We start from the raw sequence: 288,358 nt of genomic DNA, 5'->3' as shown, positions 1-288,358 counted from the left end.
TATCTTAGCCAGACACCTTTCAGATATGCTTATACTCACAGAAACCTCCAAGCTAGTGAGCTAAGTTAAACCTAAATGAACATGTCCATATGGTCAAATCCACTTCCTATCAAGGTTGGCGGGTAAGTGTAAATGGCTTAATTTGGATCTGGTGTCCTTTTTTTCCTTATAAACACAACAACGATATTTTAATTGCCAGCCATCCTACTCAGAATGAATTCTGTCTGTCTTCAGTAGCAACTGAACTGAATTTGAATCTCAGAAAGATTACAATTGATAATGTGGCTTGTTACTTTAATACAAAACATCATAGATTAAGAATTAACATAGATGTTGATATTTCAGTGTGTCAGAATTTAACTATCACAAATGCTGTGCTTGGGTTTTAAGTTGCAGGAGTCAGAGACTAGAGTTACATGAGTTTCACATGTTTTACTCCTTTTCATTTTTTTCAAGTTGTATGCAACCCTAAAGTCACTGTATGTGCAGATCAGGGAAGGGGGAAAGGGAAGGTGTGACAGCAGGGCTCCTCCCCTGCAAAAATTATTATATTTTAGCATTTAGCAATGAGGTTTACAGTGATTATTTTGGAGGAGAGAGAGAGAGAGAGAGTGTGTGTGTGTGTGTGTGTGTGTGTGTGTGTGTGTGTGTGTGTGTGTGTGTGTGTGTGTGTTTGTGTGCGTGTGCATGTGCATTTGCGTACGTGTGTGTGTGTGTGTGTGTGTGTGTGTGTGTGTGTGTGTGTGTGTGTGTGTGTGTGTGTGTGTGTGTGTGTGTTTGTGTATGTGTGCAGTTGTTTACTTGTATATGTCTAGTTGGGATGTTTTAAGTTTTGACTTGGTGAGATGCAATAATTCATATTAAAATTTTAATCTCATTTTCTTCATTTCAGTCCTTCTTGCCCTTCCTGGCACTGTAAACCCACAAGGTCCTTTAAATAAGTATCCCTTAAAGTTTTCTACATAAAGGTCTTTAAAATAACTACTGCATAGAAAATAAATCCATTTTTCCTTTGTTTTCTGTTATATGCTTTGCAAATACCCACTGTACTCTGTATGTCTTCTTGCCATCTCATTTCCATAATGATAACCAAAAAGTTACCGAGAATTCAACTTCTGACTTCACTCATTCTTAGCGCCTTAAGTATAGTTGAAAAGTGATGTAAATATAAATATACCCCAGGATTCATGAAGCGCAGCGCAAGGCCGGTGGTAGGCTTCTCCAATAGTGCGGTGTGAAGATGGCACAGTAGTGCCAAATGCATATTAATGAAGGCGCGCTGCCACCACAGCCATGTGCACAGGAAAGGAGCGCGAGTGCATAGGGTGTGTCGAAATGCCGCACGGAGGCGTGGAAATGCCAGCTGTCGACATGCAACCTAAAATGCTTGCATATAACACGTTGCAAGGTAGTAATCACATCTGTCACTGTCCGTGGATACTGAAACGTATGCAAAGCATGCAAGAAAGTTCCTGTGAACACAAAATGAAGAAGCAAACACAAATGCACGGTAAGGAATAACGGGTCCCTATCCCGTGAACAAATGACATGGAAAACCATGTGCCCGTAGTCCAACGCAGTGTAGATAGCTATATCAAGTGGAAGTGAAATGCATCATATGTTAGTGAGCCGCCAGTAGGTATGTCCAGCCCAATGGTTAGGGTCACCAGCTGACCCATAATGTGAGGGAGGGTACACAGCTGGACAGATGTGTCCATAACAAAATACATGATAAATGTACATATCTAGCGACCGTATGTCCGAATCATATCCCACAAGGCATGTAATAGTCACATACAAAAGATATGTCCATATTTCACATACCAAATGTGACAGGAAATAGAATAAGCATGTAAACGAAACAGAAGGAGCATATAAACAGCTACAACAATAAGGAAACATGTAGGCTGAAAGGGGCAGTATTATCCGTACCATCGACTGTAGGTACTTGCTGTCCATTACAGTCGGATATGTGTACGGAATATATCCCATCCTGGACATAGGAAAAGGTGGCATCCTACCAATGATTAGAACAGTCTGCCAAAATCTGCAAATCAGTGGTACAAGCCGAACTTGTCAGGATGTTTCACAGTTGAATGGGTAGTACCCGGGTATACCAACCATGTAATGAAAGTTAAGTATGGGCGTGTACCTATGTGCATGAGGTATAGCATGTGGAAAGCCAACATGGCAGGGTAGTCCACACAACCATACAGGTACCTGACATATGTAGGGTATTCAATGTGTTACTCTGGCCGTGTCATGGGCCAACAACCAAAGCAGTGATATATGGAGTGTGAGGAATATGTGTGTTTGTGGGGGGATGGATAATGGTACAATCCTCCAAGGTGATACTGTGTCATATGCAGAATAGGTGAACCGGAGGTGTATGAGGTAGCAGTGGGTGAAGCTGAAAGAAACACAAAAACATGTATAAACAGCTGCAATACAACCAGACGGGCCATACTGTAGAACACAATCCCACAAACATATGAATATTGAAATGTGTGATACAAATGTATAGACATGTCACTGGCACATACCCACAGATTGGTCCTGATGGAACTGGCCATAACAAATGCAACACACCTGGATGCATAATGGACTACCCAGCATCCCCTCCACATCACACAACCTGTTCCCTTACCTGAACGTCCACCAAATCCAGCCATACTTGGTCTACTGGTTTGGTGCAGCCACATCTACACATAGTGACCACTACACATATGTAGTAGGTAGTGTCACCCTAGGCAGTTGCAGGATTGCACACAATGTATCCCTTGCATGTAAAACCCCCAGCACATTTACATAACGCCAGAAGAATGGTCGGTATCTGTCTTGTTTTGGTCTTGTTCAATTTTTGGGATATCCCTCATGGGATAAGTAACCTGTGTAAACATTAGAATGGAAGACACGAAGTCCAGTCCTGTAGATATCTGGACACAAGTTGGAATGTGTATTAGTGGTGCACGACACTGTCCAGCTCTAAATGGTCATGCATAACCTACTACCCAGGATCAAACACCTGCCCGTGACACACGTGTCCCGACACAAATAAGCGAGAGAATATATTGCACACATTCGCATAGTGGCACATGGTATAAGGGTAATGAAGGCACTGACGTAAACAGGATACCCCTGATCCACTGTGTATGGGACAATTAATGTGTGTGTAGGTGTGACCTGACCAACAATGGTACAGTGCCAAATGTCTTGTGACCATAGGAAATAACTATGCACCATACTGCATATAACAGTTGCCTAAAGCAGTCACGTCAGGATAGAATAAACGTAATTCAAACAAGAAACAGGCAAACAACAAAAGTGCCAAAGGTATAAGGCTCACAGTTAGGAAACAAATGAATGTTCTAAACCTGCACTGACCCTGGTTATGTGTTGGCCCAAACAATCTGGTGTCCGCAGTAGGGTTATCATCTGTCCCGCTTTGTGAGGGACAGTCCATCGTTGGACAGTTGTGTCCTGACAAAAGACATTTCAAATGGCAAATGTCCTGGGATTGTAGGACATAATTATGTCCCATATGTTATGTAATAGTAGCAGAAAATAAGTATTGCAGTATCTACAATACCTAAATGTTACAAGAAACAGAATAAGCAACTAAACCGCTACAACAATAGGCTTTTATGTAGGCAAATAAGTAAAGTTCTATCTGTTGTACTGACCGTGGGTATGTGTCGGCTTGTAAAATCTGATGTGTGTTCTGAAAATGTCCCATCTTGGCCATTTGAAAAGGTGCCAACCCTAGTCACCCAAATACAGCACAACCTGTACATATGACAATGTCAACAATACCAATAGTCAGAGCATTCACACAATAACTGGCCAGACCCTTAAAAACTCACAAAGCCAGTGACCTTTGGGGGAAAGGTGTTGAATGAGAATGACTAGTTACAACAATGAAGAGTAATAGACGCATTTAACTGCAGAAAATTAGTAGTATTACGAATCTGTCAACACGTTCCAAGTTAATAGTACTAATATGGTAGAAGTGTCCGTGATTGTCCCTGAGTTGTCATAGCCTTGTCCCTGTCACTGTAAACACGAGTCCCCGAGTATCAGAGAGGTCCGTACACAGAAGTACACCAACCAACTGTCCCATCTGTTGACAGGACTATTGCATACCTGTAGTGAATTCATAACAGATGTCCAGAATAATATTCATTGTATGTATAAATTAATGAAATAGTCAAATGGGAAGGGAAACCACCCCCCCAACCTGCATTATGTAGTGGAACCACTCCCCGCCCTAAATTATGTAGCACCGACCCAATAATGTGGTCAGAGATGTCCAAACACCTGCGTCTGTAAACACAAGTAGAATGTTAAACTCTGGACTAACTCTGTCCATGTGCTACATCTGATCTTTGAACAGCACCAGGGCCGAGCCTAAACCCAGACCAGCACTTGAACACCCTGACAAGCAAACATGCGTATGTGCAAGGACTATAAGCGTAGGAGTTATGAATATCCTTGAAGTGAGTAGACTTGCAGCATGGGTCCAGAGCAGTAGGAAACAGGGAATGTCCTATTTGTAGTACTGCGGTTTTCCCAGCAGGAAAATGGATGCCTGCTGTGTAAGGAAAGCAGTGAGGCGTATGTCAAAGTAGCTATGAACCATGGGTATACATATAAATGAGCCAGAACACCAATAGTGTAGTGGTTACAGCATCCGCCCAACGTAAAGACATTCCCGGTTGAAGTACGACTATAGCACATATTAATTGTGTAATGAATGCCTCTGTGCTGTAAAGCCAACATTTATACATGTAAAGGTGACTGCGTTCGCATGGCTCTGTTAACCGGATTCCATCAAAGTGGTACTGTCATAAGGAATAAGGCACATGTAATCCTAAAGACATGCCTGTAAACATATGTAACTCAGAATAAGTAGATGCAAGTGGGCCTGCGCGGGTGTACACAGCTATTAGCATAGCAAATGTATGTTATCTTCTACAGCTGTCACTTACATATATATAGTTAGATAGATGTGTGTATAGATAAATATCCACAGACATAGCAGAAATATGCAATTATATATCTACATATTTATCAATATATACACGTATATATAAATATACATATATATATATATATATATATATATATATATATATATACACACACACACACACACACATATATATATATATATATATATATATATATATATATATATACACACACACACACACACACACACACACACACACACACACACACACACGCATATATATATATATATATATATATATATATATATATATACACACACACACACACACACACACACACACACACACATATATATATATATATATATATATATATATATATATATATATATATAGATAGCTAGATAGACATGTTAGAAATGCTGAAAGACGAAAGCAAACCTAAGGGTTGTGAAGGGAATCCAGAGCAACTTAGGAATTATGAAGTGCTCGCAGCATATGTCACATAAAGCTGCACAAGTGTGAGTAGAGCACCGCTCTCCACACCAGAGGCAGAGCTATACCAGTGGCCATAACATCATTGAAGTGCTACGTCAACATTGTAAACAGATGTAATGTAGGACATGTTGCGGCCACCTACACTTGTAACCCGCAAATCGTTCGTAATCCATAACACCAGGAAAGGCACGTATGTGCAAATATGAATGGATGGTGAGCCTGTGAATACATGAGGTGGTACAAAATGTGTGTAGGGCCCCAACGCTCATGAGAGGGCAATGTGTAAAGGTGTGTCATGGCTGCGATATCAGGTGTATAATGGCTGTTATGCAGGGAAACTCAACACAGGTGTGCAGGAGAAACTATGGATATGCGAGTATGGACACAGGAGTGATAGGGTATGTTGTGCCGGGTGCAATGGAGCGACCTGTGGAGGTCAGCTAGTACGTAGGTGCGATTCCCAGATAGAGCGTTGTTTGAGTGGAGACATGCGTGAATGGGCGTATCATTGTCGGACGTTGTGCATCAGGTCTGGCAGCCCGGCATGTAAAACCTATACGCCACCCATGAGCGGAATGGAGGTCTGCTGTGATAACCCCAAACCGGGAAAAGCAGAAAGACACAACTACATGAAGACAACAATTTGTCGACATACAGTCACAGTAACACAAACACACATCCTATCAACAGTAATAATATGAATGTGTACAGAAATAAACACAGTAGCAGGAAAAATAGGCTGCACATACGAGGAATATGTCGAATGACACTATCACAACCCCGTTAGCAGTGGCACCCCAGACATGAAAAACATGCGCCATCTGTCCGCTGCATAACGTGCAATATACTGAGCACAAGTTCACCGGAGTGAAGTGTCGGTGTCAGAATGACTAAGGCAATAGTATGCTGTTGAAGCAGGGATAAAACCAATACACATGTGTAAGTGTCCATGTCCGGGAAATGTATAGGTTAACGGACACACAGATGTATATATAGATAAAAACATATATCTACACATAGCTATATTAATTTACATACACAAATATATCCATACGGATATATATATATATATATATATATATATATATATATATATATATATATATATATACACACACAAACAACAGGTAGTGATATATACACATACACACAAAACAAACTATATGTCAGTGTAGATATACACATTCACATAAATAGATTATTTCACAGCAATCAGGGGTAACATATTTACAGCCCGGGCATTTGTGACTGGGAGGTCCAATAAAGAAACGTTGTACCCCCCACATCACCCAGCTAGGCCGGACAGACATACAGACAGGCAGTACAGATCAATACACTGCCGCTGTCCAAAACACCGGTAGGAAAGGACCAGTGGGAGAGTTCTGCAAGGTCTACACTTTAAACATGGATAACGGTGTCCCTTGTGGGACCCCAAAAATTCAGGGAATGAAAGAATCTGCTGACACTAATACGAGCAGGATGTAGGTGTACATGGAACAGTAGGTTGTGCAAGTGTGATAATACATGGGTTGACAAAACATACGACATGTGTACCGAGATGGGGAGAGTGGGCAATGTGTAGGGGTGTGCTCATACCCCAGCTGCGCTCGCATTAAGTATTTGTCATGACTGCTGTAGTGGGGTGCCAAGTAGGTGGACCATGGGTATGCATTAATGGGCTTAAGTGTGCAGGTGCTGGTTGGCAGAGATGTAGTAGGCCCGCCCAGTGGAAGTCATTAATATTCCTATGCGGGCATAGCATACGCCTACACCTCCCAAACCTGAAGAGCACATCTACCGGATAGTTTGTAAACCATCAGGGAATACATAGAGACCTACACAGTGCTGTGTACCCGATTAGCATGGACGTCCATAGTTATGTATCAGAATGTAACAAAGTCCAACTAAACACTGCCAGAACTACTGATATAAGGTCAACAGGTGGCGGAATACAGGTAATGACAGATGACAGCATGTATGAGTAGTAAGCGGCATGTACCTCGACAAATGTGAATGAATACATATGTTCTGTGACTGAGAATGCATCTGGTTAATAGAACCAATCATCTAAATGTGTCCTGCAGGGTGTTATGCATTGTTCCTGATATGGTGTTCAGTCACACCCATTGGTATGTGAGTTCTGCTACTGACGGAAAGTGCATAAGTTGCTGACCACCTCAGGTAGATGATAGCATGATAGAAGAGATTAAACACCCGTACGCCTGCGAGAGACACACCCGTCTGGGCAGTTGTGTCTTGCAAATTGACAGTTATGGCACATGGCCTGTGAGTTCGGGAATGGAGGCTATATAGTGTGTGTAGTGGTATCAGACATCAATTTGTTGTATCAGTAACAGCTACATGTAATAGGAAATAGTATTATCAATTATAATGCTTCCTGAATAACCTTAACGTATGCAAACCGTGGAGGTAGTCCATGTACTACTGGCTGTGGGTCAGACCTCTCAACCAATCGGGGACAAATTTCAACAGAATCATGGACAAGTCAAGAAAACACAAGGACAATCAGGGACACATTTAAAATATTAGAGCTATTAACTGGAAACATTGACAGAATCAGAGCATATGAATTAATACTCATTTTCTGAAGTAAAAGAAGTTTGTAACTCTTAATTATTGTCATTATTCATGAAGTGTAATTCACCACCTTTCCTCCAAATGTCACTAGTTTTAGGAGGGATTAAGAGGGACAGAGGTAAAATTTGAGTCAAAATCAGGGCGGCCCTGAAAATCAGGGACAGTTGAGAGGTATGCTGTGGGTCTATAGGGCCACCACCAGTCTGAACGGCCAAAGTGGAACCTGCTCTGTAGAACTGTCAGATGTACCAGGGCAGAACATACTTACAGCCATGCATAGTACAGAAATATACATATCGGAACAAATCAAAGTGTAGTCTAGCAGCAGTATAGTTGCTTATGCTACTACATATGACATATCGACGTGTCAGGTATACAAGACTTGTAACAAGCAACCAGTACAGACACCTACAACATGAGAAGGTCCCCTAATCAGGACAGTTGCAATGGCTAGAGTATTGTCCATACCACTCAACTGTCCCTGAATGTCAGGTACGTCCCTGGGTTTGACTGAAAGTCTGACTGTGTCCTTCTTAATCCCTCCTAAAAGTAGTGGCTGTTGAAGGAAAGGTGGTGAATTACACTTACTGACTAATGACAATAAGTAAGGGTTATAAACAACTGTTACGTCACAATATGTGTATTAAGTCATATGCTCTGATTCTGTCAATGTGTCAAGTTAATAGCACTACTTTTGTAAAAGTGTCCCTGTTTTTCATGACCTGTCCCTGATTCTGCAGAAATGTGTCCCCGATTGGTGGAGAGTTCTGGTATTGTCACATGTGATGTGTGATGAGGGACTGTCTCATGCAAAGTGGGAAAGGTGTCACTCCTACAGTCTCCCGTCGTGCAATCTGAAAGGTTGTCAACGTGCAGTAGGTATGCGGTAGCTTGACTCGGCAGACAGCTGCATTAACAAACTCAAGTCACATGTCAGCATTGCAGAGTATCGGTTCCCATGTATCAGGCAGATGGGAGCAGATCGTATGAGGAACATGCATATAATATGATTATGTCACTGGACAGGCCGCCGAGTCCGTACAGTCGAACGGCTGCCATCGCAAAATGGTTACACATACCCAATACTGTAGTCATGTAGTCCAATGTAATATGCATCACAAGGGATCACACATACCCAGCGTGAGTGACAAATGTAAGCGGAAATGTCGGAGAACGTGCGGCTGTAAGCGTGTTTGTCTACCAGTATGCCAGTAGTGTCCTGTCAAAGAAATGTGGAGTCTAAACATGTATAAGGTGCTGTGACCACAGGTCAGCAGTGCTTAACACTGTGCAAACCCATGCACAACAGCTCCCACCTGCTGGACTGTGCCTTACCCGGTTTGTATCCAAAGGAGTCGGCCTGTCCGCAAACAAAGAACCGCCCTATACACGTGATGGTAGAAGTACCCTGCGCACATAGCTCATGTGAATTAACAATAGACCATGGCATATGTACAGACAATAGACCGCAAACACCATACAGCGCAGACATCCAACAGTATAGCAATGTACTGGCAGATATGTCCGGACCACTGGTGTGTGCATGCCTGGCTGTCCTGTGTTTCAGTGTGTGAGCATGCCCAGTATGACTGTTACACATGTTATAGACTGACAATATCGTCATGTGTGTGAGCATGCAAAGTATGGTCAACTGTATTGCATGTGTCACATGTCCAGATAGTACTGTGTTGCTGACCCCTCCATTCTACACAGACAGGTGACATGCTGTGTCTGCAGGGTAGCTAATGGTCATGTGGCATTGACAGTTGCTACATGTCTGTATAGCATGAGGGACATGCAACCACAACCACAGTCCTACACAGCACCGTGGGTGGTGCACATGATTCTCACATGTGTAGGTGTGATGGGGGGCACAGCCAACAGTTGTACACATCTGCCGCTACTGTACTGGTCTGCTGGGTACTCCATGTCAGTGTGTGGACCTACCTAAATTGCTGGTTGGACGGATACCAGGGTACATCAGTTCCCAGCATTAATTACCAGCACAGTGGTGTTGGACATCCTATTACACAACCTACATCAAACAGCCTGGCCTGCTGTTGTCTGTGTGTGTCATAGGGGGTTGGGGTCAGTCATTGGGCATATCCATAGGCCATCGTATATAATTTGTCTGTATTGGTCCACATCTGTCCAGCTGCATGGAATATGTGTGGGCTGTACGGACACACATAATGGTCAGCCCATAATCTGCAGTGGGTTAGGACACCCTGTGTACTACAGGCTACTGTTGTGACCCCTGTAAGTGCTAGAGAGTTCACGGTGCCACTATGGATGTGTACTGTATGCTGCCCTAACATTTGGCCACCACAGTCACTTGTATGCTCACATACATACCACAGCAACATTCTAATACAACTGCCACTTGTTAGGTCAATAGACATACCCTGGTTGTGTTACGGACTTGAGGATGGTGCTGGAGTGCTGCCTATGTTGGATGCACACAGTGCACCTCCCATATATGGCCTAGCACAGGTACTGTCATGTTTGGCATCCATTGTACTGTGTGTGGGTCAGAGAGGGGAAATCCGTGGGTACCTACTGTGTCAGTGCATATGCCTTGTGTTGCCTCTTTGCCAAGGGCAGGTCATACTGTGCACAGGCTTTCGCCGACTGTGCCCTACTCAGGTAGTTCCTTCACCAAGTCACACTGTGCCTGTACAGGCCTTGGCAGTGGTGTTGGGCTGTGTGGCCCTGTCCCATGCTGTTCCTGCTGCAACTGTTACTGCAGGATAACATTGTGTAGCATAGCAAATACCATAATAACCTGTATGCATGTAGCTTGTGAATACTGCAGAGCCCCAGCAGATGTGTCCGGATACCAGAACTGTGAACCCAGCATGGCAAACACATGCACTTGTATATGTCTTGCCTGTGCATCCGCCTCAATATGGTGTGAGTGTTCAGGTGTGTGTGCATTGCTGATGGGTGTTATAAGCCACTACACCAGTGTTTACCTAGCATCCCCCACTAGGAGACTGTAGGGGATGTCCATATAGGCATTGGTGTGCTACAGCTGTGTCAGACGCCATATATCGGACACATCATAGCTGCCAGGGCAGACAGCACACACATTAAATCTCATGCCCTGGCCATCACATATGGCCCAGCTGTTGGAGGGTATGCACCTGCACTGACTGTAGGCCCTACCCTGCTCCCCGGGTGGTGCTACATGTGCAGGCTATAGCACCCAATACCCCAGGATACTCATCCATGTGGTTGAACAGATGCATATTGCTGGTCCACTAATCACGTGTGTGGAGGACCTGTACTTGCTCACTAGCATGTGTTGACATGGCATCTGTGAACTGGTGCAATACCCTGGATGCAGATGCCTGTGAGATACCCATGATATCCCCAGTTGTGCTGTGTGAGGTACCTGTGGCTAGTACACCTAGGCCAACACATTCCATGGTATCCACTGTGATGCGTTTCCCTTGGCCTGTTTGATGTGTTAGGCACAGGTCAACAAGCTGCTGTAGGAGGTCTCTGTCCACCCCATAGTGCTCCAACATCCCCAGCCCATGTAGACCCTGGTAAGTCACCCTCGGTCTATAAAGTCTTATGTCACCCCAGTAAGGGTTGTTCGGCAGCATACACATCCTCACTGCCCCAGCCTCCGGCACATGTTGGTATATGTTGCCTGCTGCAGCCCGTGTCATTTGGTTGGACTGTGTCGTGAAATGTCCCTGCAGGTATACACCGGTGGTGTAGAGTGTGGACGAAACCTGTGTGTATGCTGCTTGCTCGCATTAATGTACTGTTCATGTGCGGGCTGGCCATGTCATCAGCTGATTGTGCTGATCAATACCTGTTTGTGCAGCCTGTACACCCTGACTACCCCACCACTGCTGTCATCCCTCCCAACATCACCAGGCAGGTGTAGACCCCTAGCTTAGGTGTGCTAAGGCAGGAGCACTCCCGAGGCACAGTTCTGCAATGTACGTACAGTATGCCTGACCCCCCTCCCATGCTGTCAACTATATTCAAGACCTGCACCTGGCTGACTACACACATACACTCCAGGGACCAGCAGCACACCTTGGTGATAAATGTGATACACCATAGTCAACCTCATCTGCATAGTATAGTCTTCTAATGAATAGTTATATGACCCATACCGAACTTCCAACCATACCTCCCAACTGTCCCGAATTACTTGGGTTTAACCGGGTTATGGGGTCCAAATGAAGGGGTGCCACGATTCCTGAGTGGCACCCCTTCATTCCCGATTTTTTTCCAAGTTGTTTACATTTTTCGCACTGTTTCTGCTGACGTCCACACCGTCAGTGCTACCAGCCTATCGGAACTGAGCTCAGATCCAGAATTGAGCTCATTTCTGCCTGGCGCTCAAATGCTGTGAGCAGGAATGGTTATGGATCCGGTAATAGTTACAGCAATGGCTGGCAAACGCGTATGCTGTGAGCAGGAGCTGTGGGACGGATATCCTGGCTGGCTGCAGAACTGGTAAGTTGTATGTAACAGTGACGTGTGTGTGTGTGTGTGTGTGTGTGTGTGTGTGTGTGTGTGTGTGTGTGTGTGTGTGTGTGTGTGTGTGTGTGTGTGTGTGTGTGTGTGAGTGTTTGTGTATCTGCGTGTGTGTGTGTGTGTGTGTATATATATATATATATATATATATATATATACACACACACACACACACACACACACACACACACACACACACACACATATATAATTGATAGAGATATTAGATATAGGTATAAAAGGAAGCACATATTCTCCACTCTTACTGGGCAGGAACAATCGAATAGATTCATTAAAAGGTAGAAATGTAAGAAAACATAACTTGGAATGACCTTTTACCGCCAAAGCAAGATTCAGATACAGCTTTGTTTGTGGGAAAGTTCATTCATCGTTTGTATTGCACAACATTTTCTACTGGCAAACAATCTGATAATTAAGCAAGATATCAGTCTGCAAGAAATCCTATGGTTGATTTACAATAAAAAGATCAGTTGTTGATCTTAATAAAAATATATTAGTTCTGATTCTGAAAGCCCGTCACCTTTCATGAATTAAACCTAATTACAGTTTTTCAATTCTACATTAATTTAATATTTCAAAAATTAAGTAGATAACTGTGATATTCTAGGGAGGTTCCGAGACACAGACTTGCTGAAGCTGGCTAGCAAACTAGGTGTCCCTTTTCTATCAAGAACCCAAGTCATAAAGATGAAAGACTGAGATTTTCTTGTAGTACTTCAGCAAAGTATCATAAATATAAAACAATTGCTACTAGCAAGTATGAAAAATGCAGGTGTTTCTTGCCCGCTTAATCTAATTAAAAGGGACAGTTAAAAAGACCTATTCATTTAGAAGAAGCTCTTTTTATATATTAATGCCTCTTAACCACATGTTTATACTCTTCCATCACACTGATCCTTTCAGGCAAAGAAAAACTAACAAGAAACATTTACACATGTTATCAGTTTTTCCCCTCCCACATGCACCCTTTATAATCTACAATCCTACAACTTTTAGACATACACACAACCTACAAATCATAACAGAAAAGGTACATATTTAGGCATGCTAATAAAACCAAATTATTCAAGTCTAATCTACGTGAAATCATTCATTTCATTATAAATGCTATCAGGGGTGTACCACAGTGGATATTGCAAGAGTTGTTAATACTTCCACTGTTTTATAGTCACTTTAATATTCCTAAAATCAAATTACTTTAAGCAAATGCATTTAATCTGTTGAAAGGTTAGATAACTTCAGGTAAACCTACAAATAATTATTGCTCTATAACTTGTACGAATGCAAGGTTTGGGGTGTGTTCCATAAACTATGCAAATGGGCTGCATGAAATAACTTCTACACACACACGTTCCGTTCCACTTATATGTATATAAATATTATGTTGAAGATTGTTTTACCTTGGAGTAAGGGCAATTCTCAAAAAAACTACTGCTCATATTGTGTGTTTGCCTGTTACAATTGCTGAGATATTTAAATCTATGAGTTTTTCACGAGCATTTTAACTTTGCTGAAATCTGTTAAATAGGCGTATATCATTATTGTTTGTGGTGTGGATAATGTAGGATTTACCCATATTTGGTGCAACTAATCACAACTAGCCATGGGTAAATCTGTAGTGCCTATACACAGATATGATTTACTGTGATTATACAATGGCATTATTTAAAAAAAAAAAGCTTGATACATTTGTAAAATAATGGTAGTGTATTAGAGAACTTAACTTTTGTTCGATTGCTACTTCTCACTGACTGTAACAATGGGTGATGCCTTGGTGATACACTTAGTGTTCATGCATACACTTATGTATGTGAAGTCACTTCCACAGTACTTCTGTTTTAGTATAGATGCTGCCAGCTTGTTTTTCTTGGACTGAGTAGATTACAGCTAGAATGTTTACTCATCAAGCTGTGTACTCAAGGATGCTCACACCTTACTAACACAGTGCAGGTGTGCTGAATATATGTTTTAATATGCTATATAGATTTCCAGAATATTTTTAGTGCAGAGAGGGTGTATTTTATTTTTTTGTTTTTTTAGGCTGCTAATTTAGATTTTCTTGTTAGTAGTGCAGAGAAAATTAGCTGTATTTTTAATCTACAATGATTTACAGTGGCAGCAGTTTGCTGTTGTTTTGAGCTTTTGGAGCAGGCCTCATTCTCTGGGTAATGCTTGATTTACATTGACATGTACTAATGAACAACCAATCACATTCATGCTTTTTAATTACTAATCATCTTTCATGGTATAATTAGCAATATAAAATTGAGTTTATGCCTCACAATCTAATTTATGTTATCATTTGAAAACATGAATTTCTGCTGAACCACTTTGCTGTTTACACATTTTAAAATAATTTATTGCTCTTGTGTTACTTATTTCTGTCTGAAGCATGCTTTATGATTTGATATTGTCAGAAATGGCTCCTGGTAAACCATTAAAAGTATGCATTAGTCAAGGTCTGTATCTTTTAACATCTGTAAGATGTGATTGAGTTAATGTTTGTCTTATTGTGATTTTTTTTAAAGTTTCAATTGACAATCCTGGATAATAACTAATATTTCTACAGATTTTTTTAAGGAAAATGCACAGTCTGATATGTTTTATTTGGTACCAGAACCAAGCCTGACAGGATATGTATTTCATTATAATGTAGAGAATTTTTAAGAGCTAAATGCAATTGAATATTAATGTCAAATATCTAGCCTGTATGCAGCTATAGTTTGATTTCTAACTGTATGCAGATTGCAGTTCTCTTAATGTCCATGTGAGTATCCACATGTTGGTCCAGTTTCCCACCACCTCTAAAGCAGTCAAGTATATGTCTTAGAGAATTCCTTTTTTCTGGAACAGGTTTCCCATCTGTGTGAAGCAGAGCTTTTCCCTAACCCTATTCAAGAGAAACCTGGACTAGTGCATGGAAGTTAGAAATGCACCCCAGATCTAGCACCTGTATCTCTAATGGAGAGAGGCAGCCTGCCACTATGTTTCTTGTTTTGTGTGGAAGCGGGGCCAATGATTTGAAAACAGTGCAAAGGTAACCTGTATCCACCACTGGGCAGATGCATTTTCCTTGGATGTGGTGTGTCTTTCAATGCTGTTTCAATGAATGTGAGTTTCAAGGGCCGAGAAGTTTTAATGCCAAGTCTATTTTCATTGTGAGCCAGTATTGCTTTGTTTAGCAGCTTTGTTTAGCAGATGTCTATTAGTGTCTGTGCATTGTGCTATAAAATGTAAAAATAAAGTCTAAATAATCATTGTAGAAGTAAAGCAGTATGCACACATTAGTGTTTATGGTAAATGGGGTGAAATAAGACAGGTAATGGGACATTGGAATGGCTGCAGGGGGACTCTGGTGCCATATTTTGGTTGTCTGTTCTTCAGTTTGTGTTTGAAAGTTAGTATCCCCCAATTCCATTGGAGTGGGCGGGATTACATAATTATGTATGCAAATTTGATGTTAATCAGTGTACAGATTTGTACCTATTTTTCATGGGCCTTGTCCAGATTTTTGATGTTTCCAGGTTGAGAGGTATGCCTCCAACATATTAACCACTGCTCAGTGTCACTCAGATCCACACACAACTGGCAACAGGTGCCTTACCATCACCATATTCGATGTCCCATGGTCGTCCCAGCAACAAAATAACCGGTGTCTACACGCCAACAACCCGTGGCCCTGCACATCACAGACGATGTGCATTAACACCACGCCATGGCAGATATACATAGATCCCAGGTTATCACGTACAGATAATCCGGCACAAATAGCCAATAGTGCTGATGTCCCCAGACATATGTTCACATCTATGTCCACCTCTACATCTACATATATCACATATATTATTTGTATACATATATACATGGACATATATATATATATATATATATATATATATATATATATATATATATGTATATCTATATACATACACACATATACATGTACACACATATGTAGATATGGCATCACAACAGCAAACCACATGACAGCACTGCATTAGACAGGAATGGAAAGGAAACTACATGTGCCACCTGCATCATGTAGTGTTGTTAATATCAAGGCACGTGTATTATGTTGCATCACATGGGTCAGACCGTAGCAAGGGTAAGAGTAGAGCTGCTGACAGTTACTCACCAGACCTATTGGCGAATGTATGTGTTGACAACCCAGTGTCTTGGCAGAATATGCAGGCTGTGGACACTATATAGGTCAGCAACAAAACAAACTGAACACATCCTGCAGCTAGCCACCCACAGATACCAACACGTATGGTATAACTGCCAAACACACACCTGCTATGCCCTGGAATTGAGCATCTACCTGTCTAGTCTACCACACTGCAGCATTATGCAGTAACAGAACGCGCTACCGAGTTCCGGCATCACCGCACTCCCACAGGCATACTTCTAGGTGGATGACATCATCCGCAAAGGCAAAGTCGCCGATAGGGAATGTATGTGGTGTGAGCCATCTAAAAGCATTACTCTGTCCCCAGGCAGCTGGAAACACACACACACACAGACACACACACACACACACACACACACACACACACACACACACACACACACACACACACACACACACAGGCACACACTTGGCAGGGCTGGGAGTCGAACATACACCTAACTACATCCACAAACAGAATGAAAGGCACACCATGACAATCGAAGTAAACCTTGTAGTTAATCAATCCTTATAAAAAGATATATTATAAAATTATATAGATTCTATTAACTTTAAAGTTAATAGAATCTATATAATTTTTTAATATATCTTTTTATATAATTATACGTTTTCCTATATTTGTATTAATTCATGTTCATTCAGGGTAGATTTTAATGTATTATTGATTTTATATGTTAACTTTTTATGTTAATTGATGTTGTGACCAATTGAGTGTTCTCATTGGTTAGTAAGATATTTATCCAGGAGTATTTAATGGATGAAGTCTTTTTTAATTTATTGAAGTCTGAGGAAGCACCCAGTGAGGCGTGAAAGCACTTACTGAAATAAAGGATTGATTAACTACAAGGTTTACTTCGATTGTAGTGGTGTGCCTTTCATTCTGTTTGTGGATATATTTTTGTGACTTTGTTTGGATGCACTTTACCTCAGCAGTGTATATTTCTTCTTTGGATACACCTAACTACCTTATCACACTACAGCATTACGCAGTTACAGAACGTGCTACCAAGATTACTGAACACAGCACTCCCAGAGGCATACTTCTAGGTGGATGACATCATCCGCAAAGGCAAAGACGCCGATAGAGAATGTATGTGGTGTGAGCCATCTAAAAGCATTACTCTGTCCCCAGGCAGCTGGAAACACAAACACACAGGCACACACTTGGCAGGGCTGGGAGTCAAACATACACCTAACTACCTTATCACACTGCAGCATTACGCAGTTACAGAACGCGCTACCGAGATTACTGAACACAGTACTCCCAGAAGCATACTTCTAGGTGGATGACATCATCCGCAAAGGCAAGGACACCGATAGGGAATGTATAGAGAGTGAGCAGTCTAAAAGCATATTACTGTCCCAAGGTAGATGTAGACAAACACATGGCAGTGGTGTGATCGGGGCAACTGCCTATCTACGGAGCACTACAACAACACTACATAGATACGGGACGTGCCACAGACAGTACACCTTTCAAGACAGTTTACCAGTGTGTTCAATGTAGGCATCCATCATGACGTGGAAAATGGACATCTGTTGCCTGGATGACCACCATCGCTATACAGGATGTCAATGGCCATGCCCATACACAGAGGTACATCACCAACACAAGGTGTCACTGGGCATGCTAACATACTTAGTATCACACGTCTGTTTGGAATGTACTGTGTGTCCATCTACACAACGGCGTACTGGGCATGCTCACACATTTAGCAGTTGCAAAGGGCCATCTTGCATGCACACGGATTCTAAACATGGAAGGGCGCAGTTTGGAATGTACTGTGTGTCCATCTACACAATGGCGTACTGGGCATGCTCACACACGTAGCAGTTGCAAAGGGCTGTCATGCATGCACACAGATTCTAAACACGGAAGGGTGCAGTGTGGAATGTACTGTGTGTCCATGTACACTGTACTGTGTGTCCATGTACACAACGGCGTACTAGGCATGCTCACACACTTAGCAGTTGCAAAGGGCCATCTTGCATGCACATGGATTCTAAACACAGAAGGGCACAGTATGGTGTTACTGTCCCCACGTGCATGAAGGCCACTCACATGTACTGACCAGTACACACTCAGGAGCCTTCCCAGATGTCTCAGGTGCAGATCACAGAGGTACACACTGCAGTCTACTATGTAGCCCTCAGACATCACCATGTCGTTGGACCAGCAATACACAGCCATACATTACCACAACACCGTGTGACTCATGACCAGTGGACTGTACATAGGTCTACAGCAACTGTGCAGACTACACATGTACCGACAGGGTTCTATCATGTGATATGCATTGCAATGATACCACTGTACATAACCAGGTCGGCTCTACACATAACAGGGGCCCTGGGTCTTACAAAGCTGTGACAGATGACTGTCGCTGTACACCAAAGAACACACATGTTTGGATATGACATACATGTAATCGCAGTGGATATGTGCATGGACCACACACACAACACATATGTACATAGCATAGCTTTTGCTGTCCTCCGTGCAGACAAGTGGCTACAGCAATCATATGCACGCAAATGGAAGGTGGGTCCATGGCTGTTGAATGCTAACAGTACATGAGGTAGCAATGTTGACCGAGGACACATTCCCTCTGTCTGTACTAGTTACCCATGACACCCATCATATCATACAACAGTCCATGTATTATGTATGTCATCACACATGTCCACCAATTGCAATGCATACAAACATGGCTACATGACAGGCATGTAGGACCAACACACATGTACAATTTGTAGTGTGTATGCAGCTACCACGCATGTGCAGTAGCTGATGTATGTAACTCATCTGTGCCTAACTACAACATGCAGTTGCAGTGCAGCCCCGTCATTGACATCTGTATATGGTGAAATACTGACAGTATGGTAGGATGTACATCAGGTATGCATGGATGTGTGTACATAAAGTGGTGATCCACCTGTGCAGATGGATGTTTGCCGGGGACGGCTCACAGGTGTGTCACACGCCATCCTGCCATTACATGTGCAAACAGTACGCTATGTTACTGTTACTTGACAGTGAAGACATAAAACCTACACAGCGGTCAGATGTTACTGACTGTAAGTCACTTGACACCTGTAATACTTACATCCTCCCGTGTGCATATAACAGCACAATTGCCGGAGGTAGCGTTGGTACACATAATGCGGCCAATACTGCTGCATGTCTGTCAGACGTATCATCATATAGCAGGTGTATCATTCACAGTACTGCCATGTGTGTTTGCTTGTGTGACCATATATGCCACATATGGTGGGGAATACATCCCAATTGTTACACACCCCTGTACACTGTTGTAGAGATCTGTACATACTGCAGTGTGGAAAGCATGATGTAGGCAGGGGTGGTGTGTGTATCACACACATATCAGCTATCCATATGTGAATGACATTTGTGGTCTCCACAGTGTGTGTGTGTGTGTGTGTGTGTGTGTGTGTGTGTGTGTGTGTGTGTGTGTGTGTATGTATGGCTGTCTGGTGCATGGAGTGAGGGTGTATGCTACCATACAGAACACACAGTATCCCTAGCCCTCATGGTGATGCAGTCTACTACCCTGTTGATGCCATTGGTCTCAGCCGTACTGGCTACCTGTACATGTTCTTCCTCTGTGTCGCATCATGTGGGTGCACAGTACTGTGAGGGTGATTACCACATAGGCAGGGGTCCTCACCTCAACACTATGGAGTGTGCGTTACAGTGTTGTTGACCCCATGAGTGTGGGCATGTTCCTGTAATGTGACAGGGTATTACTGCTACACAGTGAGGCCTCATGCTATCAAGTTAAGGTTGTCATCGGCCAGACCGCTGTGTACAACCCCTGCACCATGTCAACATACCTGTGATGTGACCTGGTATGGATGTCAGGTCTCTAGCCACTGTAGCCTATTAAACAGCCCACATGCTTCTGGATCAGTATATGTGTGGACATCTGTGGTATGTTAGCCTTTCCAACAGTCAGGTTGAGGCTATGTATAGCATGCTGATATTGTCATATGTGTCTGTGAGTACTCCACAGTTACACATGGGAGACTGCAAACACTGCTACCTGTAGGCACATGCAAGTAGACCATAAGGAGGGAACCAGGGCATCATTACCAACATGATGTTACTGTTGTTACCGCGACACATACTGTGAACATATAACAATGCATGCTAAACCTGTACTACATGGTATGTCTGGTGTGTGTCAACAGTGCACAACTAATGTAATATACACTTCTCTCACTATTCTTACACAACTAATGTAATATACACTTCTCTTACTATTCTGTTCACCCTGTGCATCAGATCATTTGAGCATGTCCCTGCACTGATGGTGTGGATGACAGGGATGCAGCACAGGCTTCATCATATGCACAGGGTAATAATGTTTGCCAGGGGCATAGGCTGGACCAATGGATGACATCATGTGTGTGGGTAAGGGCCGGTGATCTGATTGGACATGTCTGTTCAGTATGCATGTGGGTGTTGTGGTGCCCTACAGATGTGTTTGCTGTGTGCGTGTATGTGTGCATACAGTTCTGCCTTTTGTGAGGCCTACACAGGGGTATTATTGACAGCTCCAGATTGTACAGACCAGGATGTACAGTTCACTGTGTCCGCCACGAACACGTGACCTGTGCCTGCCAGGGGTTGCACGGGCACTACCAGGCGGAGGTACAGATTGGCTATTGTCCGACGGCACATGTCCACTGGAACCGTGTCCCCACTGGGAATGTCCAGGGCCATGTCCACATGGCCTGCTGTGTCCTGGTGTGGACAGCGCAGCACCAGTTGCACTGAAACTGCTACCAGCACTATGGGAGAGGTCATGTGAGGTGGCACTCTCATGTTGATCTGCACTAGGTGGTGTAGCTGGCCTACGTCCACGTGGCCTATGTCATGCCACGGTCAAGGATTCTGACCATGTCACCCAATCGCCTGTCCAGAACATTAGCAATCTGCTGTTGAGCATTTGCCAATGCCTGGATGTTGTCATTTAGAGTATGGATAGCAGCCTTCTGCAGCCTCTGCCCTTCTCTGTTCTACCGTTCAGCACATGCCTGTGCCACCATTACAGTCTGGAACATGCGTCTGGTGATACCAGCTGCTGCACTCTGTCCTGCAGGTGCATGTCTGCCAGAGGTCCTCCTATGAGCAGCACCGGTCACATGCCTGTGTGGCACATCTGCAGTCATTACACTGACAGCATGGTGTGGAGACACACCTTCTGTAGCAACCACACGTTCTTGTTCCACGCTAACAGACGCTGACTGTCCTTCCTCTATGGCCACTGGTGATGTGGTATGTGTTGGCGGCAGAACTGTGTGCGGGGAAGAGGGAGACATAGCTGGGATGGCAACCACTGGTACAGATTCAGCCCCTGACAACCCTGCCTGTACCTCATGCATATGTTCATCACTGCTAGTATCTGTGGGGACACTAACATCAGATGGACCGCAGGAAGTTAACGCACCTACATCACCTGAAAATGCAAAGAAAGACTCTAAATTACAATAGACACACACACAGACACACACACAGACATACAATGCATGTGATTTGACAGACGGCATGCAGCATGCATGTGATGCAGCAGATGGCATGCAGCTCAGACATTAATAGTGTTAGTTAGCATGCCTCCCTGGGGTGCACACTACAGCAGCAGGTGTCATATCTGTAACCATGCAGTTCACACAATCATGGTAGTAAGCATGCATCCCCGTGATACACCATGTGGACCAGAACAGGTTAACAGTGCACATGGCTGACGTGACCTTGACATGTAATCTGCTGACATGTGCATTAACATGCATACATGTCTGACACAATAGTGTCCTGACACATGTACAGCATCGTAATGGGCATCACATTGCAGTGTTGTCTGCATGCCCTACAGATAGAATGCATGTTTAGCAAATGTGCATGAGCATGGAAGGGTAGTGTGAGCCATCTACATTGCTATACAGTGTGAAGTACAGACACTGTGCCATTGCATGGCATCATGAGGCATCTATATTGCTATACAGTGCATAATATGCACACATTGCATAGCTGTAACTGCATGCATACCCATGACATAACTGTGGATTGTGACCCACGATGCTGAGGTGTATACACACCAAACCATGCTATGTCATGTGACAGGTCACTGGAAGACCTACAGATGACACCCCTGTACAACTACTGCAAAGTCTTATCTGCCTGGCAGCCATGTCCACACATGGCAGACTTGTCAATTCACCATGTCCCACATGACATTGATGTACCACACACATGAGGTGCACAGCTAACGGTGATGTCCTACAGCAGCAAGGGAAATGTACAGTATCTGTGGCCTGATGTGGTGTCAATGTCTGTGGAAGCTATACACGTGACTACTGTCATGCTATGGTAGACTTAAGTAACACCTCCACTAGCTGTGCACAGGCTTTTAGGATGTCCAGTGTACCACATCAACTGTATAATCAGTCAACTACGGCTATAATTGGATCATGTGTGGACAATGTGCAACAGGGTGTATACACATCACATCTACTGTATGGCTACATGTCTCTGGCCATCCCCCATGGCCATGTGTGAACATGTGTTGGCCAAATGTTCATGATGGCCATCTATCTCACATGTCTGTGTTGTCCCATGTGACATACATCCATAGATGTCAGATATGTCACCATCCACAGGGCTATGCAGACAACGGGTTGTATGTTTGGTATGTGGAGTATGTGTTATGGGATAGTGTGACAATATTGCAGCCAGAACACTACATGTCTAGGACATTTCAGATGGCACATCACAATGTGTGCACCCATTGCAGGGGCATATAACACAATGGTGACTCCTGTGGGCTGCCCATATCCTAGTTCACTGTGTGGTACTGTTTGTGTACCACACGTGTTGTTCCAATGTATAGTACATATGCCTACATTGTACAACACCTCCACCATTGTATGCATAGCTGTCCACACATGTATCAGTGATAGATACTGTGGTTTCATGTCAGTGTATCATTTCGTTTGTATATATTGCACATGGGTAGCCAGTGTGAATGATGGGTGATGAGACCTGTATATCATGACTGGACCGAACATCAAGTGTACAAGTGTTAACTGGCCACATGGTGAATAGATCTATGCTTTAACATGCCTGATACTGATGACAGTCTCACCTGCAATGGACTGATGTCTGTGCGGCACGCCAGAGGTACCTGTATAGGGGTGACACAGCAGTTTGAACATTATCCATGACTGTATGACAGCCACAGGGTGCACTGTGCATGTTAACACATCCACCTGTACAATAGCATATAGTATGCACATGTGTGCATACACAGGGTAGCATACTGTAGTATGCAGTATGTGTGTCAACATACCTTGCATATGATGTTACATTACATAATGTACAGTGACACATGCTACTAAATGGGATATAATAGTCATATGTGCAGTACTGACTTACCAGGCAACTCCAGGCTCATTGGTTGGGAGGCACCCACCTCCATGATGGCAGCTAGTGTTTGTGGATGCTGTTCTGAGGGTGTCCCCAGACTGGCCAGTAGCTCCTCGGTGTGTGTGAGTGGGGGCTGGGTTGGTGGCCCACCACCTGTTCCACCTTATTCCCTGGCGATTGCAGTGGCATGCTGTTTTGCATGTCATATCAAGTCTGTGCAGTGTCTGTGCACCTGCTGGTAGGTGCAGTTATGGCCACCCACATCATTCACCCTCCTGCGAAGATCCTGCCACAGGTCATCACACTGCTGGGCATGCTGTGGCACATGGCTGAACAACACCTCATAGTTCTCATGGAGGTATGGGGTGAGGACATCATCCTCCTGGCAGCTGTATGCTGGCAGGCGTGAATGAGGCATTATCTGTAAGACATAATGATGGTGACAGGTCACAGTATCAGAGATGTACAGAGATACTGCTGCACATACATTTCTAGTAAATCTAGTACATCTGCACAGTTATCTTTGCAAATCATCATGACACTGACACGGCTGACATGTTTGTGTCACACACATGTAACACCCGTTATGCACTGGATATCATCACCATATATGTGTGTCACCTCATTACATTGTTCATACTCCATGTGAATGCTGTCTTGATGTGGGCATGTCTGTTTGCCTGCACTGGTGTTGTTACCTATCAGCACATGCCTAGATGTGTCCACGGTAATGCTGTTGACCTTGATGCTGTGTATATGTCACATATCAACACATACACTGCCTTAATGGACTTGAGCAGTGACAATGCACACATACGCATGGAAACCTTTACATGCATGTGTTTTGCCATATACATCGACACAGCACTGTACAGCTGTTCAACATCCTGCCACGGATTGCCTGTGTTGCACATGTGATAGACATGGGACAATGGCTAGTCGGACGTCATTCGCATGGATGGTTATCAACTATAGCATGTACGGTCAAGGTTTCCTAGCTGTATCTGACAGCCATTTTGCCACTGCGAGGTGCATCAGTGCCACATTACTGATCCAGACTGTTGATAATACATCTACCATGCGGTCATCACACCATGTATGACAGAGATGACATGTGCAGCTTTGATGGACAGGGTTGCATGGTATGGCGGGAGTATGTCACATGTATGGCACAGGGATCTGTCCAGCATGTGGCGATCCTAATAGTAGGATGGTGGCTGTCCATGACGTATGTCTTTCAGATCAGGATATGTACATGTAGCATGTCCAACATCATAGTGTAGCAGATGTCTTTATGCAAGGTAGCCAGCATGCTGCATAGTGGAGGTGAGGATTGTGAAGGCTAGTATCACCCATCCATGCATGGCCAATACCCCTTAAAGGTGATATGTGATCCAATATTGGTCACCCAAGTGCTGAGTATGCGTGTCCAATGATCTCCATGCTCATGGATGGCACCCTGTCATGACATGGGTGCCTCATATGACTACCTAAGAGGCCTGGAGACATCACCAACTCAGGGAGGTGAACTGCACAGCACCATCCCTTACACAGTGTCCATAATGTTGACCGCAGCCTAGATGGTAGTTAATGGGTACAGGGATATTCACCTAGCAGTGACAATGCTGATATCATCTGTCAGAATGTGCACATATGTCACACACCTAACCCACAAAGCCCATTCTATATGTTGTTCACAACACTGAGACAGTTATTGCTCATAGGTCATGGCCATTCACATCCTTACATACACAGATGCCTCGCATTTGTCTGTGTGGTATGGGCTACAATGAGGGGGGGAGTACAACACATTAACCCTGTTTTACTGTAGCTGGCACTGGTGTGATATGCACAAGTCACTCTGGCACCTTTTGTAGTGTTGATTCTGTCAACAGGCCAGTGGTAGAACACTCCTGTGACATACGAAGGTACATGTAGTCAAACATCCATACTGTCATCTACATCTGTACTGCTAACATCTACATTGATAATGGTTCATGGACTTGCAGACCATACTCAGCAGGGTAATAGTGCGGTGCCACCAATTATGACTGTCGTCACCACTTGTGGGCTGATATTATCCAACACCCTATCTGTATTGTATTTTCATGCTCAGCACTTGTTCAGAACTTGTGAGCACTTCATGAGCTATTGATTAATATAGCACCCATTTCACACCATTTCTCATAAATACACTGTCTGTTTTTACATTTCCAGCTTGCTTACAGTACAACAGCTGCTGTACACACCTAACTCACATATCTTGTGAGACATGGTTGTATATACAGGCATGTCCAACTGTCACGTACCAGTGCTATTGCTTGTCTATATGATGAATATGGCATACATGTGGCAATAGAGCAACTGTCTCATGTACACAGTCAATGCTGACCTCCCAACATATGACACTACAGCCTGTGGGAAATGCACATATGCAGCCATGCTGGGGGTAATGCTGTCAACAACCCTGACTGAACCTGACAATCATGTGGGGATGTGTAACATTTGCAACACACCCCACTCATCACATAGTCTCACAAGATCTCCACCACCACAGGCCACGCATACGAGTACAACATTTGCAGTACCTCTCTGTACTCTGTGTAGGCACCAAAGGCAGCCCCATCACCAAACACAACAACAATAACTTATAGCCCACAAACTCATGTGTGCCCATCACATACAGCCAATAGGGTGTTATAACATACACAACACACCAGTCATAGGTGACTCTGTAGGCAGTCACACTGATGTCCCACTCAGCAGGCTACACAAGGCGATAGTCGCTTACATCTTGCTGTCGGGTAACTGGTTCTGCAACATAACCTATGCACCCATGCCACACCTCACCAGGTACAATTTGACTGTCATTCTCCATGTTAGTGTGACTGCCCTGAGATGCAACTTCACAGACTACGTGTGCAGGGACATGCAATAGCTCACCAGTCTTGTAGCCCTGAAGGTATGGGCCAAGCCCTGGGGAGCATTATGCATTCATCCAGACCTGATACCACTGTACAATGACTGACTGTGTCACTTCAACAGTTGCCTATGCTTCTGCTGTCATTCCACAGGCATCTGGTATCTGTCTGCTTTGACTGACATGGTCAACAAAACACGATGCTTTGGCACAGATGACCTGCACCTGTCAGCCCTGGGTGTACAGATAACATGTAAGGCTCTTGCTACTTCTATACTGCCCGTCTTGCACAGTTTCCAATAACATTCACCACCAGAACGGGAACAGGCAAGCAAAACATGGGGTCATGTGACGCAATGCTTGACATCTTCATCTCTGACGCGCACAGGCAAGGCACTCCTTATAATGGGCCACTTCAATATCTCTGCAGTGACTGGGACCTGCCTCTAGGCTCTGCAGAGCACACCTGCAATGACAGGTTATACACAGACCACACCTTTCAGTCATGTAACCTGGACTGGCACACCCACGGCTGAGGTGTTCCCATATTCCACTATGTTGTACACACATCCTGGCTAGTTACTTAGCACAATGCATCAGAGGTGCTCCACATGCAACTAACTGTGGCCAGAACTGCTATACACATTGTAACATGCTACGGATTCAACAACATACCCCACGGTTACCAGACCTCATTTCTTGGTGTACTGGACAGTAGGTTTCAGACAGGTACTACTGATGTGAGACTGACACTACCCCACACTTAACTGGGATAGCCACTCATGTACCGACACATTAAGCCAACACTGTCCAGGATTCATAACCTCCACTTGGCTGGATCAACCCATACACACCACCTCCAAGACCAACAATATCCTAGACATGGACACTACCAACATGTGACTGGTGTTCCACACCTGGGGTTATCCCCTCATTGGTGGATTCCAAACATATGCTAATCATCCTTGTTATCTACATCCTGGCACCACACCCTTCATGGCATACACAGTACAAGAGTACTACAATGCCTACTACAGATGTCTTATGACAGCAGTAGTTAACGTCATGGCACCCATGCAAATGGACAATGCACATAGAAATGCTGAAACATACCCCAGTGCGCTTCATTAGCACATACATGACTGCATGGATCATGGTATTCCACACAGAGCCATGATGGTACCCAGCAGATAACGGATGCCACTCTGGGGGTCCAGTTCCATGGACATAATTTACAACAACAGGTGGAGGCTGTTGCAAAGTGGAGTACAATCCCATGGGTGGGGTAGCTCACTGGTCAGCCTCAGTAGGGCTACGAGATCCCTCATCACATACTCCAAACCTAGCTACATAAACATTACTGTGACACATTCCAGGGTGTACCACAAGGCATTATGGAGGTATGTCAGTAGTCAATGGCAATACCCACATCTGGTCTGACATACAACAGTTACTCAGGAACATTACAGAACCAAGTGATGTTGGCAACATGCTGGCGGATGGGTTCAATGCTAACATTACACCTTCTCACTCCCTACAGGGCCACAATCCATGCAGGAACATTGCGGTGTCCCTGCGGTCACAACTACACAGTGCTAACCTGCACTCTATAAGGCCTGGAACACTGACTCCATGTGACCGTCCAACATCCCAGGCTGTGATTTACACAAACCTCTGAACGACATGTCTCCCCACTTGGCCACCATATTCAGTAATAGCCTTGTATCAGACATTGTGACCCCTGAATGGCACACAGCAGCAGTTATCACACTCCACACAGGTTGCGCCACAATGCACGAGAGGGTCTATTGCTCTATACGCCTGACTGGACTGTTCTGCAAGGCTATGGGGCACATCATCATGGAAGTCATTCACAGAGTCATTGGTGGGCTCCGGTCCTTTGATGCCACCCAGGTTGGACTTGTTAGGGCCAGAGTCTGGCTCCTACACCTGGTGGACTCCTTTGATACAGTTACCAGGGTAGTTGATGATGGTAAGGGGGTCCACACAGCTTACATTGTCCTCTCATTGGCTTTTAGCACCGTTCTCCATTCTGATATTGACAACATACACATCCACCTGCACATCGACCGCTATGTCTCAGGATGTTATGCAAAGTGGCTCACGGACAGGACACACACAATAAGGGTATCATACCATAGTACCTACTGTATTTTAGTTACACTTGGCGTACCACAGTCCTCAGTCATAGGGCCCCTCATGTTCGGTATATGCTTCCCTGAGGTACAGGCTAGCACAGAGGAACCTTCCCTGACTAGCTTTCCAGACAACTGCATACAAAGCACCATGATTGATCCACCAGCTGATACTGACTTCCTCCATAAGGGTGTCACTGTGATGGATACCTGATATCAATATCATGGCCTCAAGCTGCATGACACAAGGTGCATGAACATCCCCTTTGCATTACACTATTCACCCATTGACTATCACATAGGTAGTAGTCCCCTACATACATGTCACATTGTACATGATCGTAGTGCACACGTATGTCGCACCCACTCCTTTGATAACCATTTTGCCACTGTGGCATGGATATCCTTCTACGTGGCCACACTTATCTGTACTGGGTTTGTAGCTGGAACATAGGCACCCATTGTACCTCTGAACTCCAGACATATACACACATTCAAGGGTACAACACCCTGTTTAGGGTGTACCTTACAGAACAGCTATGGCTTTACATACCACAACATTAACACACCATGATGTTTATTGAGCTCCGACGGTTGACGTATGCGGCAGAACTATGGACACCACGTCTGTACACATTTGCATACTACATACTCAGGGGTGACCTCTGCTGAACAGACAGGGCCCATGTCCACAACAATATTCATGGATATACTCCACATAAGCGACATAAGCAAAAGCCACTGTGAGCAACATGCTCATGGATATGTGCACACACGCAACAATGAGTGGGATGTGCTTGAGGGTTACATTCCCAAACCAGACACTCACCATGCTTTGGAACATGATTCCTATGTACATCACGCAGGGACACTCAGTAGCACTGTTCATGTGATACCTCACTTGGTGGATGGGAGACACATGTACGCCAGGGATCACTGCAGTGGCTGTACTGTGCAGAGGTGCAGGTAACACATGGCTCTGCTGTTCACAGACAGGACACTACCCTAGAGAGGTGCCGCTGGTGTAAACACTGTAGTTGGGCTTACACATAGACTTGCCAGACTGCATAGTACCCCATTATGAACCTGTGAAGCTATTACATGTCCTTTGTGCATGGTTAATTGAATAGCTCTTCCATTTAGATTAGCTATCATGCTGTTACAGTGTCCCATGACTACAAGCCATATGTATCCTGTTATTGTATATTGTACATGACAATAGACGATACCTTTGGTATGCATGATATGCCTGTTATGCTGTGTAGAATATCTGACATATCTACCTACAATACTGTACATTACACATATTTTATATATTATCCCATAATGCAAAGCATACTTGCACAGCGGGACCACCTTAGGTATGTCATTGTCATTATATGCCCATACACATGCCTACTGTGACAGTATATCAACATATACTATCCCCTGCTATGGCACATACTTGTTGGACTTACCCTACCACTGATGGCGGGTGGTATGGAATTGTTCTGTTTAAAGCCCTCATGTAGCATCCCTTGTGGTGTCTGTGATGTTTACCTTGTGGCCCACTGCAGGACACACAATTTCTACAAGCGTTACTATGCTCAGCAAGACATCACTACATAATACCTTTTCTCACTTTATGCATTGCGGACACTTTTAATTAATACAAAACAGGCTATACATACACTAACATAATTAATACAAAACAGGCTATACATACACTTACATACTGAGTGTTCTACATACCTTGTTATCATTCCGGACTTTCGTAACTATCTCTCTTACACTGTTTAAACAGTTCTATGGTATGAGCATACGGTTTGAATGTCTGGCAAGTCACCCTTATATACGTCGATACCTGTAACATGTGGTTTCCTGCTGCCAATTGGTGTTCCTGAGTGAATTATTACTTGCACATCAGCTGTGCAGCTACTCAATTCACCAATTACGTGGCAACAGTGTGGTATAATTGAATTCTCCACTTGGGCGTTGCCCATTTGCCCTACCTTCGGGGAGACGGCCTGTATTGTGTTTTGTTGTGTGTAATTGCAACTGCTATGTGTAGAGACATGGATAGTTTGGATTCATGTCCCCCGTGGATTGTGTGTGACGGCTAGAGTATGTGGTTCTACATGTGAGTGTACCTGTCATCCCAACCATCTGATAAGGGACTATTGCAAACAAAACCTGTAACATCACCGTTTGTTCCATTATACAACGGCTACGATTTCACATGGCGCCTTTAAAATGTGTCTCTCACAAGGTATGTTAACGTTTCTGCAGATGTAATTGACTGACTGGATGTTTGTGTTGTAATTACAGTCTGTATTGCTATAGTTTCATGTGTGGGGGATGTAGGTGGGTGTACATAGCATATACAGGTATGTGGGGCTTGCATTTCTACATATTCCATATATATGTGTGTGGGCTCTTTCCCTAATTAAAGACCTATCAGTTAGTAGACTTTTGTTATGGGCATATACATTGGGCCGCTATTAATTGGCTTCTCTATAGTATGCAGGTGAGGTTGATACTTCCATACCTCGAGAATTACAGCGATATGTAAAGGGATGTTACTAAATGACAGCTGTCCCATGTATTTCTGTCCCAGATATTTGCACTCATTGCAGTTGTGTTGGTAACTGAACCTCTTTGACATATATGGATTGCCACCTTTTCAAATGGCCATTGTGGGACACTTGCAGGACACACATCGGTGTTTACAGGCCGACACATACCCACGGTCAGTACACAGGCTAGCACATACTTTTATCCTCCATACATACTTATTGTTGTAGGACTTTGGCTACTTATCATATTGCATGTAACATTTACGTTTCTTACATACAGGCATAACTATTTAATGCAACTATTACATAATATATGGGACATAATAATGTCCTACAATCTCGGACATTGCCCTTTTTAATGTTTTATGTCAGGACACAACTGCCCAGGGAGGGGCTGTCCCTCCTAATGTGGGACAGGTGCTACCCGTATGCCTACGGCTAGCTATAACCACACCTACTGTAATGATCTACCTCCGAGTTGGCACTAACAGACACACGATGCAGACACACACACACACACACACACACACACACACACACACACACACACACACACGCACACATTACAGTCACACGGACACACACAAGGCACCCTCAACACACACATACACAGACTATGGCAATCGCAAACACAGTTGAACACAGTACCTACATGGACCGCAACACCAGCAGCGGTATCTAAATGTCCCTTCGTATCGTGATAATATTACGCGCAGTTCTAGTGTTCCGGTACTGTGTTCTTTCGGTCTTTCAGCCTTGTGGTTACACGTGTCGGTATGTGACACATTCCATAGTTGGCGGTATCCTGTATATTTGTACCTCCATGGTTGTGTACATGTCGTTGACCTATCTATATATTTGCAGATATCGGTGAATCCGTATATATTAACATATATCTCTCTATCACCCTTTCTATCTGTATTATATATATATATGTATATATATATTTATATATATATATATATATATATATATGTATATATATCTCTGACAGAGAGAGTGACAGGCAGAATGCACCTTTCATTGTGTACTTGGAGTATACTGTTTCCTGGACTCCGCACGTTTGTGTTTGAACATGTCACATTACACACCTGCTGTAGGTACATCTTAGCTACCATAGTGTTAGGTGATTGTATACATGATTGCGTGTTCTACTCCTGGCAGTGGTCGTTTTACCCTTCAGACCAGGCACTATTAGTACAGGTTTGAATAATGCTGGTTTCACCTGTTCTGGACATCATTGACGGTGATCTGCGCGATATTCAGAGAAGCTTAGCCCGGTTTTGCGTATATCCATATAGTCATATTTAAACAACGCTTACCAGCACTGGGCAATGCATATTCCCGCTAATGTGTGCTAAACATGATCTGGTGACCTGCATCAGACATGCATTATCTGTGCCTTCGGGATTACGTTACATCCCTTGCAGGACATGGGACCGGGAACATGCATGATGGTCACTGCATTTATCACTTGGGCATCTGGGATTTGTACACGTGTTATGGCATTTTGTATGTGGAGTATACTATGGCTGATACTCCATACTGCAATCACATGGGTAACTCAGTTAGTTTACATATGGATGAGTCCAATTAATGGTATGTCCATGTGATGTTTACTGGATGTGCTCCAGCATTGGGTATGTATATCACAGTGAGCCACACACGATAATGTGCTACACCTTCAAACGACCGTAGGTGGAGCATGCTGGGGTGACGGATACCTGTCATGGGTACACCCCATGCCTTGACACGACATCCATGATTACATTATGTGGAGCCCCTCATTAACGCAACAAGGAATCCGTGCAGAGTGTGTGGAGAACAGTGCTTACACACATGTGATCCCACGATTGCCTCTGCTCCACTGAGTGACAGTTGGTTATGCAATGTTGTGGTGACAGCAGACACTGTTTGCCTCATTTGGTGTATGGCCTCTGACAATCGGGCATGTACCTACCGATGTACCTAGGAACCTATACACACAGCACCAACATATGCTGATAGGTGCATGTACTGTTCAGGTGTTGACATTCCTTGTTCCAATAGCTGTTGTGTGTACAATGCTTGAGGGCTGCCTATGTAGGATTCACACAGTAGGCCACCTATACATTACAATTTACAGGTGGTCATGTGTGTGTGCCATCTATTTTACTGTGTGTGCAGGTGGAGAGGTGTGTCAGTCCGTAGGGGCCTACACTGTCAGAGTATGTGCTATACGTTCCCTCTTTGCCAAGGCATAGGCATATTGGGCATGCCTCTGTCTGCCTACTGGGGCTGGCACAGGGTGTTCGTGTTCTGAATCCTTCTGTGCCTGCGATGGCCTTGGCAATTGCGGTGGGCTATGAGGGCCTTCACCATTTTGTCCCTGCTGCAGCTGTTTCTGCAGGATCATATTATGTAGCATGGCACATACTATGAAGATGTGAGCACACGTGCCTGGAGAGTACTGCAAGGCTACACCAGATGTGTCCAAGCAACGGAACCGTGATTTCAGCATCCCAAACACATGCTCTATGATGATTCTGGTTTGTGCGTGTGCCTCATTATGGCGTCCTTGCATGGGTGTGTGTGCATTTCTGATGGGAGTCATCATCCACGGCTCCAGTGCATAGCCAGCATCCCCCACAAGGTGGCCATGTGGGATGTCCCTCCTGACAAATACCTGATACAGCTGTGAGACATGCCAGATATGGGAGTCATGGTAGCTTCCAGGGCTGCCAGCACACACATCCATGATAATGCCCTGGGCATTGCACACAACCTGGCAGTTGATGGAGTGGAATCCCTTGCGGTTTATGTAGTGCCTACCATGCTCACTGGGTGGTGACTTGATATGTATGTGCGTGCAGTCTATCACACCCAGTACCTCCAGGTAGTGTGCCACATGGTGGAAGTGAGGCATATTGCTGGCCAACTCCTCCTGAGTTCGGGGGAAGTATATATGCTCATTGGCATGTGGTAACATGGCATCCAGGAACTGGTGTAGTACCCTGGATGCTGATGACTGTGAGATCCCCATTATATCTCCAGTTGGCCTTTGAAGGGTACCTGTGGCTAGTATTCACAAGCTTACACATACCTTCGTGTCCACTGGGATGAGTTCCCCTCTGTTGTTTCTGGTTCTCAGGCGTGGCTGGCACAGCTCAAATATTTGCTGTAAGATGTCCCTGTCCACCCTGTAACGCACTACTATCTCCAGATCATGTAGCCCCTGGTAGGTTACCCTTGCAATGAACACTCTTCTCCTCCTCCGTGGCCTGTGGTGGTTGTCAGCATCATCCTCCACAACACTGTCAGTCTCTAACACATGGTGATGAATCACAGCTATGACAGCTCCCAACATGTACATTTTAATAGTTCTCCGTGTGTTTACACCTATGGTGCAGTGTTTGGGAATACACAGGTGTGTGTAGTGTACTTTCACACTTTATACTATTGTGCTGTGAACACCGATGATGTCATAGGGTGTGTATGTATGATCGTAGCTACAGGGTATCTTATGTGTTTTACTACAGGAACTACTACTGTGGTGCATTTGGTGTTGAATTACATTTGGCTGCCATGGATACTCTTGCCCTTCCCTTTACATTTCTTCACGTTTCACCTACCATTTTCTGGCATGCATCCTGCAGCCTGCTTTCATTTGTTCTTCCCTAGACCTGGCTTATCTTGTGTAATGTGTTCTGTTGCCAGTCTACTGTAGGTTTGCTTTGCTCTGCTATGACAGTTCTCCTTTCTTTGCAATCCGACACCTCCCCTATCCTGTTTTGCAGGTTTCTGCGAGCAGACTTGTCAGCTGCCGTTGATTGCCCACTGTGAGTTAATAGGTGTTAATTGCTCAGTTGTACTCCAATTACCCTACTGCAGCATTTCCTTCTTTTCTTCCCCTGACCTTCCTGTTTGTGCTATGGTTCACGGTGCGTGCATCCACTTACCGGGTTTCAGGTACGTTTTTATCCCCGTACACATGCTCTTTTGGGCACCATATGTGCTCTCAGCTAAACGAGGCTATACCTACCTCCCCACCCCTGTCCTGCAGCTTTGCTTAGCAATGGCCAGGCCAGATTTGCATTGCTCCAATGTGATTACAGCTATGGTGGCACACCCCTCTGTTGATGTCATGTATACCTCTGAGACACTCCTCTGTGTTATAGCGCTACGCCGTATGGTACATCCTTAATCCGGCGGGACGTTTGCGATTCAGTATTACCTGCCTCATTTGCATGGCATTGACTACTAATTCATAGTTACCATGTTGAACACTGTCACAGACCCTTAGCAACCCTTGCAGCTTGGTTGTGGTGTACCATGCATACCATTGAGTATTATGGTGAAATCCTGATTTGTATTACATTGCAATTTTATGACATTTGTATATATTTTCTTTGTGTTCCACTTTGCACACACATGCCCTGAAGTTGTACTTTGCGTTACTGTGGACATGACATTAAATGCTGTTTTTTAGGTGTTGTGCATCTTTTCTTGTGCCATTGGCTGTGTATTTAGCCATTGGCATATGTTAACTTTGTAATACATGAGTCTGGTCCACTTCCATAGCTCCGATGTTCTGTTTGGGAAAATGTAAACAGTGTTTTTTGGTTTACATTTCCGTGCACTTACGCTACGCCTGCATCACTTCATGAATCACTATGCACCTTCATTTGCACATGGGGTGATTAGCATACCTAAGCCGAGGGCTGCGCAGTTCTGGCATACGCCGGTAGTACACGTGGAATTGGATTGTACCTGAATCGCTCGAAGGCCATATTTGGCATTATACCGCCTATGCTATGCCTGCGCCTGGCGCAAGCTTCATGAATCCCGGGGATAGATCTTATTTCTTATCTTTAGAAAATTCAAAATGCACTGTATTTTCCTTCTCTTGTCTACTGTTTTCTTCATTTATTAATAAAAAACTAAATTACTTGCTGTTGTTATGCAACATCTTTGATTTCCTGTATATTTTTCCTTATTGTTGATTTCATTATTTCCTGGCTATATTTCATATTACCTTTCCATAAGTTCCTAATATTATTTTCTATATATTATCATGTAAACATTTCGTTTCACAATCATATACATTTGAAAAATTAACTTTTTTGATTATTTTCTTCATTCACTCCACTTGTTTAAAATTCAGTCATTTACATATGTTGCTAAATTTAAATTGTAGTTGCCATCTTTGTCTTCCACATACATGTTAAAACAAGGCAGCTCATAAAAGTTAGCTATTTGAAATATACCTCTTTACCACAAATATCTTAGATACTTTTTATTCTGTGATGCACTCTATCCAGTTTGTACCAAGCAGTAGTGTAGGATATGCAGCTAATGTAATAGCCTAATCTGGTTGACTTGTTTAGATCTTAACTCTAACTGAAGATTAACAAAGATAACTGAATATTCTTCCTATTATAATCCTCTGTTTTTCTCACTCAGTGCTGATGTGCCTGATATAAAACTTAGCTTTGTCTAAATTCTGGAACTGTGGCACTTTCTAGCCTTTTGTCTGCATCATGTATCTGAGTATCCCTTAGTCTGTCATTTGTTCTACACAAAGGTCGGTGAGGCTTTTCTTTTCTTTTTTTTTTCAAAAACATTTTTTATTTTGTTTTCATTATAAACATATGCAAATCAAATGTACACATAACAAATACAATAAAACAATAACAAGACTATTTACAATATTTACATTCATCCATGATAAACAATCATTTTATTCATGAGAAGTTATCAGTATTTGTTCAAAAGGTTTTCCAGTTTTTGCCATGCTATTTTTTTATGAGTAATGTTATAAGTTCTATAACAAATGGTTTGCAGTTCTTTTTTACTAACAACTTTTGCTAAATTAATAAAATCTTTAAACATCAAATCTTGTTTACTTTTCAAGTTCAAAGTAATAACTTTTCTGGTAATAGCAAGAATTGACCAGAGTAACTGAATGTGAGATTTAGGTATTACATTACGTATAGGAACATTGAATAGGATTAGTGAGTTAGAAATATGATAATTATCAGACCATAAAGCATTTACAAAATATCTGAAGTCTTTCCAGTATTGAGCAACATCTCTGTATTCAATGAACATGTAAGCCAAGTTGGCCTCTAGTAATTCATTGCATTTCCAACATTTACTTTCACTGTTATTGAGTATAAGATTTATTTTATGTGTAGTATAGAAACTCCTATTCATAAATTTCCATGTATACAAATCTCCAATATAATGAAGAGGTATCAGACATAGAATTCAATAACATTTTTTTTGGATTCATCAGATATTTGTTCTCCATTAATCTTTACATAGTAATTCCAAAAGTCTGAGTCAAACTTTAGAGTGTCTTCTCTTAGTATCTTATAGATAGGTGAAATACTTAATTTTTGATTATCTATATTTTCAAGACACCTAATAAAAAGCTGAATCAAGCTAGGTATAGATTCAGTCTCTAGGTTGATTAATACTCTCATTTTGTTTTCTATAAACTGCCATAATGAGTGTATAAACAATCAACTTTCTTGACTATTATCCAAACTACATAAAAGAGAGTTTAGTGGTTTAATACTCTTATTTTCAATAAACTGATGCCAGAATATTAAGTTATTTTCCTTTAATTTTTGCATCACATTGATATTGAACAAATCTAGGCAATCAGGGGTGTATGTTATAGGGAATATAAGAAATATAAATTGTCTAATGTTGTAATTACAATCAATTATATTTTTAAAGTTATTAAATATTTAATTAATGCCATGAGAAAAATGATCAAACTTCTTAAACAAAATTCATGTAAAAGCCAATGAACTCTGTTTATTCCATATTGTTCCTTAAATTGCTTTTGTATAGTTCTGACATCAGTTATATGAATCCCATGTATTTTTTCCAGCCAGATATATAAGTAGGTATGATCCAATGTAATATTACATTAATTATAACTGATTTGCAATAATGATCTAATCTAGGGGAATGCTATCACATTACTGCTCCAAGCTCTAATGTGCCATTATATGCAATCCTAGGTTTTAAGGGGAACCATAAAAATTTAAGTAGCATGGCCTCTAATTTTTTTAAATACGTTTTTGGGAGGGGATAGTATCAATGATTGTATGTACAAAAAATTAGGTAAAATTATCATTTTAATTAAAGGTAGCCTATCCTCTATTATAAAGAACATTTTATTCCATCGCTTGATTAGTTCACTAATGGTGGTTATTACATTATTGTAGTTTAGTTTAACAAACTCTTTCCATGTACTATTTATACTGACACCCAAATATTCTAATCATTCTCCCAATTAAACAGGCTATTTTCTCTTAGGTTTTTGTTGATCTTGTTGTTAATTAGCAATGTTTTGGATTTATTATGATTAAATTTAAGCCCTGAAATTCTTTCAGACTTGCTTAAGGTATTTATAACATCATGCAAAGAACCATCAATATTACCCAACGTTAACAACATATCATCAGCAAATAATTGTATCTTAGGACAACAGTCCTTATTAATTTGAAAGCCTTTTATATTTTGTTTGTTTCTGATATATGTAGCAAAAGGTTCCATTGAAAGAGCAAACAATAATGGTGACAAAGGACAACCTTGTCTAGTTCCCTTGAAGATTTCTAGTGGTGAGGATAAACATGATCTGATTTTCACATAAGCTTGTGCCCCACTGTAAATTTTCATTAATAAGTTGACAAAATCTGAGGAGAATTCAAAACCAATCAAAATTATTTGTAGGTAAGCCTAACTAGTAGAATCAAAAGCCTTTTCTATGTCTAGGCTGATAATAGCTGTTTGTAGTATTTGCATGTTATGTCTATTAATGATAGTAATTTAATAATGTTATCTTGTACTTTTCTATGAAGAATGAACCCTGTCTGATAATTTTGTATTAGATTAGGTAATATTTTCTTTATCCTATTAGCTAATATTGTCATGAAAATTTTATAATCAGTGTTTAGTAATGAAATTGGCCTATATGGATTTAGGGTCCTTACCTTGTTTTAATATGGTGGGGATAATTGAGTATTTCCACAATGGGGGTGTTATACATGTTTGCTTAACCATAGTAAAGGTACTCATCATTTTCTTTATTATATATTCAAGAAAAATCTTATACAGTTCAAGAATTATTCCATCCAGTCCTGGAGCTTTGTTATCTATTAAATGTTTTATTTGCTCTTTCACTTCTTTTAGTGTTATTTGTTTATTTAATGTGTTATTTTGGTACACTGACACATTGGTAGTTATATTTTCTTGAATAAAAGTATTTATTACATTATCTGTCTCCAAAAGTGGTGTGTTATTATTTATATCTTTATAGTAGTTTTTGAACACTTCTAATATGCTCAATAAGTTAGATGTAGTCTTAACTGAACCATCACTTTTATATTTAATTTCATTAATAAGATTTTGATTGTTTATTTTTTGGATCTTACCGCTACTTTATGTAGATATTTGGGATTTAAAGCATAAGATTGTAATTTCAATTTTTCCAGGTTTATGACTACCTTATGATTCAGAACTTCTAAGTATTTTTGATTTAACTTAGTAATTTTGTTATGTGCTAATTTATTTGGTTTTGCATCCATTTTTATCTTGTCTATGTTTTTTTTTGTAAATCTAAAAGTTCTTTGTCTCACTCTCTCCTTTTTTTAAGGTACCAAGATTTTATTCTACCATATATATAAAATTTAAAGGTGTCCCATAGTGGATCTAGAACTGTTGAATGAAAGTTCAACAGTCCGAATCCACTATCACTGAACACACTTTAACGAAAGCACTTTCACCGAAACAGCACGTTTGCTAAAGTGTGTTAAAAATAAAACATTAAATCTAATTTTACGCAAGGGGGCAAGCTTCCCTGCACCCCCCCATATGGGGGGTTTGTGCCCCCCACACTCCCCTACTTTAATAGTCTCTCTCTGAGATTGCACTACAGTAGGGAAAAGGGAATTTTCCCTTATCCACACCGTAGTGCGACCGGCACAACAGGCATACTTACGCGAAAATGCTGCTTCAGTGAAAAGCATTTTCATGTAAGTATGCCCACCCATTTGTGATTCTGTAAAAAGTGCATTCGTGCAAGAGTTCTAGACCCCCCCCCATAGTATGGTGTCAGTCACTTCACCAGGGTCTATAGTAGAACATCGAAGTTTCAAAACTTCGAATGTTCTAATATCGACCCCTATTCAGCGAATGCTGAAAACATCGAACATACAGAACAGCAAATGTTTTCCTAGGGAAAAAATTTGCTGTTCCAAAACACATACACACAATATAAGCACACCAAACAAACAGCAATTCACACATATACACCTAAAATCTTACACCTAACCCTACACTAAACTATGCACAAACCACTAACTATCCACTTACCTTAACCCAAACCCTAACCCTAAGGTCCGTCACTATCGCACACTCACCTCACCCGTGCCCTAGCCCTAACTCACCTACCTCACCCTAACCCTCACGTCCACACAATCGCACACATACCTAATCCGCGCCCTAACCCTAACTCACCTAACCCGCCCTAAACCTCATGTCCACACAATCGCACACATATCTAACCTTCGCCCAAACCCTAACTCACCTAACCCACCCTAACCCTCACGTCCACACAATTGCACACATACCTAACCCGCACCCTAACCCTAACTAACCTAACCTGCATTCAATTGCGCACTTACCTGAACCCGATCTGTAACTTTCCGCCACAGCGCTGAAAATACTGAAATAACAGAAATAGACAACTGAATGCTTTCCCTAGGAAAAAAATCATTTTTCTGTTGCTTCGATATTTTCAGCTTTCACTGAATAGGGGTCGATATTAGAATATTCGAAGTTTTGAAACTTTGATGTTCTAATATAGACCCCTTCACCATTATCATTTGTTTCCATAAACATGTCCATTTCTTTCATTATCCATTCCCTAAAGTCATTTAACTTAGTTATGTAAGCAGGAATTCTCTGTAGACATCTTAAATCATCTGTATGTGTAGTTAATGTAAAGTTTATAGCATTATGGTCTGAAAGTGGACAAGTCATCATAGATATTTCACTTATTTTAGAGTATATATTATTTGATACAAAGACCTTATCGGTGTTTGTGTACCAAACCATTATGAATAGTGAGTATAGAATAAGGAATAATGTTTTCTTAGACCATGTATATCTTTAAGGTTCATCTGGTTTGTAAAGTCATTTAACTTCTTGCTTGAGATGTTAGTTTTATTTTACCATTTTTGGAAGTATCATTGCCTGATAATAGGCAGTTAAAATCACCTGCTGCTATAATTTCCCCTTTTGCATTTAAAGTAATCAGGTCCAGATATTTGTCAACATATTTAGTACTCAGTCCTGGTATCCAGTATGTATTAATCAAAGTATAATACTTCCTATTGATTTCCAAAATAACCATGCTTAGCATCCTATCTTTATCAACAATTCTTGGCATATTATAAGTATTTTTCCATAAAATAAGAGTGCCCATTCTCTTAGTCTTAAAACATGAATCAGCTAGAATGGTATAGCTATTGAATGAGTACTTTTGTAGATCTTTGTTTAATAGATGGGTTTCCTGTAAAAAGATGATCTGGGCTTTATGCATTTTGCTATATTTAAGCAAACCAGCTCCTTTGACATTATTGTTCAAACCATTAATATTTAATTATAAACATTTATAAGCCATTGACTATAATGTGTATGTTATTACTAACAGAAAGACCTTTCTTCCCTGTTGACTTGAAATCTACTGAAAACTTACTTATCATGGATTCACAACGTTTAACAAGCACTGCTTTCAAAAACCCAAAAGCATTTACAAACACATACATGAAACATAAAGTTTCTGGTTGAGTTAAAAATGTAACTAAACCATCCATCCACCACCTCTCCAATACCAAATGACACAAATTATCCATCTCTGCTTAAAATATAGTATAAAACAAAAAAGAAAAGGATTATGAAAGCAACTAAAGAAATCTGAATCCATGAAATAATCATTAGAATGAGAGTGTGCAATATATCTGAAGCTATATAAATGTCACATATGATAATAGCTCCTCTAATACGTAGATATGCCAGAAATACACATCAGATCAAAGTATGTATAAACATTAGAAGCTGAAGGTTAAAAATATTTCATTATTTCCAAGACTTTTCAAGAAACATCAGACAATTTAACCATTTTGTCAGTCATCTATCTAACATTTTTCATGTAAGGATCTGTTGAATATATATATAACACTTATTACAACATAACTATTATATTTTGCAATTATACACATATTACTCATATGTATTAACAATGTCAAAGTTGACGTTTTTCATCAGGAAGGGGGAAGAGAGAGATGGAGAGAGAGAAAAAAGAAGGGCCCTCACAACCCTCTGTTTAGTTACTAAAGATTTAGTTATATAACATAAGTCTGATGTTAATATGCATAATGAATTTTCTAATGCAGCTCCTAATTCACTTGATGTCATTTAGTTACTAATAGTTTCACTGAATCTGCAGAATGTATGCATCTATAAGAGAACATAGACATTTTCAAAGGAGTTAAACTCTTTTATCATGTCCATGGTGCTGGATATATGCCTTTCTTTGTCTTTGTACATTTATGGTGTTTTTAAGTTTAGCTAGCCAGTGTGAAGAACTTATATACTATTAACTGGAATGAAAATGCTTGCTGAGATTTTTAATCATTTGTATGGAAACAGTTGCAGTGGTTTTATTTTTTCTGATATTTATTTCAGTAACTGCTAATCAAATGAATGATATGAATTCTAAAATAAAAAATGCATAAAGTGAAAATGCTGAATTAAAACAACAACAAAAAAATATGTCATGGTAAGTAGAAAGAAGGAAAAAATACTAAAGGAGAAGGAAGAGCTAAACAAAGGATACTGCTATCTCATTTTAAAATTCAAATTTATCTAGAATGACAACAAATGTTTGCAGATAACATATGACTTTAAACTCTTTCTGTTTCAGATTCTACATTATGTAAGAAATGTCCGTTTTAAAAATCAAGCAGATGATGAATTTTTCTTTGATGCAAATGGTGACCCTCCTGCTGTTTATGATATATTGTCTTTGTTTGTTGCTGATGATGAGACATTTGAAAATCAGAAAATTGGATTTTTTGATTCTTCAAAACCTCTAGGAAGTCATGTAACTATAAATATCACTGCCATTACATGGAACAGCGACAGTTCAAAGGTTTCACAAGCTTTCTTTCATTTAGACATTATCAGCAAATGTATGTTGTATTGCAGTAAAGATGTTATTTATGTACATGGCATGTGTTACAGTTGAAATGAATATAAACTTTTAGTTAACATTTATAGCTGCATTATATATTTATTTGTTTAAGCTGAGAATGTTCCGCCAAGACTCGGTGTTCATATTTTATTGACTTCTGGCAGAAGCATCTGTACCAGCTATGACCAGGGGTATAACAGGCAAAAATTATAGATTTGAAAATGAATAAACAGTAAAACAGATAGACAGCAAACAAGTCAAGGCCAGAAAATTTATTGTTTCTGTACTATAAAAACTAACTACTTGGTGCACAGCTCCTCAGTTTGAGGATACAACAGCTGCAGCTCTCTAGTGAGGATGTAGCTCAACTTGCAAAGGCAGTACCTTTGCAATTACAAGAGAAGAAGGCTGTGGGTTGAAGTCCCAAAGGAGTTGTATGTAGGCATATCACTGTAGTCCACTGGATAGCAAATTGGCTATCTAACAGATCCTAGGTTGTAAAAGTTACAGTCTGAAAATAAAATTGTAATGAGTGGAGTGCCACAGGGATCAGAGCGACTCCCCCTCCTGTTTGACACTCATTTGGCAAATATCCAAGCCAATATTCCACTAGTGTGACCATAATCTGAAACAGTAGCAATAGTGATAATGAGTGCAAACTAAGTACTCTTATCCACTCATCCATTGATAGCAAGGAGATTCTACAAGGACTGCAATGTGCACAGCACCTGGTTTTCTAAAATGCTGTCCAGTTAAATACAAAATAATGCAGCATAACAGTGTTGGGCAAAAAAGCTGCACCATCTCATATGTTATAAGCATACAAGGTGGTGCAGCTTATATGTTATAAACAATGCTCTTTGTAGACAGAGATGATCACAACAGACCTGAGTATCTATGTGGATAATTCACTCTTATTCAATCATTATGTTTCCATTGTACTCAAGAAATCCTTCAGTCTGGCCAAGGTGATTACTAAGGGAATATTCTCAAGAGCAAAAGAAGTTAACCTAAAACTGCAGTCTTTCTTTGTCATATCTATCATCAGATACAGTATCCCCTTTGAGAAGTACAAATCCAAGCATATTACTCAACTGAAAACACCCCACAGATTTCTGATTAAGAAAATTAAAGGTCTTAAATCCTGCAACTCTTCTGAAAGATTAGCATGTCTTGCCTTACACCAAGTAACCTTTTGTCTGCTCCAAGGTGACCTGTGCCTAGCTTTTTGAGCCATGAAAGACCCACTGTTTAACAGATTTTTCCCTAAAACCAGTGCCTATACCAACACTTGCACTAGGGACCTAAATCTACTTCAAAACATAAACAAGAATCACAGGAGGGATAAATTCCTAACATCTTCTTAGCCTATGGAATAAGTTGCAACTACAGCTCAAACAAAATACCACTTTGTCTACACTTAAGGCTATTGTTGATGACTGGATGGGTAGATACAATTTTTCAACAGACTTATGTACAGCCCTACTCAATTTGTGAAGTATTAAGTGCTTGACAAGAGTGGCAAAAATTTTTATCTATTTAATAGTGTATATGGCTCAGTGAATATATCAGCTAATAGGTAATGCTGAAAAGAGTATTAAAAACATTGATCTAAAAAGATCAAACAAATAGAAGATTACAAACAAAAATAAAAATGAAAAACACCATTTTTCAAGGGGAGAAAGCCCCCCCCCCCGCCTCTGCACTCACCACAACCCCTGCTAATTATATATACCATCTCTCTGAGATTGCACTACTGCATGGAAAGTACAAATTCTCAGACCCTGGTGCACTTTGATCTCACGCAAAGATCTGTCAGCATGGAAAAAAAAATCTGAAAATAGGGTTTGCTCTTTTGAGCATTCACTTATATATATTACATCATTCTAGGTGTCTTACAGTCCTTGTGATCCCTTGTCTAGTAGAGTTCCTATTTTCCTAAGCTCCTAAGTGTTATAGACTTGGCCATTCAATTTGTTGACCTCCTATCATCCCATCCATGGTCTGCCTAGATAAGGAATCTGGTAGATTGTGGGCTGTACAGATCAAGAAGTCAACAAATTTAAAACTGTACAGAATATCTGCAGCATATAGAAAAATGTTGGTGATATTATGAGGTGAAAAAAGTCTTTCAGCTTTTCCCGGTTAGGCGTCGCCACAGCGGATCACTGGTGCTTATGACTGGCAGTGGATTTTACTGTGTCAAGTTGCCAGTCTGGCGCCCAACCTTCAAAGAAGGCAAACACACTCACACACCTACCTGCATATCTTTTAAAGTTTAGTTGATCACAGGGAGGACATACAGACTCCACACAGAAGGCACTCCAGCCGAGAACTGAACTAGAGAGCCTCTTGCTGTAATGCTACAAAGCTAACCACTGCACCACCTTGGCCAACAAGGTGATAGCATGAGGCAATGTTTTTAAATAGTGTTACTGGCAGACAACCAGATATTTTGGATGATTAGGCCTGGCTACTCCTGAATTTATTAATATGCTCGCCCATTCCTTCATGCATTTTTTCCCCAGGTAAATCATTGTGGATTACAGTCAAGCAGAAATGTAAAGCATTCAAATTCCACAGTGAAATATGTTCATAAGAGCAAACAGAATAGGTATAATGTGAAAAAGTTATAGGCCTCTCAGCTTTTCTGCTGTACAAGGAAGCTAATGGAAAAATGGTTTTATAGATGCTGTTAAAATAATTATGAAATAAAAATACATAAAACACCATTAGCATGCCTTCTATAGGAAAATCAAACAGCACGTGTACCTAGAATTTTTAATATTATTGGAGGTATAGATATAAGCCTGCAAACAGATATGCTTAATATACATTTCTCAAGTGAATTTGATATAACTGAATATTGATTTTTAGCAAAGAAACTTAAAAATCTTAGGTTATCTACCCTTTTGAGAAACTGGATAGACAGTTGTTTGAGTGACAGATAATTTTGTATAGGGACTGAATGATTAGAAGGAGAAATGGAATGCAGTAAGTATGGCTCATGGATCCATGTGAATATTTCTTTAACATATGTACATAAAGCAACATCATTTTAATCTCTTTATAAAGATGGCAGAAAAAACAGAAAACTGTGTAAGCAGTTGAGAACTATTATGTTTTACATTAAACATTGGTTCGTATATTAAAATAAAAATTTAAGCATTAATAGTAAAACTAAATGTTTGCTGTTTGTAGCAAATAAATATGACGTGACCTATCACGTGGTTACGGGGGGTGAGCAGGAACTGGACACGTGTTGTTGTCCTTTGATGATGATGCCTCAGTTTTCTAATGTTAGACATGGGGAGGATGCCTTGATTGTCTAATGTAGTCATTGGGAGACAGCATCTCTCCTATTATTTAAATGCTTTCTGCCTGTGATCTGCATTTCTACACACTTTTTTAATTCTAGTGTAGTACTTTTGTTTCAGAGGCATGTTTGTGAGAGCGTGTGCATGTGTGTGTGTGTGTGTGTGTGTGTGTGTGTGTGTGTGTGTGTGTGTGTGTGTGTGTGTGTGTGTGTGTGTGTGCTCGTGCGCACATGCACGTGTATGTTTATTTGTGGTGCTTCTTCAAGACTTCTAGGTACTTTCAGTGTTTTTGGATTGTCAGTCCAGTTCCCTTACAATGTGATAGCTTGGCACACTTCCATGATATTTTCTGTCTGTTGTTTCTATTTCCCTGGACTCATTTTAACCTCACGATCTTTGTTTGACTTCCTGTGCTTTGCCCACAGTCACTTCATTTCATTTACATGGTGGTCATACTTTTTTACAGTGTGAGAAACTATATAAGTGACTGAAAGCTGTGGAAACAAAATGAAAGGATTTAAGAATTATTCCAAGAGAGACATATCTATTATAGAAGCGTCTTGGTATAAAAATGACAATTGTTTTTCAAAATAATCCTTAGCCTAATACTTGAGTACTGGTTTATATGTGGTAAAAAATCATGAATAGTAAATGCATGAACATACACACAGAAAAGGACAGGTGTTCAGACTACCCTGATATCATGTGCAGGCACAGAGTTAATGCCTAGGTATCATACATAAAAATGCTGACCCGTCTGTAGGGGGGATATGGCTAACAGCTGAGCTTGCCCCCCTTATTCTGACTTTGCAGGATTACTGTGATTTGTGTGAAGGGACCTAGAGTACTTTAATGTGTGGTGACTGTTTCCATGGAAAAAGCTTAGATACAATATATGGCTGTCATTTTTAGCAATAAATGCTGGGGGAGCTGTCTGCAGTAAGTAGATGATGCTCTTGTTGTTTTCTTAGCTTAAACAGTCACTATCTAGCTTTGCAGGACTAGTATGCATTTGTAAGATTGTTGCGGATTGTGTAAGGAATTTGAAATGCTTTAAGGTATGGCTACTTTTCTCATGGAACAAAGTTGAAATAGTTTACATGCATGTCATTTTTACCTATAATGTTTGGGTTGGAAGCTGTATATAGGATGTAACTGACCTTCTTGTTTTCTCAGTTTAAACATTCACTGTTTGGGTTTTCAGGACTAGTGTGCATTTGCCAGATTAATTATGTTTGCATGAAGCAATTTAGAATATTTTAATGTGTGGCAACTGCTTGTGAGGAACAAAGGTTAAATGTATTTCATGGTCAGCTTCTTTTTAACAATCAGATATTTGAATTGTACATTGAAGTGGTTATAACTGCTTGGTAGGGGGTAGGAAGTGTCTTGGTAAAAGTAATGAACTCTTATGATTTGCATAGTTTAAATCATCTTTAAAAATGAGGCATAAAATGTATCACAGAACATCAGACATTCAGAGCTTCTGAAGACCCCCACACTCCATGGCTGTAGAAGTGGATTTTGACATAGGCTTAGTGGTAGCCAGTATCCACCTCAGCTAACACTGTTCCTTCTCAGAGGTATCCACAGAAAGTTGTTGTGGCTGATACAGCTTGTATTGGGCTGTGGACAGTGTGGTAATTATTTTAACTTTCTTTTCTTCAAAAACTGCAGAAGTGTGCACAGTGGTCACAACAGCTTGTATAGAAGCAATGTAATTTTTTGAGTAAATAGATGGAAATAGTACTTTGATAATACTTTTTTCACTTTTCTTACAATTAAACATCATTCAGTGGCTGTTTGCAGGAGTATAAGGAGGCATGCTGTTTATATATGTCTGACAGCAACAGGTTGAATATATTCTGTTTTTTTATCAGTTTCATGGCAGTCTGACATCAGAGACGTACACAGATAGTGGCTTTCCTTTAGGGGCAGGGGTAAGGATGTATCCTGTGTATATGTAGCAGCTTATATGACTGTGGCCATTTGTGTTTTCACTTTTATCCCAATTTAGAATGAGAGGGGGCATACTCTCCACCTCTTAGAGCAAAAAATCCTGAACAAAGCCATAAATAATTGGTGGACAAAGGCCCAAAAATAGGGACAAATTTTAAATAGTGTTCTTACAAACCTAGAATTTGAAAGAATGATGGGTTTTATATCAGCATGCATTATTTTCTGACTTAATTCTCAATGCTTTGCCATTGATTTGCAGGAAAACCACAATTTTATGAGGAACAGTCTAAAAATATGCTGCAAAAATCTGGACATTCTTCAAAAAAATCTGTACAGTTGAGAGTTATGAATGGGGGATACACAGAAGATGACTATCTTTTGTAGGGAGGCAGCTGCTGCTCCAAGATATGATTTAGGCATCTTAACAAACAATTTATTTCCTGGTTTATTGTGAATTTTTTTTGTCAGTTTTGAGTATTAAGCCTTAGATACAATGTGTGTCTTCCTTCAAATAAAACTTAAGACTGAATTTCTTTCTGTAAGATTTTTGTTCAGGACATTGCTGGATCAAAGGGTTGGAAAAAAGCTCTAAAATGCACATCAGAGCATCTAGAACATGCATAGATTCTGGTGGCCCTCAGGCCCTCAGCTTAATGCAGTAATTTCCTGTACAGTTATTACAGTGTGATGTTTCTCAGTTAGTGTCTGGTAACATGACGCAGAAGAAAAAAAGTTGAAGAATATTGCTGAAGTTCCTTCCTTAATCCTAATATTTGTTCAGGTCATCATTGGAATAAAATGTTGGAAAAAAAATCTCTAAAATGCACCTCCAGCAGTTAGAATCTACATTGATTCTGGGCCTTAATGACCGCAAGACCCCCAGCTTAATTAATTTATTTCCTCCATAGTCGTTACAGAGCAGTCATTAGCAGTTAGTGTTTGTGCTGAAAGGATGCAAGGAAAAAAAAGCAAAATTCAGGAGTAACATTGAATTTCCTTCCTTAAGCTACAAGTGGATTGGACATGGTAAAATTGGCCATAGGCGTGAGTGCGTGCATGTGTGTGCCTTCCGTAGAAGGTTGGGCACCGGGCTTGCAACTCGTCACCGTAAAACTCCCCTGCCAATCATGAGCAGACAAGGTGATCTACTGTGGCGACCCCTAACCAGGAAAAGCCAAAAGAAAGAGAGAATCATGACTAATTTTCCGGCCATCATTGGATGAAAAGAGTATTTAAACAACTCCGGAATTAACCTTAGAGCATCTAAACTCCCCTATGGTTCCGGTAACATAACAGAATCCAAATTTAATGGAATTATTTCCTCGAGTGTTATTACAGTGCAGTCTTGCCTAGTCAGGAAATGTTGATTACATGAATGAATGCATTAAAAAAAAAAAAAACCTGAAAGAGTGAGAGAAACTCCAAGAAAAAAATAACCTCTGTGGTGTGGGTAGGCCAGGATGGAGGTGATGGGGGCAATGGGGGGGCTGCGTGATGTGTATGTGGGAAGGTGCTGTAGAGCAGAGGGTCATACATGTAAGTGAAATGTATCAGACCAATGTGTGGTATAATTCATAACCAAATGGAAGAAGGAATACAAAGATAGTGGCAATGTCTGAGTAGAGGTGTGGTCTTATGCTATCACAGAAGAAGGTAAGAGGATATATTTTCTCTACAAAACTAAGTGACACAGGATATGATTGTCAACAATGACTGAAGAATGTTTGATTTTCAACACTTATTTAACATTTGATATTTAATCTTTGACATTCAGTTTACAGGCTTGAGGCCAGATGGCTACTGATCACCAAATGAGCACATCTTTTGCAGATAAATGTGTTTGTATATAATGCTTTATCTAAAATGTGAAATTATAATGTACTAAATGTATACTATGGACATAGAGGGATAGGGATTAACAAGGATGCATAGCTCTGATAGTATTGCGTGAAGTGTATGTGCATACTTTTCCGTGTTTCATTTTAGTGTGTTGGGTAACAATAGTTGATAATATTAGTTTGCAGTAGTAATCCATGACATGTTAGAAAGTACTAGGGAAAACAAACAGTACAGTTGATGTTATCTTAATGCAGTAAGTGAAGGTCCATGCGCTTTAAAAAAGCTTATAAAGAGGGTGCTGGTGTACAGTACGTAGTAAGAGGGCAGGGATAAGGGAAGAGCTAAAAGGGCACCTGACTGGATTAGGTGAGTGTGTGTGTGTTATTATTATTATTGGCATTGTATTGACTAGTATATTGTTATGTTTCAAAGATTTGTTGGTGAGGAGGACTGTCTATTGCAAATTCTAACAAGCAAAAATATCAACAACTTACGGACACTAATTTTGAGAGGCTGACTGAAGTGATGAATACATGATTTAGGATTATGACTGTGTAAACATGTGAAAGTATTTTTTCCAATGATATATAATGCATCACTGCATTTATGTTATTTTAGGTTGTGTGACTTATACAGTTATATTAGAGCCCTTAGCTTTGTTTTGTATAAGAAACCATTAGTGATCTACCCCATTTAACAAATGTAAATAAAATAAAATAAAATAAAAATAAGAGAAGATAAGCATCAATAGATGAGAAATGTCTGGATAAGAAAGCTAGAGGATATGTGTAGAAGGTCATTAACCTGGGGAAGGGGATCTTGAGCTGCCCTAGACTCAAGGCCTTATTGACAGAATGACCTATCATCACTGGGGTGAGGGAGGCCATGACAGAATGACCTATCATCACCAGGGTAGGGAGGCCATAAAATATCTAGATCTATTAGGGCAATCAGTTGGTCTGAAGGGGCTGCTGGATTTATACTGACATGAAATATGAAAGGAATAAATGATGCCATTAATAGATAAAAAGTTATAGCTAAATAGGTTAGAGGAAAAGGTGCTTTAATTTGTATGCCATATAACATGTTGGTTACAGAGAATATGTGTGTACCTTTAAATGTGTAACTAGAAATATTGTCTGAGGTATGGACAGGGCAATATTCTCACAGCAGTTCGCTATATTATAAGGTCTTAATTGCCAATTAACGTTGTATATAAGGAGGCTGGCAGTGAAAACAGCAAAACAGGAAGTTCGTTCCTCACTGGGAGGACCATTTGAAGGAAGACCCTGGAGGACTCATATTGCAGCTTATATGTAATTAGTACTGAGGCATTGGAAACATGAGTTGAAGTGACTGATATGATCAAGCATGTGGGGACCAGCTTAATTTCCAAGACATTTATGATATTTAAAACCTAGACCATGGTAAGTTTGGGAGAGTAGTATTCAATACAAAAAATAAAATAAAATATTGATAAAAAAATATATCATTATGTTGGGAATGATTAATATTTGGAAGCAAAGGTGTGGAAAAAAGAAGTGGTTAACCTTCAGCAGAAAATGAAACCAGACATGAGCAGGCTGGATATGTGGTTAAAATATGACAAATCAGGATTGGAGGTGATGCTGGGGAGTGGATATTAGAATACAGTATTATAGGACCATGCCATAGCAGTCAGAATGGAAGTGAGAATGTCAAAAAGATGAGGAATGGAAGCAGAATCCAGGTAAGTGGAGGAAGGGGGACCTGGTAAGGTAGATACAGTGGAGGTACAAGAGGTAGCAAAGAGAAACAAAATCAAAGACAGAAGAATTGGAATTAGGAAATGAGGTGGAATGAAAACAGCCTCGAGGGGAAAAGATAACGATCTTCACAGTTAGGATAAGCTGAGATAAGAGAGAATGGAAAAAGCATTTGAAAATACAGCTAAAAAAGGTTCAATGGGGTCTAGAAAAGAAAATTAAGGGCAGGTAAAAACCTAGATTAGTTCAAAGAGTAAAATACGAAATAGTCGTCATAAAAAAGGTGCAGATAAGAACAGAAATAAAAATAAAAGGGCTGGCCAGTTCAGTGGAGTAGATAGTAAGCAGAAGCAAACCAGAGTATGAATACTAAAAAGGCAGAAAAATCAGACATGGATTCTCAGAATAAATACTAAGGAAAGGAAGTGGTACGTACTAATCACAAAGGAGTTTTATGGAAATTTTATACTGAGTTGTATCAGAAGGTAAGGCTTGAAGGAAACTACTTTGAAGCATAGAAGACATGGTAATTAGAGATAAGGTTAAGCTTTAGTTGACTAAAAATCCATGAAAAGTGAAAGAGTCCATCAGGTACATGAAACAGGAAAGGCAGATGACAGTGGATGGCTTCTCTGTTAATTTTTTACTGGATGCTATGACTTAAGATTTGAATAGTGTTTGCAGGCTTATTTGAGTAAATACTGAGTTTGGATAATCTATCAGAATTAACGCAGGTGGTATAAATTGTAGCATATTTAAATGGGGCAGTTATTATAACTTGGGGAGGATATACGTATTCTGTATTCAAATGTTGGAATTTTTCAGCTCTTTTGTGCAGGTAGTGGGAGTGGCATTGTATATGTTAGTTATGTTCATTCCTTCACTTGAATGTGTTGTTTTACTTTCTGTTTGTAATGTCAAGAATGAGCTGATGCACAAATTTTTTTTAGGTTACACGTGTGTGGTCCTAAATGACAGTAAGGTTTACTTTGAATCTTTGAATCTTTGAAAAGGCAGTTTTGATGACCCAGATAGTTGTAAACCAATTTCAGTCTAAAACACAGATACTAAGCTGTTTACATGGGTAATAGGAGCCAGACTAAAATACTGGTAGTGGTGAAGGCTAAACAAACAGATTTTGTCAAGAAAATGCTAACTATGACCACTGGATATTATTGACAAATTTGTAAGGTGAAAGGAAGAGAAGGGATGAGTCAAAAATATTGGGGAACATGTTGATGGATTTGCAGAAGACGTTTTTTGCTGTTAGTTCAGAGTTCTTATTTACAACCCTTAGGTTTTGAGAAATGGGCCCTCTGTACAGAATTTATGGTTGCTCTATAAACACTCAGAGTATGAATTAGAATTAATGGTAGTAAAACCAAAATAGTTAATCAGAAAAGAGGTACAAGCCAGGGGTACCCTTTTTCATTAAGTTTATTTTACTGATAATGGAGAAAATAGTAAGGCAGTTAAGGGCACTGACAGTGAGCTGGGGTACAGGATTAAGGAGTACTATAAATGTGCTTGTAGATGATCATATGCTACTATTAGAAGTGGATCAGATATTATGACAAATTCTGGAAGTGTTTTATCATTTTGGTAAGGAAGCAGGATTCTGTTACTCCCCTGGTAAATCATTTATGACTGTAATACACAGTAAAGAGGGGGATCCCATTTGTTGTGTTGTGTGAAAGGTAATGGAATATTTGGCAGTGTAAGCCTATCCAACTGTACAGGAAATAAGGGACTGCAATTGTAATGAGATGGTAAAGATAATATGGATTATGTTAGATATCTGGTTAGGCAAAGCAAGGACACTTTGAGGGAAGGTACAGGTGATAAGTATATTAATTACATTATTGGTGTTATATCTATGGAGACATAAGATAACATGCTAAAGTGATGAATAAATCATCCTTTATGTGAGACATTAAACTGAGACTCCATCAGTCTGAGTTGGTAGCAGCTCAGGTGGATATAAAAGATCGCATGACACCTATCAAAAAGACTAGGAGAAGTTCCACAGTGGCCTGACCAAATTTCCCCTAGTAGTATAAATACCACCTTGTATCCTCCCTGAAAAGAGGCTCCTAGCCTAGTGAAGGTAACCCAACAAGGGCAACAAAGGATAAATAAAACAAACAAACAAACAAACAAACAAACAAACAAACAAATAAATAAATATATGACTGATTTGGTCCTCAAAGAAAAAGAGTAGATTTTCTAACAGCGGGTTGAGATTAGTGTGAAAGGAAAGAGGGCGGTGAATGACAGATTTTAGAAGGTATACTTTGGCCATGAACTTGGATCCAAAGCTTAGAGGAATAGATATGTAGTCACTGAAATAGGAAGATCTAGAGGAAGTGGAGGAAGATGCAACTATGATGGAGATAGAAAGGATAGCAAACATTTGACACTGGTTTATGAGAGTGAAGGTTGAAATATCGTAACTTCAGAACTGTACAATGAAGGAAGGGTTAGATATGAACCAAAACTGGATTTTTATGGGGTGTGTGCAAAGATGAAAAAGAAAGATTTTCATGAAACCTTGAGTTAGAGAAAAAAGAATTAATGGAGCTGAAAACACAATATGTACTAGGGAATGGGGATTAATTGTTATATAGAATGATGTCTGGAAATCTGAAAAGAAGGAGAAAATTGGATGATGTGTGGGTTAGGAAAGAGAAACTTGTGCATGGCACTGTCTAGGAGTCTATACAGGAAAAAGGTAGATAAGAAGAATTGATCAAACTGAAATGTAGAGAGGAAATGTACAAAGTGACAAATAAATGGGTAAGGAAAATGAAAAGTAGGGCAAGTGTATATGAGAAAAGACTTGGAACATGTCAAACCCTTCATAATATGCAGAGGTGAATATTCCACAGGTGGTAGCAAATGCCAAGAAAATGTAGCGGAGAGAAAAGCTGGTCAGAAGCTGAGTGTTTGAGGTGCAATGAGCCAAGGATGAGCAATTTGTCAATTTGTACATGTGATGGCTATTGCTGTGGGATAGAACAAATGTAGCTATATTGGATAATGGTATGGAGCAAAATGTATGATGGCAAAGTGCAGGATAGTGAGTTATAAATTCTCCCTGGTACGGAGTATGAGGTGAGGTTGAGAAGAGGAGATAAGAAGTGGAAACTGCTTCTCACATCTTTTTGATGTAAGAGGGTAGTAGGGAAAACATGGAAGGGTGAGAATTTAGGGGAGGTAAAAGGAGAAGAAACAAAGAGGTGATCAAAAGATGTAGTCATCAGTATCTGGAAGAACAAGAAATGGATTGAGAAAAGGGATACATGTGAAAGGTGATAGAGGAGTAAGGAAGGGAATGAACAACATGGGATAAAGATAGCCATGGTTATAATACAGAGCTGAATACAGAAAGACAAATGTGACTGAATACAGAAGAGCAAGTTGGACTAATAAGGAGAAAGGAGGATTAATACTAGGATGGACGTCTCAGAGTACACAGTAAAATATATTCTAGTCTGGCAAATAGGACAGAGGATAACGGCTATGAGCTGTTAATAGGCTTCTTACTGTTGTCTAGAGTTTGTTTCCTCAGCCCTTATTTGCCTACTGTGTGACACTGAGCAAGTCACTTTACCAGATAGTGGTCTGTGGCAATTGGTAAATTGGATTAGGCTCCTCAGTTGTCTCCCAAACTGCAATTATTAATTGCTACTGTACAGTTTTTGTTATGTATTGTTACCTTCTGTGCTGTTTATGATATGTATATTTATTTATTATTTATTTATGTATTTATTAACATTTGATTACCAGGAAAGTCTGACTGGGCAGGAGTCCATTATCAGAAGAAGCCTGGAGATAAAAGCTCCAAAGAATTACAAAACATTTTAAGAACAATAATTTTACAATCTTCAAAAATATAACAAAAACATCTACAGTTTAAATAACTTTAAAATTAGACATAATATGAAAATATTGGTTACGAATAAATACAAGTTATATAATAATGATTTAATAGTTAGATAAAATGCGGCCAGTTTATAGAGAAATTAAGGTATGTTAGTGTGATACAAAAAAGAATTGCAATACAAAGTGAGAAAAAAACTAGTTTATGGCACATTTCCAGAGAAAGCCAAGGCAGAGAAATTGATAGAAGTAAGGAAGTGAGTGAAGAAGGAAGAGTAAGGATGTGTAAACTATGAAGAGGCACTTGTTCACATTTAGGGATATAGTTTATCCTGGTGTTGAGCGAGAACAGAGACAGATTTTGGCTATGAAGTCTTTCAGAAAGGTTTGAAGGATGGGAAGGAGGATGTTGACCTGATGGACACAGGTAAGGAGTTCTAGGCCTTAACAGCATGATAAGAGTATAGACAATGGCCAGCAGATTTGATAGGCTTGTGGACAGACAGGAGTTTTATGACATTAGATCACAGTGACCAACTGGAAACATAGTTGTGTAGAGCATTATTTAGTAATGGACAAGCAGATGGATGCTGGATAATTTTATAGGTGGTAAGAAGCTGTGTATATGTTAGCAGAAGTTTTAATAAATTTAAGACATTTAGTGCTATACAATTGTGGGTTCTGAAATGGGTATTTGTCACCAAATTTCACAGCATTGTTCAAGTTTTGAGTTTTGTGATGCTTGGAGTTTAAGAAGGATGGAACACTAGAAAGAAGTGTGGCGAGGAGATAGATAGTGTCAAGTGTAGATTTAGTTGTCTGTGAGAAGCTTTTGGCTCTGTAAAGCATCCACAGTTTTTGACTTTTTTTATGTAATTTTGTATATGCAGGTTGAATTTGAGATTATCATTTACCATTATTCCTAATAATTTGCTGTGAGAAATGATTTTAATAGTTGTATTATCAAGAGAGATGACTTTAAATTTGTTTTTTCATGAGAAAGGGATTTGGGGAAAAAAGTTGTAATTTCATTTTTGTAGGGTTAAACATGAGTTGTGAGCTACAAAGGCATGTTTCAGTGGCTGTTAAATCTTCTTGACTAGTTTTCTGGAGGTGTGCCATGTTGGCAGATGTACAAATTCATGTGGAGTCATCTGCATACTCTGTTAGGGAGGCCAGTTGTGTGGATGTGTAGAGGGTGTTGGTGATAATATTAAAAGGGAGGGTAACAAGGATAGAGCCTTGTGGTCCACTATTGAAGACTGGCAGGTAAAGAGAGAGGGTGGAGTGCCATTTTACTGACTGATACCTACTGGCTAGGTAACTTGAACCATATAAGTATGGGCTGAGAGAGACCTAATAATGACATTTGAAGTAGACGTCTGCTGTGACAAACCATGCTGAAGGTTTTAGACAAGTCTAGAAATAAGGAGGAGACTAATTTGCCATAATCGCTAACTTTAACAGTATCTCTATAGGTTAGAAGTGCAATATTAGTACTATGGAAATGATGGAAGCCAAGCCACATTGTGTGGGGGAATAGGAGTTCTTCTTGCAGGAGATAGCTTAGCAACTGTTTTTCAAATGTATTTTTCAAGTATTTTGAAGAGGGACAATAAGATTGCTATAGGTCTAAATATAGTAATGTCTATTGAATGTCCTCCTTTGTGCAGATGGATAATGTGACTTTCTTCCAGAGAGAAGAAACATGGGATTCCTGGATTGACGTATTTATAAGGACTGAGGCAGGATAGGCAATGCTATTGACTGCTTTTTTAAGGTACTCGCTTGGAAGGTCATCAGCTGAAGTAGAGCAAGGACTCAGTTTAAGAGTAGTTTTATATAGAATGTGGGCACCAGTTTGAAGGTGAAAGTGAACATGGTGATAGGCTGTTGGGCAGGGTTTAGATTAGATGTTGGGAAATCCTTGGTTAGAGTTGCTATACTATCCATGAAGTAAGAGTTGACTTGTATTTTGGTTTTGAGTAGCAAGTTATTGGGAGATGTGTTAGGGTTAAAGTTTTGGCCAGGATGTAAGATTTCTCTAATGGCTGTCCAGAATTTTTTAAGGTTGTGTTTACTATTATTTGAAAGTTATTATAGTATAGTTTTTGTCTTCATTTATTTGCTTTTAATATGATTTTGAAGCATTCTGAAGTTTTCAGGATGTTGGGGTGTTTTATATTTTTATCATTTTCTGATGCTTTTTTTCTATTCTGCATTAGCATTCTATATATATATTTTTTTTGGATAGGCAAATTACATTATTAGTTTTTAGTCTATTCCTTCTAGGAAGTGCATGACTTTTTAGGATATTCAGGAAAGTTGTATTGAATTCATTTACAGCATCATCTAAGGTGAGGATTTTTAGGAAGTTCCATTTAGTAGATGATAGAGTAGTAGTAAAGTTTTCTTGGTTAAACTTGGAAAGGTTGTATATTGTTTTATAAACATGAATTTTAAGTGGATGTGTGAGCCATCTGTTATTTTTAATTTCTCCAAATCTTTTGGGTTTCTAATACCATTACGGGAATGGACCCCATTCCTAAGTCAAAGTATGATTAAAGTTTATGAAATTAGTATTGTTTCAATCTTTGATGTCAGCCAAAAGTTCTCTTCGGAGCACCCGCAATGTGCCCAGTAATGACTGCTTCTGCTATTCATATGGAGTTACATGGATTGGTAATATATCTAAATATGATTGTAAATTCTTTTTTATAAGACCCGTTGCTCCTACTACTATTGGAACTGTCTACGTATCTTTCTTCCACATTGCTCTCCTTTCTGCCTGGAGATCCTGGTATTTTATGACTTTGTGTCTCTCTGTACGCAAGACACTATAGTCACTGTGTGTGGTGATTTCAATAATCACTGCTACTTTTGTCTTCTTTACTTGGACCACTATATCCAGTTTTCTAGCATCTATCTTTTGAACTGTTGGTATTGGGTGATCCCATGTGATATAAACATCATCATTTTCTATGATGCTTTCGGGCTCATGCTTCCAGTGTTTTTCACCCACTTCGATACCATAATGTTTGCACAATACCCAATGCAACAGTCTTGTCACATTATTATGCCTTTCAGTATACAATCCTTCTGCCATTAGTGTGTTGCAACCAACAACAAGGTGTGTGACTGTTTCTAATTTGGTTTTACAAAACCTACATTTGCCTGTTTCTCCCACATGTTCAATGGACTTGTAAACCAGCGTGTATCTTGAGCTGCCAATATTAACCTTCCATTTCTTGGTTTGAATTCGCCTCTCCTTAACCATTCCTGCATTCGTTCTTGATCAACATGAGGCTCTTCCAAAAGTTTTCTGTACTTGCAACTATATGCTTTTTCCACATTTCTTGCCTTCTCATCTGGTCCTTCACCTTATATTCTTTCTTTTGTTTTTTGACACATTCAGTTGCTACCTGTTTTTTATCTACTTCTGGTTTGATTTCCATTCCTGCTTGATGTTGATATGCTTTTGCTAAATTAAGCAGAGAAGTCATCTTAGATTTATTCTCCTCATGTTTCAAAACTTTCACTACATTTGGATCTTGTGAGGTCAGTAGATATGTGTGAAGTCCCACGATTGCAGATCTATACATGTAATCAATTTCAAGGAGGCCCATCTCTCCTTTGGAATGGGGAATATATAATCTTGGTATACACTGATTTTTATAAATCATGTGGTGAGCATGAAGCGTCTTTCTTTTTTTAATATCTAATCTAACACTTTTTGGGGCCACTCAATCACTCCAAAGCTGTATATTAGGACAGGAAGAGCAAATTGATTTATAGCTTGGATCTTGTTCCTAGATGTCAATGCTGTTCTCAGGATTAATTTAAGTCTTCTAAATTATTCCCTACTGAATTTTATTTGCATTTGTTCATGTTTTATTGCTGATCCTTCATCATTTCCCAAGTATTTATACACTCCTTCTTGTTCAAGTTCTTTTATATCACATTCTTGTCCCAAACTGATGTTTTCCTGGCACTGCCATTTTCCTTTTTTAAAGGTTGCTTTTGCACATTTATCAAGCCCAAAGGACATTCCAATATCATCTGAAAAAGTTTTGACAACATGCAGCTGTGCTTTCAATTCCTCATCTGATGAGCTATGCAGTTTTAAATCATTGACAAAGAGAAGATGAGAAGTCATTAGACTTTGTTGTTTTCTAGGAGCCAAATTGTAGCCCTGGCCTAAGCTTTTAAGTAAACAGTTTAATGGATTAATGGCAAGGCAGAATAGCAATGATGACAGAGAGTCACCCTGGAATATTCACCTTAGAATTTTTATCCCTGGGATAATAATCTGTCCTCTATCATGGCTTATTTGCAAAGTGGTCTGCCATTGTTTCATGGTTACTGTAATGTAGTCAATCAGTGTAGGGTGTATCATACATTTTTAAGCACTCTTTTATCCATGAACGTGGGATACTATCGAATGCTTTTTGTAGTCAATCCATGCCATTATTAGATTCTTCCCCTTTTTATAGTTCTCCACTATAACTTTATTTAATAACAAATGATCCTTTGTTCCATATGACTTTCTTTTATTGCCCTTTTGTTCTACTGCCATAATTGAGTTTTCTTCTAAATGACTATAAACTCTGTTGGCATCAATTCCCATGTATAGTTTATACGTCGTCAGAAGGCAAATTATTGGTCTATAATTTTTAGGGTAGCTTGCAGGTTCACTCTTAAGTAAGAGCATTGTTTTGCCTGTTGTAAGCCAGTGTGATGTCTGTTCAGGGTGCACATATAAATAGTTCTTACTCATGACTAAATCCTTGTTTAAAGATGTTAATACTTTTAACCAAAAGTTAGGTACTGCATCTGGGCATGAGGTTTTCTAGTTAGAGGCTTTTCTTAACTTTGTTTCAATCCCTCTGGCTGTTATTTCATTGCATTTCATATCCTGTACCTTTAAACCTCTTATTCTTTCTTTTACTTCTTCTATCCATTTAGCATCTTTGTTATGTTCCACAGGATCTTCATAGATATGTCTCCAAAATGTATCTACTTCCTCTTTTTTTGGTGGTCTTTCAGTTTCTTTTACCTTATTTCCCAGTTCTCTATAAAACTTTTTTGGGTCATCAATAAATTGCTTATTTTGTACTTTTCCCTTATATTTATCTGTGTATCTTCTAAGTTTTCCCACCTGTGCTGAAATTTTTAGTTCATTTACGATAGTGCACGACAGATCCTGGTCTGTTTTAATACTGTGCATTGCTTTAATCACATCTGTCTTTCTTAGTATTTTTATTGATTTGTTCCCTCTTCTATAATCTTCTAACAGTGACACTTCTTGTCTTAATTTCTTTATAGTTTTCTCTGTTTGATACTTCCATGATGGTATTCGATTTCTCCCCTTCCTTTCCCTCACTACCCTGTGATCTTGTGGTAGAACTTTATCAGTTATTAATTTAACAGCACAGTAATATATCCTGTTTACTTCTGTTATATCACATGGAACTCTATGAACAGTCCTAATTACTGCATTCATTTGTTTTATCAGACTTCTGACTTTTTGGATTTTATTGACCGTCTGCAGTCTATTTATCTCATTCATCTTAATATATCTATCCATGTCCATTAAATCAACCAACTCTTCTCTTATTTTTTTGCAGACTGAATGTACATCTCTTGTTTTCTGTTTCCTGCAAGCATTCTATAGAAAGTTCTATAGCATCTTCCTGTGACACATTCTCTTCAATTTCATCCTGTGTCATCTGTTGCTCTGTCATATGGGAACTCACTGGCCTATCACTCCTCAACATTGACTGCATCAGAGTTTCCACTGTTTCCTGTTCCTTTCCTTGCTGTCTAGCTTCAAGTGAACATTTATTTATTTATTTATTATTTATTTAACATTTGTTGACTGGGAATGACCGACTAGGTTCCACAGAGCCTGTTTTCAGTGGAGGCCCGGGGAGAAACGCTCCAGATGCATGTCTTTGGAATGTGGGAGGAAACCGGAGTACCCGGAGGAAACCCACGCAAACACAGGGAGAACATGCAAACTCCACACAGAAGGCACCCCAGACGAGAATCGAACCGGAGAACCTCTTGCTGTGAGGCGACAACGTTAACCGCTGCACCACTGTGGAAGGTATACTGGTTTCCTGTGGAAGGCTCCAAACTATCTTGATATGGCACCTGACCAATTGCTTCCTGTTCCACTGGTTTCCCCTTAATCTCGATATCCATTGTTCTATCCTGTTGTGGTGCTTTCTGCATTCGATATTCTACACTGAATCTTTCTTTTTGCAGTTGCTCCATAACCTCAAGTTCTATTTTTTTGACTTCTCCATTACTAATCTCTTTTTCTACTTTTCCTCTTAATCTTATTTTTTGTATTGTAAAGTTTTGCATATGCAGATTCCTTGGCTTGTATTTCTCTTCAAATATCTTTGGTACTGCTCTTTTTGTATTGGTTAGTTTTGCTTTCTCCTTTGCATAAATATTACACCATATTAAATCTCTTTCCCATGTCCATAGTTCTTCTTCAGATGTCTCCTGCTCTTCTTGCTTTTCCTTGTTCTGGGGACTACTCCATCATGCTGTGATGTAGTCTGTGTTAGACCTTCTACATTAAATCCTTCACTTCATAGACACTCCATAACTTCAACTTCTATTTCTTTAACTTTTTCTTTACTAATCTTCTTTTACACATTACATTTTTGTGATATTATTTTTTTATTGTGAACTTTTCCATATCTGGGTGCCTTTGCCTGTGTTTTTTTTTGAATATCTTTGGGGATGCCTTCTCTATATTAGTTAACTTGGCTTTCTCCTTTGCATAAATATTGCACTATATCAAATCTCTCTTTCTTTCCCATGTCCATATTTCTTTTATATATTTTTCAAATATCTCTAGGTTTTGTTGTTTATATTTTTGCACTTCCACATATGTTTCTTTTTCCAAACAGATCATAGTTTCTTGATCTATATACTGTTTTTCAAAAATCTGTTGTATTAATGAACACAAATTTTTATTTGAAGCTTCTGACAGTTTTTCCTACGGAAGTATTTTTTTTTCCTCTAATTTCTCTCTTAATCATTTTGTATATCTTGTGTCTGGAAATTCTGGGCTTTTTACATAATAGTAACAATACATAATTTCTTTCTTATCCTCAATAGTCCACTCAATCGTCTTTATGGCTCTTCTTTGGCCAATCAATTTTTGTGATTTTTGAGGACTGCTACTTCCTTCTACAACAGGTGGGCCATCCTCCCCCTGGGTCTGGCCTGGCCCAATTGCAGGAATGTTTCTGTATTTTGAGGATTCTACACTGTCATTTTTTCCAGTCCTGGCACCAGTGCACCTACCAGGATTGGGCACTTTTTTATCCTGGGTCTTGTGCACTCAGCTATCTTTTTTTTGTTTTTGACCTACTTCTGTCCATGATATATGCTATATAAATACAGTCATATAAATACAGTCTATATATCAGTGTCGCCTTAGTGAGATTTTGTGAAAAACAGGGTCCACCTCGCGAAGGTACTCACCAAGACTTGAGAATGAATGCAATTTCAGCACTACTACACTCCTTTGCTTGCTGACTTTTCATCTCTCCATTAGGACTAGATTTAGAGATGATCTGACAGAGAGTCTGACATTGTACCTGTGGTAGTATATTTGCTAGGGACTGCTAGGATCCAGTCTAATAGGGAATTCGATATCTTGCTATAGTGTGTGGGGCTATTGATTAGTTATGTAAAAACATATACATTCATGCTAGATGTAGGGGAGTTAAAGGTTATATCCAACCAATCGACATTCACATCACCTAGCAGTATTTTTTTTTTGTGGAATTGTTATGCATGTCCAAAGTAGGATACCTTCCTGTTTAGCTATATTGTCACTAAGCTAGGAGGGATGTAAAGGACAGTAATGCACATTTATTTATAATTATTTCCAGGATAGTAATAAGAAGCTCTGCTGAACTGAATTTTGATACTGGTTTGTTGTAAAGGAAAATATGGTATTGGGAAATATTAAAGCAATGCTACCATCTTTCCTCTTTATAAGGTCATTATGGATGATATTATAGCCAGGAGGTGTAATTTCAGAAATGTTTATGCTGAGTTTAAACCAAGCTTTAGTTACAGTGAAAAATATCAGGCTTATATTGGTTAATCCAGGTATATAGTTTAGCAGTTTTATTTCTTATGCTTCTAATATTTGTGGCAGCAAAAGGTAGATTACCGGGGTTGGGAGTTGACCATCGTGGGGTTAGATTAGTGTGTAGAAGAACATTGTCTGGATATTCATTGTGATAGGTAGAGCCAGGATAAGGGTGAATGCGTCATCCTCAAAGGATTTTTAGTATATTGTGGAATTATTGAAGAGAATTGTCTTGATGTTCAATCTGACAGGTGGAGCCGGGATTAGGGTGAATACCTCCTCCTCAAAGCATTTTAGTATATTGTGGAATTACTGATACTTGTTTTTGGACAGTAGTTTGCCATTTAATTTTGGTTTTGCTTGAGTTGAAATGGAGTTAATCAATCTATATTTAGAGTAAAGGTGTGAGGTATCATTAAATAGGCTTGGTGCAATGTGTGGAGAGTGTAGTGTGACAGAGTTGGAGAGATGTTGAGAGCTATGGCAGAATACATTATGGTAGGATGAGAGATGGCCAGCTGGAGGAGAAGAATACAGTATAAACTGAGTTGTTGCATGATTAAGTAATGGGAACTGTACATTATTGATGGCAGATAATGGGGAAGTAGGGATTAAAAAGGAAACAATAAGTTTCAGGTCAGTAGGATACTTAGTGGTAATGGTGTCAGAAAGCTGGTATTGGGTAGGTAGGAAAGAAGTATTTTCCATGAAGGAAGAGAGTTAGGTTGTCCTGGTATAGCTTACTACCCCTGTGTTCCATTTTTCTCTTCTTTGTGAATTGCTTCACCTGGGCAGAATTTACAAATGGTTAATTGTGATTCATGTGCTACACCAGTAAACAAATAAAAAATAAATAAAATATTTAGTAACTTCTTATGAACTTTGACCTATGAAATAGATTGTAGGGGGTGTAGTACAGGAGACTAGAAGGAATTGCTATAACTATAGTAGGTGTTTAGAGTATTGTACAAAAGTAAGGATTATTAATTGGGACTATTATTAGAGCTAGTAAAACAGGTTAAGTAGTAATGTGACACTCTTACATATGTAGTACTGTGTTAGTGTAAGATACTTTATGTACTGCAATATACATCAAACAATGGGAGTAGTTTTGTTAACACATGTACAGTTTATTTACAATGCCACAAAACTAAAATAAGGTTTTGTGTTCAAGACAATATAAAACAAACTTTTTTGTTACATCCCAGTTCTGGGTTTTCAGTCCAATCTTTAATGTTACACAATGCAAAGTAAAATGTCCTAGGACAAAGCCTTCAATTTGCTCTATGCACACTTCCCTTTGGTAGCAACTAAAAAGAAGAGATCACTGATGCAAACAACAGAAAAGAAGTTTCCATTCAGTGAAGCTGGACTCAAACTCTGTGACAGAGTAAGAATCTCAGAAATTCAGGATGACTAGAGTGTACAGCCACTAAGCTAAGATAAGATGAGAAGAGGCAAATGAGGAGGCCTGGGAACTTAGTTAAGGTAGCCATTGGGTACCTTCCATGGAGGCATAGCAGGCAGAGCTCACAGGGAAGAGGCCTCAAAACAAACCAAGGATATAGTGGATGGTCTAAATCTCTCAGCTTTCCTGGTGATGCCTGGGGATCCAAAGTATGAGCTGGACACCATTGCTAGGAAGAGGTTTTGAAAATGTGAGGTTGAATGGATGGATATAGGTGTGCATGTATGTAGGTGTATGTGTATACATGGGTGATATGTGCCCATTCTGTCTGATGCTACACTGCTGTACAGCTTAGATATAATCATTGCAAGCATGCAATGATCATCACCTAAATATTCAAAATGACATTCCACATTCTCACCATCCTTCTGCTTTTCCCTATTTGTTATAAAACCTCTGGCAGAAATCTGTATTTTAATCAAATGTTTGCATTTGTGTTCAGAATAATTCTCTTTTCAGTCCCTTTATTAAATTAATGCATTACACAGTGAAATGGATACACGTGTAGTTCTTAATGAAATGCAAGCAAACCATTACATAGATTTTTGCTTTTCATGTATCATACATACAGAGTTTATTTCTTAACACAAATTTAATATTATGTAGACTGCAAATCGTGCTTTCCCTGCAATTTCACTCATTCTCCTTAGCATTATTTTGCACATATTATTCCACAGATTCCATTTTTTGCTATGTAATTTGCTCCTTCCCTTTTCTAAAGTTCCCACCTCAAGTTATTTTATCTCCCTTTCAACATTTAATTATTCTGTTTTTGGTTAACTTAGCTTTTGATTTCCGTTTTCAATTAATTCCTTTCTTGGCAGCCATCATCAATAAACTTAACAGAGCCTTAAATCTTTAGGAAATTCAGTTTTATACCCCACCTCAAAAGAATAATTTCCAACAGAAATCTTAAATCAATTATTAGTGAGAAAGGGTCTGTGAACATGAAGAGAGGTTTGTAGACCTGGCATGAGTAGCAGAAGGAATGCTATCATAGGTGCATGCAATGCAATATATCATGAATGTTGGATAGATACAGATTATAATGCCATGCCTGGGGTGGTCTTGATTCTGTTACCCCACTAATGTTCAAATTATTATGTGCTGAGAAGTTGTAAAATCCTGTAGAAATGTAGCTAATATGTCAGTATTCAAAATGGTTTGATATTGGAAAATTAATGGAGACGTTCCTGAAAAGAAAAGTGTTTAAAACGTCTCCTCAGATAATAACTAAAATACAGTTGTCATAAAGATTAACTGAAAAATGAATAATGAGAAGACTGGGAAGGTTTATATATAGAGTGAAATACTGCAGAGTTTAACGTTAGAAGCGCTGGGTAGAGTAGAACCAGGTACTGTGAGGATCTATGACCAGACTGTGATAAATAACTACAGAATTTTCTCCTAATATTCACATGTGGACTCCAAGGTGTAGCCACTTCAAATAATAATAGACTGTTACAAGAAATGGGGAAGATTTTAAGGGATCAGGTTATTTGAAGGTTTCATTATGAATATAAGGGCAATGTTAATGCCACAGGCATTGTTTAGGTATCATCTCAGTGTTCAACATAATATTGTGACTGGGAGATGAAGCTTCATGAATGAGATGTTTTTTGATCCAACGCTACTTATCTAAATAATATATTTAAGGAGAAGGAGAAACAGTTATTTTATGAGCTTCTGTAACAGAGATTTGCAATATATGGAGGTCAATAGTGTGATATTAGTTATGTTTGAAAAAACCTTAAGAGGCTACTTTATTTTTTGTTTTTTACAGGGGATATAATACACATGAAAAAATATTTCTTTATAATTTGCTAACAAATTTGTGAATGTATTCGTAAAGCCAACTATATTCAAGGATGTAAATAAATAAGTCAATTTAATGTAGTCAAAATGTTTTTAAACATCCAAACTGATAACCCCAATTTTAATTTATTAATATTACAGTGATGAGTCAATACAGCCAGACTTTTAATATTACCTTCAATTTGTCTGAGTCACATTTGATCTTTATTAACTGTAGAAGGTAAATTTATTTTAGCCTGTTTGAAATTATAGACATTATTAAGAAAGGAGATGGTTCGATAGGAAGAATACAAGATAGGAATGTTATCCTGGTTTAACATTGGATAGTTTAGAGTATTTCCATGAAGGGGAATAGAATTAGTGCTTTCTACTGGCATATAATTTTCTCAATAAAAGAAGAATATTTTTAGGAAAAAAAATACAATCTACTCCGTCTACTCTTGGAACTGTATTATCTTTCACTCATTTAATTTGAATCTTTGTTTCCATTAAAAATACTGGTCTTGGTTATCTTAATAATATTTCCATTAGATAATCTATTTTACATATTATCAGCTTAAAAGTTCTCAGGTAGTATTTTGCCTGATATATCAGTATCTTGCTTATTAATATTATCGTAGCATTTTAAAAATATCTTCAGTATCATTTAGCTCCTTGTTACTTCCTGGAGTACTTACGCCTGGAATCTGATGGCATCTAGGCATAGTTTGGGATCTTTTCACCAAGCTATGTAATCTCTGGTTTATAGTATAATATAATATAATATAATATAATATAATATAATATAATATAATATAATATAATATAATGTAATATAATTGTTCCAAGTGCAGTTGCATCTTTTTGATTTCATATCATTTGGCAGTTCTTATTCAGTGCTTTTATTGTATTTAAAGATTGATTTCACCATTGTGAACTTTTCATTTAAGTTCAGTTTTTTTGTCCCAGTCTCTTATTTTATTATATCAGGAGGTTATTTCACTAGGTATATGACACATTAATGAGAGTCAAACTTCCTGAAGCCCATTTTACTGAATAAAACTAATAAAAAATGCACAAATAATCTCACTAAAAGAACATAAGTAAATGTTTGGAAGGGGAGCAAACCCCTTTCACCCTCCATGTCGGGGCCACACTCACACACCTCTGCTAAATTAAATCTACTAACTCCAAGATTTCACAATACTGGATAAAATGGGAAAAATTCCCTATTTCTGGTATTCATTGATCTTGCAGAAACACCAGTTTCCCACTCATTCTTTTCAGAATGCACTCTATTTGATTTACTTATCACAGAATGTGTTTGATAAAATGACATTTGATAATATGTGGTGTTTCCATTTTACCAAATGAAACATTTTCAGTGATTATCAAGGAATTAGATCATTAACTGTTCCATTTTTGTTAATAGTGATATTGTTTGCATTTACTTCATTATCCATTTATTTTTGGAAGTCCTTGAGCATAGCGTGTATATGAAGTTACTCTATTAATAATAGAAGCTTTTCTATGGAATATGTCTAACTTGAAATATAAGATTATAGTCAGATAAGGGAAATTAAATTACTTTAACTCTTATTTAGAACTTGGATCACTAGAAATATCAGTGTTATCTATTCTAGAAAGTCCAAAAAAGGATGCACGAAAGACCACTGCACGGCACAAACACATGTAAATCCACACAATAGAAGCCAGCAGCTGTAGGTATCAGCAACAATAGTTTAATGCATAAAACCTGAGAGAAAAATCCCTCAGATAACAAATATACAGACCGGTTTCGGCTCAACAGAGCCTTCCTCAGTGACACAAATTTTTAGTATAAAACATCAGCTCACAAAGCTTTCAAACAGAATATATATCAGTGAAAAAAACCAATCACAGTACATGATCAGCCTATCATAATTACCAAATCACAATTGGTCATTAAGACCAGGTGGAAACATTGCCCCAAGTTTAATTATCCACTTCCTCTCTTTAGAAGTTAGCAGTTCATGCCATTTTATTTTATCCTGACATTTGCCCTTAATGTGGTCAATAATACAGAACATAAAGTTAGCTGTGGTATGTTTTAAACTGTGTTTGAACAATGCATTATTACTACGCTTATTCTTGATGTCACTCAAGTGTTCACCAATTCTAAGACGGAATGCCCTAGATGTCTGGCCCACATAAAAGCATAGAACAGGTGCAGGTCACTAAATATATAACCCACCCAGAACTGCAATTGGCCCAAAATTAATCTCAAAAATATCAGGTGTATTCTGACTACTAAATTCTCCAATACATGACACTTTATTACAAAATTTACAGTGGCCACACGAAAACATCCAACCACTGGAGCCCTGTGAGAGTGGATTGAGTATACACTTTAAGGTCAGACCAAGACTTCTTATAATGACTCAAATAGGACCCAATAGTACGTCCCTTCTAAAAGAAAATGAACATCTGTCCCCAAGAAAATTGTGCAATCTATTGTCAGCCAAAAGGATGTTCCAATGTCTATCAACAATTTTCATAAAGCCTCGAGTATTGCGTCCATAAGAGGTAACTAGCCTCAATGGTTGTTGTAACCCATCACGATTGTGATCTTTGTAGCGCAATAAATCAGTTCTCTGAAATTTAGAAGCCCACTGTTTAGCCATGTGTATAGTCCCTGAATGATATCCCTATGCTTAAATCTGGCAACCAAATCATCACTGGTCTTGACATAAGACCCTTGATTGGAACAAATTCTCCTAGCTCGTAAGAATTGTGACTTAGGAATATTCCGGATGATATGTGGTGGGTGGAAGCTGGTGGCATGCAATAAAGAATTGTACTCTGGAAATTTCCTGAATAGGGTAGTGGATAGAGTATTATCCATATTTCTATGAATTTCAACATCCAAAAAAATTATATTGGACCTATCAAAACTGATCTTGAATTCTATACCCCATATGTTATTATTAAGATAATCAAGAAATTCCATAAGATACTGCTCATCAGCCCTCCACACCAACCAACAATCATCCAGATATCGACGCCACATATCCATTTCACACATGTAGATGTTATGACTAGCATCATAAATAATGATCTCCTCGATATACGCCATAAATAGATCTGCATAAATGGGTGCAAAAGATGCACCCATAGCAGTTCCTTTGGTTTGCCAAAAGCACTTATTCTGATAATAGAAGATGTTACTGGTTAGCACATATTCAGTAAGACAAACCAGGAAAGTATTAAAACCTGGTTTGTATAAATCAGATCTCACCAACCAATATTCTAGTGCTTGTAGGCCTGCCCAGTGTGGAATGTTGGTATAAAGGACGTAATATCAAGGGTACATAGTAGCCATTCTGGCTCCAATTGGATGTCACCAATAATCTCCAAAAACTGTGTGGTATCCTGGATACGAGCTCTAATAAACCCTAATAAGGGTTTCAAATAAAATGTCAGATATTCCGATAAGGGTTCCGTCAAGGACCCATGTCCAGTCACAATAGGTCGCCAGGGGATTACTAGCATTTTTATGTATTTTGGGGAGCATATAAAGAAATTGTTTTTGAGGGGATGACACCATCAGTTGTTCTTTAGTAGCCTGTTGGATAATACCCTCCTCTACTGCTGATGTTAAAATTCATCAATCTTATGCTGTAAATTGGAGGTTGGGTCCAAAGGCATGGCCATATAGTGGTCTCTATTCCCCAACTGTCTCATGGCCTCATGGTCATAAGAATCCTTGTTCTGAATCACCACCGCCCCACCTTTGTCTGACTGTGTGATCACCACATTTTTATTTTTAGCTAACTCATCCAGACTACACATTTCATCCCTAGATAAATTGTTATAAGACAGAGGAAAATCCTTGTAGTGATAGTGTAGATCATATAAAACATTCTTTTGAAAAACACCCACCAATTGAGACATGGGGGGATTAAAAGCCGATTTCTTAAATTTAAACTCATCAGATCTATGACCATCACTATCAGCAAACAACAGTTTTAAATTCAATAGTCTACAAAAGTTAACCACATCCAAGGCTAAAGACTGTTCAGGTACAAAAAAACCGGGGACAAAGTTTAACCCTTTATTTAATAATAAACCCTGTGTAGTGGTTAGCTCAATAGAAGAAATATTGTGAACATTGGAAGAAAACATTACTGTGCTGTCATCAGTTTCAATAGAGCATCCATGCTTTGCTTGGGCGTGTCCTTTCCTATGTTTCCGCCCCCCTCGTCTGTAAGTGCGGCGGAAGGGTGTGACAAGTTGTCACGTTTAGCATTAGGTAAAACATCAGACTGGTTCTCCTCAAATTCCCCTTCAGTGTTGGATGAAAATTCATCACCTGAAGTAAAATTAGAAGATTCAGAGGTATTCTTAAGAATTGATTTGGGTCTTTTTCTTTTTGGGGTAGAGAATCGCTTAACACCCCTATCATGCTCGCCAGACACCCTGAACGAAACATTTTTAGAGCTATCAAAAGGTTTCCCCCTTTCGTAGTCCCCAACATCTCTAAAGAATTTTTTAATCTTCCTTTCTTTAAGTACCAATTCCATCTTGGAGAGGTCAGACGTAAGTCTTTTAATCTGTGTAGAAAAAGAGTCACAAGTTTCAAACTTGCTAGTATCAGCACATATAGTTTCAAGATCTTTAACCCCTTTCTGCACTTTCCGTTCATAAAAAGCTGTTAATGCATCAACAAACTTGGAACTGGCCAACTGTTGGACCTGTCCCCAATCTTCCAATAGTTTATCATCAATATCAGAGACCAAGGGTTGAACCTTAACCCTAAGGCCCGTGGGGTAATGTTTTTACGTTGATAAGCTTTAAATAAACGTAGGTGCCAAACATTAGTCCTAACCATTCGCATGTTTTTGCTAAGTAAACCAAAAAACACGTCACATTCACTATTGGATGCATTGGACGGAGGAACATGTGTAGAGCCCAATGGGCCTAAACCAAAACTGATAGATCATCCATATCGGATGATAACCCCTGAATAAGGGGTGATAATGCCATAATTTTAATGCAAAGGACTTATTCAAATACAACAAAATAATGTCTATATATAAATATATAGAGGTATATATTCACTATACTTGACCACTATCACAATACAACCAACACACCAGCAACACAATAATTGGGAATATCAACCAGTATTGACAACAATACTTAATAAATCTGGGGTTCGGACCTGTTCATATGCAAAAACCACCAAAAAAACCTAATACCATAACAGTCCTGAAGGCCCTAAATTCAGGCTTCACACTGTGTATAGGTTAGAAGAAATGAAAACATTCATTAGTCCATACAAATACAATAAGCAGCCAGAAAACCAAAAAATAACACACTGCGTACTTGCATAGGCCAAATATATTGAAATGCAAAGAACAAAAGGTCCAAAACCCCAATTCACATATAAAAAATAAATAAAAAAACCAAAAAAACAAAAAAATATAAAAAAAATATAAATAACAAGGAAAATACCCAAAATTGAGCCGGAGTGTGACAGTACAGTGGTCAAAATACTACATATATGAATATATACAAAAATCTCTATATATGAACCAAGTCCAGTGCATAAAATTAATACAGATGGTAAAGGCAATATGGACCCAAATATAGCATAACCCTAAAAAAGTGCCTCCCCTACTTATCCAACCATTTCAATGTCAACCCCACCAGTTGAAACGTGATAGATATAATATTGCAGTTAGGGAAAAACACCCCAACAACCCAACACGAATATCCAATCAGAATATTCAAAATGTATATGAGGAGAACCAGAAGATGTAATATTCAACTGTTATAGCAAAAAAATATATGTATATATATATACATATATCATAACACCTACAGGTGTAAACGATCACATTCAATATTCACTGTATAACAACCAACTTAATAAAAATTTTAGTCATAAAATATGACATATAAATCTAAAATACATATCTATTTAACCACAATAATGTATGGAAATAAACCCATGCATGAATGCACCCAAAAGAACAAACACACTTTCCAAAAGGCGACCAGAATAGATTACATACATAAAGAATTATAACATATAGCAAATTACAAAAATACAAACAGTGAATAAATTCACCTCAAATACACCATAGTCCAGAGTCCAAGAGTCATGTATCGAAAATCATCGGAGCCAAATAGTCTCACATAATATAGGGCTTAGGGCAAGCCACGAACCACAGTAAAACATCAATTCGTACGAAAGAATCCCAAATGTTCCTGAGCCTATTGCACAGTCCACATTAGGAAAAAAATAGCACCGACCATCCAGCGATATATCATACCAGCTGAACACCAGCAAACTGGCATGAAACTCAATATAAACAAGACCAAACCATAAGGGAAACGCCGTAGATATGTATTAACAGCTCTCCATATAGCCGCTAAAATTCAGGCTTGTCTCTTCGTGACCGAACCGTCACACAGGTTGAAAACAAGCCGGAAATTTGTGTCACTGAGGAAGGCTCTGTTGAGCCGAAACCGGTCTGTATATTTGTTATCTGAGGGATTTTTCTCTCAGGTTTTATGCATTAAACTATTGTTGCTGATACCTACAGCTGCTGGCTTCTATTGTGTGGATTTACATGTGTTTGTGCCGTGCAGTGGTCTTTCGTGCATCCTTTTTTGGACTTTCGGTTTATGGGTTTGGATGCTGGGGACCGTCGTTGGTGTCCGTTAGCTATCTTAGCTATTTTGGTGGCTTGTGAAGGTTTCTACATGTATTAGAACATCTATTTTGGTGTGAGATACATTTCTTGCCGGTGGAAGCATTGCCGGATATACGTTGTTTCACTTCCGGCTTGTTTTCAACCTGTGTGACGGTTCGGTCACGAAGAGACAAGCCTGAATTTTAGCGGCTATATGGAGAGCTGTTAATACATATCTACGGCGTTTCCCTTATGGTTTGGTCTTGTTTATATTGAGTTTCATGCCAGTTTGCTGGTGTTCAGCTGGTATGATATATCGCTGGATGGTCGGTGCTATTTTTTTCCTAATGTGGACTGTGCAATAGGCTCAGGAACATTTGGGATTCTTTCGTACGAATTGATGTTTTACTGTGGTTCGTGGCTTGCCCTAAGCCCTATATTATGTGAGACTATTTGGCTCCGATGATTTTCGATACATGACTCTTGGACTCTGGACTATGGTGTATTTGAGGTGAATTTATTCACTGTTTGTATTTTTGTAATTTGCTATATGTTATAATTCTTTATGTATGTAATCTATTCTGGTCGCCTTTTGGAAAGTGTGTTTGTTCTTTTGGGTGCATTCATGCATGGGTTTATTTCCATACATTATTGTGGTTAAATAGATATGTATTTTAGATTTATATGTCATATTTTATGACTAAAATTTTTATTAAGTTGGTTGTTATACAGTGAATATTGAATGTGATCGTTTACACCTGTAAGTGTTATGATATATGTATATATATATATACATATATTTTTTTGCTATAACAGTTGAATATTACATCTTCTGGTTCTCCTCATATACATTTTGAATATTCTGATTGGATATTCGTGTTGGGTTGTTGGGGTGTTTTTCCCTAACTACAATATTATATCTATCACGTTTCAACTGGTGGGGTTGACATTGAAATGGTTGGATAAGTAGGGGAGGCGCTTTTTTAGGGTTATGCTATATTTGGGTCCATATTGCCTTTACCATCTGTATTAATTTTATGCACTGGACTTGGTTCATATATAGAGATTTTTGTATATATTCATATATGTAGTATTTTGACCACTGTACTGTCACACTCCGGCTCAATTTTGGGTATTTTCCTTGTTATTTATATTTTTTTATATTTTTTTGTTTTTGGGTTTTTTTATTTATTTTTTTATATGTGAATTGGGGTTTTGGACCTTTTGTTCTTTGCATTTCAATATATTTGGCCTATGCAAGTACGCAGTGTGTTATTTTTGGTTTTCTGGCTGCTTATTGTATTTGTATGGACTAATGAATGTTTTCATTTCTTCTAACCTATACACAGTGTGAAGCCTGAATTTAGGGCCTTCAGGACTGTTATGGTATTAGGTTTTTTTGGTGGTTTTTGCATATGAACAGGTTCGAACCCCAGATTTATTAAGTATTGTTGTCAATACTGGTTGATATTCCCAATTATTGTGTTGCTGGTGTGTTGGTTGTATTGTGATAGTGGTCAAGTATAGTGAATATATACCTCTATATATTTATATATAGACATTATTTTGTTGTATTTGAATAAGTCCTTTGCATTAAAATTATGGCATTATCACCCCTTATTCAGGGGTTATCATCCGATATGGATGATCTATCAGTTTTTGGTTTAGGCCCATTGGGCTCTACACATGTTCCTCCGTCCAATGCATCCAATAGTGAATGTGACGTGTTTTTTGGTTTACTTAGCAAAAACATGCGAATGGTTAGGACTAATGTTTGGCACCTACGTTTATTTAAAGCTTATCAACGTAAAAACATTACCCCACGGGGCCTTAGGGTTAAGGTTCAACCCTTGGTCTCTGATATTGATGATAAACTATTGGAAGATTGGGGACAGGTCCAACAGTTGGCCAGTTCCAAGTTTGTTGATGCATTAACAGCTTTTTATGAACGGAAAGTGCAGAAAGGGGTTAAAGATCTTGAAACTATATGTGCTGATACTAGCAAGTTTGAAACTTGTGACTCTTTTTCTACACAGATTAAAAGACTTACGTCTGACCTCTCCAAGATGGAATTGGTACTTAAAGAAAGGAAGATTAAAAAATTCTTTAGAGATGTTGGGGACTACGAAAGGGGGAAACCTTTTGATAGCTCTAAAAATGTATCGTTCAGGGTGTCTGGCGAGCATGATAGGGGTGTTAAGCGATTCTCTACCCCAAAAAGAAAAAGACCCAAATCAATTCTTAAGAATACCTCTGAATCTTCTAATTTTACTTCAGGTGATGAATTTTCATCCAACACTGAAGGGGAATTTGAGGAGAACCAGTCTGATGTTTTACCTAATGCTAAACGTGACAACTTGTCACACCCTTCCGCCGCACTTACAGACGAGGGGGGCGGAAACATAGGAAAGGACACGCCCAAGCAAAGCATGGATGCTCTATTGAAACTGATGACAGCACAGTAATGTTTTCTTCCAATGTTCACAATATTTCTTCTATTGAGCTAACCACTACACAGGGTTTATTATTAAATAAAGGGTTAAACTTTGTCCCGGTTTTTTTGTACCTGAACAGTCTTTAGCCTTGGATGTGGTTAACTTTTGTAGACTATTGAATTTAAAACTGTTGTTTGCTGATAGTGATGGTCATAGATCTGATGAGTTTAAATTTAAGAAATCGGCTTTTAATCCCCCCATGTCTCAATTGGTGGGTGTTTTTCAAAAGAATGTTTTATATGATCTACACTATCACTACAAGGATTTTCCTCTGTCTTATAACAATTTATCTAGGGATGAAATGTGTAGTCTGGATGAGTTAGCTAAAAATAAAAATGTGGTGATCACACAGTCAGACAAAGGTGGGGCGGTGGTGATTCAGAACAAGGATTCTTATGACCATGAGGCCATGAGACAGTTGGGGAATAGAGACCACTATATGGCCATGCCTTTGGACCCAACCTCCAATTTACAGCGTAAGATTGATGAATTTTTAACATCAGCAGTAGAGGAGGGTATTATCCAACAGGCTACTAAAGAACAACTGATGGTGTCATCCCCTCAAAAACAATTTCTTTATATGCTCCCCAAAATACATAAAAATGCTAGTAATCCCCCTGGCCGACCTATTGTGTCTGGACATGGGTCCTTGACGGAACCCTTATCGGAATATCTGACATTTTATTTGAAACCCTTATTAGGGTTTATTAGAGCTCGTATCCAGGATACCACACAGTTTTTGGAGATTATTGGTGACATCCAATTGGAGCCAGAATGGCTACTATGTACCCTTGATATTACGTCCCTTTATACCAACATTCCACACTGGGCAGGCCTACAAGCACTAGAATATTGGTTGGTGAGATCTGATTTATACAAACCAGGTTTTAATACTTTCCTGGTTTGTCTTACTGAATATGTGCTAACCAGTAACATCTTCTATTATCAGAATAAGTGCTTTTGGCAAACCAAAGGAACTGCTATGGGTGCATCTTTTGCACCCATTTATGCAGATCTATTTATGGCGTATATCGAGGAGATCATTATTTATGATGCTAGTCATAACATCTACATGTGTGAAATGGATATGTGGCGTCGATATCTGGATGATTGTTGGTTGGTGTGGAGGGCTGATGAGCAGTATCTTATGGAATTTCTTGATTATCTTACTAATAACATATGGGGTATAGAATTCAAGATCAGTTTTGATAGGTCCAATATAATTTTTTTGGATGTTGAAATTCATAGAAATATGGATAATACTCTATCCACTACCCTATTCAGGAAATTTCCAGAGTACAATTCTTTATTGCATGCCACCAGCTTCCACCCACCACATATCATCCGGAATATTCCTAAGTCACAATTCTTACGAGCTAGGAGAATTTGTTCCAATCAAGGGTCTTATGTCAAGACCAGTGATGATTTGGTTGCCAGATTTAAGCATAGGGGATATCATTCAGGGACTATACACATGGCTAAACAGTGGGCTTCTAAATTTCAGAGAACTGATTTATTGCGCTACAAAGATCACAATCGTGATGGGTTACAACAACCATTGAGGCTAGTTACCTCTTATGGACGCAATACTCGAGGCTTTATGAAAATTGTTGATAGACATTGGAACATCCTTTTGGCTGACAATAGATTGCACAATTTTCTTGGGGACAGATGTTCATTTTCTTTTAGAAGGGGACGTACTATTGGGTCCTATTTGAGTCATTATAAGAAGTCTTGGTCTGACCTTAAAGTGTATACTCAATCCACTCTCACAGGGGCTCCAGTGGTTGGATGTTTTTCGTGTGGCCACTGTAAATTTTGTAATAAAGTGTCATGTATTGGAGAATTTAGTAGTCAGAATACACCTGATATTTTTGAGATTAATTTTTGGGCCAATTGCAGTTCTGGGTGGGTTATATATTTAGTGACCTGCACCTGTTCTGCGTTTTATGTGGGCCAGACATCTAGGGCATTCCGTCTTAGAATTGGTGAACACTTGAGTGACATCAAGAATAAGCGTAGTAATAATGCATTGTTCAAACACAGTTTAAAACATACCACAGCTAACTTTATGTTCTGTATTATTGACCACATTAAGGGCAAATGTCAGGATAAAATAAAATGGCATGAACTGCTAACTTCTAAAGAGAGGAAGTGGATAATTAAACTTGGGGCAATGTTTCCACCTGGTCTTAATGACCAATTGTGATTTGGTAATTATGATAGGCTGATCATGTACTGTGATTGGTTTTTTTCACTGATATATATTCTGTTTGAAAGCTTTGTGAGCTGATGTTTTATACTAAAAATTTGTGTCACTGAGGAAGGCTCTGTTGAGCCGAAACCGGTCTGTATATTTGTTATCTGAGGGATTTTTCTCTCAGGTTTTATGCATTAAACTATTGTTGCTGATACCTACAGCTGCTGGCTTCTATTGTGTGGATTTATCTATTCTAGTCCAAATCCCAAAGCAAAAGTATAGTGAGTAAAATGTAAGGAATTAGTCTCAGTAAAACTGTTTATATCTTTCAAATTCACTGCATTAGTCCAATTTCTTGATGGCTTGGCAGAAGATGAGATCCTTGGATCTCCACTTGCATTAGTGTTATCTTTACTTACTATATGGTAAAAGTCCACTCCAAGAATCAGGCTGCTTTTCATATTAATTATCAATAATTTTAAACATTTTCTAGTACATTTTGACTCTGCTCCTAACATTTAATGCATATTTGCTAGGTATATAAGCCTCTTTTGATATTCCATTGCCACCTTTGAAAACATACTTTTGCTGTTATCATATGAGTGTATTATCCTATGCATAATTGTTTTCATTCTCCAAAGGATAGCAGTACCTCTTTTTTTTTCTCTTTAAACGGAGAATTTACCAACACTGAATAGTCTTTAGAACTGAGCCTTTATACATCATCTTCCAAATGGTAGATTTCCTGTGACTAGATAACTTTGACTACCATTGTTGAATATGTTAATGGCTGAGGATCCAAAAGGAAAATGGCAAGACATAAATCACTGCACTAAGCAGTCACCCCACGTTGATTTCATACCTGAGGGCTCTATCAGACCTCAATTAACATGTTAATAAGGACTAAAAAAGCTATGTCCAGTTAGGGGAACGTGGGCTCACAATGTCAAAACAGTTTAGATTTGAGCATTGGTATAGTCTACCACAATTATGAAGCAATAGATTAGCTCATTAAAGTTAATAGGCAGTTTCAGCATTGCAACAGCTCCACCTGAAAGATAACTAGTAGGTATATGGTGGGAAGTTAGAATGGCAGTAATAACAAGGCCTACATACAGGTGGAGCTGTCCATCTACTGCTGGGGACCCTTTGTACAAGCTGAGGATGATCAACATACATGGTAAAATAGCTTACAAGTCATCCTGAATTTTCAGTGGGGGGCGACATGAACAGTTACTATTATGAGGAAAAGTTAGAATTCTCTGTTAGACTCATGTCCCCTCATGACCATATTCATCTTCAAATTAGAATGCAGCCATGATGGCCATGCTGACTGTCATGCCTGTATGCATTCTCCCATCCATCATACAGGTGGTACTGTTGTGCAGGATTTCCTCTTGGGTGCATGGCTGTATGTCAGCAGTAGCCATAATACTGCATGTAGATTCAGTGCCTGCAATATCACTATTACCATGCAGGTGGAGCTGTAGTATAGATGGCTTCAGGTAAACTCTGTGGCTCTACCATGGCCTTGGAATAGTTTGGGATACATCAAGATTCGGTAATAAGATTCATTCCCATAGAATTTTATGAGGGTAATGGATGTTATTATCTATTCCTGGTAAAGTGGGAATCCTTTGCTTTTAAGATATAAAACAAATCCAGACCACTAGGATGAACTAAAATTATAATATTTTACTGCAAAATCCAAACCAGACTGAGCATTTCCATTGTGTAACATTCATAAATGGCTTCATCAGATTTAAAAAATGCTGCTAGCAACTCAACGCCTTATTTATGCTTAACTCTCAATTAGGTAATTACCTCATTACACAACATTGACCATTTAAAGTCTCAGACATGACCAAAATAATTCAATGTTAATACAACAAACCAAAAGAACATTCAACCTCTAATATATATCTGGAGCATCTGGAGCATTTCTCCCCAGTCCTCCGCTGGAAATTGGCTTTGTTCCAAGTCGGACTTTCCCAGTAAACAAATGTTAAATAAATATATATATATATATATATATATATATATACACCTTCTTTCTTCTTCTTCTTTTGGCTTTTCCTGGTTAGGGATCGCCACAGCGGATCACCTGTCTGCTCATGATTGGCAGTGGAGTTTTATGGTGTCAAGTTGTCAGCCCGGCAACCAACCTTCCACAGAAGGCACACATACGCACACACTCACACCTAGGGCCAATTTAGAGTGCCCAATCCACCTACAGCATGTCTTTGGGATGTGGGAGGAAACTGGAGCACCCAGACGAAACCCACATGACCCCAGGGAGGACATGCATACTCCACACAGAAGGCACACCAGACAAGGATCAAACTGGAGAACCTCTTGCTATGAGGTGGCAATGCTGACCGCTGCACCACCGTGGTCGCCTATATTATATATAGATATATATATATATATATATATATATATATATATATATATATATATATATATATATATATATGGATCTACCTGACTAGATCGAAACTTCATAACACCGACAACTACTTCACCGACACCACATAATCGACAGTTCACAAACACGACACCACATACACTCAACACATCATAACAACAAACAAAACAAATCCCCTATCCAAAACCCATACACACAACACAAGCACACCAAAATCCTTACAAACCAACACTAACCCTTACATACACAACTATCTACAACCCTAACCGAAACCCTAACCCTAAGGTCCGTCACTATCGCACACTCACCTAACCCGCGCCCTAACCCTAACTCACTTAACCCGCCCCTAACCCAAAAAATATCACTACTGCACCCTTACCTAACCCGCGCCCTAACCCTAACTCACTTATCCCACCCCTATCCCTACAGACCGCCAACATCACACACTTACCTTACTCGCACCCTTACCTAACCCGCGCCCTAACCCTAACTCACTTATCCCACCTCTATCCCTACAGACTGTAAACATCGCACACTTACCTTACTTACACCCTAACGGCCGTCACTACCGCATACTTACACATCCTTTCCCCATCTCAGTGTTCTCAGCGTCGGTGTCTTCCTCCGTCAGGCTTCTGCCTTGTCGATCTTCTGGCGCTTTGTCGGTGTTATGACGTTTCGATCTAGTCAGGTAGATCCATATATATATATATATATATATATATATATATATATATATATATATATATAAATAAAAAAATTAATTGCTACAAAAACTATAAAGAATAAAATAAAATTTCTATAAAATATTAGCCCTATGGTTCAGCACACTGGTAAGAGAAATAAAATCATTTATGCCAGGTTTTAAACAAACATTCAACTTCAGTTGCCAAATCAGTTCTTTAAATTCCAATAGGCTTTCAATATCACCCCCCCTCTCTTGTTGATTTACTTTGTCAATTATAAAGAAAATAAATTTGTTAAATGTAAGGCAGTTAGTTAGCATGCTTGCTCAAGTCATTAGTAACTATCTTCTTTTTATTATCTTAAGTACATTCCTTTATCCTGTCCTTTAACCTCCTATTCATCTTCCCCACATAAAAGGCTGGACAGGAGGTACAAGTGGCTAAATAAACTACTTTTGTTGTCCCACAATCACATATTCCGGGATACACTATAGATTTACTTTAATGAATAATGTTAACATATGGACTGCCATTCACAAAGCCAAGTTTTTATTCCTTGAAGCATTGCACAAAACCTTATTATTCCCCATTTCTTAGGCTAAAAACTTGGCTTTAGTTTAGACATTTGGTATTGACACATATAAATATAGTAAGGTAGTTAAGACCACCTGGGATGCAGTCTTCACACAAGACTTAAAGGAAGGAATAAGAGAAGCCCCAACCATAGTGTTTGGTAGAGGCAGAAACATTAAAATTGGTTAGAAACAGCATCTAAAACTGGATTGTCTATGGGGAGAAATAAAAAAGATGAGCAAATGTGGGGCATGTAAGTTTTGTAGACTTGTGAGTGATGGTCTGTATGTTAGTGTCATTCATTACAGTAGATCTATAACGTGTCCTGGAATATGCAATTGTGGGATGACAAAAGTAGTTTATTTAGCCACTTGTCCCCCTGTCTGGCTTTTTATGTGAGACAGATGAATAGGAGGTTAAAAGACAGGACAAAGGAACATATTTATGATATCAAAAAGAAGAGAGCTATTGATGCCTTTAGTAGGCACTCTACTAACTGCATCACATTTAACAAATTTATTTTCTTTATAACTGACAGGGTAAATCAACAAGAGAGACGGGGTGATATTGAAACCCTACTGGAATTTAACTAATTGATTTGGCAGCTGAAGTTGAATGCCTGTGCAAAACCTGGCATAAATGATTTTATTTGTATTACCAGTATATTGTAACATAAGGCTAATACTTTATAGACATGTTATTCTTCATAGTTTTTCTTAACAATGAATTTGTCTTTTATATATATTTGTATATATTTTTATGTATATTTTAAAGGTTGAATATTGTTTTGGTTTGCTGTATTGACAATTACTTTGGTTGTGCCTGTGACTTTAAATGATCCAGTGTTGTATAATATGATAATTACCTAATTACTGGGTAAGGATATATAGAGAGTTGAGTTGCTGGCAGTGTTTTTCAGCTTTGACGAAGTCTCTTATGAATTTTATGGGACAAAAACATTCAGTTTACTTTGTTTTTTGCATTAGAATATTATAATTTGAGTTTGTCCTAGTGACCCGGATTAGTTTTATATTTTGTTTGTGGTATGGTGTGTGTGTGTTTTATTGTTTTTAATCCTTTACATGTAGTTCCTTAGCATTGTGAAGTACTGTGTAGGGTGTGACCCACACCCAGTTATGATGTGATACCAGGGGGCAGGGTTGTAAGTCTGAATCAGGGTAATAAAACAGGATGGAAAAAAGTTCACTGTTACTCTGCACTAAATGTTATGGAATCTTTTCTAAGTACTTGCTGAAGTAAAATTTAAAATAAGCGCTTCTGTTGCTTTGGAAAGAAGATTACATACATCTATTCTGTGAAATATCAAATAACTTTTTGCTACTAAAGGCTGTATACATTCCTTGACAAATATGCAGAGGAAAGGCAAAAACATTGTATATTTGTAAGCACAGCGAAAGGATGAAAGCTATAAAATAATGAAAACAGATGCTAAAATGTTTACTTTAGACAAAACACTGAACCTAAGCTTCCCCCTCTAAATAAGAATATTTATCTCTAATTAAAAATATTTATACAGACAACTGCTAATGAATATACAGTCAGATTCAATAAACCCTACATGGTTCATTTACACTGTGTGCGCACTGTGCCACAATGTGTACATGGTAGCATGCTGTTTTGGATTCAGTAAGTGGCTCTACACAGTGTGCAGAGCTGTGCAAACAATGTAGACACTGTAGCATGCTAATTACAGCATAAGCAGCTGAATTATATGCTAATCAATCAATCCAAGATGGAAGAACTAGTCAACAAACTATAAAGCAACCGTGTAAACTTAGTGCTGGTTTGCCCTGTGAATTCCAAAACCTATTGGAATACACCCATGGAAAGGAGTCTATACAAGAGCAATATTAGGGGCTGCTGTTGCTTTAATTCTTGTGTATGTGCAACAGGCTGAAGTCTGTGCTGTTACTGCTGCCACTAATAGACCATGGCCAAAGAGGAGAAGAGTTTTCAGACTCCGATTAACTTATCACAATCTACATCATTTGGAAATTGTAGAGAGCTACAGGGTAGATAGAGACACCCTACAGGAACTCTACAACCTGTGTCATCCTCAACTCAGATCTAGAACAAAATGAGGGGATCCCATACCAGTGGAGACAAAGGTATCTGTAGCACCTAGAATTTTAGCTAACAGAACCTTACAGACACTGACAGGGGACATGTGGGGGTGTCACAGGCATCAGCATCTAGGATCATCCATCAATTCCTGAATACCATGCTCAGACATCTCAGAGACCATATATATTTTCCACATATTCCTGAGAACAGGGCCACAAATATGCAGGGGTTCTACCCTGCAGCACACTACCCTGAAGTACTGGGTGTCATAGATTGTACACGCATAGAAATTAAGACACCACCCAGGGAACAGTGAAGGCTCTACATAAATAGAAAGGGCTTCCACTCTATTAACTGCCAAGTTGTGTATAATGCCAAGGGAATAATCTTGAATGTGTTTGCTGGCAACCCAGACAGTTACCACGACTCATATATCTAGCACACCTCCCAACTGTATCAGATGTTCACTAGGCAGGATATCCCAAAGAGTCTTTAACTGGGAGAATCAGGGTATGCATTGGAACTGTGGCTGATGACGCCCATCAGAAATGCATACACACCCACTAAAGAATGCCATAATGAGGCACATGCTCAAACCAAAAATATCACAGATAGTGTGTTTGGGCTGCTGAAGTTGCGGTTTTGGTGTCTAGATACATCTGGGGAAGCCCTGCAGTACAATCTATGTACATGTACTGAAATATTCACTGTATGTGACATCCTGAGAAAGCAGCTTCAACAGGAACAACAAGGGGAAGGGGCACAGATCCCACCACCAATGGCAAGGCCACCATAGTCACATACAGATGAGGAGTCAGAGGGCGAGTGTAGGCAGGCATAGGCATGCTCAGTATGCTCTCACATTGGCCTAGATGCAATGCATAGTCCAGTCACTCACCACCTAAGGGGCCAAAATCTTCCTCCTATGCACATACATATAGTAACATTGATGCTAGGCAATGCTCACAGCCTTTACCTACCCATGTAATGACTGTGTACTGCTAGACATCAAACAGAGTCAGCCGTAAGCTAAAACTGTTCCAACTGCTGGATTTACAAGGTAAGTGTTGAACCTGGAGGGTATTGAGTAATAATACAAATGAATGGAATAGCCATGCATGTTGTTCCTTGGTAATGCAAGCAAGTAAAAGGTGGGTGATTTGTACAGAAATTACTTTAATATGTGACAGCAGAGACTTACATGACTATATGCGTCATGCATCAAGTAGTAGGCCTCAGGCATCAAAGATTCCCACAGTCACACATGTCAAAAGTACTGATGGTCACCAATTGTCCTCAGTTTAACACCATTCTTTTGAAATGGAAAATCATTAAAAAGAGAAGTTAGAAAGCAATGAGACACATTTCAGTTTCAGACATCACAACACTCACACGATCATTAACAATAAGGATGCAAAAAATATTTAATTCTATCAACTGTCTAACTTTCTAAGACCAAAATATGTCAAAGATACAATTAACAAAATAACAGCACAAATGTAGATATACTAAGGACTAAGTCAGCTATGCAACCTGAGCATCAGACACAAATGTTATGTATCCCTGAATCCAAAATATAGAAAACAAGTGCACAGTTAACATCACTTGCACAGGGTGTTGTGGGGGGGGGGGGACAGGAGGCCTAAGCTAACACAAAAGGTCAGTGAGTGTGTGTTTGAGTAAGAAAGAGAAGGAAGCAGACATTTGGATAAAGTAGCAAATGGCCAGTGAGACAAAATGAGTTTTAAACTTCATGGTTGAACCATGTAACTGGTGTGTGTGTGTGTGTGTGTGTGTGTGTGTGTGTGTGTGTGTGTGTGTGTGTGTGTGTGTGTGTGTGTGTGTGTGTCGGTATGGCTCCTCCAGGTAAAACTGGTGTGTGAGTGTCTTCATGAACACAGCCAAGCCCTGTGATAACTCTATGTCTTGGTATGTCAGACAGGTGTGAGGTATGCATGGTAGAGGTGACAGTTCATCATTGTCATAGCCAACCATGAGAACTGTCTCTTCCAGGTGTTGCCCTGGCATTTCCATGCCCATGGTCAGATGCACTGTTACTACCTGAATGTGACTGATGTCTGCTGGACATGCTACCCTCATGAGGACACCCAGGACCACGAACACATGCCCTGCCATGCCTATGTTTGGACACCTCAACCACTGATGCAGCAGTGGAAGTAATGTCACTATGAGAGCCTGATCAGGCACAGCCACGTCGGCTAATAGCAGATGATGTGGCTGTCCTACACCCACAAGAATGCCGGCCCCTCCCAGCTGATGTTCTGTCACAGACACCTCCTGTTCCAATGTGTCTTTCATCTGATCCATTGAATTGGCAACATGTTGGAGGCAGTTACGCATGTCAGCCTGTGCCACATCTACAACCTTAAGCATTTCTCTGGAGGACATATGGGAACATACCTGTGCCTCCATCATGGCCCTAAATATACAGTGACATGGGAAGACGCACCTGGATCAGATGGACAGCAGACCTCCTCCAAGCACCCCTAACAACCCTCTTGCATGGCATCTTGCACACTTTGGTTATGGCCAGAGTCAAATCTGCATTCTACCAGACATTTCTCCATGTCTCCTCTCAAGCAGAAAGGCATCATGTCACCTAAAAGCTTCTGCAAAGACTTGATTCTCAGGGTCATTGAAGGGGGGGTTGGGGATTGAGAGTCCTGGGTGCCATAGTCCTAGGTGACCTAAAAGACAACAGAGTGATAATACACATAAGTATCACATAACTAAAAAAATCCTGTTTCCAGATAAAACATAAAAGGTAGCATTTCACTATTGCCCACTGAAGAAAGAAAAAAACAGTCAAGCTATAAAAAAAATAGGAACTATGTGGTTGTAAACATATTACATTCACACACAAAGCAAGCTGGATGCAAACAAGGAGAGTAACAATAGAAACATATCCTTGTTTGTGCCAAAATAGAAATCTAACATTGCTCTCCCACCCCAACAGCATATACAAATGACGCATTTTGCTAACAAACCATCAGTGAAATGCTAAATGTGCTATCAAATGAACTGTCCCTGAAACATGTCTAGAACGTTCCATTTTAAGCTATTGCCAATCATGTCTACCTGTGGCCAACACTCCCCTAGAGGTCTATGGTCCATCGTAGATGGCTAACACCCCTGTGTTATTGAAAAAGTAGGACAGTTATCACCATCAGTACACTTTAAGTAATGCCTACAGATAAAAGTAGCATTTTATATATATATATATATATATATATATATTAACACAATTTTATTAATGACATTTTTACCATATGTAGTATATACCTGAAACATGCAAGCATACCTTCTCAAGATCAGTAGTCTTCTGTGCAGATATATACCAAAATAATAGCTTCTTCTGTGTTCTCCGCATAAACAAGTCTCCTCACCTTCAAGTTCTCTAGCTACATGGTTGCCTTTTTATGACATAGATTCAGGGCTGTGAGCATAGTGAAGATGCAAATGAGGTTTGAACTCATTAGAATTGGTGAATCCCATATACTTGCCTCCATGCAGATGTAAACATAGTGCAGCCACTCCCACAGTGTCTGTTGCTAATGGATTGCAACTGTGAATGATTACTGGTAGGGAGAAGGAAACCACAACAGCAATGCATACTGCCCTACCTCCAGTGGGTGTGTCAGCCAGGTTAGACTTACAAAGCATAGAAGTAATTGTATCAAGGTTTGAAATATAAGTAATCACCACACAATTCCTAGTTTCTATTCATTAACATCCAACCTCCCCTTTATTTGTTGACATCTGTATATTATTGCCATTTAATATCCTCACATATTTTAAGGACAATGATACAGAATGCCTTACAGACTGTATGTCTCACACTACTACTCAGATAAAACAAGAATGAGCACCAAAGAGATAAGCTAGAGCTGCATTTTCCAAGCAGTAGTCATAAATGATTGTGTGATCACTCAGTGTACAACATTTAAAATTAATACACGTACAAATAACTGTCACATGACTTGTTAGCACTGTGAATGGTGTTGCATTTGGTTGTATGCAGAATGATTTCAGTTCCCTGTTGCTAAGGTTTATGTGTGGCAAAGAAGGATAAGACACCATTGCTTTTCTTCATTTCAACTACTTTTCTCTCTTTTTTTCTAAATTGCAGTGTTTCCCTGGTGCACCTCTTAGTGCAAACAAGGGAAATGGAGAAACAATGGATGTCAGGTTTAGCTTTGCTTATCTCATTTGTATGGCACTTAGCAGTGCACAAACTGAACTTGTGGCCCAGACAGGAAGCAGACAGAACACCTGAAAACAGGGCAGCTATAAAAGTGTACGTGTCAAAAAGGCTAGATTGTTGCAATTTTCATTTTCTATTGTGCAACAACACTATGCGACATTGTGCAGCAGTTAGCAAGGTTCCCAGCACCTGCAGCCATTGGAAATCTGCAGACAAGATGCACAGTCAATAATTGAAGATAGATACATTCAATTAGTTTTGCTGGGCACCGCAAAAACATGCTAAGCAGCACTGCATGGCAGTTAACACACAGAACTTAATTAATGACTAGGCAATTATGGAACTAGTATGTAATTACTCCTGTGGTAGCAGGTGTACATGTAGAGCTATAATGCAGATAGTCCTGGATTCTATTACAGGGAATGCAACATGTTTTTTTAGTAGTGACAGTCCAGTTTATAGCAATGAACAGAAAAATACACAAGGATTATTCAACATTCTTGTGGCAATAGGTGTAAGTCTAGGACTGACATACACATGGTTCTGGGTTCTAATACAGGACATTCCCAACATTTTTACTGTTATTTAGTTTCCCCTTATATTCAATATCACTTATAATACTTAAGATAGTGAAGCTTATGTGAATTATATGTCTGAGATATAGGACACCCTTATTTTATTTACAGATGTATGACTGAGGGTATACTGTCTGCTATATTTCTGTAAGTATAATTCTGCTATCTGTACTTGGATGACCTTCACACTTAAATGAGACACATACACAACTGAATCTATAAATAAGAACCTTGTGAGGTCACACACATAATGGGTTAACACCTCAGACTGTCAGCTGTATTTATGAATGGGATAAATGTATCACCAAACACCATCATACTAGGTGACTTCAATTACCCTAATATAGACTGGGAACACTACTCAAGCCCAAACACCCTAGCCCAAAAGTTCCTGGAATTCATAAACTCAAATGCCATGGAACAACTAGTCACCATCCCCACAAGAGGAGATAACATACTTGATCTCATCATCACGAACATGGGAGCACAATGTTCAACACCGGAAGTATACCCCTCACTGGTGAGATCAGATCACAAACTAATCTCGCTGGAGGTCCTCATCCCACCCCCACCTGAAATAAAAAGACCACAGTAAAGAACTTCTCAAAAGCCGACTTCACACTTCTAAAGACTAGTGTGGTCTCCTTTCAGGCCCCGAGCCGGAAAACAATACTCAAGCCGCTGAATCACTTACAAACGCCTTCTACCAGCACCTGCAGGACTGCATGGATAAGGCAATCCCAAGCAAAACAAAGACTCTTTGTACCAAAGGCAAGCGTCCAGTCTGGTGGACCCCAGCCATAAACAAACTCTACAACAAAAGGAGGAAGCTACTACAAGATAGAGCAAAATCCTTAAAAGGTAAGACACCCTTGATCACTATAAGTAAAAACTAAGAGCTCTCATAAAATCATCCAAAGCAAATTTCGAGAGAAAAATAGCTAAAGACTCAAAAGACAATCATAAGGCCTTCTTTAGCTATGTTAGAAACCTAGGAGGAAACTCCCAGATATGCTCAGAACTAGTTCAAAATGATGTGAAGATTACTGATCCTACAGACATTGCCAACATACTGGCTGACAGGTTCAGTGCAAACTTCTCCCCCCCTCCCCTCCCAGAGGAGACATATCTATACCAAATGAGTGCAGCCCCCCAAACATCTCCACCGCCCAAGTGAGAACTGCTCTCTCCAAAGCAAAAACACAGCATCCATGGGACCCGATGGTGTCCCCGGCTGTGTGCTCCACGAACTCAATGAGGAATTAAACCCACAGCTAGGACAGCTGTTTAATCAAAGTCTTACCTCTGGATACGTACCCAGGAGTGGTGCACTGCAACTGTGGTCCCACTTCACAAAGGCGGTGCCTCCACAGACCCTGGAAATTACCGGCCCATTAGCTTGACAAGCCTTATCTGCAAAGCCATGGAGAGGATCATAATGGACCTCATAAATAAAGACATACGAATTTGCAGACTTTGGATCCAACCCAGTTTGGCTTTGTCAAAGGCAGATCATGCCTTTTAAACTTGGTTGACTTTTTCAAACAGTCACCAAAGCCATTGATGAGGAAAGGCAGTCCATACAGCCTACCTTGATCTGGCTAAGGCCTTCGATACAATACCCCACTCGGGTATCATTGAAAAACTCATCAGCTTAAATGTTAACCCATACATCACAAGATGGGTTGCAAACTGGCTGAGTGACAGAACCCACAGGGTCAGAGTTGCTGGCGCCATGTCAGACTCAAAGCCTGTCACAAGTGGTGTCCCACAGGGCTCAGTCCTGGGCCCACTCTTGTTTGGCATCTACTTTTCGAAGTACAAGCAAACACAGGAGGGTTATGGCTGACAAAGTTTGCAGATGACTGCAAACTGGGCGCCATAGTAGAAAACACATCTGACACAGATATCCTTCAGAAGGGTCTCACAGAAGCGGATAACTGGTGCCAGAGCCACAGCCTAAAGTTAAATGCCAAAAAATGCATAGTCATACCCTTCGGGAAAAACAAGGTTACCCCTAGCTACCAAATAGGTGGCAATCCACTGAGCACAGAAGAAGTTATCAGGGACCTGGGGACCCAGGTTGATAGTAGTCTGTCATTCGACACCCATGTAGCTAAAGTAGTTAGGAAGTCCTTCTACATTGCCCACCTTATCATGAAGGGATTCTCATCTAGATCAAGGGAGGTCATAGTCTCCCTTTACTCATCACTCATCAGACCAATGATTGAGTACAATGCCCCATTCGGAATGTATCTGACCCGACACTTGCAGCAGCTGGAGAGGCCACAAAAGTTCCTCACCAAAAGGATAAAGGGTCTCAAAAATCTGTCCTATGCTGCCCGACTGAAAGAACTCCAGCTCTATTCAGTCGCTACCGCTTGCTCAGAGGTGACCTTTGCCTAACATACAAGGCCATGTCAAACCCAGATTTGATGAATATGCTTCACCTCAAAAATCTAGATCCATCAGAGCCACAAGGGAGGAGACTTAAACCTCGACACGGCTATTAATAGGACGTGCTGGAGGGATAGATTCATCACCCAAAGACTCCCTATGCTGTGGAACAAAATCCCGGTACATGTGAGGCAGAGCACCTCGCTGGCCTTGTTCAAGAGAAATCTTGACCAATGGATGGGAGATCGCAGATATACCCCAGGAATTACCTCAGTGTCACTGCTCGACAGAGGCACAGCAAAATAATGGGTATAGTTCCCCATACTAAAGGGGTGGCGTAAGCCACAAAACAATGGGCTAGGCTTATAAATGCCCTCGGGCAGATAGCCTAGTATGAACCTATGAACCTATGAACCTAAGACTATGTCTGAGAACCACTACTTCTGTGGCAAAGATGGAAAATCACGATGTGGAAAAAATATTTTGTCCCTTATGCATAGGTTTGAATCCCAAAATCAATTTTATCAGGGCATAAAACCAAAACAAAAATGTGTCAGGTCAATAAATGTATGCCCCCAGTCCATATCTGCAAATTTAACTCACCTACCACTTACTTCCAATTTTAAAAATGTATTTCCAACTATAGCAGCAAACACCCATCAAAATATTGTTAAGTGTCAGATTAACTTTCCAGTTTCAAAAACTGCCTTTCTCCCTGCTTGGCACTGTTGGCTGTGCATAACATCATACAAATGCAGTTGGCATAGTTTCTTTGGTTTACACACTATCAGTAAATGCAATAACAGGAGTTGTTGGGAAATCATTAGCTGCCATTGCTCTATGTTTGGTATCAGATATGTCTAGCATTAGATAGGATGGCGCCTAGTTTAGGGCACAGAAGTGGGGTGTTGATGAGTCCAGAATATTTACTGGATTCATGGTAAAGCACCACAACCAAATGCTTATGCAGCAGGACAATTCTGGCTCCCAGTACAAGTCTGAGGCCATGTCTTACACCTCTGGGTTTCACCATAGGGAGAGTGGTGTCAGTGCTGTAATTAGCAGTGAATTCCACTTTGCAGAAAACCAAAATAAAGACACATTTTTGCATTTATTTGTAGACCATGTGGCTTTGTCAATAATCATTTGTCTGTGTTAGCCCCTCCTCTAGTATGTTATCATCATTGGTTGACTCAATGATTGCACCCAATATGCAAGATTCAACAAACAAAGGCCATAAACCTTAACCTAAACTGTGGAGAAATAGATTCTAAACAGTAAAGGACCTAGCATAGATCCCTCGGTTATGCCATTGATGACAGGTCTACTGGTACAGGTTGATTCACCAACTTTCACAGTATGTGTTCTGTCAGTGAGCCAAATGGTTACCCATCTAATGTCATAAGGGTAAATCCCCAGCTGGGAGAGTTTCTCAATGATACCTGAGTTGGGGATTGTGTCAATACCTTAGGGAAGATGAAGATAGGCAGTATGCACTGTCTTACCATCATCTAGGCCTATCACACAGAATCAATGGGCTGTGACAACATCATAGCTCACCTGTAGTGTGACTCAGCACATACACCCTCTTGACACGATTGAATGCACACTTCAACACACCTTCCATATGGCCTATGCTCCCATAGAAGGATGTACATCAACACACATCCATCAGAGGTGGGGGAGACAGCACCTGATGCATGCATGTATAGACACATCCTTACTCTCCTCAACTATGAGTTGGACCAGCATGTCATCATGGGTCTTTTCTAAATGGACACTAGTAATATCCCAGATGTGTGCAACAGACCTTTGTGAGTTGTTAATGCTACATCATAACTGTTACATCTGGTTAGATATCCTCAAATAGGTCATTGAAGGGATGCATAATGACAACACTATCATCCTGTTGAACCTGACCAGGCCAAGGAATCTGACACAAATGCACATTGAAGTATTCAACCAACAATGTCATATGTGGCCATAAACAGGTATATCACTATGTGGGTAGACCAGTGGATCACATATGTGGCATCTAAATATATTGAAATGTGTGCAATGACCTATATCTCAGGTCCAGTGATCAGGTTTGTACATCAGAGCTGTCTGCTAAACCCTTTTCTATCCATTATTTAAGTCACAGACATCACAAATGATATACACATCCTGCATCCAAACAGCTGTCTGAAGGATTACAGATTGCAGGCAATCATTGACTCCAGCTGTGAGATTCATATAATAGAGACAGCATCAACACACACCAATGGCTGCAGCTACAGCCATGACAACACATGAGATGAAACAAAAACATGGGAGGATTTGTTACATCATGAAAACAAATACACAACCCAAGGATAAAGTAGACATCACACCCTATAAGCAGATGAAATTGTATGTGACTTACTTCCTTAAGTAGAGGGTATGTGGAACGTCCATCAGTATGTCACCATATTGCTGACTATTGTCTTGTATGTAACACAACTACTGAGTATGTGAAGTACATCCACATCAAAGGCCATAATACCTTCATAGTTCACAGTCTTCATCACACCAAATAACTGAGTGCAATGCACCCTTCTTCATGTACCTCCCTACACATCTTCCAGTGATGTGTAACTGAAGTGTACCACCTTTGCCACAGTGAGCTGTCACACTTTTTATTGGCCATACATCGGTATTCTTTTTGTTGCATAAACATTACTGTATGATGGTGCAGAACCCCTGTCAAGGTGTTACACCAGATGCATGAGTGATACCTGTTCCAATGATGCACACAGTACATACATAGCTGTTTGACAACATTGATGGTATGGGTTACATTTGTAATACTGTGGATTGTGCCATATATATCTGCCATGCACACCAGTCAACTAGCCTATATTGATCATAATGTCACATACAGGTATACCAGTGTCCCTCCTAACACATCCAGCAGATGCTGCAGTGTCAGAACAGTGTGCTCGATTACCCTCATAGATTTCTGATATGTCATAATAATTGTACAAGTGTGTTTGTGCAGAATCATCTCTGATCACTCAAAATCACATATGTTATGTCAGATATATGGGATTACTGGTGGCATTATTCCAATATTGTCCATGATTGTACATGCTTCTTGTACTGTTGTCCATCCACCTGTAGATGTGTCCCACTTGTTGGAGACCTCTGCTAAAATTACACTCATATTCAGGCAAATCAGTTTGCACAGCTTCACAATATGCATCCAACCCCAATTGTATATAACATCAATGATAGATGTCTTCTGCATTGTACATGTAAGGATGGTTATCTCACAAAGACATCTACTCCATTGTTATGTCACCTTGTGTTACAGTCACATGATATACATTTTCACTGTGCAGTCCATACTGTACTATATTGATATGTCATTGGTGTTCCTCCTACAACTTTCTTCCATTTACATGCCCTCATCTGCTGTACATTACAATGTTTCACCTGTTCTCTTTTCCTGTATTTATTCCTATAATCCATTTGTGTATCCCAGTTCAATACACACCCTTCCCTGGACTGTTTATTTTACATGGCAGTCTTGTACCTTTACAGATCATTTACACAACTTTTGTACAGAATGCCTGGAATGGTATTTCACAATACTCTTCACTGTATACACTGTCCTGTACTGCATTTCTACCATATACATAAGTATATAGTAAGCCTTGGTAATTATTGTGGCATTTTGGGCAATTCTGCTAACCTACTTTACTCTGAGGTAACCAGGTTTCCTATCCATGTTTCTTTACATGGTTTCCTGGCCAGTAACAATGTTGCCAGCCACAGAACCACACTTGTTTATGTTTAAATTAGGTGAGTGGCACAAATATGTAAATAGTACTGCTGTTCTCCATGCATTGTTGTGTAAACACATCAACTCCATATTGGCTTTGTGTGAAGTCTACATGGAGTTTATTGAATCGCACTGAGAATTTATGTAACAGTTACCAAGCCTTTTTAACATGCCTCAGGTACTCCTGCAGAAAAATGTATTTTAAATGAATATAAAAGAAAAAGAAAAATACCTAATATTATAAGTATGTATTTTATCAACCAATGAATGTGAGAAATCTCATGAAAGGACTACAGATGTATATATAGTTTTTTTATAAATAAGCCTATCACATAAATGGGTACTAGCAGCTCCCTAGAACACCAAGGTAGAAGACAGAAACATTCCAAGAACTGAGAACACAAACTAACTCACATTGCTCATGCATACAACAATATATTCTGACTTCTAGCTTCTGTCACACACACACAGTAAACTTTATTATAAAATGTTATCATTATATGCCATTCATACAAAATGTATGTTTATGTTTATGTTTAAAAGTATAGATGTTACGATTTCCAAGATGCTCTAAATGATTGAATCATTGCTTCATACAAATAAGTCTCAAATATTTTTTCTTTTGGAAGAAGAAACATGGTATGTATTGTTAGTTTCCCTTTCATCATGTATCAATTTTTATCTACAAAGCTAAGCTTCTATTCAGTCATACCAAACTATAACAAGACAAAGGAAAGAAGTCCAAAAGTTGTTTGAAAGTGATTAGAAATACTGGAGATCAAGAATTAATAAGTACAAAAGGCATCTTGGACCATTTGCAGTGTATATTCATTCAGACCATAGATTGTAAAGTTTATTAGTGAAGGTTATTTACATATAGCATACATTTTTAGACTGCCACTCATCTCTTCCTCCTCACCACAGTCTACAACCTTTCCTTTCGTCTACCAGTTATTTCCCACCAAAGTCTTTCTCTCCTCTTCCATTCATATCTTCTTTGTTTCCATCTTCATCTTACTTGCATCTCTGTGATTTATTCAAATAACAAAAGTCCACTGTAGTAAGTTTGCTGTATGAAAAACCTATCTATCCCTATGAACATCAGTCAAATAGTTAAGAATTAAAGAGTGCTGCAAATATTGTGATATTTGATGTCTTCTCTCTGACTTTTTTCTTTATTTAACAGATATCTTGTTTCATTTTGCATTTTCTTTTTTCTTATTTAAGATTTCATATAATAGGAAAATAGCTTAAGCCAAAATCTAGCCAGGCTTCACATTCAGAAACTTTACATTTTATGTTATGAATTATTGCCACTGAAAATGTGTTCAATACTAAAGACATGGCAGTCTTCAGCTATTCACTTGTCATGTCATCAGGTTGTTGTGTCTTTCGGCTTTTCCCAGTTAGGGGTCGCCACAGTGGAACTCCAGACCGCTCATGATTGGCAGTGGATTTTTACGGTGCCGAGTTGCCAGCCTGATGCCCAACCTTTAAAGAAGGCATGCTCATTCACGCTCGCACCTACCTGCATGTCTTTAGCATCACTTGACTGTGGGGAGGACATGCAGACTCCACACAGAAGGTGCTCCAGCTGAGAATCGAATGGGAGAACCTCTTGCTGTGAGGCTACAACACTAACCTCTGCACCACCACGGCCTATATTGTCATGTCATCAGGTATATAAGTAAAATGCTATTTCCTGAAACACCTTTTCTAAGTATATAAACCATTTTGGAAAATGTAACACTCTGTATTAGCAGTATAAAGCAATCTATTAACTAAATCCTGCATGAATATTCTTCAAATAAACCAGTATCTAACAAAGTTTTGATTTGGTATATACTACAAAAACCTATTCTCAGTATTTACTTTTTGTCAATCATCATCCTCATCTTCTTCTTATATACATTGTATCTTTTTTAATTAGGCTATGTCTTCTCCCTTCTTGTACAGCTGTTAATATTACAATCAGATCTTCAGACTGTATATCACAGACTATCTGTAGCCAAATACTGCAGTTTGAAAAATTCCCGTATATATGTTATAATTTATTAAAATGAAATTATATTTAACTGAATTATTTTACTTTAAAATATAAACAGGAGCATTCGTCTTTAATACTATGTAAAACTTCTGCTTATCATCACAGTATAAAACTGAGTGATTTTGAATTTTAGTAAATATAACCTTTCTTATGTCTATAACCATTTACTGTGCATTTGTATAGCCTCAGACAAGTTCAATGTACCTTATATGAATATAAAACATGCTGTTTATATCATAGATATGATCCTGTATGTCGCTCGTCCCTCTCTAACATAGTTGACAGGCAGGTGGGGTATTTTGTTTAGATGGTTTAATACATAGAAACACATAAGGATGGATAACAGCATCATAAAATATAAACAAACTGGTTAACAAGCAGACCTTACATACATACATGCTTACACCTCAACAGCGTACTACAAAATGCAGTCAGACTTGCACGTGCTCAGTATTTATACACTTGTGCAAGCCCTTGGATAGCTTCTTAAAGGTATATACACATACATTGATCTTTATCCTCCCTTTTAAAAAGATTGCCCTTTGAAAAAATAATATCTGAGTTAGACATGCATTACTATAGACATTAGAAACAAAACACAATGTTCATGTCCAAGTTGCTGTGTATCTGCTACATAGTTCAGAGATACGACCAAATCTTATAACATAACAAACTGAACTGAATTTAGCAACAGGGACACTCTTTGGTCCACAACTCATATCTGGAACTTCTGGATTCATCACAGAATTAGGAACATTCTCTGGAACGTCCTCAGGAACTGGAACACTGGACAATTCACTCTGAGATAAAGAGTCTTTCTCACAGGCTATGTGCTGTGGCATAGGCTTGGACATCAGTCTCAAATGTTTCCGATTCCACCTAACATTTGCTCCTTGTGATTCCACAATGTATGGTCTTGGCTCTGGGCAAATATTGTTCACAACTCCAATCCTATCATAACCTCTGGACATTTGCATCCTTTCCATTTCTCATTCTCATAATGGATTGAGCGGTTTGCTGGTCTTATCATAGGACTTCTGGGATAGACATTTCTTCAACAGATTGACTTTCACTGACATGTTTTTCTTGACATATGGAACCAAAAATTGACTACTGATTGGTAATGCGGTTCTGGTTTGTCTTGACAGAAGCCTCTGAGCAGGTGAACCAAGATGTTTATCATGAGGAACATTTATGAGATTCAAGAGATTCAGGAAAACATCACTATTAGTTCATTTTGACTTCTCTAGTAACTCTTTTGCACTTTTTACTCCACGTTCTGCCAAACCATTTGAATATGGGTACTCAGGGCTACTCATGACATGAGTAAAGTCCCATTCTTCAGCAAATCTTTTGAACTGTTGGCTTGTAAATTGCATGCCATTGTCAGACATAATTTTGTGTAGACTACCATGCACTGCAAAATGATACTTCATCTTAGTAATGACAGTACTGGATGCTAGGTTAGGAAGTAGGTCAATCTAGAACCAATTTTAGTAAGAGTCTACTAATACCAAATAATGTTGACCATTCCACTCAAAAATGTCAGTGGTTACTGTCGACCAAGGTAGTTCAGGAATCTGGTATAGCTGAAGTGGTTCCTTCTGCTGATATGTCTTAGTACTATTACACACAGAACAAGATGAAAGTGCTCTCTCAATGTCTTGTGACATAGAAGGCCAAAATACTACATCTCTCACCCTTCTTTTGGTAGAATCAGTTCTTGGGTGACCACGATGCAAGATAATAATGTATTCTTGCTGCAAGGACTTTGGAACAATTACTTTCAGACCTTTCATAATGATACCTTTGATAGACAAAATCTGATCTCTGCATGGAAAATAAGGTTGCATTTCTTGGGGTAAACTAGATTGCTTTGATGGCCATCCCTGATTGATAAAGTGGTAAAGACTATGTAAAACTGGATCTGTGGCTGTGTGATCTCTCAACTCATCAAGACATGTGGAAGAAAAATTTCTCACTTCCATGACTTTAAAATCAATGTTCTCATTCTCGTGCTGTTCTGTGGTGTTTCTGGGCAATCAGGACAATGTATCAGCAAGATAAAGAAGTTTCCCTTTCTTGTAGACAAGAGTGGAAATATACTTTTGCAGTCTCAGCATCATATGTTGAAATATGGCTGGAGCTGAATGCACAGGCTTTCTTAAAATAGTGACTAGAGGTTGGTGGTCTGTTTTAATCTGGATCGGTCTACCCTAAACATAATCATAGAACTTAGAACATGCAAACATAATTGCCAAAAGCTCTTTCTCAATCTGGGCATACTGCAGTTCAGTTTGGGTAAGAATTCTCGATGCACAGGCAACAGGTTGATCCTCTTGTAGAATGACTGCACCAAGACCAAATTTCAAAGCATTACATGAAAGAGTAACTGGCTTGTGAACAACATAGTATCTGAGAGTTGGTGGACTGGCAATTCTCTGTTTCAGGACATCAAATGCTGTCTGGTGTTGCTCTATCCAAAACTATGATATATCTTTATGTGTTAGCTCTCTGAGTGGTACTGATAGTTGGCTCAAGTCTGGAATGAGCTTGCCTAGATAGTTAACCATGCCAAGAAAACTTTGCAGGGCTTGAACATTGTCTGGAGCTGGCATCTCGAGAATGGGTGTTTGGAAGGGTCTGGTCACAAGCCTGTACTGGTAAGTAAATGACCAACATAAGTAACCTCTTGTAGCCTGAATTTGCATTTCTGTGGATTGAGCTTAAGATTCACTTGATGTGCCCTTTCCAGAACTTTTTTGAGATTTCTGTTATGTTCAACTTCATCATGACCTCCTACTAGTATATTGTCTACTGTAATAGCACAAGGATACCCAGACAAGTTTTGCTCCATTGCATGTTGAAAGACTTCACTTGCAGAATTTATTCCAAATGGCATTCTCACAAATCTGTACCTGCCAAATGGAGTACTGACCGTAGTGAGCAATGATTTCTTGTCAAGCTGAATTTGCCAAAATGAATTCCGCATCTAAGACAGAAAAAAAACAGTGGCATTTGGCATCAAGGCTGAGACTTCTTTGACAGTGCGCATTGGATGATAAGGTCTTTTTTGTGCTTTGCTCAAATCTTTTGGCTCAATACATATAAATCTGCATGTTTTCGCCTTATTTCTCAAGTCAGATATATATGATGCAAAGGTTTCACCAGGCTTTTGATCCCTTGTATAAAATAAGTGCCTTTCCTTTGTAACATTTTTCTGGGAGTTACGCATTTCTCTAAATTTATGTTTTAAGCACTCAGGGTCTTCCCAGTACAACAGTATGATGGTTTTCCCCCTCTCCTGTATATATAGCAGATGCATACACAAATGAACGTTCCTTTTCTATGGCTTCTGACCCAGCTAAATTAAGCAAAATAAATGCCTTTATACGGTCATCTTTATCAGAAAATGCAGTCTGTATGAAAATGTCATACTCTTGCTCAAACATGCTCCAGTTCTCAGCAATATTACTGTCAAACACAAATGCACTGGGTTTTTGAAATCTGTCTGCCATGCCTGCAAAGTATGTACAAACGCACTCAAAATATGGCCCTTATAATTATATATGAACAAACTGCTCTGTGAGCTTATAATAACATTCAAGTGCACAATAAACTCTTTGAAATACTCTACTTAGAGAAATCTGCTCTTTAATGGCTGTATTCTGCAAAATAACTTTACTATAATTCTGCACAAACATGCGGACACTTTATATACTTCTGATAACTCGCATATCCTTAATTAATATGAAAAATACATGCTTAGCAAAAATGCGACCTTTTCCTCTTATTTTTTGCATTTTATTCAATTCAGACTTTATTTCAAACATTTTCCATAGCAATTTGAAGATTATATCAATATCGGGCATATAGGTTTATGCAAATATCGTTTAGAATGTTCTGTATGCCTTGTTTCATATATTTGCAAATAAGAGATAGTTTTGAGCAAGTTTTAATATCTGAAATTCATTTCTGACCTGTTTTGTGAAGTATGCATATTGTAGGGATGATTATCTCCTTTATATTCCTCCATTTCCAACCGGGTGACCCTTGAACTCAAACTGAAGTATTTGGATTCCATCCTGGCTTCAAGTCCTTTAAACATGCCGTTTCTGACACCATGTCCTTTTAAACATGCCACTTCTGAGACCATGTCACTCGTCCCTCTCTAACATAGATAACAAGCAGATGGCTATTTTGTTTAGATGCTTTAATACATAGAAACACATCAGGATGGATAGCAGCATCATAAAATATAAATGAACTGCTTAACAAACAGACAACATACAGTGAATATAAAAAGTTTACACACCCGTGTTAAAATGCCAGGTTTTTGTGACATAAAAAAAATGAAACCACAATAAATCATTTTAAAACCTTTCCCAACTTTAATGTGACCTATGACCTATAACCTGTACAATTCAATTGAAAAACAACAAATCTGTTAGGGGAAAAAAATATAAAAAATAAAAAAAAAATGTACGATACGCTGGTTGCATAAGTGTGCACACCTTAAACTAATACTTTGTTGAAGCACCTTCTGATTTAATTACAGCATTCAGTCTTCATGGGTACACACCTGTCATCTAGGACAGTGGAACTTTATTTGGGGTTAATCAGAGTCTCTTTAATTGATGGCAGGTGTGTACCCATGAAGACTGAATGCTGTAATTAAATCAAGAAGTGCTTCAACAAAGTATTAGTTTAAGGGTGTGATCACTTATGCAACCAGCTTATTGAATGTTTTTTTATTTTTTATATTTTTTCCACTAACATGTTTGTTTTTCAAATGAATTGTACAGGTTATAGGTCACATTAAAGGTGGGAAAAGTTTTGAAATGATTTATTGTAGTCTCATTTTTTATATCACAAAAACCTGGCATTTTAACAGGGATGTGTAAACTTTTTATATCCACTACATACATGCTTACATCTTAACAGCTTACTACAATATGGCAGTCAGACTTGCACGTGCTCAGTATTTATATATGCAACCCCTTAGATAGCTTCTTAAAGGTACAGACACACATACTGATCTACACTATATATGAAGTAAAATATATAAAAAGTGTATCAGTACCCATCCAAGCTTATTGCACATTACCTACATTCTTATCCATGATGCTACCATATTTGAGACATTGAAAGGATGAAGGATTTTTGTTCTTTAACCTATTTTTATCCTTTTACTTTTTCTTTTTTCTATTTCCCATAACTTTCTCCCTCTTTTCCTGACTTGTTTCTTCCTTTTTCTCTTTTCCTACTCCTTGTTTTTAATGCATGTATTCCAACAATATTATTTCTCAGACTATAATCACCACCTTAAGTGAACCAACTAGCTTCTTTGCAATATACCTAGCTTTTTTAACAATATACCAGTAGCTTGTCCAGCTCTGACTGTCTAATCCAACCATTCTCAATGTCACAAAGTAGGAATTACCAAAACCCAACAAATCAGAATAGCCCCTTTCCTGAAGTCTAAGTCATAATTATATATTTTTCTGTGGATGCCGTTTAAATCCAACATTTGCCTAAGCATCTCATACAGAATGCAACTTTCATTCTTTCATTCTTTCAGTGACACTCATTATACTGATTAAAACTAATTTCTGGATTTCAGTTGGATAAGGTCAATCCATAATGAATTTCTTCAAAGACACAATTTAAAAAATAAAAAGGTATGTTCTAAATATATGCACAGTGTTAACATCTAGATATCCATAATAACTTCAGTTAGGGCACAAACATTTATTAGCCTTAAGTGATTAGCAATTATACAACTATTATAACAATTCTCTTCTCCTTCCTGTTAAAGCATTCTTGCCACATAATCTATTATAATTCATAATGAAGAAGCTTTCATTTATCTACATCTATAGTCAGACTGCTCTATGTTGAAAAGGCAAGGAATACATTAATTTCCCTATGATAAACTGTCATTTGCCTGCATGAAATTACTATCCTTTTTTACACTGCTTTTATGCCATATCGAAATGGTATCTGTAATATGCTTCACTGCCAGCCTGCAATTCCACCCCCATCACTACACACAGTGAACATATATCTGTGGTCTACTGTTGCATAGAATTCAGATGCAGCGATGCACCCAGACCACTACTGTAAAGAAGTTTTGCCAGCATAGTATGAATAACAGTGGCTCAAAGCCTGTGCCTGAGAGGCAAACTTAAACAAGAAAGTCCACCTCCCATAATATCACTGTATTTACTTTAACATTATAGCTACATTTTTGTCTTATAGAACAAATATGTACCGTACCTAAATACATTGCAGTGTGTGCAAAAGCTCTAGCTGGACTGGTAGTTGCTACATATCACTAAACCCAGCTATGACCCTGAACCACTGTGGTTACTCTTGACTACATGAGCTAATGACTCCCTGATGTACAAAAAAGAAACATATTTCTGCAGTATATGAATAACCCGATGGCTTGTGCTGCCACAGCATACACTTAATCAACATTATCCCAGAGTTTAATGGAAGTGCTCTGTGAGCTACAGCTGCTCAGTAAAATACAATAAAAATGCATAAATTCATATTCAAAATTTTTAAGAACATAAATCAATTTTATGAAACTTGATAGTAAAATGAAAAGATTGAGAAGATTGCTATTTCCCTTATGTTTGGTTTTATTATTATATAATCTGCTAAATATCAAAATGCTACTTTTACACTGTATTGTAAGACCATGACAAACAACACTATTAGAATGGCTTACCTTGACCTTGAACCCTGGAGCTCAATTTACCTATTGTGTAAGATAGCCAGTACAGGGTTATACATCTTAAAATATTTCTCATTTAGTGACTAAATACACAAGTTATATTATATGACTGGGTTGCAAGTGGATGTTTTTTACTGTTATAAAGATGTAATGAAAAGTTGTATAAATGGCAGAGGGTCTATTACAGTTATGCCTTGGACTGCATAAATGGAACTGCAGGTGAACTTTAACAAGACTAAAGCCATGCTGTCCAGGAAGCAAAAGTGACTATGCACAACCCAACAGGAACTGAAAGCACCTTTGCTGAAACTCTGCAGTAACTAATAAAAAAACATATATATGTAAATATATAAGTAGATTATTTTGTTTTCTCTCTACCTTTTACAGTGTGGTTAACCCACTAACAAAAGAGGCCAGAAAAATACTTGCCAAAGCCATTGTAATTCCTGACTTAGAATATGCCTGCTGGGAATAGTATCTTTAGGAAATAATTAAATTTCATACAACTCAGAACGAAATCTGGCACTTTATCATAAGGTCTTCAATAGTTACTTTATCATGTGGGTTAATGCAGATTAGCTTTTCCTTGATACACAAAAATAAAACTCCAAACTAGTGCACACATGAATCTTCATCATTACAGGTTTCAGAACAGTAAAACTAAAAGCTATTGCTGGAAATTCAAGGTCTCACACAAATAGCAGTTAGGGCTCCATCATAACTTATTCTCATGTACTTCTACAGCATTTTCCTTGGTAGGAGCAAGAATCGAGTACTCCTTCATAAATGCTATGAGAAACTTACTTAACTTACCTTATTTTACAAAGGAAATCAAAAGTTATAATTATTGTTGAAGCACTATGAAACTCTATAACAGTTCTGTAAATAGTTTTACGCTGTGTCTAATATAATCAACAGCCCAACAAAAGAATCTAAATTTAGCATAGTATCTAAATGTATCTAACATAGTCAAGACAAATGTTCAGTATTTATGTAAGTTGTACTTGTGTTATTTACAAATTGCTCTTGTTTAACTTTGTACTATAAGTAGGGTGAGGCAGAAAATTGAAGATTTTACTCAGGTTTGCTGACAGAGAAAATGAATAAAAGAAGAAATAGTATTAACAAGGTATTAACAAGGTCATTTTTCATCAAATTATCGGACTCTTCTTTCAGCTTACTCTGATGATGACCTAAGCTCTAGGAAGGGAGTCTGCTTTTTTAGTCTAACACTATTCATTAGTTTAGCAGTGTTCTCAGAGTGTTTCTTATTTCAAATCCAGTGAGACATTTTTTTCTTCCTTGTGGAAACTGCTTTCTGATAATGAATCCTGTCCTTGTCTTTTACAGATACCAGTCTCTGTCTGCAGTGAAAATTGCCCAGTGGGGCACTGGAAGGCCAGTATGACTGGACAACCCATCTGTTGCTTTACCTGTATTCCATGTGCTGAAGGGGAAATCACCAATCAAACTGGTAAGTAATGTCATTCTATAAAGCCCCAAACACAGGTACTTAAAGTCTTGAGTTTTTTCTTTTACTATATCTATATTTGTCAATTATATTTTTTAATTTCATATATTTTCTATTCAAATGACCAAGCCACATTCTACATCTAACTACCCATCATCAAAGGGCATTTTAAGCTAATCCAATAAGTGGGGTCAAAATCAAACTCTGGGCCTTGTTTCTATAAGGTAAAGACCTTAAACATTATGAGAAACAAACTATTTATGCTAAAAACTCTTTTTTGGCCTTTCTCAGCTAGACTATCAAGTCCCAACATTGTTGTTATGACTCATTCATTCCCCAACAGGCTACAATTGGCTGACAGTCAGACCAAGGTGAGGCATCATTCCAAGGAGGTTTAGATTTTTTATTCACTGTCCTTATTTCCAGCCCCACACTCAATGTACAATGACATTAATGTGGGCATGGCTGAGGATCCCACTGTGGCTAGGCTGAAGCTTCAGTTTCTACTATCGGCTGCAGCCCTTACTAGAAACACCATTTCTACCCTGTGATCATCCTACCACCACCCTTCCTATAAAAGGTTATTTTAGATTCTTACTCTAGATCAGATCTTTTCAGCTTCCTTCTAAGCATGTTAAGCCTTGGAATAATTTTTTCATCCAACAGGGACTCATTGATTTCCTTCACTGACTTTGTCCCTAGTATCCATCATTTATGTACATATGCATGTATTTATCTATATCTATATACGTCTGTCTCGCTCTGTGTATATATATATATATATATATATATATATATATATATATATACATATATACATATATATATATATATATATATATATATATATATATATATATATATATATATATATATATATATATATATGTATATATATATAATATGTATATATGTAAACACAACTGATGGTCACGACGAACAATAAATGCAACAGACTACTCCTAAACCATTCAGAAGTTAAGGATGTGAGTTTGTTATGTATTTTCCAAACTCTCGTCATACTTAACTTGTGACAATCAAAATCATAACAGTGACTGGGTTTTTCATGTAATTGTAGCCCTTTCTATATTTTTCAGAAAGGGCTTGCAGTTCAATTCTGATCTACATTTTTAACTTCTAAGTATTTTCATAAGGTGATGTTATGATTTGTATATGAAAACAAACAAAATAACGTTGTAAGGAAAGGTAATCTAAAATGCTACCATTTGAATAAGCATCATACCCAACACAAAGTATATTCTTAAATTTTATAGGTTTATATGTCCATAGGTACTTATTAGTCTATTGATCCAGCAGGCTCCTTAGAAGCCTAACCATATATTCCCATGGAGTTTTTAGGCCTTACATTTTAAGTCCATATAATGCAGAGATTTACATTTTGCCCCTACTGATGAGGGCAAATGTTCTTTAACCTCTTACAAAACACAGTCTTTGGGATTCAATAAACTCTGTGTAGGCTTTGCTCAAAGCCTACATGGAATTTAGATGTGTGCATGGTGACGAGCAGTGAGCAGCAACGCTCATTGCATATTCATGCAGTGCACCACATTTAAAAATGTAAATAAGCAAAGTTTCATGGCTGGCAAGAGTGTTGCTGGACAGAAAACCATGTAAGCAAACATGGATAGAAATCATGTTTAAATCAGAACACTGAAGGTCCACAGTTTTGCGCGGAATGCCACAATGAACAGATAGCTCTCATTCTCTTAGTGCAAGACATGTGGACAAAGGCCAACATAATGGGGGGAGAATGACCCAGAAATAGGGGCATATTTAACATATTTGCTCTTTAGAAATATGCTAGAATAACCAGGAGTTTGTGTTGAGATACATATTCTGAAGGATTTGAAGTCTGAAACTCAAATGTATGTAATTATTGAGTCTCATTAGTCCTGAGATCATCCCAGTGACATGGTAGAAAAAGAGAAATTTGATAAGGAACACACCAAAAGATATAAAGGCAAACATCTGGAGATTCTGTGAAAATTTGGACAGTTGAGAGGTAAGATTGTTAAGCATATGGTCCAAACACAGTACAGGACAGTGTATCTACAGTGCAGATTATTGTGAAATCCCATTCCTGACATTCTGTACTGAAGATGTGTAAATCATCTGTGTGACATCCCTGCACTGGCCCAGTAATCAAGGAGCCTCAATCCTCACCACTAGCACCAGTGAGGGATATGCACATTGGGAGGATGACAAGTACACACACAGTAAAGTACAATTTCCCTTAACAGCGCACATAGATCACAGTTAGTCTGGGGGTTGGTTTCTTCCTCTTTCGCCGGATCCCCAATAAGACTCCCCACTAGCACAGCTACAGAGTTGAGTCCTTAGCCATTGTTCCAAGCTAAGTCCTCCCAGTACTCTCTCTGTCCAGCCAGTACTTTGTGTCACTGTCCAAGTAGCTGACACACACACACACACACACACACACACACACACACACACACACACACACACACACACACACTTTGAGATTTGATATATACACAAACACACACCTAGGAAAGACTGGCACAGGTTTACTAGCTATGCTTCCTTCTGTCCAGACCATAAGGTTGTTATCACTGCCACCAGAACCCCTTATCAGCTACTTTAAGGCCCTTCCCAAAGGGTGGCCAATCTTACTGTGTAATGGTACTATTATCCAAATGGTAAGTGTGATCAAGGCCAAGGCTATTTTGGAGTGGCCTATACATGCCACCAAATATATATGCAAGTACCCTAAGAGCTTAAATATCTCTAAACAAACCAGCCACAATTAAAAGGTTTAAATATATTTAATAATAAATAATAAAAGAACAAGACAATACTTAATAACAGACACAGTCACTTCAGAGTTCAGAATTGGCTCTACCCACTCCGTTCACCCTATGGGCTCACTCTGCTCCCCTACCCTACCCCCAAATCACACCCACCCCCAATACCTCAACACTTATACTTAGCTAGCTACTCCCACCACTTCCACCATCCAATCCAAACTACCCATCATAGCCCCAAAATCTCCTCCCACAGTTCACCCATTATAGTAAGCTTACCTTTCAGAGTTTACTGTCAAACACAACTTATCCTAATAAACTACTAAACAATTAACCTGTACCCTAATCTCTTACAACTTTCACAACTTTCACCCCCTACATCTACTCTAATAACCAACATCATGACCCTCAAATCTCTATCTCTACTTAATCAAATGATACTTCTAATTACCTTAACTTATCTAAATTATATCAACCAACCTACTAATGCAAACTACTCCCCCCCATTTCACACCACTACCCCATCATCTACAAGGTACACATCTACTGTTGCTCATATATCTCCCAGTTTCTACCCACTCAACACTAGCATGGTATTCCCCTATAGACCCCTACCTAACTCAAAAAACATTGTTCCCAACTACACTAGTCTAATGTCCACAAAACTCTCTACCTGTATACTACACTCCAAACAAACCAAATATCTCATCCATCATCTTATCTCTATCCTTCTCTCTGGGGACATCCACTCAAACCCACACTGCATCCAACCCCCAAAGCAACAGGCAAACCCCTCCTGGCTTCTACATTACCAACCTGATATTCTCTCCATCTCAGAAACCTGGCTTAAGCCCCACATACAAGATTCTGAAATAACACCTCCCAACTACCACATGTTAAGGAATGACAAAACACAAAAAAGGGAGGTGGTGTAGCATTGCTTTGCTCAGCACCCCTCTTAGTCACCCCCTATACCAAACCCTTTCCCAAATTTGGCAAGGCAGAAATAATACCAGCCCTACTCCACCTAAACAAACATAAACTCATATTTGTTCACTCCCTCTATATTTCCCCTGGCGACAATATCTCATCCCTTGAAGATATTCTCTCCTGGGTCTCTACCAACATTACTCATGAAACCATAATCCTAGGAGACATGAACATAAACTGGGCCACAATCCAATCTCCCACTAACTCACTCAATATTAACTTATATAACTTTACACAAGTAATCAATTCCACTACCAGGCCTTCCAAGAACTCCATCACTGGAACTACAATAGACTGGATTCTAGTAACCCATCCTCACTATATCTCTGATAGTGGTATTCTCCCAGACCTACTAGCTGACCATTTCCCCACTTTTGCCCACTGTCTCCCCTCTTCTATACAACTAACTCACACCTATATTTCCACTCACTGCCTAAAAAACTTCAATGCTGAAACCTTCTCAAATGCACTAAAAAGCACAAACTGGAACCCATTAAACACTCTTTCCCTAGATAATGCTCTATCCTACTTTAACTCTACTTTTACAAACCTGCTCAACTCCTTTGCCCCTCTAAAAACAAGACATATAAAAAGTAACCTTGTACCCTGGTTAACCAAAAACACCTTAGCTACTATGCAACTCCGTTACAAAGCCTGGACACGTTACCATAAAAATAAAACCACTATTTCACTAAATGAATATAAAACACTAAGAAATAAAGTCAAAAATGTATTACCTTAGACCACAAAGCCTATTTCTACACTCTCCAAACCAACCACACTACCAATCCCAAACTATTTTGGAAAATAATCTCATCTCTTCTCAACCCGGCAAAAAAAGAAAACCCTTGCCCCAACCCAGATGCCTCTGACATGGACTTGGCCACCCAATTTAACTCTTTCTTTATAGAGTCCATAAGCAAGCTAACATCATCCTTCACCAACACCTCTACAACCCCTCCTCAGCATGCTCCCATCCCTTCCTCCCCTAGCATACCTTGCCCCCAACCTCCACCTTTCTCTATCAATCCCATCTCTATATCCACCATAAAAAATCTTCCCCTATAATTAAAACCTGTTTCCAATGCCCCTGATGAAATTCCCTCCTACTTCCTAAAAGTAGCTGCAGAAGCCATTGCTCTCCCTATCAGCATACTAATTAATCAGTCTATCTCAGAAAGCCAGGTCCCCCAGCTCTGGAAGAAGGCCTTTATTATTCCTCTCCATAAAGGTGGCAATAATAATGACATCCCAAACTTTTTCCCTATCGCCATCCTATCCCCTGTTTCTAAGCTACTTGAAAAGTGTGTACACCAACAACTCTTACCCTACCTCATCAATAATCAGCTTTTTACCCCCACACAACATGACCAGGTCATAGTACCTCCACTGCCCTCCTCGCCTTCCTAGAAACAATCAACAAAGCCCTCGACTATGGCCACTTTGTATCCATCTTTTTCTCGACCTCTCTAAGGCATTTGACACTATTTCCCACAACCTCCTTCTTACTAAACTCTCTAAACTTAACTTATCCCCTTTCTCTACCCAGTGGTTCCCAAGCTATCCCACAAACAGGCAACAAGCAGTTAATGGAAAAAAGCTACCTCACCCTTCCTTAATACATCCACAGCCATACCCCAAGGTTCCATTCTAGGCCCCTACTATTCAACATATTGATAAATGATTTCTTCCAAGCCATTCCTAACTCCAGTCTCATCCAATATGCTGATGATTCTACTATAATCTGTTCCTTCCCTTCCATCACAACTCGAAACAATCTAACACAAACCACCTTCTCTTCTACTGAACAGTGGATGCTCGACAACCACCTAGCCCTTAATGCAACCAAAACAAAACTTATGTTATTCAATGCATCCAAAACCTCTAACCTAGACAAATAATCCTTCATAATTACTAGCAATAACAATACCCCTCTAGAACTAGTCTCTGACACAAAATTACTAGTAATGATCATTGACAATCAACTAAAATTTGATAAGCATCTACAAGCAAATATAAAAAAAAACATAAAAAATAGGTATGCTTTACCGCCACAGTCGCTTTATCTATACCCACCACCAGGATTACATTAGCTAATACATAGCTCATCTCATCCCTTTTATATGGTGCATCTATCCTAACCAGCCTGCAATCTTTTCTCAAAACAAAACACTCATCTTGTTATAACAAAATATCCACATTTTCAGCAGGTCATAGAGCCTCTTTGCACCACTGTAATTCCCTTCACCAACTAAGTTGGCTAGAATTACCAAACTTCCTCACATATACTCAGCTCATCTAAGCACACAAACTCATTCATAACTCATCTCTCTGCCCCTCCCTAGCAAATACCTTTGAAATGCATAAACAAGATAGACTCCTAAGATCCAATTCCCAAAACCTAATTAAATTGCATAAACCAACACATCCTGCTGGGAATCAATTGATGTATTTCTCTCTTGCACACCTCTGGAACTCTCTCCCTTCTCCCATCTGCACCACCAGCAGTCTCTCCTTGTTTAAAACCTAACTGCACTCGTACCTTACTTCACAATGGAAATGCTCTTGCTCTCATCCAACCTAATTCTACCACACTTTCTTCCTAACTTTACAAACTTTGTTGCCTGTCACTACTTCCTAAAGTTTTACATCTTTAACTCATTGTAATTCCAAAAACTACTACTTACTGAATTAACCTGCTGTAATTTTCCTAATGACAATCTTTTATTTTTCTATTATGTAACCTCTATTTGGATTGTGCAATATGGGTTTGTACTATACAAAATATGTATTTAACATTTAATTGAAATGTGCATTATGGATCTGTACTCTTTCTGTACTATGTATTTGTATTTCTCTGGAGCTTTTCTCCCCAGGACTCCATTGAAAATGGGCTCCTTGTAGCCCAATGGACTATCCTGGAAAACAAACTGCAAATAAATAAATAAATAAATAAATAAATGTGAAAACACAAGTACCTTTATTGAGCATAGTTAGATGGTCATTGTTAGCAAAGCAGTTTTGTGATCAGCAGTGACTGACCCTATCCATGAGGGACATAGGTGCCACTCCAGGGGTGAATTTATACTCACCCTTCCAGTTGTCAAGGTTGTGCTTGAATACGGTCATTGAGGAGCACTGCTTCACATGCCTATTACAGAGGAGTGGCAATCACTGAGAGATATATCTGTCTCCCCAGCATGCTCTGTTTGTGTGACAGGCTAGGTTGAGATCCCTGGAGAAAGTTATTCTTGTCTCATTTGACTTGCAGATGTCCAGCATTTCCAGTAGGGCAACAAACTTGGTACCTTCAAATGCAACAATTGTGTTCACTGTAGCTCCATTAATACTGAAAAAATGCAGTCTTCAACCTGTAATTGGAAAATCCTTAATTTTACAATCTTATAGGAACTGCAGCACAAGAAACTTAGTTTACCTGGCAATGTGTTGCAACTGCAGGACATATTATATGGGGACGACTAACAGAAAATTGAAACAAAGGATAGGTCAACATATATCTGACATCAAAAGGCAAGTTATAACTAATGAATTATGCAAATATATTAAGGAAACTGACATATCACACATTTTTAAATGTTCAGTATTAAAAATTATAGCAGACCCCTTTGAGGGGTGGTGACATTAGATTTATAACTGAACAAGAAGATTTAAAATGGATCTTTAGGTTTAAATCTCACACCCTCCCTGGGCTCAGTGACATGGTTACTTTAAGACCATACCTAAGACAATAACATAACCAAGTTCATTAATTGCTTTTATAATGTAACTTACTTTGTATACCTTGGAATTAGAAACTCCCTTGAATGATTTGCCTGATGAAGCCTCAGTGGTGAAAGTTTAAAACACTTGTGTTTTATTTTTTTGTTTGTTTCTTTATTTTTATTAAACCTCAAATTTGCTTTTATTAATTCATGGTTCTGGTTACTTTTCCTTATTTTACTTGAGTTGCTTTATTAGTACTGGACTTGTCATAACACTAATACTGACACTTTTACTGATTTACTATGGACGCATAGTGATTGAAGTATAAGTTGCTATCAACATGTGTTACCAAGTCTCGCAAAACTGTGTTTGAGCTTAGAGGGGTGCTATGTATGTTATAATTAGCAGGAGTACTTTATTGCCAAAGGGGAGAATGAGGTATTTTTGCTTTAATGTTCAGTCCATGAATTTGGCACCAATCATTTGTCTGTAAAAGCCTCCTCAATAATATGTTAACATAGTTGGGGGACTCAATATGACTGCATATAGTTGACAGTCATCTGCAAACTTGATAAGCCACAGGCCATCTACCTTTGCCTGGATGTCATAGGAATAGTTTCCAAACAGTTGAGGGCTCAGCACAGATCCTTGTGTTATTTCACTGGTAAGTGTTCTAGTGGTGGAAGTGCAGTCCTCAACTTTGACAGTGTGCATTCTGTCAGTGAGCCAGTTGGCTATCCATCTAGTAATGTATGGGTTAATCCCCAGATAGGAGAGTTTCTCTATGATACTTGAATGGGGAAATAGTGTCAAAGGCCTTGGATAAATCAACATAGCAGTATGTCCTGTTTTCCCTCATCCTGCTCTTTGGGGTAATTATCAAAGAAGTCCGCTAGGTTTAATAAAATAAGTAAGATCTACCCTTGACAAAACCAAAATGGGTCAGGTCAAGTGTGTTGATGGTCACTTATGTCCATGTGGTTGAAGTTAATGCTGATCCCTTCCCTAGCCGTGCAAATAAGGCTTTTTAAGCTTTTGGTTCAATAGTTATAGTTCTGCATGCTAACAGATTGATGTGTATTGCATATCACACAACATTAAATATTACTTTCTGTAGTGTAGGTGATATATGTGTGAAAAAAATACTGAGACACCATGGTTGCAGTGATTTGGGAGGCAACACATGGCTGTATTGTAGATAATGTGACATACTATTAGATTGGGCCTTAAGTTTGTTATGTTTCCACATGTAATTTCATGTCATAGACAGGAAATGGACAGTAAACAGTAGTAATACATAATAATATTTACTTTTCCATAGTGCTGTGAGCAGCTGGTTTGGCAAAGTGTTTGTGCATGCAAGATATACTTCCCCTGTTTGCGTGTAGATAGGCTGTGCGCATATGTGAGCTGGCAAAGTCTGACAGTTAATACTGGGTCTATGAAACACACCTGCTGTTTGACTGACTCTGTGACAGCAGGTGTAAATGCATTGATGCCCTTCTTTTTGAGCTCAGATGATACTGGGTTTGAATCCAGATGTATCTAATAGTTTTAAATATACATTGATAATGCAATAACATTATTCTTTACAGTACATTCAGCATGTGTTACCATGTGTTGACCTAGTGCAGTGGGGTTAAGCAACATTGCACATAGGTAACAGCAGCATTGTAGGGCCACTCACTATCACTTGGCATTGATGAGTGATGCCAAATTCCATGTAAACATAGTAGCCAAAAAGTGAAGGGATCCATGGCTTTTTCTGCTACTTATGTGTGTTGTGTGTGATTCTATTTTTTGAACAGATTATAGGTGATAAAATTGGATAGGTAGGAAAGTGGTGAAATGGGGAGCAAGCAGGGGGAAGCACAAAGGAAAAGCAATAAAGGAATGTGCAGGATGGATGTAGGAAAGAACCATAGCTGTCCATTTATTCAACAGTAAAAACTGATAATATATGCTAAATATTAGCTGAATTTGGACTGTCATCTTCCGAGAGAGGGATTACAACAATGTAATCATGTTATATAATCAATTAGACCAATTCAAGCGTGTGAAGAAAACACATGTGAAAAATGGAGAGCTATGTATGGGATGATATTTTTTTTGTGAGACAGGTGCCTAATTTGTTTTTTTAATTCAGTAAGATAGGAATGCTGGTTAAGGGACACAGGTATGTATGGGTCAAGTAAGTTGGGTAGGTAAGGAAGAAATGCAAACAAACAAGACAAGAGACAGGGATGGTGAGTGAAGCGAAAGGTTGGGGGACACCATGATTGGGTGGAGGGAGGGGACAACCCAGGATCATACCCATCAAACTTGGAAATATTGAGAATTGAGTCCTCACCCACTGGACTGTCATCATCATCCCTTTACTCCACTGGTAACAGGAGTGCTTGATGTCTTCTCCTCCTATGGACTATGAGGGAGAGCAGCCTCTCCATCTGGCATAGGCATACACCAGTGGTGCAGTGCACAACCCTACACACCAACCCCGGTGGATGATGAAATCCCCACCTCCATCACTGCTCCTTGAGGATACCACTGCACCAGTTGGCAGGGAAGTACTACCTGAGGGTGCAGGTAGTCTAGAGGCAGCAAAGGCAGTGCTGCCAGGTTGGGTCCCAGACATGCTGAGCATCACTGCTGGAGCTGGTGGAGTGGGGCAGGCTGACCTACTGGGGCTCACCCACCTCACTGTGCTGTGGAGCATTTAGTGATGTGGTACAGATGGATGACATGGAGACATTTAGACGACACATAACAGAAAATAAAAAAATTGAGATAAAGGTTGGGGTTAGAGGAAAAAAGAGAAAATTAGTACCATCATATGTGACATACAATACATTAACACTATTAAGGGTTAAAACTTTCTTAGTGAACTTAAATGGAAAGATGGAAAATGGGACGTGATATAAGATGGATTGCATGTCTTTGAATTGTGCTAAGGTTGCCAATCAGGCAAAACGTGTGACTGGATTAAAATATATCAGTTAGTTATCTTAAGACTGCATTCTTTCTAGTTTATCATGAGAACATTTTACCATTGTAACATTACTAATGCTGAGTTGGAAAAAGGATGTTTAATTGTAGCAAACCTATTTCTAGCACATTGACGTATTTTATTTTAGATATTCAGTACTGTTCTAATGAATAACTACATTTACAGACTGTAGTAGTAAGCAACTTTTTATTGGGTGCTGGCAGTGGGTTAATAAATAACACTTGTTATTTTCACTTGTATTTTCTCATAAAAGTACCTGGATATATCTGTTTAGGGAGACATTACTGAATTTGGTGCTGTCCCCACACGTGTGATTAAATAAATGGTTAAACTCTGCCGAGACCGAAGTTATTTTATTTCATAAAAGACAAGAACCAAAAAGTTTGTGTAACAGCAAGGCAGGCACACAGCAGTAAAAGCTCCAAAAAATAGTTTAAAGTTATTTAATGAATGTGAGCACTTTTGCAACGACCAGAACAATCATTTAATCCATTGATTAGTTTTACCTACATAGAATTTAAAAGAGACCTTATTGTACACTACTTATAGAATTAGAAAATGTTGAAGCAATAATTATGTTACCTTAGGGTGCATACCGTGGGCACCATGGGGTTAACAGGCACTAGAAAATGTAATTCATGTGCCTTTTGTGATTTCATTGATGATTCTTTAGGCATCCAGGGACTGTTTTTGTGGCAGCTGAGGGTAGCAGCTGACTGCAATACTAAGAATGTCATATACGTAGTGCACTGTAAGGTTTGTTTTAAATTCTATGTAGGTAAAACTAATCACTTTCTAAGGGAACACATTAGGGATCACATTTATTGCAATAGGAAAGATCTTGACTACAGTGCTTTGGCAAAGTATACATTGCAAGCAGAAGCTGACCATGTTTTTCCTTTTCAAGTTCTGCATGCTTTGGTTAAGAGAGATAGAATGGGGGATTTTATTAACAGGATAGAAAATGTCAAGTTACAGTGGATACTGAGACTTGGGGCACATCGGGGGTATGGATTAAATGATTCTGTCCCCATGAGATGTTTTTTGAAATATAGGAAGTTGAAATGATATGCCCTACAATGCAACATAATACTGAGTGGTGTTGCCTTAATTTTTAAGTGAGCAGGAACATTTTTAACAAGGGACTGTTTTGGAGGGAGTTTTGTCAAGTATGATTGGATAATTGTTTTTATTCCTTTTAGCTTGATTGTATGAATGAGGATTCAGTGTTTGATAATTGTTTTTATTCCTTTTAGCTTGATTGTATAAATGAGGATTCAGTGTTTTTTTGTCTGATGAACAATGCTATTCATTGTGAAAGCGCGCACTTTCACTAAATAACTTTATACTGTTTTGTTTTTGGAGCTTTTACTGCTGTGTGCCTGCCTTGTTGTTACATGGATTTTCTTGGTTTTTTGCCTTTTCTGAAGTTCTCCATGGACTTTATCATTGGTTGGGGACAGTTTTGTTTATTTTATTTCATGATTAATATGTTTTTGCCATAAAAGATAATGCCATTTTTAGACTTGGATTTTATCTGAACTCAGTGGGGGCCACTGTGGATGGATACTTCTGGGCCCTCTGGCAGTTTTCTGTCTAGTGTACTTTCCATAACATTAGTTCACAAACTGCACCATATTTGGACTTTTCAGTCTTGCCAGACATTGCTATTTACATACTAACCTCTATTTATTCTTTCCAGGCAATTTTCTTCAATTGGTAAGTCTATTCTCTGCATGTGTGTGGGTTTATTGTACAACATATGTCTCCACTTTGTATGAATGTGGGCTTTTGTATGATTGTGGGATATCTTTTTAAAATATAGCATGGTATTACAAGTGCACAGTTGCTTTGCAATATGTCTCATTTTGTATGAGTGTGTAATATTATTTTTACAAAACAAAAGAATTTATGAGTGTGGGTATTTTGTCTGAGTGTAGGATATATTTTTTTTAAAGATGCAATACAGCATTGCATAATTTCTTTGCAATGAGAACATGTGTGGGTACTTTAAAAGAGCCAGAGTATGGTACTCTGGTGAGACATATGTTTCATCACTGTAAAATTTTGCTTTAATAAATAAATATATTGGAATTAATCAGAAACTGGTTGATACACCTAGAATTAATTTCAAACAGGGCATGAATTTGAAAAATCTACTAGAGTCCAGAAGAAAATCTTGCATACCAAATAGGGGTATGAAAAAATGTGGCCACTGCCACTATTGTAAATATATAGAAGTTACAACAAAATTTAAAATAGGTGGCAAGATTTTTAACATCAATGGGAAATACACATGTGAAACAAAAGGTGTGGTGTACTTGGCTTAATGACAAGTTTGCCCAGGTTTCTATGTAGGAAAAACAGAACTTTGTGTAAAACAACGTATTTATGAACACCAGTATAGTATATCTAAAGCCAATCATACTAATGCCCTTGCTAGACGTGTTATGGAGTACCCTGATCACAAATTCTGGTGATCAAGTACAACAAGATGTTGGGGGGAGGTTGGCCATTAAGGTTAGAGGAGAGAGAATTAATGTGGCAAATCAGACTGAATGCCCAAGCTTCCCCGGGTCTAAATCAATACAATTCCTTGAAATTGTACTAAAATTAAAATCACTAGACAGATAATAAATGTCTTGTGTGTGACTGTATGTATATTTTTACATTTACACTGAACACTGAATTTTTTATTTTATATTTTAAATGCATTTATAACATTTGCATTGACAAGTGAATTTTGTGTGGAATGTAGCTTTAAGAATGTCAGGAAGTGATGTAATGGTTAAATATGTTATTTAAACTTGTGTGAATGAATTGTAGATGTCTGAATAAGTTTACTGATTGTAGTAGATGAAAGTGCTAACAATAATTTGTGTTTGTTGGAACTATCATCATCTTTTTCTGTTTTCTGAAATTTGTTTTAATATTTGGTTAGTTTCATTGGTGGAAATGTATTGGTTCTAACACTAATAATTTCATCCACTGTATTATTAAGTAAGTCCAAGCTATAACCTATTTCCAAGAATAACTTCTTGATAAATTCTATTTCATTCAAAAAAAATCTTGAAATTCTATTTCATTCAAAAAATCTTGGTCATCACTGACCATCCTGGAGGCTCTAATGTATTGGCCATGTGGAATGTTCCTTTTAATGTACATAGGATACCTACTTTTGAAATGGACATAGCTATTGCTAAAAGTTTCTTTTCTGTGAATTCTAGAAATAAATTTGGCACCATCCCACTCTAAATCTATGTCTAAAAAGTTCACACGAAGACCAAAGTTTCCAGTTGTAAATTCTAGAAAAGTACAACTGTTATTCAATTCTAGCATAAAATTATTCAAATCAAAATCAACTTCTAAAACAATAAAAAAAATCATTGACAAAATGGCAGTACATCAAAATTTTGTCATACATAGAAATGTGTGGTAACAATTGTTTCTCCCACCATCCTAAAACTAAGTTAGCAAAGGAGGGAGCTACTATCACCACCATTGCTACCCCTTCTTTTTTTTTTCATTGTTAGAGGATTATAGCAAGCTGACAAGGAACCAGTTGGCCAAGGCATATGAAGCCAAAGGACTGCTGCATGCCAGCTTGATTAAGGAAGCAATGATTTCAACCTTAGTCACAGCTCTGGCTCAGACCAGCAGCTCAGAGGATGTCCAGTTTGGTGATGGGGATGTGCAGCCTTCTGAGACAAGACAGTTCACCTTTTCCTCTGAGGACTTAAAAATCCATCAGGAGTTAAGGAAACTTGAATTGGAGGCTGAGGAAAGGGAGAAGCAGCATCAGTATGAACTGGAGGCCAAAAGTATGGAGTTGGAATCAGCAGAGAGACTCCAACTGGAGGTCAAATGTATGGAAACTGAAGAAAGACGGCATTGTTTGGAGATTGAAGAAAACGAGAGACAGCATTGGCATGAAATGGAGCTGCTTACCCTTTAATAGGGTCATGTAGGTGATGGGGAATGGAATAACCGAACCTCAGAAGCCACAAATGTTAGTAAATTCCTTCCACAATACAAGGAGGGGTTATGATTTTGATAGTTTTATTCATTTAATTGAAAGGGTATGTAAACAGTATAATGTTGGTAAAGGGCTCTGAGTATGGTTTCTGGCCTCCCTACTCCATGGAAAAGCTGTCATTGCCATAACAAAACTGTGTGATACTGATTGTTTGAATTATGCTAAAGTAAAGCATTGCTTACTTGAAAGTTTTAAACTATCACCTGAAATGTATAGAAAATAAATTCATGAACATAGATGCAAGACAGATGAAAGTGTATGTGACTATATTGCTGATTGAAGTGCTTACTTTCACAGGTGAATGAATGGGTGTCAAGTCACCACGTTTGAAGGACTGGCAGACCTTTTGGTGAGGGAACAAGCCCTTAGCACTTTGCCTTAGGACATGAGGATCTGGTTGACAGACTAAGAATGTGGCTCTGCAGATAGGTTGGGAAGAAAAGGGGATTTCTATTTAGCAAGCAGGACACCACTGCACAAGAAGGGGATACCCAGTGCTGTACATGGATATAAGAGAACCCATAGGGGCAGCTTAAACCACCTCAACAGAGTTCACCAGTAACAGAGGAAGTCACTAGCTCAAGTACATGGCCAGGATCCATGATTAGATTTTTTAAATGCAATCAGAGAAGCCATGTAGCATTTAAATGTCCATTGAGGCTAAGTGAGAAAGAAAAGGTGAGGGAACCAGCAAATGGGAATGACAGAATGTCCACAGTAAGTTGTCTTGAAACAACAGGGGTACCAAAATATCACCAGAATTTGAATCTTATATAACCATTGTGAAGCCTGCAGTGGTTAAGAAGGAGCAGCACATGATTGGACAGTCCATTCCAGTCAGAGCTTTGGGATGAACCCCATTCCCAATACCTTTGGCCAGGGTTCATCTTGACTGGGAGGGTGGAAGCGGAAGCAAACAGGTAAGTGCAAGTAGATGTGTTTGAGGATATTCTTGCAGATGTCTTGAAAGGGAATGATTTTGACAATGCAGTCCCTTGTGTACATGCAGTGACATGCAGTCAGGCTTGGAAACAGGCATGTAGGTCTGGTGGTCTGGGGGAGACCCATTCAGATCTCATGCCTAAAACTGGGGCTGGTGATGTGGCTATTTCAGGGAGGAAGTTATCCTGTAGTAGTGAGCCTGAAAGTGAGCCACAGCTGCTGGTAGGTACTGATGTTCCCTTGGACATGGTGACTGCAAGGACAGAGATGAGTGATGGTACCCAGGCTGACAGTGATACACAGCTGTCAGAATATACTAGGCTTGCTATGGAAGGGGAACTGGGGAGGGTCAAAAAGGCAGAGTTGACATAGGCTCAGTTAACTGACCCTACATTATGAGGCTTGAGGGAGATAGCTAAGGAGGCACCTGATGCTCAAGGAAATGGGGAGTCTGTATACTGGAAAAAGGGTTATTGACAGGGGCAACAGGGGCTGATTGTGGTTTCTTTTCTGGGCATAAACTCTTGGCTAGGCTTGTAAGGACCCCAGAGCCATTAGCCTAGTAATCTCCTATGATCCTATGATCCTACACAGAGTTGACCCCTGAGGGAGGACTAGAACGTAAGGTAGAAATAGCAGTTGGTAGTGCCCAGAGCCTACCATCTGGCACTTCTAGCCATACCCCATGACATTCCTTTTACAGGTGATATTTAGGCAAAGAAAGTAGCAAATGTTTTGCTAGAGATTTTCAGCAGGGTAGGTTTCTCGAGGGAGATAATGACTGATTGAGGTGCCAGTTTTATGTCAGACCTGCTGGCTTGTCTGTAGAAGCATTTTGGGGTAAAGCACCTAAAGACCACCTGCTACCATCCCCAGACTAATGATTGTAAAGGAAATTTCAAAATTAAATAAATAAACAGTCTTGATGAGTTTCAACATTTATTAGAAATCACACATGTGGGAGACAGAACGAGAGTCAGTAATGTCTCCCCGAACAAACATATCCAGGTATTTTTATAAGAAAATACAAGTGAAAATAACAAGTGTTATCTATCTGACCACTGCCAGTGTCCAATAAAAAGTTGTTTACTACCAAGATCTGTAAATGTAGTTATTCATTAGAACAACACTAAATATCTAAAATTAAATATGTCAATGTCTTAAAAATAGGTTAGTTAAAACATTATTTTCCCTGATGCTACAACACAATGAAATGTTCTAATGGCAGGCTTCAGTAATGCAGTCTTAAGCAGACTAGCTGATACATTTTTATCCGTTCACATGTTCCAGCTTTCTAGCAGTTTCAGTAAAATACATAAACATGCGCAGGCCATAATATGTATTGTTTACTGGTTAAAAGAATCTGCTGACATGGTTAAAAGTTTGCACTGACCACATACTCTTTCTTCTGACATCCTCAGTTCATTCTACACTAAGTGTTTCAACTTTCTTATTATTTACTTATTCCTCCAAAATACCCCCTTTGATGATGTGAAAGCATCACCTTGTAAACATGTTCATTCTTTGCAAATATGTTGCCATACATTTTTCCAAAATCTTTAAATACCAAATTATATTCATGATGCAAACTTTTTTTTTTCTTTTAGTAGAACTTTAATATAAAAATGTTGCATCTGAGAGACTTTTTTTGCAGGTATAAGTTTTGTTATAAGCAGTTTAACTAAAAGCAAAAATAATAATAAGATTGCAAAAACAATAATAAAAGCAAGCATAAAGAACTTTAAAATATGTTTTTCGGTTAGAAAATAAATCTGTTAACCATGACCACTGTGAACTATCAGCTGAACTTTAAAATAGTTTTTTTTAGTTAGAAAATAAATCTGTTAACCATGACCACTGTGAACTATTAGCTTCTTTAGTGTCTGCTAACTCGGATTTTTTTTTATGCTCAAATGACATTGAATCATATTATCAGCATTCAGTTTGACCAGAGCACAGGAAAACTATATTTCATAGACTAAAAATGTTATCATACTTTTACCAAATCCTTTAAATACTTTTTTTTTATTTTATATTTTTAGGTAGCCATTATTAGCACATTTAGTAAATGGTACATTTCTAACTGAGCAGCACGCATAGTACACATTTTTACATTAATCTGATGACAGTCTCACATGCAGGTAGTATATATACCTGCTTTAGAAATTACATAATGAAAGAAAGTCCTTTATAGCTGTTTGCTCTAAATCATGATGATGAATCCAAGATGCATCAGCTTTTCCAACTAAATTGTTTACAGTTTGTGTATTTTATGCATTACAAATTTATTCTTTAAGCAACACATGTTATATGGCTGGAAGAACTTTACCAATGTTACAAGTCCCTGACCAATTTGCTAGAAGCCAGGGATGATATAATTGCTACAAATAAAATAATAGTCTTTAAACACAACCATGCCTTTTACTGCAGGTCTACCGTACATTTTGCTATGTCCAACTTTTACAATTTTATATTTAGCAAAGCAGGTATGACGTTTGACAAGTTTAAGTGCAGTAATTTTACAAAATGCAGTAACAATATGTCTAGAAGATTCGTTGTCTTTGTGTAGCATCATTTCTGAAAATACTATCCCCATTTTAGTTTCAGTAGCAGGGACTTGAAGAAATAGCTCAGAAGCAGTTGTTATAAGTAAGAAGTTGAACAGTACTTACAGTTTCAGTAGAAATTTACAAATGCAGGATGCAATTATTCCAGAAACAATCAGGTGAATAAGAAGTTGAAATGAGTCTGTTTTGTGATTAATAACTTGCTGTTGTCTTCCAAACAGGTTTTAAATTAAATGTTGTGACATGTCCCCATGAACAGCACTTGGTCACTTGATATATGGAAAATGTTCTCCTTATTTGTTGTTGTTGTGTCTTTCGGCTTTTCCCAGTTAGGGGTCGCCACAGTGGAACTCCAGTCCGCTAATGATTGGCAGTAGATTTTTATGTACCGAGTTGCCAGCTCTGACGCACAACCTTCAACGAAGGTACGCCCATTTACGCATGTCTCCACACAGAAGACGCTGAGAATCGAACAGGACAACGTCTTACTGTGAGGCGACAATGCTACTGCAGCACCACCACCGCAGAGTCTCTCAGAGAAAATGTCCTCCTTAATTGTTGGTTCCATTCTCAGTCCTTTCAATTTTTAGTCTGGTACAGGTTTGTTGCCTGGCAAGTCAGCAGCTGGTGAGTTGTAGGGAAATGTGTTGATCTTCTCATTTGGCAGGGCACTTCTGATATTGGAGGCATGTATCCAGATAGTAGATCTTGCAATGTCAACTGTTGTAAGCAAAGCCAAGAAATTTTGCCTGGAAAATTACGTGACATAAAGTGGTGTATGGCTTTTGGATAGATGTGCTTAAGATTTTTGGAAATGATAAGACTACAAAACAGAAACATAATTCTTTTAGTGTTGCTTATCGGCTACCTGCAGATAAAGATTTGCTGGAAGGGAGGTAGCTGGCATACATGAGGAAAAAATTTTTTAAGTACACATGTTGCATTTATAATGGTAAATAAAAATAATGCATCCGGTCATTTAAATCTTGTCTTAGCAGTATGTTTATCTAGCTTAATTTTTATGGTTTCATTTATTTTCTTTATCATTCCTGAAGCTTGGGATATATGCTGGCAGTGACACTGAACAGTAGTAATCGAAAAGTTTACAAATCTGTTGAACAACAATATACAATTTTATTTTTAAAGAAAATGATGACTAGGTTTCTGTGGATGACATTAACTTTATGCAATTAATACAGTGAAACACAACAACGTCTCAATAAATAGAAGTATTTTAACTCTGATTGGTTGATGACAGTGGTTTGTTTGATATATTATGTCTTTCGGCTTTTCCCGGTTAGGGGTCGCCACAGCGGATCACCGGTCCACTGATTGGCAATGAATTTCTATGGTGTCGAGTTGCCAGACTGATGCCCAACCTTCTAAGAAGGAACATCCACCCACACAAGCACGCACCTACCTGCATGACTTTAACATTCACTCAACCACAGGATAGATGTAATTAATTCTGTTCTGAAACCTCTTATTAGACTGAAGGCAGTATAGTACAACAAAAAGTATAAACTTATATATTTTTTTAGAAACAGTAGTTGCATTGTTCTTGACACATGGGTATGCATTAACCCATACACAGAAACAAAAATCAAGTTAATACCAAAACTTATTTAAACCTAGCATATACAAGTAACTTTATAAAATCTATCTGCACACAACATAAAGATCCCCAAGGTTTTTTGATAAACTGTAGGGACGTGCAGTTTTAGAAATATTATAAGACAAGCGAATAGAGCAGGTACTTATTAGGTGCTCAATAACTTTGGAAGTGTAAGGAGCATACCAATTACTTAAAAGCTTTTTTTCAAGACTGTGTGTTTTTTTTTTTTTCAGATAGGAAGGCAAATGATAAACCCATGCCAACTGAGATAGAAGTGGTCAGTCCAGGGAGTGACAGCAGCTATCACAGATCCACCTTACCTTTCTGGAGCTGTCAGCTGAAAAGACAATTTTTTTTGCAGAGAAATAAATACATTATCAGTTTTTAAATGCTACAAAAAGGAAACCTGAATCGGATTTAACAAGGCAGATAATTTTCTTGCACTGTCAGAAAATTCAGTGCAATATGCGTTGTACAGCAATACAGGAGGGTAGGAGCAAGGAGTCCAATAAATAGTAACATATTGATTTGGTATCTAGTTTACAGGCTTCAGTACTATTTCAGCTACTAATTCAGCTGTTTAAGCTGAAACTTGTCTATGTAACTGCCAGTTAGTAAAATCTTATTTTCAGTGAACACAGAAAAATGCTGCTATAAGTAGTCCATTTTATTTCCTGATGCATGATCCATCAACAAATAAAATCAGGTCAGGATTCTTTAATGGAATGTCTAGTAGGCTCAGTATAGGAGGAAACAAATGGTTAGTAATTAAAAGGCAGTCATGCATTTGTTTCTCGTTTGCTGTAGGAGTGAATGAAGCTGGATGCCAAGGTGGGCAAACCATCTGTAAAGAAAGGTTATTAAGTAAAGCCATTTAAAAATGTACTGAATTTTAGTTGGTTCCTGCATATGCATGGAATGTAAAATTGCAACAAAAATGCTGCTGCCATGAGAACCAGCTTGGTAGTTAGGGTTATGTTTCTGAGGCATGGGGGAAGAGCAGCCACCACTAAATTCAACTCTGTGCTATAAGAAGCCATGGTCTGGATCCTTTATTATGCCTTTGGGCTAGCAGTCCTAAAGCTGCTTTAACAGTACCACACTGACCTTGTCCTCAAAAACCTGCAGAGGTCTGAGAAAGCCATCCTTAGTTTTCTTTCAAACCTGCCAAAACAGGATAAAGGGATCCATTTTTATTGATCTATACTGCCTTTTAACCTCTTTTACCTGTTGCAACAGTTTTTTATTAGCATCCTGTAACCCCATTAATGCTGACTACTTTTTTAAGCACTTCAGTGTAACAAGAATAAAATACTGCCATTTGTTCCACACTTTCTTTGTTTTTCTTTTCTTTAAAAAATACTTTTCAATTTCATTAATTTATCTTCATCATAAGATTTATTAAATGGAAATACCCCACCAGAGCAATTCTTAGTAAGCTGAAGCCACTCAGTTAAATACTTACAACTTTTTTTACCATAATTCAATACATAAAATCTACAGGTGTTCCCTTTTCAGGGATTTGATCCTGCTTACTTATCTTTGTTCTCATTTTCTCTCAACAACTCTCTCTGTCTCTCTTTACAGTCATACATTACACAAACAACAAAGACATCAGTTGCACATTAAAGCAGCACAAAGCAATAGTAACAAGAAACTCAGTCATTCAACAAACAGTAACACCATATATGGAAAAAATAAAGTTTTTATCAAAGCCATTTTCCCACCACTAGCCTAATATGTTTGCACACCCTGAATAGTGTCCAATCTCTGACTATTTCATATAAAACGGTGTGGAATTCAGAGAAGAACTTTTTTTTTACTTTGAAGCCTAAGTTAGCTAAGGTGGAAAGTATAAAATAGTGTCTGACAAGCAGTCAAAGAATTAGAAGCTAAATGTAAGGGATCTACATACTGTATAGGTGCAAACCCACAGGGAAATTGTATTTTATTTGTCTTGTATTTCTCTAGAAAATAAAGAAGGAGACTCTTCATAACTCTGCGCTAAGTGTATCTACCCTTTATAGGTGAAAGTGAACAAGTACTGGCTGGCTGGACAAATGGAAATAGAAAAATCTGAGGAAATATTTATAACTGAAAAGGTAGTGGCAGAAGGTAAGATGGAGCTAAGAATGGTATAATGGTTGGGAACAATAGGGAAAGAAGGTATAACTACTGCATTTACAACTTTAAGGATTTACACACATATATAAGTGTCTTTACCTAGTTTCATTACAGTTAAAAAGGATATTATGTGGGCTTTTCTTAGGTATTATGATTCTTGCATCAGTAATGCTGAAATGACAGGTTTTATTTCAGACTCAGCTACAGCAAAGAGGGGATACTGAGGTATGGCGGGGAGAGAGAGAGAGAGAGAGTAGATTTTTAAGTTATTTGAACAGATAGTGCATTTTTAATTAATCCTACATCATTTTTATGAGTTGCCCAGATGTGAGATGATACAGACTCCAAAAGTTCTAATTCGTTATTTTAATAACTGTCAGTATTTTGGAATACGTAAAGAGCAATTTTTTTCTCTGAAGTATCTGTGCTTAAGTAGAACTGTGTAAATGGAGATGTGTAAGGAAGTTTTAAATATACTTTATAGAATATAGTATACTGTAGTTTGCAAAGCAAATATTTGCCTAAAAGAGTTAAAGGTGCAGAAGTATTGACAATGAAAGCATACCTTTAGTTAAGGACCCTGTCTGTATAGTGATATTTTCTGGGGGGGTTATATTTTAAAAGGACTTTTGACAGTTTTATAACATGGATCAAGTGGCACCTATATCAATCAAAGATGAGAATTTACTGTCATTTACTTTAATATCAACAAAAGGACCTTTTTGTTTTAAAGGAAATAGCTGAAATATTTTTCAAGGCTATCTTATATACTCTCTTTACAAGCAGGGGGGTTGCCAAAGGGTATTCCAGACAGGTGGATGTTGTTTATCCTCTGGTGAAGTTTATAAGTGAACATGCCCTTGAAGTATTCTGCCAGATTTTGCAGGATTTGTTCTTATTGAAGGAAGGGAATCTACGATAGTGTGAAAATTTACTGCTGACCATGGTCATACTATATTTAACTGAGTTTTTAGTTTGCTGTATTGTGTTTAAACTTTGTACTATTAATCTATTAATATATATATATATATATATATATATATATATATATATATGGGTCTACTTCATTTGATCGACAGACTATTTGATCGAAACTTCATTTGGTCAAAAAACAGTAGTCAAGGCATAAAACTAGGATTTGTTCCCCTCCCCAATGTCATGCAACCCTGGAGTTGGTATATATATATATATATATATATATATATATATATATATATATATATATAGTTTGAGGTGGTGTGGGGGTGCAGCCGCCCACATTGGGGCTGTGGGGGGTGAAACCCCCCACCTATTGTCCTTTAAAATGTGTACTTTTTGTTTTATTTTCTTCTTTTAAAGGAAACTATGTGGGGGGCTTCATCCCCCCACATCTCTCAATGTGGGGGGCTGTGCCCCCCATACCCCCTTAACTATATATACTAACTCCAGGGTCGCACGACACTGAGGAGGGGGACAAATCCCAGTTTTATATCTTGATTACTGGTTTTCGACCAAATGAAATTTCAATCAAATGGTCTGTCGATCAAATGAAGTAGACCTATATATATATATATATATATATATATATATATATATATATATATATATATATATACACACACACACAGATTTTTTTTTTTTTATTTGACATGCATTAAAAAGCTGACCTGTAGCTTTCAGGTACTTTATTACCTTTCTCTTTTGCAGATTAACGAAAATCCCCTGGATTTACTATTCCTCAATGCAGGACTAGCTTAGTCCTGCACAGAGGTGGCCATTTAGGAGCAGGACGGCAGTGCACCATGCATATTAATGAGGCGTGCTGCCTCAGCTCCTAATCTTACATGGAGCATGTAAGAGTGCAGGGGGCGTGTCTGAGAGCAGAGCTCTCAGAATATACATGCCCCCACAATGAAAAGCAGCAGAAAGGCCCAAGAAATGAGCAAAACCGCTCATCGGTGACCGCATATTCCCACCAACATTCCCCCTGGTGTACAACAGCAAGTAAACACAAATAAAATGAACAAACCTGTATTTTTTTTTTTAATCTGATTAAAGCTAACTGTGGGTGCTCGGGTGTGCCCATCGCTTAGCTACAGTTAATGCAGCTTAAATGGCTGAAGAGGATAACAAGGAAGATATGTGCAAATGAAGCAGAATAGCAATAGTGTAGTGGGCAGAGCATTCGCCTAATGAGCAAGCATTCCCAGTTCGAGTTCCACTGCAGCACATTAGATTTTCCATGGCAAAGCATGTTAAGACCAATATTTTTGCTGCATAACCTACTAAATAACATATATTTATGAACTGGAGTACTGCAGTAAATGAACATATGAGGTGTCAGTGTCATAATGAATAAAGCACCAGTAAGTTTAAGCATAAATAAGCAGTAGTAAGCATATTTAAGCACTAGTAAGTGGGTTTAAGCCCTTTTGCATGGGGGTAAGCAATGCACACACAGGTTAAGCAATTCTAAAGCTAACTCTGTGTAAGCATATGTAACTGGAGGTTAGTACTGCTTAGCCTCGCACAAACCCACGCAAACCTGCTTACAAATGCTCAGAACTGCCTTAATCACTCTGTATATCCAATGACCCTTGTTCTGCCCATCAAAAAAAATAAACAGCCATGCAGGTCTCAAACCCAGGAGCCTATACACCACAGACACAGTAGTTAACCACCAAGCCATACAGAAGTACAGAAGAATGAGGTATCAGCAAACAAGTCTTCACTATAGTAAAACCAAACTGAACCTGTGAAAGGAATCAGTATGCAGACATATGTGCCTTAACCCACTACATAACATAAATATGTGAACTGGAGTAAAGCAGTAAGCCCAGACGTCAGGTGTAATTGTAATAGAGTGTTGAAGTCCCCAATAAAACACAAGGACCCCATTCAGTGTATGTACACATGAATTATGGATACCAGGCATACATATAAGGTGTAATGAATAATAACTCAATGCCAAAAAGTAGACTGGCTTGAATTCACTCACCTGCTCCAACTTTATCAACTACAAATCATTCACTCCATCCTCTATCTGCCCTCATTCTGCCTCAGCCTCTCCCCATCATATCTAAATATTCCCCTGCTAGGACTCTGCGCAGCTCAGACCAAGAATTATTATACATCTACAAACCTAAAACTAAAATAGGATGTCTTCTCTATAACTATAACCCAGCTAAATCCTGGAACCAGCTCCCCTTGGAAATAAAGTCTTTTCACCATGGCAAAAGTTTCAAATTAGCCATAAGAATATACCTCAAAAAAGTGGTCTTGCCACAGTAGCCATCCACCCTGAAACTACTATCCTTCCACCTATTTCATCACCTCATTCTAAATGTATCTCCAACCCTGTACTCCTACCTCTTCCACCACTTTCCTTCCTCCCTCTCTAACCAACCTTGATTTTTTTCTGCTTCAAAATAACCTACTTTATCTAGTCTGTCTAACAGGTGACCTCTACTCTATTTCCCCTATATCTTCAACTAGCTATTTGGATACTCCCTTTTTTTTAAACTCCAAAACTACTAGGTACTCACCACTTAAAGAGATATGTAACTGGTTTCAAAATCTTTTCCTGACTATTAATGTATTTTGTACAAAGCAGTTAAAATGATATGGTAACAAGTCTCATATCCTTCAGCTGATTATTAATACGTTGTAACAAGTCTCATATTCTTCTGCTGATTGTCAATACTTTTTTTAAAATTGTATTCCCTGAGGAGCTTTTCTCCCTGGGTCTCTGCTGAAAAGCACCTAAAGCTGATTGTTAATATTTTGTTTCTAAAATTTAAAAAGATAAAATTGATTTTTTTTTCTGGCGAGCTTTTCTCCCCAGGTCTCTGCTGAAAGTGAGCCAAAAGCTCAGTCAGACTAACCCGGTCAACAAATGTAAAATAAATAAATAAGGAATTATAATGCAAAGTCTAATGTAAGCAACACTAAGCATTGCAAAGGCCAGCTTAGGAGGTGTAAGCAATGTGTAGGCCAGCTAACTCAATGTGCCCAGTGTTATACCCCTTTAAACAATATGAAGTCAGTAACTCTCACTGCTGTCACCATCTACAGTCTGCAATCCTCACACTATCTTCTGCAGTTCACAGATAGGTGCTCTGTGGGTAACACATGAAACAAAATGGACCACACACTGCCCAGTATGCAGATGACCCTACAGATGGGGGTTCCCTCATAAACATAGCACTGACATAACAGGTATTAAAACATGTAGAACAGCCATATCCACACACACTCTGTTAAACCAACATTACTCCAAATGCAGTATAGCAGCACTTACAGTCTGTAGTCAGGTCAGGCACATCCCCCTCCTATGTGTTGGTCTGTTTTCACAGTGTATGTTATTAGAGGTAAAACCCCAATCCATCTGAGATGCTGTTTGCCAAACAACAGACCAAGTTCCTGCTCACAGTGAATAAAGGTCCCAACACCTAGATATTGGAGTGTGTTTCCATGCAATTAGCTACAGCTGTTTTACATGCAATCAGCTAGAGGAGCGCTGCAATTCGTGCAGAGGCCATCAGTTGATCATGAGCATCACTTAATATACACATGCTGCTGCCTAAGCAAAGCAGGTGTAAGTCTCCACATCCACCAGAGTGGGAGTGAGAGAGGCAGACAAAGGCAATGAAAAATCAGGGAGAGGTGGGAGAGTAAAACTATGCATGTTTGTGTCACATGCCTACCAATACAGGGTATCAAACCCCTGATAACTATGTACTGCTGTCACATGTCCATGCAGTTATTGGATGCACCACATAGGTTACATGTTGAGGAGCCCTCAGAACATATATGTGATGATGAGTGACATCTGCAACAGGGATATGGTAGCTACGTGGTAGGTTTAGTACATGTGCCTGTCTGCATGAACAGGTGACAGCATCAACACAGCCACACTCACACAGGGACACACACACATTGACACACTTGGCAGGGCCAAGAATACAATTCATCACTAGTAGGGTTGCCACAACACAGTACTGTGCAGGTATCACATGCACCACAGCGGTCATACGGAGGTTATATGGGCAAAGGGTATGTGGAGGTGTCTGACATCAGACAGCATGCTTCAGTATGCCAATGGGGATTGTAGTGAGTGTGAATGTGGCCATAGACATCATACAACACACACAGACACGGGTCCCAGTGCTGACATGCATGGGTGCATTGCTTCACGGGTGTGTAGTGGTCGACGGTGCCAGACGGCTATACAAGGCTAGGTGATGGGTATACCTTGGCATCAGGCCACATGACAATGGTCTGCATTGTGGCTCAGGGGTGTAGTGTCGGGATTTGCTCACACAGGTGGGTATTGTATTCACCATCCAGTCACCTGGGTGACTGTTGCATGTGGCCAATGCTGTGCATTGCTTGCCATGTATGTGTTCCTTAGTCCATGACATGGATGATGTCTGGGATGTGCACACCTCCCACATGCATGTACAGTGACATGTGGTACTGTACCAGGGGTATCTGGACCATGTTGTGTACACAGATTGTTATCATCAGATGCTCCAGTCTTGGCCTCATGTGGCAGAACTGTTAATGGGCAGCAGGTTCACCCTGCACCTACATTAATAGCATGATACCATATTTTCTGGTGTCAGTGGCATCTGTCCATACAGGGCTTGTGTTTCAAGCATGGTATGTCCTTTGTGGGTCACATTTGCTGGCACCACAGGTGTTGCAGGTGTCCAGTGGGGAACAGGGGGGAGGTGCATTGTCGGCATGTACATGCCTATTGGACTGATGGACAGGGTGCCATGCCCTCTGTAGCCCACTGCAATCACACCATGGTTACTATCAGTGGTCATTATGCAGGGTACTACCAACATAGCAGGTGTTGCCTAGGCAAGTGTGTGTGTGTGTGTGTGTGTGTGTGTGTGTGTGTGTGTGTGTGTGTGTGTGTGTGTGTGTGTGAGAGACATGGGTTGAGAGTGTTCCCTGTGTAATACAAGGGTTGCTAATGTAGTTCAGCTGACATTGATGTCTTATGTAGGGGTATGGATTTGCACCCCAGCCTATCGGCTATTTCACATTTGTTATCCCTGTATGGTGGACATTGTGATATACACTAGGACCACCATATAAGAAGTTTGCAAAATCCACTTCCCTTTGAGCTGGAGTGCATCTTCTCCAAAGGTGTATTTCACAGTGAATTACATCAGCTGGGTTGCCAAAATAGGGCATTTGAATTGTACTGAGTACGACTAGCCTAAAAAGCATTGCTCTCTACACAGACAGAGACACACAGTTGCCATGTCTGGAATTAGAATACCTACCAAACTAGTTTATCACACTACAGCAGTATGCAGTTATAGGATGCGCCATGGAGATTACTAGGCTACACCTTTCCCAATGGTGTATTTCAAGGTGGATGACATCAGCAGCCTTGCTAAAGTAGGGCATTTAAATTGTAGGGAGTGTGACGAGCTTATAAAGCATTGCTCTCTATACAGACAGAGACAAACACACACAGTTTCCATTTCTGGGAATAGAACACTTACCTAACTAGTTTATCACACTACAGCAGTACACAGTTAGAGGACACACCATGGAGATTAGTGGGCTACAGCTTTCCAAAAGGTGTATTTCACAGTGGATGACATCAGCAGCCTTGCCAAAGTAGGGCATTTGAATTGTAGGGAGTGTCACTAGCCTAAACAGCACTGCACTCTACACAGACAGAGACAAACACACACACAGTTGTCATGTCTGGGATTAGAACACCTACCAAACTAGTTTATCACACTACAACAGCACACAGTTTTAGGATGCGCCACAGAAATTACTGGGCTGCAGCTTTCCAAAAGGTGTATTTCACAGTGGATGACATCAGCAGCCTTGCCAAAGTAGGGCATTTGAATAGTAGTGAGTGTGACTAGCCTAAAAAGACAAGGCTCTCTAAACAAACAGAGACAGACACACACACTTGCCATGTCTGGGATAAGAACTCCTACCTAACAAGTTTCTCACACTACAGCAGTATGCAGTTACTGGACATGCCATGGAGCTTACTGGGCTACAGCATTCCCAAAGGTGTATTTCAAAGTGGATGACCTCAGCAGCCTTGTCATAGTAGGGCTATGTGGAGGGCAGTGTGTGTGCATGGGCCATAACCCAGACATCTAGAGGTTGAAACACCACATGCGGGTACACGCAGGGTTATATTCCACACGTACGGGTATACAGCTGCGAGATGACTACTTCCCTGTACAGTCATGTTGCACAGCTAGCACTTGCACCACATAGTCTGTAATGCTGACAGATACCAGTGGCTAGTATACACAGTGAGTGACATCTGAACCTTGTGGTAGTAGTCATTTGGCTGTGTGCTGGGTGGGACAGGCCTCATAATGGATGGCTCCTTGTCACAGTCACTCTCTTCCACACATCTTTGTATGTCTACTTTTGGCTTATTTTAGTGTGTTGTCCTTGGATATATGTCTGTATTCCTATTCACTGTATGTGCAAGGCATGAGTGGTGCATACCGAGGAGTGGGCTTCATTTGTTTAAATTTGTGAGCATGCCCAGCGTGACCTTTCAGTATGCTGTTGTCTGACATTGCCTTCATTTCTCTAAGTGTGTGAGCATGCCCAGTATGGCCTTCTGTTCTGCATGTGTGGATTGATTCCAGGTAGTTTGTACTCCAGTGTAAACCTTTGTGTTGTACACCTACAGGTAGCAAGCTGTTTCTGCAGGGTATCCGTCGATCATTTGGCAATATGGGGACAAAGTGTGCAGGGGATAGTGTGTACTGTAGGTGATTGTGTCTGTGCTGCTTCATCTACATGGTACTGCTGTTAGTAGAGATATTCAGACATGTGTACTGTTATACATTGTGATGTTTTCTGTCCTCATATACTGTCAGGTGGACATTCGTGCTCACAGTGATGTCTTGAGGGACAAGGGTGACTGCAGCTGTGTGCGGTATTGTGGGCAGATGCCTAAATATTCATGTTAGGTTATGGCATCCTGGTGGGGGAGCTGCAGACACTTGCTCCTGGGTCTGTGTATCTGGTTCAACACCTTGATACAGTTCTGGCAGAGGACCCCATACTTGTACATCCACCAACATGTCATTATGGCCTTATATTGCTATGGCAATACCTCACAGCTGTACAGATTTGTACTGGTTACCCAGAGGCAGGGGCCATGAGTCAGGACATTACCCCTATTGTGGTGTTCAGGCAGGTATGTAGCCACCCATTTATGTGTTTACAGCCAGGGATAGTGTGTGCACACAGCTTTGTGTCAGAACTTGCACATTCCATGCTGCCCATGCTCCCACCCACTCCCTGTTATTCTATCCTCTTCCTTACATTATGCATACATTCTCAGATACTTTCCCTATGCTTATCACCCCATCACAGCTGTATGTTGGTGTTGGTCCACAGTTCATGCAGTGGTACTTGGTGGACATGTTAGTGTGGTTTATCCACATGGCCTTGCATATGGCTTATGTGGATTGTGTTGTGTTGTTATTTGGGCGTCCATGAATTAAAATGAATTGTGTGAAAATATGTGACACAGGCCCTTGGCAGAGAGACCTGTGGGCCATTAAGTGTTGATGCGGGCCAGATGTGGCAGGCCGTTGCATTCTGTCAGGCCTACAGTCTCAGACCACCACACAGTATATTCCCCTGGGGTGATGTCATCATGGGCAAGGAAAATACAATTTTAGTAACAGTAGTCTTGTCATTTTTTTAAAAATCTGGTATAAAAGTAAGATCAGTGACAGTTAAAGTTTGTTATTACAGAGAGTTGTTTCAAAGACAGTTACAGATGACAATGGCTGAGGAATGATATACAAGACACTGACAGTTATTCAGGTCTGTTGTTGAGGACAGTTGCTGTGTTTATCACCTTACTGCACTGAAGTAAGAGTGTAATCTTGCCTTGCAGATTTACTTAGATTAAATAGAGACAGTTTTCTCTAGATAAGCAGCAGACTATAGTTAACATAGATAGTGGGCCAGATTCAGGAAGGCTTACACGGAGTTCAAGAGTAGTGTAAGCCTCCGTGTAAGCCTCCCGATTCAGGTACAGCCCAAACCTCCGTGTAAGAGACAGCTAACACGTCTCTTACACGGACTGGGCGTGGAAATGCTCAATACCTCATTTGCAGCTCCAAGATATGCAAATGAGGTATTTGAGCGATCCACAAAGCAGAAACCAGTCCGTGTAACGGACGTGTTAGCTGCAGAAATGTACTCAGCTGACAACTGAGTACATTTCTGCAAAATCAAAAACGGAGCTATGTCAGCTCCAAATAAAGGGTGCATATGTGTCATTAAGCATGCCAATGGCCAAATATGTAGCCATTGGCATGAAAAAGTGTTGCAAAAATAAGTTATTTAACTTTTTTTTCACGGGATTATTGTGTTTAACTGCAGCGCACACCCGCGCAAATGGGGTGCGCTACCTAAAACTGAAAACCAAAGCTTATAAGCCCACAATTGTGGGATTTATGTATTACATGGAATGTCAATGGAGGGACTTGCAGACTAAAAACAATATGGCCTCCGTTTAGTGGTTGTCAAGGGGGGGAAGCTCCGTGTAAGATATGTAACTAAGCATTACTAGGCAATCCTATGTAAATGAGGGTTACAATACTGAATCACACTGCCACATAGGTAATGAGCACTTTCTGAGTAGTGTAAGAGTTAGAGAAGGGGGAGGAACAGAGTAAGAGTTAGGTGACATCACGGAGGGGAAGGATAGAAAGAAATGTCCCAGATTGGAGGGCAATGTAAGGTAACAGATGACAGACAGACATCAGGGGGGGAGGTGTGTCCCAACAGAACACTAGGAAAGTCAAGAAATTGAGGGTATACGTTATCCCTACACTCAAAGTTTCTTGATATACGTGTATGCGCGCGTGTGCACGCGTGTAAGGCAGGTTCAACATGTGGGAGCGTGTTGCAAACTGTTTACAATGGTTTGCGCGGGCGTGCACGTGTGTAAGGCAGTGTGCGCGCCTTTTAGCATGAATCAGCCTAGCTAACACCGTGTAAGGATGTGTGCGCGTGTGTAACACTGTGTAGGGATGTGTGCACGCGTTTAAGTGACTGTGAGCGTGTTAAAGCTGGTGTGCACATTGCTCCCCCTCAGGAAACAGAGAGGAAATAGGAAACAACCAAAATACAGGGAAACTGCCAGGGAATACTGCTGGAGTTAATTGGTGGAAACAATTACAAGCAGGCAATTACACAGGCAGACTACAAGCCCAGCCCAGCACTTAAAACACAACAAAGAGCAGTGAAGGCTGTTTCTCACAAGAGATACTGCCAGAAGCTAAGCTATCAGAATTGAAAACTGAAATAAAGCTGAACTCAGAGCAGAAATGCTAGGGGCTGCCATGGCTATTATAATCAGGCATAGGCGAATTGCTGAGGGTGGTGACAATGCAGATGCTGACAGACAACCCAGAGTGAGGAGAAGGAGAAGAGTATACAGGCCCAGGGTCACCTACCATGGGTTACATGAGCTGGAGATAGTAGAGCTATAGAGTGGACAGAGAGCTCCTGCAGCAGATTGTTGAGCTGTGCAGGCCACACCTCACACACAGAACCAACAGAGGGGAACCCATCCCAGTGGAAACCAAGGTATGTGTTGGCCTAAGAATACTAGCAACAGGTACCTTCCAGAGACCAACTGGTGATATGATGGGGATATCACAGGCATCAGCCTCCAGGGTACTGCACCAGTTCCTGGATGCCATGTCACCACATGTCAGTGATCATATATATGTCCCTAATGACCGTGAAGTTGTGGCCAGCAATATGCGTCTCTTCCAGCAAATAGCGGGATACCCTGAGGTGCTGGGTGCAATAGACTGCACGCACATACGCATCAAAGCACCAGCCGGTGAGCGGGGTAGAGTCTACATTAACCGGAAGGGATACCCCTCCATCAACTGCCAGGTCGTGTGTGATGCCCAGGGCATAATAATGAATGTGTGTGCTGGCTGCCCTGGGAGCTACCACGATTCCCACATCTGGCATCTGACGCAGCTGTACCAATCATTTGCCAATGGGGACTTACCACACGGACACCTAGTGGGGGATGCAGGTTATGCACTTGAGCCGTGGCTGATGACACCCATCAGAAATGCACACACACCTGAACAGGAACGCCATAATGAGGCACACGCACAAACACGTAATATCATAGAGCGTGTGTTTGGGCTGCTCAAGTCACGGTTCCGGTGTCTGGACACATCTGGTGGAGCTTTGCAGTACACACCAACTACATGTACCCAAATGATCATGATATGTGCTATGCTACATAATATGATCCTGCGGAAACAGCTGCAGCAGGACCAGCACAGGGCTGGGCCAAACATCCCCCCACCATTGCCAAGGCCACCACAGGCAGGGGGTGACTCAGAGGAGGAACAACCTGACCTTGTCCCAGTAGGCAGAAGGAGGCATGCCCAGTATGCCCTGGCCTTGGCAAAGAGGCAACCATAGCACATACGCTTGGTCAGTAGGAACACTGGGACTGATACCCGCGCTGACTCACTCATACAGTAACAGGGATGCCTAACATGACACAACCTGCTTCCAAATGTACAGGGAGTGTAGTATGTGTATCCGACAGAGGTGGCCCTGCAGCACCACCTGAGGCATGAATGCCATGTGTTAAGTAATGTAATATCATGTACAATATGCACACCTGAGGACCCCAACTAACATCCATATCCACGCATATGACCCTGTGAAAACAGCTGCACATCATACAGTGATGTACATGTGCAAAACATGGAACAAGATACAAAATGAGGGTGTCTAGCAATAAATAGCATGGATAACCACACACCCATGTTTGTACCACAACAAGAAGCAACATGGAATAGCCATGGTCAAAAAACAATGGCTAAAACCGACTACTACTATATAGCCTGCTGCAGACCACTGTCCTAATAGCAGGAACTGCCCCAGGCCTATGTCCATAGGTTCATACTAGGCTATCTGCCCTAGGGCATTAATAAGCCTAGGCCAGAGTTTTGTGGCATCTGCCACCCCTGCAAGTTGATGGATATGCCCATTATTTTGCTGTGCCTCTGTCAAGCAGTGATACTGAGGTTATCCCTGGGGTATACCTGCAATCTCCCATCCATTGGTCAAGATCTCACTTGAACAAAGCCAGTGAGGTGCTCAGCCCCACATGTACCAGGATGTTGTTCCACAGCATATGGACTCTCTGGGTGATGAATCTGTCCCTCCAGCACATCCTATTAATATCTGTGTTGAGGTTTAGGTCTCCTGCCCTTGTAGTTCTGATGGATGTAGAGGTCTTGAGGTGAAGCATGTTCATAAAGTCTGGGTTGGACATAGCCTTGTATGTCAGGCACAGATCACCTCTGAGCAGTCAGTAAGTGACTGAATACAGCTGGAATTCCTTCAGTCGGGCAGCATAAGAAATATGTTTGAGACCCTTTCACCTCCTGTCGAGGAATTTGTGGGCCCATCCAATCTGAATGGGGCAGTGTATGCAATCATTGGTGTGATGAGTACAGGGGAACGATGACCTCCCTTGATCTAGATGTGAATCACTGCATGATGAGGTGGCCAATGTAGAAGGCCTTCCAAACTACCCTGGCAATGTGAGTGTCAAGCAAAGGTCACTGTCAACCTGGGTGCCCAGGTCCCTGATAACCTACGTTGTGCTTAGAGGATTGCCACCTAGATGGGAAGTAGTGGTAACCTTGTTCTTCCTGAAGGGTATGGCTATGCATTGTTTAGTGTTTAATGTAAGGCCATGGCCGTGGCACCAGTTATCTGTGTCTATGAGACCCTTCTGAAGGATGTCTGTGTCAGATGGGTTTCCAGCTATGCTTCCCAGTTTGCAGTCATCTTCAAACTTTGTCAGCCATAATCCTCCTGTGTTTGCTCGTACTTCTGAAAAGTAGATACTGAACAAATGTGGGCCCAGGACTGAGCCCTGTGGGACACCACTTGTGACAGCTCTGGAGTGTGAACTGGCACCAGCAACTTTGACCCTGTGTGTTCCGTCACTTAGCCAATTTGCAACCCATGCTGTGATGTATGGGTTCACAATTAAGCTGGTGATGTTTTCAATGATACCTGAGTGGGGTATTGTGTCGAAAGCCTTTGCCAGGTCAAGGTAGGCTGTGTGGACTGCCTTGCCCACGTCAATGGCCTGGGTGAGTGTTTTGAAAAAGTCAACCAAGTTTAAAAGGCATGATCTGCCCTTGACAAAGCCAAACTAGATTGGATCCAATGTCTGCAAGTCCCCTATGTCTTCATTTAGAATTCCCATTATGATCCTCTCCATAGCTTAGCAGAACAGGCTTGTCAAGCTGATGGGATGGTAGTTTCTGGGGTTGGTGGAGGCACCTCCTTTGTGAAGTGGGTCCACCATTGCTGTATGCCACTCCTTGGGAACATATCCTGAGGTGAGGCTAAGATTAAACAGCTGCCCTAACTGCGGGTGTAATTACTCATTGAGTTCATGGAGCACACAACTGGGGACACCATCTGGTCCCATGGATAAAGTGTTTTCTGCCTTGGATTGAGCAGTTCCCACCCCAGCAGTGGAGATGTTTGGGGGCTACAATCCTCTGGTGTACATACCCCCAGTTGGGGGAGGGAGAAATCTGCACTGAACCTGTCAGTCAGTATGTTGCCAATGTCTGTAGGTGCAGTGATATCAACATTATTCTGAACTAAGTCTGAGCATATCTGGGAGTTTCCTCCCAGGTTTCAAACATAGGTAAAAAAGGCCTCATGATTGTCCCTGGAGTCCTGAGTGGGTTTACTCTCAAAACATGCCTCGGATGATTGTATGGGGGAACCCAGTGTTTTACTCACAATGAGCAGGGGTGCCTTCCCCCCTACGGATTACGCTCTATCTTGTAGTAGATTCTTCCTTGTGTTGTACAGCTTGTTTATGGCTAGGATCCACCAGACTGGATGCTTGCCTGTGGTACAAAGAGTCATTATTATTTGGGATTGCCTGAACCATGCAGTCCTGGAGGTGCTGGTAGAAGGCATTTCTAAGTGATACAGTGGCTTGGGTAATGGTGTCTGCTGGCCTGGGGGCCTTGAAAGAGACCACACCAGTCCTCAGAAATGTGAAGTCGGCATTTGAGAAGGTCTTCACAGTTTCATTTCCCATCTGGGGTGTGGGTGGGATGTGGACTCCCACTGAGAATAGTCCATGATCTGATCTCACCAATGATGGGTATATGTCTGGTGTTGAACAGTGTGACCCCATGTTCGTGATGATGTGTCCTAGTATGTTGCCTCCACTTGAGGGGATTGGGACCAGTTGTTCCATGGCATTTCAGTGTATGAACTCTTGGAACCTTTGTGTTAGAGTGTTGTGGCATGATTAGTGATCCCAGTCTATATGTGGATAGTTGGAATCACCCAGTAGGATGGTGTTTTGAGATACATTTATCCCCTTCAGTGTTTGCAGGATAGCTGTGTGAGGTACCTGAGTTTGAGCGGGTGGCATGTAACATGCTACAAACTGCAGAGCAGTCTTGCCTACGGTCACTGGCACCTGGATGGTCTCTGATGCATCGTGTGTTGCCACCAACCATGAGGTGAGGGTGTCCTTGATGAATATGGACACCCACCATCCTTCTTGGTGTTGTCGGGATGCTGGTGCCGGAATGCATGATATGAGGTAACACCCGATAGTGCCGGGTGCTGTCAGAAGCTGTGAACCAGGTTTCAGGCACAGCACAGACATCAATGTGCTACATACTGAGAAGGGCATAGAGTGTGTGCAGCTTGAGGTTGAGACCTTGGGCATTGAGCAGCATTACCCTTAGTGTCTTTCCTTTACTGTGTTCTAGGGTGGTAGGTGTAGAATCTGAGTCTTGCATAAAAACGGCACAATGGGGTGGCAAGAGCATCATCTGAAATCCGGAAGCCCAGGGTGACAGGTGCAAGCCGTCCCTTGCAAATCACCGTGGCCTGTCCAGCATGTCATCCCAGGCAGACAGACATTGGACCCCTTAGAATGACACCATAGTCTAAGCAAAATACTACAGCTGATCATCTTGTCTCTGTTTATGTGGCATCATACTTGGTGAAGGTAGGATACTGCCGAAGGTCAGGGTCATACCTGCCTGGCCTACATAATCAGAGGGATCCTCTATGTCTCTTTCCATGTAGTCCAGGGAGGTACATCTTAGGTCGTTCACACCAGCATGGATTATGACTGGGTCAGACCTGTACTTGCAGTTTAGTGACCTGAGTGCTTGCATTATGTGGTGGATTCCAGTGCCCGATAGGCAGCTTACTGTGACCTCCTCTGTACCTGATCTGGTGAGTGGGACATCAGTGTGTCTGACTATGGAGTCCCCTATGACAAGTGTGTCCGGCATTGTGTTTGGCCTTAAGGGCTGTGACTGTTTGGCACACCAACTCTGTGGTCAATGTGTTGCATGTGCTGTGCCCTGTGGAGGCAGTTGTGTGAGTGTCTGCTGTGGTGGCCACCGCCATTCTGGTAGACTTCTGATCAGAGCCTCCGAGAGTGTCTCTGTGTGTCTATGTGTATGATCTTAAGTTGTGACAGTGCCATGTGAGACTGGATTAAAGATGTGTGTGTGGTTACCTTCACCCTCTCTCTGGTCTTGCTAGTCCTATGTTGAGAGAGCTCAGCCTCCACTTTGGCTATATAGTTGCATCTCTCACATGTATGTGTGTTTTATGGCAGAAGGAGAGGGTTGTCAGTGTACATGAGGCAACTGTAACAGTGCCTCAATATTCCCAGGTTCACCAGCTGAGCAGGAGAGGACACTAGCAACAGATCCCTAGACATGCTAGAAGGAATAGACAAAACAATGTTGGAATACAGGGAGATATCAAGCCCCCAAGCCACATCATACTGTTTGATTGACAATAGCTACACATACACCGGTGTTTCATAGTGTCATAGTGTACTACTAGGCTATCTGCCCTAGTGCATGTATAAGCCTAGCCATAGTGATGTGGCTATTGCCACCCCTTATAGTGGTAATAAGTGTACAGAATAGATTCTGAATATTGTGCCTCTGACTTAGTAGTGACACATTATGACCCCCTTACGTAATTGAATAACATGACTGTGTCTCTGTCTAGTCTGTGCCTCTGTCTCATATGCAGTTGTCCAGATGTCTCCTGAAGAGAGTCAGTGAGGGACTCTGTCAAACATGAACTGGGATACTCTGCTAGAGTGTGAGATGCCTGAGTTATGACTCTGTCCCACCAGCATGTCCTATACATGTATGTGCTGAGGTTCAAATACTCAGCTCTCATGGCTCTGGTGGATTTGGATTGCTTGCAGTGGAGTATGTCCACCAAATCCTGATTGGACATGGTCTTGTATGTCAGGCATAGGTCACCTGTAAGTATGCAGTATGACACTGAACAAAGCTGGACTTCCTCTATTCTAGAAGCATATGACATGTGTTGAAGAACCCTGATCTTCATGATAGGTACTTTTCGGGTGCAAAGGTGCAAAAGGCAGGATCTGCCCTGTACAAAGCTGAACTAGGTGGGAACAAGGGTCCGTAGGTCAGTAATGTGTCTGTGTAAGAGCTCCATGACTCCTCCCATATCTTTGCAGACAAGGCTGGTTAAGCCTGTGTGGTGGTAGTTGCCATGGTCTGTGGAGGCATCCCCCTTGTGGAGTGGGACCACTGTTGCCGTATGCCAGTGTTCAGGTACATATCCTGTAGCAAGACTAAGGTTAAATAGCAGTTGCATATATGGGTCCAGCCCCTTCTGGAGTTCACATAGCATGCAACTGGAGATACCAGCAGGTCCCATGGATGCTGTGTACTTGTCTTTGCTGAGTGTGGCTCTCACATGGACATCCAAGATGACAGTGAGGTTACATACAGCAGTGATAACTATCTTGTTTTGGGGGTGAGGGAGGGTAAATCGCACTGAAGCTGTCCGGAATGTTGCCAATATCTGTCAGGTCACTGGAATATATGTTGTTGTGTACCAACTCTGAGCATATCCGAGGGTTCACAACCAGGTGTCTGACATAACTGAAGAAAGCAGTGTGGTTACCTTCATTGTCTTTGGTGATTTATGTCCCCAAGTTGACCTTGCATGTCTTTATGAGATAATGTAGCTTTCTACTAGTGCTGATCACAGCTGTCTTCCCTTTTGGAGATGTAGCTCTGTCTTGCATTAGTAACCCTCATCTGTCATACAGTTTGTTTATGGCTGGGGTCCACCAGACAGGACACTTTCCCTTTGTGGAGAGGGTCCTGTTTTCAGTTGTGATTGTATGGTCCATGCTGTCTGACATCTAGCTAAGGGGAGGTCATTCTGGTTCTGCAGTTATCTTTCATCAGCATTAGAAATGACCACAACAGCCCCTGTGGGTGTACCTCATGCACACACATCCAGCACCTGTAAAGTCCACAACAGTACCTCACCAGGAGTATGACAGAGCTGGAACACATGTAATGTGTAGTCTGATTAAACAGAGTGCAGCTCCACACACTGCCATGCTGTCCACCCAGATGCAAGCTGTGCCTGATGTAGAAAGCCATGTCCAAGCTGGAATCAATGCACATGCTGCACCTTGTACAATCTGAATGGCAGGGAGCTATGCACATGAGGGACCTGAACCCCAGCACTGACATATATAGGACAGGCTGTACTGCATTATCCAAAACACAGAAGCCACCCCACACATGAGTAAACTACCAGTACAGGTTGTCCATAGAGACACTGGTTGAGTCCCCTCAACAGGAATCCTAATGAGTGGATGGGAGATGGGAGGTTTACCCTGGGTATCAATGTTATGTCACAGGTAGACAGAGGCACAGTATACTAAACAAGACATATGACATGTCAAACTACGCTTACAATGTGTTGATGGACAAACACATTCTCCGACTAGCATTAGGTCAAGATACCTCTTGAACACAGCCAGCAAGGTGCTCTGCCTCAAATGGACCAGGATTGTATTCCACAGCATAGGGAGTCTCCGAGTGATAACTCCATCCCTTCAACATGTCCAACATACATCCCTGCTAAGGTGTAAGTCACCTGCACTAGTGGTTCAGGTGGATCTTCTGAGTCTGAGGTGGAGCATGCCCATTAATCTCTGTTTGGACATGGCCTCGCATGTCAGGCACATGTCACCTCTAAGCAGACGGTATGTGAGTGAATAGAGTGTGAGTGTCGTCAATCTGGCAGCATATGACAGCTGTTGGGGTTCCTTGATCCTTTAGGTGGGGGACAGTCAGGGTGTCTCCAATTGCTGCAGATGTTGTGTGAGATACAGCCAGAATAGGGCATTCGACTCGATCACCGGTCTGATAAGTGAAGAGTACAGGGGAACAATGACCCACTAGATCTGGATGTGAATCCCAGCCTGATCAGGTGGGCAATGTAGAAGGTCTTCCTAGCCACTTTAGCAATGTGAGTCTCAGAAGAATGGTGACTGTTAACCTGGGTCCCCAGGTCCATGATAACCTCCTCTGTGCTTAGAGGATTGCCACCTATATGGTAGCTTGGGGTCACCTTGCTTTTCCTGAAGGGTATGTCTACACATGTTGTGCACTCTGACTTCAGGCCATGGCCCTGGCACCAGCTATCAGTTACTGTGAGTCCCTTCTGAAGGATATCGGTGTGTGATGCACTGTCCACTATGGTGCCCAGTGTGCAGTCATCTGCTAACATTGTCATCCAAAGTCCTCCCATGTTGGCCTGTACTTCTGGGAAGTACATGACAAACAATGGGGGCCAAGGACTGATCCCTGTGTGACACCACCTGTGACCAGCCTGGAGTCTAACATAGTGCCAGCAACTCTAACCCTGTGGGTCCCGTCCTTAAGCCAGTTTGCAACCCAGCTTGTGACATATGGGTTTACATTTCAGTTGTTAGGGTTTTCCACAATACCTGAGTGGGGTATTGTGTTGAAAGTGTTTGCAAGGCCAAGGTAGGCTGTATGGACTGCCTTTCCCCAACAATGGCCTAAGTGACCAATTTGAAGATGTCAACCCAGTACAAAAGGCATGATCTGCCCCTGACCAAGCCAAAATGGGATGGGTACAATGTCTGCATGTCCCCTATATCTTTGTTTATGAGCTCAATTATGATCCTCTCCATAGATTTGCAGACTACACTTGTTAAGCTTATGGGGCAGCAATTAACAGGGTCTGTAGAGGCACTGCCTTTGTGCAGATGTGCACAACTGGACCCTAACCAGGCTGTTGCACACACTATGGAAATGTAAAGCAGTGATAGGACTAAAGCCCAGGATACTGACCACCACAGTGAAAGTACTGAAACACTACACTAGACAGTGCTACAGTGTTAGGTCAGTATGAACGAATGTTGACAATTGTGTGCAAAGTATCCCATGCAAAACCTGCAGGCACAGTATACTCCCTGTTTTGTTCACACAAAAAGCATTCGGACAGTAACTACACAACATGGCACAGAACACACAACCATAAACTTCAGGTATTTGTTGAAGGTCACACTCATCCACAAATGTGATGGGCTGCAGAGTTCAACATATGTAAAGCCCACACTGGGCATGCTCACACACTTACATAAATGAGACATCTTTCACACAACATGCCACGGGAAGGCTGAACTGGGCATGCTCACACACTTGGTCCAAATGTTACCCCTAGCAAATGTGAAAACACACCAGAGGATGCTCATCCCCCTTTCTAGACACTGATCATGTAAGCACCCTATAAGTATATTGGAGAAAAGGATTCTCTCAGTAATCTGAATAGCGTGCTGCGCTAATGCGTCCATCTCTAGTGTCATAACATAGTTAAGTAGGGGTTTGAATCCAGCAGGTGGCAAGTGTGTGTGAAGGGGGGTAAGTGTGTATGAAAGAAACATCCCTTTTGGCAACTGGGAAAACACACCACAGGATGATCATTCCACTTTCTAAACTCTGATGATGTCAGCACCCTATAAGTATATCAGGGGAAAGGAAATTCCCCAGTAATGTGAATAGCGCGCTGTGCTAATGCGTCCGTCTGTAGTGTCATAACATAGTTAGGTAGGGGTTTGAATCCAGCAGGTGGCAAGTGTGTGTGAAGGGGAGTAAGTGTGTGTGCAAGTGTGTATGAAAAAAACATCCCTTTTGGCAACTGGGAAAACACACCACAACTTTCTAGACTCTGATGATGTCAGCACCCTATAAGTATATCAGGGGAAAAGAAATCCCCCAGTAATGCGAATAGCTCGCTGTGCTAATGCGTCTGTCTGTAGTGTCTTAACATAACTAGGTAGGGGTTTGAATCCAGCAGGTGGCAAGTGTGTGTGAAGGGGGGTAAGTATGTATGATTCATATATCCCTTTTGGCAACTGTGAAAACACACTACAGGATGCACATACCCCTTTCTAAACGATATCACAATTATGTATGGCTTTTGATTACAGACATGCCATGTGTGTTGTGCACACACAGAATGCCCATGTGTGTGGGTTGTCCCTCACAATAATGCATGACATTGATTACACCGGTTATGGCAATGAACACATGCTGTATGTGTGTGCCAAATACACATATGTACCTGTGACTTTCAATAGTTACCATGTGTGATGCCTGCCACATGTGAATACATGGTATTTGCACAGGGTAACATTATGACCGTGGTCTTCTGTGCAGATACTGCATGTGGGATGTGTATATACAGTGTGAGATGTAGATGCTATCAGCCTAGTAGTGAGGGATGCACACCTGGTCTGGGGCATAAAGTCTACATGTTGTTAATGTACAGGAGCTGCATGTTCTCACCTGTTGTGGGAGTGGTAAGACAGTATTCCATAGCAATGCAGTGACTGCATGCTAAGAACCATTCAGCTAGGGTGTTGTAGCTACACTTATTCATTAGCATTCATTAATTTGTCGGAATCCCTGGTGAGGGTCTGATGCCAACCAAGGTCAGGGGTCTACCAGCCTGTGTCACTTGCTCAGTGATCACTTCCATGTTCCCTATCACGTATCCCAGTGAGCGACATCCCACATCAGCTGTGGTGGCATGGACAATGACTGAGTCATGTGTCCATGCATCTGACTGACTTGTATGTTGTTGTTACAGTTTGGCCATGTGTTTCCATCTCATACATGTGATGTACATCAATGGGTAGGGGATAGGGCTGACTGTGTACATGTGGCAGCTGTGACATTACTACATGACACACATATTCCACAACTGTACCATAGAGGTGACTGACAACTGACCTTTGCACATGCTACCGGAGTATTGAGATTACATTGGTGATTGACAGCACATAGGGCCAATGGTGAAAAAGAGACATAGGTCCATAGGTTCGTACAGGGATATCTGCCCAGGGCATGTATCCACCTAGCCAGAATGTGCGTGCCTTTCAACATGCATTGTGAATCTGTCTTGCTATGCCCTTTTCCAAGGTTAGTATACTGTGCCTCTTTCTCACAGTGACACATAAGTGATACCCAGGGTAACCCTACAATGTCACATCCAGTCATTAATATCGCTCTTGAAGATAGTCACTGAGTCAGTCTGCCTAACCTCTATTGGGATAATAATCAGGAATGAAGGGAGCCTCTGAGTTGTGAATGTGCCCCTCCACCATGTCCTATGTATATCACTCCTGAGGTTCAAGTATTTCCAGCGTGTATCCTGGTGGGATCTGGATATTCTGAGATGCAGCATGGCCATTACGTGAAGGTATGACCTGGCCTTCTATGTCAGGCACAGATTGCCTATGAAGAGGCAGTATGTCACTGAGTAGAGCTGCTGCTACTTTAACCAGTCAGTATGTGGCATCTGTTTGAGCACTTTGATCCCCTTGTTGAGGTACATATGTGGTAGCCCCAGTTGCTGCAGGTGTCTGGTAAGGTGCATGCCGACAGGTTCATCATAGTCAATTATGGGCATGATGAGGGATGAGTAAAGGAGCACAATGTCCTCCCCTGGCCTACATGTGGATCCCATGATGATGTGGCCCATATAACATGCTTACCTAACCACTTTGTCCATGTTGTTGTCAAATGGTAGAATGCTATCAACCTGTACCCCAAGGTCCATAATTCCTTGGTCTGCACTTACTGGATTAACACATATGTGGTACATTGTGGTCACTTAGTGTTTGACAAAGGGGATGACTATACTCTTTCTGTCATTCACGTTGAGGCCATGGCTGTGGCACAAGTCATGTGTTTGCAAGAGTCCCATTGGAGGATGCGTGTGTTAGCTGTTGAGTTGATTATGGTGTTCGGTCTGCAGTCACCTGCGACTTGCTGAGCCACAGTACTTCCATGATGGCCTGTACCTATGACAAATATATAATGAACATGACAGCTCCTAGGGCTGTGCCTTGTGGGACACCACTTGTACCAGGTTGGAGGCTGACATGGCTCCAGCAATTCTACCATGTGTGTTCTGCCCTTGAGCCACTGTGCAATACCCATAGTGACATAGGGGTTATTATGTACACTGGTGAGCTTCCTAGAATGCACAAGTGGGGTACTGTATCCAAGGCTTATGCAAGGTCCAGGTAGGCTGTGTGGACCTCCTACCCCTTGACAGTGGCCTTGGTGACTGTTTCAAACAAAGCAAACAGGTTTGATAGGCAGGATTTGCCATTGACAAAGCCAAACTGTGTATGGTGACATGTCTGTAGGTCCACAATATCTAGATATGTGAGATTCATGATGATCCTTGCCATAGCTTTGCAGACAAAGCTAGTCAGACATATGGGGCGAGTAGTGTCCAGGATCCGTGACAGCATCACCTGCATGTTGAGGGACCACTGTTGCTGTATGCCACTCTCTGGCCACATATCGTGTATTAAGGCTGGGATTGAACAGTGGTGTTATGTCTGGGTGTAGCTCTTCTTGTGGTTCATGTAGGACACAGCCTGGGACACTGTCTGGTCCCATTGATGCAGTGTTTATTGCTTTGGGAAGGGCATCTCTTACCTGAGCATCTGTGATGCCAGGGGGGAAGCACTGTGCTGCGAGACATATGTTCCCTTTTGGTGTGGTGGGGAGAGAAGGCAGCATTGAACCTGTCCACTAGGATGATGGCAATGTCTGTGTGTTTTATATTTTGTGTGACATATTGTATTACCTCTGAGCATATCTGGGTAGTACCACTCAGGTTACTAACATAACTACAGGCAGCCTTGTGATTATCCTCAGTGGCTTGTGGAATCCTCTCTCAAAGATGGCCTTAGACAATCATATGGGTGCCTGTAGTTGTCATCCAATACTCATCAGTGGTACCTTCACATTTTGGGAGGTTGTTGTATCATGTAGTGGCACCATCCTTCTATTATATAGTGTGTTTATGGCTGGTGTCCGGTGCCCAGGACATCTGCCTTTGGAGAATTGGGTCATGCTTTCATATGTGGCTTCATGATCCATGCATTCCTGAATGTGTCCACAGAATGACTCTATACAGGTATCTGCAGTCTGGTCCATATTTTCAACAGGCCTTGGGCCTTTGAAGGTTTCCACATCATTTATGAGGGGTGTGCACTTGCTTGACATGAGCTGTTGACAGACGTGCCGCCCTCCAGACAGAGCAAGGGGAGGGTCACAGTCAGCTACCTGTTGGGACGTACCTCCCTGGACCACATGGAAAGAGACACAGAGGAGCACTTACAGCACCCTCTCAAACTCAGGTCTCCCACACAGCCTTCATGCTGACACAGGAGAGTTTAGATTACTCTGCAAACACCATCATACTGGGTGATGCCAGCTACCCAAACATAGACTGTGAACATTACACAAGCCACAATACCCAAGCTCTAAGGTTCCCATTGATCGGACATTCTTTGGCTATGGAACAGGTAACCAACCTTCCCACAAGAGGGGCAGATATAGTAGAGCTGATCTTTACAAACATGAGTACAAACTGCTCACCACTGGGAGTATATCCCTCATTGTTGCAATCAAACCATATACTAATCACACTGGAGTTCTGGATCCCCACATATGCAAACCACCAACACATCGATGTGTGTGTGTGGGAAATGTCCCTATTAGCAACCGTGACAGTATGGTACAGGATGCAGATCCCCTTTTGAAACAGTGATGATGTCAGGACTGTATAACTATATCACCTGTAGTAAAGTCCTCAAATAATTTGCATAGCGCTCTGCTAATGCGTCTTTCTTCAGTGTCATAACGTAGTTAGGTAGGGGTTTGAATCCTGTAAAGGGAATGTATGAGTGTGGTTTATGTGTGTGCACTATGATGGGAGGGTTAACTGCCTTTTGCCAACTGGGAGAACACACTACAGGGTGCACATCCCTCCTCCTACACACAGATGATGTCAGCACCCTCTAAGTACAGCATTAGTAAGGATTTCTCCAACTACTGCAAATAGCACACTCTGCTAATGTGTCTGTTTCTACTGTCATTGCACAGTTAGGTATGGGTTTGAATCTTGCAAATGGAAAGTATGTGTTTTACTGTTGGTGGGGTTAGTGTGTGTGCACAATAATGGGGTGGGATGTGGCTTTTGCCACATGGGGCTATGCACTGCAGGGTGGTCATTACCCTTAACAAGCAGTGATGTTGATAGCACCCTATACAAACAAAACTACAAAACAGAAGGTGGTGGTACTGATAACACATGTAAGGTAACACTTCTTCAAGTAATGTCCACAAAACGGAGTAGGATAATCAAACAATTCTTTTATTCTATACAGATAACATGACAACAGACAACTAACTGCCAGTACTCAGTATAGTGTTACATGCTACTGTAACACGCACATGTACCCGAATATACCTAGATAGTGTTCTGAAGCCTGAATGTGGCAAGTGTGTGGATGTGGGATGTGTCTGTGTGTGCATTTCCGTATGGGAAACATGTTTGCTGTGGCAATCAGGGTACTACAGTACCTGATGCACATTACATCTTCCAACTGATGAGGTTGCCTGAACCCTGTGAGTACAGGTAGAGAAGGGGATGCCAGTAGTAAACAACATAGTGCACTTCTGAAATGTGTACCTGTCATGTATCAACAGCTACTCATGTAGGGTGATAAATAATGGGAATGGCAGGTGAGTGTGTGCATCTGTGTGGGTAGCAGGGTGTGTATAGATGCATGTGTGACAGAACAGATACATGTAGCTGAATCTACATAACAGCACAAGATGCGCATTGCCATAGTCAAAGTTAGCATGTGATGGTGTGCAGCTGGTACACTTTGTTAAGTAGTATGGGTGCAGATAACAATTGAGGACATTCATACAGTTACTGCAGCAGGACTGCTGGGATATACACACATTTATACTGCAACAGTCAACAGTTACCAACATGTTACTACTTATACACATCTATGTAGTCACCCTGTGCATCAGCAACGTGTTTACCTTTACCTGCACCGATGTTGTAGTATGCAGGAGGTGGCACAGTGTCATCATATGCACAGGGTGTGGGTTAGGTATGCCCAAGCCGGCCACTGGTAACACCAATTGACATGTGTGTGTATGTGTGTTTGTGAGGGGCAGCAGTACAGGGTGGACCGTTGTTGGTGCAGTGTGTGTGTGTATGTGTTTGCCCTAGGTGTTAGGTTTCCAGGTTTCTGCATGTGTGTAAGCATGCACACAGTCCCACATAATGGCTGCCATGTACAGGGTTTTGTGGACAGCCACAGACTGCACCTGTCAGGTCATCCAGATCAGTGTCTGTGGGCACGGACACGGTACCTGTGCCTGGCAGGGTGCTACGGGCGTATCCGGTACTAACCCAGACTGGGTACTGTCATCGGAAGCAGGGGTGTGTTGACTGGACACAGTTCCCTGTTGGGACTGTCCAGAGCCACGTGCACATGGTCTCCTGGGGCGTCTGGATGACAGCACAGACCCAGCATTGCTGGGGCTGGTGCTGGCACTTGAGGCGCGAGTGGGCCTGTTGTCGTCCACGGCCACTGCCAGCTGGTGCTCTTGCTGGCATACGGCCACGTCGACTTCGCAAACGCACACCATCGCCCTGGCCCATGGACATCTGGTTGTGGAGCAGCTGTTCTATGCCCCCACAACATCTGTCAACGACATCTGTGAAGTTACGGATAGCATTCGCAACATCATGCATGCTTTCTGTCATGGCTATGCGACATGCTCTCAGCTCCCTCAGACCCTGTCTGGTGTACCTTTCCATACGTGCCTGTGCCTGCATGACAGTTCTAAACATAGTGGAGGTTGACATACCTCCTTGGGCACGTCGGCCAGAGGCAGTACGGCCACGGATGCCCCCACGAGAACCCATGGGCGACTGTCTGCGTGGTACCATTGGAGGCCTCTGCACATGGCTGCCTTGTGAGGATGCATGTACCACAGATACCACATTACCCTGATCTATGCCCACTGCTGACTGTCCATCACCTAGGGACAATGGTGACAAAGGATGTAACGGCAGGATGACTGTGCACATTGACGGGGTTGAAAGCTGTGTACTGTCAATTGGCTGACCAATGGCGGACCCAGACACACCTTCCTGCACCATTACAGACATTTCATCATCATCAGTACCTGGGGCACAAGATTCAGGTTCCCTGCTGCAGGTCACCAGAGCAGCACCAGAACCTACGGGAGGAAAACATGGAACACAGATTACAGTCTCAATACATATTTGAAAGAGATGCACTTCAATACTAATGCACACATTCAGAAATGGACACATGCACTCATGGACACTAACACATGCACACTTGGGCACAGGCACACTTGCACACATGCACAACCCACAGTAAACACACACATCAGTACCGTGTTACACTACTCAATTTACTACCTGTCAATTACAGTTATTGTGAACACAGTCACCAGCATGTCTACTACAGAGTTACACTACTCTTCCTAGTTTTATAAATTGTTTTACAGATAATTTTAAAAAGACTCACCAGCATGTATGGCCTGCCTCATTGCCACATGGGAGGGACCTGGAAGTGTGAAGAGAGTAATGTCAGTGGGCACATGTGTGCCATTCATTTTGCACATGATACAGTACAGTAGTACACTAGTTCCCTTATACACATCAGCTGCACATCATGTCTGTATATATATCATGATGACAGATACATACCACATGCACACCTTATGCGTGCATGAAGTAACAGCGCACAGAACAGTCATATGTACATACCAGGAGTTAACTCTAATCTCACCCTTACCTCTCTTCAAACGTCAACTCAAACTGTACTTCCAAACCCACTGGCTTTGTTCTTCTTGGAGTCCAGGCTAACGTCCCTCTCCCTACCCTCTCTTCACCTTTAACCCCTCATTGTGCATAGAAACTAGCTTCTACCCTGTTTCTTTCACCTTGATGTCCTTCTATGCTCTGACCTACTTCTCCCATCCCTCCCACCTCCTCTTGACTGTCTTCCTTCTTTTCCTCACTTCCCTTCTTGACTCCTGCCTCTTCCATATCATTGTATCTGTCATACTCCTACTTCTCTACCCTTCTGAGCCCTAACTATTATGTATATGGCTTTTGCCTTATTGCATAACCATTATGCTTTAGGTAGGATTGCTTTGAAACCAACGGTACATTGTGTATGACTCTAAACTGTTTGACTTCCTTACATGTATGTTGATTTAATTAACAGGCTGGTGTACAATTCTATTATGTTGGCTGTCTGTAATGACAACTTGTCTGTCTGCCTTTATTACATTATGTGTGGAGCTTTTTTCCACAGGCCTCTACTGAAAATGAACTCATATCCAGCTAGACTATATGGGTCAACAAATGTAAAAGTAATAACAATAAATGAATATGGCATCTTACCTGCACGCTCGCTGTCTTGCTGCTGTGTGGATCCAACCTCCATCAGGATGCATGATGGTTGCTGTTGTTCTGGGGCTGGATCCACAACACTTAGCAGTAGCCCCTCCTGTCTGGTGAGGGGGGGATGTGTGGCCACCCCCCCCACCTGTGGCAGCCTGTTGCCTGCGGATATCTGCAGCACGCTGGCGGACATTTCTTATCAAATCACTGCAGTGATGTCTCACCTGCTCATATGTCCTATCATGCATGCCAACATCATTTATCCTGCTAACAAGGTTTTGCCACAGTGCAGACCTCTCCTGCTGATTCTGGGTGGTGCGTGAGAACAGGATGGCATAGTCACGCACCAGGCTCTGGTGGATCACGCCATCCTCTGCAGCAGAGTAGGCAGGATTCCGTTTAGGTGCCATGTCTATCTGGAAAGGTACACAAACAGGTTATCAGCATAGTATCTCAACAATACATGGTACACATTCTATACAGGTAGTGTTAACTTCTACTTATTACTGATTGGTTAAAACCTGATTACAGTGTAGCTATCATTCTATGTCATTTGTACTAAGTACTTGGCCTTCAGACCAGTTGTTTTACATTAGGGAGGTTGGTGGCAAGCACTGTGGTGGCAGGACGCATATCTTTCATCCATTGAAGTTGGGAACTGCTGATTGTGGGCCCAGTGTACAAGTGTATTACTTCTGGTATGGGCAGTTGGCCTTCAGGCCAGTTATTTAACATTAACGAGGTTTGTGGTCTGCACCCATGTGTGACAATAGGCTGTACTCTGCCATTCATAGCTGGGGACATCTGGTTTCAGGTTTATAGTGCCTGCATATCTGAGCTGTATCTTACTGACATTGCTACACCTTGTTTGTTGTAGCAAACACTACATCCAGGCCTCCTGCATCTACCTTTGTTTATATGCTTGTTATCTGTTAGCTTGTTATTTCACTGGTATGCTACATCCACATAGTACACATCTTTGCAACACATCTGTGACTCACTACTGTTATCTGCATTGCTTACTGTACGCATTTCCATGTTACACATGACAGCAAGTGACTGCTTGTCATTGTTGCATTTACTTCATTGTGACACATTGCACTTAGGTTACCTGGCATTTGCTCACTGACGCTTTTATATCAGTCAGCAGTTGTAGGTAATGTCAGTACACCCTCACTCCCCACTGGACCTTGTTTTCAATCATTAGTGATTACAGAGTTCACAATAGTATTCTAGCATGTCCAGAGGTCAGTTGTCAGTTCCCTCCTCAGTCCAGCTGGTGAGTGTGGTACTCCAGAGACAATGTTAGAACAGATGCATGTACACAGACAACCCTCCTCCTAACAACAAATTCAAACTCATGTGAGTGATGCAACCATATACCAGACTGGAGGCTAGGCTCTGTCTACTCAATACCGCCATAACCAGTCACGTGGCAAAGGGGATCACTCACTACACTTCCAGTCTCATGTAGACCTACCACAACAGTGGACCTAACACATGATCACACATGATCATACTTGTAGGCTCAGACCACAGCTCTGCCTGTGCAGCAGAGACCTCCTAAGCAGACATCCAGGCAACCACTACCACATAAACGAACATGTGCAACACATATCACACAAAGCCAATGTGCTGAACACTCACAGCCATTAACAGTTAACAACACACCTCATACACCTGTACTAGGTGCCTCTATCATCAGGCACACTCACATTACGTTCACCAGGCTTAACGAGGTGAGGGTCACGGTGTGCAGCCTGTCAGGCACTATGAACTGCCACATAACACAAACAGTCAGGTAACCCCAAGGCAGGTACAGGTATGACTCAGTCAATGTCCATGCTGCTGTGAATGGCCTGACACATTCCTCCCTGGACTACATGACATGAGACATTACAGAGCTCTCTGAGCACGTAGCCCGAGACAGTTTGACCCTGATCTTGAGTAGCATCCTACCCTCACCTAGAACAATGCCACAATATCAAGGCACGATGATCCCTTCCAACAATTGACTGACATACTGGTGTCATTCACAGGTGTGCCAATGCCTGCCATCTTGTGGTGGTATGCTTTGCTAGGGACAGCTTGCACCTGTCACCACAGTCCTATTGACATTTGGCGGAGCCTCCTGCTACACCCATAGTGCCTGTATTAGGCAAGGCTCATAAGGCAAACCCACATCCATTTGTATCACAAAGGATGAGGAAGTAAGAGTGATGCTACTCAACACTGGACGTCTAGACCCAAGGATGCACGCACCCAAAACCCTACCTAGCATTCTGGACATCGATATCTGTGCAGTAACATAAACCTGTTTCAGGTTTCACAGGAGCACACCAGTACTACCACATTATAGCTGTTACCATTCTTGTCGGCCACAACACTTGAACAAGGGAGGGGAGTATCAGTATTCAATGCAGATTCCCATGCCTCCACATTGGTGGCACAGTACAACATAGGTGTTAGGCCATTGAGTACAGAAGACGTAGTTGGGGACCTGGGGAAGAAACATGGTAGCGGTCTGTCATTTGTCTACCACATGGCCAACGTGGATTGACAGACATGTTATATAGCCCAGCTAATCATGACTGATTCACATGTATGGCAGGGGAGGTCATTGTGCCTCTGTACTCATCCATCATCAGGCCTATAATTGTGTACAATGCACTTTTTGGGATGTACCTAACCAGACACCTACAGCAACTGGTACAGGACAACAGTACATCATCAAGGGGATGCAATGGCTCACACAGATGTCATATGCTGCCCAGGTAAAGTGAATCCAGCTGGACTCAGTGGCATACTGCCTGTTCAGAGGCAATCTGTGCATGCCATATACAGCCATGTCCTACCTAGCAGTAATGAACGTGATGCACCTCAGGCAATCAGAGTCCCATACAGCCACATGCTCAGGAGAGCTGGACCTCAGCACTGACATACATGGACATGCTGGAGGGGCATATTCCTAACCGAGAGGCTCCCTTCACTCTGTAATGAGCTCACACTACTGGTTAGGCAGAGTCCCTCATTGACTCTCTTCCATAGGAATCTGGATGAGTGGATGGAGATCATAGTTGTACCCCAGGTATCACTTCTATGTCGCTGTTAGACAGAGGCAAAGTATACTAAAGTCGGACAAGGGCATAGCAGCATAAGTTGTGATTGGGTGGCAAAAGACAAACACATTCTACTAGGCTTACCAATGCCCTAGGGCAAATAGCCTAGTATGAACCTATGAACTGTTCATTCTCAACTGTTCGAGCTCATTACAGAGTGAAGGGAGCCTCTCAGTTAGGAATTTGCCCCTCCAGCATGTCCATGTATGTTCTATTCAGTCGCTTACCGCTTGCTCAGAGGTGACCTTTGCCCAACATACAAGGCCATGTCAGACCCAGATTTGATGAATATGCTTCACCTAAAAAACCTAGATCCATCAGAGCCACAAGTGCGGGAGACTTAAACCTCGACACGGCTATTAATAGGACATGCTGGAGGGATAGATTCATCACCCAAAGACTCCCTATGCTGTGGAACAAAATCACGGTATATGTGAGGCAGAGCACCTCGCTAGCCTTGTTCAAGAGAAATCTTGACCAATGGATGGGAGATCGCAGATATACCCCAGGGATTACCTCTGTGTCACTGCTCGACAGAGGCACAGCAAAATAATGGGTATGGTTCCCCATACTAAAGGGGTGGTGTAAGCCACAAAACGATGGGCTAGGCTTGTAAATGCCCTCGGGCAGATAGCCTAGTATGAACCTATGAACATGTGTGTACTGCTATAGTACATCTGCCATATGTTGCATGTGTGTGTGTTGTGGGGATGCACAGGTAATGGCCAGATACTTCTGCACAGGTGACACGTCTGACACATTCTGGGTGTTCATCCATACATACTGGATGTGTGCTGCCATCCAACCCTGTGATGTGGGCACACATTACTCAGCCTGGATATACATATCTGAACAACACCACAAGCACAGTACACTACCTTGCTATGTATGCATGTTATTACACAGTTATTCAGTAGTTATGACAGTGATGCTATCCATGCAGCCCACTGGGCCAGTGGAAGCCACAACACACACCGCCAGCACCTTTGCATATGCGTACCACAGACATCCCACATACTACATGTACTGTGCACACAGTTATCTAACCCAGAACAACTGCACACCACTTATTAATCCTGTCCAGTGGACTACAGATACAGGCATATTGTATAACAATAGTAGGAGGCTACTGCAGCACAGGGCAGATTCACATGACGGGAAGGCATCTGTTGTCTGCAATGTTAAGATGCTTCACATTCACCAAATGCACAGATATTGCCAACATTGTTGCAGACAGTTTAGGTGCAGGTACCCCCCCATTGTCCTACACACGTGTTATTAGTTATCCCAGATGACTGTAACCTCCCTATCCTCTCACATGTCCAGGTGAGAGCCACCCTCATCATTGCAGAATACATATCATCACTGTTACGAAATGGTATCCCTGGATGTGTGCTACATTCACCCCTGGAGGACATAGCACCACATGACAGACTGATATTAATCCCTGGCCATACTACAGGATATGTACCTGAACAGTGCCATACATACACAGTGGTCCCACACCAATGTGGAGGAACCTCTACTGACCCTGGGAACTACTGCATCATATGCACAACTGGCCTTGTGTTCTAAGCTATGGAAGTGTTAGTTATGGCCCACATGTACAACAATATTACATATGTTTATATTTCATGACTATGTACACACAACCTATCTCATGGACATACCTATAGATAGTGAACTATGATACATTTGGAGGTGTCACAGTATACACAGGATTAACCTGCTACTTTGCATTACCTGTGTTTGTGGCAGCTGTTGGTGTGTCACTGGTGCTGCTTGAAGTTTGCTGCTGCTGCTGGTGGTTTTGCTGCTGGCTGTCTTTATTTCTGTTTTGTTCTCTCTCTGTCTCTCTCTCTCTCTCTTTCTCTGTCGGTTTTGTGCAATGAATGTATTGCATGAGTGTAGTGTGGGTACTCATTGCTTTTGTAGGTATCTGCATAGGTCCATGTGATGGCCTCTGCACCAATTGTAAGGCAGCATTTGCTAATTGCATGCAGCTGGGTGTGTACTGATTGCATGTCTCACTGTGATTTCAGGACACTGCTATAAAAGGGTATGTGAGATAGGCGTTGCCCTTTCAGATTGTAGGGCGTGGACCATGCTGGTATGCTGTTGACAGTGTTTTGTGAGTGTGAAGGTTAGTACATCTACCATGCTTCATGCTGTGTTGTAGATTCAGGTTGCTGCATTTATCTTGCCTGTTCCCTATAGTGAGTGTGTATGCATACTGACACCTACAACTATATGTCATATGTATTGCTATATAAATATATATATATATATATATATATCTGTGTACATATACATACTTTCATATATGTACATTAGTTGACATTATTGGGTACAAGCTAACAATTAGCAGGGCTGTTTCTGTTAACACTACACTAGTATGGGAACCCAGTAATTGGGACTATAAAAGTCTGCATGACATGCTTTGGGTAGTAGACATACTATATTGCCTTTATCTTCATTCATACTATTACGTGTTCCACTTATTTAGCACTATATTCCTGTATGAGAGTCATGGCTTAGTGGTAGGTCATACAGACTAGTGTTACAATGGTCTTGTGGTAGGGCCTACTAGTATGCTCATATTCTGCTTTTGAGTTGAGTATAGGGCCTATCAATCAAAGTGCTGGAGGCACCTTTAAGCAGTTAAAGGGCTTAGTAGGTCTCACAGGAGCCAGGCTGTGTTGCAGATTCTGGTTGCTGCATATATCTTCACTATTTCCTGTAGTGAGTGTGTATGGCTACTGAGACCTACAACTATATTTCATATGTATTAATATATATTTATATATATGTATGTGTAGATATACATACCTTCACATATGTACATTACCTTGCATTATTATGTACAAGCTAACAGGTAGCAGGGCTGTTTCTGTTCACACTGAACTAGTATGGGAATCCAGTAATTTGGCCATTAAAACTCTACCTGACATGCTTTGGATAGTACATCTCCTATATTGCCTTTATACTGATTCCTACTATTACATGTTATATTTATTTTAGCACTATGTTCTTGCAAAGCAGGCATGGCTTAGTGGTAGGTCATACAGACTACTGTTATCAACGTCCTGGGTTTGAGACTGACAGTGGGAATTTTTTTTACTTTGCAAACTTTCAAACTGAGTACAGGACTTGTCAATCAAAGTGCTGAGGCCACCTTTAAGCAGTTAGAAGGGTAAGTAGGTCACACAGGGGTCAGGCTGTGTTGCAGATTCAGGTTGCTGCAATTATGTTCACTGTTTCCTGTAGTGAGTGTGTATGGCTACTGAGACCTACGACTATATTTCATATGTATTAATATATATTTATATATATGTATGTGTAGATATACATACCTTCACATATGTACATTACCTTACATTATTATGTACAAGCTAACAGGTAGCAGGGCTGTTTCTGTTCACACTGAACTAGTATGGGAATCCAGTAATTTGGCCATTAAAACCCTACCTGACATGCTTTAGATAGTACATCTCCTATATTGCCTTTATACTGATTCCTACTATTACATGTTATATTTATTTTAGCAGTATGTTCTTGTAAAGCAGGCATGGCTTAGTGGTAGGTCATACAGACTAATGTTACCAAGGTCCTGGGTTCGAGACTGACAGTGGGAATTTATTTTTCTTAGCAAACTTTCAAACTGAGTACAGGACCTGTCAATCAAAGTGCCATAAAGGCACTTTTAAGCACTTTAAACCAGGTCTGCGCTCGTTTGCACGGAGCTAACGTATGCGCACTGGCAGTTAGCTTGTGGGAGCACCACGCAAACGGTGTGCGCTGGGATAAACCTTAATTGGCTAGTGACACACATGTTCAGCTAAGCACAGCTAGTTGCAAACAGTTTCACTCTGTTAAACCGATGCCTAGCAACAGGCACGCAGTTTGCAGCTTTTTAAACACTACTCAGCTACGGGCACTCCGTCTCACAGCAGCTTACCTATCAGTACATTTCTGACTATTTTTGTCATTGTGTTACTTCAGAATATATGCTTCGTTTCATTCCATTTTACAAAAGGGAATACATTTACATGTGTACAATACTGTCAGGGGGCTTTTTACTGCTTATTTACAAAAAAAAAAAAAAAAAGGTTGTTGTGGGGGCTCGAACCCTGCCTGCCTACTCTTAGGCCAGCAACTCTACCGCTAAGCTATTACTTCTTGGCTTACTTTGCATATTTAGTTCTTATATCCTTTTCCACTGATTGCTAACTGTGATTGCGCTACTAGCACACCACTGCACACGGGCTACACAGTAGCAAACATTTACGGGTTTTAAAAAAAAAAAGGTTTTAATTTAATTTTATTACATCTCTTCACTTTATACAGTGATGGTCTATCGGGCATGTGTTGTGTAGTGTGTTTATGCACATTTCCATGGCCTCTCGTGGCTGTTTACTTTCAGCCATTCTAGTCTTCGGGCGTGTCCGCTTGCAGGGCTTAGCCTACAGACACGCTTCTACTCTCTTACACGGACCGTGTAAGAGTTACTAGTGTGATTCAGCATGCCTTATGCACCTCATGCATATGCATGACATGCTGACATCACACAGTTTCACTGCAGCCTCCGTGTAAGAGTTATAACTCTTACACGGAGGCTTCCTGAATCTGGCCCAGTGTTTTTCTAATTATTGTAATGTTCTATCCTACAGTATTATTTTATATTTCTTGTGTGTGAAATGTTGATGTTTCTTGAAATAATTTTACTTGTTATTAACTTATTACCTTTCATTGTGGCTGGTCATTTATTGAATACTGTTTATAATTTGAGAGTATTTATGCCTGTTTTGATAAGGCCAGGGCCATTATGAACGCTTTACTGCTCTAGTCACATGCCTTCACTGGTATCAATACTTACTTTATTTAACATAATTGAACACACTTTTTAAGGGCACAGAAGTATTTGACTGGGGACAAAATTAACATTTAATTTTGGGTAAAGGGGCATAGCAGGTAAATCTGTGTCAGTCTTTCTCAAGAAAGTGTATATGTGTGATAATCAAGTATTTTAGTGCGAGTGTGTCAGATACCTAGAACCAGGACTCATTGCTCTGAATTGATTGGTGTGGAGTATCATCTGGGATCTGGTGTGAAGCTTATAGTCCAATCCCAGGTCTGAGTCTGTTCCAGGTAAGCCCTTAGAGGAAATTGTGAAATGTATATCTCTTCTTTAGTAATACTCTCTCGGCAGAAACAGTGGTGAAGATTGTGGCTCTTTAGTTGTTGCCCCAGATTTTAAGAGGATCTGTAACATATTTGGTGGCACTGCCTGGTGGGAGACATTCATCACAGCAACCATGCCATAAACAAGCCCTTACTAAGGTTAAATATCAACTTTTAAATCCTCCTGCTTTAAGATTGCCAAATTATTGTAAAGTGTTTTTTTCTCTTATGTTGTGAACTCAATACAGTAGTATTAAAATTGCTAGTGCAAAAAAAAAAAAAGGAGGTTTCAGTTTCACACCTGGTGCTCACTACAGTACAAACTTGGATCCAGTGACAACTGCTCTTCAACCATGCTTCAGAGCTGTAGCCTCAACTACCAGGCTAGTTGACATGACATAGCACTTACTCTGAGTTGTGATACTTTTGTTGCAGTTCCACATTCCATGCATGCCTTACTGTTGTGCACTAAAACACAGTGGCTGGGATTCAATAAAGCCTACATGGAGTCATTTTCCATGTCTGAATAGTGTAGCAGTTATAGCATGGAATATGGCTGCCGAGCGATCCACTAAATAAGACTGCGGGTGTGCATGAGCCTCCCAGCACTATTCTGACATGGATGCCCTGGAATAATGCTAATCACCTTATTTGCTAGTGAAAACCATGCAAATGAGGTGAATTAGCTATTCAGCAAGCAGACAGGCATCTGTGTCAGAGACGTGTCTGCTGCGAAATGTATTTGGTTACTAACTGACAGCATGACAGCTCAAAGTAAAGGATGGCAATTGGCATGCAAAACTATTTCAAAAGTATAAAAATCAAAGTTTATTTTTTTGGCCGATTTCGGCTGTTTAAGTGTAGCGGAGCGGTGCACAAATGAGATTGTGCAGAAAATTTTAAAAAATGTAAAAAGACAACTTTATGTAAAAGATGAATTTTACCATTATAGTGGGTAGCATGCAGAACCAAAATATTAACAGGTAACTAAGGACATAGGCTCCGGAATAATGCTGCAACAAGGAACTAAGGCAGTGGGTATGCAAATGAGCTAAATTTATTGAATAGCAAAATGAGAGACCATGTCTGCATGCACCTAACAGTGTAGGAGCTATAATGCGGTGGTGTAAGCAGGAGAAGCAGCTGACATGAAATGGGTGTGTGGCATGCTTGGTGTAAGCACAGTGGACCTCTGTGGCTCCTATGTGCACTCAGCTAAAGCACAGCTAAGCAAGGGAGTGTGTCTGAAGCTGCTTAGATGTGCTTAGCTCTTGCAAGAACTGAGGAGCATATTCATGTTTAGGCGAGTGCCGTTTCTGCTCAGCAATGCTTACACTTGCTAAAACAGTTTGTACAGAGTGCCACAGGGCTTACACAGAGTGAAAAAAAGGAAATAGCAGTATAAAAGAAATGACCTATAAATCACTAAAATGGCATCTCCTAGTCACAGTGACCCATTCAAACCCTTCGATAATACAGCTGGCAGGTGGAATGTATCATAGTCAGCAAATCACTCAGGCAGCATTTGCAGCACAACAGTATAAAATATGCAAACACCTTTCATGTTTTTTCCCACAAATCCTGCACCATTGGTGTACACAGTTGGGAATTTTAACTGACATAATGTTAGGGGCTGCTGTCACTTTGATACATCAGTATGTGCTAGAGACTGAGGGTGGTGAGGATGATAATGCTGACAACCATCTGAGACTGAGGAGGATGAGAAGAGTGTTCAGACCCAGGGTAACCTACCAGGTGCTACATGATCTGAAGATACTAGAGTGCTATAGGGTGGACTTACTTCAGCAACTCAACGAGCTATGCTGGCCTCACCTCAGACCCAGAGCCAACAGGGGGGATCCCATCCCAGTTGAAACCAAGGTATCCTACTGGGGACATCGTGGGGGTCTCACAGGCATCTGCATCCAGGGTACTCCACCAGTTCTTGGATGTCATGCGAACAAGCACATATATTTCCGCAGCACCCCTGAGGAGAGGACTAGCAATATGTGTCTCTTCCATCATGTAGCAGACTACCCAGAGGTACTGGGTGCCATAGACTGCACGCACATCCACATCAAGGCACCACCCAGTGAAGAGGGTAGAGTCTATATCAATTGCAAGGGCTATCACTCCAACTGCCAGGTCATGTGCAATGCCCAGGGCATTATCATGAATGTATGTGCTGACAGTCCTGGTAGTTATCATGACTCCCACATCTAGCATGCCTCCAAGCTGTACCATGGATTTGCTAGGGGGAACATCCCATATGGCCATCTGGTGGGGGATGCTGGCTATGCACTGAAGTCATGGATGATGACATCCATCAGAAATGCATACACACACACACACACACACACACACACACACACACACACACACACACACACACACACACACACACACACTGAAGAGCGCCATAATGAGGTACACGCACAAACCAAGAACATTACAGAGTGTGTGTTAGGGATGCTCAAGTCACAGTTCTGCTGCCTTGACATATCTGGTGTAGCTCTGCAGTACTCTACAGCCACATGTGCACACATGTTCATAGTATGTGCCATGCTACACAATATGATCCTGTGTAAACAGCTGTGGCAGGAACATCACAGGGAAGGCCCACACAGCCCCCACCATTGCCAAGACACCCACAGGCACAGGGGGACTTGGAGGAGGAACGCCCCTGAGCCTGCACCTGTAGACAGATGAAGGCATGCCCAGTATACCCAGGCCTTGGCAAAGAGGCAATGCATAACACACAGACACACTGACACTGTAGGGACCCAGGGGATGACACCTCTCTCTGACTAGCACACACAGTAAAATGGATGCCACACACATCACACTATCTGTATTATACCATGTATAGGTTGTGTACTGCGTGCATCTGACAGAGCCAGCCCCCAAGCACCATCTTTACAACTCCCACAGGCACAAGGTAAGTCAGTCTTCTTAACAATAAATGAATGGAGTAATGCATTGTGGTAGCATAGCTATGGTATCGATACATACATACAAGGGAATGGGGTGGCCTACCCAGCAGACAACTGACAGCTATGTGGGACAACAGGAAATGTACACCCAATACTGGCTCCCCCAGCATATGCAGTAGTCCCCTAGGTGACAAATCTCACTTCAGTATATAGGGGGGTTAACTAACTGTGGAGTCATAGGTCACATGGATGGATGTCAGTGTAGGGCTCCCATACTCACCACTCAGCCTCACCCAGCAAGTCAGCCATAGAAAACCATAAATACATTTCTGGCAAAGGTCCACAAATGGGGACAATGATGAAATATTCCCATGCAGACTTACACAGTGATATCACAGCAGGTCTTGCAGTTGCAGTAAGGCTGTGAAGGAAAAGAAGTCTGAAAACTAAATGTCTTCCATTACAATCTAACCTGTGGTCTTTAGTGATATGCCTGTATTCTCCAAGACAGACACAATACTATGCTAAATAGAACCAAATTGTAAAGGGAACATCAGCACAGTCTGTGCTAATGTGGACAGTTGACAGATGTGTCCCCCCACACACCCATGTTCCCATAGAAATGCAGTAACATTAATGTTTGCAGGGTATTAGCATCAGAGCCACTTTCCCAGAGCTGTCCCAATCAACTTGATAAATTGTTTCACATCCACAATATGCAGGGGTCAATGAGATATGTATATGTGTGGTTAATACTGTCAGTATGTGGCCTGCACTTACTCCCGGCTGTAGTGTCTTAGTGGCCTAGGTACAGTACTGCGGTTGAGAGGGTCCACGTTCCAAGAACTACAGTGCCAACTATTTTGCATGTCACATACAGCTATGGCATGAGTTGTACACACTGTCCAGATGTCAATATCTGTTACTGCAGGAAAGCTGGACAGGTCAGGGATAGGGGGACACACATATGGACAGTACATAGCTCAGAGTAACCTACACAGTGCCTAGCATACCCCTCAACTGTACAGACTTTTTGCAAAATGTCCAGAGGTTTGCATCATATTTATTATCTCTTTATCATGAAATTATGTTTTTCTGGCAAAACATTGGCAAATCACAAAAAACTAAAGTCAGAGAATGACAGATTGTAGTTTCAGACTTCATACCCTTTAGGAAAATGCATGCTAATGCAAAACCTGTTATTGTATCACCTTTCTAGGTGTGTAAGGCCAAGAGTTAACAATGGGTCTATAACATTATCAGACGATGAAAAGAGAAAACGCTCTTTCATCAATCTGATAATGTTGAAAGGAGAAAAAAGAGAAGTCACAGAACATCGATTTTTTTCCCAGGGAAAAAAATCGGTGGGCTGTTTTCGGAACTTTGCCATTTCCTCCACTATGGTGCGATCTCAAAGTTGGTATATTTAAGTAGGGGGGGTGTGGGGGGCACCCCCCCACAGCTGGGTAGGTGTTGGGGGGGGGCAAAACCCGCCACTTCATTTTATGTTTAAACTTTTTTTTTTTGTGAAGCAGCAAAATTTGTCCCGGGAAAAAAATTGCTGTTCCGTGTGTTCGCTTTTTTGTTATTTCAATATTATTGGTTCGATGAAAGAGCATTCGCTCTTTTCATCATGTGATAATATGATAATAGATGCTTAACAATGATCCCTATACGTAGGCCTTTGTCCCCAAATTACTTATGGATTTGTCCAGATGTCTGGCTCTAAAAAGTCGGGAGGACAGCAGGTACCTGAAGGTCAGTGTACTGCCAGGTTATAAAAGGCTGCCAATTTACTGTCTCAGCACTGACAACATGTCACTGGCCAACATCTGTACCCTGGAATGACAAGTTGTCACAGAAGGAGCACAAGTATGCCTTGTATATTTGCTCTGCTTGTTCTAACATTGCATTTGCCTGCCAACTATTTGCAAAACAAGAAAGGATCATGTCAAAACATCAATGGCAGACAGTGGAGACGCAGACATCATACAGATAAGAGAAAGGAAGCAAATACCAAACTGGTCTCCCAAATGTTTATATTTGACAGAACAGTATTAACACCCTGTCCCCATGTGTGGGCCTTTGACTGACTGTCATATATGGTCCTGTCCAGATATCAGTCTGTGACAGTTTGACAGCTAGGCAAACATGTAGCCTCATAATAACATATAGTAACACAAACTGTCTGAGGACCACAGCAAATGTAGTGGTGCAATGATGGACAACCTGCTAAATAGGTGCACTCAGAAGTGTGAGGTCCATAACCTTGTGTGCGATGTTACGGCATTCACCCCGCTCACACCAGAATTACAAATACATAACAGCAGCTATTGTGGGCAAAGCCTGTGACAGGACTACAGAAGGACAAAGAGACACATATAAGGGGAAGGGGTACCACTGGCCAGACAAATGGAGAATGTGCACAGCAGAACAAATTGTGCAGTAATATAGGTGCCATGCAGTGTATGGAGTCAGTAAACATCACCTACAAATACACAACACACACCCATGTAATTGGAGATCCACAACAAAACAAAAATCCAAACAAAGGACACCTCAGAGGCAAAAATGCATGAGAACTCCACACACCACATACCATGCAGAGTCCACAAACCAGGGTCTTGCAAACACTAAGGCCTTATCATACACCCAAAATATTACTCATAGAAGACTCCACAGGGAGACACACAGATGTGCCTCTCACCATGCAAGATAAGGAGACCATCACAGTCACTTGTTTGTCAGGTGCCATAATCTGCCATATCACATGCACTCAAGTCACCCCACAACATGTACAGGTATTAATCCAGCCTGGTCCATGGTGATGTGAATGATGTCAAATGTACATCCCTGGAATATAGAAAGACAGACATGATTCAGGTTGCTGAATATGTGTCCCATGCAGGTATATCTCTAGACTTAAGCAGCAGTCTGCCATCACCCAGAATGATGGCTCAATACAAAAAGAAAATGATTGTCAGTAACACTTAGCTCCCTTACTGGTGTCATCCTAGGGGGATCCACTGCCTAGCAGCCTGGGAATACATGATCGACAGACCACACTGTCTTGCTACAGATGGCCTACATCTCTCTCACTTGGCCTTCAGGCCTTTGGTAAAGGTCCTTGCCTCCCCATAGTGTCTTTGTAGGGAAAGTCATGGGGTCCATACTACCAACATAAGACACTCAGCAAAATGCAAATTAAAAGCCATGCCAATAAACGCTAGGATCTATACCAGAAAATGCACTAATTGCAAGCAGTTTTAACCCTAGAAGGTGGTAACATTTGTGCATTCACAGAAACCTGGCCCACAGCCATGGAAACAAACCCATCCTTACCTGATCACTCATCCTATCCCACAACCAGACCCCAAAATGTGGGCAGCAAAGCCAAAGGTGGTGTAGTATAAATATATATTAGACAGACACGCACCTCCATGGTGGCCAAACAGTCTAACACACACAAGACATTCCAAGTGCAGTCATCTGTTGACAAGACCCCTTTGCAAATTATACGTAGCTACAGGCCAACATATCTGATTCAGGACACTCACCCCACATATCTTGCTCTCTACAAATCTATCAAGATTCCACCTGTCACCCTGATCCTGGCTGACATATATTACCCAGACATTGACTGGGAATCCAATCATGCCAGAACAAAAATGCACAAAGATGCCCCCATCTTATCAATGCTATATCCTTAGAGCCTTAGAGCAGCCACTTGATACCCCCACAAGATGTGATACCTATGTTGGACTTGCCAGTAACCAACATGATCAACCACTGCAGCACCCCTACGGTATCATCCTCCCTGGCAAGATCCGACAGAAAAGCACTCACATGTCATATCACCATCTCTTCTGATCCACCTCTAGACTTGGTAAAAAGAAAATGTCCCACAAGCTGATAACAACCACCAAAGGGATGGTATAAACAGCTGAACAGCCACCTACCCCAGTAGAGAAACAGGCACCAACTTCCAAATATGCACAAAACTAGCATGCCAGCATATTGATAGAGATGCATGGAATCAGGAATATGTGACAGGACAACATCATCATCTGCAAGGGAGAGAAAACCTGTCCGTAAACATCTGCAATAAAGTATTTATATGCTAAAAGGATAACATTGCTGTCCAGGACTAAGATGGAGCAGGTGCACAATTGGAAGTAATCACCCCTTAGCCTAAACAAATAAATAAGAGCACCAGTGAAATCTACTAAAGGCAATTCTGATTCCAAATTGCCTACATCTGAGACAATCATAAGGCCTTACTCACATATGTCTGCATTCCCAAAGGAAGGTCCCGGATCTGTGCAGAACTGGTGGTCAAAGACACCACATACACAAATGCTGTAGATATAGCCATTCCACAGGCTGACAGATTCAGTGGAAATGTCTCCCCTCTGCCCCCTTATCAGGAAAGCAGGACATCCCCAGTACCTGAACACCCAACCCTTATCACTAGGGAGCAGGGCATCTCTGCCCTATCAAAGTCAAGTTGACAGCCTTCATTGGACCTGAATACATCCCAGGCTGCAAACTACATGAACCCAGGCATGAACTGGCAGCATCATTATGCACCCTACACAACCAAAGCCTGAATAATATCTATGTCACAGCTGAGTGTGCAGACAGCCATTGTCATCCCTTTACACCAACATGGAGTCTTTACAGATCCAGGAAATAAAAGACCCATCAGGCTAACTAGCCTGATCTGCAAGGCCATGCAATGGATTATTATGGATCACATTAACAGGGACATTGGCAAAATCCAAATACATTACCCTACAAAGTCTGCCATCCTCAGGTGAGGTATGTCAGTGAACTCTGGATGACTTCCCTGAGGCAGCCACCAAAGGCATGGATGAGGGAAAGATGGTGCACTATAGCCACCATGACCTGGCCAAAGCCTTAAACACCATTCCCCACTTGCCCATAGTACATTAACTCTGTCAACTAGGCAGCAATCCATATGTTACCAGATGGGTATCAAATCGGTTCATTGACAGAACCCACATAACCATAATAGGGGTAGCCAGCTCAAACAGTACATCCGTAATGAGTGGCATACCCCAGGGATCGGTCTGGGGCCTCTGGTATATGAGATATACTTCCCTGAGGTGCAGGCCAAAAACACTGGCTCATGGCTGACCAAGTTGGGAGATGACTGCAATCTGGGAACAGTCATCAATACCCAAAGTGATGTGGACGTCCTACAAAAGGGTCTCACCAAAACAATTGCTTGATGCCAGAAACATGGCCTCAAGCTGAATGCCTGTTGATGCATCATCATCCCCTTCTGGGAGACTGATGTCCCCACATAGTATCACAGTAACAACAATGTCTTACATGCACAATCAGTAGTGAGGCAGTTGGCAACCCAGGTTGCTAGCAACCTGATGTCTGAGCACCATTTTGCTCCTGTTGTACAGAAGGCTTCATAGATGGGGCAACTCAAATGTAAGGGTATTCCATCCAGGGGAAAAAGGTCATAAGAGCCATGTATGCTGACCTTATGAGGCCAATTATGTTGCTCAATGCCTCCTTTGGCATGTACCTCGCAAAGCACATGCAGCAGCTGGAGAGACCACAGAGGTTCCCCACTGGGAGAATGCAAGACCACAAACACTTACCCTACACAGATAGGCTAACAGCACTGTCCCTCTACTCCATTCAATACAGAATCTGTGGAATACACTCCCTGTCCACATCAGGCCAAGTGCCTCAATATCCCTAGTGATGTGCTCCCTGTATAAGTGCATGGGAAACAAGAAATTCAGTCCTGTGATCCCACCTATGTCCCTGCTGGACAGGACCTCTGTGTGCTGATATGTCTTAACATGGGCTACACTCTTGTCTGCATGGGTTATAAGGGCTTCAGGGCCAATAGCCTACTAACATCATATCAACCTTTCAGCCTATACACAACTGTCAGTGGTTCACCACATTACTTTGTACTGCTCTGCCACTGACATACCTGGAAGCCACAGTGCTATGTGAAATATACCACACATATAATGGATATTTCTGCTCAGTAGAATGCACTCTGTACCCCCACACATACCTCTCAACCTCTGACAGCAAGACATCTGGACAAGGTCATAAATAAATTGAGACAAAGTTCCAACGATAGGCATGTGTTGTCAATATTGTTCTTATAAACTGAGAAAGTTGGTAGAATAACAGGTTTTGCATGAGCAGGAATTGTCTGGTTATGAAGTCTTAAACATTAATGTCTGTCATTATTTTGTAACTTCAGTCTTTAATTATTTGCAACTAACTTGCCATAAAAACACAAGTTTATGTGCACTGGATGAAACTTCTAGACAAACATCTGGACAATCTTCAAAAAACTTTACAGTTGAGAGGTATGGCCACACCAGGATATGACTTTTCAGGTAAGAAGAATACCACAAAAGCAGGAGATTCCCCAGCCAGTATATTACAAAGTTGCTGGACTGTTTATACAGCTTCATCAGTCAATCGGCTGTAGCCACAACTCTCAACTGGCCGGATTGGGCAAGAATGTCTATAGTTTGGCTCATAATATATGTCTGTGCATTATACATCTTGTATTCCTCTGGTATAGCACTGTGATGATCTAAGGATGTCTGTCACTAGGTAATGACACAATACACTGCAGTGTCAGACATCAGATATGTCAGAAAATGTCTGCTAAAATAAACCCTGTACCTCAATCAACTTCCTGTTTACTTTTGAGAGGTATGGCTGTAGCATACAAAACTCCAGACTGGAGTACAACTATAAAACGAAAAAAGCTGCACCAAGCTAGCACACAATAAACGTTTATTCAAACAAACACAAAATGGTAAGCATTTTCACAACTACTGTTGCTTCATCAGACATAACTTCAAAATAACAGAATGCTTATATAAATGCAATCAAAAAGCCAATAAACCTATTAATTTGAATTGGCCAATAGTGTCATGTCATAGGGTATCAACAATAGAATAACAATTAAATAAAATGTGAAGAGGCATTACCATAAATATATATATATATATATATATATATATATATATATATATATATATACACACAAATAAAAATTAAAATAATTTACAAAAACTGAAAAATGAAAATGGAATATAAAACGTACACAACGTATATGTATAAAAGTCTATTAAAAAGTTAAAACAATATTAAAAAATTTAATTAATGCTTAAGTTGTCTAGCCTTCAAAAAAGGAATTAAAGAGGTAGTGCCATTTAAGCCAGGATATTTCTCAGCATTAATTTTAAGTATCCATTTTTGTTCATGCCCCTCTGTAACATTTTCTATATCTCCTCTCTTAAGTTTCTGGGAAGGTGTTCTTGTATTCCTCTGGTATAGCACTGTGATGATCTGAGGATGTCTGTCACTAGGTAATGACACAATACACTGCAGTGTCAGACATCAGATATGTCAGAAAATGTCTGCTAAAATAAACCCTGTACCTCAATCAACTTCCTGTTTACTTTTGAGAGGTATGGCTGTAGCACACAAAACTCCAGACTGGAGTACAACTATCTCTGGAATGGAGTCCTACTCTTTCTATGGAAGGTCATACTGGGCATGTTCCTACACTTAGAGAATCACAGCCCATGTTGGAACCCTCATCGGACTATATAACTGTATTGTGCATATATGTCTTAACCATGTCTTAACACATAACAATATGTCAAGCATGCACACACATAGACATGGGGAAGAGAGAGACAGACAGTGATAGAGAGAGAAAGACACACACACAGGGAGACACACACACACACAGAGTGAGTCATACAAAGTGATACCCTGAATAGCATAGAGTGATGTCCTGCTGCAGAGAGTGGCATACCGGTCATAACCAGCTGCACGTCCCAGCATGAAGATGAGTTCCATTCTGCAATAGTACTGAGGTGGGGGTTGTAAAATCACATCACCTGCCTTTGTGTGTATGTGTGTCTGTAGGTTTAAGTATTAAGAGGCAGTTCCCACTCAGTACATTTCCCATTGCCCTACTTCACAAGATCTGCTGATGTCATTCACCTTAGAAGTACCATTGGACACTTGTCAGCCCTATAAGCTCTGTAGAGTGAGTGATTGTGTAAACACTATAGTACAAATAACTAGATAGGTAGGGGTTCTAATCTCAGTTGTGGCAAATGTAAGTGTGTGTGTGTGTGTGTGTGTGTGTGTGTGTGTGTGTGTGTGTGTGTGTGTGTGTTTAGGCCATTCCCTACTTTAGCAATCTTGCTGATGTCATTCCCCTTAGAAGTACCTTTGGACATCCCTCAGCCCTATAAGATCTGTGGTGCATGTAATAACTACATAACAGTATAGTACAAATAACTAGATAAGCAGGGCTTTTACTCTCAGTTCTGGCAGATGTGTGTGTGTGTGTGTGTGTGTGTGTGTGTGTGTGTGTGTGTGTGTGTGTGTGTGTGTGTGTGTGTGTGTGTGTAAAAGTGTTTGTAAGTGTGTAGGGTAATGTATTTTGATGCCCGTCCCACCCAGTACATTTCCCATTGCCCTCCTTTACAAGGGCTCTTGATGTAATTCACCTTAGACATAGCTTGGGACACTGTTAAATTCTAAAAGCTCTGTGGCACATGTGATAACTGCGTAACACTGTAGTTCACATACATAACTAGATAGGTAGGGGTTCTAAACCCAATACTGGCAACTGTGATACTGTGTGTGTGTGTGTGTGTGTGTGTGTGTGTGTGTGTGTGTGTGTGCACGCGCGCGCATGTTTGGGTGAGAATCATATCCTCTGGGGGTATGGATTATACCATTTTGAGGCATGTACAACCCAGAACACTTCCCATTGCCCTCCTTTACAAGACCTGCTGATGTCGATTTACCTTAGAAGTACCTGTATACACATGTCAGCCCTCTAAGCTCTGTGGCATCTGCAATAACAGCGTAATACTATAGTACAAATAATTAGATAGGCAGGAGAAAATTGCCATGGATTCAAAGGACAATCATAAGGCCTTTTTCAGCTATGTTAGGAACCTGGGTGGAAACTCCCAGATATGCTCAGAATTAGTCCAAAATGATACAAAAATCACTGAACCCACAGACATTGCCAACATACTGGCAGACAGGTTCAGTGCAAACTTCACCCCCCTCTCCCCCCCTAAAGGAGAGATAACTATCCGAGCCGAGTGTAGCCTCCCGGACATCTCAAATGCGCAGGTGAAAGCTGCTCTCTCTAAAGCTAAAAACACAGCATCAATGGGACCGGATGGTGTCCCGGCTGTGTGCTACAAGCTAAATGAGGAATTAAACCCGCACATAAGGCAGCTGTTTAATCTCAGCCTTACCACAGGATACGTGCCCAAGGAGTGGCGACGGCAACTGTTGTCCCACTCCACAAAGGCGGCGCCTCTACGGACCCTGGTAATTACCCCATAAGCTTAACAAGTCTAGTCTGCAAAGCTATGGAGAGGATCATAATGGAGCTCATAAACAAAGATATAGGGGACTTGCAGACATTGGACCCGACCCAGTTTGGCTTTGTCAAGGGAAGATCATGCCTTTTGAACTTGGTCGACTTCTTGAAACAGTCACCAAGGCCATTGATGAGGAAAGGCAGTCCATACAGCCTACCTTGACCTTGCAAAGGCTTCGACACAATACCCCACTCGGTATTGTAGAAAAACTTACCAGCTTAAATGTAAACCCATATGTCACAAGATGGGTTGCAAACTGGCTTAAGGACAGAACCCACAGGGTTAGAGTTGCTGGCGCTGTGTCAGACTCCAAGCGGTCACAAGTGGTGTCCCACAGGGCTCAGTCCTTGGCCCTATTGTTTGGCATCTACTTCTCAAGTACAGGCCAACATAGGAGGACTTTGCTGACAAAGTTTGCAGGCGACTGCAAACTGGGCCATAGTGGAAAGTGCATCAGACACGGATATCCTTCAGAAGGGACTCACAGAAACAGATAGCTGGTGCCAGAGCCATGGCCTGAAGTTAAACGCCAAAAATGTATAGTCATACCCTTCGGGAAAAGCAAGGTAACCCCAAGCTACCATATAGGTGGCAATCCACTAAGCACAGAAGAGGTTATCAGGGACCTGGGGACCCAGGTTGACAGTGGCCTTTCTTTTGACACTCACATTGCTAAAGTGGTTAGAAAGACCTTCTACATTGCCCACCTGATCATGAAGGGATTCACATCCAGATCTAGTGAGGTCATTGTTCCCTGTACTCTTCACTTATCAGACCAATGATCGAGTACAATGCCCCATTCGGGATGTATCTCACCCAACATCTGCAGCAATTGGAGAGACCCCAAAGTTCCTCACCAAAGGATAAAGGGACTCCAAAATCTGTCATATGCTGCCAGATTGAAGAAACTCCAGCTCTATTCAGTCGCATACCGTCTGCTCAGAGGTGACATGTGCCTGACATACAAGGCCATGTCCAACCCGGAATTAATGGACATGCTCCATCTCAAAAAATCCAAATCCACCAAAACCACTAGAGCAAGCAACTTAAACCTTAGCACGGATATAAATAGGACGTGCTGGAGGGATAGATTTATCACTCAGAGACTCCCTATGCTGTGGAATAAAATCCCGGTCCATGTGAGGCAGAGCACCTCGCTGACTCTGTTCAAGAGAAATCTAGACCTGTGGATGGGAGATCATAGGTTTACCCCGGGAATCATCTCTGTGTCACTGCTGGACAGAGGCACAACAAACTAATGGGCACAGTATTTTTTCATATAAGGGGTGGCGTAAGCCACAAAAATTTGGGCTAGGCTTATAAATGCCTTAGGGCAGATAGCCTAGTATAAACCTATGAACCTATGAACCTATACTATATTAGTGTGTGTGATGCATATCCCCTGTGGCTGTTGTGTGTGTAGGTTATACCATTTTAAGGCCTGTTGACCCCCTACCCATGACATTACTTTAAAGAGCCTGTTAATGGCACCTGCCTCACATGCACCATGTAACACTATACAGTCCATACCAGTCATCTGTACAGATGTACATGGAATATTCAGATGTTTGCAACCTATATGTGGTCTGTGACCCCTAACAATTAGTATTCCTGTGATATCATTGCCAAATATGTCACAGTTACTGTAGTTATGCACATGCCACCATTAGACATCATACCTGACTGACACATCATGCTGATACAAAGTCTGCCACTCTATCACTTGTCCAGGTTTATAGGAGCAGTAGATGAGACCAATCGCTATTTCTGGAGGGTTATCCCACCATCCATGAAGGCATTTGCAAGATTACTTGTAAGAGTTTGTGTGTTATGTCCCAGGCATATAATTTATGTGAAACATGTAATGTGTACGTAGCACTATAGTACATACAAGTGGATACATAGGGTTACTAATATGTCTATTGGCAACTGTGTATATGTTTCTGTATGCACATCAACAGTGGTTGTTTCTTTACTGTGTGTATGCAATGGCTATACCATTTTGTGTGCCTCTTCCACCCTGTGAACTCCCCCATTGCCAACCTAGTTTCAGCCCATACAGATGTCATCCCCCTTACAAGCACAGTTACACAGTTTCTAACACAAAGCCACTGTGGTGCATGCAATGGCTGCATCACTGTGTATTGTACATAAATAGATGGGTAAGGCTTCTACTCTGAAAAGTGTCAACTCTATGTGCATGTATGTTTAAATGCATGTCACCATGCAGCAGTGTGTGTGTGTGTGTGTGTGTGTGTGTGTGTGTGTGTGTGTGTGTGTGTGTGTGTGTGTGTGTGTGTGTGTCAGATGGCTCTTCCATGTTAAGGACCTCTGAGCCCACCACTGACAATCCTAACAGCCCCTCCAATTGTCACCCACTTGAATAGTAGTGGCAGACACTGCAACACTACATTACCTCTGTGGTATTTGTGTTATGTATCTAGTGCAATAACCTGTAAGAATGGGCATGTAGGGGCTGTGCTCAGCCCTTCAGCAGCTGCCCCATGTACAGGACTATGACTCTGTGTGTACTACCAGTACGAGAGTCCAGACTTGCATATGAGATAGCAGACAAACATGCTGGTGATTGTTAGGTTAGACTAACACAGGCTGACCTGTGTCAGGAATACACACACCAAACCTGTCATACACAGTGCCAGACATACCTTCATCAACTGTATCAAGGATGAGTGGATGGGACAGAAATGGCAGTGGCAACAGGTGCTGATAGGTGAATCTGTTGTGGTAAACGTAATGGCTAAGCTTGTGAGAGACCTAGTTCCAGTACTCAAGTAACCTCCTCTGTATGTGTGAGCGTGTGGTACTACAGAACACCCAGGTAACATGTATGAAGGCTAGCTGGCTGTGTCAAGGGATATGTATACAAGGTTACACTGTCTGCCCCAATTGTCCCTCACACACTGTTGCATGTAAACACACCTGGTAAACATGTACATATACAGCTGTACCTTGGCTATGAAAAGGTCACTGTATTTCCACTCTGCCCTACTATTCATTGCTATTGTCAGCAGGCCCACAGCCTGCAGACACACAGACCCCTGGAGTGCAAACAGAATACAGTACATGACACTACAGTCATTCAGCAGTACTAACAGCAATAATGCATCATGGCTAAAAAGGTACATACACCTCGATGTGTACCCATAACTATTGCCAGCAGACAGTACCTTACACAAGATTTACATTACTACACGGTACTATATTCACCCTGTGCATCGGACCCATATTAGCATGTCCCTGCATTGATGATATGGATAACAGGGATGTGATGCAGGTATCATCACATGCACAGGGTGTGGTGTGGAATTGCCAGAGGCCTAGGCTTGGACATATGGTTGACATCATGTGTATCTGTATGTGTGTGTGTGTGTGTGTGTGTGTGTGTGTGTGTGTGTGTGTGTGTGTGTGTGTCTGGAGAGGTTGTATTCAACTGCGCCATGCAGAGGAGCAGTGCATGTCTGGTGGTGACCAGCCTGTGATAGAGATGTGTGAGTGTTTGTATGCACACAATCAAGCCATGTGGATGCCCTAAATAGGTCAATGATGGACAGTACATGGCAGGATGTATGGTTCACTGTCTCCTGCCAGGGACATGGGAACTAGTTCTGCTAGGAGTCTCACTGGCACCACCAGGCCCAAGGCCAGATGCAGTACTCCTCCCTGATGGTGACTACTGTCTGTTGGATCCATGTCCCTAATGGGACTGGCCAGGACCACGTGACCATGGCCTGCTCAGGTGTGGTGTGGATAGCGATCTCCCTTCGGTAATGCTGGTGGCACTGCCACTACAGAAGTGTGAATGTGCATGACCACATGGGCTCTCAGCAGATCTTGTTGCTGACCTATGTCCATGTGGCCGACACCCTACTCCCACCACATGCTCAAGCACAGATATTGCACGGTCAAGCAGTGACAATGTCTCACCCTGTCATCTAGCCACGACATCAGTAAAATGATGTACAGCATCACAAATGCTAATGAGGTCAACACACATGGCAGGAAGTGCTGCATTCATGACCCTGAGCATCTGTCTGGTGTTGCGGTAAGTATGCACCTGTGCCTCCATGATGGACCATAACATGTGTCTGGTGACACCTGCTGAGACACTTGCAACAGGGGCTTGATGTGCAGCAGTCCTCCATTGAGCACCCCTGCCCATCTGTCTGTGTGTGGCCTCACCTGTTGTCTGGCTCTGGCTAGTGTCTACACTCACACTTGCCATAGTCACCACACTTGCCTGTTCCATGCCACCACCCTCCAACTGTCCATAATCTGTGACTGCTGGGGACTGGGTATGTGTGGGCATACTGACTGTGTGTGGGGACATTGTAGGTGAAAGTGGGATGCCAACCAATGGCACAGATTCAAACCCTGACAACCCCACCTGTGCCTCACTATGACCACCATCATCATCAGTCTGCTAAGACACTGACATCAGGTTGTGAGGGGGAGAGATACTAACCCCCATGTTCACCTGTAAGGGGAAGACAGCATATGTAAATTAATACCCTGCAGTATAATGTTTGATAACACACACACACACACACACACACACACACACACACACACAAACACACACACACATGCATACACACACACACACACACACACACACACACACACACACACACACACACACACACACACACACACACACATACACACTCCTGGGAATGTCTGGCATAGCTTTGCTACCTATGGGACCTTCAGGCCAGACTTTACAGTAGTTCTGACTGCCACAATCCATCTCTTTAACAGCTACTGTAAGGCCCTCAGCAAAGGGTGACAAATCTTACTGTTTGATGGGCTTATTAGCAGAATGGTAAGTGTGACCAAGACCAAGGCTATTGGAGTGAGCTGTACAGTGTCACCAAATGCATTTGCATGTACTGTAAGAGCTAACTTACTGCTATACAGACCAGACACAATGACAAGGTTTAAGGATATGTGATAATAACTAATGAAGGAACAAGAGAATACTTTATTAATGCAGCACCTACACAGTTCAGACTCACAGGGATTAATTTCAGACAACATTGCAGGACAGTCTGCAATACATACAAGAAACATGTAAAGTACTAGGTGCATAGTTTCATAGGATGATACTAGGCTATTGACCTGGATGCCCCCATAAGCCTAGCCCAGAGTTTTGCCCCATGTCCCTTCTAAGTCAACACCTATTTCCCCTTTCCAGCTGGGACACCTGTGGGATCCCAGGGGTGTCTTTTCCATTTCCCATGCACTCATCCAGCTTTTTCTGCAAGATGGCTATAGAGGTACTCTGCTAGACATGGGGAGGGAGTGTATTTTACAGACAGTGTATTGTGTGGGACACTAAACTATCCTGCCAACAAGTAGTATTCATGTCACAGACCAGGTAAGGGCCTTGTGTGTGGGTTGCATGAGTGGGGTTTGTCTTATGGATATGCAGAAATGCCATCAAGGCTGTTTTGGAAATGGCCTTGTATGCCAGACGCAGGTTGCCTATGATCAGTCTGCATGATCTGTATAGGGTAGGTGTTGCACACTCTGGATTTGCCTGGTCAGAACCTCTGTGGCCTCTGCAACTGCTGCATTTTCTTGGCAAGGTGCATGCCAAAGGAGCCATTGTACTCAGTAATGCATCTGATAAGGGTGGAGTACAGGGATGTTGTGGCCTCCTGGTTCCTGGATGATATACCCATATTAGTGAGGTGGACCATGTAGACAGCCATACATACAATGGTGCCAACACGGTGGGAAACTGTCAGGTTGTTATCAGCCTTGGTGCACAAGTCACCTCACACCTGATTGCATGCTCAGTACATTGTTGTTGCTGTCATAATTAGTGTGGATGACATCTACCACAACAGGAAAATGCTGCATCTCCTGGCATTCAGTTTGAGGCAATGCTTCTGGCATCAGTCATAAATTTGGGTAAGGGCCTCTTGGAGGATGCTCACATCAGTAGGGGTATGTAAAACAGTGGCCAGCATGCAGTCATCTGTACACCTGGTCAGCCACAGACCACTGGTTTTGTCTTATACCTCAGAAACATATATCTCAAACAGTAGAGGCCTCCAGACCAATCCTTGGGGTACACCGCTCTGTAAGGGTCTACTATTAGAGATGGCTTCCACTACTTTGACCATGTGGGAACAATCATTAAGCCAGTTAGCTACCCATCTGGTAACATACAGGTTGATGCCTAGCTGTGTAGACTTATTTTATTTATTTATTTACATTTGTTGACCGGGAGTGTCCAACTGGACGTAGGTCCATTTTCTGTGGAGGCCGGGGGAGAAAAGCTCCACAGTTAAAATAAACACACAGTAGTTACATTGGATTACATAGCGATTAACAATTTAACATAGCAATTACTTACAACATATTTACAGATGAAGAACATAGTACATCAGTAGACAACTAGAATCTTTATCTCTGAAGTACATAACAGACATTAACAAATGTTACAATAAGAAGTTCCTGCTGTATAATAAGTACTAGGCTTATGAGCATCTGAGCTTGCTATAATCAAGGTAGTTAGTGGAGTGGAAAGAAAGGTACTGGTTGGATGGGGTGGGTGATATTAAGAGTGGAAGTTGCAAGGGCATAGCCAGCATGTTTTTAGGTGCACTTTTAGTAAAGTTTTGAAGTGGGTGCATGATGGTATGGAGGTAATTGTGGGTGGGAGGGAGTTCCATAATTTGGCTATGGTGCAAGAGAATAGTGCTTCACCAGCAGAGTTATTGGCTTCAGTGATCTGCAAGTGATTTGATGACTTATGTATCATGGCTGACTGGGGATTGTTGTCAGAGGTTTGGGCTAGGTGAATGTAGGCAGTGTGTACCATCTACCCCTCATTCTTGTGTTTGTTTACCACTTCAAAGAAGTCAATCAGGTTTAACAGGCCTGATCTTCCTTTGACAATACCACACTGTGTGGGCTCAAGCATTTTGAGGTTGCTGATGCCCCTATTTATAAGGTCCTTGATAATGCCTTCCATGCCCTTGCAGATCAGGCTACTTAGGCTGATGTGCATATGATAGACTAGGTCAGTGGATTGCTCCACCTTCATGTAGAGGAATGACAGTGACTGTCCTTGGTACAGATGAGATGACACTGATGCTCAGGCTTTGGTTGACTACAGTGCATAATGGAGTTGAGAGCTCATGCCTGTGTTCATGTAGGATACAGCCAGGGATGGTGTCAGGACCCATAGAGACTTCAGTTTGTTGCCTTTGAGACGGCATTACGGACCTGCTTCCTGATGATGAGGGGAGGGGGGCAGGTGCTGTGCATGTCCATGTGTACTGATGGGGGGACAGGGGGTGATGTTCACACTTAACCTGTCTGCAGCAGGTTTGCTTTATCTATGCCATATGTATATGTGGTATTACTGACCACCACTACAGAGAAGATTTGGGTGTTGTCTCTGAGATTGCAGACATATGTGAGGAAGGCCTTGTGATTGGCCTCGGTGGATGTGTCCAATTTGCACTCAAAGTTAGCCATAGGATAATTCACCTGTTACCTTATTTGCGTGATCAGACAAAGGTGACATTGCTTCCAATTTGGCACCTGCTCCTTCTTGTCCCTGTCCAGCAATTATTCCACCTATTATAGAATTTGCATATTTATGCTGTCCATTACAGAGGTTTACCCTACCTAGAGGGAGATGATTTTGTCCTGTCAGGTATTGCTGAGTCCATACAGCTATGTAGGTACTCACAATATATTGTGATGTAGGCTTGGACACTACTGCTAGTTCCAACTGATGGGAAGGTGGCAGCTTGGAAAGCATTTTTGTTTGACCCTGATGGGGGGGCAAGGGAGATGGCAACCTCAAAAGTGATGGCTATTTGGTCAGATCCTACCAAGGAGGATGACACTGCAGGAGTGCTACAGTGGCTACTCATGTTGGTTAAGACCAGGTACCGGATATTTCGACCGGGCATAGTGGTGTTGACCAGCTGATCCAATGCACTGGCATTGACAAAGCTGAGGAATCTCTGTGCATTCATGTTCAGGTAGATGCACACTATGGTTGGGTAGTTGAAGTCATCCAAGAGCAGGGTAGAGGGTGGAATCTTGACAGATTCAAGCAAGTCCAGATAGGTGTAGTGGGTGTCTTGGGTCATGTTTGGAGGTCTGTAGCTAGGTATGATTTGGATAGGTGTTTCATCAACAGTTAATTGCACTTGGGATGTCTCCCATGCGTCATACTGTCTGACCAGCCTGAATGTGTGTATGTGTATGATGAAGTTTAAAACTCTACCTCCATTTGTTTTGCAGCCCTCCATTTGGGATCTTAAAGTATGGTAGGATGAGTAACCTGGCAAGATTAGTGTGCTCGCCACAGATTCAAATCAGGTTTCAGTGACTGCACAAATGTCAGCATCCTCCAGGACAAGGTACACTTGCAATGACATTAGTCTTTAGTCATTAGTTTCATGCTAAGACTCCTAGCTCCTGTTAGAGCATGACATCTGGACAAAGGCACACATCAATGGGGTGCAAAGGCTAGAAAATAGTGACACTTTATAAATCTAACTGTAACACACTTATTTGCTAGCAAAGATGGTTTCTCATTCACAGGAATACTCTGAAGGATATGACATCTGACATTCAAATGTATGCTATTATGTTATGACTTCAGCCTTTACTGGGTTGCCAGTAATTTGCCAGACAAAACTCAACTGTATGAAGCATTGACTACAAATATGAGCAAACATGTGTTCAGTCTGCAAAACTCTGGACAGTTGAAAGGTATGAGTTCAGTATATAACATACAGTCAACACACACGTCTGTGCCAGTTATTTACCATTCACATACCCTATATAGGTCCCTTACATTTGTAAGACAAGCATATGTATCATAGTAGCATTCACAGGTGACATATGAATATTTATAACATTCCAGGTAGCTGGCCTAGCAGTGTCACAATCAGTATCGGACAACAGACACTCCAGTCATATGTGAACTGACCTTTGCTGGGGGACCCAGGGGCCAGAGCTGTGATCTATGTCACTGCAGACAGGGCCATCAGGAATGGCCATAGGTGCTGGACAGCAACATGTGAGTCCAGCAAGTCTTGTTGACACCTATTGTTTAGCTTCCTATTTCACATTGTTGCATTCCCCCTTCTGCATTCCATTACATGCTCAAGTGATTGACATGCCTGTTATGGTGCTGAAGAGTTTTCTCAGAATAATGCAAATGTTTAGGTTTGTGTAGTCGCAGGCTGTCTTTGTGTAGAAAGGTACATACCTGTCTTGCATAGGCAGTAGCTTGCTTTTTGTAGGTAATGCTCATGCGCAGGTGATGGCCTGTGCACCAATTGGTGTCTCCCACTTGCTAATTGCATCCAGAACAGCTGTATTGTCTTTCCATTAGCCAATGCCATAGCAACACAGTGCTATAATTAAGTCCTTCATGTGTTTCTTGCCCCTTTTCCTTGCCTGTGACGAGAAAATTATGGGGGTGTGGGGGCTACATCTTCACAGAAAGTAGGTGGAAATACCTCCCAAAACAAGAAATGTGGAGACAGCCTAACAAAAATGAGGGACAAAGGTCCAGCATTGGATACAGATTGTAAGCATTGCTGTCATACACATAGAAGATTGCTAGATTAACAGGGTTAGTCTGGACATGCATTTTCTGTGTGACTTGACATCTGACAGCGATATGTCTCTAACATACCTCTCAGCTGTCCAGATGTCCACTGAATGCACAGAGGTTTGCTTCTTATGTTTGGTCTGTTCCTCAGACAATTTCTGTTTTTGAGAAATTAGTAGGATAATGTGAGGATTGAAGTCACTAAATGTTGACATCCATTTTTGTTTCAGACTTCATATCCTTCAGAGAAGTTATGTTACAACAAACCCTATAACACCAGCAACTGTTTCAGTTTGTAACACCATTATGTAAGATATGTCCCTCTTTTCAGGCTCCGTTCCCCAAGTATGTTAGGCTTTGCTCAGATGTCTTGCAGTAAGAGGTTCAGAGGTATGGTATATCATTATTTAGTGACTTCACTCCTGATATCATCCCAGTGATTTAGCAGACTCCCAGAAGTGTTATGAGGCAGTGGCCATAAAAATGGTCCCACACCCTGAACATTCTGTGGACATCTGTACAGTAGAGTGTTATGTATGTCTGGCCATTGTTACCAGACTGTCAAGATTGTGTAGCAGTGTAGTGTGTAAATGTTTGTTGGGCTGCATAGGGAGAGGGAAAGATGTGAGTGTCATAGATCCTAGTCTATCTGACTGTGCGTGCTGCTACAGCTGCTGGTGGTCTATCAGCTGTATATGTTTGTAGAGGAAGACTGAGAAATGTCCTGTAACACCTCAGAATTCCCAGTACACTCTGACTTGGGGCAGTATATGTAGGTATAGTGTATGACTGGCAATCAGGATATGTTTGTTCAAACAGTTGTAATACTCTAGAGTTCAGTTGTGGTACTGGTATGTTGCTGTGACTGTGGTGAAAATGGTTGTGGGTGGACGATTTCTCACAGATATCTGGTTTTCCCTACAGTTACCTCCATGTAGTTCATGATATATTTGCAAATGCATGAGTAATTCCCCAGAGCTGATTTGGGGTAATGTTGTGTTGGTCTGACTCTAGTTTGGAAGGTGCTGGGTGAAATGCTTGGCAGTTCTCAGTGCCTTTTCCCTTCTGTTACATGACTGCAGTCATACTTCTCCACTGTCCAGATTTCTATACACTGTCCAAATGCATGGCTCATATTTTTGGCTGTTCCCCATAACAGTTGTGGGTTTCTGACAAATCACTGGGATGCTGTGAGCATTGACATCACTAAATGATGACAATCATTTGTGTTTTAGACCTGAAATCTATCAGAAAATATATGCTAAAACAAACCGTGATACTCTAGCAAATGTTTAAGCTTATAACAGCCATATTTCAAATATGTCACTATTGCTTGCCCTTTATCCCCCTACTTTGTATATATATATATATATATATATATATATATATATATATATATATATATATATATATATATATATATATATATATATATATATATATATATATATATAGTTATAGACTAGTTCCATGACATTCCATTATTTTCTAATCATTATTAAGGTCTCTGTGTTAACCACCATGCAACAGCACTTGTTTGTGTGGTGACCAACAAAATTAATTGACATATCCATTTTCAGTTATTGGCTGTCTGAGTCCTGTCTGCAGGTGTTCTGTCTGCTTTATGGGTGATCCAGTCATCCAGATTTGTGCACTGCTGTGCTTTGCGTAACCCAGATAAACACAGCCGAACCTGACATTCCTTTCTTCATTTCCCATGTCTGCTCTAAGCCATGCATCATGCAAACAATGCCCCCCCCCAAAAAAAGGGGGGGTAGTTAAAATGAGGAAAAACAATCTATGACATACACACTTCAAAATGTTAGCACACATGAAATATTTCTACATCAAAGGTCTGGATTTGAACTCTCACTCCAAAGAGCCTTCAGGACACAATAAGGGTGCCTTATCCCTCTTTGCCACACAAACAGCTTTGCAGCAAAGAATTGAAATTATTCTGCATACAACCAACTGCAACATCATCTACAGTATAATGAAACCAGACTTCTCTGCTTAATTTAGCAGAAGCATATCGGCATCAAGCAGGAATGGAAATCAAACTAGAAGTAGATAATAATCAGGGAGCAACTGAATGTGCCAAAAACCAAAAGAAAGAATATAAGGTGAAGGACCAGATGAGAAGGCAAGAAATGTGGAAAATGCATAAATATAGTTGCAAGTATAACAAATGTCTGGAAGAACCTCATGTTGATCAGGAATGAATGCAGGAATGGTTAAGGAGAAGCAAATTCAAGAACCAAAAACAAGGTGTAGGCACTCGAAACCAACCAATAAAATGAAAAAGTGCCCAGGTCCGCTTGTAGGTATCCACACAGTTTTATTGCACAAATTCAAACCAAGAGATGAAAGGTTAATATTGGCAGCCCAAGATAGTGGGCTACGTACACTCTGGTTTACAAAGTTCATTGAACATGTGAGAGACAGACAATGTAGGCGTTTTAAAACTGAATTGGAAGCAGTCACACACCTTATTGTTGGTTGTTACATACTAATGGCAGAAGGACTGTATACTGAAAGGCATAATCATATGGCAAGACTGTTGCACTGGGGATTGTGCAAACATTATGGTAATGAAGTGGCTGAAAAAACACTGGAAAAATAAGCCACAAAGTATCATAGAAAATGATGAAGTTTATATTCCATGGGATCACCCATTACCAACAGTTCAAAAGATAGATGCTAGAAAAATGGATATAGTGGTCCAAGAAAAGAAGACAAAATTAGCATTGATCATTGAAATTGCCACACCCAGTGACTACAGTATCTTGTGTACAGAGAGGCACAAAGTCATAAAATATCAGAATCTGAAGGCAGAAATGAGAGCAATGTGAAATAAAGGTATCCAGAAAGTTCCAATAGAAATAAGAGCACTGGGTCTTATAAGAGAGAATCTACAATCATATTTAGATACTGTATGTTACCAGTCCATATAAACATGTATGAATTGCAGAAGGAGTCATTACTGGGCACATTGCGGCTGCTGCAAAGAGCACTTTTGGTTGACATCAAAGACTGAAACAATACTAATTTCATGAACTTTAATCTTATTTTGACTTAGGAATGGGGTCCATTCCCATCATAGTATTAGAAACCCAAAAGATTTAGAGAAATTAAAAAGGAGAAACCATTCAACTGTTATTTGTACATGTATTATTTTTGGATTTATTGCACTAAGTGATTACACAATCAGTTATGAGTATTGCTTGCTAATATGCAGCTCTGTCTTACCTCTCCGTATTTGTTGGTCATGCATCTCTTATCTAACCAGTAATCTAAGACATGCAATCTTTTAGCCATTCTATATCACTATCCATAGAATGTGTGAGGATATTAAATGGCAATAATATAATAGGCAGTTGCCAACAAATGAAGGGGAGGTTGGATGTTAATGAATATAACCTGTGAATTGTGTGTTGCTTACTTACATTTCCAACCTTGACAAAACTGCATCTAACACTTTGTAAGTCGAACCTGACACACCCACTGAATGTAGCACAGTCTGCATTGCTCTTGTGTTTCTCTTCTCCCTACCAGTAATCATTCACAGTGAGGGAGTGGCTGCACTATGTGTACATGTGATACAAGGAGCCAAAGTATTAGAGATTCAGCAATTCTAATCAGTTCACACCTCATTTGCATATTTACTGTGCTGACAGTCCTGAATCTGCACCATAAAAATGGAACCATGTAGCTAGGGAAACTGAAAGTGAGGAGACTTGTTTATGTGGAGAACACAGAAAATATGCTATTACTTTGGGATATATCTGCATAGAGGATTACTGAACTTGAGAAGGTATGCTTGCATTTTGTCAGCTACATACTGCATATGGTGCAATGTAATTAAGAAAAATCTGTATAATAGTTTAATATATATATATATATATATATTTTTTGATTAGCAAAGGCTTTTACACATTTATCTGTATGCATTAGTTAGAAATGTACTGATGGCATGGACATGCTTGTTAGGGCATTCTACAGGTATATATGATTGGCAAAACCTTAACATGGAATTTTCTATGTCAAATCTGTAGACATGTTTCAGGGACAGTCCACTTGATAGCACTTGTAGCATTTCAAAAATTTTTTTTTAGTAAATTGTGTCATTTGCCTGCTCTTTTGGGGGTGGGTGAGCAAAGCTGCATTTCTGTTATGGTACAAACAAGGATAAGTTGCTATTGATGCTCTTCTTTTTTTTGCATCCAGACAGTTCTTTGTATTTCAGATTTCTAGACTGTTTTATCTTTCTACAGGGGGGTAATACTGAAATCCTACCTTTTCTGTTTTATCTAGGAAAAGTTATTTTGTAGTTATGGGATACTTATATGTATATTATTATCCTTCTGTTGCCTTTTAGGACACCTAGGACTATGCCACCCAGGTGTCTCAAACCTCAAAAACCACTTTTACTGATCCTAAAACCAAGTAATTGTTGAAGCTTTTAAGTGACATGGTGCCTTCCTGCTTGAAAGGGGACATGGAGATATGTCAGGCAGAATGCAGATTTAGCAGTAGATCATCACAGATGTTAATGCAGTGGGTGGCCACAGCAAGACATATGACCAGGTGCACCATAGGGCCACTAGCATGATCTCATCTGCACGAAGGAGCGAATGAGAGCAGCTGCAGTGGGCTGTGATCAGATAGGTACCAGGGGTCTTGCTACAGAACCATCTCTAACAGCAAATGAAGAGTTCCTGTCCACTGTCAGGGATCCATACATCTCCCAGGAAAGTGCAGAACAGCATGTCCTCGACATTGGTGCTAGTGTTTCAGGGAAAGCAAGCATGTCCCAGGAGGAGCTTTCAGGTAGGCTTTGGTAACCAGTTGTTAAATACTGTTGTATAGCAAAACAATTTCAATAAATACATTAATTCTGTTTCACAAGACTTTTTTTTTGGGGGGGGGGGTTGAAGATTGTTACAGTTAACAACACATTCTGATTGATTACACATGGGTTTAGGTTGGAGTTATCATCCAAGTTCTTGGTGAAAGTATAGTTAATGGACATATAAAGGGGAAAACGTATTACCCCCTGTGTTACTGTTAATTATGATGATGTCATCCTTACCTTTTGCTTAACTTCTTCCAGGATCATGTGGCATACAGAGGATGCCATCATCTGCACATGGTAAGCCGAACATTTTTATGTCAGGACTGATGAGCAATTCAAAGAAATAATTTAGTATGCCATGTCGATGTCAGGACTGTTGTGTGTATTGCTGTACTGTCTAATAGTGGCAGCACTGTTATTTTGTTAGCATATATTGGGCTTTAGTAGTGTATGTATTAATTGTTCCTGAGTTTGTTGCTTATTATCACAGGCAGGTAATCCAGACAGTGGAAGTGTGGGACATCTACCACCTGATGCCAGAGTATCAGCAAATTCTGATGCTGATGGCGGCCAAACAGAGGCACAGAGGGGTGCACAGACTGACTCTGACACTGAGGTTGGCATACAGCCATCCCCTGATATTCCATTGGACATAGCCAGTAGACCTAAGCCTACCCATTTCAGTGAGCCTACAGATATTGCACAGGTGGAGGGTGAGACAATCGATCAGGGAAGTATGGTTACAGCAGCTACAGTGCCTGTTGACTCTGGCCCTAGTCAAACTGTGGGTAAGGTGCCACACAGGAGGGTTGTTAGGGGTACTTGGAGGAGGCCAGCTGTCCATCCTCCACCTGACTACATGTCTCTTCCTGTGCCACTCACTGTATGTTTATGGCCATCATGGCACCACAGGCATGTTCCCATATGTGCTCCAGAGAAATACTTAGAGTTGTAGATGTGGCACAGGCTGACATGCGTGAGTGCCTCCACCATGTTACCGATTCAATGGATTGGATGAATGACATGCTGAAATGACCTCTGTCTGTGACAGAACATCTGCTGGGAGGGGACAGCATTCTCATGACCATAGGTTAGCCATATCATCTGCTGTTAGCCAACATGGCTGTGCCTGATCATGCTCCCATAATGAGAGTACTTCCACTGCTCCATCAGTGGGTGAGCTATCCACACCCAGACATGGAAAGCCATGGGGTCATGGTCCTGGGAGTACTCGTGAGGGGAGCTTGTCCAGCAGACACATTCAGGTAGCAGCAGTGCATTTGACTGTTGGCATGGACATGCCAGTGCAACTCCTGCCAGAGCCAGTTCTCATGGTCAGCAATGCACTGTCACCTCTACCATGCATGGCTCATACCTGTCTGACATGCCAAGATGTACATCTAGCACAGAGCTTGGCTGTGTTCATGCAGGCACTCATACACCAATTTCACCTGGAGGATCCCTACAGACACACACACACCAGTTACATGGCTCAGCCATGCAGCTTAAAACTCATTTGTCTAACTGGCCATTTGTTGCCTTATCCAACTGTCTGCCTGCTTCTCTTTCTTACTCACACACACACTCACCAAATGTTTGTGTCAACTTAGGCTTCCTGCACCTCCACAACTGTGCAAGTAATGATAACTGTGCCATATCCCTGTTTTGTATCCTTTGTATTCAGGGATACATAAACTGTGTCTGATGCTCAGAGTACATAGCTGGCATAGTGCTTAATGTAGCTGCATTTGTGTTGTTGAACTGGTCATTGTACCTTTAAATTGTAATGGTCTTAGAAAGTTAGTCAGTTGATAGCATCAACATTTTCTAACTTTATTGTGGATGGTCTTGTGAGGGTTGTTTAGTCTGAAACTGCAATGTGTATCATTACTTTCTAAATGCTCTCTTTAATGATTTTCCTGTACAAATGTATGGCGCTAAACTGAGGGCATGCAGGAACCATCACTACTTTTGAGAGGTATGACTCTGTGAATCCTTGATGGCTGAGGCCTACTATTTAATAATGGACTCATATAAGTCAAATAAGTCTTTGCTGTCACATGTTAAGGTCATTGCTGTACAAATCTCCCACCTTTTACTTGCTACACTACCAAGTAACAAAATGCAAGAACACAATACACAATACACACCAAGTTCAACACTTACCTTGTAAATTCAGCAGTTGAAACAGTTTTAGTTCAGGGCTGGCGCTGTCTGATTCAAGCAGTTCACAGCCAATACATGGGGAGGTAAAGCTTGTGAGAGTTGCCTGGCATCAATGTTACTATATGTATGTGTGTAGGAGGAAGGTTTTAGGCCCTTAGGTAATGAGTGAGTGTGCTATGCATTGTCGCTTTGCTAATGCAAGGGCATATTGAACATACTTATGTCTGCCTATACCCACAGCAGCTGCTGCTCCCCCTCTGACTCCTCACCTGCATGTGGCTGTGGTGACTTTGGCATTGGTGGTGAGATGAGTATTCCTTCCTCTTGTTGATCCTGTTTAAGCTGCTTTCTCAGGATGATTCAGATGTATCTAGGTACCAGAACTGTGATTTCAGCAGCCCAAACACGCACTTTATGATATTTCTGGTTTGAGCATGTGATTCATCATGGTGTTGTTCAGCAGATGTGTGCATTTCTGATGGATGTGATCAGCCACATTTCCAGTGCAAAGCCTGCATCCTCCAGTGAAGTACCCTGTGGGATATCACCCCTAATGAACATCTGATACAGTTGGGAGGGGTGCCAGATATGTGAGACATGGTAACTGCTGGGGTTGCCAGCACACACATTCAAGATGATTCCCTTGGCATTACACACAACTGGGAAGTTAATAGTTGGGAGCCATGGTGGTGCAGTGGTTAGCATTGTCTCCTCCCAGCAAGAGGTTCTCCAGTTTTATTCTTGGCTGGGGTGCCTTCTGTGCTGAGTCTGTATATCTTCCCTGTGTTTGCATGAGTTTCCTTGAGGTGCTCCAATTTCATCACACATTCCAAAGACATGTGTCCAGAGCCTTTCTTTTTGACCCCGCCACTGAAAATGGGCTGTTTCCCAGTAAACAAATGTTAAATAAATAAATGGAGTGAAAGCCCTTTCTATTAATGTAGAAGCTTCCCTGTTCCCTGGATGGTACCTTAATTTCTACATGTGTGCTGTCTATGGCACCCAGTACTTCAGGGTAGTATATTACAGCATAGAATATTTCTGGCCCTATCATCAGAAGTACAGGGAAAATATTTGTGGTTATTAGCAAGTTAGAGAATAGCATTCAAGAGGTTCTCCAGTTTGATTCTTGGCTGGGGTGCCGTCTGTGCAGAGTCTGTATGTCCTCCCTGTGTCTACATGGGTTTCCTCGAGGTGGTTATTAGCAAGTTGGAGAATAGCATTCAAGAACTGATGGAGGATCCTTGATGCTGATGCTTGTGGCACCCCAGCATGTCTCTTGTTGGTCTCTGAAAGATACCTGTAGCTACAATTCTAAGTACTACACATACTGTTGTCTCCACTGGGATGGGTTCCCCTCTATTTGCCTTGGGTCTGAGTTGAGCAGAGGTTGTAGAGTTCCTATAGTGTGTCTCTGTCCACCCTGTAGTGCTCTACAATTTCCACATCATGTAGATTGCGATGTTACCCAGGGTCTAAAAACTCTTCTCCTTCTTGGCCTTGGTCAATTAGCAGCAACAGCAGCAGCATACCAGCCCCTAACATTGTTTCTGTATACAATCCTTTCCGTGACTGTATTCCAATAGATTTTGGAATTTACAGGGGAAACCAGCACTGAGTCTACAGGGTTGCTTTATAGCTTGTTGAGTATTTACTCCATCTTGGATTGGTTGATTAGCATATAATTCAGCTGCTTATGCATGCCACAGTGTGTACTTTGTTTGTGCAGCTTAACACATCATGTAGAACCACTACCTGAATCCAAAAAGTATGCTACCATGTGTGCTCTGCACCGCAAAGCGCACACTGTGCAAACAGACCATGTAGGCTTTATTGAAGCTAGACAGCTGTTTATGAAAGTGTATTATTTTTGGCCTTTTGTGCCCACTTCTCATCACTTTATGACTTCTAACTTGAGCTCTAACTAATTTTGATTTTCTTCAAATTTCCTAAGCTTACGCATAGATAAGTATCTCTATTGTGCCATTAATAACATGAGATATCACTTGAAGTATTGTGTTTCAAATATAGTAATTATTTCATCATATTCATAAACTTGAAATATTATTTTATAAAACACATAAGAAAAATGTTGCCAGCAGTACTAGGAGAAATCAGGGCGATCATGACAAAATATGAAAGAGATTCTATAATATGTCTTATTTAACAGGAGCAAAATTTTTTGGCTCCCTATTTTGATTGACAAGAAGCCAAAAATTGACAGAAAGCCTGGGAGAAAAGCAAATCTTGAAGAACACTCTTCTCCTTTAAACTTCTTGTTTGCAGGAGTCAGGATCCCCATTGCAAGCCCTGATGTGGGAGGCAAGCCCCCCACACTTCCCAAATTTATATATACAAACTCCAAGATCACCATACTTTGGAGGAGAGGGAATATTCCAGGAAATGGCCATCACTGACTTAGGTTCATAGGTTGGTACTAGACTATCAGCCCTAGGGCCTATGCAAGCCTAGCCATAACAATTCCCTGGCTATTTCTTCCCACACTATTTACTTCCCTGGACTCCTGTCTGGCAGGGCGACTGACGTGATCCCTGGGGTGAATTTCCTTTCTCCCATCCAATCGTCAAGGTTCCTTTTGGAGAGGGCCAAAGAGGCACTCTGCTTGACATGTATGGGCGATCTATTCCAGAGTCTGGGGTGTCTCTGGGTCAGGAACCTATCCCTCCAGCATGTTTTGTTTATTGTGATGGCAAGGTTTAGATCCCTGGAGTGTGTGGCTCTGAGGGATTGGGATTTCTTTAAATGTAGCATGTCCAACAGCTCTGGATTTGACATGGCCTTGTATGTTAAGCAGAGATCGCCTCTGAGTAGACGATATGCGACAGAGTATAGCTGGAGTTTTTTAAGGCGGTCAGCATAGGACATCTACTTTAGGCCCATGATTCTTTTAGTGAGGTAGTTCTGCAGCCTTTCCAGTTGTTGCAGATGTCTTAAGAGGTACATACCAAACGGGGCATTGTATTCTATAATGGGTCTAATGAGGGATGAGTACAGTGGGACAATGACCTCCTTTTTTCTGGATGAAAAGCCCTTAGTGATGAGGTGTGCCACATAGAAGGATTTCCTGACTGTTGTGGTGATGTGGTTATTGAAGGTGAGACCGCTGCCCACCTGTGTCCCTAAGTCTCTTATCACACTTTAGGTGTTTAGTTTACTGCCACCTATATGGTAATTCACAGTATATGTAAGTTCATTTTTCAGCCGTTCAGTCTCAGTGTTTCAGGACTCAGTCTAGTGGGTCAAGACATATCATATGGTAACTCAATTTTCTAGATACAGATATTATGCAAAAGGTATAACAGGTTGATACAACAAACATATCCTAAAAACATATACTGGCTTAGTCTCAATTTTCTAATTCAATTAAATGAGTTAAAGAATAACTTCTTAGAAATGAACTAGGTTATATATATAATCATAGTTTATTTCTACATTACGCCTGAACAGTTGCTGTCATTTATCTCATGACAGGCTTACTGAACATTGGCTCAATCTCTATAAATGGACTGTTTAATACTGACCAGTGAAAATGTAAGGTTTCATTCCTGAGTTTCAGGAAAAATGGCATGCAAGTGGTTATGCAAGTATTTAGTCACTTTTGTCATAGCAATGTACATGTATTAGTGTATTTTCATTGTTATAGCATATCCTAAGTAGCTTATGATGTATTTTGTACTGAACCATCAAAGCTGAACCATGTCGAGCAAGAACAACATTATATAACTAATGCAGGCTGCCCTGGTACAGGCTTCCTCTTGTTTCTGAGGTGCATACCTCTCAACTTCTTGGCACAAGAAAGGGCCCCAAAACAGGAATGATTTTAAATATTACTCATATAAACTTAGAAAGTTGCTGAAATAAGAGCATTTGTGTTAGCATGTATTTTCTGAAGGATAGGAAGTCTGAAATTCAAATATGTCATCATTTAGTGACTTTAGTCCTCAGTGATTTGACAGAAAACCACAAATTTTGTCAGGAACAGACCAAAAATATGAGGAAAAATTGGGGCAGTTGAGAGGTATGATGACAGGTCTTCATTCTAGAAGGCACTGTCACTGATGAAGGACACAGGAACTAAAGCATCCCATAAAAGCCAACTATATTGAAGTACACAGTGTCACATCTGTTCTGCATAGTTCCGTATCTATCATCATGATGCTATAAGTTGATGTTCAGAGACCACACCATATTGACTATGTCTATATATGGGTCTATATTATAACATCGAAGTCTTAAAACGTTGAATGTTATAATATCGAACATTTAGATCGAAAGACTATAACATCGAACACACAGAATAGCAAATTATTTCCCTGGGAAAAAATTTGCTGTCCCGACAAACCTACACACAACACAAGCACACCAAAATAAATAATCTACACACATACACTTCACAAAACCCTACACTAAACCATACGTATACTACTAGCTATCCACTTACCTTAACCCAACCCTAACCCTAAGGTCTGTAACTACCACACACTCACCTTACCTGATCCCTAACCCTAAGGTCCCTAACTATCGCACACTAACCTTACCCGCTCCTTAACCCTAAAGTCCCTATCGCACACTCACCTTACCCACTCCCTAACCCTAAGGTCCCCATCGCGCACTCACCTTACCTGCTCCCTAACCCTAAGGTCCCTATCGCACACTCACCTTACCTGCTCCCTAACCCTAAGGTCCCTATCGCATACTCACCTTACCCGCTCCCTAACCCTAAGGTCCCTAACTATCACACACTCACCTTAACCCAATCTATTCACACACCTACCTTAACCTGGTCTGTAACCTTCGCTCCACAGTCGAGGAAATAGCGAAGCTGCAGAAACGGCCCACTGAATGCTTTCCCTAGGAAAGTATTCGATATTCTGCAGCTTCGCTATTTTCAGTGTTTGGTGCATAGGGCTCAATATTATAACATTCAAAGTTTTAAGAGTTCGATGTTATAATATAGACCCCTATATATAGTATGTTTGACATGGTAGTCATTGTAAATTATGTGTCAGATTTTTATGATGCATGGTTTCATATGTAACATAATGATCACAGAACTTTGTTTGCAACAATAACTATGTACTAAATTTGTCTCTGCATACCATGCCTGGCAGGATAGTTATTGCTTTCACTGATTTAGGATTTAGTGAGCCATGGTTTTATATATAACATGATAACCCTATAATCTGGTTTGCAGTGATCACTCTGTACTGAATTTATTTGCCTATAACATTTGTCATGGTGCTTATTGTATTCATTGTGTCAGAGTATGGTGATCCACAGCTCTTTATGTAACACTGTGATCTCATAATCTGGTCTGCAGAGATCATTCTGTATTGAATTTGCTTATGTATAACATATCAGACAGGGGAGTTGTAGATCAGAGTGTATGTGCTGTGTGCTGTGCCTTTAAGAAGCATGTCAAAGACTGAGAGTGTACATATGAATGCCAGAAACATGGTATTCCTAGTGCCATTTTGAGAGTGCAGCCAGGCAGTGAGCATGTATGATTGCAGCAGTTAGTTTGTATGTATATATATTACTTAAGGTAAGTCAGTAAACTTCTGTCATGATGTGTTTGTATAAAATAAAGCTGCTTGAACAGAACCCACGAAGACTCTTCTATTGTGTCCAAAGTAGGAGAGCGACATGGTGTCAGAACTGGGATCGCAGATAATAATAGTTGGAGCCAAGAGGTGCAGAGATGACAGTGAAGGTAAACTAAAAGAAACAAGCATGGGAAACAGGCCAGAAAAGAATTAATGGTAATGAAAATTCACACAAACTATGTATTATATAAAACGGACAAAAAGGGGCATTACAAGGGCACAAACCACATTAGTAAACAGAAGGTAAATTAAAGGAAATGAGCATGGGAAATAGGCCGGAAAAGAATTAAAGTTAATGAGAATTTGCATGAACTACTTATTCTATAAAAAGGACAAAAAGGGGCATTACAAGGGCACAAACCACATTATTAAACAAGCAGGAGGCACAAAATGTTTATTAACTTAGGGAAATGTTTAAAGTAAAGGTATTTAATGAAACAATTAACAGAAAAGCAAAAAAAGCATGTTTAAAACAAAACGAGTATGCTTAAGACAAAACACGCATGTTTAGAGTAAAATGAGCACAAGAAAAGTACACTGGCATGAAAAGATATTAAACAAGCAAAACAAAGTAAGACAACTTCATATTTGGCAAAGTGCTATATTTTGGCATTACTATGACTTTATATTGTATCAAGGGCATAACTAAAGTTATTCGAAGTATCTCAAAGTGTGTAAAAGTGCTTACAGTATGTGTGCTTATTACTGTGTATGTGTGCAAAATGCAAATATTTCATGAAGTGCAGTCAAAGTATAGCCATTTCGAGAAGTTTCTTGTGCTGGGTGTGTCTATTCACAAAGTGTCGTCATTACAAAGTGTTTCTTGTACTGTAAAGAATTGCTTAGAATGGGTTTGCTGTTTTGGGGGAAGTTTCAGTGTGTTGTGTGCAGTTTATTCGCAAAGTGCAATTACTTCGTAATGTTATTGACTCTAAGCTTCTCTTGCCTAGTTCATTCATATCGTGCAATTATTTGATGTGTTTCTTAAAATGGTAAGTTACTTTTGCAATACGATAATTTTAAAAGTATCACAGTGCCTTAGAAACTTATTTCACAAAGTCCAATTACACAGAGGCTTGTAAAGCAGTTATTTGATATGTTTCTTACATTGATAAGAGGTGATTTTTATGCAATACAGTAATTTCAAGAGTATTACAGTGCCCGAGAGGAAACTTATTTCACAAAGTTCAGTTATACACAGGCAGGGGAGTTGTAGATCAGAGTGTATGTGCTGTGTGCTGTGCCTTTAAGAAGCATGTCAAAGACTGAGTGTGTACGTATGAATGCCAACAAGGCTTGTTGTGCTATTGGGCAAAGTTACAAGTACTGGCATATGTGTACGTGTATGTGTTCGTGCTTATTTACAAAACCCTTCAATGGTATGTGTTAATATGGAAGATGGATTTCAAAAGCCCTTACCTCTTGCATTTGATCAGAATATTGCAGAGGATTGAAGAATATTTGAACAAGAGTATGATATTTTTATACAAGCAGCTTGTTCAGATAAAGATGCATGCACCAGGGCATTAATTTTGCTAAACCTAGGTGGGTCAGAGGCCATAGAAAGGGAACATTCATTTGTGCATGCTCCAGCAGTATATAAAGGAGAAGGTGAAAACCATTGTATTGTACAGGCTGAATCAAGGGAAGACCCAGAATGTTTGAAGCACAAGTTCAGAGAAATGTGTAACCCCCAAAAAAATATTATGTTAGACAGGCATTTGTTTTACACAAGAGATCAGAAACCAGGGGAAATTTTTGCAGCTTATATAACTGACCTGAGAAATAAAGCTAAGACATGTTGGTTTGGTGACTTAAAAGATGAGTTAATAAAGGACAGGCTCATGTGTGGTGTTAATAGTGCTGCTGTGAGAAAGATCTTGCTTCGTGACAGTAATTTAATGTTGAGTAAAGCCATATAGATTTGTCAAATCCATTAAGTGACATAAAAACACACAAGTATGCTTGCAATTGACAATAGCATGATTTCAGCAGGCTCCAGAGCAAGTGCAGATAGCATGCAACACGTGTCAAACAGAAGAAGGCCTAAGCACATGGCAGCCACAACCCCTGCTGACTCACCAAGGAACCCATGTAGTTTGTCAGCAAGTTCAGTTAAAGGGGCATATCCCTCAGTGCAGTAAAAACGTGAATCAGCAAAATCCAAGTCTAGCCTTATTGTTAACTGTCACAATTGTGGTGCAAATCAGGACTCTAAAAGAGAGAAATGCTTAGCATTTGGTCAGCAATGCCACAAGTGTAAAAATGGGACCATTTCCAAAACGTTTGCAAATCAAGTAAACCTCACACAGTTGTAAAGAAGGGTCACACAAAAAAGCAAATTGATCAAATAGAGCCACAGCAGTCAGCTTTCTATGTAGATGGTGTATCAGTAGTTGGTAAAAGAGTTGATGCAGTGAATTTATTGGCAAAAAACGAAGTGTTTTGTACTGTCCGGATCCATAGTAAATCCACAGAGTTTAAAGTAGACACTGTTTCAAAGTGTAATGTTATATCAGCAGACACATTTGTTTAGGTGAGAACAAATAAATAACTCAATGTGGCCAGTGGTGCTAAACTTGTTGCTTATGGAAGTGAAGAAATTCAAACTGAAGGCTCAGTGATGCTTTCATGTTATTTAGCCAAGAACTGTTACAACTTGCTATTCTATGTAGTCCAAAGGCCAGAACAGTCTTTATTGGATCTCAAAGATAGTTTGAGAATGAATCTGCTTTCTTTTACCAAAGAAGTTCACCACATAAGTGCATCTCTTAGTTCAAAATGTTCTGAAGCCATTTTCTCAGAATATGCTGATGTTTCGATGACAAGTTGGGCAAACTTCCAGTTGTGTATTCTATGTAGTTAGACCCAGAGGTCACTCCAGTAGTCAGACCAGCAAGAAGAGTTCCAATAGCTATGCAAGATAAAGTTAAGGCTCAGATGGATAAAATGGTGCAGCAAGATGTAATTTGTCCAGTTACAGAGCCAACTGAATGGGTCTCGCCTATGGTAGCAGCTCACAAAAATGGCTCAGATGAAATCAGAATATGTGTTGACCCAAGAGATTTGAACATTGAAAAGACCATATCATCCAATGCGCACAGCTGAAGAGGTCGCAGCTCTGATACCGAATGCCACTGTTTTTTCTGTCTTGGATGCAAAAAGTTCATTTTGGCAAGTGATGCTTGATCACAAATCCTCATTACTAACCACTTTTGGTACTTTGTTTGGCAGATACAGATTTCTAATTATGCCATTTGCAATATATTCAGCAAATGAAGTCTTTCAGAGTGCAATGGAGCACATTTTTTTCAGGTTATCCTTGTGCCATAATAGTAGATGATTTATTGGTTGGAGGCAACGTTGAAACAGAGCATGACAGAAACCTAAAGAAAGTTCTAGACAGAGCACGTGAAATAAACTTGAAGCTCAATCCTCTGACATGCAAATTCAGACTTCCAGAAGTTACATATGTAGGTAATTTATTTACCATCACTGGCTTGAGACCAGACCCAACCAAACAAGCAGCTATTCTTGAGATGTCAGCACTAGACAATGTTTAAGCTCTACACCATTTCCTAGGCATGGTCAACTATTTGGGCAAGTTTATACCAGACTTCAGTGAGTTGACAGCACCTTTGAGAGAGCTAATGTGCATAAATGCTGCATGGTCATGGTTAGAACAGCACCAGAAGACATTTGAACAACTTAAGCAGAAAATTGCCACCCCACCTACATTAAGACAAACCATTTACTCTTTCCTGTGATGTTTGGTCTTGGCACAGTTGTACTTCAAGCATGCAGACCAGTAGCCTATGCATCTAGAACACTTACCCAAACTGAGATGTAATATGCTCAAATTGGGAAAGAACTTTTAGCAATAGTATTTGCATGTTCCAAATTTCATGATTATATTCATGGCTGAGCTATTCAGATTGAAAATGACCACCAACATCCAGTTGCTATTCTAAAGATGCCTATGCATTCAGCTCCAGCAAGATTATAAAGAATGATGCTCAAATTGCAAAAGTGCAATTTCAAAACCATTTATATGAAAGGCAAACTGCTCTGTCTAGCTGATACCTTATACAGATCTCCCAGAAATACAATGGAACAGCTTGATGCAGAGAATTTTGACTTTGAAGTGATGGCAGTGCATCATTTTTCTACCACTAGGCTTGATGAGTTAAGAGATCACACAAAGACTGATCCAATTTTGCAAAAGCTCAATCACTACATTAATGTTGGATGGCCATCAAAGCAATCTAGTATACCACCTGAAGTGCAAACCTATTTTTCTTACAGAGATGAAATGTTGATGGAAGATGGCATTATTTTTAAACATCCTAAAATTGTTGTTTCTGCTTCCTTACAACATGAATATATTCAGATTTTGCATTGTGTTCACCCAGGTTTCACATCCACTAAGAGGCGAGTGAGAGAATTAGTCTTTTGGCCTTCATTACTGACATTGATAAAGTACTTTCTTCTTGTTCAGTATACAATAGTACTAGACCACATTTGCAAATAGAACCACTTCAGCTAAATCAAATTCTTGAAGTATTTTGGTCAACAGTAGCCACTGATATCTTTGGGTGGAACAATACATACTAGTTAGTATTGGTAGACTCTGATTCAAACTGGTTTGCCATTGATCTACTACCTAATCTATCATCCATTGCTGTTATTACTAAACTGAAACATCATTTCTCAGTCTATGGTAGTCCACACAAAGTTATTTCTGACAATGGTACTCAATTTACTAGCCAGTTGTTTCAGAAATTTGCAAGAGAATGGAACATGTTACTAGCAGCCTGAACATCCACAGTCAAATGATCTAACTGAATGTGCAGTGCAGAGTGTAAAGCAATTACTTGAAAGGTTAAACCAGGACAACACCAATGTCTTTTTAAATTTGCTTAATCTCAGAAACATATCCCACGACAATATTCTTGGTTCACCTGCTCAAAGACTTCTTTCCAGGCTAACCAGAACTATGCTACCTATTAGTTCCACTTTATTGAGGCCTAAATCTAAGAGCAATAAAACTATCAAGACTCAATTATTCAAGAAGCATTCTACCCAGAAGCCAGTTATGATAAGTTGAGCAGATTTCTCCATCTGTTGAGGGAAGGAGAGACAGTGAGAATATAAACGGTAAAATGTTTCAACCAGATTGGTCAAGTTATAGGCATATGTGCCAAGCCAAGATCCTACCTTGTAGAATCTGAGGGTGTGGAGTACAGGATAAATTGCAGGCATCTTCTTCCTGTACCAGAATCATCATTCCAACACTATCCTTATGATGCAGACTCTAGATCCCAGAGTGAACCAAATGCTGTTCCTATCCCAGAGTGTGTTCCAACCTCTGATGCCATTTCTGAAGATGTTCCAAATACTTCTGAAATTGAACATTTTGAAGAGACACCTCAAGTTGCTAAGACCAATTCCCAGTTTTATGTCACACAATTATGATGAATATCCAGGCCTAGTATGAAATATGCAGCAACATGGACTTAACTGTGTATATATGTACCCAGTCTTGTGTAAATGCAAGATAAAGTATTGTCAGTGATATCTGCATGCCAAATAGATTCATAACATTGCATGTTTCATTTAAAGAGGGAGGATGTAGATCAGAGTGTAAGTGCTGTGTGCTGTGTCTTTAAGAAGCATGTCAAAAACTGAGCATGCACATATAAATGCCAGGCACATGCTATTCCTAGTGCCATTTTGAGAGTGCAGCCAGGGAATGAGCATGTATGATTGCAGCAGTTAGTTTGTATATAAGTTAATTAAATCAGTAAACATCTATCGTGATGTATTTGTATAAAATAAAGCTGCTTGAACAGAACACACAAAGACTCTTCTATTGTGTAAAAAGTAGGAGAGTGACAGGAGTCATTGTATTCATTGAGTCTGAGTTCAGTGATCCTTTGTTTTGAAATGTAATGCTATGACTCCATATTATGGCTTGCAGGGATTATGTTTCTGAATTTGTCTATGGATAACGTCTGAAATAATAACTAATATATCCATTGAGTCTGAGATCAGTGATCCATGGCTCCATGTGTACTATTATGACCCCATAATCTGGACTGCAGAGATCACACTGTACTGACTTTGTATAGATGTTTGACGTGCTTATTGTATTCAGTCAGTAAATGAGTTTGACTTTGGTTATCCATGGTTCCATATGTAACACTGTGAATCTAAAGGTTGGTCTGCAGAGATCACTCTGCAATTAATTTGCATACATATGAAGTAGTTACCATGACAGTGAGGTATTTAGTGAGTCAGATTTTGATGATGTGCCATTCCTTATCTAACACTATGGTCTCATAATTTGATCTTCAGGGATCACTTTGTAGTGAAACATTCTATGTGTGATCTCATCTAGAATGACAGCAAATTCATCATGTGACAAAGCTGGCATGGTAGTTGTATTTATCATGTCACCTTGTCAAGAATATTGGTTAATGAATTCATAATTGGACACGACTCTCATTGTAGATATTGTATTCATCATGTGACATAGATGACACAGTATTTGTATTTATTATGTAACACAACTAGCATAATAGTTTTATTCATCATGTGACAAAGATGGCAAGGTATTTCTTATATTCATCATCTGACACAGTTAATGTGACAATTGCAGTCATTATGTGGCATATCTCACATGGTAAGTGTAATCATCATGTGACACATCTGACAATGTATTTATTGTATTCATCATGTGACATAACTGACAGTAGTTGCATTCATCATGTGACACAGCTAGCACGATAGTTGTATCCATCATGTGGCACAGTTGGCATGATATTTCTTATATTCATTATCTGACACACCTGGCATGGTTATTGTAGTTATCATGCAACATATCTCACATGGTAATTGTATTCCTCATGTGACACAACTGGCAATGTAGTTGTATTCATCATGTCACACAGCTGGTAAGTTAGCCCTTATATTCATCATGTGACACAGTTGCTAAGTTAGGCCTTGTATGCATCATGTGACACAGTTACTATGTTAGGCCTTGTATTCATCAGGTGGCACAGCTGGCGTGTAGTTGCTATGTCACATGATGAATACGATATCTATGATGTATTTGTGGTATCACACTTGAGTGATGCATTTTTCATCATGTGACTCAATGAAAGCATGTTTCCCAGGGGCACAGCATTTTAAGAACACCTTTCCTTTGCTAAAGCTTACTATATTTGAAAGAGAGGTGCAAGGGTTTTCTCTATACATGTGGGGATGGGGCAGAAAATATTTTTCATTGTTTTATGCTGTTCAGTCAAATGCCATTTATGTAAACTGTGTACATCAAAATGACATTTTCTACTTGAACCCTTACAAGAACCATTTGTTTTTGTCCAAAATGGCATGAGTGGCTTGATTCTGACATGTAAAAAGTGACAAAGTAGCATATTTGATAAGGTGTGTAACTTGTCTATCTATAGGAACAGGCCTGGTAAGGTTATGTTTTATGGATAAGATTCCTGAAAATATTCATGCCAATTTATAAAACTGATAGAAAATATGTATTACATTCCAAGATAGTTTGTTAAAATGTGTATGAATTAGATTTTATTTGTCTATAAATATTTGCAATTCTTTAGTTTCAGCAATAATTATCAGAAACAAAAGAATGTGTATTATGCTCAACAGTCACTATAGTTTTTTTTTTTTTTTTTAATAGTGAAGTCTGTACTGAGTGATTAGATGACAAATCACTATTATAGCTTGAAGAAATGTATTCCAAAAGCTAAGTGTTTTGAGCCATCTTATTTAATTTTAGTTTGAACTAATTATACTTCATTTTAAATCAGTGCTCAAATGCACTAAACCTTTTATTTCTGTTCCTTCAGGTTCAACAGAATGCCTGAAATGCGCAGATAAAAACTGGCCCAATGAGAAACAGGATGGTTGTATACCAAAAACTACTGAATTCCTTTCTTATGAAGATGCATTGGGAGTAACACTGACTATCATAACTGTATTTTCTGTATTTGTCTCTGTTTTAGTTCTCATCATCTTTTATAAACATAATGACACTCCTATTGTCCGAGCAAATAATCAGACTTTAAGTTATCTTCTTCTGGTGTCACTGACTGTGTGTTTTCTCTGCTCATTTGTTTTTATTGGCAAACCAAACCAAATTAATTGTCTGCTTTGTCAGACAATCTTTGGTATTAGCTTTGTACTCTGTGTGTCTTGTATACTTGCAAAAACTATTATGGTTGTTATTGCTTTCAGGTCAACTAAACCAAACAGCAAGTTAACTAAGTATGTAGGCCCAGTAATCCCAAATAGTATAGTATTTATACTCACATTCTTTCAGGTCATACTCTCTTCTGTATGGTTGGCAATCGCTCCCCCATTCCCTGAGGAGAATATGAAATCACAAATGGGGAAGGTAATCCTTGAATGTAATGAAGGGTCAGTAATTGCATTTTGGTGTATGCTGGGGTACCTCGGATTGCTTGCCTTTGTGAGCTTTATAGTAGCCTTTCTGTCCCGTAACTTGCCAGACAGCTTTAATGAGGCTCGTTATATATCATTTAGCATGCTGGTGTTTGTAAGTGTCTGGTTATCTTTCATCCCTGCCTATCTCAGCACAAAAGGGAAGTACATGGTGGTTGTTGAGATATTTGCCATTCTTTCTTCTAGCATGGGTGTGCTGCTTTGTATTTTTGCACCTAAATGTTATGTTATTCTTTTCCATCCTGAAATAAATACAAAGCAATACATTATGGGGAGAAGTTCATCACAGATGAGATAATTCTAAGTCCTCTTTTTCAGGTTGATGTCATGGCTATTACCATAGCAATTTTCCGAACATAAGTCAGGACAAAATAAGAGTTAATTTGTTGGCACTCACTTCCAGTTCAGTAAAATGGACAGTCTGTATTTGGGTAGTTTAACTTCCTGTGGTGCTTTACATTTTAGTTAATATATCTTTTCTACCAGAGGCACTGGCCATATAAGCCACCTACCTATAGGTGGGAGGCCTTTTGGGGTAACTGTATGTATGGAATGCATAACAAAACCCTTGTATCTCCCCAATGCATATTTTCCCCTTGGATCCTGTTGCACATGTGAAGTGAAAAGTACTGCTTAAACTCACACATCTTCTGACTGAAGCAGCTGTAATGTAGTCATCATAAACTTTCATGCAGTTTTGCTAAAAATGGCCTAGTGTGGATTTCTAAGCTTTACATTTCAGGGTGGTGATAATGCAGTGATATATGCAAAATTATTTTACAACACTCAAGCTGCAAATGTCTGCAGTGGGTACAGCTTGTTACTTGCAGATTTCTCTATACTGTACTCAAAGACATACTGGTCAAAATCAACATCTTCCCATCACAGCATTAATGAAAGCCCATGTGGGAATTATAGTACACGAACAACTGCATTCAGATAACCCTTAAATGTAATACTGTGGTTCTTATATGGTCATGGGGTATTGATCTCCACTATATGTCAAGCAGAGCATCACCCTTGTCACCTTCAAGGTAAACCTAAATAATTGGATGGCCAGCCACAGATTATCCTTCAGTCTGTATTTTGTTGCCCACCCTGAAGCTACAGGGAACTTTAGAATAGTTATTTTTTGGCTAGGCTTGTAATGGGCTGTAGAGTGATTGCCTAGTATTCTTGTATGAATCTATGAACCTAAGAGAAAAGAACTATCACTTAAAAGGTAGATATGATATATGATATTCCTTATAGCATTATATATCTGAGAAACATTTATTTAGATTTTTAAGTTTCTATCATGTTCTGAACAACATAATTCCAAGTTTGCTCAACTCCTCCACTAACCACCTAGCCTTCTCTCCTGGCTATACCTCCAGCCCAATTCATTCCCCTATTGCCAACAGACCAACAGCTCATTTGAAAAGACTGTGAGTAGGGCAATAATCCTGGCAGAGGAATGGATTTTTACTTTTAAGCCCTACCCTCAGTGCACATGCCTGACAACCTACACAGGGCTGGGCATACAATAGATGTTGGTGAGGCATGTCACTCGCTTTCACTCCCCTGGCCCCTTGAAGTCAAAATGCCTATGTGGTCTCCAGTCTCCACTCTGGACTCTGATATGGGATTTGTGTGCCATGGACGCACTACCTACCCCCTCAGCTACTCTTCTATTCCGTCTGCCTGCTCCAACAGGCACCTAAGACTCTCATAAAATTTGGGTCACTTGAGTTATCGTCAGGTATATCCCTATATACCATTGGAGCTGGTCATGATTCCAAGTTTACTGTATTTGGCCATCAAGCTAGTTATGTTACAGAAGAACAACAACAAAAATAAGATACTGACAATTATTTAGATGGTGCAAGGATATAATCCAGACCTTTTAAGGGATCTTGGGTACTTTTTTTTCTTTCTTTCTTTCTTTGTTTCTTTCTTTCTTTCATTGTCAAAGATTCCCAGCCACATGCATTTATTTTGGATCAATGAGGTGAATCTTATCCTGAATCATATCCTGTAATGGATACATCATATACCTGAGAGATGGTGTGTAATCTATCTTGTATCATCTCCAGTAAGGGGTACAGCATGAAACTGAGGAGTTAGACACTATAAATAAGGAGTGAGATACTTCTTATTTTATATCTTCTTCCAATATTAGGTATCCCGTGCCACTGGGGACAGGGTGTAACTCTTTACATATCAGTTCTCATAGCAGATGCACCAAGTTGCTGAAGGAACTTCTGAATAGTTCTTTTTTTTTGGCTAGGCTTGTAATGGGCTGTAGACTAATTGTCTAGTACTCTCATGAACCTATGAACCTAACAGAAATTATCTATCCTTTAAAAGGTACAGAAATGATGGTATCTTGCCTTATCTTGCCTCCCATAATATGTGTGTCATGCACCTGGTGGATAAAGTGACTTCTGTCTTACATCATCTCCCATAAGGGATTCATCATTTTGATGGGGAAGGAGTGTAATTTAGCTTGTGTTATTGCCCATTACAAGTACACCATGTATAAGCATAGTTTTTCATAATGGATATACCACATCTGCTGCAGGCATCACTGCACAGATGCATGACATGCTGATCTCAGTGCCTGGTTGACTGATACCTTTTCCCCTTACAGGATCATTGCACTTGCAATGAGTACAGTATGTTGACTCCATCATCATTACACTGACCTTTGTGTAGATTGCGTAGATTATGTTTACTTCACTGTCTTTGTTGCACTTGTCACAAACACACCACTAGGAGGGAGACAAACAGTTAATACCAGAGATCACCTTCTGAAGAAGACGCCTTTATGCTCTAGTGCTTTTAAGTCTTAGTTCAATGAAGAGCTGAAATGAGGTGGGTTAAACAGATCTAAAGTCCTACACAGCACTAAATGTAGTGCATATAGGTTCATAGATAAACACTAGACTAACAGTCCATAAACTATTGTGATTCTAGACAATAACCAAAGGTTAGAATCAAACCTTGGACTTTGTATCTATTAGGTAAATACTTTAACCATTATAGTACCCCCTGTACCGGTTTTCTGCTTCTTTGTAAGGTCATTGGTCTTTTCGGCCATGTGGACCTTTACTCATCATTACATGTTGAATCTCTGATGACTTCAACAGGTTTAAACTCGATAGTTTTTAAATCTTCTGTTGTCTTTATTATTTCTAGCAATATATTTACAATTCAGTTATCCTCTGTATGAAAATGTGTCCATTTTTCTTTCTTAATTTAGATATTCTATTAACCAAACTCTATTTCTCTTCGTACATGGTCCTTGTTTCCAAATGTTATAGTTCTCTTTTCTTGCAGATACTCAGCCTTTTCTTACATTTTAAAATCATGTTCTCACTCAGTATTTTAATTAGAAACTCTATTGCTTTACACCCGCCTAGTAAAATAATATCCCCAACTCCCGACTGTCTTAGTGCACTTTATCCATATTTTTCCAGACTGTTCAGCATTTTTTCCTGATAATTTACCTATATTGATCCCAAAACATTAAGCATGCTACTAACAGTTTGTATATGATGGAATAAATATGTCTGTGTCATCTTGAATTTATAAATGTTATAATTCTGTTTGCTTCTCCTTTTGCTATGATGCCCTTTACTCAAGTTCCATGCCATTATTAAATCAACTGTCAAATTTTATGCACTTTTACTTTGCTAGTATTTTATTATTTTACATGTTCCTTAGTAATGTATAATGTATAAATGACTGTTATTTATTGTATGCAGTGGTGTAATTAACAATTTCTTTTAGTCTGAGGTAGAGCAGTAGCTCACGGGGAGGTCTAAGAAGTCTCAGCACTGTTTACCAACCAGACTCACGCAGGTCACAATCTAAAGTCCCACACTAAATACACACTCAGTGGAAACTACTGCAGAAACACTGCTTTAAGGTCTCTTCTGGTTTCCACAACTTACAGTTCAAATGCACATTTGACATTTGGCACAGAGGATTAAGGGTATGAGCTATCGACAAGCTACTTCCTATGGTACAGGGTTTGATGCCCTCAGTTTTCATTTACTGACCTTGAACAAATAACTGAATCGGGCAATACTTTTGAACAACTGGGAATTTGGGCTAAGCTTATTAATGTTTTCTTGAACTGTAAGCCTAGCGACTACATATGAACATGGTTGACACTCAAAAGTGTGAATGGTAACATGCCACTTTGCAAAAAAGTCAAGCTGCTTTGCAGCAATAGTAAAATATTTTTGTAGGTGGTGTTTCCCCTTCCTTGCACCCCAAATGTGCTCTACACACCCCTTTTCTACTAATGTATGCTATGTCCAAGATTGATGTCCATCAGAGTAAGGGTAATGCTACAAGATACTGCAGTCTCTGAATTCTGAGTATAGTGTTAACACCGATGTATTAAAGACTTACCTTGCTCCACTCTTCTAGCCATCATCAGACAGTAGTCTTTGAAACAAGTTTATTATTTCTGGTTTACTGATAAGGCTTTACACTTATGGGTAACAGGACACAGACCCCAATAGCAACTCTCTGTCCCCAACTAACAGCACATACTGTACTGAATACCACTGGCCATGTCTTTTTCACATCATACATTGTATCTGGTCTTAGTTAGGACCTAGAGGAATTTCTGAGGGGGATTCATTTCTGCCAAAACCTGAAGTCCTGGATAGCCCAAGTGAAACCCACTGATCCCAACTCCTCTCACTCCTTAACCTATGTGTTCTTATATATCCATTGTGGTCATACACCTAGACTTTTCCTCTCAGTCAAAAACACAAACATTTTGAACAGTGAGAATTAAACAAAACAAAGCAAACTATGCCTGTAATTCTTAAGCCTTTGGGTTCTGACCTACACTACAAGATACACTAGTCAGCATGAGTTTTCCTGCATCAGAGAATTACCATTCTGAGTAAAGACAAAATATGGAAAGAAGTGGTCAATAAGAGAAATACGGGACATTTTAGACCCATCTTATTTAATGGGTACCACGACTTTATTCATGAGTCGGATGTTGATAGAAATAATTATGCACAAATGAATTTTCATACTAAAGGTACATCAGACATGGTTGGCCCCACATTTATTACAACTTTTTCAAAGGATGCAAAAATTGTTTCAAATATTATCTATAAAAATTGGGCACTGTTGGCAGAAGACACACACATTAACAAAAAGTTTGAAAAATTGCCACACGTTATTAATCGCCGTGGCCAAAATCTAAAAGACATTCTAGAATTCCCAAGTAGAATTATAAAAAAGAATATGGACATGTATAAATGTGGCCACTGCCACCTGTGTCAGCATATTTATGTGGGCACCAAAATAACCATTAGAGATGTTGTATATAACATATTAGGTAACTTCAATTGTGAGCAGAAGGGCATTGTTTATGTTGCTATATGCCAACAATGCCAATCTTTTTATATAGGAAAGACAGAAAGGACAGTGAGCCAATGCATACACGAACACACGTATCATATAAGTAAAGGTACCACCACAAATGCTTTGGCTAGGCACACATTGCAATATCCTACTCACAAATTTTTGTTTGTCATTGTGCATCAGGAATCACATAACAAAAGAGGAGGGCCATGGGCATTAAGGTCAGAAGAAAAGGAATTATTGTGGCAAATAAGAACTTCTGCACACACATATCCTGGCCTTAATGAATATGCTTCTATTAAATGTATTTTGAAACTTAGACAGTTAGATAGGTAGAGTATATTATTACAAAACATAGCCCCAGGCATTTTATTTAACCATATATACATATATTTTTTTCATTTGATACATTTTTATTTTATATTAATTTAATTCACTAATTCAGTGTTTAGGTACTTAGTAATAAAATCATGTATTATATATGGCAATACAAAGTAAATAGTTTCTCGTAGGTTGTGAGAAATCGAGTTGTTCATTTAATTATTTAATTGTTTTTAATACAATTGTTTTATTGATTAACTGCATAAGTATATAAGCCTTTGATTGCTTGTGTAATTTTGCCTGAGGAAGTTTGGATACTAGTCCTAACAAAAGCGCTCACGGAATAAAGTTTGGAAAAGGAGAATATCTGCCAGTTTCGCTGTCTTTTTGTGTTTACAAGTACCAGTTGGTTGTGTTGTTTTTGCGATTCTGAGTAAAGGAAACAATGTTCTAACAGTACTCATTATATTCACCAGCCAGTCCACATAGCACTTATGTTATCAATCTCTTTGGACACAGAATATATAAAAACATACATCTTAATAATCAATAAGTCCATGCCGAGGAATAATTAGCAAGTCCTTGCAGAGAACTAAGCCTTTACACAGGCAAACCAACTATATATAGTCACTTAATTTCATATCTTTACTACTGTCAGGAGATATCCACCCAAAGCCTGGTCCTATAAATTACTGACCCCTCCCTCAAAATGTCTGAATAAGCACTTGCTTCAAGATCATACACACAAATGTCAGGAGCATGCACAATAAGACAGACCTATACACTCATAAATATGTTTTGATCAGCCTGATGTTTTAGTTTTCACAGAAACTTGATTTTTAACCTACTGACTGCAACAATAGTTGCATTCCTCCCAGTTATTATATTATCAGGGCAGAGACAACTCATAAAAGTGTGGGTGGTGTGTCCAATCTTTGCCATGACCAACTTGCATGCATTCAAATTGGCATATAGTTACCTTATTCACTTCTAGATTTCATCATACTCTGTGTCAAGGTTAATAAGTTTATACTGCTTACTAAAACATGTCTTTAGCTAGCGACAGGTACTGGTCCAGCTGATGCTGGTAAACCTAAGAATTTGCTCTGTGCTCCTATCAACTCTGGGCTCATTGTCCTCAGTGACCCCCCCCCAACCCATATAAGTTCTGACCTCATCGTCATGGGTGTCCTCACTGCAGCTCTGAGCTCATTGTCCTCAGTGACCACAGTATCACTTGCAAAATGATCATTGATAGTTTTGGTTATTCAACAATGTCACTGTATGGACTGATTACCCACCCATCTTGAAAAGACATGGCATCCAAACTAGAAAGCATACTTGACTTCATCCTTATCTTATCTCCAAAATATCTGGTACTGTTTGGAGTTATGCCAGATACTGTAAGTATCCACTTGCCAAAATATTTTATGGTCTTCAAATAAAATGAATAATATGCCTAGATATTGTCTGTCTATGAATATGGAAATTAATTTTTTTCAAAAGTGCACTCAAATCATGCGATTCATCATGATTATTATTTCTTCATTTAGATGAAGGCTCATATTTCAGTCCTGATTTGTTTAATACCATAAACCTTATCAGCTGCTCTTCAAAAAAACAAACTGTATGCACCTTCCTTGGATAACACCAAAGAGAAAGACTTTATTGACATAATGAAGTGCTTTATGGTGGAAACACATGAGATCTAAACCTAATTTAGACAAAATTTAAGAGACAATCACAAGAAATCATATTATTTTGTTCTAACAAATCCTGTGAAAGTATCAAACTGCACAGAGACATGGTCGTCTTGGAATCTTGGTTCTAACAAAACTTCCTACTGCCAGGATCAGCAAAGGTAATATGTCAATAATCCCAGGTGTTTTTTTGAGGTGCATTTACAACATTCCGTGCAAAGGATATACATACACCCATTTCCCTTACCAAACCTCAAGGATGCTGTGGTCTTTAAAATATTTGTAGTGCATGGAGTGTGATGGTTACACTCAAATATTTGGAAAAAGACAAACCTATTGAGCTCTAAAGTGGCGTGAGACCCAAACTTAACAAATAATAAGCACCCCCTGGTAAAGTTGTTAAGGCAGGTTTCATACTAGCCAGTAAAATCTGCCAGTACTGACCAGCAAATAGTCACAAAACAAAATATTTGTTTCTTCCTGCTGTCTGTATAGATAAGGTGTCCCTAACACCTCTTATAAACATAAAAAGTAGCATGAATAACATGAAGTACATTCATCTGCATTTTCAAAAGAATATGAAGTCTGAAACTTAAATGTATGTTATTATTACTGATTACAATCCCTCAGTTGTTTCTCTGAAAACCACAGATTTTAAGAGGAACAGACCAAAACTATGAAGCACTAACCTGCACATTCTGCAAAAATCTGGACAGTTGAGAGGTATAAGAGTTGAATGTAAACATAAGGGCCTGCATTACACTGCCTCTCTGACACCACTCACTAAGTGTTTGCTGGCTTTGAAAGCCAGTAAATAAAGAGCAGATAAAGCTCCATGCGCTACAAAGAATTATGATTGGGCCTCCGATCCTAACCTACAGGTATGTGTTCTCCACATAGATGGCAAGATTCACCTCTCATGCATTGCTGTCAAGGTGAATTTCTTGGAATCCATGTCTCAAACATACAATAAGATAGTTAGGATTGGTGACCCGATCATAATCATTTATGTTGAACATCTTCATGATTCTGTAAAAGTCTCACTATAAATGGTAACTATGATATTCCATACATCCCCCCACAATATTTCTTCTGTATTGATTCTACAGTCATTTTCCACCTAGATTGTGTACAAGCTTCCAATCAAGCTGAAATCTGGATCTATTGCTATATAAAGCCCCCAGAATTTCATAAATTATCTGCTAAATCTATTGTCTATCCAATCTCTGTTCTCATTTACCATTCAGACAGAGAAGATCATGTTTCCAATCTTTGGTGACAAGTAGTTACCATGCCACTTCAAAAGACAGCTCCTCCATTGCTATAAATAACAACAACCTACAGCTTTGCTATCACGTAACACTGCTAAGCCTGCTTTCAGAGGTACTTGAGAAATGTTTATATATGAACAACATCTATATTACCTTAATGACCTCCAATATTATTTCAGACCCTTAGCATGACTTCTGTCCTTGCTGAGACAGATGCTGCTTTGCCCGACATGACACTGTTTGTATTCATCTAGACAAAGGTAGCAGAGTCATAGCCATGTACCATGAGCTGTCCAAAGCATTGGATACAGTATGTCACCCAAGCATTTTGGAGAAACTTAGCACAGATCTCACTCAAAGTGACATCACAGTTAATACAATATGCTGACAACTTGACTGTCAGATGTATATTTTATTGCTGAAGAGAATAAGCTACAAACTGAGTTTCCACATGTTACAAGTTTGATGGCTGTCTTAGGCCTTAATTTAAATTCTGTTAAAATAAAATCCATGTTATTTACAACTAAAGTCACATCCAGTGGTGATGTAGCTTCTGTCAGCTCTTCCAGCAAAAGCCCCCCCCCTCAGACTAGGGAAAATTTGAATAGCAGATTTTTAGATTCCCCCAGAGCAGGGGAGATTAAACTGAGCCAATGTGTTGGCTGCATTCTTTACAATCAACTTAAGTGTGATATTCATATTGATCTTACTATTATCGAAACTACCCCTCAACTTGGCAATTGTTACAAAGTCAGGTCACTTCTCACCGATGGAACAAAATGATGTCATCTGTAAAACCATATTTTATTTATTTATTTATTTATTAGCATTTGTTTACTGGGATTGTCCATCTGGGCAGAAATTGTCCCTTTTTAGTGATTGCCTAGAGAGAAAATCTTCAAGTATAATACATATAAATTAGGTGCAAAAGGCAGATAAGTAAAATTACAATGAATGAATACAAATAAAACACATAGTAAAACATAAACAGAGTTTTAGAAAATGGCAACAGTGTGTTTCAATAGATAAACATTTTTGTAAGTCATGAGTAAAATAGTACAACAACAGTTCAAAACAAAGTGGAGGGATGGAAAACAGAAAGTCATTTGTGAGAGTATAATTTTAAAACGTGAAATATGAGGAAAAAATGATCTAAGTAATGTGCTGGTGGAAGTGATAGTTATACAGCAGTGAGCAGGATGAACAGGGTGGAAAGACAAGCTTGTGAGGCAACACCTGGGAAATAGGTAGAGGTGTCAGAATAAAAATAGGTAAGATCATGTACGGGATGTGGTATAGGCTGAAACAGATGATTAGTAGATAGTGAGTGAGAAGAAGGTTGAGTAAGAAGATGTAAGATTATTGTCATGAAGAGTTGTTGTAAGGAGCAAGTGTATGGTATGTAGTTGGGCAGAGAGAGACACAGAAGAGATGCGATGTGAGAGAATGAAAGAATAAAGGAGAGAAAAAAGCCAGATGGTATGCAAAGAGAGGCTGAAGGGAAACAGGAGGCTGTAACAAAATTGCAGTGAGGTATGTGAAGAGAAAAGTAGGATGTGGTAGGGAAAATGGAGAAGAAAAGAAGTCATTTAGGGAGAATTCATAATAGATACACAGGCTTTAGATATGTCAATATAGTGTCCATACATAAGGTAATAGATAGCTTAGCTCAGACTATATTGTGCACATGGATTGGACACTTTGCCAAGCCAGGAGCTGAGTAAGGACCCAGCTATGTGTTCATCATCTGTTCTTTTAATAGAAACTTAAAAGGTTTCATCTGAGGTATTTGTTAAAGGGTAAAGGGTGGTGTTCCAGATTTAAGATATGTAGGAGGAAGACAGATAGCTGCCAACATAGTTTAGTTAAAAGGAGTAGTCTTTTACCTACTGAGAGGAGAGGCTTCTTTGGTGAGTAGCACTGAAAGATGTGCATTAGGCTAGGGCATTTTTCAGGTTTGTGAACAAGGCCTAGTTTGGTGAGTAGTTGAGATACAGTCAGGGAGCGAGACAGTTCTAGTTAATCAAGCTACTTTCGTACTACATGGTAGTGAGACATGCATGTCATGTTAGCAGCAAATGTGGCTACTTTGTTGTACCACTGCTCAAGGAAACTGGTCTGGGTTAACTTTAGATTAATGAGAATTGGGGCTGCATAGAGGAGAGTTGAAAGGAAGAAAGATGAAGCAATGCATTTTCTAACATCACCTGTTCAGTAAGGTTTGATCCTGTAAAAAGTGCCAGCTATTTCACTATATCTTTTACATGGTAGTCAAACTTCATGTTGTCATCAGCTATACCTAGTAGCTTAGCATGGGTTATTAATCCAATTTGTATATTTGTGGAGCTTAGGCTGAAGATGGATTTCTAGGTAGAGGGAGTTGTTTTCAGGTAAATAGGATAATGCTGGATATTCTGTGGTTGTAGCTTTCTTTAAAGGATCAGTTAATTAATAAAGAAACTAGGCAGACCAGAACATCTGCTTCCAATTTAATGTATTCTTCTGGTAGGTTATCTGAGACAGCAGTGGTAGGTTTCAGTTTTAAAAGTAGTTTTTTTTTTTTTTTTAAGATGGAGGTTTAGATAGGTCTATGAAAGAAATTTTATGATGGAGTGTTAGTTTACAGGAAGGTTATGGGGTAGTGGATGTTGAGAGATTTGGTAGAGAGGTTATACAGTTGATGGAGTGTTTATTGAATGGAGTGAATACGTCATTTGATTGATCAACATCAGAGGGGTTAGCTTTAGAAATTCTGCCAGGATTTAGCACTTGTTTGACTAAAGACCAGAAGAGTTTTGGGTTCCTTTGATTTAAAATTTGGAGATTGGTGTAATTTGGTTTGTTGTCAAATTTAAGCATTTGTTTGGTGCTATTTCTGAGGTATTTGTAGTTTTGTAGGTTAGTGTCCTCTTTCTTCTTTACTCAGCCCACCTCTTCACATGGCTTCAGCCATCTCTTGTTTCATTAATTAGAACACATGTAAAATAAAATTGCTTAATATGTTGACAGCTATCATGGATTGATGCATTATTGTACCTCTTTGAAAACCTGCATCAGTTAAAATGTAGTCAGTGTCATCAAGCTTCACTTTGCAGATAAACTTTCATACATTCCAATTGTTCTCATCAAAAATGTTATATTCAAACATTCTGTGTGTCATCTTTACCCTCCATTGACAGACTGATAGCCATTGCAATATAAAAAAGGCATTTCTAGGTATTCAGTTGTAGTGGCCAAATAATGGAATAGACTACCTTGAAATTTTAGATATATTCACGAAAAGTTAACTTTCAAGAATGCATTACAAAACTTACTTTTAAAATAATTCAAACTGCAATTGTGAGATCAGGTATGATTTATCAAATAATAAATCAAATCATTGTAAGTGACACTATATTGTTCTGAGTCATTAATTTTATTTTCAGATATGCAAGACGTGTCTAGAATTCTATTACTTGAGAGATAATACCTTTACCATGTGCTGCCTTATACTTTGTCTTATCTTGTGTGCCATTATGTACATCATTTACTAAGTTTTTATATGAACTAATATAAATGACTGATGTTAATAAGTATGTTTGATCTGTTATATATATGATAGCATATGTGATGTTTACAAACTTAACTGTATGTATTTGTAATCCTATAAATTAGTCTTAAACTGTCTTATTGTTCTACTCCCTAAGACTCCAATTAAAAACTTGTCTTCCCAGCAAGATCCAGGTTAAAATATCAATTATTAAATAAATGTTCTCCATTTTCTGTGCTGTTATTTGCTCTCTATACTTAGTCTCATATAACCCTTCATTTTTTATTTTTTTTTTTGAAACCTTGTCCTTTCTTTTTATAGGTTCATAAGTAAGTACAAGACTAGCTGCCCTTATGAGACATTTTAAGCCTAACCAGTTTTCCAGTGGTGAGAATTAAGCCCCGTACCTTATGTCTGTGAGATAAACACCTTCACCATTGTGCCATCCCTTCTAAGTATCCTATCCACCATTTCCCATCTGCAGGCATTCCTTGTGTCACAAGTCATTTATAAATATTTAAATCAGTGACATTCCCACACATTACTATGTGGATTATTATGTTATTCTAAAACATTTATTTTGTTTTATTATAATTTTTTATAATTTCTTATATCCATGCATGATCTTGTCCAGTGATTGTGCATTTTATTAAAACCAGCTCTAGTTAGTTTATTCAGTAACATATTCTACCTATCCATATTATGTTCCATAGACATGACCATAAATTACATGTTTCTTTACTAGTATTGGGGTATCTGTTTCATGTGATACCTGTTTATAAAAACATAACTATGTAATTGCAAGCAAAGACAATTTGTTTAATCTATCTTGATTAAACTGTCATTGCAATAAGTTGTCTTATTTATAATAACCGTGGACTGTTCAATGGTGTTGTGTCATCTTAATAAAATGGTTGTAATGGCTATATTGATTTGGTGTCTTTTTGGTAGCAGGCTGGGTCAATTTGTTTAATTCTGATGAGTAATATCCATCTTACCATCCTTAACAAACTTTTCTTTCAAGCTTTCAAGCTTCTTTGCAGTAAATTGTTGCAAATCTTACCAGTACTTTGGACCCTGTATATAGTCATTGCTGAACAAAAGGGCAGGGCTAGTACTCAGCATGTCTGCATATAAAAGCTGTAAGTGGTTCACAAAGTGTTGGAACAATATAGGCCACAGCTACATATATGACCTTGTTCCATAATGTAAGCATTGTAATCCATGCACTGAGTAGGTATGAAAACAACACACTCTTCCCAATTATATGTGATTCAGGAAACCAGCACCAGCCTGCACCATGGTCCAGCTGAACTGAGTTCAAATAGTATCTCTGGCACTTGATGGCACAGACAGGGAGGATGAGTGTGCCCACCCTGTGTGGATAGATGTGCACGCTCAGGTGCACTTTGTGGTTGGTCCACAGGAAAAGCCAGGGGATACAAAATGGCTATAGCTGAGTCACATGCAGAGGAATGGATGACAGTGCAGCCCATTACACATCCTTGCCTGGGACATGACAGGCACATGCAGGGAGCTGGGACAACTCTCCTCAGCAGCAATATGATGTTGATCCAGTATCCTCAATATCATCACTGGCCCCAAAAATGTATTGGAGCTAGACCAGCAGTGACTACTTTAGGTTCAATAGGCACAGCAGTTGAGGAGATGCTCTGAGAGCAGTTGATGTTCAGCTGTGGGGAACCAAACATTCTACAAAAAGTCAACAGCATCACCGGAATATCAGCTGATCCAAGTTAGGCAAACTACAGGACATTAGCTACATAAAATGCAACGTTGCTATGCTTGTCTAGCAATATCACAAATATAAAAGCATCTAACCTCTTTGTTACATGGTAGGAAAATCCCTGATAGCAATCAAGTTCCCTACAGTGCAAGTGCCACCTCAGCCAACCTTGTCGCACCTCCTACATGGTGATACTGGCAAGGTCCCACTAATGAAGGCTGGCACAGCACTAGATTCATAATATGGTATTAATCCCCAGTCTGCCATTATGCCCCATGTATTTAATTTCTTTATGAATCAGACAGGCAGAGGGATTTAGAGCAGCACAACAACAAATGGATTCTGTATAGATGTCCCGCACTATGCTGTGCTATGGTGTTAATACACAGAGACCTTGGGCTCTTCTGTACACTGTCTATCAATACTACGGACTATCAATCTTCTGAGAAATAAATCTCTCTGTAATTGTACCTATATGTTTTATGAATTAAAGTAATCTATAATTCTTTATATTGTTATGGTCTTCTTTAAATATGTAATCCAGTAATACATTTTTCCAATCTACTGCTATCTTTCCCAGTTCCATTAACAGATTAAATTGTTTATAAAATTCTCGTGTAATACAGTGGCATTGTTCCTTTACTGCAAATATCAATTAATAAACAAAATTAAATGATCTTTAATTAACTTTTTTATGAATACCTGTATTGTTGACATGTTTGGACACTTGCTCTATGACTGAAGATTAATTGTTTAGTGAAAAAAGATGGACACTGATGTAGACAGAAGCTGACTTTCAAAAACTTTAGGTCTTGCTGAAGGAATGATTTTGTCCCAGTGCAGCTTTGGCAGTCCTCAAGAAGATACAATTTAAAGACATTTTTTGTATTTTATATTTTACTTCAATTATGCCAGCCTGCATAACAGAGCTCTATCACATGCCAGAGTTTCTATCCTGCCTGCCAAGAGCATGTCTGTGGCATGCCACATCATATTCCTATTAAAACATTGCATCATCTACCAATTGTATCAAATTCCTATAAGCTATTGCTCTGCCTGCAAGTTATAAATATGTTCCTTGATGCAGTATATATTTCATTGTTACTCTCCCTCATTTAACTTTTGGCTTTATAAATATAACTAATAAACAGTCAAAATGGAGAATCTGGTATACAAATGCAACCAATAATCCAAGTGAAACACTGAAGGACTAAGCGGACAAAATGGAGATAAAATCTTTAATACACAGGGGCAAAAAACGTACATGAAGGCTAAGCACTGTGTTTTCATTCCAAAAACTTCTTCAAATGCCAGAAATAAAATCTCAACACCAATGCATTTGTAACAACATCAGTCACAAACCAATGAAATGTTACTATTAATTAAGATACTTATGTAATCACATACAAATAAAATGTTTGTACATATAAAAAAACTTATGCATGAAAAATAGCTAAAATCCATCAACATTAAAAAACATATATATCACAATATTAAAATAAAGTGAGATAATGCATTGTTTGGTTTACAAAGTTACCATTATTATAGGTATGGTTTTTGGTATCTCATTGAGTGGGTTGGTTTATTCATGGTGCTTCATACCATGCTGGCTCTATTTCACAGTAAATTCATGCTGTAAATATTTCGTAAGGGCACTAGATGGCATTGTTATTCTAAGTTAAAGTATAGTTATTTTATTATCTCACTTTATTTTAGGATTGTGATATATATGGTTTTTAACATTGATGGATTTTAAATCTAGAGGTCCCCTCACCCTATGCCTATACAGCAACTCAAAGGGTGAAAAACCTGTGGATTCCAGGGGAACCTATCTGTAAGCAAACAACAGATGGAGCAAATATTTGTCCCTCTCCCTCTTAAAATGGTCTGCAAATGTCCGTAGCATGGACTTGATTGTAGAGTTTAACCTCTCAACAAGACCATTAATCTGGAGATGGTAGGGGGTGGTCTTCAGGTGCTTCACCCCACAGTACTTCCACAGACAAGCCAGCAGGTCTGACATGAGACTGGCACCTCGGTCAGTCAATATTTCTTTTGGGAAACCTACCCTGCTGAAAATCTCTAACAAAGTATTTTGCCATGTTTTCTGCCTCAATGGAGAACAAAGCCACTGCCTCAGGGTATCTTTTAGCATAATCTACTATCAATAGGATATATGTTTCCCTGTGGAACTTGGGGTACTCAAAGGCCCCACGATATCCATGGCTACCCTCTGAAATGGCTCCTCAATCACAGGCAAAGGCATCAAAGGAGCTCTCACATTGTCCCCTGCCTTGGGTACCTTTTAGCACTGCTCACAGGTCTTGCAGTACCCTGTTACATATCTGGAAATTCCAGGCCAGTAGAAGTTCTGCATAATATGTCTCTTTGTATGTTTTATGCCCATATGACCTGCAAAGAGAATATCATGGGCTATGGCTAGAAGCACCTGATGGTAGGCTCTAGGCACTACCAACTGCTGTATTCTCTCACCTTCTAGCCCTCCCTCAGGGGTCCACTCTCTATACAGTAACCCTTTGTCCCAGTATAGAGATTCCCCCTTTCCTTGAGAATCAGGTGCCTCACTAGCTACCTGCCTCAGGCCTTGCAATGTAGGGTCTGAGAGTTGAGCCTGTCTCAACTGTCTCTTTGTAACCGTTCCCAGCTCCCCTTCCATCGGAGGTCTGGCATCCTCTGACAGCGGTACCTCACTGTCATCCTGGGTACTACTACTTACTTCTACCTTTGCAATCACTCTGCCCAAGGGAACACCAGTACCCACAAGCAGCTGTAGCTCACCTTCAGTCTCACTGCTACAGGGTAGCTCCCTCCCTGAAGTAACCACCTCACCAGTCCTGGCTGCAAGTACGCAGTCTGACTGGGTCTCCCCCAGGCTATCAGATCCACATGCTTGTCTCCTAGTCTGATTGCGTGTAACTGCATAAACACACGGTACTGCCTCATTAAAATTTTTCAGGGCATCTGCAAGATGGTAATTTGGTACCCTTGTTGTCTCGAGACAACCTACTATTGGCATTTTGTCTTCCCCACTTACTGGCTCTCTCAACTTTTATTCCCTACCTTGCCTCCGTGGACATCTATATGCCACATGGTCCCACTGGTTACATTCAAAACATTTAACCCTAGGTCCTGGATGTGTACCTGGACTAGTGGCTTCCCCTAATACTGGCAGATTCTGATAGGGCAGTCTGGGCTGCCCACCATGGGTTCCTTTAGACCCATGAGCAGTACTGGGAGTCCCTTCCCTGTGCAGAGATGCCCTGCTTGCTAGGTATAGGTCTCCCTTCTTCCCCAACTCATCTGAAGTAGCAAATTGTCTATCAGCTAACCAGATCCTCATGTCCTCAAGCAAAGTGCTAAGGGCTTGTTCCCTCACCAAAAGATCTTCCAGCCCTTCAAAAGTGCTGACCTGATATCCACTCACCCACCTATGAAAATAAGTCCTCAGTTCAGTCACATATTCACACACACTTTCGTCTGCCTTGCATCTATGCTCACAACACTTTTTCCTATAAGCTTCAGGTGTTAGCTTAAAAAATTCTATCAAACAATTCTTAACAGCAGTATAATTTAAGCAATTATCATCTGACAGTTTGGAAATTACATTTAAAACTTTACCATGGAGTAAGTGGGTCAAGAACCATACCCAGAGCCTTTGGTCATCATACTGTTTACATACCGTCTCAAACATATGAATGAAACTATCAAAAGTATCCCCCTCTGTAAACTGTGGAAGAAATTTACTGACCTTTTGTGCTTCTGGGGTCCAGTTACTCCCTTTCCCATCTCTGGTGAAGAGTCAGCACCTCCTTTACGTGCTACCTCTGCCTTTCCTTCTCCTCAGCTTTCAGACATAGCAGTTTCTCATACAGTATGCAGATGACTCCACACTAATCTGCTCAGCCCCATCCACCACCACTCTTCAAAAGCTTACCCAAGAATCCTTCTGCTCCGGGGAACAATGGATTACTGATATCCAACTTATTTTAAACCCCAACAAGACCAAACTACTCCTTTTTACCCCCAATAAATCCAAAACCACACCTCCTACCTTCACTATCACCTCCAGAAAAGGGACTACAATCTCCCCCTCCCCCCATACTAAGCTGCTCGGGGTTGAAATAGATAAGGATCTAAACTTTGATGTCCATATCTCACAAACCATTACAAAGGTACATAAGAAATTAGGAACTTTATACAAACACACAGTTCCTATCGGACCAACCACAAATCTCCCTAGCCCAAACCCACCTCTTGTCTTCTCTAATGTATGCATCACCAATCGTAATTCATATCAGGAAAATAGACCTAAAAAAACTAGAGTCACGTTACAATAAAATTGCAAAATTCGCAAATAACTCCACTTTTAGAAGTCACCACTGTCTTGCCCTAAAGCAACTACAATGGTTAGAACTCCCTCAGCTAGTACTCACCTTCAACATAATAAGGAACCCTCACCCCAGCCCTAAACCAACTACTAAACCAATATTCAACAAATCGTCCTCTACGCTCATCCAACAAAACCCTGCTCTCCATATCCAAAGCCAATAACACTGCAGGGAAAGGTCTTTTCTCTCACACCATTGCTAGGGAATGGAATAGCCTCCTCCAAAATATCTCCTCATCACCATCCATCTCACTTTTCAAGAAAACACTTAAGTCACACCTCTTGCAATCATGGCTTTGTCCTTGCATAACATAAATGCTTTCCTGCTCTCCTCCAAATCTTGCCACTCTAATCTCTTCACTGCTTACCTCAGCTAATGTGTAGGACTCAAATACTCCCTTTCAGGGTCTACTAACCTGCAAACTATTTCTCACGCTGTGACATATCTCCCATATAGCATCAGCTTTTTTTTTTATTGCATCTTTCAATATATGCTTTGACATCCGAGGTCTACTATGTATAAACTAAGCTTGCTTAGATCAAACTAATGTACAATAAATCTCCTTGATTGTATAGATGCCACTGTACAGACATTTTTGTTGTTGTTTTGTTGGATTTGTGTTGTTATGGAGCTTTTCTCCCCGGGCATCTGCTGTAAATGGACTTTTTCCAGTTGGACTTTCCTAGTAAACAAATATAAAATAAAATAAATAAATAAAATAAAAAAATTCTCCTCAGCCTGTAGACGTCTCAGTCTCTCTGCTACTTCTGTTTCCAAATGCCTGGCCTCCAACTCAAGTCTCTTTAGCTCCAAATGGATTTTAAAGTCCTCTGCAGAAAGGTTGATCTGTCCTGAGTGTTGTCCATCTCCACGGCCAGTCGGTTCGCCTTGCTGATTTCTGTTTTCTGATGCAGCTGTGACCAAAGCTGCAGTCATGTCTGCCTAAGTCAGGTTTCCATGCACCAGTCCCTTAGCCTGGCACATCTCAGCCAACTGGCTCCTTGTCAGCTTGCCATACTCCTCTGCTGACATGCTTGCCTGTTCTCCCTGACTAACTAAGCTAACAAAAGAAATAAAACAATTGTGATCTGATCTCTGAATATTCACTGTGTGGCTGATTTAGAGTGCAAAATCACATTCAGTGATCACTGTACACAAGCTACAAGAATTCACTATCCACACCACTACAAACCAATTGCCAACCAATTAATATGTGGTGTAGATATCCTACCACTGCCTACCAATTAATATGGTGACACACCCTTGCACTGGCCCAGTAATCAAGGAGTCTCAATCCTCACCACTAACACCAGTAACGGGTGTCCACATTGGGAAGGATAACAAATACATGCACAGTAAAGTACAATTTTCCTTAAGAGTACACCGAGATCAGTCAGTCTGGGGCTGGTTTCTCCCTTTCTCTCCAGATCCTCAATAAGACTCCTCACTGGCACAGATACAGGGTACATATATCAGCTGAGTAGTCAAGCCAAAACCTCCAGTGCCCTCTCTATCCAACCAGTGTTTCGTGTCCATGCCCAAGTAGCTGACATACACACACACACTTTGAGATTTGGTTTATATACACGCAGACAGACATTCCTGGGGAAGGCTGGCACAGGTTCTCCAGCTATGCCCCCTTTTGCCAGGCTATAAGGTAGTAATCACTACCACCAACTACTCTTATCATCTACTAAAAAGGCCCTTACCAAAGGGTGTCTGATTATACTGTGCAAAATTATTATCCAAATAGTAAGTGGACGAACAGCAAGACTTATTGGAGTGGTTTTGTACAGTATCACCAAATACATGCAAGTACTCTAGAGCTTAAATTATCTCTACACAAAACATCCACAGTTAAAAAGTTTAAAAATAAATAATAAATAATAAAAACACAAGACAAATCTTCTCAATTCAACACAGTACTAGTCAAGAGCTCAAAAATCAGAGGAAAATGCTTAAAATAATACCGTAGAATAGTCTGACATAAATATAGAAAACAGCTAGACTAAATCTAATTACATTCCTATCTAACTCTAACAGCAATCACAGTTCTAAATGAACTTCCATATAGAGCAAAGGCAGAGTACTGGTGAGTGATGTTCTTCAGACAAAATCCAAAATGCTCTGTCTTTCTCTCTGAGATCTCTTTAAATTGGTAATACATCACTGCTGACTCATTTTAGATTACATTATTCTTCTCTGGTTCCCAGGCTAACAGAAACTCAAAGTTTTAACATTTCTTTGATCTTGCATCTGGCCAGGAAACTACAGCAATAAAAGACATTATATATGTAAAATCTAGTAATTAACTCTGGTCTCAAAACAATAGAAGGAATTCCTCAGTCCAGACATTATGTCTCCAAGCTTTGAGAACAGTCATACAATGCTTGACTTATCAGCTTTCTTCCAGCAGAGTGCACTGTGGTTACATTTTTGAAATTCAACATTTAACACCGTTTTCTTACATTTAAGAGGACAAGCCTGTGAATTATATTCATATTTACAATGACATAGAATTATGTACAAAATTCTATCTAGCTAGGGTGGCTGCCTACACATATCTTCACGGGGACCATGAGCGCTTCATCCTCTGTAACCATTGGAACTGTAAGTACCGAATCATTTTTTTAACAGGCATCCTCACTTTATTATAAATAGAGATAGATGCTTGGTTAAAATTCAGCCAAGAGCTCCTGAATGGCATCCATAATTTAATATTTTTAGAGGTGCCTTGCATACTTATGCACAGGCCCTCAACATTAGTAACTGTTGGATTTGTGCATACATTCCTACTAACATGATAGGGTTATTCCATTGATTCCTATACCTGTGACTGATTCTGAGCTTCATACTGCATTTTGTCTTATTTTATCTTGCTAAAAATCAAAAGACACATTTCTACACCATTTACTGTAATGTCACTTCAACTACCAAGAACATCTAAAGGATTTATCTACCATAAAAATGGAACACATTTTGTCAGAAATAGTATTTGCAATATTACTTGGAACATTTATGAGGAGGCTGAGGACAGGGCATGGTAGCATTATATTAGTATTATTACATTTGTGGAAATCAGACTTATTCCTGGTTAGCTATAGACTGGTTAGTGTGTTGTTATATTGGCTTTGTTATTCCTGCTATTCGACATATTGCTGCTTTACTGGAAGAAAAATTCATAATGTTCATTGCAAGAGAGACACTAGACATTCCTAACCCAGCTGGTAAAAAAGATGCCTCCTGGGTATATCATAATACTGTACAACAAACTGCTTTTAAAGGGCTTGCTCACATGGATCTTGGTGATGATGTCATTTCTTGGGCAGGTATTATTCCTGCTTATGGGGAAGCAAAGTATATTTGGGAACTTAGAAAATTATTTAAGCTACTGGAGATTTGAAGTAATTTTACTTCTAATTACATGAATTTTATAACCCAAGAACTGACTGCAATGCACACTGTGGTGCTGCAGAACCACATGGCACTTGATTTCACCCTTGCTTCTAAAGGGGGTATGTGCACACTCATTCAAAAGGAGTGCTGCTGTTTTACTCCTGATAATACTGGTGCCATATGTAGTCGCCTAGACATAATTCAAAAAGTTGCTGTGCATTCATATGCCAAAGAAGCTGATAGTTCCTAATAGACATGGTCAACCAACTTTTTCTCTGGATGGGAAGGAGAGATCAGAATTGTTTATGCTTAAAGCTCTTATAATAATATCATTGGGCTTACTTTTGTGTATGCTTAAAGCCAACATTTTGAAATTATTAAAGTCCTAGAAAGCTGTTATCTTGAATTTGAAACTCTGTCATTGACCACTATTAATAAGCATCATAGTACAGTAGAAGACAAAAATAAAGTGTTATAAGATTTGAGTAAAATGTATAATAACCTTTATAAGGGGGAATATGAAAAAGTACAAAGTAAAGTACATAGTAATGAATGTATCACTGATGATTATTTACAGTATTCAGACTGGGCATGTTTTCATGGAGAATAAGGCTATTAGTGGGATTCAATAAACTCCATGTAGGCTTTGACTTTACATGTTTGTACAATGAACAGTAGTGCTAATTAGATATTCATGCTGTGCACCATGTTTAAATGTAAACAAGCACAGTTTCATGGCCAGCAATAGTGTTGTCAGTCAGGAAACTGTGTAAAGCAACACAGATAGCAGCAGACATGTAGACTAGTTTAACTACAAGCAAACTAGTTCTGCGGGATTGCTAGATATGCCACAGTGATTACCAGAGATAATAATGTAGCAATGTATATGGTCCAAACACATTATAGGACAGTATACAGAGCAGAATATTGTGGAATACCATTTCAAGCATTCTGAACAAAAGTTGTGTAAATGATCTGTAACATTACATGGACTGCCATTTAAAATAAACAGTCAGGGGTAGTGTGTGTATTGAATAGGAACATACATATGAGGATTGTGCACAGGGAAAGAGGACAGGTGAAACATCATAATGTATAGCAGATGAGGACATGTAAATGGAAGACAGTTGTAGCAGGGACACTAATCACATATCGACATGGTACAGTATGGACTGCACAGTGAAAATGTATATAATGTGACTGTCAGACAAGGTGACATAACAATGGATAAGATGTCTTTATGATATAAGCATCCTGACGTGAACAGTGGAAGGGACATCTATCAGGGATGCTATATATAATCAGGGTTAGGTGTATATTGTGAAGCTGTGCAAACTGATTTGCCTGAATATGACTGTAATGTCAGCAAGGTCTCCAGTAAGTGGGACACAGTTACAGGTTCATGGACAACAGTAAACAGAAGCATGCACAATCATGGATAATATCAGAATAATGCCACCAGAAATCTCATATCTCTGACATAACATATGTGATTCTTAGTGATCATAGATGGTTATGCATGAACACACTTGTACAACTGTTATGACATGCCAGCAATCTTTGAGGGCAATCAAGCACACTGTCCTGACACTGTAACATCTGCTGGATGTGTTAGGAGGGACACTGCTTTATCTGTATGTGACATTATGATAAATCCAGGCTAGTTGACTGGTATGCATAGCATATATATGGCACAATCCACATTGTCATGAATGTAACCCGTGCCATCAATGTTGTCAAACAGCTATGTATGTACTATGTGCATCATCTGAACAGGTATCACACATGCATCTGGTATAACACCTTCATGGTTGTTCTGCACCATCAGACAGTAATGTTTATGCAATCTATAGAATACTAGGTATGCCAATAAGATGTGCGAGAGCTCACTGTGGCAAATGTACACTTTAGTTACACATCACTGGAAGATGTGTAGGGAAGTACTTGAAGAAGGGTGCATTGTACTCAGTTACTGGTGTGATGAAGGTTGTGAGCTAATGAGGTATTATGACCATTGATGTGGATGTCCCACACATACTCAGGAGTTGTGTTACATAGAAGGGAGTAGTCATTACTGTGGGCACATGTTGATGGAGGTTCCACATACCATCTACCCTAGGACACAGGTCACATACCACCTGGTCTGTTCATAGGGGTGTGATGTCTAAATTATCATTGGGTTGTGCATTTGTTTTCATAACATAACAAATCCATTCAGGTTTTTGTTTCATCTCATGTGTTGTCATGACTGTGGCAACAATCTTTGCTGTGTGTTGATACTGTCTGTTCTATAGTAATATGACAGTTGGAGTCAATGAGTGTCCATAATCTGTAGTTCTCCAGAGAGCTGTTTAGACACAGTATGTGTTTGTCATTCTTGACATCTGTGACTTAAATAATGTACAGGAAAGGGCCTATCAGACAGCCCTGATGTACAGACATGATCACTGGACTCAAGATACAGGTCACTTTGCACATTTCAACATATTTAGATGCCACGTATGTCATCCATTGGTCTGCCCACTTGGTGATATAGGTGTTTATAGCCACTTCTGACAGTGCTGAGTTAATACCTCTGTGTGGATTTGTGTCAAATACATTGGCCTGGACAAGTTCCACAGGATGATAGTGTTGTCATCATGCATGCACTCAGTGACCTTTTTGAGGACATCTAACAGATGTAACAGACATAGATGTAGCATTAACAACTCACATATGTCTTTTGCACACAACTGGGATATTACCAGTGTTCATTTAGAAAAGGTACATGATTACATGTTGGTCTACCTCACAGATGAGGAGAGTCAGGATGTGTCTATACAAGCATGCATCAGGTGCTGTCCCTCCCCCATACTCAGATGGATGCATGTTGATGCACACTCTTCTACAGGAGAATATTCCATCTGAAGTGTGTACTGAAGTGTGGATCCAACTGTGTCAGGTAGGTGTATATTCTGAGTCACACTATAGGCAACCTGTGATGTCACAACCCATTTATTCTGTGTGATAGGCCTGTATGAAGGTAAGACATTGCACACTGCCTATTTTGATATGGCCTAAGGTTTTGACACACTCCCCCACTCACATATCATTGAGAAGCTCTCCCAGCTGGGGATTAACCCTTACATCACTAGATAGTTAACCAATTGTCTCACTGACAGAACACACTGTGAATGTTGGTAAATCAACCTCTACCAGTACAGCTGTCACCACTGGTGTACCTCAAGGATCTGTGCTGGGCCCTTTACTGTTTGGAATCTATTTCTCAACAGTCCAGACTGAAGTATGAAGTGTTTGGCTTACCAAGTTTGTTGATTATTGCATATTGAGTGCAATCATTAAGTCCACCAATGATGTTAACATATTACAGGAGGGGCAGACACAGACACGTGATTGGTGCCAAAGCTACACGGTCTACAAAAAATGCAAAAATGTATAATTATTTTTGCGTTCTGTAAAGTGTAATTCCACGCTAATTACAGCATTGATAACAGGCCCCTATGCTCAAACCCAGTGGTGCAAAACCTGGGAACACATGCAGCTAGCAATTTGAACTTTGACTACCAAGTTTCCACATTAGTGTGGAAAGGCTCATAAGTCAGGCCATCATATCCAGATCTGAGGATGTTATAACAGCACTATACTCAACCCTCATCAGAACACTAATAGAGTATAATGTTCCCTTTTGCATGTACTTCACCAGACACCTGCAGCAGTTGGAGAGACCACAGGGGTTCCTCACCAAGAAAATACAAGGCCTACAAACTATGCCATGATGCATATGGATAGATTGAAAGCCCTGTCATTGTAGTCTGTATTGTATAGGTTGAGATGACTTCTGCCTGGCCTACAGGCCAGTCTCTGACCATCCCCTGATGAAAATACTACACATCCGCAAATCAGCTATAGATGATGATATCAGCAGAGTATGGTGAGAGGAACATGGTAATATCAGTGTTCCACATGCTGGTGTGAAATACTCTCTCTAATGTCGATCAAGTGCACAAACACACACCCCACTTGACTGCAGTGAAATTAGAATCCCTACCCAACTAAATACACAGGCTAGAGAACTCAGTATTTCTCTCAAGTGCCACAGCACACTTCTGATTTTTGCAACACTGCAGGACAACTTGTAGTGGATAAAATCAGCAGTGGATGTTGGAGAGAAAATGTTGGGAGGCCTGCATGAAATGGATATGTAGGCATGTGCAAGTGTCAAAATGTTGGCAATCCATGGGATTGGAGTGGTAACTACAGGATACAAGTTTATGCTCTTCAGACTAGATAGACATACACACACACACACACACACACACACACACACACACACACACACACACACACATACACATGCACACACACACGCACGCACACACACACACACACACACACACACACACACACACACACACACACACACACACACACACACACACACACACACATACACAAACACACATCTCCCAGTGGATTGCAGTGAGATTAGAAACCCTACCTAACTAAATACACAGACTAGAGGACAGCATTTTACACAAGTGCCATGGTACAAGTTTAACTTTTACAAAGTTGCAGAACAACTTATAGTAGATGACATCAGCAGTGGATGTTGGAGAGAAGATGTTGGGAGGCCTGCATGAAATTGTTGTGTAGGCATGTGCAAGTGTAAAAATAATGGAAATCCATGGGATTGGAGTGGTAATTGCAAGATACACACTTATGTGCTTCTGGCTAGATGACACACGTGCACACACACACACACACACACACACACACAAACACACCTGCTGGTTGACTACTGTGAGATTATAATTCCTACCTAATTAAATGCACAGACTAGAGGACTTAGTATTTTATACAAGTGTCATGGCACAATTCTGACTTTTATAAGGCTGCAGGACAACTTATAGTGATGATACCAGCAGTGGATGCTGCACAGAAGATGTTGGGAGGCCTGCATGAAAAGAATGCATAGGCATGTGCAAGTGTGAAAATATTAGCAATCCATGGGATTTTAGTGGCAACTGCAGGATACACAATTATACACTTCTGACTAGGACAGACTGACAGACACACGCACCATCCTCAGTTGACTGCAAGAATAGAACCTCTACCTATCTAACTACACCATCTAGAGAACTCAGCACTTTATGCAAGCACCATGGCACAAGTCTGACTTTTAAAAGGCTGCAGGACAATTTCTAGTGGATGACATCAGTAATGGATGTTGGAAAGAAGATGTTGGGAGGCCTGCATGAAATGGATAGCTAGCCATGTCCAGCTGTCAAGATATTAAAGTTCTGCATATTAGCAGATTGTTGACTATGCAATGTGTAGTATTTCATGGTTGTGTTTCCAATGTGCAGGTATACCTTAACAGACAGATTTACAAACTATATGCAAACAGGTGTCCACGTTAGTACAAGTATTTGAAAATCTAAATATGTAGTGTCATTATAAAGATATGCATAGTATATAATACATCATTTTTTTTTCTGTAGTGTAGTTGATATATTTGTGAACAAGTACTGAGAGACCAAGGTTGCAGTTCATAGGGGGAGGTAATAGATGGCTGCATTGTAAATATGTGTTGTTATACTAAATATTGCCTTCATTTTGTTTGTGTTTCCACATGCAGTTTCATGGCATGAACACTAAAGGGACAGTAAGCAAAAGTAATATATGCTATTGCCCACTTTGCCTAGTACCTTGTCAAGCAGCTGGTTTCCGTGGTTGATGGCAAAATATTTGCACATGTGAGATACATATTTTTACTGTTTTCCCTGTTTGCACATAGTTAAGCAGTGCACAAACATGAGCCTTATTGCTAACATTATGAGAGTTTTCAGTATTGAGTGTATAAGACACACCTGCTGCTTAGCTGAGTCTGTGGCAGCAGGTGTAAATGCATTGACAGATTTCTTTTGTAAGCCCAGATGATACAGTGTTCAAATCCAGGTGTATGTAATACTTTTAAATAAGTAGTGATAATGCAATGAAATAATTTGTTACTCTACATTCACTGTGTATTATATTACTTCAGTGTATTTAAGAGGCATTGCATGGAGGTACTTGACCACTGAAGAGCTGTTCACTGTCGCTTGCATTGGTACACAATGCCAAACTCCATGCAAAAACAGAGGCCAAATAGTGAAGGGCTCCATAGGTTTTTTTTTTGTTACTTATGTGTTTGGTGTGTGATTTTATCTTTAGACCAAATTATAGATGTTAAAAAGGGGGAGCAAGCAGGGGGAAGAACAAAGGGGAAACAATATAGGAATGTGCATGAGGGAGGTAAGAAAGAACCATAGCCATCGTACCTCTCATCTATCCAAATTTTCACAGAATGCCCAGATTTTTGTCTCATATTATTGGTCTATTCCTCATAAAATTTGTGGTTTTCTGGCAAATCACGAGGATGATCTGAGTATTGAAGTTACCAAATAATGACATACATTTGAGTTTCAGACTTCAATTCTTTCAGAGAATGTGTGTTAATACAAACCCTGTTAATCTAGCAATTTTCTAAGCTTATAAAAGCAATATTTAAATTCTGTCCCTATTTTTTGGCCTTTGTCCAGATGTTTTGCACTAAGAGGTTGAGAGATATAATAGCCATCACCTTTACAAAGAGGGGTGACAACAACAAAACCATGTTATATATCCAATTGAACCAAATCAAGTGTGTCAAGAAGACACAAGTGCAATGTGGAGAGTTATGTATGGGACAATATTTTTTTCTGGGACAGGTGCCCACTTTTTTTTTACTTCAGAAATAAAGGAAAGCTGGGTAAGGTACATTGATATTTCTGGGTCAGATAAGATGAGTAGATGAGGATGCAGATGCAAACAGGGCAAACAAGACAAGACACAACGATGGTGAGGGATACGAAAGGTTGGGGGACACCATGACTGGAGTGAGGGAGGGGACAACACAAGCTTATGCCCATCAAACATGGAGACAGTGAGAACCTAGTCCTAACCCACAGGACTGTCATCACCCTCCCCTTACACTGTAGGCTGTTGGAGTGCTTGACATATCCTCCTCCTATGGAACATGAGGGAGAGCAGCTTCTCCATCTTGCATAGGTATACACCAGTGGTACTGTGCATGACCCGATGCACCAACCCTGTCATCTCCTGGTTGGTGATTAAATTCTCACCTCCACCATTACTCTGGGTGTAAACCCAGCACCAGGTGCTGGGGGCAGTGTTACCTGATGGCACAGGTAGTGCAGGGGCAGCAGAGGCAGTACTGCTAGGTTGGGTCCCAGATGTGGTGGGCATCATTGCGAGAGGTGGTGAAGCAGGGGCAGGTTGAGGCACTGGGTCTGGCCACAGTGTGCTCTGAAGCATTTAGTGATTTGGTAGAAATGGATGACATGGAAACATTTTAATGAGACATAACAGAAAATAAAAAAGAGACAAGGGTTGGGGTGACAGAAAAAAGAACTAAAATTAATACCATCATATGTGACATACAATGCATTATCACAATAATACAACTATTTTATCTGAAATTTTACATTTAAGTATACTTTCTAACAACTACAAACTATAATTATGGATTACTGTAAGTATTCCTTGCAAAGTGCAGATGTTGCAGATATGCTTGGTCCAATTATACAGATTAAAGTGAACAGCAGGGCATTTGTGCCACTTGGGTAAAACTTAATTCCTGTAATATTATTAAAGGATTGCACTATTTTATACTTGTTACTTGTGGCATTTGAACCCACATCTGACTACAGTCTTACACTTGACTCTTAAAGTTGGCTTGTGCTACAGACTGATGCACACATAGTTGCTTTTATAGTTAGGATATGCATGCTTACATTGCTACTATTATGTAGAAAAGAAAACATTTTTTTTTAATTTTTAAAGCGACAATAATACTTGTCTTCTTCTGCATACATACAACTTGCATCTCTCAGTCTCTCTAGATGATCACCATGGGCTTTCCTTATCACATATTTCAGAATTTGCTGTGAAAAGAAAAGAAAAGAAAAGAAGAGCAATATGTATACTGGTCTTGCCTATATTTACCTTTCTATATAATATAAATTCTCTTTATTAGCATACTTACACAACTGTAGAATATTGCTATTTTGGAACTAATCCAACCACTGGCTGAGTGTATCCCTATTGTGTCTTTTAGGTCATTAAAGTGGTGCCTACACTGTTCTTTAGTGCTTAGAATGCCAGTCACACTGGATACAGCCTTGGCCAGACTATTTCAAGCCTCCAACTTGTACGGGGAGCTGGTATAGTCCCCCTGCAAAAGCCTTTGGCTGTGGTGCTTTAACAGGAGTCCAGTAAAGATTCTGGACTCTTTGACACCCCATTTCTGTGCCCTAAATTGGGCACATTCCCCTCTAACACCAAACATGTCTAACCGAAAAGCAGTGTAATAGCAAATAATGATTCCCCACCAATTCCTGTTGTCTCGTTTACCATTAGAGTGCAAACCTGAGAAACAGTGCCAATCACATTGGTGCAATGTTAAGCAGACAGCAACAATGCCAAGCAGAGAGGAAAGCAGTTTTGGAAATTGGAAGGTTAATCTGACAGTTGACATTAGTTTGAGGGATGTGTGCTGCTGTAACGGTTAGGTGATTAATCTTTGCAGACCCATACTGGATGCATACATTTCATGATCTGACACATGTTTGGTTTGGCTTTATATCCTGAAAAAATTGATTTTTACAGTGTGGGATTCAAATGTATGCATAAGAGACAAATCATTTTCTTCTTCAGCAGTGATTTTCCATCTTTGCATACACAAGAAGTACTTCTCAGACATAGTCATGAATTATTTATAAATATAAATGACAGACAGAGGTGTTAACAATTTATGTGTATGATCTGACAAGGTCCTTCTATATACATTCATTTGTGAATGTGTCTTAAGTGTTAAGGCCATCGAACTCCAAATAGCAGAATTATACTTACAGAAACATAGTAAACAGTATACCCTCGGTCATACATCTGAACTTTCAAACCCAGTAAGGGTGTCTTATCCCTCATACATATAATTCATATAAGCTACACTGCTATGCATAGTTTTTGGAGGGAATTTAATAAAGCCTACATGGACTTATTTACTGTGTAGGCATAGTGGTATGGTGCTTGCATAGAAGAAAGCAGATGTGTGATCCAGTAAAGGGAGCTGAGGGGCATGCATGAGCATGCAAACATGGAAGTGTCTGTGGCATGCAAATTACTTCATAAGCAGGTAACATGCATGCAAATGAGGAAGGTAGAGTGATCCAGGAAGCAGATAGGAAGTCGTGCAGACCCCGTGTTGGTGTCAACAATGTACATTGAAAAATTCCTTGTACAGGATGTAAAAATAACACCAGGGGCTGTAAAAGTGTAGTTACAGTGGTAAAAATAGTATAGAGAAAACAGATGTGTGCAAAAGTAAACACTGTGTGTCCAAAACAGTATTGAAAATAATGTAAAATCATTTTTTTATACCCTGGGTATGTTTGCATGATGTGCCACAGTGGGCAAACATGATACTATGGAAAAAAAATAAAAAAATATTGTAAAAACCAGAATTTGTGAGTATGTAACAGTAATACATTAGAGGACCCTGTGTTCAGTAGGTACAATGTAGGACTACTGTGGTTGCTAACGAGGCAGGGCCTGAAACCGTGTAGTTACCAGGTACTGTACATAAATCTGTATGCAAATGACCTGGGGTTACCTAATTAGCAGACATGGGTATCTGTGTCCGTAGATCCCATCCGTGTAGGCCATAACCATGTTGGTATCAACAGAAGAGGTAGTTGACATTAAAAGGGGGTGTGTCCACAAACATTTAAGCTCATTGGAGCTCAGCGGCACCTGTTTGTGCAGCTCACCACCCTGCTCAGCAAGGGGGTGTGTTTGGTGACTGCTAAGCATTCTTTACCTTAGAGGTGCATCTTTCAGCAGATTTGAGCATGTTTGTGTGGTGTGCACTTGTGTTGAGAATGACCCTCCATGGCGGGTGTCTACTGACTGCAAAGCTTTGTTTATCTTTATGGTGCAGGTTTGCACAGCGCACTGCAGTTCTCAGCAAGGAAGGCTGTCAAAACAAATTGGCTGAGAAAGTCAATGATATATTAATTACTGATGAGCCCCATTTTTACTTAAACTAAAGCCATTAAACCCCTTAATGATGTACTTGGCAGGTGGATTGCATCTTAACTAGCCAATCGCACAGAGTGCACCTACAGCAGAACACTATAAACTATGCATACACCCTACAAACTGATTTTTCCCCATACTCTGCACCACTGGAGTACAGACTTGGGAATTTAACCTAGAGAATGCTAGGGGCTGCTGCAGGTCTGCTACATATGTATGTGCTTGTATGTGCTAGATGCTGAGGTCAATGCAGCTTCTGCTGCTGCTGACCATAGCCCTAGACTGAGAAGAGTGTTCAGGCCTAGAGTAACCTACCAGGAGATACATGAGCTGGAGATTGTAGAGTGCTACAGGGTGAACAGGGACATACTACAACAACTCAGTGAGCTCTGCCACCCTCAACTTAGCAGAGCCAACAGAGGGGAAGCCATCCCAGTGGAAACAAAGGTATGTGTACCCATTAGGATACTAGCTACAGGCACTTTCCAAAGACCAACTGGGGACATGATGGGGGTCTCACAGGCATCTGCTTCCAGGGTACTCCACCTATTCCTGGATACCATCCTACCACATGCCATTGAGCACATTTATATTCCCACACCCCTGAGGAGAGGGCCAGCAATATGCGACTCTTCTACCATGTAGCACACTACCCTGAGGTACTGGGTGCCATAGATTGCATTCATGTGCACATCAAGGCACCACCCGGTGAAGACAGTAGAATCTACATCAACCACAAGGGGTACCACTACATCAACTGCCAGGTCGTGTGCAATGTCCAGTGCATTATCATGAATGTGTGTGCTGGCAACTCTGGCAGTTATCATGACTCCAATATCTGGCATGCATCACACAGCTGTATCAGATTTTTGCTACAGGGACATCCCACATGGCCATTTACTTGGGGAGGCTGGCTATGTACTGGAACTACAGATGATGGCACCCATCAGAAATACACACATACCCACTGAAGAATGTCATAATGAGGCACACACACAAACCAGGAGCATCATAGACCATGTGTTTGGGCTGTTGAAGTCACAGTTCCGGTGCCTCGATATATCTGGTGGAGCCTTGCAATACTCTTCAGCTACATGTAAACAGATGTTCACAGTAGGTGCCATGCTACACAATATGATCCTGTGGAAACAGCTGCAGCAGGATCAGCAAAGGGAATGGATACACAGCCCCCCACCAGTGCCTAGGTCACTACAGCCGTACCTACAGGGGGACTCATAGGAGGAACCCCCTGAGGCTGTCTCCTGTAGGCAGACATAGGCATGCCCAATATGCCCTGGCCTTGGACAAAAGACAATGCATAGCATGCACTGAAAACCTAGGGCCCTACGGACTGACACCATACTCTGACTCACATACATATCAGTAAAAATTATGTCAGGCAGGCCACACAACCTGTACCTCACCATGTATTGGCTGTGGACTGTATGCATCAGACAGAGTCAGCCCTGAACTACAGGTCTGTCAACTGCTGCATTTGCAAGGTAAGTTACTCTCATGTAAACCACTTATAAGGGGTACTGTAATATGCTAGCATATGCATGGACCTGCTGCATGTATCCAAAGGAATGCTGTTGTTCTTCTTTTGGCTTTTCCCAGTTATGGGCTGCCACAGCGGAACTCCGATCCGCTAATGATTGACAGTAGATTTTTATGGTGCCGAGGTGCCAGCCCAACGCCCAACCTTCAACGAAGGCACACCCATTCACGCATGTCTTTTGAATGCCACTCGACCACGGGGAGGACATGCAGACTCCACACAGAAGGTGCTCCAGTCGAGAATTGAATGGGAGAACCTCTTGCTGTGAGGCAACAATGCTACCACTGCACCACCACGGCTTCAACATGTATGCAAAGGAATATAGTGGATGATATATAGTGTGTTACTGGGCTACTTGCAGAAATCTATAGTGGGCTACTGGGCTACTTGTACAGTTCTAACAGCCACTTGGGACAACAGGTACTCTATTCACTAGTAGGTGCCCCATTATAACCATTAGGCCGCATGGCTGGAAACTCCATGGCAATATTCCAGGGAGATACCAAACAGTGGATTCACAGGACAGTTGCATGAGTCTCTATGCCAGCAGTGCATAGGCTGGTCGTTCTCCACTCCAAACACATCAATGTTGCCCTAGAACCTTTGTAACAGTAAGTCTGCAATGATATACCAGCAGACCAGACAATTCCTCTATCTTGTTGATAGTGTGAGGAAGGAAACCTCTCTGTCTAGTGGATGGTGTGGCTCAGTGGGCCATGGACAGTAGCATGTGTGATGGTGCTGATGGTTAAAATCTGGCAGCATCTGACATGTTTTGCATGTGAGGTACTCATATGGTGGTAGTCCCACAGACTGTCATAACCCCTCAATCTGTTACTACAGAAAGCTGGACAAAGCCAGAGTGAATGGCGGCACAAATGGCCATATCTACAGACAGACATTATACACACTCTGAGTAACCAAGCAGGTGGCTAGTATAACAGTAGGCTGCATTAGGTCAGATTAGCTGCAGGATGTAAAGACCATCAGTTAAATGTGTCAGTAGGTACAACAGGTCAGTGACTGATGTACAGTATAGCACCAGGAATCCACAAATGTATTAGGAACACAGCAGACATATGGGGTGAAATGCTGGACATTTTGTAAAATCACGTACAGGGAGAAATATGAAGACTGTCACCCTGTGTGTGGTGTTTCACTATGTACCCCAGTCACATCATACTTCTCAACCTCTTACAGCAGGAAATCTGTCCAAATAAAGTGAATAAAAGTGGGACCAAGGCCACTAACCTTGGACAGGTTTTAAATATTTACTCCTACAAGCATAGAATGTCAATAAAATAAAAGGTCCTGCATTAGCATGACTCTCCTGCTGTGCATGGAGTCTGAAACTCAAATTTCTGTCATTGTTTATTTACTTCAGTCTTCACTGATTTGCCACTAATTTGCCAGAAAAAACACAATGTTATGTGAAATGGGTCAAAAATATGCGGCAAAAGTCTGGACAGTCTGTGAAGCTTTGTATAGTTCTGACAGTTGAGTCACATATTAAGGTCAGCAAACAGCCAGGGAATGCCTTGGACAATATCAGGCAACTGCGGTACTATGGTAACAGGTGCAGCAGCCAATGACCTGCAGCACACAATAATCCCGGACTGGAGTACAGGTAGCTCTGGCCTGGAGTTACCTTGTAAGTACTGACAATCACACTGGGCATGCCCCTACACTTAGCTAACTTGAGCCCAAGTCTGTTGCCTCTACCATCCAAAGACCTGCTATGTGGAAATATGTCTGTACATACACACAATTACGCATACATATCTGTCTCTCCCTATTCCCCTCACATTTGATCAGTGTCTCTATCAGTATGTAGCACATATATCTATCTATATATATATTATAACAAGATTTATTCATAGTTATATAAAGTACAATGATACATACACTCCCCACATACCTCTACATAACACATTTACATTACTGACACACACACACACAACTACATTTAAAGAGACAACCCTGTTAAACACATTGATATAGATATGGGCAGGGATGTTTAAATGTTCCCCCATACCCCTGAATGCTGGAGTTGTCTGCACATATACATCACAACAGCTGTCAGATGGTACCAAACGAAAGCTGCAACAATACATAATTCACTCACCCACAGATCCACGTGACTGCAGGCTGTCACCCTGCAGACAGACATAGGTACACAGGTGGTGTAATGTACAATGGGTGCAATGCATTCCTTAGACAGGCCATATTGTCCCTGGCCACATGTCTGCCTATCAAACTGCAAACAGCCACATATGGCCAAGCTGTAAGTGTACACACACAGCAGGAATATTACCAGGTATCCCACCCCTAGAACACTAGAAACAATAACAGTACCAAGCAGTATCACTCTGCAGGCCACACATGCTAACACAAGACCACTTTGTATACTCCACAAATGCTGTGCCTGCATCAATATATACAACAATCATAACCTGTGGCACATGCAATGGGTACTATGAGCTGTAGTGTGAAATATTAGATAGGTAAGAGTTCTAATCTCACACCTTCCAACTCTGTGTGTATATGTCAATATATCCCCTCACAGCACTATGGACATGCTCATATAGGCTGTCTCTGTGTAATGGTATGCATTTTATGGCCCTGTGACTGGCTGCTTGCTTTTCAATTTCCTCCTCTACAAGGCCTGCAGATGGCATCCACCTTAAGAACACTGGCTGATAATACAAAGTCATATAAACAGCGTGGCCCATGTAATAAATACTGTGAGCTATAGGTTGTAATACTAGATAGGGAGTGTTTCTAATCTCACAGCATCCAACTTGTGTGTGTAAATATATCCCCATGCAGCACTTCAGACAAGCCTGTATGGGCTACACCTGTTCAATGGTTATACATTTTAGGCCCACAGACTAGCTGCTGGCCTCAACATTGGCCACTGTTACAAGGCATGCTGATGTCATCCACCTTAAGAGCACCGGCTGACAGTGTAACATTACATAAACATTATGGCGCATGCTATAGTATGTAATACCTAGAGAGGTAGGGGTTCTAATCTCAAAGCATCCAACTTGTGTGTGTAAGTATGTCCCCTTAAAGCACTAAAGAGATTCCCATGAGACCTACCCCTGTGCATTGGTTGGGAATTTTATGGCCCTGTGACTAGCCACTAGCCCTAAATTGTCCTCCTCTACATAAGCATAATTGATGTCCGCCACCATTTGCAGTTGTACATGCAGAATACACAGGTAATATGCATCAAGGGTAGTACAGTGTGTCACACGGTATGAAAGCATGATGAAGCTGACTGTCCCTATTGCCTCTGACACACTGTTCTACACATGCACCTAGGGAGCCATGCATGTATACTGGCATACATCTGCTGTGTTGCCTTGGCATCCTGTGCCACTGTATTGCCACCGTGTGTCCATAGTTGAACCACTCAGACTCCTGGGACAAAAACATACACAGGTCCATGACACACCTGTCATTCTGTAACACCACCAACCGTGTACTATCAGGCAACAAAGATACATAATGTTTGATGTGTAGTTCTGACACATGCCTGCATACAGTACCTGTTGTGCCCACAACAACTGCCATGGCATAACACTACTGTACTACACAAACACATGTAAAGTTATATAGTCACCCTATGCATGAGACACATATATGCAGGTCCCTGCATCGATGGCATGGATGGCAGAGATGTGGCACAGATATCAGCATATGCACAGGGTGTGGTGTGGGGGTGCCAGAGGCCTAGGCTGCCAAACAGTTGATAGCATATATGTGAGTCAGGAAGAGGTGCTAGTTAACTGGGCCATGGAGAGATGTCATGTGTGTCTGTACATGACCTGCAAGTGAAACTGGTGGAGTGTGTTTGTGTGCACAGTCAAGCCCAGTGCTAGCCCTACATGTGTGTATGGTGGACAGCTGTGGATCATACATGGTAGAGTGGACAGTTCACCATCTCCAGCCATGAACATGGGAACTTGCTTCACAAGGAGTAGCATGGGCAGCACCATGCCCAAAGTCAGATGCTGTGCTAATACCTGGCAGTGACTGCTGTCTGCTGGGTCTGCATCCCCCACGGGGCCACCCAGAACCACATGCCCATGGCCTGCCATGTTGTGGTGTGGACAGCACACTTCTCTCTGTAGCGCTGGAGGTATGCCACTATGGGAATGTGAGTGTGCAGGGCCACATGGACTCCCAGAAGATGGTGTTACTGGGCTATGTCCATGTGTCCTATACCCAACCCCAATCACATGTTCCAGCACAGGCAACATGCGCTCCAAGACAGACAGCGGTGGAGGCAATCATGGATGTCAGATTGTGCTGCATCCACAACCCTATGCATCCATCTGGTATTGCATTCAGATCATGCCTGTGCCTCCATGACAGCTCAAAACATGTGGCAAGTGAGCCACAATGTGACACCTGCAACAGGAGGTGGATGGGCAGCAGTCCTCCTTAGAGCACCACTGTCAGTCTGCCTGTGGGGGACCTTGCCAGCTCTCTGGCTATGGCCAGTGTCTACACTCACTGATGCTATAGCTCTAACACTGGTCTGTACTATGTCACCACCCTGACTGCGTATGTGTGGGCATACTGACTATGTGTGGGGACAATGGGGGCAGAAGAGGGATGTCAACTTCTGGGACAATTCATCCACCAACAGCCCCACCTGTGCCTCACTATGGCCACCATCATCCTCAGAGTCTGATGAGACACTGACAGTGGGTTGTGAGGGGGACAGACTCTAACACCCCTGTTCACCTGTGAGAAGCAAGACAAAAGCAGTATATTACCACCTGCACTATTATGTATGGTAATCCACACAGACAATACACACGAGGATCCACAACTGCATTACATGTATCACATCTTCTCATCTCTGATCCCATGCACAACACACAAACTCACAACAACATACACAGACAACCCAGGCCCTGTATAACATGCATGTCACCTACATCTGGATAAAGTTCCTAGTACAATACACCTGTAAGGTGTGCAATATGACAGTGTATGTGACAGAACTACACATAAAACCCAGTACACCTATCTTGACAATGATATGCCAGTTGTAGTAGCACTGCCTCAGGTATGTACCTTCTCCCTATTGTGTTTGAATGAGCATCTTGGAGTAATTGCCTCATGTATAGCAGGCTGTGCAGTTGCTCATAACTATAAGTGCAAACATTTTAATGTTTGTACAAATGCACACCTGTCATTCCCTAGGCTATGCACTGTAGTTAACTGCTCCAAAATGGAACATACAGTTATTCTACTCTGGCTAAGTACAACAGTTGTTCATATGGCAAAATGGCAGCCTTAACATCCATAGGGTATATATGGTCTGTAAAACAACAGTATCACACTTACCAGGTATAGGACCATGAACTCCAGCCACACCTGACAAACCTTTGAAAAGGTGAGAGAGAGGTATTGTCAGCAACACCAAATGTTGCAGTGTTAGAAGTTGCTGTGGAACAAAATCCCTGTACATATGAGGCAGAGCACCTCGCTGGCTTTGTTCAAGAGAAATCTTGACGACTGGATGGGAGATCGCAGATATACCCCAGGGATTATCTCAGTGTCACTGCTGGACAGAGGCACAGCAAAATAATGGGCATAGTATCCTCCAAACTAAAGGGGTGGCGAAAGCCACAAAACTCTGGCTAGGCTTATAAATGCCCTTGGGCAGATAGCCTAGTATGAACCTATGAACCTATATATCCACATGTACAGTAGCTAATGTGATACTGGCTATATTGCTGACATTCTGAGTATGTGTGCACAACTGTGGGTAAAAGCCACCCCCCCCCCCAATGCAGAGAGATCTGACACCCATGTACTGGTCTGTAAAGCCTGCCACAATGACTGCTAAAGTATTATACTGGTGAACACAAAGCTTACCTGGCTACTCCTTTGATGTGGGCATTGTGGCACCCACCTCCAGGATGTATGGCATGATGGTTAGCTAGGACCTTTTGGTTGATCATTGGTTCACCAGGAATTCCTCTGTGGCCAAGAGTGGTTGTTCTGTTGCAGGCCATCCACCAGTGGCAGCATGATCCTTGGCAACAGCAGCTGCTCTTTGACATGCAGCGTTGACCATGTCTGTGGCCCAGTGTTGGTCCTGGTCTTAAGTCCTGTCCTGTTGGCCATATGATTAACAGCCCTCACAAGGTCGGCCCACAATGCTGCCCACTGTTCATGACTATGGCGACCCCTTGAAATCAGATGTGATGGTTGAGTCTGAGGGCATTCAGTATAGCATCATTTTCTGCAGATGAAAATGGAGAGTGTCTCTGTTGGTACATCATTCCTGCAAGACAACAAGAGGGGAACACATTACAGGACCAGATACGTGGATGTCCACTATGTACAGACCCTACACACCCATAATGGCCTGCACTATCCACTGCTCCCTCACACGTCATACACCACAGTTTGGCAACACACTACATGTGTGCCATCACCAAGATACATACATACATACATACAAATATTTCAAGCAAGTGCATAAATGCCCTTCTAGCTTGCCAATAAACCAAAACACTTCTTCCCTTAATAAGTGTCCAGGCTGTTCTTAAAAATATCTAAACTAGTGCTTGCTTTAATGTAATTTGATAGTCTGTTCCATGCATCAGCTACTCTGTCAGAGAACCAATTAGTACACTTCTCATTCCTATAGAATCGTCTACACAGGTTGATAACCTCAAACATTCCCAGAGGTAGTTGTCCCTAAATGCTCTATATACCTAAATAAGCAATACTAGGTAGTGTGCCTGTCCTTAAAGATATATAGATACCTTGGTTTGATTTTCCCAGCTTCCAGAGACTGATTATTAGAACTTAGTCTTCTTGGTTTAAAGTAATAAATTAACGGATGGCTTTCCTTCATCTGAACAACTTAAAATTTGTTAGATATGTAAAGGATATTTGAAAACAAGTGTAACAGTGGTAACTAAATTCTACTACTAACCCATATAAAGCATTCTGAAGTTAACAGATGAATGGAAAATGGATGTAAGATAAATCATTTGTATATTTTTAACTCTAAAGACAGCTCACATAAACTCGGGAGTCAAGACCTTGGTTTCTAATAAACAGCTAATAATCAGGCTAAAAGGACTCAGGAGAAATGTGCAGATAAAGCAGAATATTTCCTTTTTTACTTTTACTTATCTGGAAGAGGGCAGGTTGAGCCGCCAAAGCAAGTATATCTTCTCGCCCTTCTGATTCTTGTGGGTGCTGTGCGTGGAAGAAGAATTTAAATTGTGCACAGCACAGGGTAGACTAGCTCCGCTCGCTACTCCAGCTATTAATTCAAATCCACCACAACGTCCACAAGATATGTACAAAATATGGATTAATGGATTTGGTGCTGAGTGGATTTCAGCATTTTTAACATAAGCCCTGAGATCCCTAGATTTATTTAACCCATACCACAATAATCATGGTGAAACTCTTCCTAGACAGGATAATGGTTTGTTCCCCGTAATAATAAATATATTCTTATATGGAGGCTTTTTATCGCTTAGAAAATTACTCCACTGTAGCACAGATCACAACTACACACAACACACTTGGGTTTGCTGAAAAACGAGCCTGTCTCTCAGTCATTCTGCTTCTGTTCTCCATGTACTCACACCTGAGTTTTTCTTTGAAATTTTTGCTGCTGATGACTTCAAGAGCAAAAGTAATCTTCAGCATGACCCCACCCACCTCAGCTAAGAGTACTGTCTAGAAAACAGCTTTGTATAGGGTCATGTGACAAAGTAAACAAAAAGGATAGTCAGTGTTCAGGTTGCAGGCAGTTACCAAGCTGAACTATACAGACATTTTCAAATAACAACATATTTTTTTCTTGCGAAACCTGGACTTTAGTTATTTCTGGTCTAATTCTCCTTTATATGTGAGTGGCAAGTTTCAACTATCTTTGATAATATATTAGTTTACATTACGTGCTATACTATAAACAAGTGATGCATTTTGCTGCCATATGTTACAGACATTTAAGGAAAGGAAAATCTGTAGCTTGTTTTGCATCAAACTGGCACACCAGTAGAATTTGATAAAGTGCAAATAACTTCTAAAGACTGTACTCAGAAGAAAACTGTTTACTACTCTATATTGTTTATTCTGACAGACAGGGCTATTTTTATTTGAGACTTGATTGGTGAGAGGCTCACTGATTACTGAGGTTGCAGCTGGACACAAATAAAGTCTAGTGTTTTCTTTTGTAGTAATATCACCTAGCATTTCATTTCAGTGTTGACTGTTGAGTGAGAGAGTTCTGGGGTTTATTCAGTATGCAGGTCCGCAATCTAAAACAGTACTGTCCGAGTCTCTAACAGGCAGTCTGCCTCAAGAAGCTTCTGATGTCTTCACGCATGTCACCCTGCACATTAAAGACGTTGCGAGACATGCTGGCGATGCGTGATGATATTAGCCATACTTTTAAAACTTGAAAATAAAGTAAAAAAAAATTGGGAATTAAAGGGGCCACTAAGAAATTTGTGGCACTCCATATTTTTACCCTCAAAACTGGTAAATACTGAGGAAATCGATATGATTGACAGGTCTCCCAGTAACAGTTACTGCATATGGCTGTCAGAATAGGTAATTTAACAACATATGTTAATATGCAACCATTGCAATACATAACAATAATGAAACACATGCCTCAAAATAAAGTTTATGGAAAAACATATGTTAATAGTAAACCATAACCAATGTATAACAGTAATAAATATTTGAAGATAAGGGGTGGGTAGAGAGAGAAATACAGTCCATTAATATCATTATAGGCTGTATAGTTGACAACAGTACTGCTATCTACTCTACTGGTCTGTCCTTTATTTATGTGTAAAAGTGGCCTATAGCTGCTGTAGCACATACATACCTATCAAGCTATCCACATGGGACAGTATGGGCCAAGCAGTTACAACTGCAAGTACACAACTACACAGAACACTTGCACATCAGATGTACCTATTTAACTACCAAAGTGTACTATGGGCTGATGCTATTAACATAATCATGCCAATGATACATCTGTGACAGAGGGATTGCTCAACAGTAATTACATTCTATGACAGCATGACACTTGAGAGACATGTATGTATACAGTACAGACAGTAAACAACTATCATGCCTTGCTTAACAGGCATGGTGATAGAACCCAATAGCAGTGACTGCAGAGGACATCTGCATCAAATGTATTAATTGACTGCAGTAACCTTTAACACACACTCCAGGCATGCAGCCATACCAAGGCTTACACATTTTATTTATTTTATTTTATTATTACTACACTTATTTCCTGTATTTTACGCTGTATTTTCACATTCCTGGTAATGACTGTAACAGTCTGTGACATGTAAACACACAATAATGTGCTCATAATATGGGATACCTCAACCATTTATCTGTAGTTCCTGTGGAGAGAATATCTGTAATGATTACATGACTGATACTGTAATATTTAGATATACATAGCACTGGATTCAAACCCTGTCCTGTGTGTGACAAAAATGCACTTCATACACAGCATTTAGCAAACTGAGCTTCTGGGTCACTGCTGATTACTGATTGACTGATATTTGCCTAGAGCTCACCTGGAACCAAAATATGACCTGCTAATAGTGGCACAGTTTTATACTTGACTGCAGTGACAGCTGAACACACATGCATGCCATTCGAGCATGACAGAGATACCAGGTAAAGAACACATTAATGCATAGAATTCAGGTGTACACAATAGTTAGTGTGTTGTTGTTAGTGTGTTGAAGTATCTGTGAAGTCAACAAACAATATTCAATTATGGGTTATTATTTGCAGTCTACAACTAGTACACTGTTATACCTGACTGCTACACCATGCCTCACAGCCTGAATGCTTGTAGCTGACATGCAATGGTGAAAACAAGACAATCCTGATGTACACAATTTACTTCAGTGTTATTGCTATTGGTCTATGTGTTGTCATAAGTCATTTCTTACAAAACAACTCTGAACCTACACTTATTGCAGAACAGTTGTAATAATTGATTTCTTGCAAAACAGCCCTATTGCACAACAGACTTTATTAGATATACCTTCATGCAAGTGCTGATATTATTTCGTGTTTTTATTGCAGAACAATTGTAATAACTGATTTCATGCAAAACCGCCCTATTGCACAACAGACTTTATTAGATATAGCTACATGCAGATACTGATACTATTTCATTTTTATTGCAGAACAGTTTTAATAATTGATTTTTTGGCAAAACAACCCTACTTCCACAGTCATTGCACAGCAGACTTTATTAGAGAAACCTTCAGTCAGTTACTGATATAATTTCATATTTTTATTGCACAAAAGTTGTCATTATGCAGGTGTTGCAACACAGCTGTAATTCCACAGTTATTGCACTACAAACTTTACTGCATATACTTTATTATGGTTAATGTTTTATTCTTCCATACTTATGGCACTACAGTTGGCAGTATGCACTTCTTGCAGTACAGGTGTAAATCCACATTCATTGTAATACAATATTTACAGTATATACCTAAGCACAGTTAATACTTTACTTTTTCTTGCTTATTTTACTATAGATAGCAAAATACATCTGTACTCACCACACTCACGACATAGCCTGACCAAGCACCTGCATGCACCTCGATGCTGTTTGGAGAGAAGCACACCATTATGCATACAAGTTTAGCAGCATATAAGATTAGATATTGGTGAAACACAGGTAAAGGTACTTACATACATGTGGGACATTCCCAGCCTGGAATTCTTGGTCTACGTGCCCAAGAGAGCCCCCTTACATCTTTTTAGGTCATCATGGTATTGACAACACTGCTCATCTGTATGGGGGATACCAGTTGCACTGGTGAGTTCCCTTGCCAGCCGATCCTAGGCCTCCACCTTGCACTCTGACTGAACCCTGGTAACCTCATTGCATCAGCTGGCCCTCCTGATGTTTGACAAAGAGTCTGACCATGACCATGGACTTCTGAGTGCCCCACTGCTGTGCCCGAAAGGATAAATCCTCTCCAATGTCTGCCATTGTATCCTTCAGGGACAGAACCCCAATGGATTATGCTGTATTCCCACCTATTAAACTTAATATAGCCTGTTTTTCCACTCTTACATGTCATTGGGCAATATTTAAAAATGCAGAGCATTGCTTAGCAGTGTACAAACCAGGGCAGCTGAGCTGAGCAGTGCAAAAACCAGTATGCTTAGCAGTGCTTAACAGTGCTTAGCAGTGTGCAAACCAGCTAAGCAGTGCAGAAACATTAGCCACCATTATTTGTTTATTCAATACTTAACAGGTCTTAGCAGTGCCTAGCTGAGTGCAGCAAGCCAGTAATTAAAAAATAATTTGCATAATTTGTATTTTGAACAAAATGCTAACGTGTGTTTCCATGTATTCAAACCCTGCATCTACTGCACATGAGGCTGTAACTCTACCCATTTAGCTATATATTTGAATATATGAAATTTTGCTAAACATTTACATAGACCTCTGAGCTACCTTTAAGCAGTGCTGAGCACTGTGGTGCCCCACGCAAAACCACTCAGCTAAGCTTAAACTTGACCTTTACAAACTAATTAAATATATCCGTTTTCTATTTTTAGATGTCTGGCAGGTGTGTTGGCACCAATTAGCACTGCTGCACTCCATGCCACAGCACTCAAACAGGCATTTAAAAAAAAAAAAATAAAAATTAATTACATTCCTATAATGCAATTGGACAGTGCAGGTAGTGTGTTACTCATCTTTAGACACAGTTAGCACCACACTCCCTACACTGATTCAATAACTGTGTCCCATGGCTCTCCCTTGGCAATGTGCCATGATTAATATGCATGGCATATTGCCAAGTGGGGAGCCATGTACACTGACACGGTAACATTCCATGTAGGCTCTACACTATGCCTACATGGATTTTATTAAATCTAGGGGATTGTTATTTATGATTATATATAAATTGTTATAAGTAATATTTAATATGAAATACAGCAACAGTAAAAATGCTTGGAATTTTCTGTATTAAAAGCCAGGACCATGCATATGACAGCCTTACCTTTACATCTGTTTTCATAGGAATATTGAAATAACACTTGGATATTTTCCTGTTCATGTCTATAAACTGAAATGTCACAACAGTAAAAATATGTCGCACTTCTTGTATTAGAACCCAGGACAATCTGTATTACCATCCTACACTTACACCTACTGCCACATGAATAATTAAATAACAGTTGGATATTTCCCTATTCATTTTTAACTTCTGTGTGTTAAGCACCACGCAACATCACTTATGTTTGTGTGGTGACCACCACAGAGTTAATACAATGTGTCTGTTATGAAAATGTTGAATGTCTGCTTCCTCTCTGCAGGTGTTTGATAGCTGTAGGTTTTTGGGAAGCTTGCTAACCACTGCTCAATGTCGCTTAGCTGTGTTCTGCAATTGAAACCAAAAACTGAAACAATGTATCCTTCTGGACACTTAAAATGTCTACACCCTGTCTGCAGGTGCTCTGTTCTCTTCCTGTATGGGACATTAGTCCAGGTTTGCACACTGCTAAGCATTGCACAAACAAGATAAGCAAAGCTAAACATGACATTTGTTGTTTTGCCTCCATTTCCCTGTTTGTGCTAAACCAAGCTCCCCATAAATACTGACATAAAAAAGGAAAATTAGAAGAAAAGAAGAAAAGAAATCTATTGAGTAAACAAGACTACAAAAGTTGTGTTGATACACATGAAATATTTTTACATAGGTCTAGGTTTGAATTTTCACACTAATGAGCCTTCAAAACAAAGTAAGGGTGTCTTTTCCCTCTTTGCCACAGGAACAGCTTTGTAGCAGAGAATGAAAATCATTGTGCATACAAGCCACTGCAACATCATCCACAGGATTAACAAACCATATGCCAGTTGTACACTTCTGTGTTGTTTGTACATGTATTAATTTCAGATGTAGTGCACTGAGTGATCACACAACCATTTATGACTATTGCTTGCAGAAATGCAGCTCTGTCTTATCTCTCTGTGATGCACTCTGTAAGGCATTCTGTATAATTGTCCTTAAAATGTGTGAGGATATTAAATGGCAATACTATACAGCTGTCAAGAAATGCAGGTGAGGTTGGATGTTACTGAACAGAAACTGAAATGTGTGCTGCTTACTTACATTTAAAACTTTGATGCAATTACTTCTACATTTTGTAAGTCTAACCTGGCTGACACACCCACTGGAGGCAAGGGAGTCTGAATTGCTGTTGTGTTTCCTTCTCCCTACTAGTAATCATTCATAGTCACAATCCATTAGCAACAAACACTAAGGGAATGCCTGCACTATGTTTACATGTGCTACAGGAAGCCAATAATTTGGGATCCAGTAATTGGATCCCAGTAAATGAGAATATATACCCCTTCCTGCATCTACGATACTCCCTTTACTATCTTGAACCTCTCTGGCTGCTGTGGCTGCTGTACTGCGTGCTTGCTCAGGTAGGTTTACTCAAAACGGAGATACCATTTGTGAACTAAGATGAATGTTTATTGTTGCCCTTAACCGGGGTTTCACTGCTGTACCTCGTTGGGGCTACTGTAGTTGTTATTCTTATTAGAACTCTTCTGCCTTGGTTAAATTTTGTATTTCAATCACTGAGTACGTTAACTATTGGTTTTCTAGGTTAGGATTGCTTTAATGATCCTACGCACACTTACTCTGTATTTATTTAGTTGCTGTTTCTCCATTTTTTTTGTCAGAACTAACTATTTCAGCTGGTATGCTTTACTTTGCGATGCACTGTTGATTGCTGTGTAATTCCCTTTAAGGCTTTCAGGCTTAACCACGCTGTCTGTTGTACCTTTGCCTTTTTAAAATATGCCACACTCGCAGAACTATCCCACGTGTTTTGCTGGTAGCAGTTCAAAGGGGTCTCTAGCGACATGCAATTTCTGCCACTTTTAAGTGTTTTATTTGTAGCGACATACTATTCTACTATTATAATTGCTTTATCTTAGCTACTCTGCCTCAGCTTTACACACATAGTGAAGTGCTTTACTGAGAGCGTAAGGCAAACTACTATTTTGAATTGTTTATCTGTAGCGACATGCTTGTCTACTATTTTTAATTGTTTTTATCTTAGGCTACACTGCCCATGTTATTCACACATAGTGTAGCTCTTTACTGAGAATTCAAGGCAGTCTATTGTATTTCACGCTTTAGCGCGAAAGTGGTGTTTGACGAGTTTGCCTCACCTACCTCCCTCCTCTAGCGACTTGCTATTCCACTATAGTGACATGCTTTACTAATATTTTTTATCTGTATTAGCTGTAGCGACATGCTTTTCCAATAGTTCTAATTGTTTTTATCTGAAGCTACACTGCCTATGTTCGCCACACATACAAATATTTTTTATTGTATTAGCTGTAGCGACATGCTTTCCTACTATTTCTAATTGTATTTATCTGAAGCTACACTGCCTATGTTCTCCACACATAGTGAAGCTCCTTACAGAGAGTTTAAAGCAGATTACTATTTGCAATTGATTTATCTGTAGCGACATGCTGTTCTACTAATTTTCAATTGATTTATCTAAAGCTACACTGCCTATGCTTTCCACACATAGTGAAGTACTTTACTGAGAAGTTAAGGCAGACCCCTGTCTTTTGTGCTTTAGCACGAAAGAGATTTCTTTGAAGTGATTTGCTTCACTTATCTCCCTCCTCTAGCGACATATGTATATAAGTACCTGGCCTGCCTTCCCTTACAATCTCTCTGAAGGAATTTACAGAGGTTTTTATGACTGTTCTGTTGCTTCTAATGTATAAAAAACTTTGCTAGTAAATAAATATATGTGTTTTATGACTGTTGCTTTGCTACTTATTCAGAAGAAAGAGGAAATATATGTTACCCTGTTTTAATGTCTTATCCAGTTCTCTGCATTAGATTGTTGTTACTTTTACTAGACCACCACTGTTAATTGTGTTATTGATTTTTTGCTATTTAATTTGAATATCTGTGCTAACATTGTCTCTCCTTTTGCTCTCTTTTCTATATCCTTACCTTTCCCCACATCTTTCCCCACAGCCCTAAGCTCTAGCTGTACTCCTACCATAACCTACTCCTAACCTGTGTCTGACGACCTTGGTCCTCCTACAGTGAATGCAACTCGGACTACCTCAACCTACACTGACCTCTCTGGGAATTGAATGTATGTTTGGGCTCCATTAATGCTGATTTGTTTGACTCCCATTGGGTACCCTAAAAGAGTTTACAGCTATTCAGTACTCTAGCCTCCAACAGCCAGCTACCTCTCAGTCTTTACCTTTCCCCCTTATTTTTGGACACACTTCTTATTCCAGCCTTTTTTTCACCTTACTTTTTTCCCCTCTGCCTCCACACTATCATATCCTGATTTTCTACCCCTTCTCACTATTTGTTCCCACCTGAGCCTTAGAGCAGGATACCATCCTCTCCTGGCTACTACTTTGCTGCTACTTTTGGCTCCTACTAGCCCTTTTTCGGACTGTAAGGCTTATCATCTGTCCTTATTCTTCGTTGTTACCTCCACTCTCTACCCTACTGCCCTTCTATCTGCCACCTAATCTAGTCTGCATTTCATACCTGTAACCTGCAATTTCTCTTCCTTACCTCTTTCATTCCTCCTGCCCTCCTTCTGCATGCTTTACACTGCCTCTATATTTATCTAACACTTTTAACTTCTAGTGCTCTCTGGTCTTTTCCCTATCCTTTCCAACTTGACTTTCTCCTTTCCTATCTTACTTACCTGTGCTCCTGATTGTCTCCTTTCTCAACTCTTCTTCTGTGGTTTCTACCCGCTCCGTTCGCCCTGCGGGCTCACTCCGCTCCCCTCCCTACCCCCAATTCCCACCCACCCCCAGGGGTCCTAGGGATATAGCACCCTAGCCACACCCCCATCCGTACTATCCTATCCTCCTCCTCCTCTTGCATTTCCTGACACACCCCTTCTATCCTTACCTCTTCCTCTCTGTCTTCCCTGTTACCTCTCATAATACTTTAGTCTTTCTCCTCTTTTCCTGTATCTCCTTCTGTTATCCCTCCAATCTCTCACCACTCTTATCCCTCTTCATACCTTACTCTATGCTGTAATTCTCCCCCTACCATCTTCACAGGCATACTTCCCCCACAATAGCTCTACACCTATATCTTTCTCTCTCTCTCTTTTCTCTTTTTCTCTATTTCTGTCCAATATGACTCCCTCCCTTCCAACGTTTCTTACTCTATCAGTCCTACTCTTAACCACCCTATTCTCTACTTACCATTTTACCTTCTTTGAAAACTCACTTAATATCCTCCCTAACCTCCCACAAAAACAGACGTCAACAATATACACCTTGTCATCATACTCCAATGATAAATACACCCCTAACTATCATCTTCCTAAATTTCACAGGCTGTCTCACCTCACCTATATCCTACCAACAGATAAAAAAACTAAACTTCTAACCCTTCTAAACGGTAACATCATAACCAAGCTGGACAATCCCACCTTACTAGATGGTGACATCCACCCCAACCCAGGCCCAGCTTACCCCTCCCCTCAACATTACTCTTCTAATCACAATAACAAATACCTCATAGGGCACCTTAACATTCAAAGTATAAACAATAAAATACCCCACCTTCATGCCCTCCTAGACACCCACTCTTTTGACATTCTATGCCTCTCAGAAACTTGGCTAAAATCAAACACTAAAGACTCTGAGATAATACCCCAAGGCTATAATATAATAAGACATGACCGATCAAAAGCATAAAGGTGGTGGAGTAGCTATCCTTTTCAAAAATCAACTTAACATCACTACTCTACCAACATGCCCAAACCAGGATAGCAAAATAGAAGCCATTATAACTAAAATCCAACTAAATGCTAAAAAAGCCCTCCATATCATATGTATGTATCTACCTCCAGGAAACAATATTCCTATACTAGAAGATTTCCTTAGCTGGATTTCTACCCCCTACCCACAAGAAACCATAATCCTAGGTGACTTTAACATAGACTGGAATACTATTAATACTGAAAATCCCTCCTCTCATATTAACCTTCATGGTTTCTCCCAAACTATCACCTCAACTACGAGATTCCATAAGCACAGTAAGAGAGAGAGTATATTAGACTGGATACTAACAAACAATGTAAACAAAATATATAAAGTAGGTACCATGCCAGATGATGTCAGTGATCACTCCCTAACTTATATTACCAGAGAAAAGTCAGATAGTGTAAACATCCCTAATATAAGAAAAGTTCGGTCTACCAAGCATTTTAATATAGACCTTTTTCAAGCTGAACTGAGCAATTGTAACTGGAATTCATTAAAAACACTTCCTCTTGAGGAAGCAGTCCTATATTTTAATACTACTTTCCTATCCATTCTTGATAGACATGCTCCAGAGCGTTCCATTAGAATGAAATCTAAAACAGCCCCATGGCTTTCCAAAGAGACTAAAAAACTCATCCTCACTAGAAATAAAGCATGGAACAAATGGAGAATCCACAGAAACAGCCCAGATTTCCTTCACTTCCGCCAGCTTAGAAATCTGACTAAAAAATCAATAATATCCGACAAAAAAAAAATTCTACTGTGAACTACAGCAAACTCATCTTAACAATTCCAGACAAGTCTGGTTATCAGTAAATAAACTACTCTCCCCAGGTACAGCCAAAACTCCTTCCCCACTAAATGCCAACCCAGACACCCCTCTCCTAACTGCAAATGCTTTTAACTCTTTTTTTACCGAAACTATTCAATCCCTAGCTAGACAAATGAACACCAACAACTATTACCCTCCAAACAAACCAGCTAACTCTTCTTACAACTTCTCACTAAATCCTATATCTACTTCTTACATCTACAGACTCATCCACAAACTAAAACCTTGTACCCCTTCAGCTGACAAGCTCCCTTCCCTTTTTCTCCAAAAAGCAGCTAAAGAAATTGCATATCCTATAACCATACTCATAAACAGAACTATCCTAGAAGGATCCATCCCAGACATCTGAAAAGTCTCTCATATTATTCCACTACATAAAGGTGGTAACTCTATTGACTATTCCAACTTTAGACCAATTGCTCTCCTCTCACCCTTAGCTAAAATCATGGAGAAATGTATTCACCAGCAACTAGTATACTATCTCTCTCTACACAACATTATAGCACACTGTCAGCATGGCTTTAGACCTCATCACAATACCACCACTGCCCTTCTTTCCTTTATAGAAACTATCAACAAAAATCGCAACAATAATCTTCTCTCTTCTGCTCTTTTCATTGATCTTTCAAAAGCATTCGACATGGTCAACCACTCTCTTTTAGCAAACATTCTTGAATCTCTCTCATTTGATAACCTAGCCATGAAATGGTTTAGATCATATCTTAGCAACAGACAACAAGCAGTTATATGGGAAAACCATGTCTCTTCCCTTTTGCCTATTTCCATCGGAGTTCCTCAGGGCTCCATTTTTGGTCCACTTCTTTTCTCCCTCTTCATTAATGATCTTCATTCTGCAATCCCACAAGCAACCTGTATTCAATATGCAGACGATTCGACCCTTATTTGCACTGCTCCATCCACTACAGAACTGATCTCACTTACCCAAAATATATTCAGGACAGTTGAAACATGGTTCTCCCAATGGTTCCTCCTACTCAATGCCAAAAAAACTAAACTTCTCCTTTTTACCCCCACTACTTGAACCCCCCCACTTGACTTCTCCATCTCCTCAGACAATGACACCATCATCTCACCTGATTCGACAACAAAATTGCTAGGAATTACCATCGACAATAAACTCTCTTACGATCAGCACATTAACAATACCATCAAGTTAGTTAACAGAAAAATGGGATCCCTATATCGAATTAAACCCTTTCTAACACCATCTACTAGAGCCAAGATTGCCCAATCCCATCTTCTATCTACTCTCCTATATGCCTCCACTATTTATACCAACCTTAGGAAAAGCAATCTCAATAAACTCACAACATGCTATAACAATATTGCCCGCATCGCCACTGGTAACCCCTTCAGAACCCACCATTGTCTCAACTTAAAACTACTAGGCTGGCTTGAACTCCAAAACTACCTGCTTATTCCTCAACTCTCTACTGCCCATAGTGTACTATACCAACCTGACAAGACCCCTATCCTCTCTCAACTGATAATCCCTTATAATAATCTCAACTCCCTTCGCTCCTCCCATAAAATCATGGCCAGATCAATTAAGTCCAATAACTTTGCAGGTGACTGTCTTTTCACTAATACAGTAGGTAAAAATTGGAATCTTCTACCTAGTGACATAACTCTAACTACATCTTTGCCTCTTTTCAAACAGAAAATTAAACTGTACTTCCAAAACCACTGGCTTTGTTCCTGCAGTACACCTGACTAATTTTTCTCACTTTTCTCACTCTTTCTACTCATCTACTCTTTTCCTCTCTACCCTAACTCCTACTCTGATTTACTACTTTTAGAATTTTTAAAGTTTTACACATTCTCTGTAAATTGTTGGATTCTACCCTGATTTACTACTTTTAGAATTTTTAATGTATTATATATTTTCTGTAAAACTGTTGGAATCTAGAATTTGTACTTTTTTCACTTTTCAAAAATTATCTCATTACTCTGTATATCTTTCATACATTTGTTCTTAAATTCCAACAAGACATATCTTATTGTAATCTTTTTTTATGCATGTACCAGTAGATAGTGGAGCTTTTCTCCTCGGGCCTCTGCTGAAAATGGACTTGTATCCAGCCAGACTAGCCCGGTCAACAAATGTAAAATAAATAAATAAATAAAAATAAAGTTCATATCTCATTTACATCTTCGGCATGCTCACAGCTCTGAATCTACACTATAAAAAGGGAACCATGTAGCTAAGGAACATGAAGGTGAGGAAACTTGTTTATGTGGATAAACAAAATAAGATTGCTATTACTCTGGATTTATCTGCACAGAAGACTATTGCTCTTGATAAAGTATGATTGCATTTTTGTTATATACTGGATATGTTCACATGTCACTAACAGACGCACACACACATGCGCACACACACACACACACACACACACACACACACACACATATATATATATATGTGTGTGTGTGTGTGTGTGTGTGTGTGTGTGTGTATATATATATATATATATATATATATATATATATATATATATATATATATATATTAGCAAATGCTACTTTTATCTGTATGTACTTCTTAGAAGTTTACTGATGGGATAGGCATTTTTGTCAGGGCATTTTACTTTCTTAAATGCACAGCCTTATTAACTTTCATCACAAGTGCTAATGTTGCTTTTCTCTTTACACTCTTCTGTTGTTATTTCAGTGAAATATAAATCTCCTATTTTGCCAATGACACAGGGGTGTTAGCCTTCTAGGATGGCCCATAGACAGCTCTAGGGAAGTGCTGGCCACAGGAAGAGGTGACTGTCAACTGCATAAAAATGAATGTTCTGTAGTAAATATGCACACATGTTTTTGAGACAGTTTATTGGATAGCACTTTTAGCAGTTCAGTGGTGGCTTGTTATTAAAATGTGTCACTTGCCTGTTGTTTTGAGGATGGGGGAACCAAGTTCCATTTCTGTGTTGGCACAAACAAAATTGTTTGTACCGAGGTGTGCTCTGCTATTGTTACTCTCCTTGTTTTGGATCCAACATTGCTGTGTGTGTGACTAAAATATTTTATAACCATATAAATCATTGTTTATATTTGCATAGCTTGACTGTTTCTTGTTTCTCCAGTGGGTAATATTGAAAAACTACCCTTTAATGTGTTATATCTAAGAAGGATCTTTTGTGATATTTATGTGTATCTTTCTTCTTTTGTGTTTTATGTGACCTAGGATTATGGCAATTAGGTGTCCCAATCCCTGCAACAGGCCTTTCAGTCACCTTGAGAATGAAGTAATTGTCAAAGCATTTAGGCGACTTTCTGCCTTTCTGCTTGAGAGAGGATTTGGGAATATGTCTGGAAGAATGAAAATTTGGCAACAGGTAGTGGCTGATGTAAACATTGTAGGTGGCCAGAACAGGTTGGATCTACTTTACTTGACCTAAAACTCATTTAACTGACACCCAATTGACCTAAATTTTATTTGACTGACAACTCATTTGACTGACTCCCATTTTACCAACAGCTTACAATGCTGAATTTCCACATAATAAATCTTAAACTATAGACAACACACTTAGAACACAAATAACTAACCCTTTCCAGAACTTAAAAACTGCTTACTTACCCTCTTAACAGAAATGGGACAATGTACAACCAAACAAGGTAGGTGGCTATGCCCCCACACCCCCAATGTGTGGGGTTGTGCCACCTACACCCCCTTACTTATATATACTAACTCCAGGATCACACTACAGTGGGGAAAAGGGCATATACCTTTAACTTGCCTTACAGTACTCTACACACTGCCACTACTGCTGGAAACTCACAAAATATTCGCCAAATTACTTTAGATACTTCCCATAAAAATGTAAAGAGACAAACCCACATTTAGAAAAACTACAACACTACTTTCTGCATGACTATCAGAATTCTAACAGTCAGCCCTTTAAGTTACAGTAATTCTATAACCATATAAGTCCCAGGTGAAAGAAAACCCACAACAAGTCTATGTCTTAAATGTCAGTGAAATGGGAGTCAGTCAAATGAGTTGTCAGTCAAATGAAATTTGGGTCAATTGGGTGTCGGTCAAATGGGTGTCAGTCAAATGAGTTTTAGGTCAAGTAAAGTAGGCCAAACAAGTCATATGATCAGGTGCATCATAGCGCCACTGACATGATTGAGGGGAGCAACTGCAGTGGACCATAGATGAATGGCTACTACCGGGGGGGGGGAGCCCAATACAGAACCATGACTGACACCAACTGAAGAGTTCTTGTCGACTGTCAGGGATCTGGAGAGCTCAGTGGAAAGTGCACAGCAGCATGTGGTTGATGTTGGTGATGCTGTTTTAGAGAGGACAAGTATGTCCTAGGAAGATCCTCCAGGTTGGCTTACCTATCTCAGTTGTTGAATACTGCTTGTATAGTAAAATATTGACAGCAATACTTAAGTTCTGTTTAACATAAGTTATTTTTTTTTTTGGATGGCAGATAGTTGTAGACTGATACAATTAACAACACATTGTATCATCCCAGTTTTTGTTAAAAGTATTGTTAATAGACATATAAAGGACAACAAGTTTTAATCCCCTGTGCTACTGTTAATTGTGATAATGGTGTCCTTACCTTTTGTTTAACTTCTTCCAGGAATTATCTGCACATGATAAGCCAAACATTTTTATGTTGGTACTGATGAGCAGTTCAAAAAAAATATTTATTTTATCCATATGTGTGCTGTAGCTGTCAAGATTGTTATGTGTATTGCTGTGCTTTCTGTAACAGTGGCACCATGGTTAGTTTGTTAGCATATATTGGACTATTGTAGTGTAGGTATTAATTTATTTCCTGTGTTTGTTGCTTATTATCACAGGTGATCCTGACAGTGAAGTGTAGGACTCTTACCACCTGATGTCAGAGTATTAGCAGACTCTGATGATGATGATGACCAAACACATGCACAGTCGAGGGGGTGCAGAGGTTGAATCTGACACTAAGGTTGACATTCAGCCATTCCCTGTAATTCCATTGAACACAGCCAGTAGGCCTATGCCAACCCACTCTAGTGAACCCTCAGATGTTGGACAGGTGGAGGGTAAGATACTTGATCAGGCTAGTGTTGTTACTTTAGCTTCAGTGCCTGTTGACTCTGGTTGTAGCCAAGGTGTGGGTGAGATGCCACCTAGGAGGGTTGTTAGGAGTTCTCGAAGGAGGCCTTCTGTCTGTCCTCCACCTGATCCAGATGTGTCTTCCCATTCCCACTCGATGCATGTTTAGGGCCATCATGGAGGTGCAGGCACATTCCAATAGGTCCTCCAGAGAAACGCTTAGTGTTGTAGATGTGGCACAGGCTGACATGTTTGATGGCCTCCACTGTGTTGCCAGTTCAGTGGATCAGACAAATGACACATTGGAATGGGCAGTGTCTGTGACGGAATGTTTGCTGGGATGGGGACAGCATCCATGTGGGCATAGGTCAGCTGCATCATCTGATGTTAGCCAACATGACCATGCCTGATCATTCTCCTATAGTGGCACTACTTCCATTGCTCCATCAGTGGTTGAGGTGTCCACACCCAGATGTAGCAGGCCATGGGGTTGTTGTCCTGGGTATACTCATGAGGACAGCTTGTCCAGAAGACATCAGTCATATTCAGGCAGCAGCAGCAGCAGTGCATCTGACCATGGGGGTGGATATTCCAGTGCAACACCTAGCAGAGACAGTTCTCGTGGTCAGGTACAACTATGATGAACTTCCACCTCTACCATGCATGGCTCACATCTGTCTGACATACCAATAAATAGAGCTAGCACAGATCTTGGCCATGTTCTTGCAGACACTGACTCACCAGTTTCACCTGGAGGGCCCATACAGACACACACACACACAAAACAATTACATGGTTCAGCCATGAGGCTTAAGGCTCATTCTGTCTCAATGGTCGTTTGTTACTTTATCCAAATGTCTGCCTGTTTCTCATTCTTACTCATATGGACTCACCTTTTGTGTCAGCCTAGGCTTCCTTCCCCCACTTTATAACACCCTGTGCAAGTGATGATAATTGTGCCATATCCTTGTTTTCTATCTTTTGGATTCAGGGACACATAAGCTTTGTGTCTGATGCCCGGGGTGTATAGCTGACTTAGTGCTTAGTATACCTGTGTTTCTGATGCTGTTTTGCGAATTGTACTTTTTACATATTTGGTCTTACAACGTTAGACAGCTGATAGAGTCAGAATAGTTTTTGCATCAGTATTTGTAAGAATTTTCTGAAGGTTATGAAGTATGAAACTGAAATGTGTCTCATCAATTTCTAACTTCTCTCTTCAATGATTTGCCAGTACAAAAGTATGTGGCCATCAGTATTTTTGAGAGATATGAATGTGTGAATCTTTAATGCTTGAGGCCTATTACTTGATAGAGGATACATGCATTCAATTAAGCCTCTGCTGGCACACGTTGAAGTCATCGCTGTACAGATCACCCACCTTTTACTTACATTACCAAGTAACAACATGCAAGGGTATATGCTATTCATTTGTATTGTTACACAGTTTTAATATTCCAATTTAGCACTTACAGCAGTGACTACAGTTTTAATTCAGGGCTGACTCTGATGCTAGGAGTACACAACCAGTACGTGGGTAGGTGAAGGTTGTAAGCATTCTCTGGCATGAATGTTACTATACGTATTTGTGTAGGATGAGGGTTTTAGGTCCTTAGGTGGTGCGTAGGTATGCTGTGCTTTGCCACTTAGTCAATGCGAGGACATATTGAGCACATGTACAGCTGCCTACAACCACAGCAGCTGCTGGTTCCCCCTCTGACTTCTCATCTGTGTGTGGCTGTGGTGACTTTGCCCTTAGTGGTTGGATGTGTGCTCCTTCCACTTGTTGATCCTGATGAAGCTGCTTTCTCAGGATGATGTTGTGAACCATGGCACAGGCAGTGAAGATTTTAGTACATGTACATGGATTGTACTGCAGGGCTCCCACAGACGTATCTAGGCACAGGAACTGTGACTTCAGCAGCCCAAACACATGCTCTATGATATTTCTGGTTTGAGCGTGTGCCTTATTATGGCATTCTTCAACGGGTGTGTATGCATTTCTTATGGGCATCATCAGCCACAGTTCCAGTGCATAATCTGCATCCCCCAGTAAATGACCCTGTGGGATATCACCCTTAGTGAACACCTGATGCAGTTGTGAGGTGTGCCAGATATGTGAGTCATGGTAACTGCCTGGGTTGCCAGCACACACTTTCAAGATGATTCTCTTAGCATTACACACAACTTTGCAGTTAATAGAGTGTAAGCCCTTTCTGTTTATGTAGACCCTTCCCTGTTTCCAGGTGGTGCCTTGATTTTTATGTGTGTACAATCTATAGCACCCAGTACTTCAAGGTAGTGTGCTACAGGGTAGAACTCCTGCATATTTGTGGCCTTGTCCTCAGGAGAGCAAGGAAAATATATGTGGTCATTGGCATGCTGGAGCAAAGCATTCAGGAATTGATGGAGGATCCTGGTTGCTGATGCCTGTGACACCCCCAGCATGTCCCCTGTTGGTCTCTGACAGGTTTCTGTAGCTAAAATTCTAAGCACTACATATGCCTTTATCTCCACAGGTATTGGTTCCCCTCAGTTTGCACTGGGTCTGAGTTGAGGATGACAGAGGTTGTAGAGTTCTTCTAGTGTATCTCTGTCTGCCATGTAGCATGCTCCAATTTCCACCTCATGCAGATTGTGATACGTGAACCTAGGTTTGAAAACTCTTCTCCTTCTTGGCCATGGTCTATAAGCAACAGCAGCAGCAACAAAGACTTCAGCCTGTTGCACATACACATGAATTAAAGCAACAGCAGTCCCTAACATTGTTTCTGTGTAGACTCTTTTCAGTGGGTGTATTCCAATAGGTTTTGGAATTCACAGGGAAAACAGCACTGAGTCTATACAGTTGCTGTATAGCTTGTGGAATAGCTCCTCCATTATTACAATTCAGTTGCTTATGCTGTAATTAGCATGCAACACTGTTTATCATGTTAGCATGTCTCTATGGGTACCTATCAAACCATCGACAACTTAAAATAACGAAACTGACTCCACCGACAACTGAATTAACCGACAGCGCAAAAACGGACGTTTACAAGGTAAGGGGTGTAAATTCGCTACTCAAGCCTACCATGGTTTAGGAAGGGTGGCAGTGTCATGCAACCATGGTAGGCATGAGTAGCGGAGTTACACCCCTTACCTTGTAAACATCCGTTTTTGCGCTGTCGGTTAATTCAGTTGTCGGTGGAGTCAGTTTCGTTATTTTAAGTTGTCGATGGTTTGATAGGTACCCGTCTCTACACACCAAGAAAAGCTGCTTACTACCATGTGCACGTCATACAATGATGTGCACACAATCTTAGAGGACCATGTAGGGTTTATTGAATCTGCCCTTACATTTTTTAAATGACTGTGTAAAGATTGTACATGTAGGGATGAGAAAGAAACAGCTTGTAGCAAGTGAAAAAGGGTCTTTTCATCTGAAAACTTGTAGTCATTGTCCTATATTTAATAGTCATTATGATTTAGGTGATGCTTTACAGCATTATACAGGGGAATGTGAAGGCTGAGAAGTACAAAGAAGGGAAAGTGTTTGTGAGTATATTTCATTTTTAATTTGCTTTCACAGCAAGAATGAAATATTCTGAATGTTCTTTAACATGTATCTCTTGCTTCGTGCCCAATATTAACAACTGCTAACAAGGTTAGAAAAGTTTCAGCTTTGTCCTAAGTAGAATGTTTTTTCATGGAATTCAGAATAGGTGCCTAATAAGGAATGTCATAAACAAGCAGTCATGAGATTTTAGTTAGCAAAATTAATTCTGTAATGTTCATTTCTAATTGGCCATGACAGTTTAATAATTGCTATAATAATGTTGCTTTTAATAAAAAAATGTATACAATATTCTGCTGTCTGTAGTTCAAGGAGACAAGGTTTTGATTGCCTAGTCTCCCATGTTTGTGCTTTTCTGTGCCGTGAAGAAGATTGTTATTCTCTGCTGAACCATTGTCCTTAAAGGATTATGCATGTATTACTACACTTTTATTTAAATGGCACTGAGTTTTCCTAAGGTGAGTTTTTGGCAGCATATTCTAAAGTAATGTTGCAATTTATATTTCTTGGTTAACTATATTAACAAGACTGGGTATAAAAATAAAATGTCTAAGTTAAGGCAATGTGTTCTCTTAGTGATGTAATAATCACCACAGCTCTGGTTAAGTGTTGGTGCTTCATCTTCACTTTATAGATTACTTGGTGAGTCCTTTCCCACTTTTCTGTAATACCACATACTGGGGTCCCTGTTTCAGTTTATATTGTATTCTATTAATAAATAGTTGTTACTATGCAGGGTGGGAGTTACAAAGGGTCACATCATTCCCATATTATGTTATAGTACAAAGATATTGTATTTTTGGAAGATGTGAAACAAAGACTCTAGGAATATTCTCATTTACAGGCTAAAGTATTTTGCACCTTCCACAGAACCATTGATTTTTTTCCTTCTTGTAACAAGTTGTGGAATTAGGGCATACTAATGCAATGTGCTAGCCTAAACTCCATTATTTGTCCATATAATAGAAGCCACGATGTGCAGTTGTACAACAAGTTATACCCTGGGATTTAATAAACTCAGTTTAGGCTTTGTGTGAAGCCTACACAGAGTTTACATGTTTGCACGGTGAGCAGCAGCACTAATTACATATTCATGCCATGCACGATGTTTAAACGTAAACAAGTGCAGTTTTGTGGCTGGCAACAGTTTTACCAGCCAGGAAACCGTGTAAAGCAACACAGATAGGAGATCCGGTTACCTCGGAGCACAGTAGGTTAGAGGGATTGTGAGAAATACCACAGTGATTACCAGGGTTTAACATATACTTATGTATATGGTCCAAACACAGTTCAGGACAGTGTATACAATGCAGAGTATTGTGAAATCCCATTGCAGGCATTTTCTTCAAAAGCTCTGTAAATGCTCTGTCTGGGTACATAGACTACCATATAAAATAAACAGTCAGGGGAAATGTGTGTATTGAATAGGGACACAGAGATGAATTGTAGAAATTAACACAAGGAAAAAGGACAGGTGAAACATCCTAATGTACAGCAGATGAGGGCATGTCAATACAAGACAGCTATAGCAGGAACACCAATCACATATTATGGTACAATATGGACTGCACAGTGAAAATGTGCATCATATGACTGTCACACAAGCTGACATAACAATGGAGATGTCTTTGTGAGGTAGGCATCCTTACATGAACAATGCAGAAGACATAAGTGATGATATACACAATCGGGGTAGAGTGCATATTGTGAAGCTGTGCAAACTGATTTTTCTGAATATGAGTGCAATCTCAGCAGAGGTCGCCAACAAGAGGAACACAATTACAGGCTCATGGACAACAGTAAAACAAGCATACACAATTATGGACAGTATCAGTATAATGCCACCAGTAATCCCATGTCGCTGATATAGCATATGTGATTCTGAGTGATCATAAATTATTATGCATAAACACACTTGTGCAACTATTATGACATGTCTGGTAATCTATGAGGGCAATCAAACACACCATCCTGATACTGTAACATCTCCTGGACTTTTTAGGAGGGATACTGCTATATCTGTATGTGACATTATGTTCAATACAGACTAGTTGATTGGTGTGCATGGAAGTTATATATGGCACAATCAACACTATCATGAATGTAACCAATGCCATCAATATTGTCACAAACATGTATGTATGTACTGTGTGCAACACTGGAACAAGTATCACATATGCATCTGGTAAAGCACCTTGATGGGTGTTCTGCACCACCAGACAGTAATTTTTATGCACAAAAGAATACCTAGGTATGGCCAATAAGATGTGTAACAGCTCACTGTGACAAAGGTGGTACACTTCATTTACACATCACTGGAAGATGTGTAGGGAGGTCCTGGTGGGAATTCAATTATATTTTAAACAGTGAATTCAAGGAATGTTGGACATTTTACAAACGTTTTTTAGACGACATTTGTATATTTTGGAAAGCAGGTGAGTAAAAATTTCATGAATTCTTATTATATCTAAAATTGCTGTTACTTTTGCTGTTTATTGCTGTTGTCACGTTGTGCTGTGGATTTCTTCATTAAACATCTTCGACCCTCTTATTGGTGACTCCCAGTAACTTTTGGTTTTCAAGTTATATTTTCACTGGTTTGTTTCTTGAATTTTTGGTTTCGTTATGTCTGAGACACCGGAGGCTGGCCACGAAGATAATCCACGCAGTTCTTTACAGGGGGAGCTTAGAAAGATGATCGGACAACTTTCACAGCTCATTGAACTACTAACCCCAGCATGCTCTGCACTCAGCACGTTGACGTCTAACGTACCAGGCAACCAGCAAGCAGCGAGGGATGTCAGACCCAAGACACACAATGAAACGCTCAATTCGAACACTCCAAAAGCCTTTCGGAGCATTTCTAAGTCTAACGATCTCTTGGATATACCTCACATATTTCGTACCCAAGATGAAACAAACAACTTTCCCACTGGCAGGGAAACGGGCTGCTCCAACGGCGATTTTCGCGCTAATGCATGTTCAGGTGACTATCAAGCTTCTAATACAAGTGGATGTACTGTTTTAAAACCTCAATTGAATTTTAAAGATATTATCCATAAAAACTATGTGTTTTCTACTGACAATTCTGATAAAGTTGGCAACAATGACACTCAAACTTTAACTTACAAAGAGAACTTGGAACAGTTATATTTTTTAATGGACAAATACAAGAGACTTGAAGTGGACAATGTGTATTTTAACGAATGCTTAAAGCACAAAGTTGTTCCAAAAGGTTTAAGGGTATCCAAATACCCTAACAATGTCATGGAGGGTACAGAGTTTCATAAAAATTTGATACATATTTTTGATCAGTGTGGCCTGGACATAGTCAAGGCAATTAGGGACGAAAACGAAAGAATTAAACCATTAATTATTAAGGATATGGAAAAGATCAATGACAAAATTCTTAAAGATGCATTATTTACTGTTGATGCCGAAAAAAGGAAATATTTTAGCATCTTTTCTCAGGTGGACAAGAATTGTAATATGAATATTTCTAGGAAACAGGGCAAGATAGAGAGGGATTTGAAAGAATATCAGGATGGAGTATCCTACCCTAAACCTAGACATTTTCAGAAATACAAACAGGTAGAACCACATGATATAGATCAAGTTAACACAAATCAAGAGTATCAGGAAATGGTTCAACCAGAAGCTAATAATGTTAGGTCTGAACAGGAATTCCCTTTACACCAACCATTCCCACCCCTTCCCAGGCGGTCCAACAGAATAAGGAACAAACCTTTTGTACACTACAACTACAACCATTATGGACAAGGAAGGGGAATGAATTGGTAGATAGAAGTTTACAGCAAGAATCCATTGTTATCAATGACCCTATTTTTTCCTATGATGGTTATAATATATTCAATTACAGTTCTATTTCTATTAACATTGACCATTTTCACCTTTTTTCAAAAGGTTTTAAATATATCCCTTCTAGGAAAGTCAATATTACCAGGGCCATCATTGTTTTAAAAATGTTTATCAGGAAAAAGAATTTAACAGTATTCTTCCAAAACCATCCCCAGTTACCACCCAATAATTCCATTTTAAAAAAACCCAGTACATTCAACCCCCCCATTCACCCTCAGTTAAAAAACATTGAAGTAGTCATGGAAAAAGAAATAAGGAAGCAAACATTAAAACATAAGGTACCTCCAAATTTATCGAAGGAAGAAAATGTTCTCCTGGATACACTCAAAAGGGACAATTCAGTCAGGATAATGCAACCAGACAAGGGAGGGGGTACGGTCATTTTGGATGTCATTACATATGAATCTAAAATGAAAGAAGAGCTAGGCAATGTTTTGAAATACGAACTAGTTTCATTAAATGAAGTTAACATTGCTAATTCTCGTATTTCATGTATGCTTAATGATTTATTACTAGAGGGTACCATCACTTTACAAGAATTTGATTTTTTTATTTACTCCCAAACCTAGGGTACCCTCAGTTTTTGGCATCCCAAAAGTACACAAATGTACCAACAAACCTCCACTTTGTCTCATAGTCGCATCAGAAGGTTCCATAACTTCTTCGTTGGCTATTTTTGTAGACAATAAACTGAAAGAGTTGTCTTGGCAAGGACCCACTACTCTTAAAGACTCATGGGACTTCTTGAGACAAATACAACCTGAATTATACCATGACAATTTAATTTTTATAACAATAGATGTTATAGACTTATTTGATTGTATCCCACATGACACCGGTATAAACTGGTTAGAAGAATATATTAATACTTTCGGTAATTTTTCCAACAATGAATTTTTAGCCACGACTACCTTAATGGATATTATTTTACACAACAATTTCATGTTTTATGAGGGAGAATTTTACAAACAACTTCAGGGGGTGGCCATGGGTGCAAATTGCTCCCCCACTTATGCCAATATTATTTTGTCCTGGTGGGAATTCAATTATAGTTTAAACAGTGAATTCAAGGAATGTTGGACATTTTACAAACGTTTTTTAGACGACATTTGTATATTTTGGAAAGCAGGTGAGGAAAAATTTCATGAATTTTTATTATATCTAAAATTGCTGTTACTTTTGCTGTTTATTGCTGTTGTCACGTTGTGCTGTGGATTTCTTCATTAAACATCTTCAACCCTCTTATTGGTGACTCCCAGTAACTTTTGGTTTTCAAGTTATATTTTCACTGGTTTGTTTCTTGAATTTTTGGTTTCAATACAGACTAGTTGATTGGTGTGCATGGAAGTTATATATGGCACAATCAACACTATCATGAATGTAACCAATGCCATCAATATTGTCACAAACATGTATGTATGTACTGTGTGCAACACTGGAACAAGTATCACATATGCATCTGGTAAAGCACCTTGATGGGTGTTCTGCACCACCAGACAATATTTTTTATGCACAAAAGAATACCTAGGTATGGCCAATAAGATGTGTAACAGCTCACTGTGACAAAGGTGGTACACTTCATTTACACATCACTGGAAGATGTGTAGGGAGGTACATGAAGAAGGGTGTGTTGTACTCAGTTAATGCTGTGATGAAGGCTGGGAACTATGGAGATATTATGGCCTTCGAAGTGGATGTCTTTCACATAGTAGCTGTGTTACATACAAGGCAGTAGTCAGCACTATGGCCACATGCTGGTAGATGTTCCATATTCTATCTACCTAAGTACACAGGTCATATACCACTTGATCTGCTTATAGGGTGTGATGTCTACATTATCCTTGGGTTGTGAATTTGCTTTCATGACATAACAACCCCCCCCCATGTTTTTGTTTCATCTCATTTGTTATTATGGTTGTGGCAACAACCATTTGTTTGTTGATACTCTCTGTATTATACTAGTCTCACAGTTGGAGTTAATGATTGCCCACAATCTGTACTCCTTCATACAGCTGTTTGGACACAGGAAGCATATGTAATTTGTGATGTCTGTGACTTAAATAATGGACAGGAAAGTGCCTAGTAGACAGCTCTGATGTATGGACCTTGCAGGTCAATATGTTTATGCAACTTTAAAAAGCTTTCTAGGGGCTTGCACAAGTGTATAAATACTGAGCACATGCAGGCCTGACTGCCATTTTGTTGTTAGCTGTTGAGATGTAAGCATATGTGTATGTGTAGTCTGTCGGTTAATCAGTTTGTTTATATTTTGTGCTGCTGCTATCCATCCTGATGTGTTTCTTTGTAATAAAGCATATAAACAAACTACCCCACCTGTTCATCTTTAATGAGAAACAAGACAAGTGACAGACCTGATCACTGGACCTGAGATATAGGTTGCTTCATACATTTCAACATATTTAGATGCCATGTATGTGATCCACCGGTCTGCCCACTTGGTGATCTAAGTGTTTATGGCTACATCTGAGTGAATACCTCAAGTAGCTTTGTGTTGCATGCCTTGGTTTGGTCAAGTTCAACAGGATGATAGTGTTTTCATCGTGCATGACATCTATCAATAGTAACAGGCATGGTGCAGCATTAACAACCCACACAGGCCTGTTGCACATAGCTGAGATATTACTACTGTCCATTTAGAAAAGGTTCATGATAACATGTTGGCCTACCTCACATTTGAGGAGGGTCAGGATGTGCTGATACACGCATGCATCAAGTACTGTTCCCCCCAAATCAGATGGATGCATCTTGATGTGCATCTTTCTACAGGAACATAGTCCATGTGGAGGGTTTGTTGAAGTGTGTATTCAACCATGTCAGGAAGGTGTATGTTTTGAGTCACACCATAGGTGATCTGTGATGTTGTCACAGCCCACTGATTCTGTGTGATAGGCCTAGATGAAGATAAGACAGGGCATATTGCCTATCTTGATCTGGCCTAGGGTTTTGACACAGTCTTGCACTTGGTTATCATTGAGAAACTCTCCCAGCTGGGGATTAACCCTTATGTCACTAGATGTGTAACCAATTGGCATTCTTGCAGAACAAATAATGTGAAAGTTGGTGAATCAACCTGTACCAGTAAAGCTGTCACCATTGGCGTATCCCTAGGGTCTGTGCTTGGCCCTTTACTGTTTGGAATCTATTTTCCTGACAGTTCATGCTAAATTATATGGCTTTGGCTTACCAAGTCTGCTGATTCTTTGCATATTGGGTGCAATGACTGAATACACCAATAATGATAATGTACTACAGGAGGGGTTAACACAGACAGATGATTGGTGACAAAGCCACATGGTTTACAAATAAATGCAAAAGTTTGTCTTTATTTTGGCCTTCTGCAAAGTAGAATTCCCTGATATTTACAGCATTGACAATACTGCCCATATGCTGAAGTCCAGTGGTGCAAGAACTGGGAACACATGCAGATAGCAATTTGAACCAAGCCTCTACAGTAGTATGGAAAGGCTACATTGTGTACATCATAAGTTGCCCTATTATATCTAGACCTGAGGATTATATAAATGCACTGGACTTGAACATCATCAGAACACTGATAAAGTATAATACTCCCTTTTGCATGTACCTCACCAGACACCTGCAGCAGCTGGAGAGACAACAGGGGTTTATCACAAAAAAAAACATAGGACCTACAAGATATGCCATGATGTATGTAGATAGACTGAAAGCCATGTCACTGTAATCTGTATCCTATTGGATGAGGTGACTTCTGATGGCCTCCAGGCCAGTCTCTGACCCTGCCCTGGTGGAAATAGTCCATACCCACAAATCAGAAATAGCTGATGACATCACCAGTGTCTGGTGAGGAGAATATGGTAATTGCAGTGTCCCACATGCTGCTGTAAAAGGCTCTGTCTAATGTCAAGAAAGTGCACACACACACACACACACACACACACACACACACACACACACACACACACACACACACTCACACTTGTTGACTGCAGTGAGAACAGAACCCCCTACCTATCTCAGTACAGTGATTAAAGAAGTCAGTACTTTATACAAGTGCCATGGCACAAGTCTGACTTTTACAAGGCTGGAGGGCAACTTATAGTGGATGACATAAGAAATCGATGTTGCAGAGAAGATGTTGGGAGGCCTACATGAAATGGATGTGTGGGCATGTGCAAGTGTCAAAATATTGTCAGTTCATGGAATTGGAGTGGTAATTGTAGGATACACACTTATGCTCTTCTGGTTAGACACAGACACACACACACACACACACACACACACACACACACACACACACACACACACACACACACACACCAGTTGACTACAGTGAGAACAAAACCTCCTACCTCTCTAAGTACAAGGGCTACAGAGCTCAGTAATTTAAGCAAGTGCCACAGCACAAGTCTGACTTTTACAAGGCTGCACGACAACTTATAGTGGATGACATTAGCTGTGGATGTTGCAGAGAAAATGTTGGGACGCCTGCATGAAATGAATGTGTAGGCATGTTCAACTGTGAAGATAGTTCTAGTTCTGCATGTTACCAGACTGATGTTCGTGGTATATCACACAACCTTTGTTATTAATTTATGTAGTGTAGTTGATATATTTGTCAATAAGTACTGAGAAACCAGGGTTGCAGTGCATGTGGGGGGGGGGTAATACATGGTTGCATTGCAAATATCTGACATATTCTTAGATAGGTCCTTCATTTTGTTATATTTCCCCATGCAGTTTCATGACATGAAGACTAAATGGAAATAAACAGCACTAAAAGATGTTAATTTAGACTTTGCATAGTGTAGCAATGAGCAACTTGTGTGTGCAATGGCAGGAAAGTGTTTGTGCATGTGAGATACACATTTGCCTTACATTATGTTTGTGAGTAGTTAAACAGTGTGCAAATGGGGTGCTCATTGCTAAAATTCTGGCAGTTAGTACTGAGTGTATGAAACACACTTGCTGATTAGCTGACTCTGTCACAGCCAGTGTAAATGCATTTACACTTTTCTTTTTCAGCACAGATGATACTGGGTTCAAATCCAGGTGTATCTAATAGTTTTAAATAATCAGTGATAATGCAATGACATATTATTCTTTATAGTACATTCAGCATGTGTTACTGTGTGCTAACCTAGCACAGTGGGATTAATCAGCATTGCGCATAGGTAATGGCAGCACTGTAGAGCCACTCACTGCTGCTTGGCATTGATGAGTGATGCCAAACTCCAAGCAAACATAGAGACCAAAAAGTGAAGGGATCCATTGCTTTTTCAGCTACTTATGTTTTTTGTGTGTGATTCTATTTTTTGACCTGACTATAGGTGCTAAAATGGGGTACATAAGAAAGTGGTGAAATAGGGAGCAAGCAGGGGAAAGGACAAAGGGAAAGAAATGCAGGAATGTGCAGGAGGAAGGTATGAAAATTGGAAGGAACCATAGCTATACATTTCTTTAACAGTGTAAAGTGAAAATATGTACAGAATATTAGCTGAATTCAGTAAGAGAGGAATGGTGGATAAGGGACATTAGTATTTCTGGGTCAGGTAAGTTGGGTAGGTGAGGAAGCAAATGCAAACAAACAAGTCAAACAAGACAAGACACAGGGATGATGAGGGACACAAAAAGTTGGGGGACATCATGTTTGGGTAGAGGGAGGAGACAACCCCGTCTCATATCCAAACAATGAGGAAGTGAGAATCTAGTCCTCACACACTAGACTGTCATCACTGTTCCCTTACTCCACTGGGTACCAGACTGCTTGACATCTTCTCCTCCTATGTACCATGAGGGAGAGCATCCTCTCCATCTGGCATAGGCATACACCAATGGTGTGGTGCACAACCCTATGCACCAACCCTGGCATCTCATGATAGATGATGAAATCTCCATCTCCACTACTACTCCCAGAGGGTACCAAAGCACCAGCTGCTAGGCAGTGCTAACTGGAAGCAGAGACTATGCTTCCAGGTTTGATCCTAGATATGCTGGGCATCGGTGCTAGAGCCAGTTGAGCAGGGGAAGGCTGAACCACTGAGGCTGGTGTACCTTGCTGTGCTGTGAAGCATTTAGTGATTTGTTACAGATGGATGACATGGAGACATTTTGATGACACATAATAGAAAATAAAAAAAGAGATAAGGGTTAGGGTGAGAGAGAAAAAGAGATTAGTACCATCATATGTGACATGAAATGCATTATCACAATTATACAACTATTTTATCTGAACTACTATATTTAAGTATATGTCCTATCAACTACAAACTATAATTACAGATTGCTTAAAGTAATCCTTGCAATGTGCATATAATGCATAAATGCTTGATCTAAGTATACTGATTACAGTTAGCAGGGCATTTATACAACTTGTATAGAGTTTAATTTATGTAATATTATGAAGGAAATGCAGTATTGTATAATTACTGCTCCTAGTATTTGAACCCCAAACCTCTGAGTACTGTCATACGCTTGCCTCCTAAACTTGTTTTGTGCTACAGACGTGTACATGCATACTTGCTTTTACAGTTAGGATATGCATTCTTTCTTTGATACTACTGCATAGAATATTAGCAAATCTATCATTAACTTTTACATTTACAATAATACTTCTGTTGTGCTGCATTCATACCACTTGTTTCCCTCTGTCTCTCCAGACATTCAGCATAAGCCATTCAACTTTGTGTCAGCATTAGCTGTGAAAAGCAAAGAAAAGAACAGAAGAGTATTATGCATGCCAGTCTTGCCTATTTTTAGCTTTAGATGTATTAAAAATTCACTTCATGACCATACTTACACAACTGTGGGATGTCACCAGTGTTTGAAATTCAGTCAACCACTGGTTGAGGGTATCTCTCTTGCATCTCTGTAGGTCATTGAAGTGGTACCTACACTGTTTTCCAGTGCATGGGATGCCAGTCACAATGAGCCTTAGCCAAAGTACTCCTAGCCTCAGACTTGTACTGGGAGCCAGAATAGTCCCCTTGCAGAAGCCTTTGACTGTACAGCTTGACCATGAGTCCAGCAAATATCCTGGACTCATCAACACCCTACCTCTGCACCCTAAACTAGGCACATTCCTGTCTAACATCAGACATATCCAGTACCAAACAAAGAGCAATTGCAACTAATATAATTCGCGCCAATTCCTATTATCACATTTACTAGTAGTGCACAAACCTGAGAAATTATGCCAACCATGTTTGTGCAATGTTAAGCAAAATATAACAGTGTCAAGCAGGGAGGAAAGCAGTTTTTGAAATTTTAAGGCTGATCTGACACTTGACAGTAGTTTGATGGATGTTTGCTGCTGTAGGCTGGAAACAGATTTTTAAAATTGGAAGGCAAGTCTTAGAAGAGTTTACTTTGCTGATACATTTTTGTTTTGGCTTTATACACTGATAAAACTGATTTTTAAAGTATGAGATTCAAATCTTTGCATACGGGGCAAAACATTTTTTTTCACAGCAGTGATTTGCCATCCTTGCCACAGAAGAAGTGCTGCTCAGGCATAGTCATGAATCATTCATAAATACAGCTATGTGTGACCTGACAAGGTTCTTGTGTATAGATTCAGTTGTGTATGCGTCTCATTTTTAATTGTGTATGTGTCTCATTTAATTGTGAAGGCCATCTAAGTCCAGATAGCAGAATTATACTTACAGAAATATAGTAGACAGTATACCCTCAAGTCATACATCTGAAAACAAAATAAGGTTGTCTTATCCCTCATACATATAATTCACCTAAGCGCCACTATCTAAAGTGTTATAAGTGATGGTGATAGAAGAGGAAATGGAACAACAGTAAATATGTTTGAAATGTCTTGCATTAGGGCCCAGAACTATGTGTATGTCAGCCGTAGACTTACACCTATTGCCACAAGAATGTTGAAATAGCACTTGTATTTTTTTCTGTTCATTGCTATAAACTGGACTGTCACAACTTTAAAAATATGTTGCACTGCCTGTATTAGAACACAGGCCCATCTTTATTATAGCCCTACACCTTCACCTGCTGCCACAGGAGTAGTTACATGACCGTTTCATAATTTCAAAGCCATTCTTAAGTTTTGTGGGTTAACAGCTATACAACACCACTTAGCATGTTTAAGTGGTGCCCAATAGAATTAATTGACTGTTTCCCTTGTTTGTTCTAAGCAGCACACCACGCAAACACTGCAAATTAAAAAAAAGGAAAACTAGTTGAAAAGAAGAAAAGCAATCTATGAAATAAATGATACAACATATTGGTACACATGAAATATTTTTACGCAGGTCTAGATTTCAGCTTTCACTCCAATGAACCTTCAGAACACAGTAAGGGTGTCTCATCCCTTTTTGCCACACCTACACCTTTGCAGCAGGGAACTGAAATCATTCTGCATACAACCAAATGCAACACCATCCACTGTACTAACAAGACATATGACAGTTATTTGTGCATATATTAATTTCAGATGTAGTGCACTGAGTGATCACACAACCATTTATGACTATTGTTTGCAAAAATACAGCTCTGTCTTATCTTTCTGTGCTTGTTGTTCATTCTTGCCTTATCTGAGCAGTAATCTGAGCCACACAACATGTAAGGCATTCTACATCTATATCCTTAAAATGTGTGAGGATATTAAATGGAAATAATATACAGTTGCCAACAAATGAAGGGGAGGTTGGATGTTAATGAACAGAAACTGTGAATTGTGTGGTGCTTACGTATATTTAAAACCTTCATAAAATTACTTCTACACTTCATAAGTATAATCTGGCTTGCACACCCAATTGTGTTGTGTTTTCTTTCTCCCTACCAATAATCATTCACAGTTGCAATCCATTAGCAACACATGCTGAGGGAGTGCCTGCACTATATTTACATCTGCTACACAGAGACAAGTTTTTGGGATTCAGCAATTCTAATGAGTGCACACCTTATTTACATCTTCACCATGCTCACAGCCCTGATCTACACCATAAAAAAATGTGTAGCTAGGAAAGCTGAAGGTGAAGAGACTTGTTTATGTGGGGAACACAGAAGAGACTGTCACTTTGGGATATATCTGTTAAGAATACTACTGACCTTGAGAAGCTATGCTTACATTTTTCAGCTATATACTACGTATGCTGAAATGTCATTAAGAAGATTTTGTTTATATATATATATATATATATATATATATATATATATATATATATATATGAACTGCGGTGGTGGTGCTGCGGTAGCGCTGTCGCCTCACAGTTAGACGTTGCCCATTTGATTCTCAGTTAGAGCGTCTTCTGTGTGGCGACATGCGTGAACGGGCGTTCCTTCGTTGAAGGTTGTGAGTTAGGCCCAGCAAGCCAGCATGTAAAACTCTACTGCCAATCATTAGTGGACCGGAGTTCAGCTGTGGCAACCCCTAACCGGGAAAAGCCGAAAGACACAAACAAATATATATATATATATATATATATATATATATATATATATATATATATCTGCATTAGAAAATGCTATTTTTATCTGTATGCATTACTAAGAAGTATACTGATGGCACTGGCATGTTTGTCAGGAAATTTCACTTTCTCAGATGCAGGTTTATATTATGTAATTGAAAAGTGAATTTGCTGAACTGCATCTACAGTGGAAATGCAGTTCAGCGAATTCGTTCTTGTGGGGAGCCCACACACCTGCTAATTGTATATATCAACACCAAGATCGCACCAAAGTGAGGAAAGGGAAAATTTTCCAATCTTCACTGTACTGCAATCTCACCATAAACAGTTCACTGAACTGCATTTCCGATGTAAATGCAGTTTGGCGGACTCACTTTTTGATAACATAATATAGACACCTCAGATGCACAGTCTTATTAACTGTCATCAGAAGTGCTAATGTTATAACTTTTTTTATGTGTACACTATTCTATTGTTATGTCCATGACATTGTAAATGTCCTATATTGTCAATGACACAGGGGTGTTAGCCTTCTAGGATGGACCATACACAACTCTAGTGGAGTGCTGGCCACAGGTAGACATGATTGGCAATAGTTAAAAATGGAATGTACAATGTTAAATCTATACTCATGTTTCAGGAACAGTTCATTTGATAGCACTTTTAGTATTTCACTAATAGCAAAATGTGTCATTTGTCTGTTCTTTTGGGGGTAGGGGAGCAAAGTTGCAAATCTGTTTTGGCACAAATAAGGATTTGTTGCTATTGTTTCTCTCCTTGTTTTGCATCCATCCTTGCTTTTCATGTGAATGCAGTATGTTACAAGCAGAAAATTCCTGTTTTTTATATCTTGACTTTTTTATGTTTCTCCGGTGGGTAATAGTGAAATCCTGCCTTTTATGTTTTACCTAGAAACAGGACTTTTTTAGTTATGTTATACTTATGTGTATTATTTCTTCTGTTGTGTTTTAGGTCACCTACAACTATTGCACTCAGGCTTCTCAATCCTCCCCAAAAAACCCTTCAGTGACCCTGAGAATCAGGTTCCTTTCTGCTTGAGAGGGGACGTGGAGATATGTCAGGAAGAATGCAAATTTGGCAGCAGGTACTTGCTGATTTAAATGCAGTAGGCAGCCACAGCAAGACATATGATCAGGTGCACCATAGGGCCACTGACATGGTCTCATCTGCACAGAGGAGAACAGCTGCAGTGGCCCATAATCAGATGGGTATGAGGGGGCCTTCCATAGACCCACCACTAACAGCAAATGAAGAGTTTCTGTCCACTGTCAGGGATCCAGACAGCTCTCAGGAAATTGCCAAAAAGCATGTCCTTGACATTGGTACTACTGTTTCAGGAACAGCAAGCACATCCCAGGAGGATCTTCCATGTAGGCTTATGTATCTCAACTGTTAAATACTCTTCTATAGTAAAATACTGACTGCAATACGTTAGTTCTGTTTAGCAACAAATTTATTTGTGTGGGGAATTGTAGATTGCTATATTTAACAGCACATTCTGCTTGATTGCGCATGGGGTTAGGTTTATTCCTTTGAAGGCATTCTGCCGAGATACTGGAATAAAATCTGTTGCAGTGTTCCAGTTTTCCGTGGTTATTTTTGACTTGTTCTTTCCTCAGGCCCTGGCAATTGCATTGCCTGTGAGTAATTTGTATGTTGTAAGTTTTCTGTATTTAGATGTGTTGTATTTAGTTATCATATACTGATATGTGGCTATTTGTATTGTGTTGCAGCTTTAGAGCATTAAAGTTAAGGAATCTCAGTAAAGCTACAAGAAACCCTGTTTTTTCTCTTATTGGATTTTCTTAAGAGCATTAAGCTGTCTGTTTAGCTGTACTACGCATTGCATAGTGCTGCAAAAACAGAACAGTAAAAAGGCAATCCCTGCAGACCTGAATACAAGAAGTCACTGCACTGAAACATGAGTCTGAGATCAGGAAAGAAGTATAAATCTGATGATATGCCCCCCACGACACAGCACGGCAGGGAGAATAGTCCTAGTGTCCAGCAAGATGATGTACAGTCACATGTCTTCAAATCATCAAGATCCAGTAAGATGTCCTTGGCATGTTCCCTAGAAATCAGAGCACACACCAAAGCAGAGGCAGAATGTGTGCAGCTGGCATATGCAGAAAAGGAAGCCATCATGATGCAACAGAAGGCTGAAAGAGAATGAGAAAAAGCAGAATTATAAGCTAACCTGCATTTTCTTCAGCACCAGAGTGTAGCTGCTATGGCAGCAGCAGCAGAAGCTGCTGCCTACCTAGAAGCAGATTCAGCAATAAGCGAGATAACTCACAAAGAACCAGAAGTCCCATAGAAACTTCTCTCCACTACTCAATGTACATGTGAGTACATCCAGAAACTTACAGGTATGCATGCAAGCCAACAGTCACCTAAAATTGTGCAAGCAGAATCCAGCCTAAAGCCAGCAGACTGGTCAGCCTTGTGATGTCAGCAGTGTCAGACCAACAAAAGAACAACCTACTGAACTCCCTTGAAACAGAAATCAAGAACTTCTATTACAACAGCCTAAAGATTACATGCCTGAACACCAAAACATACAAGATGTCACAAAGTATCTTATCCACAAAGAAATGGTTAACTCAGGTTTCATCAACTTTGATGACTGTCCGGAAAACTATTGAGCATGGAAGTCCTTCTTTCTGAGTGCAACTAGAGATTTAAATTTATCCGTTGCAGAAATGCTGGAAGTAATGATAAAATGGCTGGGTAAGGAGTCAGCAGAGCATACAAAAAGCATGCACAGAGTACACTTAATTAACCCTTTGATAGGACTCAATATGGCATGGCAGAAACTGGAAGAAAGGTACTGCTCACCTGAGGCAATTGTAGGTGCTCTACTGGACAAGCTTGAAGCCTTCCCCAAGTTGAGCAATAAAGATAATAGACAACTACAACAACTGGGTGATCTTCTTCTAGAAATAGAGTGTACTAAAGAGGAAGGTTATTTGCCAGGACATTCATATTTAGTCACTGCTTGTGGTACTAATCCAATAGTGGAGAAACTACCATACACCTTCCAACAAAAGTGGACATCTGTTGGAGCTAAATACAAAGAGGAAAACAGATTAGCTTCCCTGACTTTTTTTGTGTTTTCTAGGTTTGTTCAGCAGCAAACAAAGATCAGGAGTGACCCCAGCTTTTCCTTTATCAGCAGCAGTAATCAGCCATCTAGACCAAAAAAGCCTTCCAAACCTCATGGTAAGACCTCTGTGTTCACACACAAAACCATTGTACTTTCAAAGGCCACAAACTATCAAGATAGCAGCAAGGTGAACACTATAGAAACATCTGACAGACAATGCCCAATTCACTGAAAGCCTCATCCTCTGAAAAAGTGCAAAGGGTTTAGAGGTAAGCCTACTGAGGAGAGAATGTCCTATCTTAAACAAAATGGCATCTGTTTCTAGTGCTGTGAATCTGCTAAGCATATAGCTAAAGACTGTAAAATATCAGTTGAGTGCTCAGAATGTGGCAGTGACAAACACATAACAGCCTTACACCCTGATTTACCTCCACAACCAACAGAGACTGTAGAAGCCAGGAAAGATCAGGAAAGGCAGCATCAAGAAGACTCATCCTCTTCAGTAAAGGTCTAAGTGCACTGAAATCTGTAGCCAAGGTAAAAATTCACAACCATGTTCTAAAACCTGCTTAGTGACTGTATATCCCACTGGCAAAAGAGCCAAAGCAGTAAAGATGTATGCAGTTCTTGATGTGCAGAGTAACAGATCACTTGCTAGGTCAGACTTTTTTGATATCTTTAACATTAAAACATCTGCAGCTCCATATACTCTAAAGACATAAACAGGCATTAAGGAAACTGTAGGGAGGAGAGCCACAGACTTTGCTATTGAGTCTTTTGATAAGAAAATGTGATTCCCATTACCTACATTGATAGAGTGTGACATGATACTGAATGACAAATCAGAAGTTCCCTCTCTAGAGGTGGCTTATCATCATCCTCACCTCCACCCAACTGCTCACCTCATTCCAGCTGTTAATTCTGGTATGTTTATCCTTTTGCTTCTTGGAAGAGACATTTTAGAAGTGCACAAGGTGCATGAACAAATTAATGGACCAGTCAATGCCTTTTATGCTCAAAGACTCAATTTGGGGTGGATTATTGTAGGAGAAGTTTACCTGGGATTTGCTCACCAGCCAAACAGCATCAGTTCTTTAAAGACGTCTGTATTTGAAAATGTCCGTACATCTTTTTTCAGTCCATGCCAGAACAATTTCATTGTTAAAGAAAGCTTTGATAGCTTAACACAGTTTTGGGACTCTTCTTCACACAGCAAAGAAGATATCAGCTTCAACACAGAAACTGATAATCTAGGGGTTTCAGTGTTCTAGACATCAAAGGATGATGATAAACAAGCCCTGTCTATAGATCATGGGTAGAGAAACTTACCAGGATAATAGTAACAGCTGGGTGGCCCCTCTGCCATTTACCTTACGACAAACAACAAGCTATGAAACACCTGAACTCTCTTCATAGAACTTTACAAAGAAAGCCAGAGGTAAAAATAGATTTCATAGAATTCATTAAAAGAATGCAGGATAATGACCATGCTGAAATTGCAGGACCACTGGAACAAGGTTAAGAACATTGGTATCTGCAAATGTTTGGTGTTTAGCACCAACACAAACCTGATCAAGTAAGAGTTGTGTTTGATTCCAGCACAAAGTGGGAAGGTATTTTTTAAATAGTGTATTGTTAAGTTGCCCTAATTTAAACAATACATTACTAGGGGTCCTCATGCACTTCAGGAAAGAGCCCATAGCCTTCACAGCTTATGTGCAGCAGATGTTTTACTGTTTTCTAGTGAGAGAGGACCACCGAGATTATTTATGTTTTCACTAGTGCAAAGATCATGACATAGACAAAGAAGTAATGGAGTACAGAATGACAGTACATGCCTTCTGCAACAGTCCCTCTCCTGCTGTGGCTATATACTGTATGAGTAAAGCTGCCCTAAAAGATGCTGAACATTATGGACAAGATGCCAAACACTTTGGGTTGAGGCATTTCTATGATGATGATGGACTTTCATCTGCTAACACTCCTGAGATAGCAATTGACATTCTCAACAAAGCAAAAGAGATGCTGGCAGAAGCTAATCTATAACTTGATAAGATCATCTCCAACAGCAAACAGGTCATGGAAGCCTTTCCTGAGACCTTAAAGGTCTTTGTCTAGGTACAGACACTATTCCTCTTCATAATAGTCTAGGACTAGGCTGGGATCTAGAAACAGACAGTTTTGTTTTTCAGGTCTCTTCCGAGGAAAAGCCCTTCAACAGAAGATTAATCTTATCTACAGTGAACAGCCTTTACGATCCCCTTGAATTTCTCACCCCAGTGACTATAAAAGGTAAGGCCTTAGTTTGTGAACTGTCATCTGGGAAATGGGAATGGGATGTATTGCTCCCACAAGCGAGACTGTATGAGTGGGTTTGGTGGAAAGAGTCCTTAGAGGCTTTCAAATACTTAAAGATACCCAGAGGTTATATGCCTGTTTCACTGTCAGCAGCCTGTAAAAAAGAACTGTATATTTTTCAGATGCATCCACCACAGCTATAGGTACAGTAGCCTACTTGAAAACAATTGGTGGAGTAAATTTATGTCATGTTGGGTTTGTTATGGGAAAGTCTAAACTAAGCCCTAGACCAGTGCAGACAATCCCATGTTTAGAGTTATGTGCAGCCTTATTAGTGGCAGAACTGTATGAGCTAATCAGAGATGAAATAGACATGGACTTGGATGCTGTGAAATTCTTTACAGACAGTAAAACTGTCCTAGGATACATCTGCAGTACCTCTAGAAGATTTTTTCTGTATGTCTCCAACTGAGTAAATAGAATCAGGCAAGTAACACATCCTGATCAGTGGTTCTGTGTACCAATAGAACAAAACCCTGCATATTATGCTACAAGGCCCACACAGACAGCAAAGTATATAAGCAAATAATGCAAAGAAATCCATGGCTTAGAAACAATAATGGGATAGCTCTATGCATATGGCAAAAGTGTGAAATACAGGTAAACAAGAATTGTCTTATTTCTTCCATATACAGTTGAGGCAGAGGTCACCTGTAACAGGCTACAGCAGGAGTGGCAGCTGGAACAGCTGACTGACTCCTTTGGTAAGCCTGAGTAAATTATTAGATAGTAATTCTGTGTTTAACTGATTTCAAGAGAGAGGCATATATCAGTATTTAAGTGCAATACATCTTTCTTTAAATGATTTTATCACTGCATATAAAGAAATTACTGATATATCACAGTAATTGAGGGAATAAATTGCATTCACTATATTACTGCAAGCAAGACTATACTAATGCAGAAACTAATATCATTAAAGTATAAAAGCAAATTACTGGTCATTAGTAGTACCTGAAGGAATAGATTGCATTCAGTACAGTACTTTAAGCAAGACTGATAGATACAAGTGCAGTATTTCTGTCTGTCATTGATTCTATAAGTTGTAATTATTTGCAACGTGTTCTTAATGCAGTATTAGAAATAAATGCATATCAGGCAAAAATATGATTATAATGCTTGTGTAATAGACTGCAACATGTAAACCCCATCATTACATGATTTCAAATCTTGTCCTGCCATGTAAACATAAGCACTTCCCATAACACTTCATCCCAAAATTGTGCATAAACACTCACTGTAACTTATCATCCTGACGTTTGCCCAAGCAAATACCATACACTTTCAAATAAGAGTATGAGCAAACACTTCACATACATTTGCTGTTTAACTTCAGTAAATATTTATAAAAATAGAAACGTTTTAAAGTAAGACATTTAATACTGTGCAGCATGATTTGTGGATTTGTTGACTGTATTTTCTCTTTTGCCCCCCCCCCCGCCTTTGTTATTTTTATTAATGAATTGCTTTGTCCTTTATTTTTTATTTCTCTTATGTTTATGTTCATTTTTCTACATCTTTGAAATCCCTTGAAGCAAACCAGGCATATACCTCCCATGTCAAGGATTACTCATCCTCTGCCTATCCAGGGATGTCCTCAGATTGTCCAGATGGGGGCACCAGTCCAGCAGACACCTTGGCACATGGCAACTTGGAAAGCCTCACAGAACAGGAGATTCAGAAATTGGTTGAGAAAGTGTTGAAAGAGATAGCTGTTTGAAGGATTCAGCCAGCTGAGGCTTCCCTACAGCATGTAGCTGTTCCATCTGGTGGCAACCACCTTACCCATAGGCTCCCATACCCTCAACATCAGGGTCATCCACTGTCCCACCATTTGGCAGCAGAAATGTTGAGGCTGTGTGGGCTGGGACTCCTGCAGGCACTGTAACCCTTCTTTCCTTATTGTTTAAACATCTTACCTATTTCTCATCCACACTACCCTCTCATATAAAAAACATTGGAAAAAATAGGGTGATCTATCCTGAAATAAAAACATTGTACTCCACCTCTTCCAATACAACCATCTTGGTGTTTCCATTCTGTGTTCCCCTCTTTCCTGTGTCTCCCCATTTTCAGTCTTTCCTATTT

At 40.3% G+C, this 288,358-nt stretch overlaps 1 protein-coding gene across 1 annotated transcript; it reads left to right on the top strand.

Moving 5' to 3' along the window:
* Positions 1-77,733: 77,733 nt before the first annotated feature.
* On the top strand, positions 77,734-207,955 carry LOC122797118 (vomeronasal type-2 receptor 26-like). The gene is made up of 3 exons (XM_044065914.1): positions 77,734-78,291; positions 191,859-192,156; positions 207,042-207,955. The coding sequence occupies exons 1-3, from the start codon at positions 77,734-77,736 to the stop codon at positions 207,953-207,955; spliced, it is 1,770 nt and encodes a 589-aa protein (XP_043921849.1).
* The last annotated feature ends 80,403 nt before the right edge of the window (positions 207,956-288,358 follow it).

This window comes from Protopterus annectens, chromosome 3.part0, assembly GCF_019279795.1.
Source record: "Protopterus annectens isolate FY-2018-M chromosome 3.part0, PAN1.0, whole genome shotgun sequence".
NCBI classification, from domain to species: Eukaryota; Metazoa; Chordata; order Ceratodontiformes; family Protopteridae; genus Protopterus; species Protopterus annectens.
This window is presented reverse-complemented; position numbering and strand designations above follow the sequence as displayed.

What these genes read in the sequence shown, in the direction of transcription:
- LOC122797118 (XM_044065914.1), top strand. Translation starts at nt 77,734, where the DNA reads ATGTGTAGTCTGGATGAGTTAGCTAAAAATAAAAATGTGGTGATCACA. An exon ending in AAGCACTAGAATATTGGTTG is followed by an intron (nt 78,292 to 191,858) that starts GTGAGATCTGAT and finishes TTATTATCACAG; the next exon opens with GCAGGTAATCCAGACAGTGG. An exon ending in TGGCCCTAGTCAAACTGTGG is followed by an intron (nt 192,157 to 207,041) that starts GTAAGGTGCCAC and finishes CTGTTCCTTCAG; the next exon opens with GTTCAACAGAATGCCTGAAA.